The sequence below is a fragment of the Stegodyphus dumicola genome, chromosome 10 (assembly GCF_044657685.1).
Source record: "Stegodyphus dumicola isolate Sdum_Otavi_A_Nest chromosome 10, ASM4465768v1".
Lineage (NCBI taxonomy): Eukaryota > Metazoa > Arthropoda > Arachnida > Araneae > Eresidae > Stegodyphus > Stegodyphus dumicola.
Genome location: NC_140777.1, coordinates 103,387,011 through 103,675,368, shown reverse-complemented (window position 1 = coordinate 103,675,368; position 288,358 = coordinate 103,387,011). Strand labels below are relative to the sequence as shown.

Sequence of the window (288,358 nt, the reverse complement as noted above, 5' to 3'; positions counted from 1 at the left end):
TCAGCATTATTTTGTTTGTTTGAAATAAACATAAGAAGCTTGCTTGACTCATTAATAAAGAAATTATGTACCTTTGCAGCATTAAGCAAGGAAGGATTTTTCAAAATTGTGATAATTTCTGAAGTAAAAGGATCCGAACTTTGATCAGCAAGAAACGTTGACTCATAAATTTCATGAGCAAGATCTCCAGAAGAAACCAGGGCATTCACTTGGGGTCGTTCAAGATTTGTTTCAACAAACGGAAGAATAACTGAGTTATCTTCAGAGTTTTCAGCCAACACTGGCTGATTATGATCAGGATCTTGCATACGTGACATGTAATCAGCTAGAGAATTTAATTTTCCAAGAATGTGCTTAAATTCAAAAGTATATTCACTTAACTCCATAAGCCACCTAGTCGTGTTGTCAGCAAGTAACGTAGATTTTTGATAATGCGACAGAGGTTTACTATCAGTCAAAATTGTAAACTTTCGATTATATAAATATGATTTGAAAGCAGTAACAGACCGATAAATGGCATAAAGTTCCAATTTTATAGCTGGGTATTTTCTTTCAGATGGTGACAATGTTCGACTATAATATGACACAGGATGCAATTCATTGTTGTGTTCCTGCAGAAGAACTCCCGAAATAGCATGACCACTGGCATCAGTATTCAGTATAAATTCCTTGTCCCATTGTGGTAAGATAACAAAAGGTTCAGAAAAGAATATATGTCGAAATTTCTCAAATGCAACGCTCTGCGCACAGTCCGTTTAAATTTATTCTTCTTACTGGTCAATTGTGTCAAAATATCAGTAAGTTCGACATAATTTGGTATGAGATGCCTATAGAAACCACAAAGGCCTAGAAATTTTCTGACCTGGCGGACAGTCTTAGGTGGTTGAAAGTTAGTGATCTTAGCAATATTAGTTGAAATGGGTTTAATTAAGTTATGAGAGATGTGAAATCCTAAATAATCTATAGCTGTTTTGAAAAAGACACATTTTGTAGGAGACAGTGTTATGTTATACTTAGATAAAAGTTTCAAAACTGCAGTCAACTTAGTCATCATATCATCAAAGTCAGAAGCACCTATTACAATATCATCCTGATATGCATGCACACCTACGATGCCGTCCATTTTTAGTTCATCAATAAGCGTATCCACTAAAGCTTGAAAAGTACTGGCGGCAGTCTTTAAGCCAAAAACTAGCCTTCTATTAGCAAAGGATCCAAAAGGTGTAGTAAATGTTAACACATCCTGCAAGTGATCGGGAAGTTTAATTTGCCAATAAGCATTTTTTAAATTAAGTACTGAATAGTACTTGTAAGTGGAGATGTTGTTTATAAGCGTTGAAATCTTTGGAAAAGGATATGTTGAATGTTCAATAATAGAATTAAGCAATTTTAAATCAAGAGCCATGCGGTATTTGGGTGGATTATTAGGGTATTTGGGATCTGGCTTCTTTTTTACTAACAGCATGGGACAAGCCCATTCAGCAACATTTCGATGAATTAAACCAGCTTCCTGCAGTTCCTGAAGATCTTCTTTAACTTGGGATTGCAATGAATAAGGAATTTCAAAAGGGAGGGTCCTAATGGGATTCGAAGACCTAAAACAAATTTGTGTGGTTACCCTATCAGTGCAGCCAAGTGATTTTAAAGATTTGGAAAAAGCTGCATAATTAGAGATTAACACATCCAATAAACACTGCCTTTGTTCAGGAGAAAGATGGTTAAGATCAAAGTCAGATGGTAACAATTCTTGTTTCCTTATTTCTAAAACCTCTTTTGATGGAGTTATAAGATTGCAATACTCATTTTGAGGAGTATCCGAATTTACAGAATCAGGTATGGTCTCAGCAAATTCAATATCAGATGTGACTTGACCTAGCTTCTAATTTTTGTTTATATGAACACTGTTCGAACCAGTATTTTTGATGACAGTAATGAAGGAATTGTCGTTTAGAGTGTGGATCGCAGGATGCAATTCAATATCGTGTTTACTTACAGTTGGTTGAAAAAGGACAGGTTGATTGTTAGCATGAGGACTATTGACTCTTAAGTGCGCAATTGTCGATTCTCCAGGATCTAACATAATTTTGTGTTTCAAAATTGCATAACATTCTGAAGGTACAGGATTACAATTATAATTTTTTTACTTTAGCCATATTAATTAGAGGTACATCAAAATTATTAAATTTTGCAACTGCACTTTTAGCACATATTAAGACATCATGTTTGAATAAAAAGTCATAACCTAAAATTCCATGAAAATTTTGTTGAAAAGCATCAGATACATAAAAAGAGTGTTTAAAATGCTGCTTGTTTATCTTAAATGATATTTCTGCACAGGCTGAAAAATGTAAATTGGAATTGATAGTTTTAATTTGAACATGTCTGGATAAAAATCTAACTTTAGTATCCAATCTTATTGTATCAAACACAGCTTTTGATAACAATGACACAGAACTTCCTGAATCAAGTAATAAAGTGCACAAATTTTTACCAAATGTTACATGAATCAAAGGAAGAGTACAATCAGAAAAGACATTATTTATATGCGCAATAGGTAAACAATTACTTTTACTTTTGACATGAAATTGTTGCAAAAACTCTTTGATAGAACTCGAGGGTTTACCACTGATTATCATTTGCTTATTTAAATATGTTTCAATACTCTCCGATCCTTTGCTCGTATAATAGTTGGTTTTTGATGACTTGGTTGAAACATTAGAGGTCACATCGCCACCTACTTGTGAACTCCCCTTGCGTTTAAAGGGGTACAGTATCTTGGCTGATTATAATAATTTGGTCTCCGACCATAAGGTGGAAATCTGTTAACATTTGAGTTATCACCTTGTCGCGTACTATTGCTATAGAACTGTGGTCTAGTGAGATTAGAACGACTGCTAACATAGTTACTCGAACTTCTAACCAGGTTCTGACGAGGGCTACACATCGCCAAATACGCACGACATACTGATATTGAATGTCCAAATTTATGACAGTATAAGCATGGAAGTGGATATGGAGGATATATGGGAGTTTCTTGCATCCAATTTACACAGTGATCATTTGTATCTTGAGCATGTGTGGGATTACTTGTCCGTAAAGACAAAACAGCATTACATTGATTTAAGGGATGCTTATCTAAATTACAAAACTGACATTTTTCATTCTGTAATGCAATTTGAAGACTGAGGTTTTCAACTTGACTTTTTAAACTCTCAATAGCATCATCTTTGCTATTCAAAGCAATGGAATGTGTTTGCATTAGTTTCAAATTTTGCGAATTAGAATGATGTTGCTGAGCTAAATTCACAAGCTGATCAAAATTATCTGTAGATTCACTAATTAATTTTTCTTTGAGTTCTATTGGTAAAGCAGCTAGAAACTGCAAAGATTTTATTTGGTTCAATGCTTTGCTATTTTGAACATGGTTGTATGTAGCATGAGCCAAAGTTTCAATGCGATGAGCAAGACTTTTTATTGACTCACCAGGTAACAGCTGAATGGTCTGGAAAGCAATTAAATTAGATGAAGAGTTAGAATCCTTCGAAAAGAAATTTATCAGTTTTTCACAAGCCTCGTCTAGGGAAGTCACATTTTGACAAGCAGCCGATTCTGCAAAGAACTGCTGTGCAGCACCAACAAGTTTACTTTTCAGATATAATAGTGCAACTTTATCATTCCAATTATTAAGAGTTTTATATTCTTTAATCTGGCTGGTGAACCAGCGAACGGTATCAGGATCACCAGAAAATGATGCAATATTAAATGTGAATGTTTTAGTTTCCATTTGTTCAGGAGATTGTTGTCGTGTCTTAGGCATACTCAATTAAACAAAATAACATTCTATGAAATGACACATATGATAAATATGCAAATTTTTGCCCAATAAAGGTATATACTATAAATCATATATATAATACAAATTAAAAAAAATAATATCAAACAAGTTTACCACTGCAGCATAAGACTTAAGTTAGACTTTGAATCATTCATGTCATTAATACAATCTATATTCATCTTAAATACATTCAGTTAGACTTTGAATCATTCATGTGAATAATCTATATTCACTTTAAATACATTCATAAATACAACTGCTTTAAATACAGTCTTAGAATAGATACAGTTCAATGCAACGTTAATGTAATTGACACAGCACACGAAACGGTTGGGCGCGGCACCAAGTGTGGTAATGATTATTTCGTTGGTTGTGGTGGCAAACGTATATGTCACATGTTATGATAAACAGGAATATAGTGGCAACTTACCCCAGGACAAGATCCAGGTCTATAGCCCGCCGTGACGAGAGAGTGACAAACACGTGAAAACAGATTTAATTCTTGCTTTATTGGATACTAACAATACTGAAGATATATTCCTTTTTTTTTTGTAATCCGGCATGTCACATGACGATATGAGGCCTCCTCACTCAGAACAAAAAAAGATAGATCAATTCTTCCACACAGCCCTTCGAATACTTGGTGTATTTCAGCTCAAACACATGCAGGTACTCTTCATCGGGATGCCGAACGAAAATGCCAAGCCCGGGAAAAAAGGAGATTAGCTTAAATTTTGCAGCTACAACATCAAAGAGAAAGAAACTCGCTTCCTTCATACATAGTGGGAGACCAAAGAAAGCTTGCACGATAAACTGCCAAAAGTTTGCATTTTACCCCACTCTTACTGTCTTTCTCTATGCAGCATTTCCATCTCCCACCTTCACAATCTCCTCCTTCTCCCTTCGTAGACCAAAAAAATACCCTTTTTATAAAGTTCCATAGTTAAGTTTTGCCGCCCAATGAAAAAAAGGTCCAGCGTCAGAAGGCAACCAATCGCAAAATACCTTCAGCTACCCAGGCAAACAGAAGTGAAGACGCTAGTTGTCTGACGCAATACTTTCCTCCGCTTACAACAGTTGTCTGATGCAATACTTTCCTTCGCTTACAACAGTTGTCTGATGAAATCTGTTCCTCACCTTACAACACAAGTTGGCGAAAAAATGAAACTGTCACCAAAGGAATCTGATGCAAATATCTAAATATTGCCATAACGTAGTAAATAATTAATTCAATGTGACCTCGTCACACGAACAAACTCGGAATTGTTCACTATACTATTATTTGTAGTACAGACTATAAAATTGTCGTCTAGTTAGTCTTCAGAAATTCATGGAACGTGCAAAGAAAAGTTATTAAAATGATTATTATTAAAATATATTAGCCAATTTTTGTTTCCAAGCTCTTGAACTAGCAAGAAAAGAGATAGTTTTTTACTAAAACCGGCAACTTCTTACATATAAGCAGCTTAAGTGTTTGTCGCCGATAGTTTATTGTAGCCACTCGGAAAAATGAGGGCGGAAATTAACGTTTTCGCAGTTTTTAATTAATATCTCGGCCAATTAAAGTCGTACGAAGATGAGAACTGTATCGATGGATTCGGAGAATTTTTTGGAATCCGAGGATACGGATCTCGAATTTCAACTCGGCGCCGTTCCGTAGATATTCGAGAAAAAATAATTTGTCACGGAGCCAAATCACTCTAATAGGAAAAACCCAAGAAAGAAAGTGGAACATGTAGAGAAAACGTAGGGGAAAATTAGTTTTTAATTAATATCTCGGCTAATTAAAGTCCCATGAAGACGCGAATGATCAAAATGGCGTGCCACGACCTGCGGAATTCAACGGTGTGCTTCGCTAAGCCCGAGAGCCAGCCGTTTGTTTTGGAGGAGATGATGTTACTTCACCCCATATATATGTGCGACTTAAGTGTCTGTTTGTCGCCGATAGTTTATTGGTTGCTTGCGTAACTCTACTAGCCAATGCGGTGAAGTTGCTAGGGCACAAGGTTGCCGTTTCAATGGAGACATAGACAATTTCCTGTAAAACTTGCCTTTGCTATGACCATCAATAAGTCTCAGGGCCAAACGCTTAAGGGCGTTGGCATTTTTTTACTTGAGTCTGCATTTGGACACGGCCAACTTTATGTTCCCGGTTCAATAGTTCGTGAAAGAACAGACATGAAATTAAAAATAGTTGATGGTCCTCTGCAAGACGAGCTTAAAAATGATGGAAAGATCTACACAAGAAATGTTGTGCACAAAGAGAGATCTTTGACATGTGAATTAACATTTTATTATTTAAATCACCTTTATTTACTGAGCTAGCGGTGGGCTCTTAAGAAATGTACCGCCAGTGGTTTCCTTCACTGCTCTCTACTTTAAGCAATTAAGCAAGTAGAAGGGAGAAACTCCGTGGGGCAGTAAGCAAAGGAGCGTCCTCGCCGCCTGCCCTGGGTAATTAGCAGACACATTTGTACAAATAATTTTAATTACAATTTATAATATATATAACATTAATTACAATTTATAATATATATTTCGTATGACAGCCGGGCTTTCTAGTTTTATTATAATCGGCTAATATTTGCATTTTCTGCTACTTTACGTGAGAGAATAATTACACTCATATATTGAATATCTACAAATAATTACTTTATAGATACAGTGTCTTAACAACATAAGTATAGCATTATCGCTCATTAGAAACCCGTTAGTCGACGCAGATGTATGCATTAATACTGCCGATTGTTAAAAAAAAGTGCTAAATTTTCAATATTTTCAGAATCAGAGTGCAAAATAAGGAATTGATGCAATCATGCAGAAAGACGTGTTTATGTAACCAGCATTTTTATTATAGATCTGTATTATTTTGCTAGTAATTTATATCATACATTACTATTAAAATCTTACAAAGTATTATCATTATCCTCCCTCCAATGAGTGAATGGTTAAAATCGAAACACCGGTATCCCAATCCAGGTTCGAATCCTAGAAAACGGGCTGATTGTATAGATGTTTCCGTAACTTTTCCCAATATTTTTATCATGTTATGTAAAAAAAAAGACAGTTTCCATCAGTTGCAGATATACAGTGCCCACTGCTTGCCTACTGTAGACGTTTGCCTCGCTAACGGGCACTCTCCCTCTTGATAGTGGAGGATGCTGGCCAAAACTGACTATCCTATGGCCAACAGATGGTGCCCCATCCACCGTCAACAGTCAGCAATCAACAACAGTCTCCATCTTACAACGATCCCCCGGGTCGACGTAGAGAACTCTGCGAAGATACTAGCTAGGATCTGTACATAGGCAGTCTCGGCCACTGGGTATAGCGGAGGTTGAACCTCTGCGCCTGGTTCTGAGGAGTGGGGGAAATGTAGTGCGGACGGACCACTTAGGGTCACGTGGAGCAGGGCATGTTGTTGTTACCAAACAAACTATTTTTAAGTTAACAGTTATTGCAAATGAAATTTTAAGTAATGTATGCCTTATTTTAAATAGTAAGTGTGACATCATTAAAAAAATTCGCCATTCCTATCCGTTTTAGAATTTCCACAATTTTTAAAAGTTTCAATTTCTTTGTGTAATATCAGTCACAAGTTTCAAATGAAAGAACTTGCCAAATTTTCTCTATCCTAGGAACAGAATTTCTTCTTATGTTCCCAGCGTATAAGACAATAACTTAAGTACATGAAAGAACGTAACATAATTAAATTCACATATTACATCGCACCTTATCCTTAGACTTCGTGTAATATAATGCACGATTAAAATGAAATAAGTTCACCGATTAAAAATATTAAATATGTTAAGTAACGAAACTGATAAAAGGTATCATTAACACTAATAAAATCTGGGTTTCTGTCGCAAATGAAAGGACTCTTTAATTAATTTGTAGCTCTATTGATTAGAAAACGATATGTGCGCAAATAACCACTGTTAAAGCTTTATATTTTTAAGTATTATTTCTATGTCTAATCGCCAGCAATGATGTTAAGAGAATCATTAAATATTAATTATCTCACCTCTTTTCTCATATGTTTGTTATTTCAAATGCTAATTAAGAATCTTGTGGTTTGTCTTACGGCTATGTAAGTGCAAACTTGTTTTCTTCAAAAAGTTGCAGAGTAATTAGGTTCTTCTGAAGCAGGAAACGTGAAAAATATGCAGTGCCCTCACCGGACTCAAACCTGGACCTCTTCCTTTGATTGTGCTACCGTTAGACCCGAAGGCATTCTAGAAGGCGAGAAACAATACCTTATATACTCTCCCTTTTAAAGGGAGACTGGTGATTAATGGACCCAATAGCCAAATCTTGGCGGTGACGAATTATTGCCAACACCTTTTTCTTAGTTCGGGACACACTGTAGTGTCATTAGGTTTTTTATGCGAAAGATAGGAAAAAGCATTGCCTTCGCCGGTACTCGAACCACGACCTCTCAAATACACGTCGAGTGCGCTACCTTTACACCACGAAGGCATGAGGGGCAGGACAGGACTAACTGTGGGAAGCTCCAACACATCGCCATTGGCAGAACTGGTATCGCTCCTTCACACTAACCGTCTTGAGAAGAATACCTCCACAGGGCGCACTTACGCCACTCATTGGTGTTAATTGAAAAGTTATTATTAGGGCATAGAGAGCTTGTGATACAGAGCATGGCCGGGAGATACAGTTGCTGATGACAAAGGCATTATAATACAATACCATACATTACAGTTAATGGTGAAATTATAAATATAAATATATGTACACAAATAAACAAATAGAATTGAATGGAAAAACATTAAACATTATTATCTTGGTTAAGTTATAGTGATATTAATGTTATGTTTTATGTTTTCGGGACAGTGTAGCAGTTCATGGATGGTTCACAGTTCATGGATTAAATCTGAGTTCACTAGTTCCAGTTATGCCATTTTTGATGTGCATAACTGTGGTCGTATTGTCTAGGTGCTAAATCAGTACTGACCTTGATACACTAAGATAATCTATTGCAATGACTATAAAGGCACCCCCATTGGAAAACTGGCGTTTGTACCAGACAAGCAGAATCACTTATAATAGTTATGGTGCACACAGTTCCAAGCCGTGACGATGGAGTGTGTCAGTTATGTTTTTGATACTAATGTGAACCTTCTGGTGCTTTATCAGGAAGCGTTTGAAGTCTGTTCCTGGTGCTGTCTGATGGCGAATATAATGGTCTGCTGTTATTGGGCATTGGAATAAATAATGGTCTGGATCGCTCGGATTGCCACAAACGCATATTTCAGCCTCTGAAAGGTTTCGTTCATAGAAGTACTTTGGGTACGGTCCATGACCAGAGATATACTGAGAGAGATAATAATTATAAATGGTGCGCTCAGTATCGACACATGGGAGAAGTGAATGCGTCTTTATGCCTTGCGGTTCTTAGTCCCATTGTCTCTGCCACTATTCTTTGGCCATCACTTTTAGCGTAAACATCAGTGCAGAGCGTGGCCATGTGGATGGTAGTGCCTGAATGTTCGAGAGCTGCCTGTTTTGCCAGGAAGTCCGTTCTTTCGTTCCAGGCGCAATTGCTATGACCTTTCGTCCATGTAAGAACGAAGTTCTTTTGGCTGGAATAGATAATTGTTTGTATTTGTCGGGCTATTGGTGAATTTGTGCAGGGATTTTCAATAGCACAAATTGATGATTGGCTGTCACTGACAATATGGACTGTGTCCGTTGGTAGACGGTGGAGCTCTTGCATACTGTAGAGGATTGCTGTCAGTTCAGCTTGGTGCACGTTGTTTAGATCTCTAAGGTGCCTTTGCAATTCTGTGTGTGAGCTAAAGTTTAATTGGATGGTTGCAGCGCTACCAACCTTTTTTTCGATCTTTGAGCCGTCAGTGAAAGCCGTGTATTCCGTTGGGGGGGTTGTCAAAAATGCAGTGCAGATTTTGGAGATTCAAAGGTGGGTGATGAAAGTACTTTTTAGGCTGATCTTCGTAGTCTGTTGGGTGGAATATTGTATCATTAAAGTTAGTTGTTTGAGTTGGAGGACTATTGAGGAGAATGCGTCCATTTGCGCTTGGATTGGGATCAGGAGCCCACCTGCCAATGTCTGTGGGGCGTTGTTGGAGGTAGTTGAGAATGCTCTGGTGATATTTATACGGAAAGGTCTTTGTATGGCGTTTAGAGCTCGCACCTTTCTGGTGGTCATAGGTATTGCCCATATAGCGGCTCTATATGTGACGATCTTGTTCACCACGTTTGTAAGTAGTATTTTCATAATTCGGTGGTTCAAGCCCCATGAGTAACCACGCATTGTCTTCAGAGCTTGCGCTATTTTCATAGTGGTGAATCTTTTTATTATTTATTCTTACCAAATCCAGTAGAACTTGTTGTCAAGGGGGAGGATCGTTTTCACGCATTGGATCCTGTAGCTATCTATTTTAAATTTGGGATTTCGAGCTATAGTTCGTCCCGGTTTGTGGACAATCAGTGCCTGCTATTTTTGGTGTGAAATCTGTAGTTTAATTATTTTGCACAGAACGTTCAAAGTTTGACGTGTGTGTTTGCAGTTTTCCTGGAGTTGTTCTCTGGTGAGGCCGTTGATGATGAAAGCTACATCGTTTGCAAATGCTACGATTTTTGTGTGGTCTGGCCAGATGAAAAAAGATGAAATTCCAGAGGTCCGCGCTCATACACGATCCCTGTGGACATCCTCTTGCTTGTTGCTGTGTGATGACCGAGTTGTTGTGGAGTACTTTGCTTTTTCTATTATGCAGGTAGTCAGTTGTTGTAAGATAGGGGTTTCTTGGACATTGAAGGTTTCTGAGGGCTAAAGGGAGTCAAAAGCGTTCTTCAGGTCAGACTGTAGCTGTTGGCCTTTGTTAACTTGGATTTGCGTTAGTGCTGTATCGATGGCATGAATGGTGAAGCTATTCGGTTTAAATCCGAATTGGCAAGAGCTGATTTTATTGTTCTTGAATACATGTTATTTCAATCGGTTTATAAAGAGTCTTTCGAGTAATTTTCCAATAGCTGGTAGAAGACTGATCGGGCGATACCAGCTTGGATCCTCTGGATTCTTGTTCTTCTTTAAGAAGAGCACTATTTGTCCAATTTTAAAACAATCGGGAAAACAGTGGTGAGCGAGACATTTGTTGTAAAACTTGAGCAGAATTTCTGGAGATGCTTTGTTGATGAGCTTAAGGACTTGGTTATTAATGCCGTCGGGGCCTGCTGCTTTGGCGTTGTTAAGGGATTTTACGCTTTGAAGCATTTCCTTTCTTGTGAATGGAATGTAATCTGGTGTGTTTGGTGTTTGTGTGGAAGCTCTTAGTTCTTTTTGCTCCGGCGTATCTTCTGCATTGTCGTCTTTCAAGAAGACTTGGTCCAGTATACCGTTGGGGGTGGTGTTCGTGAGGTCCGTGCCATTACTTTGTGATGTATTGGTTGTTGCGTGGATTTGAGTAGCTTGATAAATTTGGAAGTGGTCATTTTGTAAAGGGCTCCATAGGTAGTTTGATTTTTAGCACAATAGGTAGTCTAGGACTTTAGTTTTTCTTCAATTAGTTTCTTTTTGTAGATTGCACGTTGCTCGTTAAAGTCAATCCATGCTGCTTTGCGTTCCTTGTCGGTCGTCCTCCTTTTCATTTTTCGTCTTAGAGGTTTGGTTTTTTGGCGCTCTGCTCGTAGTTCCTTGGTCCACCAGTTGGGCTTTGTGTTGTGGTTGACTGTTTTGGTTTTAAGGGACATATGGCTGATTTCTTGGATATGCTTGGTAAGAGTTGGGGCATATGCATTAGCTTCATCTTGATTGAGAGTTGATGCTTTGAATTTCATGTAGAATGATATGTGCTTTGGAGTTCAGAGCTTTAGTAAATTTCTTTTCTGCATTTCGGTTGATGAGATAACGTAGCGTTTGAGTGTGCGGCACCTCGAATGCGATTTCAAAAGTAATTATTTGATGGTCTGAGATGGACTCATCTTCGCAAATGCGACGATTGTTAATCCTGTTGATTAAGTGATGGGAAGAGAGTGTTAGGTATTCATGGTGGAGTTACTCATGATATTGTGTGCGATTACGAATTCTATTTACCTCTTCTCTGTAAAAGGAACAGGAATTGGTATATTCAGGATGGTCGCATTCGTAGTGGGAACCGTGGTGTTTGTTATTTATTTCGCAGTTGATGCATGTTGGAGAATCTGTGCGACATTCACTTTCTTGATGTTTTCCACCACAGTATGCACAATGAGGGTGGTATGTGCAATCTTTAGACCGATGGCTGAAGGCCTGATAATTAAAACATCTATGAGCACCTATAAACTCTGAAATGCTGCTAGTGTGCCAGCCGAAGTGTACGGAGCGGAAGCACATGCATTTTTGGAATCCAGTAGGAGAGCACTCCATGATCCATTTTATTGTATTCTTTGTGTCTTTGAGTTTAAATAATGGCTTGAAGTTTATAGTATCCGTATTCGTGGCTTATTAGAGTGTTTGATAGACGGCGTCAGCTGTTATATTCAAAGGTAGTTGATGTATAGCACATTTCGGAGTTCTCATCTTGGGAACTTTGGTGTGAATTATCTCTGTGGCCTTTCTGAGTGCTTAAGTAGGTTATCTAATTGTATTACGTCGTCTTCGGAGGTACAATGCACTGCTATTCCACCTTGTTTAATTGGGATTATCTTCTTGATCTGTTGTTTCACCTGGTTAATAGGGAGAATACCTTCCAGTTTTTCTTGCAGTTTTGTGACGTTCCGGGCGTCGTTGGCATAAATGAGGAGGACTGGTTCCTTAGCTTTCTTGCTCGCCATTTGGGCGTATGATGGTTGCGGTGGGGTAGTGTTAGGATGCTCGCACGAACGGGTGACAGTCTCAGTGTGCTGTTGTTGACAATCATCTGATTGGTGGGAGTAATCAGTTGGTGTTGATTGGTGCATATGCTTTCCTTTGGAGCTGTTATTTGCTGCTGGATCTGCTGCTGCAGATTCTGCTATACCGTTGCTTGCTAGTTGATAAAGCGCTGTTAGAAGAGCATGTAATTCTTTGGCGGAGTGCAGTTGGAAAATCATACTTTAAGCGGTACCTGTAGTTTGCAATATCGACACAGCGAAAATAGACACAGTGCACTGAGTTGGGTAATTCTGTGTCGTTGTTTTCTTGTTGTACTGCCAGCAGATTATCACGGATCCTTTGACAACTGGGGGTACCTTCGGTGTTGTCATTGCTGTCGTTAGGAAGAAATGTGTCGTGTTGCGACATGATTGTGGCACAGTGTCTTATGCAGGAAGGAGAGAGAAAATACCTTATAAAGACTTGTGTGTCCAGTTATGACCATAAGATCAACTTGTTCGGTTAGGTGTATCGGGCTGCGCCCACTTCTGGTACCTTGTCGTCTTTTCAAACGCCTTACACATGGCATATTTACCAAATTACTTGAAAGAACTGCTAGAATCTGAATTAATTGCGCAGTTGTTCGAATTTGGCAGCTAGCCAAAGCGCGCAAATCTCTAGATGTTCGTTTATATAAGCATCAGGTAAATAATGTACAGGTTTGCTTCTCCTTCCGTCATATATATTGGACAGCCGTGAATTCGTCTTTACTTCAAAAATAAGAAATAATGTCATATTTCAGTAGTGAAATAATTGCTAATATGTTATTTGCATTCATTTCTGAAATATGATTTTTTAAACTATATAAAGTGCATAACTTAAGAGCTTACTTTATAGATTAGTTTCATTTTAAAATATTTTGCTGTAATATTTATAAAAAATATTTTAAGTATTAATTATTTAAAAAAAATTTTAAACAATTATTTAGCACCTATTTTTAGTATTAATTAAATTTAATAAATCAAAAGTATTTACATTAAATTTACATTTCATTGCATGAATCTACCTCAGATTAATATATTTAGATGGAATAAAGTAATGAAAGTAAATCCCGAAGTAGCGCACGACGTTGCGAACTGGTCCGAGAGGTTGCAAAGTGGTCGTGGTAACTTTTACGACGTTTAAGACGCAAAATATTTTCCGTTGCATCTTTCCAATTTGCCAACGTTGCTGAAACATCAAGATATAACCGCTTTTAGACGTGGTCGTTTTAGCACTTTTTTTAGTTCATCAGCATTAGTTTTAAAATGAAAAAAGACTAAATCTGCCCTTTCAAGAATCTCAAGTCCGCATAAGATTTACTTTGCAAAGTTTCATTACTTTATTTCATCTAAATATATAAATCTAAATTAGATTCATCTAATGAAATGTAAATTTAATATAAATACTTTTGATTTATTAACTTTAATTAGCACTAAAAATAGTGATAAATAATTGTTCAAAATTTTGTTAAAATACTTAATACTTAAAATATTTTTTATAAATATTACAGCAAAACATTTAAAAATGAAACTAATCTATAAAGTAAGTTATTAAGTTATGCACTTTATATAGTTTAAAAAATCATATTTCAGAAATGAATGCAAATCACGTTTGCAATTATTTCACTACTGAAATATGACTTTATTTCTTATTTCTGAAGTAAAGACGAATTCACGGCTGTCCAATATATATGACGGAAGAAGAAGCAGACCTGTACAATATTTACTGGATGCTTATAGTATAAACGAACAACTTTAAAAAATCATATTTCCGAAATGAATACAAATTACATTTTAGCAATTATTTCACTACTGAAATATGACTTTATTTCTTATTTTTGAAGTAAAGACGAATTTACGGCTGTCCAATATATATGGCGGAAGGAGAAGCAGACCTGTACATTATTTACCTAATGCTTATGTAAACGAACATCTAGAGATTTGCGCGCTTTGGCTAGCTGCCAAATTCGAACAACTGCGCAATTAATTCAGATTCTAGCAGTTCTTTCAAGTAATTTGGTAAAGATCTGTAAGGCTTTTGAAAAAACTTACTTCATGTTTGAAATTGAATCAAGCAATGACTGATATAAATAATATTGCTTATATTAAAAGTAAATTAAATGCATTGTCAATCAAAGACCGCATTGTGAATCTTTCATTGTTCTGTATCTACTTGCTTCAACTGCCTTCAACGAGTGAAATTATCGTGAGAACTCTGAATTTGTCTTTATTTTGTGGGTGAATATCTACTCTACAACAAATGCCACAATGCTAATCCTGAATCTAGTGTTCGTGAAATAGTGTCTCTGTGGTCCATAGTGGTCTGTGGAATATAGTGTTCGTGAAATAGCATTTCTGTGGAAATAGTGTCTGTCTCCAATCACTGTGGTTCCAGCGGTGCAATATTTGGATAAACTCACTAACTTTGTGCCTCGTTTATAACGTCCTGCTGACTCACAATTAATTCATGTAAAAGGAAAAATAACATACAACGGTAAGGCATTTTCTCGTTTTGCTGAAAATGCAGTCAATACAGATGCAACAACAATTCAAGCTGTTATGATATGTTCATTATTTTCAAAATACAAAGAAATTATTCGACTGGTACCAGTACTTAATATGACTGCTAAAGATGAATTAGATATATGCATAATATAAGCAATTAATTAATTATTAAAATTAATAATAATGCACAATCTATAGTATATTGTCTTTTGTACAGTATGCAGAAAAGGTTAATGATTTTAAACAGTGCACGTAATGTATGATCGAAAAACTAGTGTAAAGGAAACATTAGCATTTCTGTGAAATATTGTATTTAATTGTGTAATATTAAAAAATTCTAAATATTTTTTAATTTATTGCAAATTGCAATTTTATTACTTTTCGTTTAGTATCTATTCTTGCAAACACTGTGTAATTCGCGTTTTTTTCAATATTGCCGTTATTTATGTTTATTAGATTATCTCAATAAATGAATGTTAGAAATCAGGTTTTATTTTTTATTAAATTTAAGTATATAATATTTTCTTCGCTTACTTTTTATGTACTTATGATAACAAAGAAATTCATAATAAGTAGAAATAAAAAGTTTCACCTTGTGCTATTTAACGAAACAGCTTACTTTAACGTACTTAGCTTACTATGGTATACTATATTATTTAAATTATTTCTGTAGAGTAATAAAAGGAATGTTATTGATTATAGAAAATGCATGATATAATCATTGAAATCTACCACTATTCTAAATTGTAGAAACTAAAAATAAGTAAATACATTAACATATTATCTAAAGATATGGTTTTAAGAAACAGCATTACTAGTAAATATTGCATTCCATAGTTATTGCACTTTTAATTGCTTACTATTTAAAAAACACAAATATTTTTTTATTAATTGGAAATTTTAGTCCCGTTACCTTCCTTTTGCTATTTATATTTTCAAACAATAGTAGCCCTTGTTTTTTCTTAAATAGTGCTGTTATGTATGTTGTTTGTTAGGTTATTATTTCATTTTAGATATGAATATAAGAAGTTATTGGATTTAGGTATATTTTTAATCACATTTATTAACTACTTTTTACTGCCTTTCATTTGCATATCTTGGAGATATAGAAGTTAATGGTTATATTTTTTAATGTGAAACGCAAATAAATTTATACTTGAGTTCATGTAAAATACTGATTATGTTACCTTAAGAACCGCTTCCTAATTTATCATGACAGGGGCAATTTTCAATATCTCTGAGATTTAAATGAAATAAGTGGGATAATGCTGTTATCAGAAACGCTCTTTTTTTACCCACATATGTATCTTTACTTTTATTTATTTCTAATTCAGTTTTATTTACTTAAAATCTACTGTTAATATTATATATTTATAATAACCACTTTCATAATTACTCTCACTTAAGGGGAAAATGATGAAATTTTAAATAATCGTAGCTTAGAATTTAATTTATTTAAAAAATATAGTTTAAAGTACTGAAAATAATTAAAGCTATTATTAATTATGAATATTTAGTCTAAAAAAATTTAAAAACTATAGTTTAAAGTACTGAAAATTATTAAGGCTATTATTAATTATGCATATTTAGTCTAAAGAGAAAAAAATGCATTATCTTCAGGTTTTCAGGAAATGATAAAATACTTAAACTTTAGATAATTACAAGGAATACAAAATTTTAAAAAAGAAGAAAAATATATTAATTATTAAGCTGATTTTTTGCATAAATCATTATTTAACACAAGGACATAGTAACGACATTTTCACAACTGTTGCAAAAAGGTGGAGTTTTGCGAACATTTAGGCGCCTTTTAAACTTCATGATACGAAGCTTTCACAACTAAAATATCAGCTGTGAAAGACGCAATAACGACGCCTATGCGACAAAAACCTGATCTGCAAAGACTTAATAAATACAGTGGATGTTCGCGGACATCTGGGTGTTTTAAAGACGACATATTGCAACGTTTTTGCAACGACATCTGCGACTAGTTTGCAACGTCGTTACGACGTTGCTGTGCTACTTGTGTCTGATGCGGACTTCTTGAGACGGCAAAATTAGTCTTTTCATTCTAAAAATAATGCTGATGAACTAAAAAAAGTGCTGAAACGACCATGTCTAAAAGCGGTCTTATCATGACGTTTCAGAGACGTCGACAAATTGTCAAAATGCAACGGCAAATATTTTGCGTCTTCGCAACGTTGTAAAGACGATGTAAAAGTTACCACGACCCCTTTGAAACCTGTTGGACCAGTTTGCAACGTCATGTCTTACTTGGTTTCTAATCATGCTTTTGATGTTATTATTTCAGCTAATTTTACATGTTTAAATTTCTTAAACTTAGAGATAGAGATAGTTTTCAATTAAGCAGTTTAACAACATTTAACTGTTATTCATATCCAATTCGTTGAATAGCCCTTGCTTAGTCTATATTTTGAAGCAGTATTTTAACTTGCCAATTCGATAATTTATCATTCTGTAGTAGTCTTACCATGACTGAAAACCCACCAGCGGCCGAGCGGTAAAAGTCGCTGAACACTGGTAGTTCGGCCCGAGGTTCGAATCCCGCGAACGGGCTGGCTGCATGGGTGTTTTCGTGGTTTTCCCCATGTGTACCGTGTATACGAGCCAGTTTCCCTTAGAAAGTCCTTCACGAAAGGCATCCCTCCTCTTAGGCAGATAGCCCTAGTGTGCTTTGCCATAATTAAATACACCACACCACTTACCATGACTGATTCTACTATTTTACTTCATTATTAACCTCATTCAAATTTTCAAACTTTAAAATTTCTTGCATTTTATGGTATTTCCTTGAAGTTTTTACATCACTTATAGCTGAATGCATGCATTTAAACGCCTCATTGTTACCAATGTTCAGTTTTGAATCTCGATTCTCATTAAGCTAGTTTGATAGATTCTGAATTTTTAGAATGAAATCTCAACTTTCATCTTTAATTTTAAAACCATATTCATTGTTTCATGTACTCATACAAAAATCTTTCTTATTATGTTGAACGCTTAATACCTTTTAATTCAGTATCTTTTGCTAATAGACTACATTCCATACCATGAATTTTAAGCTTTTAAGTGAAATGTCCTGACTAGCAAATTTTCATCTTATTACCTTTAGAGGTAATAACCTTTTTAGAGGTATTTACCTTTTTAGAGGTATTTATTACCTTTTTAGAGGTATTTTTTTTTAAAAAATAGACTACATTCCATACCATGAATTTTAAGATTTTAAGTGAAATGTCCCGACTAGCAAATTTTCATCTTATTACCTTTTTCCTACACTAAGTACGAGCATTTCTGACTTTATGCGCAACTTTAAATTGAAATTAACGATTATTTACGTTACATGTAGCAAAGAAATTCTTAAGATAAACATTTCCAGTATCGAATCAGAGATGAGCGACTATCGATTTTGCTCAATGGTTACCATTTGAAATTTTATTTTATTGATATATGCTTATTTTTAATGCATAATGTTAACACGTTTTTCGAACTTAGTTCAGTTCCAACTTAATTCACTAGACAATTTCATATATCTACTATTTTTTTAAATTTCTTAGACTAAAATATTCTTTCGTAAATGTCAGTTTTCATTAATTTATTTTCTTATGAACGAAATTTTGTGAAACACTGCCATACCTTTACACAACATATATCATTACCAATATACCTATATTTACAGAAGGAACCAAAGAAAGGAAGAGTGCCCAAATCTCCACTATATTTTCGAATATTTTAACCTTCTGCATCCCAAATACAGAAATTTCTTCATAAAATACTCATTATATCAGTTAAATATTCCTTACTAATACCCATTTAACGAGGAATAACCCATTTTAAATACAAAATTACACCCAAATAATTGTTGCATTTTTCTTATAATTGTACGCATATGTTTGCATTATAGGAACTTTCTACGTATTTTTGAGAAATGTAATCTAATTAATGTTGCTAAATATTACCTTTTCGCAAAGAGAAAAACTCCAAACACTATCTTAATCATTCAACCTGTTCTGCATTATCTCTTCGGTACAGAATACATATCTTAGAAATATTGTCTTAATTTAAGAACTAAATACGAATTAAGCATTTTCTACTGTAGAATATTTACTGTTTTATCCAAAATGAGGGTAGAACCTTTACAAAATTTAAGTTATCTACCCATAATTCCTAACAAGTTTTAGAAAATGTGCTATAGAAAGCAAATTATTTACCTAAAAATGAGTCTTAACAGATTCTTACAGGCTTCAGATTTGCTTTATCACTCGGAAAAATCTGAAGTTCACTTTATCTAGCCTTGCCACTATACACATAAAAACTACGAATCATTGTGAAGTGCAATTAGTACTATAGATACATTTAATACTGATTAAACTAATTTTAATTATTTTTTAATTAAAAATTTTAAAAGATAAGCATATTTATTCTACATATTATTAGATTAGTCACAAACATTACATACAATTGAATATCCAAGACCCACATGCCCACTAAAACATCCACCAAGAACAATAGGAATAGTGAAACTTTATGCATATTTCCATGAAATGTGAAATTTTGTAATGGATTAGTATAAAACCTGAGTAACAAATTATTTCCTGTAAGTAGTATACGGTTAAAAAGAGTATTTTTATTATAACTTATTAACCCTTAATAAGTAAGAGTAAGGCAATGAAAAAAAGTTTTTAGGAATTTTCCTTCATTTTCTAAATCTACCCTTTCATATGAAAGAGAAAATTCAATAAAACTCCCATTTTCCCCCTATGAAGTCATACCCATTTTTCCTAACAGACGAAAACCGGAATACTTCCCTTTTCTATAGATTTTGCTTTAGACTTGCTTTCAACGCAAAAAGAAAATGATTTTACTTAAAAAATAGGGTATCTTCTACTAGAAGACCTTGAAACGATCACTATCAGATCTATATTTATCACTCAGTGGTTCAGTTTCAAACCAAATTTTCACATTTTTTAATCATACGTGCAACGAGTTTCATCTCCAAATTAAATTTTATATGTCCGCAACATATTATTTCAGTGGCTTTCATACTCACATTGTGTAAAAGACTTCTAGTTTTGACTATTTTAATTTGTATTATTGAGAAATATATTGATTATTTTCATAAAACGTCATTTCAGAATCATATTTTACCACTCTGAAACTTTTGAATAAAACACTTTCAACCGTAATGACAATCAGATACTATATTAGTTTTATAAAAACATGAAAATTGTTTTCAGTTCCTCTTCCAGAGACACAAATAAATTCTGCTCTAGAAAGAAGATTCAACTTCTATTATAACTCTAGACACTATTTGCAAAAAGAAAGGACACTCTAGATGATAACATAGCATCATATCACCCATATATTTTTAAAAATTTAGATCAATTTCAGTAAGACAAATTATATACAGAGTTTTCAAATAGGGATATATTTCTAAAACAAACTGCCTAACATGCCGCTCTTTTACTTCTAAATCATTTAAATAAAACCAACCATTTAATAAAATATTTGAATTTTCAATAAAATTTAGTACATCTGTACAGTTATTTAATTCATAAAATGCCAAATATTGAAAATAATAAGAGTGAGAACATCACTATTTCAGATCTTAGGAAGAGATTTTCAATAATGAGAGTGAAAATATCCTGAATTTCATGAAAGATTTTTATCGTTTCATACCAAACGTTTCACCTATTTCGTAGATTCTTAGAACATATCCCAATCTTTTTCAAAGAATATATATCATTTCACATTAATTACGGAATGCCATACGAGATTGATTGCAGGTGTTTACTGAAGGACACTAAAACTTTCAAGAACAAAATCAAATATTTTTCATCTTTCATGAAAATTTATGAATAATAGGGATATCTCATAAGAGCTTGAAGACTTCGTGCGATGAAACAGTATCAAAAATATAAAAATATTTCGAAATCTCAATTCCCATGGAAAATTTTAGATATTCTTATATAAAGTTATATTCGAAGATATATCACTTCAGTTGATCACATGATTTGATACATTTCTGGTATTTTTTCCGAAAATAGAAGTTTATATCTTTCATATGCAAATTATTACATCGAATCAATTAAATTTTATACCAATATTACTTAACATTTTTTACTGTACAGAACTATTTTAAATGCCAGATTCAAAGCTCAACATTGATAAATTTGACGTAATACTACAATTACACAGTGCAAGCTAAAAGAGAAAGCAGGATAATTTACACTATATACACAAGATAGACTAGAATGCTCAAGTACCAACTTAAACAATACATTAAACTGTTCGAAAATTAATCACATTTTATATAATTGTATACATTTTCATATATTAAAGATATTTCACGTTTTTAGAAATGGAGCATCACGTTTTCCAAGACGATGTCAATCGTATCAGAATGAATCACCTAAGGCATGATGGGGGTAGTTATGGATCGAAAATTAAGAGTAACGTATCCTTCCTGGAGTGAATCTGGAGCGAAGTTAATGCAGTAGTATCACCGAAGCAAATGATAAGGGAAATTTATTTCCTAAAATATGCAGTTTTAGTTTATATCTAAGTACGATAATTGCTGGGTATTTTGAGTTTTTACCTCAAGCTAGGAGATTTTAGATTTGTATACAGGAAGAAGGTTTTAATTTAATTGTGCATGTATCAAAGTGATTTTAACTTTTAGTACAAAAATTTATATTGATGCAGTTCAAGTTGTAGCATCGAGAACAGAAGAATATATCCGAGAGTCGCTTTCTGAAAGAAATCCAACCACATCATGTTACAAAATTTCGGAAGAATTCGGTAAATTTTCTAGAAATTCTGAGATGAGGGATTCTGAGATAACCAAGTACTAAAGTTAAATAGAGTTACAACATATCAGTCAATAATTTACAGTACCATGTGAAAAGTTCATCAATGAACTTTCTCGAAAAGTCATTATGAGCTGTTCATAATCGAATTTTTTATTTTCCTAAATAAAATGCTGGGAAAACCCTCCCCCTTTTACAATGGCTTATTTCATCGAAATTTTCCAATTAATTATATGCTAATAATATAACTTAAACCTGTTTTAGCATACCCCAGTAGTAGAATGCGCCCTATTCACTCATCTCTTTCTTTGGCATCGGTTTCTCTAGAGGATGTCTGAATCATCGAAATTTGAATGCCACCATTCCGAAAAGACACTGTAATAACAATTCCAATTTTGCCTGATCCAAGTTTGGACCCGAGCTTGGAAGCATGCCAGCTTTTGGTAATAACCATATAGACCAAGGTGCAAAAGAAGGTTAAAAGTGACAGGTTTTTAACAATTTTAATATCAGTGACATATATCTTGAGATTTGCGAAACAATGGTATAATGAAAGATGGTTTTCGCAGTCAGCTCAATTTATGGAAAATTATTCTCATAATGTAGAAGCCTAACAATAGCTGAATGACTGAGATATGAATTTAGTATAACGTATAAGTTACTATAAAGATTTTGCATGGTTTTCCGTCGTGTATAAGAGGAATACAAACATATTTTCTTTACAAAATTATCCATGAAAGCATCGTTTTCTTCAGTAAAGAGTTATAATCGATTAATTAATGTAATTAAAAAACAACATCCATAAAATTCGCTGAATATTTATCAACTGTATGATTCAAGAGACTGCTGTCAGAAATGCAAGATTTAACAGTCTAAGGGCTGACTGCCAGGTCTGATGTTGGGAGAACGAAATTTGTTCCATTATAAAGTATGGCTATTATAAAGTATGGCTATGTCATCTTTCTTTGCTGGTGTAATATTGGTCGATCCCTCATAGTGCAAAAGGGGCAATTTTTCACAGATGAGGCAGTGAAGTAGAGTTGAATATAGTTCGTTGTCCGACTACTAATGCTCGTTGGAATGGATAGATCCAAATGATTTCATATTAAGAGATTCTATATAAAGTCATAATGTTTTAATTATTTTAATGTAGGATTTATTTTCATGACTAAGCAATAACTCTCAGAGTAAGTGTGGAACAGTAAGCCTATAGCTGTTTTTCGATTAATGTTTTCATTGGCTACATATCTGCCGAACACTGTACGCGAATCGATGTATCGTACAAGTTCTTCAAATTAAATGAAACAGGTCTTAAAATTATCTTAACTTCTTTAAATTGTTATACATTATTACCTTTTCATATAATTTAAAGGAGGAAGAAATAAAAAGATGCAAAAAAATTGAAAATGAACTTAATTTCTTTTGATACAGGAAAAAGAACTATTCATCTAGATAACTGCAGTTCCAGATTCTGAAATCGAGGTAAATGGAATCCTACTGTGTGCAAATTCCATGTCTAGTGTACAAAAATACCGTTCTTAATGTGAGTGGGATAGAAGTTCGAATTACTTTGTATGAATCGATTTGGATTGCGTAAGAACAATCATGCAGCATTAGCAATATAAAGTGCTCCTTTTAAAGAAGTGGTTTGAGATAGAGGAAATAACCTTTAACCCCGAATAATTTTAAAATCCGAAGTCAGAAAGCTTGTCAGTTTTGGGAGGAGGGGCATAAAGTAAGTGCATTTATCTGAAATGGGAAATAAAGTACTCACGAAAATTTTGCATTATGCTATAAAAAGCAATTTTGCAATTGTTTATCTTTCATAACCAAATAACAAGCAGTAACAGTCATCGTTTATATGAACTGCGCGTTATTAGGTCGTATTTATTGAACATTGTGACTATGCGTGCAGATTTATCACGTGTAGTAAATATGCGTGCTTGAAAACAATCGATATTTTATCATTATGGACTAATGATCTGTCATATTAAGCACTCTAAAAAGCAGTTTTAAATCGTGTTATGAGCTTAGCAAGGGCATAACAAAAGTAGAGCTGAGTAGAGTAAAAAGCATTCGTTTCAATTTCCTTATGTTGATAATACATGGAAAGCCTTTGATAAAAATACTCTTTTAATGAAAATAAATATTATACAAATTTCATAGCAAATAATTGTCATAGGAAAAATCATAATGTAACTCATAAATATTGCTTTAGTAGCTATTCGGTCCAGAATTAGTATGTTGGCTTAGACTTTGTATAAAAAGACACAAATCATTGAAAATTTCATTAGAAAATCATATGGAAGATTTTCTGAAAATTTTCTTTCCAAATCAGAGTTATTAAACTCAGTAAGATTTATTTTTCTGTTTTACGTTCTATTTTCTTTTTGATTAACCTGTATTAGCGTAAATGTTTTGAATTCTTTCGATTTCATGTCATTTCTTTCATTAGAGTAGCATTTTCGACTTTCCTGTAGTAATATAATTACTTACATATTTTCTGATTTAAAAACAGAATTGATTTAAATTATTTACCCGATTTAAGATTTAAAAATTGTTCATATTGAGGTACTAATCATTATGTATTTATCTAAGAAAATGAAAACTTCATACGCCTAACACGGTACCAGTTTAAAACAATGTTCTAAATTTAATAACTCTGAAGGTGAGATTTTACTTTATGTTTTATCTAAAGGTATACGATAGGCTGAAAAATACAATGGCTTAGTAGCATAGTTTGAGGTAGAAAATAAAAAACACTAGAACTTTTCGAAAGGAAGCTAAGATGACAGGTTAAAAAATAAAATGAATTATTTAAAATAATAACAAAACAAACTAATAAGTTTTAAAATAAAGTTTTGTATTAAAATCGGTGAAGGAAAAATGAAATTAGCACGAAATATAAAACAGAGAGAGGAAGAACAAGTAGGTTTTGAATAGCATTTTATTTATTTAAAAATATTCGTATGTTATAGTTTTATACCAAAATTTTTAAATAAAATTATTTTTATTTTTGTAATAGCTAGAATTATCAGTGGCTTTGAATAAACCTTCGTACCACATACAATAGCATGATTTTGATTACAAATAAAGTTTCCTTTCAGTTCCTTAAGCATCTTAAACACAACATTTTTATGTTTATATTTTTCTTTTGTATACTTACTGAATATGGAGACATAATATTATGCAAACCGTAATACTTTTTAATAAAAATATGCATATGTATTACATAAAAACGTTTCTCAGAGTCATTATTTGTTTCACTTAGTATTAGATCTTTGGTCTTCACACTCTGATGACTCTCAGAACACTTAATACTAATTTGTGTGCGTGAGAGAGAGACCTTTACATTCTCTGGTAAGTATATACTATTAATAAAGCATTGAAAATATATCAATGTTCCTTTCACTCTACGGAGAAAATGGGAAGAAAATACTTCTTTCTCGTAGACTAATTTGAACACAAGTCTCACGAATGCAGTTGTTATTGTCTGAATCAATAAATTTTTAATTTATTTATTCAACGGAAATAAAAAAGTATTATTTAATTCAATACTTTATGTAACTTTGAAGTCTACATGGTACTCAGAAATGTTTCCGAATTTTGATTTTGACCTGCGCAATTTCTACAAAAACTGCATGGAACCGCAAGGCCCCCCAAAACCACTGTATTATTCGATTCAAATCTGAAAGATCTAAGCGTAATAATTCAATGAGACTTAATTATGTTGTGTATCTTATACATGTAGAATCTGAGATTAAAAGAAAAACTGTAGAATTTTTTTTTGGGGGGGGGAGGAACCTAAAAGGTAAATTGCTAGAACACTGAAATAGTATCGTAATATTTCAGAAATTGAATTTTCCTTAATTTCAAATAATAAGTCGTCATGCTGTCTATGTATCAGCATTAGAAAATAGCTCCGAATTCCTCTCCATGTATTATCAACATAAGGAAATTGAAACGAATGCTTTTTACTCTACTCAGCTCTACTTTTGTTATGCCCTTGCTAAGCTCATAACACGATTTAAAACTGCTTTTTAGAGTGCTTAATATGACAGATCATTAGTCCATAATGATAAAATATCGATTGTTTTCAAGCACGCATATTTACTACACGTGATAAATCTGCACGCATAGTCACAATGTTCAATAAATACGACCTAATAACGCGCAGTTCATATAAACGATGACTGTTACTGCTTGTTATTTGGTTATGAAAGATAAACAATTGCAAAATTGCTTTTTATAGCATAATGCAAAATTTTCGTGAGTACTTTATTTCCCATTTCAGATAAATGCACTTACTTTATGCCCCTCCTCCCAAAACTGACAAGCTTTCTGACTTCGGATTTTAAAATTATTCGGGGTTAAAGGTTATTTCCTCTATCTCAAACCACTTCTTTAAAAGGAGCACTTTATATTGCTAATGCTGCATGATTGTTCTTACGCAATCCAAATCGATTCATACAAAGTAATTCGAACTTCTATCCCACTCACATTAAGAACGGTATTTTTGTACACTAGACATGGAATTTGCACACAGTAGGATTCCATTTACCTCGATTTCAGAATCTGGAACTGCAGTTATCTAGATGAATAGTTCTTTTTCCTGTATCAAAAGAAATTAAGTTCATTTTCAATTTTTTTGCATCTTTTTATTTCTTCCTCCTTTAAATTATATGAAAAGGTAATAATGTATAACAATTTAAAGAAGTTAAGATAATTTTAAGACCTGTTTCATTTAATTTGAAGAACTTGTACGATACATCGATTCGCGTACAGTGTTCGGCAGATATGTAGCCAATGAAAACATTAATCGAAAAACAGCTATAGGCTTACTGTTCCACACTTACTCTGAGAGTTATTGCTTAGTCATGAAAATAAATCCTACATTAAAATAATTAAAACATTATGACTTTATATAGAATCTCTTAATATGAAATCATTTGGATCTATCCATTCCAACGAGCATTAGTAGTCGGACAACGAACTATATTCAACTCTACTTCACTGCCTCATCTGTGAAAAATTGCCCCTTTTGCACTATGAGGGATCGACCAATATTACACCAGCAAAGAAAGATGACATAGCCATACTTTATAATGGAACAAATTTCGTTCTCCCAACATCAGACCTGGCAGTCAGCCCTTAGACTGTTAAATCTTGCATTTCTGACAGCAGTCTCTTGAATCATACAGTTGATAAATATTCAGCGAATTTTATGGATGTTGTTTTTTAATTACATTAATTAATCGATTATAACTCTTTACTGAAGAAAACGATGCTTTCATGGATAATTTTGTAAAGAAAATATGTTTGTATTCCTCTTATACACGACGGAAAACCATGCAAAATCTTTATAGTAACTTATACGTTATACTAAATTCATATCTCAGTCATTCAGCTATTGTTAGGCTTCTACATTATGAGAATAATTTTCCATAAATTGAGCTGACTGCGAAAACCATCTTTCATTATACCATTGTTTCGCAAATCTCAAGATATATGTCACTGATATTAAAATTGTTAAAAACCTGTCACTTTTAACCTTCTTTTGCACCTTGGTCTATATGGTTATTACCAAAAGCTGGCATGCTTCCAAGCTCGGGTCCAAACTTGGATCAGGCAAAATTGGAATTGTTATTACAGTGTCTTTTCGGAATGGTGGCATTCAAATTTCGATGATTCAGACATCCTCTAGAGAAACCGATGCCAAAGAAAGAGATGAGTGAATAGGGCGCATTCTACTACTGGGGTATGCTAAAACAGGTTTAAGTTATATTATTAGCATATAATTAATTGGAAAATTTCGATGAAATAAGCCATTGTAAAAGGGGGAGGGTTTTCCCAGCATTTTATTTAGGAAAATAAAAAATTCGATTATGAACAGCTCATAATGACTTTTCGAGAAAGTTCATTGATGAACTTTTCACATGGTACTGTAAATTATTGACTGATATGTTGTAACTCTATTTAACTTTAGTACTTGGTTATCTCAGAATCCCTCATCTCAGAATTTCTAGAAAATTTACCGAATTCTTCCGAAATTTTGTAACATGATGTGGTTGGATTTCTTTCAGAAAGCGACTCTCGGATATATTCTTCTGTTCTCGATGCTACAACTTGAACTGCATCAATATAAATTTTTGTACTAAAAGTTAAAATCACTTTGATACATGCACAATTAAATTAAAACCTTCTTCCTGTATACAAATCTAAAATCTCCTAGCTTGAGGTAAAAACTCAAAATACCCAGCAATTATCGTACTTAGATATAAACTAAAACTGCATATTTTAGGAAATAAATTTCCCTTATCATTTGCTTCGGTGATACTACTGCATTAACTTCGCTCCAGATTCACTCCAGGAAGGATACGTTACTCTTAATTTTCGATCCATAACTACCCCCATCATGCCTTAGGTGATTCATTCTGATACGATTGACATCGTCTTGGAAAACGTGATGCTCCATTTCTAAAAACGTGAAATATCTTTAATATATGAAAATGTATACAATTATATAAAATGTGATTAATTTTCGAACAGTTTAATGTATTGTTTAAGTTGGTACTTGAGCATTCTAGTCTATCTTGTGTATATAGTGTAAATTATCCTGCTTTCTCTTTTAGCTTGCACTGTGTAATTGTAGTATTACGTCAAATTTATCAATGTTGAGCTTTGAATCTGGCATTTAAAATAGTTCTGTACAGTAAAAAATGTTAAGTAATATTGGTATAAAATTTAATTGATTCGATGTAATAATTTGCATATGAAAGATATAAACTTCTATTTTCGGAAAAAATACCAGAAATGTATCAAATCATGTGATCAACTGAAGTGATATATCTTCGAATATAACTTTATATAAGAATATCTAAAATTTTCCATGGGAATTGAGATTTCGAAATATTTTTATATTTTTGATACTGTTTCATCGCACGAAGTCTTCAAGCTCTTATGAGATATCCCTATTATTCATAAATTTTCATGAAAGATGAAAAATATTTGATTTTGTTCTTGAAAGTTTTAGTGTCCTTCAGTAAACACCTGCAATCAATCTCGTATGGCATTCCGTAATTAATGTGAAATGATATATATTCTTTGAAAAAGATTGGGATATGTTCTAAGAATCTACGAAATAGGTGAAACGTTTGGTATGAAACGATAAAAATCTTTCATGAAATTCAGGATATTTTCACTCTCATTATTGAAAATCTCTTCCTAAGATCTGAAATAGTGATGTTCTCACTCTTATTATTTTCAATATTTGGCATTTTATGAATTAAATAACTGTACAGATGTACTAAATTTTATTGAAAATTCAAATATTTTATTAAATGGTTGGTTTTATTTAAATGATTTAGAAGTAAAAGAGCGGCATGTTAGGCAGTTTGTTTTAGAAATATATCCCTATTTGAAAACTCTGTATATAATTTGTCTTACTGAAATTGATCTAAATTTTTAAAAATATATGGGTGATATGATGCTATGTTATCATCTAGAGTGTCCTTTCTTTTTGCAAATAGTGTCTAGAGTTATAATAGAAGTTGAATCTTCTTTCTAGAGCAGAATTTATTTGTGTCTCTGGAAGAGGAACTGAAAACAATTTTCATGTTTTTATAAAACTAATATAGTATCTGATTGTCATTACGGTTGAAAGTGTTTTATTCAAAAGTTTCAGAGTGGTAAAATATGATTCTGAAATGACGTTTTATGAAAATAATCAATATATTTCTCAATAATACAAATTAAAATAGTCAAAACTAGAAGTCTTTTACACAATGTGAGTATGAAAGCCACTGAAATAATATGTTGCGGACATATAAAATTTAATTTGGAGATGAAACTCGTTGCACGTATGATTAAAAAATGTGAAAATTTGGTTTGAAACTGAACCACTGAGTGATAAATATAGATCTGATAGTGATCGTTTCAAGGTCTTCTAGTAGAAGATACCCTATTTTTTAAGTAAAATCATTTTCTTTTTGCGTTGAAAGCAAGTCTAAAGCAAAATCTATAGAAAAGGGAAGTATTCCGGTTTTCGTCTGTTAGGAAAAATGGGTATGACTTCATAGGGGGAAAATGGGAGTTTTATTGAATTTTCTCTTTCATATGAAAGGGTAGATTTAGAAAATGAAGGAAAATTCCTAAAAACTTTTTTTCATTGCCTTACTCTTACTTATTAAGGGTTAATAAGTTATAATAAAAATACTCTTTTTAACCGTATACTACTTACAGGAAATAATTTGTTACTCAGGTTTTATACTAATCCATTACAAAATTTCACATTTCATGGAAATATGCATAAAGTTTCACTATTCCTATTGTTCTTGGTGGATGTTTTAGTGGGCATGTGGGTCTTGGATATTCAATTGTATGTAATGTTTGTGACTAATCTAATAATATGTAGAATAAATATGCTTATCTTTTAAAATTTTTAATTAAAAAATAATTAAAATTAGTTTAATCAGTATTAAATGTATCTATAGTACTAATTGCACTTCACAATGATTCGTAGTTTTTATGTGTATAGTGGCAAGGCTAGATAAAGTGAACTTCAGATTTTTCCGAGTGATAAAGCAAATCTGAAGCCTGTAAGAATCTGTTAAGACTCATTTTTAGGTAAATAATTTGCTTTCTATAGCACATTTTCTAAAACTTGTTAGGAATTATGGGTAGATAACTTAAATTTTGTAAAGGTTCTACCCTCATTTTGGATAAAACAGTAAATATTCTACAGTAGAAAATGCTTAATTCGTATTTAGTTCTTAAATTAAGACAATATTTCTAAGATATGTATTCTGTACCGAAGAGATAATGCAGAACAGGTTGAATGATTAAGATAGTGTTTGGAGTTTTTCTCTTTGCGAAAAGGTAATATTTAGCAACATTAATTAGATTACATTTCTCAAAAATACGTAGAAAGTTCCTATAATGCAAACATATGCGTACAATTATAAGAAAAATGCAACAATTATTTGGGTGTAATTTTGTATTTAAAATGGGTTATTCCTCGTTAAATGGGTATTAGTAAGGAATATTTAACTGATATAATGAGTATTTTATGAAGAAATTTCTGTATTTGGGATGCAGAAGGTTAAAATATTCGAAAATATAGTGGAGATTTGGGCACTCTTCCTTTCTTTGGTTCCTTCTGTAAATATAGGTATATTGGTAATGATATATGTTGTGTAAAGGTATGGCAGTGTTTCACAAAATTTCGTTCATAAGAAAATAAATTAATGAAAACTGACATTTACGAAAGAATATTTTAGTCTAAGAAATTTAAAAAAATAGTAGATATATGAAATTGTCTAGTGAATTAAGTTGGAACTGAACTAAGTTCGAAAAACGTGTTAACATTATGCATTAAAAATAAGCATATATCAATAAAATAAAATTTCAAATGGTAACCATTGAGCAAAATCGATAGTCGCTCATCTCTGATTCGATACTGGAAATGTTTATCTTAAGAATTTCTTTGCTACATGTAACGTAAATAATCGTTAATTTCAATTTAAAGTTGCGCATAAAGTCAGAAATGCTCGTACTTAGTGTAGGAAAAAGGTAATAAGATGAAAATTTGCTAGTCGGGACATTTCACTTAAAATCTTAAAATTCATGGTATGGAATGTAGTCTATTTTTTAAAAAAAAATACCTCTAAAAAGGTAATAAATACCTCTAAAAAGGTAAATACCTCTAAAAAGGTTATTACCTCTAAAGGTAATAAGATGAAAATTTGCTAGTCAGGACATTTCACTTAAAAGCTTAAAATTCATGGTATGGAATGTAGTCTATTAGCAAAAGATACTGAATTAAAAGGTATTAAGCGTTCAACATAATAAGAAAGATTTTTGTATGAGTACATGAAACAATGAATATGGTTTTAAAATTAAAGATGAAAGTTGAGATTTCATTCTAAAAATTCAGAATCTATCAAACTAGCTTAATGAGAATCGAGATTCAAAACTGAACATTGGTAACAATGAGGCGTTTAAATGCATGCATTCAGCTATAAGTGATGTAAAAACTTCAAGGAAATACCATAAAATGCAAGAAATTTTAAAGTTTGAAAATTTGAATGAGGTTAATAATGAAGTAAAATAGTAGAATCAGTCATGGTAAGTGGTGTGGTGTATTTAATTATGGCAAAGCACACTAGGGCTATCTGCCTAAGAGGAGGGATGCCTTTCGTGAAGGACTTTCTAAGGGAAACTGGCTCGTATACACGGTACACATGGGGAAAACCACGAAAACACCCATGCAGCCAGCCCGTTCGCGGGATTCGAACCTCGGGCCGAACTACCAGTGTTCAGCGACTTTTACCGCTCGGCCGCTGGTGGGTTTTCAGTCATGGTAAGACTACTACAGAATGATAAATTATCGAATTGGCAAGTTAAAATACTGCTTCAAAATATAGACTAAGCAAGGGCTATTCAACGAATTGGATATGAATAACAGTTAAATGTTGTTAAACTGCTTAATTGAAAACTATCTCTATCTCTAAGTTTAAGAAATTTAAACATGTAAAATTAGCTGAAATAATAACATCAAAAGCATGATTAGAAACCAAGTAAGACATGACGTTGCAAACTGGTCCAACAGGTTTCAAAGGGGTCGTGGTAACTTTTACATCGTCTTTACAACGTTGCGAAGACGCAAAATATTTGCCGTTGCATTTTGACAATTTGTCGACGTCTCTGAAACGTCATGATAAGACCGCTTTTAGACATGGTCGTTTCAGCACTTTTTTTAGTTCATCAGCATTATTTTTAGAATGAAAAGACTAATTTTGCCGTCTCAAGAAGTCCGCATCAGACACAAGTAGCACAGCAACGTCGTAACGACGTTGCAAACTAGTCGCAGATGTCGTTGCAAAAACGTTGCAATATGTCGTCTTTAAAACACCCAGATGTCCGCGAACATCCACTGTATTTATTAAGTCTTTGCAGATCAGGTTTTTGTCGCATAGGCGTCGTTATTGCGTCTTTCACAGCTGATATTTTAGTTGTGAAAGCTTCGTATCATGAAGTTTAAAAGGCGCCTAAATGTTCGCAAAACTCCACCTTTTTGCAACAGTTGTGAAAATGTCGTTACTATGTCCTTGTGTTAAATAATGATTTATGCAAAAAATCAGCTTAATAATTAATATATTTTTCTTCTTTTTTAAAATTTTGTATTCCTTGTAATTATCTAAAGTTTAAGTATTTTATCATTTCCTGAAAACCTGAAGATAATGCATTTTTTTCTCTTTAGACTAAATATGCATAATTAATAATAGCCTTAATAATTTTCAGTACTTTAAACTATAGTTTTTAAATTTTTTTAGACTAAATATTCATAATTAATAATAGCTTTAATTATTTTCAGTACTTTAAACTATATTTTTTAAATAAATTAAATTCTAAGCTACGATTATTTAAAATTTCATCATTTTCCCCTTAAGTGAGAGTAATTATGAAAGTGGTTATTATAAATATATAATATTAACAGTAGATTTTAAGTAAATAAAACTGAATTAGAAATAAATAAAAGTAAAGATACATATGTGGGTAAAAAAAGAGCGTTTCTGATAACAGCATTATCCCACTTATTTCATTTAAATCTCAGAGATATTGAAAATTGCCCCTGTCATGATAAATTAGGAAGCGGTTCTTAAGGTAACATAATCAGTATTTTACATGAACTCAAGTATAAATTTATTTGCGTTTCACATTAAAAAATATAACCATTAACTTCTATATCTCCAAGATATGCAAATGAAAGGCAGTAAAAAGTAGTTAATAAATGTGATTAAAAATATACCTAAATCCAATAACTTCTTATATTCATATCTAAAATGAAATAATAACCTAACAAACAACATACATAACAGCACTATTTAAGAAAAAACAAGGGCTACTATTGTTTGAAAATATAAATAGCAAAAGGAAGGTAACGGGACTAAAATTTCCAATTAATAAAAAAATATTTGTGTTTTTTAAATAGTAAGCAATTAAAAGTGCAATAACTATGGAATGCAATATTTACTAGTAATGCTGTTTCTTAAAACCATATCTTTAGATAATATGTTAATGTATTTACTTATTTTTAGTTTCTACAATTTAGAATAGTGGTAGATTTCAATGATTATATCATGCATTTTCTATAATCAATAACATTCCTTTTATTACTCTACAGAAATAATTTAAATAATATAGTATACCATAGTAAGCTAAGTACGTTAAAGTAAGCTGTTTCGTTAAATAGCACAAGGTGAAACTTTTTATTTCTACTTATTATGAATTTCTTTGTTATCATAAGTACATAAAAAGTAAGCGAAGAAAATATTATATACTTAAATTTAATAAAAAATAAAACCTGATTTCTAACATTCATTTATTGAGATAATCTAATAAACATAAATAACGGCAATATTGAAAAAAACGCGAATTACACAGTGTTTGCAAGAATAGATACTAAACGAAAAGTAATAAAATTGCAATTTGCAATAAATTAAAAAATATTTAGAATTTTTTAATATTACACAATTAAATACAATATTTCACAGAAATGCTAATGTTTCCTTTACACTAGTTTTTCGATCATACATTACGTGCACTGTTTAAAATCATTAACCTTTTCTGCATACTGTACAAAAGACAATATACTATAGATTGTGCATTATTATTAATTTTAATAATTAATTAATTGCTTATATTATGCATATATCTAATTCATCTTTAGCAGTCATATTAAGTACTGGTACCAGTCGAATAATTTCTTTGTATTTTGAAAATAATGAACATATCATAACAGCTTGAATTGTTGTTGCATCTGTATTGACTGCATTTTCAGCAAAACGAGAAAATGCCTTACCGTTGTATGTTATTTTTCCTTTTACATGAATTAATTGTGAGTCAGCAGGACGTTATAAACGAGGCACAAAGTTAGTGAGTTTATCCAAATATTGCACCGCTGGAACCACAGTGATTGGAGACAGACACTATTTCCACAGAAATGCTATTTCACGAACACTATATTCCACAGACCACTATGGACCACAGAGACACTATTTCACGAACACTAGATTCAGGATTAGCATTGTGGCATTTGTTGTAGAGTAGATATTCACCCACAAAATAAAGACAAATTCAGAGTTCTCACGATAATTTCACTCGTTGAAGGCAGTTGAAGCAAGTAGATACAGAACAATGAAAGATTCACAATGCGGTCTTTGATTGACAATGCATTTAATTTACTTTTAATATAAGCAATATTATTTATATCAGTCATTGCTTGATTCAATTTCAAACATGAAGTAAGTTTTTTCAAAAGCCTTACAGATCTTTACCAAATTACTTGAAAGAACTGCTAGAATCTGAATTAATTGCGCAGTTGTTCGAATTTGGCAGCTAGCCAAAGCGCGCAAATCTCTAGATGTTCGTTTACATAAGCATTAGGTAAATAATGTACAGGTCTGCTTCTCCTTCCGCCATATATATTGGACAGCCGTAAATTCGTCTTTACTTCAAAAATAAGAAATAAAGTCATATTTCAGTAGTGAAATAATTGCTAAAATGTAATTTGTATTCATTTCGGAAATATGATTTTTTAAAGTTGTTCGTTTATACTATAAGCATCCAGTAAATATTGTACAGGTCTGCTTCTTCTTCCGTCATATATATTGGACAGCCGTGAATTCGTCTTTACTTCAGAAATAAGAAATAAAGTCATATTTCAGTAGTGAAATAATTGCAAACGTGATTTGCATTCATTTCTGAAATATGATTTTTTAAACTATATAAAGTGCATAACTTAATAACTTACTTTATAGATTAGTTTCATTTTTAAATGTTTTGCTGTAATATTTATAAAAAATATTTTAAGTATTAAGTATTTTAACAAAATTTTGAACAATTATTTATCACTATTTTTAGTGCTAATTAAAGTTAATAAATCAAAAGTATTTATATTAAATTTACATTTCATTAGATGAATCTAATTTAGATTTATATATTTAGATGAAATAAAGTAATGAAACTTTGCAAAGTAAATCTTATGCGGACTTGAGATTCTTGAAAGGGCAGATTTAGTCTTTTTTCATTTTAAAACTAATGCTGATGAACTAAAAAAAGTGCTAAAACGACCACGTCTAAAAGCGGTTATATCTTGATGTTTCAGCAACGTTGGCAAATTGGAAAGATGCAACGGAAAATATTTTGCGTCTTAAACGTCGTAAAAGTTACCACGACCACTTTGCAACCTCTCGGACCAGTTCGCAACGTCGTGCGCTACTTCGGGATTTACTTTCATTACTTTATTCCATCTAAATATATTAATCTGAGGTAGATTCATGCAATGAAATGTAAATTTAATGTAAATACTTTTGATTTATTAAATTTAATTAATACTAAAAATAGGTGCTAAATAATTGTTTAAAATTTTTTTTAAATAATTAATACTTAAAATATTTTTTATAAATATTACAGCAAAATATTTTAAAATGAAACTAATCTATAAAGTAAGCTCTTAAGTTATGCACTTTATATAGTTTAAAAAATCATATTTCAGAAATGAATGCAAATAACATATTAGCAATTATTTCACTACTGAAATATGACATTATTTCTTATTTTTGAAGTAAAGACGAATTCACGGCTGTCCAATATATATGACGGAAGGAGAAGCAAACCTGTACATTATTTACCTGATGCTTATATAAACGAACATCTAGAGATTTGCGCGCTTTGGCTAGCTGCCAAATTCGAACAACTGCGCAATTAATTCAGATTCTAGCAGTTCTTTCAAGTAATTTGGTAAATATGCCATGTGTAAGGCGTTTGAAAAGACTTCATGTTTGAAATTGAATCAAGCAATGACTGATATAAATAATATTGCTTATATTAAAAGTAAATTAAATGCATTGTCAATCAAAGAACGCATTGTGAATCTTTCATTGTTCTGTATCTACTTGCTTCAACTGCCTTCAACGAGTGAAATTATCGTGAGAATGCTGAATTTGTCTTTATTTTGTGGGTGAATATCTACTCTGCAAAAAATGCCACAATGCTAATCGTGAATCTAGTGTTCGTGAAATAGTGTCTCTGTGGTCTATAATGGTCTGTGGAATATAGTGTTCGTGAAATAGCATTTCTGTGGAAATAGTGTCTGTCTCCAATCACTGTGGTTCCAGCGGTGCAATATTTGGATAAACTCACTAACTTTGTGCCTCGTTTATAACGTCCTGCTGACTTTCACAATTAATTCATGTAAAAGGAAAAATAACATACAACGGTAAGGCATTTTCTCGTTTTGCTGAAAATGCAGTCAATACAGATGCAACAACAATTCAAGCTGTTATGATATGTTCATTATTTTCAAAATACAAAGAAATTATTCGACTGGTACCAGTACTTAATATGACTGCTGAAGATGAATTAGATATATGCATAACATAAGCAATTAATTAATTATTAAAATTAATAATAATGCACAATCTATAGTATATTGTCTTTTGCACAGTATGCAGAAAAGGTTAATGATTTTAAACAGTGCACTTAATGTATGATCGAAAAACTTGTGTAAAGGAAACATTAGCATTTCTATGAAATATTGTATTTAATTGTGTAATATTAAAAAATTCTAAATATTTTTTATTGATTGCAAATTGCAATTTTATTACTTTTCGTTTAATATCTATTCTTCCGAATACTGTGTAATTAGCGGTTTTTTTTTTTTTTTTCAGAATTGCCGTTATGTATGTTTATTAGATTATCTCAATAAATGAATGTTGGAAATCGGGTTTTATTTTTTATTAAATTTAAGTATATTATATTCTCTTCGCTTACTTTTTATGTACTTGTGATAACAAAGAAATTCATAATAAGTAGAAATAAAAAGTTTCACCTTGTGCTATTTAACGAAACAGCTTACTTTCACGTACTTAGCTTACTATCGTATACTATATTATTTAAATTATTTCTGTAGAGTAACAAAAGGAATGTTATTGATTATAAAAAATGCATGATATAATCATTGAAATCTACCACTATTCTAAAATGTAGAAACTAAAAATAAGTAAATACATTAACATATTATCGAAAGAAATGGTTTTAAGAAACATCATTACTAGTAAATACTGCATTCCATAGTATTGCACTTTTAATTGCTTACTTTTAAAAAAACACAAATATTTTTTTATTAATTGGAAATTTTAGTCCCGTTACCTTCCTTCTGCAATTTATGTTTTCAAACATTACTAATTTATGTTTTTTCTTAACTAGTGCTGTCATGTGTGTTGTTTATTAGGTTATTATTTCATTTTAGATATGAATATGGGAAGTTATTAGATTTAGGTATATTTTTTATCACATTTATTAACTACTTTTTACTGTCTTTTATTTGCATGTTTTGGAGATATAGAAGTTAATGGTTATATTTTCTACTGTGAAACGCGAATAAATTTATACTTTAGTTCGGGTAAAATACTGATTATGTTACCTTAAGAACTGCTTTCTAATTTATCATGCAGGGACAATTTTCAGTGTCTCTGAGATTAAACAGAAATAAATTCGATAATGCTGCTATCAGAAACTCTCTTTTTTTTACCAACATATATATCTTTACTTTTATTTATGTCTAATTGAGTTTTATTTACTTAAAACCTCTTATTAGAGTTGTATATTTATAATAACAACCTTCATAATTACTCTCACTTAAGGGAAAAAAATGATAAAATCCTAAATAATGCAACTTAGAATTTAAGTTATTTAAAAAATATAGTTTAAAGTACTGAAAATAGTTAAGGCTATTATTAATTATGCATATTTAGTCTAATGAGAAAAAATTGTATTATCTTCTGGTTTTCAAGAAATGATAATTTATTTAAACTTTAGATAAATACAAGGAATACAAAATTTTAAAAAAGAAGAAAACTATATTAATTATTAAGCTTATTTTTCTGCATAAATTAATATGTAACACAAGGACATAATAACCACATTTTCACAACTGTTGCAAAAAGGGGGAATTTTTCGAACATTTAGTCGTCTTTTAAGACGTCGTAATACGATGCTTTCATAACCAAAATATCACCTGCGAAAGACGCAATATCGACGTCTATGCGACAAAAACTTCATCCGCAAAGACTTAGCAACGGTTGCAAAACAGTAGATGTTCGCGGACATTTGGGCGTCTTAAAGACAATGTATTAATGTTTTTGCAACGACATTCGCGACGAGTTTGCAACGTCGTTACGACTTTGCTGTGCTACTTGGGAAACGAAAATTATAAAAAAAATGTTAAAACTTTAGATTATGCTGGAAACTAGTAAGAAAACAAGTGTCAGAAATGTATAAAAATCACATCCTAATTTAATTAAAATTGATGTATGTTGAAAGAAAATGTAATAAACAAGTTCAAAATTCAAGTACTTTTAAAAATTACGAAGGTTTGAAATGTACGAAACATGTTAAAAATAGCATCTAAACTTCAGTACAGCTCATACAAGGTCAGAAAATAGAGGAATTAAAATGAAATTAAGAGCCTGTATGAAATTACAAAGGTTAAAACGTATGAAAGTAGCTACAAATTAACTGAAAGTCATGTACATAGTGTGAAAATATAGTAAATGAGCTAAAATTCAGATTATATTGTAAACAAAGAACGTTAAAAAGTAGAAAAGAAGCTAAAATTTACATCTGAAATTAAATAAAAGTTAGGTATATGGTAGGAAAATGTAATGAACAAGTTTAAAATTAGAGTACTTTAAAAATTATGAAGGTTTAAAATGTACGAAACACCTTAAAAATACCATCTAAAATTAAATACTCTCAAAACGGCGTACTAAAGTATTGTAAAGATCTAGAAACAGTGTTAGCTCATGGGAATCCATCACATATAAATGTGCTGGACCTGGCAGACGAGATAATAGCGGTTTTGGCTTTTCTAAATGAAAAAGAAAGTCCAATCGAGATTTTAAAATTCATATCGAACCCGAATTGTTGCTCCAAAATCTAGGTATACTTTTAAGGATATTGCTTACTCTCCCAATAAGTGTGACAAGTGGAGAAAGGAGTTTCTCCAAATTAAAATTAATTGAAAATTCTTTACGCTCCACAACTACCAAGGATCCGCTAAACAGCTTCACAATAATAACCATTGAACATGAACTGGCTGAAGAAATTAATGCTGAAGAAATTAATGCTGAAGAAATTATAAAAAAATTCTCAGAATAAAAAGTGAGAAAAAAACACTTTTAAGTTTAACTCTCGGTTTAAATGTATTTTTAATATGTAATTAAGTTTTAATATTTAGTGGTTCTATAATTTGTTTTAGTATTTTTTAATATCTGTATTTTATAAATATACACTAGAAATGACACTTTTCTTTTATTCTGTGCAACCCTAATTTTAATTTAGTGCCAAAAACATAAATTAATGAATTAGTATTTTTTGCTAATCAAAACTTCAACATTATTGATAGCAATTTTTTGCTCACGTTTTATTTTATAATTAAGCGTGGGAAGGCTTTAGGTTATCTCTTTAAATTTTGGTTATAAACAGGCGGCATTTTACCTCTTTACCCGAGGCGGCGAAACTGCTAGCGCCGGCCCTGAGGGTAGACACTCTTATGTCGTTACATTTCACCTTCCTACTTTGCAAACTTGAAGTATTGTGTGGCCCCAACTTGTCAGCAACTGTGGTAGTGACTGCTACGAAATGTAAATTTACATAAACACGTAAGAAGGGTTTAAAGCCCTTTTTATTCTACTTTAAAAAAAATAGCAGCTGCGTCCACTTGACGCTCACAAACTACGCCGACCCGGCGGTTTAACAGAAACAGAATGTAAAATTGAAAAATAATGACTGGATGAATAAATAGCTAGATCACTATCCACGAGGCTCTGAAAATCTTAACTAACCTAACCGCGTTCTAAAATACAGCTGAGATTCAGCGATCTTACTAATTAAACAGTTGAGGGATTCATCAAAAATTGCCGAGATAGACACACAGGCCGAAACGCGCGGTTCTTAAATTTCTACCTAGCAACCAACCTTCACGTTCACGATTCAAGAGGCACACATACAATCTCGTTTTCCTTCTATTTAAACTCAACTTAATTCTGCTAAATTTGAATAAACTGCGCGTTCTACTACAATTTACATACTGTAGCATTGGCAATTCTAGGGGAAAGTAACGGCTTGACAGGAAAGATAGCTTAAAATAAATGTTAGTTAAAATAAATATAAACCTTACATTTGCCGCTGCCAGAATTTGGTAAACTTGGAAGCAGGTCCTAGAAACGACCTGTTGAAAAGTTTCCATATTCTAACCAAAGACTCAAGAGCTCCGTTTACATAAAACAAACTTTTGCCTAAAAAAAATTACAATAGTTTTTGTAGAGGATTCGAATACAATATCTTCTTACAGGATCGTCTCTGCTGTTTGGTCTTCATCAATCAATCTTTTTCTCTTCCTTCCAGCATCTGGAAGGAATAAGTATCAGTATATTCCAAATACATTATGATTTACACTTTCTTAACCCTCGATAATGTTTTCGTTTTCGATCCTTTTCTTATCCTTATTTAGCTGCTTACATTCACATTCATTCAAATATTCAAACATGAATTTAACTTTACCCTGGTTCTCCACCATGTGTGGTGTCAAACGGGAATCTTCGTGTTTTTGTATTTCAACACTTCTCCTAACCACAATGATTTGTTAGATTTCAAACGACCAAATATTACACACCCTAATCCAACATACTGAAACTCGATGAGCTATGTTTAACATTCTTAAATTCAAGTGTGGGTGGAGAACCCTAAAAAACACATTCATTCTAAATTTCCCCCTCATTCATCTCTTGACATGCAGGCTTTCGCTCTAAAGCATGATTTTATCTACTGTTTAACACTTAGGTTTTAACTCGTTTCTTTTGAGCATTTACTTTTAGCATCTAAAATTTTATGCTTCTAGACTAAATTCTACTTTTACATAACTTTCAAGTATTTACCTATATTTACAAAATTCTAATACATATGATTTTTACAAATTTACGATAAGATGAATAAGAGAAAATAAAATTTTACTTCACGCTTTCTTCGCCAAGCTGGCGGCACTGAAACTAAATTTTTAGCTAAATAAAGTAAAACAAAACTAAGTCTCAACCTAGACAAATTAACTTCCGTCAACACATAGAACTTCGTATTTACACATAACATTTCAGAAGAAAAGAAAAATTTATAGAAGATTTTAACTTATCTTTGACTTTTCGATGCTTGGAACTCCGACATCCTCTTCTGGCAGAATTGATCCCAAGTTACAGAATTCATGGAAGTTAACCTCCTCTTTTGGTTTCTTCGAGTTTCCTCCAAGGTGACTTTCCTTTTTCGCCCTCTGTGCGCCGGCCTCTTGGGGTGGTAGTCTTCGGGTTCCTGTCTTTTCCGTTTGGCCCCTGGACGGCTGGTCTTGGCGGCCTCCGGTCTGGATTCTTGCTTGATTTTTTTCTGCTGGTGCCAATCTTTTAGTTCCTCTTGCTGTCTTTTTCTTCTCATGAACGGCGGCCTTGTTTGCTCCTGACTATCTGGCCCTGGAAGTGGCTTCCTCGAAGCAGATTTTCTACTGTGGGAAGTTGTACCTGGTCTTTTCCTGTTTACCAAAGATTCTTTACGAGGCGGCGTTGATTTCCTGCACTTCTTGAATGCTAGAGTCTAACCATTTTCCTTCCTTCTTTTCGGGACCCTAGAATGATTTGTAGAAGGGCTAGGTTCCTCTTCTGTTCTCTGCTTTTTGGGTGGTGGAGCGGGCGGCGTTTATTCTGGAATTTCCACTTCTTTTGCGCTTGAGTCCTGCAAGAAACTTTTAAGGATTTAGAAATCATTTTGATTATAATATTTTTTTATCTGGTCGGGACTTGCTTTACAGGTTTCCCCTCTCTCGTTCTGAAGGTACAATACGACTCCCTTGATATCCTGTATTACATAGGGGCCTTCAAACTTCGGAGCCAATTTTACAGTGAAATTCCTGGGGCACTTGATAAAGAAAATTTCCGCTTTAACACTTTATCACCTACTCTAAAGTCTGCTACACGAAGTTTTCGATCGTAATAAAGTTTTTGTCTATTTCTTGCGGTATCCGAGTTTTTTATCGCCTGATGGATAAGTTTCTGTATATCTTTTTGTTTAAATTCTTCTTCCCTTTGTTGCACAAAGAATAATTTATCTACTGGCGTAATTAACTTACGTCCTAAAAATAATTCTGCTGGAGTTTTTCCAGTAGTATCATGATTTTCTGTTCTTAAAGCATAAGCTAACTCATTTATGTAGCCATCCCAGCGCTTTTGATGTGTGCTAACATAGCTTCGAATTATTTTTACAATATTTTTATTAACTCTTTCTGCGATGTTTTCCTGTGGTCTATACGGGAACATTTTGATATGGCGTATGCCAAGTCCAGAGCAAATGTTTTCAAAAATTTGGCTAACGAATTGTTTACCGTTATTCCTAATGACTTTTATCGGCGCACCGTATTTTAAAATGTACCTGTGTAAGAATGCATCTGCAACTGTTTTGGCTGACGCGTGTTTAAGTGCAACAATTTCTACTTTGAAAAATGATCTACAATTACTAAAAGAAAACGATTTTTATTTAACTCACTCTGGGGAAAAGGACAAAGAAGATCTATGCCTAAAATTTCATTCGGAAATGTAGCGCGAATGCTATTTAAGTACCGGCCGGGCTGTAATTGATATCATTTATTAATTCACATTGATTGCAAGACCTGACATACGCAGTTACTATTTTGTATAATTGCGGGAAATATACCGCCTCGCGTACCCAGTCTTTCTGACCCCTAAATGACCCGATGTTGGCGCGTCGTGTAATTCCTTCAAAATGCTCAATCGAAGCGAGGCTGGGATGACTGGTCTATACCCAAAGTTTTCATTTGTTGATTTCGTATAAAACAATAAATTATCTATTATTTCATAGTTTTCTGCTCTACTTCTTATTGCGGCGACATCTGTATGTTCAAAGATTTCGGGGTCTTTTAAATAAGCATAAATACTCCCAAATTCAGGATCAGCTATCAATTCCGCAATAATTGTTTCTCTAGAATCTAAAATTTTTGAAGTTAACACAGCGCATTTGAGTTCATTCCCTTCATCGTCCAGTTTTATTCGGGATAGTGCGTCAGCGACATTATTTTCTTTCCCTGGTTTATATTTAAATATTAGATTATATTCTTGAAGTTTTAAAGCCCATCTTATTAACCTGGGCGTTAGGTTTTTTCCCCGAGTAAAGTCAACCAACAGCCGCATGATCCGAAAAGACTGTTACTGGCGCTTTGCCGAAATAAACTCGAAATTTCTGTACAGCCATTAATACGGCTAATGTTTCTCTCTCCGTAACTGTATAATTCCTTTGAGTAGAATTTAAAGTTTTACTAAAAATTGCCAAAGGGTGCCCATTCTGCATGAGAACCGCACCTACGGCATAGTCCGACGCGTCTGCTGCAATTTCCAGGTTTTCGTTCCCTTCCGGGAATTTCAAAACAGGGGCTTTGATGAGTGCTTCTTTTAACTTTTCAAATGCTGTATTTTCTTCTGCTGTCCACGTAAACTTACTTCATTTTTCTTTTAATTACTAACAAAGGTTCAACAATATTCGCGAAATCTTTTATGAGCGACCGATAATAAGAACATAACCCAAGGAAAGAAGAAAATTTCTTGGCGGTATTGGGAGGTGGGAAATTCTTGATGGCTTTTATTTTTGAATCCTGAGTTTCTATACCCTTTTGCGAAATTTTATAACCCAGATATTTAAGTTCTTTTGTCGCCAACTTTCATTTCGATGCGTTAATTGTAAGACCGGCCTCTTTTAATAATTTAAAAACCTCTTCCAAGTCTTTAATATGTTGCTCCAACGTACTACTCGTTATAATTATATCATCTAGATATATGAAAGTCGATTTTCCTAGGACAGGCTTTAGAATAATGTCCATAGCTCTCTGGAATGTTGACGGGGCCCCACACAACCCAAAGGGCATGCGTAAAAATGCATAAGTGCCCGATTTTGTGATAAACGCGGTTTTATGTATATCTTCTGGTCTCATAGCTATTTGATAGTAGCCAGACGTTAAGTCCAACGTAGTCATGTATCTCGTAGACTTAATCTTTCTAATAATTTCCTCTATCACCGGCATAGGGTAAACCGGGAACTTAGTAATACGATTGAGTTTTCTGTAATCGATAGCAAACCTCCAAGCCCTTTTATCCGAAGGAGGGAAATCGTTCTTTTTCCTACATAGTACGGCTGGACTCGCGTACTCACTATTTATGGGCGTTATTATCTGGTTCTGCAGCATTTCTTTAATGTGTTCCTCAATAATGTGTTCTTTCTGTTGATCACACCTGTAGGGTTTAGCCCTACAGGGTTTATCGGCAGTTAGTTGTATATCATGTGTTACAATTTGACAGTTACCAGGCCGTTCTGAAAACAAGTTTGAAAAGTACTCACCACTTGCTGGATGGCTTGGCTTTCATGGGCACTTAAATGGCTCAAGTCTACCTGAGGTTCTTTCACTGGCTCCAACACCCTCCGATCCATTTCCAGCATGATCGAATTATCCTGAAAAATTGAGCTTGGCTTTCGCGGCCTTTAAAAACTCCATGCCTAAGATGACTGGATTCTGTAAATTTTTCACCACAAAAATTAATACTTTAAGGCTCTCATCTTTTATCTGTATTCTTAATGATAATTTCCCGATACATTGGCATGTTTTTCCTTGGGCGGCTATAATATCTGTGTTTTTATTTTTAAATAACCGTAATCTATTAAAATTCTTATTGAAAAATTTATCACTCATAAAATTACCTTCTGCCCCTGTATCAATGAGGGCTTCCACTGGTACATCGCCAACCACGACTTGTATAACTGGTAATTGTGAATTCTTTACCACGACCGTGTTTAGGTATATTTTTGAGGGTTTTTGCGAAACTTCCGGGGTCTAGACCCTCGCTTTTACAGGCCCCTCTAATCGTTTAAAGCTTTCTTTTCAACTTCAGTCTTTTGTTTACGCGGACGGTTTTTTTTTTTTTTTTTCAAATTTCCTTTTTGCCCCTTGACCTTCGAGCTTCGATGAGTTGGCCTGATAGCTCTTTCCCCCCATAAGAGCGATTTGTGTTACCGGTCTGTTGATTTGAGAATTGTCTTCGGGAACGTTGAGAATACGATGCCCCTCTAGATTTTTCCGCTATTCGTTGGTTTTGGAACTTGACTGCCAACTCGAAGAGTTCCTGCAAGGTGCTTGGATTCCGGATTTCCAAGTAATCTTGGACAGCAGATTTCGGATAATTATGTTTGTCAGCTTAACTTTTCGCAGAATAAAGTCCGTCAAATCTTCCATATTACGTTGATAAAAATTATAAAGTTCGGCTTCTAGCTTTGCTCGGTCTTTCACTATGGGGAAGGCCTTTAATAATGATATTTTAAAATTTTCAAAGGTATATGTTTGGCCTCCGAATTCTCCTAATAAAAATTTCCCTATACTCTTCCACCATAGTGAGGCCTATCCTCTTAGTGCAGATGTGGCAATGGCAACTTTTTGTCTTTCAGGCACCGGGTATAACTGGAAGTTATTTTCGAGGCCTTCTAGGAATATCGCCACCGAATTTTTTCCGTCGAAATTGACGGTTGGCTTGATAAATGCTCTCATAGTTTGGACCAGATATCCAAACCCTTCTAACTGGTTCGCCATTTCTTTCTATTGGAGTTGTACAGGGGCTTCCATCCAATTTTCGGCCATCTGAGTTCGTAAGATGTTCGGGCGCCGAATGTAGTATTGTGTGGCCCCAACTTGTCAGCAACTGTGGTAGTGACTGCTACGAAATGTAAATTTACACAAACACGTAAGAAGGGTTTAAAGCCCTTTTTATTCCACTTTAAAAAAATAACAGTTGCGTCCACTTGACGCTTACAAACTAAGCCGACCCGGCGGTTTAACAGAAACAGAATGTAAAACTGAAAAATAATGACTGGATGAATAAATAGCTAGATCACTATCCACGAGGCTCTGAAAATCTTAACTAACCTAACCGCGTTCTAAAATACAGCTGAGATTCAGCGATCTTACTAATTAAACAGTTGAGGGATTCATCAAAAATTGCCGAGATAGACACACAGGCCGAAATGCGCGGTTCTTAAATTTCTACCTAGCAACCTTCACGTTCACGATTCAAGAGGCACACATACAATCTCGTTTTCCTTCTATTTAAACTCAACTTAATTCTGCTAAATTTGAATAAACTGCGCGTTCTACTACAATTTACATACTGTAGCATTGGCAATTCTAGGGTAAAGTAACGGCTTGACAGGAAAGATAGCTTAAAATAAATGTTAGTTAAAATAAATGTTAGTTAAAATAAATATAAACCCTACAAACTATTTGGTAAAAATGTGGAAATTTTCGTCCTTCATATTATTCACTAATTTTTCTAGGAAGGTATTCAAAACCTGAAGGCTATCTAATTTGTTGACTTACTTTATCCTCCTGATTGACTTACGAGAAAGAAATATTTTCCTCCATACTCGTTACAATTACGTACACTTCATGATTAATCACATTCCTTCCTTGAATAATATGATGGGCATCATAATTCTTCAAATTGTGAAAAATCACAGGGATGCATTTTTTCAGTCTGTATTGCAAATGGAAAAAAGAGTGCAGAGCCTCTCGGTATTGCCCAGTGATATGGCAATATCTCTCACTCTGTCCTTCCCCGACGCGTTTTCACAAATAGAATATTGAGTAGTGAGAGGAAATTTTGTTCGTCTTTTTCTATCAAAATGATGGGAGCGACTTGAGTCAGCCGCCCTAGCAGCTCTTTTTTCACTTGAATTAGAGAATGCACGAAATGTTCCGCGCCATTTTCACCTCTGTATACAGTCACGGATTTCAAAACAGTACCGTCAGAACCAATCAGTACATATGCATTCCCACACGACTATACTATGACTATACATATTGGTGTTACGCAATTTTATTGGTAAACGAAATGTTTTCACACTGTCCATAGGCACACTAATGCTTTTAAAATCCGCATATATAACAAAAGGCACGCGATACTGAAACTGAACGTTTGTGCAGGAAAGTATACTGTTCCCTTCTGGCATTTTGTACATGCTGAATAGAATATTCAGTGCAGTATTTGAGGAGCTCCTTCAACGTCTGTTCCTTCTGAAATCGGTGGAGGCAACGGCAGCAGATGTATTGAAAACCATCATGTTTACTGACATTCCCTAGGAGACGCGACATATTCCGAATCAGGCACTAATGCTGCTTATCTTCGTTACTGATCAGTAGCAAATTGATACAGTCTTCATTCGTGCCTTTAGAAACGTGCAGGGTAAACACTTCATCATCTTCGTAGCCGAACACGTTAATTTACAAATTGTTTAATTTTTCTAAATACGCAGTTTTATGCAGAGGAACAGGGCAGGTGACATTCCGCAACTGAATGCTCTGTTCATGAGGCTTGTAGTGAGAAAGGCGGCGAAGAGTATTTCGCCAAGAAATATTCATGTTGTGGGGTGATTAGACACCACACAAAGCATTTATCATCATCAGGATTTTGAATATTTAATATAGCCATTTTATCGGCCAATTTCAGAAGGATGTAACTGCTCCCTGAAAGGACCTCATAACGAGCGACATTTAATTCGAATTTTTTAATTTTTTCCAAAACCCTCTCTGATCCATATTTTAGAAATTCTTCAAAATTACTTTTCATTTTTTTTGTCTCTTTTGTAAAAGTTCATAATATAAGTTGACGTTTTCCTCTTCTGCCAGGGAATTGTTGAGAATGCGTGACATTTCGTGATCTAATTCATTGGCATATTTTTCGGAAGGTTTTATCATGTATCCTTCGGGTATTAAAACGTACTTTTTAACGTGTTCCATTTAACATTATGGTAATGGCACTTAAAGCTGCAGGATTCAATGCATTAAGAAAACTCCTTTTTTGTACAATCCACTTGCGTTTTTCACGAATGGGAGATTTTTCATATGCCAACTTTCTTAAGGTCTTTATGTATCCGAAGATGTCTCTTTTGATGCTTTGAGAGAGGTACGTTTTCTTAAGTATTCAGACAGCATTCACATATGGCTTATATATATACACAGCACATATATATACACGAAGAAAGAACGCGTTTCAGGTCGTCTTTCAATAATTTTTTAGGACAAACTTGAAGTAGTTGCAACTGTCTTTGAGGTTGTTCCGTCGCTGTTATCTTTTAAAATGAACTCTGTTTAATGATGCTTAGGTTGATATACCTATCGCGTTTGGTGTGATAAAATATTTGTGCGCAAACGTAATTCTTCTAGTATATCGACGCGCAGATCAATGAACAGATAAGTATAGGGTTTCATAGTTGCATCTTCATAAGTTTCTTGAAAAAATTTTAAGTTTCTAGGAAAGAATTGCTATCCCAAGTGAGATATCTGACTCTGCGATTTTAACAAAGCATTAAATAGTGTGCATTTAAAATCACATCTCTCATTTCTTTAACTTTATGAAAAACAATTTTGTGTTATAAAAATAATACTTAAATTTAAGTGATGACTTTCCTACTAAACAGCTGAGTTACACGATTATCTTTTGTTCCTTCTTGCATTAAATCATCTAATATGAATAAAGTATGTATACCTAAAAATTCGAGAAATTTTTTGTGTAGCCCTTCTACGAACGTAATATCATCCACCATTTCTTTGTAAAGAGGGTTGGTGTATCCCGTAGAACCAGACAATTTTATCGGGCACGATCGAAAACATGTCCTTCTGGTATTTAATCAGATCCCTCACAAAAAATGTTTCCCCACAACCTGTAGGTCCGGCGATGACCACAGTAAAAGGGTTCTGCAGTTTTGAAACTCCATGATAAATGGTGACAAGACACATGCATAATCATTTAAATCTAAAATGCTGAGGGAGGGTGACCATAAGAATCGAAAACCTCTATTTGAAGGGGTGATGAAATGTAGCATTTGAATTGTATTCATATTTAATTCAAGCCGACCAGCAGCTGAGCGGTAAAGCCGCTGAACACTGGTAGTTCGGTCCGAGTTTCGAATCCCGCGAACGGGCTGGCTGCATGGGCGTTTTCGTGGTTTTCCCCATGTGTAACGTGTATACTAACCAGTTCCCTTAGAAAGTCCTTCACGAAGGCATCCCTGCCCTTAGGCAGGTAGCCCTCGTGTGCTTTGCCATAATTAAATACACCAACATATTTAATTCGTGAAATTACATACGTGCCGAGATTTGTTTATCTCAATCACATTTTTAAATTCAGCATAAATAAGTACCGAAATAGTCAGGGCTTTCAAAAACTTTAATTCTACTCGTAAATTGCCTTCTTTTTGTAGGTTCAGATGAGAATCGTCGCACAAATCCGATGTCAAATCAAATGCGTATAAGGCATGACCAGCAGAAAAATAAATTCTTGATAAATGTCTCGATTAAATGTCCTTTGTCTCGATTAAATCCTGAAAACAGACTATGATAAGCTCTTGTGTAATTGTCCGAATCAAAATCGAGTTCCAGTGGTTTACCCGGTATAGGGTGTTCGTCGATATACACGCATAAAAAGTTCACGTTATAATGATGAAACACGAATGGATACTGTACTGATCGTTCATAGCTGCATTAGAAAGACAACACTGACCTACTGAGCAACTTCCGACCTAAGTTAGCCTAAAGGCAACAAACGGAATATATTACTCAGAGGTAAAACTATCTACTATCAACTGGCTACAACCTTAGGTCGGGGCCAAACAGATCAGTCGGGCATTAATTGTCAAATTTCAAAGTTTATATTTGTACAATATACAGAGTTATTTGGATATATTGCATACGTTGAAGAAATACATCTGAAGTTATTATATTAAGATTTTCCAGAACAGTTAAGACAGGAATTGACAGCCGCCTACAGTAACAAACAGGGGCAACAATAAATACAAAACTTTTAAGTAGAAAATCATAGATAAATGTCAGTCATATATAATAGAAAAACACAAGTAAATGAACAATAAGGATCAATCAGAATCTGCACGCTATTGAAATGAAGTATATAGTCATGAAAGAATCAAGTCTGATCTCTAGAGTTTACATTTAAGTGTAAATGAACATACTTTATGTTCCATAATCCAGTACTAAATGTTTTGCCAAAGCAAAGTATTGTGCAGTTCATGCAAGATTCAAGGCATATAAATTAGAGGTACTGGAATTTGTACTAAATCATAGTAATAAAATCCAAAGTTCAATCAAGAAGTTTGTTGATTCCAGTACAATTAACAGTTGTCATATAATTGTAACAATGGGTTAAAGAAGATGGTGATGATGAGGCGTTTCGGCATAACACCCAAGAAACTATCTTGAAGAAGACTTAGGTGCAAGTCACGTTTTGTCAGGCTCCTTGGCGTAAGCCTCATCCTGAATTTAACCGCGTAGGAATCACACATAACTTTTGATAAACATGACGTATTTTAAAAACGGAGATGAGGGTGAGATCTCATTCCAGCATAATAATATCTTGAAGAAATGACCAACTTCCTTGTGAAACGGAATATGTTATGCATAAGACTAGGTCAATGGGATATTTGGCAGTACTTTTTTCTAGTGCTTTCGCATGACCTAGACCCTGAACTCATTTTCACTTTTCTAATAAACATGGACGCGTGTTCGAGAATAACATTATAATCTGCTTTTTCTTCGGGTGAGACTAAACAGAAGGGCGCTTTACTGCGTTGTAAGATGATTTCGACATCCACTAAATTGAGTAAAAAACTGTCTTGCTGGAAAATATCCCAGTGAAGCTGACCAATCATATCTAGAGTCTTACTACCTTTGATAAATTATAATCGTTTTTTCAGACCTTCGTTTGGTTTATCCGCCAATGGATTAACTTCGGTGAGACAGGTATCTTTGTAGAAGCATTCACAGGCGTGTAAACTTTTCTTACCATCTTTTCCATAGTTCAGATATGTTTCAATGTAAGCACGGTAAGGATACGTATTCGTTGAAACCTGATTCTTTCGTTCAAAATCACATCTACTTGTAAGAATAGTACATGTAAAAATAAAATCACAGCGGATACATAATCCTTGATTGTTAAGGCTGATCCATTTGCTTTCGCGATTTTAACTTTTAACATAAATATAAGACGAACTTAAGTCAAGATAGTCTTCTTCAGTACCCAAAATGTTAAATTCGACTGGACCGCCGTTACGTATATTCGATAGAGGGTGATATTCAACATACTGTCCTTTTTCGATAGCCGTTTGCGTAGGAGGTATTAGAAACGAATCCAATTCTGATTTCACACAAGCTGGAAAATCTTTACTAATAAAAGAAGTCATCTCAAGAAAAAAATGTCAGGTGATGTTCTCATCTTCTTTGTTCAACGTGAAATGACGGATTTTCTAGCAAGTCTTATCTTTTATTTCTTCCAGAACAAATCATGTTCTTTACTTTTAGAGCAGCTTTGTCGGTGAGTTCGCGCCCAGCTTCTTTGAAGCGTTTATTGACGGAATCTTTCAAATTATTTCATTGAGATACATCATTTAATACGCTTAGTCCTGTTTGTAGCATTTGTTTACCAACTGCTTTAGTGCCCGACTTGAAAAGAGGAACTGCTGCTCGAAAAAAATGATCTAAATAAGCCACGAAAATCATATCCTTTCTGGTGAGGTACACTTTGGTAAAAATTACGTCCATCACCTGTTTACTGTAAGTAGTAATCTTCAAAAGATTTTTGACAACACTGGTATGGTCATGATAAGTATTTTTGGCGAAATAAAAGTTTCACGTATGGTGTTGGTGTATTTAATTATGGCAAAGCACACGAGGGCTATCTGCCTAAGGGAAGGGATGCCTTCGTGGAGGACTTTCTAAGGGTAACTGGATCGTATACACGTTACACATGGGGAAAACCACGAAAACGCTTATGTAGCCGGCCCGTTCGCGGGATTCGAACCTCGGACCGAACTACCAGTGTTCAGCGACTTTACTGTTCGGCCGCTGGTAGGCCAAGTTTCACGTATGTACGTCCGTACTCAAATGGCGCCAATTCCCCTGTGTGCGTTCTTATAACAATTTCAATCGTCTCTATAATTTTTCGGTTTACAGGTAAGTAGTGAGGTCTATCATACCACACACGACTTCTCCGTCGTTTCCTGCTACTTTGACGATTCGAAGGAGAGGGGCTAAAACATCATCTAGGATCTGTGGTCTTACAACATCTATATAAAGAAATAAGACTTGGTAAGTACAAGGGTCAGCTATGTAAGCACTAACTACTGTTACATGAACATCCGCTGCCGTAGAAGAAATGACCATAGCTGCGAGCGAGAACGCGCGGCGTTGCCGCCTCGTGTTCGCAAGAATATTTTGCATTGGCGACTCTACTTTTATGCAGGGTCAAGTAAAAACAAACCAAACAAAATATCTAGTTATTTGTAGTTTATCACTTTTTTGGAAGCTCAGAGTAAATGTCTTAGTTCAATACCTTATGAAGCTTTTCTAATATTTCACGGCACCCCGGAGCGCCACAGCACACAGTTTGGGAACCACTTTATATATACTGTACAAAGTCCGAAATCCGGACGTCCATTATCCGGAATGATGAAAAATCCGTACTTCAAAGCCACAAATATTTTTTTCATATGCTTTACGCATGCGCATTTGATTTCTCCTTCCATAATAAAACATGTGAAGATTTTCAGTTAAAAATTCCGATTCTTAATTTCACTTAGGCACTAAATAAAATACCTCGTTATGGAAAAACAATCATGTAAGGATAAATTTGTGAGATTAATAATTTGGCTCCGTAGCTGAATATCTGCTTGGCATACATCTCAAACCGAAACATTCACCTATTTTACATCCCTGACACGTACATGGCGAGTCATTATTTATTATATTTTGTTTAAATTCCCGCATGTTTATCAATACATGACAGCTTCAGTAATAACTCATGCAGTGATGACTATAAATTTTTTTTATATTAGTAATTGAATAACATGAGTATGGCAACCTTTTATGCTAACATTACGCTTGCCGATGATTATAGATTTTTAAATGCTCTAAGAAATGTTGACGAAGAAAAACTCAACAAAAATTTCTTTTCATATGCTAAAAATAGATTTTGTTAATGAAACTCATAGGCTAAAAGATTACATTTAGTGATATTTTAATTAAAAATAATCGATATGTTATTCATCATAAACCCAGAAGCGGCGGCAGACTATGTCGGCACGGGACAGCAGAATTTACAGAAGACGAAATTTTTGGAATTTGGGGAAGCACCGAGCGGCAAAATTAAGAAATGAGAAGTTTTTTACGATTTAGGGAAAGCACTGGAATCCAAAGTTTAGGCGTGGTGAAAATTTAGAACTTAGGAAGGCGCTTTGTAGCAGAATTTAGGACCTGTAGAGACTGCACCAGGCGGTATCAAGCTACGGCTCTGGATAAAGCCTTAAGTATGTATGGTAATTTATTTTTTCAAGACACAGATTAGTTTTAAGCATGTGCAAGAAATAAACCTAGGTATAGTAAATAACTAAACTAATACAGGCTTAATTCAGTACGCAATAGGAGCAAGATGAAATTTAGCGAAACAACTTGGCTTTCGTCGTCAATCTTGTGATACACAGCCAATAGTGTATTGTGGCCTTGGCTACTAATGTTTAAAATTAATTTATGATTAGGAACAGCATAAATTATAAACAAATAGCTAAGTTTATTGCATTTTATTTTCCAGCTATCGAAATGCGACCCTACGAGCAACGTTTTGAAACCAAAAATTCAGAATTTCATGATCAGAAGCAATCATGAATCAGAACTAGTTGCCATTCAGCATAAAGAAATTTAAATATAAATATGAACTACTTGCTGCCATTCAGCATTAAAGAAATATAAATATGAATATTAACAAAATATTAAAGTTAATTTTGTAAAATAATTAAACACATGAACAAATATATGAAATAAAAAGTAATTATTTCTCAAGCAATAACTAGGCCACTACACTACTCCCCCACCAGTAACTAAGTTACGTTACAAAGATGGAGAAATAGGTAGTAACTAGCATTGCTTGTGTTCACCACTATCAGAAGAATTTAGAGTCAGTCCTGGAATCTAACAGGTAAACGTATAGTTCTGCCTGTGCAAGAATGTTTTTGATTCACATCTGAATTTGAGTCCGGTCACTGCAAGTTACTGTTGTCAGGGGTTTTGTCAACTGGGAATTTTCCTCAGCTAAAAAATATGCTGGTTTCAAACGATTCAGGGATATATTAACATGTTTTCCTTTTATGTTAATAGTAAAATTTGTCCTTGAGATCAATAACAAGAAATGGTCCTTCATAAGGAGGTTCCAGAGGTGCTTTTATCCAATCTATTCGCTGAAACACATGAGAACAATTTTTTAAGTCTTTATGTACAAATATCCGGTCAGAATAAATTACTTGTGCAATAGAATGATTTGTATCTTCTTGAATAGCAGTACGCAAACCCAAAAGTACTGTTGGTAATGTGTCCGTTCAAGATATGTTGTTGTGGGCTTTTAATGCTGTTTTTAATGTTCGATGAAGGCGCTCAACTTTGCCATTACACGAGGGGTGGTAGGCAGTAGTGTGTCGTAAACTGATGCCACAGATTTTGAACAAAGCTTGTAATGTATCACTTTTAAATTGGGATCCACGATCACTAATGAGTTTACTTGGCGTTCCGAAACGTGCAATCCAGTTGCTATAAAAGGCTCGTGCGACATTCTCAGCTGAAATACTTTCTAAAGGAATTGCTTCCATCCAATTCGAAAACCTATCTATGCAAGTAAGACAATAAATATTCCCTTTAGATGGGGGAAGTGGTCCAATGAGATCAATATGTATGATAGAAAATCTTCCTGGTGTTACTTCAAACTGACCTAATTTTGTTTTGGTATGCTGACTGATTTTAGTTTTTTGGCAAGGAATGCAGGTTCTTGTCCACAACTGTACACCTTTTTTATGTTAGGCCAAATGAATTTTGATGTCATTAATTTCACAGTCGATTTTATTCCTGGATGTGATAAACCATGAATTCGCTGAAAGACGTGTTTTCTGAAAGCTTGAGGAATATACAGCCGAATATGTTTAGTTAATGTATCACATCACAAATATCTTCCCGAAAGTAGAGAACATTGCTTTAAATTCGAGGAAGTAGTGGTTTGCAAACTCTTCAGTTCATCTTGAGTTTGTTCATCAGCTATTTTATCATAATCTATCGATGAAATTTCAATAACTCTAGATAATGTATCCGCCACAATACTATTCTCACCTTTTACATATTTCATATCAGTCGAAAACTGGGAGATGTATTGAAGTTGGCGAGCCTGTCTAGGTGCTGCTTTGTCAAGTTTTTGACAAAAGGCGAATATTAAGGGCTTGTGATCTGTATAAATTGTAAATACTCTTTCTTCTAGATAATGCTTAAAGTGTCTAACTGAAAGATATATGCTTAATAGTTCTCTATCATAGGTGCTATATTTTTGCTGAGTATCATTTAATTTTTTACAAAAAAAAATGCTATTGGCTTCCACGAGGAGTTTTCATATTGTTGCAGAGCCAATCGCCGTATCTGAAGCATCTGTAAATAACGCCAGAGGTAGTTCAAGAATTGGGAAAATACAACAGTGCCGTGTTCACCAGGTCATTCTTGCACTTTTCAAACTGTTTTTCAGCTTCTTCAGTCCATTCGATTTTAAGTTTGTCCCTCTTTTTAGCTCCCTTAAGATACACATATAACAATGCTTGATTCTTCGCTGCATCTTTTATGTAACAACGATAAAAGTTAAGTATTCCAAGAAAAGTTCTAAGTTCATGAACTGTTTCTGAGCTGTTATAACAAAATAATATATTCTGCCATGCAAGTGAGAACCAGTTTAGAAAACATCTAAATTTTTTTATACTAACATGAAAATTTAAAATTAGCTTAAAAAGGAGGGGAATGCATACCTAGATTATCTGATTTGTATCAGTATATCTGGCTAAAGTTTCTAACTGGAATGGAATGACTTGTACCAAAATATTCATACAAAAAATATATTACTTTAATACATTTTTATTGAAAAAAAAAAAAAAAAAAAAAAAAAAAAAAAATTCATCACTAAAAATATGAATAAAAATGAAAAGAATGAAAAAAATCTTCATTTATGGATATAAAATATTTTAATGTGTGAAAGTGGTTTTTTTTTTTTTTTTTTTTTTTTTTACAAATCAAACTAACAAATACATAAATAAATGCAAAACATAAGTACAACAGAATGTGAACAGAATATATTTATTTTACACGTGCCAGCACATAACTACTGTGTAACAAAGTATAAATATTTACTTTTCATAAAGTACCTCCTAACAAACTGCAAACATTAACAAAATCATTGTAAAATAATTACTTAAAATGAAGCATACCCGTTCTTCATTTTTTTTATCAGTCACTAACATTAAAAGATGAAGTTAAAACAATTCAGTAAATCAGCACATAATAATACTCATTTAAATAAGATTGATTCTAAATGCACTGCTAATAGCAGAATATTTTACATAATTATAAACAGAGATATAATAAAAATACTAAGAATCTCTTTCAAATTCACCAGCAAACCCAAAATACAGAACATTTTTATACACAAACTATATATAAATACATCCTAAAACCAAGCTTATTATTCAAAATATATCCTTTAAAAATGACACAAGTTGGAAAAATCAAATAAGTATAATTGTCCAATACATAGCTCTGGAAAACTGGATTTAGATATTGTGAAAAATTAAAATACCTTCAATTACAGTAATGCATACTTTCTCAACATCACAAAGCTATACTATGGCAAGTATGAAAGCATAACAACAACAAAAAAGAGGGGGGAGGAGAAATAAAGAAATTACTTCATATTTTTATATAATGATTATACACATACTAACAATATATCATTTCAAATAATTTATGCTTAGGCATGTCTGAGAATACTGAAGCAGTTGTAACTTCGTATTACAGTTCTTAGTTGAATATATAAAAATAATGAATATTTAATATACAGTTATCTCACATACACAAAAAATGCCCCAAAGATCACACACTTCAATAAAACAGCCAAGAAACACTCAAAGATCAAATATTTAATTCAAACGAGAAGAAACAGGTATAAATCGATTATCACATATTTCAGCAAGATCTACATTTTCTCATGTTTTGGGCAAAAGAAAAATAATCTACATAATGCAAATAAAAAATATAATCTAACATACACCATATTTTATTCAATGTTATACCACTTTTCCAAGAGGCCAGCACCATTACATTGGCATGCACAATCTGAAATGGAAGTAACACTATACACATCAGAACAGCACCATATACTTATTTCAAGGAAAACACATTGCACAGAAAGACTAACAAACACCTCTCTGAAAATTTGGGATTGAAATGACAGAAGCGAGAGGTAGATGAAATAGGAATGTGTGTATGTTATGTATATATATATAGATATATAGATATATGCATCATATATATATATATAAAAGAATCAATATCCTATAAAAATATTTTCTTGAATCAAGTAGTATTCTCAAAAATTACACTCCAGATTAAATCAAGCTCACTCTCATTCAGGAAAATAAATTGTATGTTACTACAGAATTTGAAACATGTACAAGCACACAGTACACATATATACAAAAAAAAATTGGAATTTTCTATTTAAAAATACACCTTGAAAATTTAACTGTAAAATGTTTCTACTGCTAAGAAAGTCCTTGCTGAATGATGATGGCCACACAAATAGCAAAAAAAGTAAACCCACATAAAATGATCATGGCCCACTGTTGATCTGTTAAAGGCTGTCGATTTTTTAGGCTTCTCACAACAGATAAAAATTTGGGAGGATGAGTTTCAGTTAAGTTCACAAAATTTGTGCAAAATACAGAGCATGGACTAAATGGCCCAGGGAGTTCTCCATCACTACAATGCCTCACAGCAGCCACTCGAACGGAATATTCAGTCCCAGGTGAAAGATTGTGCACAGAAAAGGTATTCTGAATACCAGTATATACCTGAAAAATATTAAACATGGCATAAAATGTTGAGAAGAAAGATTTTGCTACTCACAAAGAGGAGCAGGCATATTATTTCATTTAAAACACATTTAATCACTTTGTTTTGATAAATTACTACAGTACAAAGTCTTTAGTCTGGACGTCCATAATCCGGAATGATCTATAATCTGGACCTCAAAGCTACAAACTTTCTGCGCATGCGTAAACGCATTGCGCATAATACCTTTACACATGCGCATTTAATGTATAGCGGACGGTATACGCTAGGCTAAAATTATCTAATTATCTATTTCAGTTAATGTTGTAGATTGTGTTGTTAATTAATCTTCTAACTGGATTCAGCTTATTATTTTTTGCAGACAGAGCAATTTTATAAAAAAGTAAGCTTGAACTTTCGATTATGTCAAAAAGAGTTTCCGCTTCTAGAGCTGCCAAAGGATCTACAAAGCGAAAGTATGTTCCGATGTCCATCAAACAAAAAGTGGAATTGCTGCAAAAAAATGGATAAAGGCATATCCTTTGTTTTTCTAACCATTCCCAAATCTGTTTATCAATTTCACGCTGCTCTGCGAGGGGGGGCGTCACGGCGCGCAATGAACTGGAAGTTGATCTATTCTTATCTTCAGGGTAGATGTTTTTATTTTATTCAGCTTATAATTCCTTACTAAATGTAGTATTTCATCTCGATGTACTCCATCTTTGATATTATTTAAATCAAACAATTTTCTGGTTGCAATTTTCTAATTTCGACTATGCGCAATGTATGCTTTACACATGCGCGCGATGAAAGAAATTTTTAATATAGTAAACAAACATTAAGTTTTTTGTGTGTGTGAATTTTGATACTCTTTAGATCATAATTGCTCTTTATTTCATAAATTACGGTTTCATATTTTTAATTTTACAATTTCTGCATGCCATCTTACCAGATTTAAATTGATGATCTATAATCCGGAAAAAACCCTAATCTGGAATCGCCGAAGTCCCGACGAGTCAGGATTAAAGACTTTGTACTGTACTAAATATTGAACATTACAACACATTTTACCAAAGTTTAGATTTGCCTCACATATGAAAGCCAAAATGGGACAAATATCAAGAAAATAAAATTTAATTGATAACTTTTAAATTTTGAATTAAAAAATGATTTAAAACTTTTACTAAACTAAGTAATTTGATTCATAGGAATGTTAAGATTTAATATCTAAAAGATATCAAAAGTACAGTCAAAAATACATTTCAAAACTACATAGCTATATCAGATCACAGTATATAGCACAGATATAGCATGATTATTGTATCACATAATAAATGCATGTATTTATTAGAAAACTTTTACATAGTTAACTTGGGCTTATGTTATGAACTGAATGTGAATTTCATCACATACTCAAGGCTAAACTAAATTTAACTTAACTTTTTTAATAGTATGCAAATAAAATTGAGACATACATATACAAAGACAGTGGATTGGATTGGGTTATTTAATTATGGCAAAGCACACGAGGTCTATCTGCCTAAAGGGAGGGATGCCTTCGTGGAGGACTTTCTAAGGGAAACTGGCTCGTATACACGTTACACATGGTGAAAACCACGAAAACGCCCATGCAGCCAGCCCGTTTGCAGGATTCGAACCTCAGACCGAACTACCAGTGTCCAGCGTCTTTACCACTCGGCTGCTGGTGGACCACACAAAGACAGTGAGCAAAGAAGTTTGGCAAATAACCACATTTCTTCATATTATATTATCCATGAAGTAATAAAAGCTTTCCTTGGTCAGGAACACGAGGCCCAGAACAGGAAAAAGCTAACAGAGGTTCCATGCCAACTGCAACTATCAGTGCCTTTTTGAAGTAATGAAAATTAAGACTAATTCAACATTTCTTAAAAGTTTATTTAATAATAATTGAGAAGAGGTCCAAATCACAGATGGGCTGAGATGAAGAGTGACTAATATGTTTTATAACACTGAATTTTCTTTACAGTACCTACGGGAAACAGTGTTGAGTTTAGACAATGAAAAATTCGCATAAGGAACACAATCACAGAATGGATTAATTTTTCCTGCCAGGCACTAGAATATTTTCCATATTTAGGACAGCATTCATAAAACATTATATCATCATTTAGTAAATTACGACAATTTTTTCAAATATCATCTTTTTCTAGTTAGATTTAAAAAATACAATGGGATCAAATTAAGATTTCAGAATCTTAGCATGTAAAAGGAAAAAGTGACAAAATATTCTGCTTCTCTTAAATAAAAATACAACGTAATATTTCCAGCCCATAAAATTAATTAACATTAAACATAAAAGGCACCAGTAACATTACAACTCAAAAAATCCCTCATTTGCTTCTGTGTTCACTTTCCAAATGCAAAGAGGAAGAAGTTGAAACCAACAGCAACAAACATTTCTTATTTTTATCTGAAAGTGGAAAAACAATTTCAAGAAACTTATGTAGCTAGAAATGAAAAAAGAAAATTTAAGTTACCAAACTGAACTGATGAAATTTTAAGACAACCAACAGGATTATTTGTTCTTCTGCAGAAGATTCACAGATAGATCTATATTTGATTAAGTTTTAATATCTAAGGAAATCTATGGAGCTATAATTGAAAGTTAATGTCTAATTCAGAGTTTTCACATCAATCACCCAAATGTCATTAAATAGTTACAAAAACAATTTCAAAGACATGATCTGCTTGTCCAGATTTACGTTCATGATATATTAAACATGGCTATGAAGATCCCCATGACTGAACAAACCAAGGCCAATTTGGCAGCTTTATATGATGAATTAAAAGCTAAACTGAGAGCTGTGGAAAGCTTAGGAAGAGTGCAAGAAAAATTTGGGGATTTTCTATTCCGTTATAGTAGAAAACAGCCTTCTGGAAGCTGCTTACATGAGAAAGAAACATAAATTATTCATATTTTCTTGGAATCACTTTCTTTAAGTGTCCATTTTTAGAATAATTGATGGATTTTCTTCATCAAAATGTTCAAGGCAAAGAAATGGTGCTATCAGCAAGGCTTGGGTTTGATTCTCAGATTAATTTGAAAAAGGAGAACTCTGTTTCTGAAAAAACTAAGGAAGATGTACTTGCGATGGCCTTTGCCTTGCAAGCCTTGATAACAGTACAGGTAAGCTACTTAATTGTATTTTTTTTGTGATAAGTTCCACCCAAATAAAAGATATTTTATAGCAAGAAAGATGACTTTAAGTGATAAACAACAGTCATTATTAAAGAAAGAGGCATTTTTATGATGTTTTAAAAAAGCAGGTCATTTAAGCAGGTTTTAAAAATCAGCTGCTCAATGTAATAATCTCATTTAGACATTATGTACCCTAAACAAGGAAAAAAGAATGTATGTAAAACTGAGAATTTCCTTTCTATTTGGCGTAAAAGCGAAACTGCTTGAAAAAATTGAAAACCCTTTACAAAGTCATGTGGCCTTAAGGTCAAGAGAGAAAAATTTGTACTCTGTGTGATTTGGATAGCCAAAATAGTTATGCTTATAATAAAATAAAATAATAATAATAAAAAAAAAAGATATTATTGAATGTCCCTATGTCCTTTCACTTAGATGAAATGAAACTGCATTGCATGTATTGTTTGGCAGGATGAAACAAAACCAAAAGGAATAAAGTATTTACTATCAAAGTCAGCGCTTGAAGTTCTTTTGGAGAAAAAGATAAGCAGATTTATTCCAAAACTTAATGACTTTATAATTTTAAAAGGCTGAAATAAAATAGATATAGCATATTGGGACTTTCTAATGGGCTGATGTTTTGAGAAAACTGCTGACTGAGAACTCAGTCAAGCTAGATTGATGTCCAACAGCCATAAAAACTAAACTTCTGGTGGTAACTGGAAAACAGAATCCGTGTGCAAGTACTAGCATTTAATGACTTTGTCAATGCATGTAAGGGATATTCCTTTGATAATTCCTTACATTATGAGAGCATGAAATTTAAGCAGTACAGATACATCCAAAAACCTTTAAGGAGAAATATAATTTACTGATTTTGAAGACAAATGTAAATTCTTCAAGATAGGATATACAAACTAGAATTACCTCTACACATTTAGCTGATAATAATGAACTAACTGGAAGAAGCATGGAAATGTGATTCATAAGTTAAAAATGGGGTAAATTTTCATATGATTAATCTAAAAGTGTTCCAGGAATGGTAAAAAAGTGAGTATCATTAAACACATAATGAAAACAGAATAACGAATGTCACTATTTGCCTCACAAGTCAGTGATTAAATTACATGGTAAAACTTCAAAAGTTCATTCAGTTTTTGGAACTTCTAACTTTCAAAGAGAGAAACCCTATTTAAAAGATTGTTTATTTAAAGAAGTTAATCTAAAGAAAAAAAATACAGTTAATCTCATAGAATATCCTTGACTGTTTTAAAATGTATACGATTGAATAAAGCTGACATTAGAAAAGCTTTTCTGATGTTAACTGTTACATCCCAAAGGAGAGATTTTTCTTCCCCACATAATGAAGGGCAAGAAATTTATAGAAATTGTCGAGTGGTATTTGTTCTAGCTCTTATTTGTTGAATGCATCTTTTTAAAAAAATTGCCCTCCACCATATGATGATACTGCTAAAATATTGAAAAACTCATTTTATGTGGACATTTGCATATCAGGAGTTTTTAATAATTAAGAACAAGCTCACTTGACAGAACAAGGTCAATCATGTCTAGAAGCTGTTTTTAATTTGGTGATTTTGAAAGCAATGATGCTTGTAAAAATGTTGACAAGCAGTCTGGAGAAACTTCCATTTTAAGATTACTGTAGGGCTTAGATAATGACACTTAAAAGATGATGTACTAATTTACAGCCATCGGCATGTGAAATGAAAATATCCAAATGATTAATTTTGTAAACAGTACAAAAGCTTTTCGATCCTCTTAGCTTCTTAACTCCCTACAACGTTGCTCCCAAAGCTACTATTAAAAGATCCGCGGAAAACAAAAAGTAACTCAGGATTGTAAATTACCATCAGATACTGTGAACAAATTCTCAAAATGGTATAAAGATGAACAGTGCAACCAAAAAAGGGGGGCAGTGCTTTATCTCCTATTCTACTGGGCCGATTGAAGAAATTCAAACTCCGCTTTCTATATCTTGAAAGCGTGACTTAGGATATATATTAGATTTATACATAACTTGTTCTAACATAGGTATTTTGACACAAAATCGGACTTTTCTGAAATACCACAACAATTTTTTTCCATATTTTGATTCTATGACTCAAATTATGCCTAGATATTAAATTTTGTCATTTTTGATGAAAAATTTATCTTTGTGAATTTTTTTCAGTTTGCGTCAACAATATTGTCCATGAGCGCAGAGAAGAAGATAGATTCACATATATCTCAGGAAATTTTGATAAAAAAACTCTTAATTTTTTGCAGATACGCTTAACTATTTTAAGATGATGGCAAAACTTTTATAGGTTATAATTCAAAATTCTTTTTGAAAAATTTATAGAAATTACTTAAAAATACAAATTTTAAAAATAAATCATAAAAAATAGGCAAATTTTATTTGGAGTGAACCTAAATTTCGAAATGTGAAAGGAAGAATCAAATACTAAACTTATCTCTCTCTCTCTCTATATATATATAAACCACAGATATAAATAAATATATATCATATTCAATTAACAATAAGGAGCTAAAATATTAAGAGCTAAATTTTTAAAAACTACTCGTGCGATTTTTACAAAACTTGTCAGTTTCGCATAATTTGAGTTGTAGAATCGAGATATGGAAAAAAATTGGCATGTCATTTCAGAGAAAGTCCTATTTTGTGTCAAAATAATACCTCTATTAGAACAATGCTATCTATAAATTTAATACATATCCTAAGTACCACTTTCTAGACATGAAAAATGCAACTTGAATTTCGTTAATCGGCCAAGTAGAATGGGAGATAAAGAATTGTCCCTTTTTTTTTTTCGCAGTGCGCATGCACTCAGGGTTGTGGAGTCGGTGGAGAAAGTGACCGACTCCGACTCTTGGAATTTTAAACTCTGACTCCCTCATATATATGTAAACATATACACATATGCAACAGCTTATTTTTTTAATATAAAAGTAATGTATGCTACAAAAAAATTGATGGCATAGCAAATTATTTATATTAATTAGCGTTTATTATGAAATGGAAGAACTGGCATTAGTAATTTCTAAGAAACAGTTTAGCTTGGGCAAAATCTTCTTTGTTAGAGGACCATAGATCCGATTTGATAAACTTCAGAGCTCTGAGAAGAGTCTTTCCACAGTAACTTGAACTGGAAGAGCTGTTACTGTTAGAGCTACTTTTAACTTTTCAGGATAGGTTTTTATAAAATCTAAAAGAGTGTAAAAGCACTCCTATTTATCTATTTCTTCAAACGTTGCATAGAAATCTTAACTGTACTTTTTCATTTTTATATCTAAAGGCTTTTGGTTCTTTAATTTCATTCGCGTTGCTTTAGCCTTTTCAATATTATCCAAATATTTCTCAAAATCTAATTCATCACTGGAAGAGGATGATAGAGACTCAGTTGCAATGTCTGTAGTTTGACCGTCCTGATATGAATACTCCAAATGTTCTGAAAATAATTTCATTCTTAATTAAAGTTCATAGATGCCTTCCTTTGCCTTTTCAAAATTCGGTGTTTTGAATCTATATATGTATTGAACCCAACCAGATTTCATCGTCTAGCAAACTAGTTTCTCTCTTCTTCAATGAGGAAACGATTCCTTCCATAGTAAGGTGTCCCATTTTAGAAAGAACAAACATCACATTTTTCCATTCTTGTGGAATCAAGCCTCCTGTTAATTCTTTGGATTCTAGCTTTTTTATGGCTATATATGGTGCAGAAAGAAGAGTTTCCAATTCTGCAAAATCATTCCACAGTTTTTCTGTTATTGAAACATTAGTGTTATCTACATCTTCTAAAAAGTTCTTAATTCTAACAACTTCTTTATCATCAAATATGTACTTTTCCATTGTGTTGCTTGATCAATACTTGCTCCTTTTCCTGCTCGCTTCCTAAGAATGGCATCAATTTGGAGAGTTCTTGCTGCTAACCTAAATTTACCAATGGTTTCGTTTGGTTTATTTAATTATGGCAACGCAACCTAGGGCTATCTGCCTAAGGGGAGGGATGCCTTTGTGAAGGACTTTTTAAGGGAAACTGGCTTGTATACACCCTGAGAAAACCACGAAAATGCCCATGCAGCCTGCCCGTTCGCAGGATTCAAACCTCGGACCGAACTACCAGTGTTTAGCGACTTTACCACTCGGCCACTGGTGGGCCTTAATTTACCAATGAGATTTGTAACTAATACTAAACTGAGTGTTTTCCCCTCTTTAAGAAATCACATCCCATTTGCAACAAAGATCTTTGTGTGTAGTTTAATGGATTCTCATAGGAGTACATTTATGCCAAAGGAAAGGAAATGTAGGGATTAGTCACCAGACTTCAACATGCTTTCCATCATTTGAGGGAAAATTTCATATTGCAGTTGTTGCGAAATGAGACTACTGGGTGTTACGTGGAAGAAAATGCATAAACTTCCGATGCAGAAAATGTCATTTTTTATATTATAATACATTATTTTCTTTTTTACAAATATTTTGTTTGACTTTTAAATTACACTACAAAATTATGTCTCTTTAAGAAGTGATTACAATAATTATTTCTACCATATCTTTATATTAATGTTATGTCACACAATTATTTCTGCTACTTGATTACTTCATGGATAATTTTAAATTTAACTAATCTTTAAGTCTTTTTTTTTATCCCCTTCCTTTCCACTGTTAAACTTCCTTATAGTTTTTAATTTGTTTTGGTATATATTATCAAATTTAGCTACATCTTTGAACTTTTTTCCATAGAAGGTATAGTTAAGAAATAAACGTTTAATGCTATAGAAATGATTAAAGAATTAAAGTTCAGTGGAACTGTTAAAATTATGGTTTATACGTGTAATAAAATTTTAGTTTTACATAATTGTTAAAAATCTGCTTTATAATGTACTATTTAAGGAGAAAACTTTCAGCAAATTAGAATATATCTGGTTTAATTTTTAAAAATTTTATTTTATTGTAGATTCTTAGTACTGCAATGTCCAATTACGTAAGTGTTCCTAATTAGTATTAAGTTCTTTTTCAAAATATCTGCAGAATAAAACAGAAGCTGAAAAACTGTTTTCTAGAATAATACATTTTAGTTCTAAAAATTAGAAAAAAAGTGATTATTTAATCATGTACCATTTTATACTGTTTACTGAAAATTAGTAAGTAATGTATTTCAGGTATTAATATTAATAACAGTCATTAAAAATGTCAACTTATTTTAGTACGAAAACCCATAATTCAAAACACCACATTTATACGTAAATTCCATTTATGTTTTTATACTAAATTCTCAGTCTCAATAAGGGAATGTATTCCCTTGGGTATCAAAATTAAGGTAATTTCTTAGTGCAAAGAGTTTTTGAGTTTTAAGGGAAAATAGCTTGTTATGTATAGTTTCTGAAAAAGGGAAAAAAAGTTACACGATAGTTAGTTGTCTTCAGTACCGTATTAGATTATTCATATTTTATTAAGCCAGATAATTTAGCACATTGACAGAAATTTCTAGATAATTTCAGGCGCACAGTAAGAAAAACTCTCTCCTGTTTGAAATTGTTGTTGCATGTGAATTTTTCTATTTCCTCTATTGCCTAAACTAGTTCGTTTCAACTCCAGACTGTCTTAGTAGCAACTTTGACATCAACCATGCAACATTTAATAATGGACACTTTTAAATTCTACGATAAACATTATATGATGTATTCAATATACATTACATGAGTAGCTTTACGAGCAATTACTCAAAAAAAACTTCATTGTTAGGTCAAGTGAATCCTATACTGACACAGTTGAATTGACCGTTTTTGCCTCTTCTATCAAAAATTTGGCAGCCATTTACAGTACAAAGTCTCTAATCCAGACGTCCATTATCCGGAACAATCTATAATCCGGACCTCAAAGCCCCAAACTTACACATGCATGTAAAGTAAAGTGTTTACCCATGTGAGCTTCCGATAGTGAAGAAAATAACAGAGAACATTATTGAAAATGAAAAAAATTCGATTCACAAGCTAGTCAGTATTCTCGACACAGCAATTACAGGACTTGAACAGTGGAACTTTGTAACTGAACAAGAAATTATGTCTGTTTGTAGAACTAAAGAGAAAGAATTAGCATAAAAAACGAAGCAACTTAAACAAGTTACATTGATAGAAATGTTTACTAAAGTAAACAAATAAATAATGAGTTTTTTTTTTTTTTTTTTTTTTTTTTTTTTTTTTTTTTTTTTGTAAATTTTGATACCCTTTAGATCATAAGTGCTCTTTATTTTATAAATTACGGTTTCATATTTTTAATCATATCATTTCTGCATGTGATCTTACCAGATTTTAATTCATTATCTATAATCCGGAAAAACCTGAATCGCCGAAGTCCCGACGAGTCCGGATTACGGACTTTGTACTGTATTGGTTTCATTAACATCTCGGTCATTATGCTCTATAATAAGGTGGCCAGATGTCTCCGATTTTTAACACTTTGTCCTGCGGCATTTAAAAAAAGTCCCGATTTTCGGAGAGAATGCACGATCAGCTAGGGAACAGCGGGATAATACGGTTTTCAGCGGCCATGTGGCTACTTCACCAGGATATGAGTCTTATATTATTTTTGTTAATTTTATAATGCTAAATTTTAATACTAACAAATAATTGTTGACAACTGATTATCGAGAACTGCTTATCAAAGTTTGCCCTGTTGATCAGTTGTTAGAATTCGACCACCATTGTTTGGACTTATTGGCATTTTTTGGCATTGGCAACGACAAAAACATTTTATAACTGTCTCTCAGACAATACACATCATATTGCGTGCTAGTTAAACAAGTGATGTCAACAAATCAGCTATTCAGATAATTTAGGTACGTAATTTCATAAACACATAAATTTTCTTAAATTTAACAGACTGTATTCTTATTATTTATATTTTATAGTGGCGGCAAAAGGTGTAGCATCGGCCTTGAAAGTGACATTTACAACCTACGTGTCGGCAAATTCAGAGAAAAAATAATACAATTTAGTATTGTATTATTTAGAAAAAAATATAGGATTAAATATAGGATAAAATATACGATTAACAATTTTTAAATTACAGTTACTTCATAATATACAAATTAATTTAATTTTTAAACTAACAATAAAATATGTTCATGTAATTATGTACCTACTTACTGTTTTTAAGCAATATATAGAGATAAAAATTTATAATATAATTTATAATAAATTATTTCTTTAGATTTTTAACATAATGAGTAAGAACAGAGGATGCAAATTCAAAGATGATCTAAGAAGTGAATTTCCTTTTCTTAAAAAACCAAAAGCGATTACATGGTAAAATGTGAGAAATGTAATGGTGAATTTTCTATTTCGCCCAGCTGGAAGAATGATATTTCAAAGCACTCGGGGACACAGAAACATAAAAGATATTTAAATACTACTGCATCATCCTTCAAAATGCAGGAATTCTTTCGGAAAACAATTTATGGACACAAAAAATTAGCATTAACAGAAGGACTTATGTCTTTTTATGCTAATAATCAGAATTGTTCCTTCAAATCTTGTATAGGTTGTCCAAAAGTAATTCAACAAAAAACGACAGCAATCTACTAAAAGAACTTACTCAAATGCGAAATATGCCAAAGAATAAAATAATACTATATGTAATTTTTAACGTATTAAATTTTGTAAATTGTACTTATGTTGAAATTAAAAAATATATATTACAATACTATTTTTGAGTTCTATGAAATTTGTGTTGCTCCATATAAACCAAATTTTTAATGAAGAATGCCCCCCGGTAACTTTACCAATGTTAAAATCTGGTCACCTTACTCTATAACCAAAACTATTTTATATAACTGAGTGTACCAAGATATGCCCTCAAGAATTTGTCCTCAAGTGTAGTTGCTGAGATATGTGTCCAATGAATGGAAAAGGAATTCAATCAGTTAAAAGGTCAAGGTTCAGAAATTTAGATGGGGAACATGTGTTGTCTTAGAACAATGATTTGTATTTTGTATAAGAGATTTTACATCCTGTTTGTATTCTCAGAGCTCAATGGACAGTGATATTTCACAAACGCTACTCTTATCCATTTTGAACATCTTACTTCAAAATTATTTGAGCGTGAAATCAGGACACTGATAAGGATGTAGCTTTTAAAATGTGCCATCCAGAATTTAATGGTTAGAGATGAGCCCCAGGGAGAAATACAATGATGTCATTCAAACTGATTGACTAGTTTTAGTGTATTTATGATTTCAAGTTTCAGACTGAAATTATTAAGCTATTTTGTTTCTGTTCTTGTGATTTGTTTGAACAACAGTACCATCACACTAGACTTCCGTGTGTGGAGGTCACTTCAGCATGAACAGATATACAGTCAAAAGTCTTTAATCCGGACTCGTCGGGACTTCGGCAATTCCAGATTATCGGTTTTTCCGGATTATAGATCATCAGTTTAAATCTGGCAAGATGGCATGCAGAAATTATAAAATTAAAAATATGAAACCATAATTTATGAAATAAAGAGCAATTATGATCTAAAGGGCATCAAAATTTATAAAAAAAAAAGCTTAATATTTATTTGTTTACTTTAAACATTTCTTTCAACGCGCGCATGCATAAAGCATACATTACGCATAGTCGAAATTAGAAAATTGCAACCAGAAAACTATTTGATGTGTATTCGTGATATTTATAATGACGAGGAATTTGATTTAAATCGTATCAAAGACGGAGTACATCGAGATGAAATACTACATTTAGTAAGGAATTATAAGCCGAATAAAATATAAACATCTGCCCTGAAGATAAGGATAGTGCTGACAGATCAACTTCCAGTTCATAGCGCGCCATGACATCCCCCCCCCCCGCAAAGCAGCGCGAAATTGATAAACAGATTTCGGAATGGTTAGATAAACAAAGGATATGCCTTTTTTCCATTTTTTGCAGCAATTCTACTTTTTGTTTGATGGACATCGAAACATGTTTCGCTTTGTAGATCCTTTGGCAGCTCCAGAATCAATTCTTTTTGACATAATCGAAAGTTCAAGCTTACTTTTATAAAATTGCTCTAACAGTCTGCAAAAAATAATAAGCCGGATCCAATTAATTAGAAAATTAAGGAACAACGCAATCTGCAACATTAACTGAAATAGATAATTAGATAATTTTGGCTCAGCTTATACCATCTGTTATACATTACACGCCAATGCGTAAACGCATATGCACATGAGTAAAGGTATTATGCGCATTTCTGTGCATGCGCAACCGCATTATGCGTTTACGCATGCGCAGAAAGTTAGCAGCTTTGAGGTCTGGATTATAGATCATTCCGGATTATGGACGTCCGGATTAAAGACTTTTGACTGTATATGGAAATAAAGACAGATAAAACTGTTAAGAATGAACTGATAAGAATCTAAGAAAAGACTGCTTGTACCTGTATATAAGTATGTGGGAATTTGTTTATGGAAACATATACCTACATATCTATGTAGTAAGTATGTCTGCATTTATATAATATGGTATAAGTGCGAATATATACATAAAGCGAAAAGCATGCATATCCTTAAATGGTAATAAAGTATATACATGCACATACATGTGCACACATATGCATTTATACATGTGTTTGCATGTGGATTTATGCATACATAATTATATTTGTGTATATCTATATTAAATTATATATGCACATTATACTTGTATTTGTGTGTGTGTATACACGTTCCACCATGACTATTTGAAAATATATGTAGTTTCTTCTCTCGATAATTTTGGATCCTGTGGAGAACACATTGATTATTTTTTAAAGATATGAAAATAAGAAAAAGATATTGAGCAATTTATTACAGAATGAAAAAATTAGTTTTAGAATGATATAATTCTCATTTGCTTTCATTGCTCTTATCTGCTCATTTGCAAGTAACACAGAGCCCTACATCGCATTTTGTTGCAAGAATAAGTTGCGTTCACTTTCTTATTCCACTTAAGCACTCTGACAAGCAGCACATCTTTGTGGAGCTTTGTTTTGAATGGACCAGTGGCCTATCAATGAAATAGTATCAGAGACTCGAGCAGAGCTGACTGAAGCTTCTGAATCATTGAGGAGTTGCTTTATAAGATTTTTTTGAAGTCTTAAAAAAGCTATTGAATAAGTTTTGCATTTCTTCTTCAGTCAGTCCTCTTTTAGTTTTCAGCATATTGCTACAAAAAATCAAAATAATTCCTACAAAACTTGAGAAAATATGCAATATTCTAAAGCAATGCAAAGCTCTATTTACGATTTACAAATGCAGTTATCCTGAATTCTATAGCTACAAGAATGAAAAGGAAAAAATTAGGGAAACTGGATCCTTAACACAAAGACCTTTGAAAGAGCTAAGTGGTTAAAACCCCAGGGATGTCAAATTTGACATTTCATCCCACACTTTCAGCCTGGAAAATGGGGGGGGGAGAGACATGGCCACTAAAGTGGAGAACCCTGTCTTTTCAAACAGGTGATTCTACGGCCACTATAATGGTCATCTTGCCCTCATAGGGTTAATCAATAATGGCAAATATCACAGCCATCCTCGTCCATTATATTTATTAATATGTCAATAAAACAGAAAATAACTATTTATTAATGTATATATATTTCATAAATAAAACTAATAACTCACTTTGTTGTTATTTTTTCTTTTTCTTTTTAAACTCACTTCAATTTCATTTCAAATTCAAACTATCCAAGAAAAACTGGAGTAGGAGTCGACGGGTTTTTAGTGACTCCAGCTCAAACTCCTTTTACCCGAAAACGGTTTGACTACACAGCCCTGCATGCACTAAAAAATGTTACATTGCCTCATCATATGGCAATTAATTCACTTTTAGAATTGCATGTTTTTGTTGATGCTAGAGAAGAAACACCTGCTGCATGCTTCTTTGTTCAGTCAACAGTTAATTCTGATAAGAAGGTAGTTCTTGTTAGAGCAAAATCTAGAGCAGTTTCTCTCAAACCCCCGAGATGCCCTGGTTGGAGTTGATGGTTTGCAGTACAGGCACAAGGCTTGAAAATTCCAGTATAAAACTGCCAATATCTTAAAATACTTAAATTTCAGTAATTTAAATTTAAGTATCTTAATACATTTAACCCATTCAGAACCAGTGTCCCGTATTTACAACGCAACGATTCTGCTCCTAAAAGCCTAGCGTTGTGTATATGCAACATTGAAATGGAACGATTTATTTGAATTTTTTGAAAGCCAGTAAATGGAGTTAAGTGGTAATTGTTTTCACATAGGTTGATTCATATGGCATTTGACCTTCATGTACTGGCATTAGTTTCTGTTCTGTTTTGTGCTTCTGGTTTTGAGAGATTTATTGATATAAACAAACTGGAAATCACAACTCTTTATAAGTGTCTCTGTGAATTAAAGGGGCACAGGCGTTTTTGTTTATTTCATTAGAATTTCCTTTTTTTTTTTTTTTTTTTTTTTAAGTTTGAAACTCAACATAAGCTTTCCTGGTTAATTACAAAGTAACATTACAACATTATTACAAAACGAGAAAGACTATCAGCTTTCTTGACACGTAATGCGTCTTGCTCACATTTCTCAGGAAAGAGCCAGCGCTTTTGTTTTTCTTCCTCGATTTAATAGGTCATTATATATAATGACACAGGCATTATATTTTGGTATATAATGTGTTTACTTTACATATAATGTAATATGTAATGTATAGATTGACGTGATCAGTAATGGATATCTCGCCAGTGGGTGTCTTTCCTTGATCACTTTCCGGTCATTATGGACGCTGTTTTCGATTTATAAAAACAGGAAGTTTTCTAATATAAAACTGGCTTCACACATGGTTTGAGGATGAAATATTTCTGAGTGTCTTTTGAAGAAGTGTTGCGGCATGTGTTGGGGTTGTATTCAGTTTCATTCCGTTAGCCATGGCTAAGAGACCTTACTTAAAAATTTGTCCAAAATCACCGGACAACTTTCCATCTAACTGGAAGACAGTTTCCGAAAATTTACGTTGACAGAAAAGGTAATAAAAGTAGGAGAAGATGCGTTGTGTGCACTAAAACCAAGGAAAAGCGAAAACAAACAACGTATTTTGAGTGCGAAATATGCAATGTAGGACTGTGTGTCGATCCTTGTTTTGAATTATTTCACACACTAGAATTTTTAAATTGGAATTTAATTACCTACAAGTAATTCTTGTTTAGTTCCCCCCCCTTATATGAAATTTTTTTTTTTTTTTCATGTTTATAGTATTTATTTCTGTGTGTATAGTAATGATTTTAGTATTTTGCCTGTTTAATTTATTTCTATTAATGTGATATTCTTTATATTAATACACATTAAAATCAAGTACATTAAATACGCAACTTCATAATATCATAATATCAAAATGCTGATTTTATGGGTGTTTTTAATATACCAAACTTTAAAATAAAACTTTGGTCTGACTCTATTACGGACATTTGGTGGATAAAATGTCTGTAATAGAACTCGGAAACTGGTCAATTTTCATAGCAGAGTTAAAATAATTCGTCAGTTGACAAACAGTCAGGTATGAAAATATGTTCCAGGAAGTATGAATACTGCTGCTTTACTGTCATGTGGCAGTTCAACTTGGGGCAGGGATGGTCTTCATGGCTAAAGGAAAATTCTGAATGCCGACTAGGTAGCAAATTGATGTCAGCCTACAGAAGTGCACACAGAAAGAAAAGTGACGAAAATGGTGACTAGTGATTAGCCAAAGACACAATTCTTTGGCATCGTAACAACACAACAAATTATCATAAATTAGGTGTTTGCTTGGGTTTTAAGATTTCTAAATAACTGTCAGTAAACTTTTATCAAGCGTAAAGACCCTGAACATTCTTCTTCTGAAACTAAAAATTCTGAAAAGTGTAATTTGTTTAATTCAAAGCTACTGTTACAGACTTTATAAACATATGGATAATTTTAGTGAAATAACATGTGAAACTGCTAAATTGTTTTGAATATAACATAACATGAAAATCCAGAAGGAGGATCCTCTGTTGAAAAAATAATATTATAATGTCAAGTCTTTTAACATTGAGTAAATGGCTATCTCGCCGAGCTGGCAATGGTTTTGGTGACAAATCATCAAATTTTGTTAAATTTGTCAACATTTTGTTCCCTGTATCATAATAATAGGTATTGTAACTGGATAACCATAACTGATGTTCAGTGTAGATGTAACCATAATGACTGAGAGAAGAGATGAAAGTGAACTAAGAAGAGACGAAAGTGGATCAAGAAAAGATTGAAGCATGTCAACAGGAAATCAAAAGAGATATTACTGCCAAAATAGAAAGCAAATCTGAAGCTATGGACGACAGAAGATACACAGTTGTAAACAGAGCTGAAGAAAATGAAGAAAGAGTTTCTGCTGCAGTCACCAAAGAAGTTGACACCTTAAAGAAATAAATAGCAACTGCCAGAAGCAATTCTGATGGTTTTAAATTTTTACCCATGCTTTCTCATCCCTTTCTGAAGCTATCCACATATGATGGTAAGACCTCTTAGTGAGTGTATAAGATAAAATTTTCTATAGCAGCGGATGTGAATGGATTATCAGCTAAGGACTGTCATTTTGCTGCTTCTATGAGAGCAAATGCAGCAGATATTCTTCAAACTCTTCCCAAAAACAACAGGCTAGACTTCATGCTCTATATAGCACATTGTAGCTGTGCTTTGATGAGAAGTATTTAAACTATTATGGCAGACTCCAATTACACTATGGAAGGCTGATGGAAACACTCCAGAAACTTGCTATGGAGGCTGAAAGGCTGTCTCAACTCACTTTTTTGAGGTGCTCGATGGAGAAAAGAGAAATCCTCTCCCTGCAGTAATTCATCAATGGCATCCAGGATCCCGAGATACAGAAAGCTCTGCAAATGCTGTATATCAAGGATTTTAAAAGTTGAGATTTAAAAGGTTTTATTTCGATTCCTTCTAAGCATTCAAATGATAAACTTGCACGTTTACTCCCAACAACTTATGGTGGAAGCAATCAAAGAGAAAAGGTCAGAATTGGCAAATTGCAAAGGAATTGTGTTCCATCAAGACAATGAGAGGCCTAACACATCTTTACCAACACAAAAGAAATTATTGGAGTTCAGCTGGGAAGTGATATCACATCTCCCCATAGCCCCAAGCTTGCACCATCGGATTATCATTTATATTGTAGTTTACAAAACTTCTTAAATAGTAAATGACCTCAAAACTAGAAAGATAACAAAACGGTATCGAATGGAAAGTAAGATATTTCACTAATTAAAGTCATTTTTTTGTATAGAAAAAAACTGAATTTCACACTATAAAACAAAAACTACTTTCTTTCCAAACTGGTATAAACAGTAAAAGCTCTATATTTTTTCAAGTAAATATAATTTTTATAAATAAGAAAAATAAAATATAAAAATTCCCTTATTACTTTTCTTGAAATCAGACCACTGCTTTTGTCAATAAAAATGTATCAAGTCTTACTTCCTATCCTCATGTGTTACAAATATAAATAAACACAGAAGCAAAGATATATATTTTCAACAAATTGTCATACATTTTTTTTTTCAATCTGATGAATAAAATAACATTAATTAAAAAAAAAAAAAAAAAAAAACCACTACTTAAATACAACATAAAGTACTGAATAAAGGTACTTATGTATTAGCAAAACCAGCTTGGTGCAGTTTGGTGATTTTTTTACAGAAGAAAAAGGTGATTTGTTGAGATTTGGGATTTCCAATTTACAAGGAATGTGGTTACCTAAATAAAGCCAAGGGATAAGGTTACCTAACTGTTACATGCATGGTTACCAGAGTTTGCTGACTTCTGAAAATTTGGCGAGTTCTACTAAGATGGCCGCGGTAATATATAAGTATCTGAATAAATACACAGCTTTGCCAAATTTTACATAAAATATCAGTTAATTCTCACAAAATGCTAGGAAAGCAAAAACTTACTACATGAAAATCTGATTCCTTTGTACCAATCTGCAGTTTATAAGATAGCATATCCTCTCCTATTGGCTTTGCAGTCAACCATTCCACAATGCAGGATGTTTCAGTAATATTAGTAACTTTGGGAGCTGCAAGGAAACATCTTCCATCAGTTTTAAAGTTCATTTATTAACAAGAAAAAATAACATAAGATGAATATTTTATCTCTACATATAATAAAAGAAAGAGTCTATCTGTGTGTTTATTTTTCGTTTGTACTGCATGTATGCTAATAGACCCAGGGCTCCGAAATTTGGTACATAGGTGCCAGGGCACCTTGAAGCGATTTTTTTAAAATTCGAATCATATTTTTTTAATTTTATCTTTTTTGATGAAATTGCATCATCTTGAAAAGTTTCAATCTTTTAGAAATGTGTTTTTAACAACAGTTTTTCATTCAATGTTTTGTATACTGGACTGCTGAGCCCTGAAAATCTGAGATAAAATATTATTAATCATACTTTCCTTTGTAGAGTTTTTTTTTTTTTTTTTTTTTTTTTTTTGTGTGTGTGTGTGTGTGTGTGTTTTCATGTTATTTATTGCTTATTTCACTGTTTTTAAGATATTGAAAAGTTTTGAAGGTTTTTTTTTTTTTTTTTTAGGAAACAAAGCTGTTAACTTCCTTTATACATTTGAATTCTTATAAGGTTTTGCAACGAGAAGTTGGTTAATTTATTTATTAGAATAATTAATATTTGTATTAAGGGATATTGCTTATTTCATTGTAATTTGTTTATATTATGTTTTAATTATATAAAAGTTTTGCATGATTATTTTTAGGAAACAAATTTCTTAAGTTCCCTCATACCGTTTGAATTCCTAAGATTTTGCAATGGGAAGTTGGTTAATTTATTTAAAAGTTTAATTAATATTTGTATTAAGGGATAATGCTTATTTCATTGTAATTTTTTTATATATAATACCTTTTTATTGATTTTTTATAAAGTTGTTAACTGAGCAGTTTTAAATTTAATGTTTGGTGTTCTCTTTAGGCATTTTCCTGGTATATTTAAAAGCCAGACGAAGGCTGGCTGTGTAGGGGCTAGTACATAATATGAAAATGAAATTTCACAGCACAACTTAACTTCAGTTGACAGTCTTTGCTACAAAGATTTTTTTTAAATAGCTTTCTTAAAAGTATGCATTATTGCAGCAAGAAGACTGTAAAAAAATATAAAGACAGATTGAATTTTTTGCATTTTTACAAAATTTATCAAGACTTGATTTTCGTTTGTTAACTTCTGTAAATAAATTTCTCTAAATTAATGAAATGAAAACATTTTCTTACATTAATGCAGTCATGGAGACATAATTTCATTTTTAATAAAGTATACCTAATTCCATTGCCTCTAAATTATAAAGTTAAGTCTCCAGCAAAGAGAAAATTACACACAAAACAATATTTTAAATAGTTGTTTGTAAATGAAAAATATTATCACATTAACTCCAGATTTATAGAAAATTGATATACAGCAGAATATTCTACAAAGTTTCATCCAAATTTTTAAAAAAATCACATTATTTAAAACAAATTTCACATTATTATTTCAGCAATATCTATGTCTGCTCATTTCAGCATTTAAAAATAACAATATAAACAAAGTTTATTTTGATTAGTAATTCCTGGTGAAAACAAAAATTATCATTATAAATAAAACTCATAAAACTATGAAATTGAAAAAATGATAAACTGAGACATTCATGTTTAAAGACTGAGTTTGGAATTTTCTTCCCAACTTCGGTAATAGTAACTTTTGGTGCACTTAACATTTTCTTGTTATATTATTTTTAATTATGAAATCTTGAATAATGGAAGTAAAATGTGTTAGCCACATAGATATATCACAGTTTTGAAGATTGTTTGAATGTTGTTGTTTGCCTTCAGTTTTGTTTTCTTTCCTGCATGTCACATGCTGATCTAGATTTTCTTTAACTTCTTCAATGACAGATACTGTTGATGCTTCTGCTATTTATTTTATCAAATACTTCAACAATTTGTTTTGTCATTTCTTTTTGTTTTCTTTTTTAACTTCCTCTTCTAATAAACACTGATCCAGATGTACAACTATTTTATATCTATATTTATTGATGCTGATATGTCTACTTCCTCCTCCTTTTTTCTTTTTTATTAAATACTTAAACAATGGTGAATTCCATCAGCATGCGGAAGTATTCTGTAGACCACACTTTCTGCAGAGTGTAGAAACAGTCTGCAGAGGTATACTGAACGCCATACTTTACTGCATTCCGAAGTGCAGAATTTCTGTACAGCATGCAGTAGGGCATTCCAACAAGCATTCTGATAATTTTGAGATCTGATTACATAATATAATGCCAACTGAATTCCAAAATCAGTATTTCTCTAAATATCATTCGAGTCTCTAAAACATATGAGTTTGAGCACTGTCTGGTTAGAAATTATCAGAATGAATGCAAAGTATTAATGTCTGACACACAACAAAAAGGATGCACAAATAGTGTTCATCTGTCAAAGATGTTTGTTAATGTAACAAAGGTCTAACTGATTAGCTAGCTAAACAAATTCCACAGCATCACACTGCTATCATTGATTCAAAGTTTTGTCAGAATTCTTGTAGTCGTTATACAGTTTTCAAAAGCTCATACAAGAAAATTTAAACCTTACTTCTACCTATTAGATACAATGACCCATCTCATAAGCCCAAAAACTAAATCACTTCAAAAGTTATTTAGATAATAACTATTTGAAAAACTCAGGGCAAGAAACACCCTAGAGGCTTCTACAACTATATCTCTTAATACATGAAGTACATGCAGCACTGACAGTTACAATTAATGATGTGCATAAGTGGCATTATTATGTATTCTCATCATATTCATCTGCCCCAGTTTTTCTGGCATTTCAGTATTAATAAAACTTTCTTCATTGATGCCTATAAAATATTTATTCAAATCAAATTGTTTCTAAACCCATTAAAACTCTAAATACAACTGTAAACACTTATGTTCTTTTACTCAGTTTATCTGTATAAAGTAAATGAAAGTGACTAAAATCAAGCAACTTTTTTTATAAAGACACATGATGGCCATATTGCACAGACTTCCCTACACTATTAGATTACAAATGTTCACAATAATGAAATGAGCTGAATTAATAATAAAAAAAAAAAAAAAAAAAAAAAAAAAAAAACACCCTATCTCCACTTCCATAAAAAGCAATAGCACAAAATTTCTTACTCAAGGGCAAAAAGTTCATATTTTTATATTCTAAAGGGGTAAAAGGGTGAGTGAGTGAGTGATTATGGCGCAAAAACCAGAGATGGTTATGACGCGCCAAACACAAGATGGGATGATTACAATTGATGACATTAAAATTCAATCAATAAAAACAAGTAGATAAATGTACCAAATCCAGAGGATGAAGTCATATAAACAAAAGTTAAAAAGCACATATTAAAATTCAAGACACAGTCTTCAAAACAAATTACATTTGGTAATAAAAGCCAATTTCTTTTAAATAATAAAATAAATTACAATTCACCTCTCTTCCGATTAAACGGTCGAGAGGTAAGTCACAGCTATTAAAATATTTCTGGCGAAGACTATTAAAACATGGACACTCAATTAAAATATGACGAACAGATAAACAAACATTACAATTAAAACAAACAGGCTCATTTTCAGCTTTGAGAAGATAGTTATGTGTGACTCGAGTGTGACCAATTCTGAGGCGAGTCAAAAGAACGTCCTCCTTACGATTTCCAACAATATCCCAATGCTCAATTCTAGGCTTGACGTTTCTCAACTTGTTGTGATGCTGAACATCCCAAAATTGCTGCCATTTTTTTCGGACCTTTCCCTTGATGACATTGCAAATATCTCTAAAAGGGATAAGGCGACTGGACAGTTCAACAGCAGATTTGGCTGCGATATCTGCAAGCTCATTTCCTTTTATTCCAGCATGTCCAGGAACCCAGCAGTACAGGACTTCATAACCTCGAATCGTTAAATTTATATGAATTTTGAGAACATCCACTACCACAGGATTCTGAGTGTTGGGAAAAGCTTCCAAGGATTTAAGAGCACTATACGAGTCTGTGTAAACTATGAACTTTTTGTGGCAGAGCTTTGAGATATACAAAAGACCATAATATATAGCAGTCAGTTCAGATGTTAGGACTGAGAAAGCATGGTGCAGGCATCTGCCCTCTATGTAATTTTCAAATACAAAAGCCATCCCAACATGATCATTTGTCTTTGATCCATCTGTGTATATCGGATAATAACTGCTATATTTGTGCCTGTGCTCAGCAAAGAGTTGTCTATAAACGATCTCGTTAGTGCTTGCCTTCACGTGATGTTTGAAAACATCAAGAAGCTGAATCCGTGAATTTTCCCAAGGTGGGATTTAAAAGTTCTGTACTGCTTGGGGGCGCATATCAGAGAGGGAAAGTTCCTCAATGATAGGGCGAAGTCTTAAAAGAAAGGTAGGAACGCAGGATGGACGTGTTTCAAATAAAGTGTTACACTCATTATCAAGTAAGCACAGCTTATTGGGATGTTCAGGTTGGGATAAGATATTAAAATATTGTAAAAGGGACAATTGCTCACGCCTCAGATAAAGTGATGGTTCGTTACAGTCAACATATAGGCTCTGCACAGGAGAAGTCCTGAATGCTCCTGAACAAATCCACAGACCTTGATGGTGAACAGGATCCAGTTTTAACAAAACAGATGACCGAGCGGATCCATACACAACTGAGCCATAGTCCAGTTTAGAGCGGACGAGCGCTCTGTAAATGCGAAGCATGGAGCAACGCTCTGCACCCCAGGAGGTGTTCGCCAACACTTTTAAAATATTTAGTGTTTTTAGACACTTCTTTCTCAGGTTTAAAACATGAGAAAGGAAAGTCAATTTTCGGTCGAACGTCACTCCTAAAAATTTTACTTCAGGCGCAACTGAAATAATTGTACCATTCAAATATAACTCAGGTTCAGGATGGAGACCTCGCTTCCTACAAAAGTGCACGCACACAGTTTTCTGTTTCGAAAATGTAAATCCCTGTTTGTCTGACCATTCTTGGATCTTATTCAGAGCCATCTGCAGTTGCCTCTCTACATATCTCATGTCTGCTCCTCGACAGCTAATCTGCAGATCATCAACATATAGAGATCCCAAGATGGTGGGAGGAAGTTCTTTTAGTACAGAATTTATTTTTAAACTAAACAGGGTTACACTGAGCACACAGCCTTGAGGCACACCCTCTTCCTGTTTAAAAACATCCGAAAAAACAGAGCCAATTCTTACTTGAAAAGTTCTAGTGTTCAAGAAATTTTGAATGAAAATTGGTAGGTTGCCGCGCAAGCCACTCTCGTGAAGATCCCGGAGTATACCGTATCTCCATGCCTTATCATAAGCTTTTTCAATGTCGAAGAATATCGAGACAAGGTGGCTTCTTCTTACAAATGCTTTTCAAATAGATGTCTCTAAGAGGAGCATGTTATCTACAGTTGTTCTTCCCTTTCGAAAACCACTCTGATAAGGCGATATAATATCATTCTTTTCCAAGAAGTAGACTAGGCGGCTGTTTACCATCTTTTCAAACAGTTTGCAGAGGCAACTCGTAAGGGCAATTGGCCGATAGTTGGAGGGATTCCTTGGATCTTTCCCTGGCTTAGGAATAGGAATGACAATAGCTCTCCTCCATGCACTGGGAAAGGCATGCTCCTTCCACACCCTATTGTAAAGAGTGAGAAGGGCATTCAGTGACTTACAGGACAGATGCTTTAGCATTTCATAATTCACTCCATCAAGACCCGGAGAAGACCTATATGTCTGCAATAAAGCACTCCTTAATTCAAGCATAGTAAAGTCTATTGTAAGGCTCAGATTTGGAAGAGTTGAATGCGATGGGATTTATTTCAGAGTGCTGCTTCATAGAAAGAAATGCAGGTGTATAGTTTCTGCTGGAAGAAACGGAAGCAAATGTCTCACCGATAGTATTCGCAATTTCTTCTATGGAGCTAATCACTCGGCCATCTTTTTCCAAAAAGGAAAGTGAGTGGTCTTTATATATGCCGCATGCTTTTCGAACTCTTTCCCAAACCCGCTTGCTAGGCGTGGAGGATGTTATTGACGACACATATGAAATCCAGGAATCCCTCTGGCTCTGCCTTCTTACTTTTCGTGCATTTGATTTGGCTCTTTTAAAGGCTATGAGGTTTCGCAGAGTAGGATATCTACGAAAAATACCCCATGCTTTTTTCTGTTTTTTCAGTGCTTCGTGACAGTCGCGATTCCACCATGGTTTTGAATATTTTAGTAGTTTTCCTGATGTTCTAGGAATGGAGAGCATAGCTGCCTGAATAATAGTATTAGTAACAGCTTCAACAGCGTCATCGATATGCGCATCTTCTACCATTTCATCTGTGAGCTCTGCAATGGAAGAGAAGAGTTCCCAGTCTGCCCTGTCCAGTATGAATCGAGGGGATCTCGACATGGGGTTTGCTCCCCTTCGTGCAAGAGACACAAGAATGGGATAATGATCACTGTTGTAAAGATCTTTACCCACATTAAAAGTGCAAAAAGGCAACAGAGATGGTGAACAGATGGCAAGGTCGAGAGCATGGAATGTTTTTGAAGGCTCATGGAAGTAAGTATCTTGCCCATTATTGAGGAGACAAAGGCTATGATCTTCGATCATCTGCTCAATTTGTCTTCCTCGGCAATTAGTATCCTTACTACCCCAGAGCGGACTATGGCCGTTAAAATCTCCTATTATGATGAAAGGCTCAGGCAGCTGCTCTAAAAGACCATTTAAATCTTGCTGATCAATATGCTCATTTGGAGGCAAATACAGAGAAACGACTGTAGCAACAAAATCAAAATTTGTTTGAGTAGCGACAACTTGGAGGGATGTCGTCAAAGAAAGCACATTTGAGGGATAATCCAGTGAGGTGAGAAGACCTACACCTCCACTGGCACGCTCACCTGCAATGTTGTCTTTCCTGACGAAAGAAAACCTCCAAAGTTTTGCTTGTTGTTCCGGTTTTAGATTTGTTTCCTGTATTGCGAAGCATAAAGGTTGATGAACATTGATTATAGCTTTGATGTCGAGCAGATTTCGGTGGAAACCACGACAGTTCCATGATACGAGGGTGGCCATTATGAATAGTTTTTGTTCTTTCTGTGCTCTTGTTTGGTTTTTCGTGGAAGTAGATGCTTGGGAACTTCCAGACCCTCTTCTACTTCCATACCGTCTGAATCCGCAGATTCAGAAACCATTCCATCAAGAGAGCTATTGCTGGAACTTCTATTTTTATTTGTTTCTTTTCGTGTGGTAGTTTTGGGTTTGCTTTGAATTACTATTTCTTTATTTTGTACTGTATGGGTTGGGTTTTCTTTCTTCTTGTTGTTTGTAGTCTGTTGAGTTTTGTTTGGTGGCGTCTGCATACTAACTGATGTTTGGGTAGCAACTGAGCGAGATTTTTTAAGAGCATTGGCGTAAGATGTATTTGGTCGTAGCTGTGTGCTTTGGACTAATCTTCTGGCTTCGGCATATGAGATGTTCCTCGTAACCTTTGCAGTCTGCACTTCTTTTTCCAATTTCCATTTTGGACAGAGGCGTGGAAATGCTGGGTGCTCACCCTTGCAATTTATACAAAGAGGCGCAGCGGTACAATTTTCAGAATCGTGGCCAATCTGTGAGCATCGGGCGCATGTGAGGCTGCCACGACAAGACGTCTTAGAATGGCCGAAACGCTGGCATTGGAAGCATCGCATAGGGTTGGGAATATAAGGTCTTATGGGACAATTTAAATATCCGGCCTTAATATTCTTAGGCAGATCAGGCGTGTTGAAGGTAAGGATCACGTGTTTCGTATCGATCAACTTACCTTCCTTACGCATCTTGATCCGCCTAGCACCGCAGACATTTTGGTCGGATAGCTCGGAAGCGATCTCTTCTTCATACATACAGGAACATACAGAAGGTCGAATTCCGATATAACGCCACGACAATAATTCAGTGTCTTATGTGCTGTTACATTGACATTCGCTTGCCCAAGTTTAGTTATTTGAAGTAAAGAAGCAGACTGGGTGGCTGAGATTGTATCAATAAGGAAGTCTCCGGAGCGGAGACGCTTTATATTTCTCGGCTCACCAATACAAGACTGGATGTATTTGTTAATCACGAAAGGAGACATCTTATGCATTTCGCCAGAAGGACTAGAGATGACTAGGAAACGGGGACTATTGTTATGATTTTTTTTTATTTGCATCTGTCCGTAATTTTTTTGCAGAATTTTCAGAACTAGATTGAGTGACTGGTTTAGTAGTAGACTTTTCAGAACTAGGTTGAATGATTGGTTTATTAGTAGGTGGTTCAGAGCTAGGTTGAGTGACTGGTTTAGTAGTGGACGTTTCAGAACTAGGTTGAGAGACTGGAGTGACTTCGAAGTCTTTGATCAGAAAAATTTGAGAATTAGCCATATTGAAATAAGAAAAGATTCGGGTCCAACGGCCCCGCCCACCACGGAGCCCAACAAGGGAACACAGATTCCTGTGTTAGGGCTAGCCGGACCTATACGCAAACTGAAGCCCCACAGTCGGCTTTCCCGAAAGCAGGTACTCCCGAGAGCTTGACCCCAAGCCACTGACACAAGGACTAGTGACCAGCCGATTGACACCCGTGAGGACGACTAAGGTGCCTCCCGTTTAGCTGAAGCAGAGGCCAAAGCAGTGTGTTGGGGACAGTACCTCGCCCCTCAACTACCAGGACCCTCCTTTCCAGCGACACGGGTCTCCACGCACGGCAAACACGTGGGCAGTTTTCTCGCCACTCGAGAACTAGAGACAAGGTCTGTTCCAGCCTCTCGTGACAAGCCCCAAACTCCATAGAGAGAAACCACAAGGGAGAAGGGAAGTGAAAAAGTTCCAGCAAAGAGGAGAGGAGACGGAAAAGAGGACAGATCACTGGGGCTCCAGGATCGTGACACCCGTCTCATCAAGAAGATGATCCCCTGAAGGGCTAGGGTACCTCGGGATTGCCACACCCGTACTCACAAAAGTGAGCCCCCTGAGGGATCTAAAGGGGTAAAAGTTAATGACTACATTTTCTGCTAATTTATAATAAATAAATTAGTAAAAACTTATTCATTATAAACTGATCCACATGGATAATTAACCAGTGTAATTAGTTAATTATACATCTGATAATTAACTAATTATAATCCAAAAACACATTAAAGTAGACATTTTTTACAAACTAAAATTATTACAGTTTGCAATGAACATGTTGATAATATGTAATAAGAAATAAACCTTTCAGGGCAGGTGGCAGTGCACGTTGAGTGTTAAAAGTAAAAACATCTGAACAATGACCATCTCCTTCTTCATTAGAGGCATATATTCTAAAACTATATGATGTGATTTCTTGAAGTTTTGTCACTTTGAAAGTATGACCTGGACCTTGATATACAGGCATAAACCTATTAAAAAATAAACTATAATATAAAATTGCTTGTATACATGATGCAATACAATTCAAGATACTGAAAGATTTCTACACACATATTTTGCAAATACAATGGTCTTTCATTAAAGCAGATCATCAAAACCTGCTGATTTTCATTTGTATCAATGGAAATCGTTCTAACAGAAGGGCATATAGTTTATTAATATATTACATAAACAAGAATTCACTTCATAACGTTTCTTGCTAATACAGTTGCTTCTAGTTGATTAAATCAATTCCAACACTTGAATCTACTAAGTCTCATGCAGCAAAATAATATATAAAGATTTTATGCCACCATATTTGAACTAATGCTGCATCTGAACCTTGCTGAAGTCTATGTGCTCAATCTTCCTGATACTTGTTCTTTTTACTGTAAATTTTTTTTTTTTAATGTAAACCAATTTTTTATTAAATTAAAAATGCAAAATATACTAACATTTTTAATTTTAAAAGCAGAGTCGTAGCTAGGGTTTTCAGCGCCCAGGGACAACTGAAGATTTCGCGCCCCCTACTGCTTGCCAAGGATGGAAAACATTTAATTTTAAAATATCATAACATCAGTTTGGCGCCCTTTGGATTCTGCACCCGGGGACAGATGCCCCCACTTGCCCCCCTCTAGCTACGCCCCTGTTTGAAAGGAAGGAGTATTTACAAGGAATCAGCATCCTAGGCACTTAACATCTCATTTCTACTTTCTAGTAGATCTCAGTTGCATTATTAGTGCTAATTTATAATCACTAGATGTCCCTACATTCAATCAAAGAGGCCATTCTCTCTTACAAAATCCCATACATTCAAAGGATGAGGGAAAAAAATGTCAGAAACTGAACCATCCCAGTCATATGAGAAGATATATGGAGAAATCCTGACCATTCTTGCATTTTGAGTAAGACAATGACCTCAGATGTAATTTTAAAAAGCAATTTTTTCCTTTTGCTTTTTTATATTATTATTGTATTATAATACATTCAATATTTCACATTTTTTTCACAAAATAGCAGAAAGAGGAAAGCATAACGGTTTTCAATATTTAAAAAAGCTTAGCTAGAAATTTTGACACCTCAAAAAGATGAAGTGTACAAAGAAAGGAAGCCATCTGATTACCTTTAAATAAAAATTATGAAAAAAATGCTTAAAATGTTCTTAACAGACTATCTCTCCCCCAGTAATTTTTTTTATTATTATTATTATTAATTCAGTTGATATTTTTCCTTTTACACAACAACCTTTAAAATAAAAACTGTAAATCTATATACAAAGCTCACCTTTTTGTTTGTGGGTTTTCAAGCTCGAGTGTATAAGTTTTCAAATCAGAATTCTTCCCATCACCCCACTTCAGACGTAAACTGTTATGTGAATAACCACAACACTCTAAGATTGGTGGCAAAGGTGGAAGTCCTCTAGTTACTATTTTTAATGATGAACTGAATGGACCCGGACCAACATTGTTTATTGCTTGGATACGTATTCTGCATTAAAAAAAAAAGAAGTAGATAATAATAAGTAAAGCAAACAAGACTAAAAACACAAAATTCTAACTTAAATGACTTACAGAAAGATAATTTATTTCTTTTCTGCAAACATAAAATACATGCAGATAGTAAGATATCATTTAAATCTCTTGCTTCTTGTCAAGAGAATACACATTTATTTCATCAAACATATTTATTTATTTTACAAATATTATTTATTACCTATCATACATATTTATTTTACAAAAATTCTCTTCTTCGCTGACTTTTCGAAGATCAAGAGACACAACTTGGACAACACTTTAACAATAAATGTAACAAAAATAATGTTTATTTAATAAAAATCTGAGCATAGGAAGATTTTAAAGTATTAGTCTTCCTTTGGCAGTCACAATTATAACTTAAGAACAGGCTTTTAAATTATAAACTGCTGTAGTAATTTTAATTCTATGTTACATTTTATTAATTGCATGCTCTATAATGAAATAATAATTTTAGATATTTTTTGCCATAAAAACAAAGCAACTACTTTTATAGAATTTTTAAGAGATCAAAAGTATTAACCTTTCAATAAAGTAACACAAAGCAAATAAAAATAAAACCATACTTGTATGTCGTTTCTGGCACTAAACCTTCTATACAGATTTCTGGATTGTCTCCATCAGTTGTATGTAATACATCTCCAACTTCAATATTATAGCTAAGAATGGGTGAACCATGATTGTTTGGCTCTTTCCAGGATAATGCAATAGTAGAAGCACCAACTATACTTTTGATATTTGCAGTGGATACAGATCCTGGTGAAGAGGGAGGTGTCTGATAAGACACACACTCACAGAAAGGACCTGCTCCAGCAGAATTTACAGCCTTAACAATAAATAAACAAAAAATTAATTCATACAACAAAAGTTGAAATCCCATTTTAACAAAATTTTGATAAAGAAATTAAGATCGAGGTCAGTACAATTTTTAATACTATCATAATTAAAATGCTTATTATTATCATTTAAAAAATAGAGATGACCAAGGCAAATTCACAGAAAAGTTCAAATTAATGAGTTGCAAAATGAAGCATTTAAAAGAATACAGCATCAACAAACTGCAGCACAACATTTTGAGGAAGAAAAGGAGCATAATCTTATTAAAATATTTCACACAAAAAAGGGGGGGTTAAAAGTAAAAAAAGACAACTTCTTGCTAATCTCAAGCCTTTCAAAGTTTTAAAGGAGATTTTTGTTGTTACATACTAACATTACTTATATGTAGAATCAAATATTATGACAAGAATTTATCAACATCTAACACTCCCACAAAACAGCAATAGGAATCCTTGTTAGAAAAAAAAAAAAAATAGAATCAAGTTCCTATTACCTTTTTCTCTTTCTTTATACTTCAGAAAAAAATCCTCTTCCCCCCCTCCCTATATATATATATATATATATATATTTACTTTCATAACACAATCCACAATCTTTTTTTATTCCCTTTCATACTAAAATATGATTTTTTAGAAAGTTAATTCATTATTAATTTTAAATTTTAAAATTATTGATTCTATGATGTTAAAACCACACAAATATTTCCTTATTCTCCAATTTAGAAACGTTGAATGAAACACATAAGCTTCTGGCCAACCACAAATGATTAATAGAAGAGGGCAAGTCCACTTAATATGTGAACTATTTTCAAAGCCCCTTCTATTTTTAAATGTATTATGCAATGTAATTTTTAACACCTCCAAAATAAAATCTTTTCAAAATCTCAAATACCAACTAAGAAATTTGAGAAATCTTATGTATACTATAATCAAGTCAGATTAAGGTCGCAAAAAAACTGCAATACAGACTTATTTTCTGAAAACAAACGTGAGCCTGTTTTACTTAGCCCTTTGATGGGCCCCACTTTATTCATCAGTTTTTATCTCCCAGATGAAAGCAGAAAAATTCCATTTAAAATACAAACAATTACACCTTTTAATTTCTAACTGTATACCAGATGGCAGCACTGGTATTCATTTACAGAAAAAATGTAAAATGAAAATTCTTTGTAGGTCTAACTTTGAAGCAGTTCCCCCACCCTTAATTTTTCATGCAATTTAAATTGTCTGTACAACAACTTTTGGTATTAGAATGAATATTTTTATCTGAAAGTTTCTTTTTCTAATAAAAATTATGATTTGAATTCATCTGTCTTAATTAAAAATGGATGAAATTAAAAGGTGGGACAAATACATCCCACTGTGTACGTAGGAATTGCTGCTACTCGATGGCAGCACCATTGAATTTTTTTTTTATTCGTATTATGCTTATTTCATATATTGAAAATGTAAATTAATTTTTACTGCAATTACATAATACTGCAATTTATTGGAAAAAAAATTAATTTTTTTTCAATAAATTGCAGTATTGTTAAAACTTGAAAAAGATTTAGTATTTTTCCCAAAAGAAATGGAAATATAACCCTGTAACATGAAATATCATTGAATACTGAATGTATATGTGATTCACCATAGAAAAACATCCTAAGCAGAGGAAAGAGAGGTGAAATCAAAATAAACATGATGACCTTCTAAATATCTTCCTTTTCAAACCTCTAGCAAATAATGTACTGCAGCAAAAATCTTCTCCGTTTCAAATCTATTATGAAATCATTAAAAAATATGTGAAATGCCATACAGGAAGCAAATGTTTTTTAAATTTTGTAATTTTTGAAAAAATATAAAATATTTATATGATCAGGATTTTCTAGATAATTATTCAAAAACTTTTTTAAAACTTGCACTTTCATTTGATTGCTAAAACTAGCACTTTATATAAACATGTTAGGAGAATTTATACTCAGGCAAAGATTCCATTTTATTGCTCTAGATGCACGGTGGGTTAAGAGGTATCCCACCATGTCATGAATTACCTTTTCTTTTTTTTTTCCCCATGAAATAACATTATATTAGGGCCTAATTATCTATGTGTAAAGTTATTTTTTCCAGAAAAAAACAAATTTATGCACCGAACCTCAACATGTTAAACGATAGTTAAGTTAATGTAATTTGCAATTAGAAAGAGAAAAGAAAGAAAGAAGGCTAGATAAAGAAAAGTTAAACAAAAATTCTATAATTTTTTAATACAGTCAAAAGTCTTTAATCCGGACTCATCGGGACTTCGGCGATTCCGGATTATTGATTTTTCCGGATTATAGATCATCAGTTTAAATCTGGTAAGATGGCATGCAGAAATTATAAAATTTAGAATATGAAACCGTAATTTATAAAATAATGAGCAATTATGATCTATAGGGTATCAAAATTTACAAAAAAAAAAGCTTAATATTTATTTGTTTACTTTATTAAACATTTCTTTCAACGCGCGCATGCGTAAGCCGAAATTAGAAATTATATTAGAAATTAGAAATTAGAAATAGCCGAAATTAGAAAATTGCAACCAGAAAACTATTTGATTTGTATTCGTGATATTTATAATGACGAGGAATTTGATTTAAATCATATCAAAGACGAAGTACATCGAGATGAAATACTACATTCAATAAGGAATTATAAGCCAAATAAAATAAAAACATCTGCCCTGAAGATAACAATAGTGTTGACAGATCAACTTCCAGTTCATTGCGCGCCGCCACGTCCCCCCCCCCCCGCAGAGCAGCATGAAATTGATAAACAGATTTCGGAACGGTTAGATAACAAAGGATATGCCTTTATCCATTTTTTGGAGCAATTCCACTTTTTGTTTGATGGACATCGAAACATACTTTGGTTTTCGTAGATCCTTTGGGAGCTCCAGCATCGGAAATTCTATTTGACATAATCGAAAGTTCAAGCTTACTTTTATAAAATTGCTCTTACAGTCTGCAAAAAATAATAAGCCGGATCCAATTCGAAGATTAAGGAACAACGCAATCATCAACATTAACTGAAATAGACAATTAGATAATTTTAGCTTATACCGTCCGTTATACATTAAATGCGCAGCGAAAACGTATTCTGCGCTTGTGCACACGCAAATGCGCAGTCGTAAAGGTCTTACGCGCACGCTTAAACGCCTATGCGCATGCGTCAAAGCGGCGCATGCGCAGAAAGTTTTTAGCTTTGAGGTCCGGATTATAGATCATTCCAGATTATGGGTGTTCGAATTAACGACTTTTGACTGTAATATAAAAACCTGAAAAATGAAAATTTCATATTACATAAAATAAGAAAGAGAAACATACTTGCACATGAAAATAATACATGGTGGCAGGAATTAAGGATTTCACTTCAGCACAACATAAGGAACCTGAATACACCTACAAAACATTTAGTACAAGTCCTTAAGGTTTCAGAACACAAATAAGCAAACAGTCATTCATAATGATGAGAAAATTGTATACAAACAATTTAATTTAACAATGCATTTTTAATCACTAATAGATAATTAAATCAAAATCATAACATACAATGAAATTAATAAAATAACTACCATACATATAGGTCAAGACACTTTTTAAAAATATCATTTCAGTATTAGTTCATCAGCCATAAAATCTGTAATCAAGTTAGAATGTGTTACTTCCATGTATTTACTTACTTACTTAGAAAGTGTTACTTCTCCACTTTTAACAGTGTTTCAACTTTATCACTAGTAATCCCCAAGTCCATTTACAGTTGGAAAAATTTACAATAAATAAGTACCAACTAAATCATAAATTACAGAAAGAATCCTTTGAGCATTATGCATCCATAAATGACCATTCTAATGAAAATACAAGGTGTGGCTATTAATTTTCAGGACTGCTCTAATAACACCAGAACAGATGATGAGAAAAACTTAACCTTTTAATATGTTTCGAAGTAATCCCCATCGGCCGTAATACACTTTTGTGCTCGGCTGTATAAGTTGTGGAAACAACTTGTAAAGTCCTCTTTCTTCATTGACGACATCATGTTCTTCTTGATGTCTTCAACAGCCACAAAGAGTGTTCCTTTGATCACAGTTTTGAGTTTGGGAAACAAAAAGAAGTCTGCGGGGACCAAGTCAAGAGAGTATGACCGAACATTCCCAAACTCAAAACTGCGATCAAAGGAACAAGCTTTGTGGATGTTGAAGACATAAAGAGGAACGTGACCCTGACATTGAAGTGCCTTCCGAAAGAGGACTTTACAAGTTGTTTCCTTAACTTATACAGCCGAGCACAGAAGTGTATTACGTCAGATGAGGATTACATTTTTGACATCATCTGTTCTGGTGTTATTAGAGCAGACCTGGAAATTAATAGACACACTTTGTATTATATACTGTACGGTTTTTGTATTGATTTAGCTATTTTTAAACAGAATTAATTAAAATTGTTTCATATTACCGTGCAATGCAGCACGAAACTTATTTGAAGAGAAAGCTACACTGAAAAATTAAATACAGGAGCATGCGCATCTAACATTTTAATAATAAACATCTTGTAATCTTTTGATATCCAAAAGAGACAAGAAAATACGAGAAGTTTCGCATGTGTTTAAAAAGCTTATAAAAGCTGGGGGATACCACTCAATTCAGTTTGTCTTAGAAAACTGTTGTTGTTTATTGTACCGAGTTTGTGGTGAAATCGGATTAGCTTTCTATGTTTTGAATTAAAGATATGTTGAACGTTTGAGTAATTTAAAAGATAATTTCTGTGAGATATTGCAATATTGTATGCATATCTGTGGAAATTTAAGCATTTTGTTTTATTTGTTGGGAGAATAATAACTCACTTTTCGTAGGACTTGCGCATTCAATTCATTACAAACCCGTACGCACGCAACACATTTTGGTGTCAGAAGTGGGATTTGAATGCCAATTACCAGAGCAACGGAAGAACAATTGAGGCAGCTCATCACTGCTTTTACTGCATTCCAAGAAAAGACGGAAGCTGGCCAAGCATCATTTAAAGAAGACATAAAACATTCTGTTAAAACAGAGATGATATCCATTAAAAAAGAGATGAAATCTCGTAAGGAAAAGATTGAAGCAGATCAAAAGGAAATGAAAAAAGAAATAACTTGCATAAAAATAAATAAATTCAAGGCTATGGAAGACAGAACAGGAGCTGTCGAAAATAAAGTCGGACAAATTGAAGAAAAGGTGTCTTCCGTCAAAGATCAAATAGAAGAGAGAATGTCGGCTGTGGAACAACAAATCGAAAGAAGAGTTTCGGCCATCCAACAACAATTTGAACAACAAATTGAAGAAAGAATTTCTACCGTCCAAGGACATACTGAACAACAAACTGAAGACAGAGTTTCTGCTGTCATCGCCAAAGAAGTTGACACTATAAAGAAATTCCTAGCCATGGCAGGGAGCAGTTCTGATGGTTTTAAATTTTTACTCATGCCTGCTCGTTCCTCCCTGAAGTTATCCACATATGATGGCAAGAGAGTGTATGCAATTTTCAATAGTGGCGGAAGCGAACAGATGGGATTCCCAAGCTAGGGCCTGTATCTTGCCGCTTCTTTGAAAGCAGACGCTGCGGATATCCTTCAGACTCTTCTGGAATACCAAAGGCTAGATTTCGAAGCTTTATCCGGTGCTTTAGAGTTGAGCTTTGGTGAGAAATGTGTGAAAGATTACAGCAGTCTTCAATTAAAATCCCGTCAACAGAAGCCCACAGAAACACTCGAGGAGCTCGCCACTGATGTTGAAAGAATGTCCCATCTTGCCTTTTCGGAGTGCTCAACAGAAACAAGAGAAACAGACTCCCTGCAGTACTTCATCGATGGAATCTGGGATCCTAAAATGCAGAAAGCTCTGCAGATGTGAAGGACGTAAAAAGTGCTCTGTTGTACGCCATGAAATATGACGCAGCCCAGAAAGCAACTCGTAGAGATCACCACCCAGCCAGAGCTGTGTGAGTCCAAGAGCCAATAGATCAACTGATGGCTGATTTAGATGATTTATTCAGACAAGTCAATGCTTTGATACAGAGTGAGAGTGGACTGGCTCTAAGGTGTTGGAGATGTGGTGTTGAAGGCCACATACAACGGCATTGCAGAACACCCCAAGGTATGGAAATAAAACAGATAATGTGACAAGACCAGTCAGTGCCTTAAGAAGGAATAGTAGTGAAAAGAAACCAGTCCTAAAGTGCTGGAACTGTGGTGTTGAAAGCCACATATCAAGGAACTGCAGAAATCCCCAGAGCACGGAAAATGAGACAGACGAGTTAAACAGACAATTAAATGCCATCGGACAAAAAAGGACTGACAAGAAACGAAAGTGCTGGAACTGTGAAGTTGAAGGCCACATACAAAGGAATTGCAGAACACCTCAGTGTACGGAAAATAAGACCATTTCCCAGCAACTATGGAGGAAACAAATTAATGACCATATCGAAGAACGGAGGTTGCCATATAATGAAAAACACCGCTTTAAAGTGCTCAAGATTTTTGCAGTGAGAGCCAACAGTAATGGACTGTAAATCAAAGGGTATATCGATGGACTTCCTTGCAATATGATCATTGACTCAGGAGCAATCATTCGGAAAGATTTAGCTCAAACGTTTAAAGAAAAACTCCTTTGAATTCTGTCCTGTGTTACCCTCCAGACTGTGCCTGGTGATAGGATCGAACAAAACTGGGAAGTTAAACGTGAACATCATATTTGCAAGTGCTGCCTACCATCAAACTGCATATGTGGCAGATATTACAGATCCCTGCATACTCGGATTGGACTTTTTAAGGAAATACTATTTTTCCCTGGACCTCAAAAACAAAAAACTGCCTTCAGCATCAGAGGGCATAACTATCCATCATCAAAAAGAATCCTCACTTTGAAACTCTGACGTCTTGTCTGAAAGACCCTGCTCAGAAAGCAGCCGAAATCATACTAGGGTAAAAGAGAAACACCAGACTTCCAGCTATTCTCCATATCAAATGTTCTTCAGTCATGAGCTTTCAGACTTAGTCTGCCTTGTGACCTCTTGTTTGGTTGCCCTCCGGATACGCCTTTATCACCTGAGGAATACATCCAAAATCTCCAGGCCCGGTTTGAAGTGATGCACAATTTTACATGAGAGCGAGTCAACTTGGCAATGGAGAAGATGGAAGACCCGATACGACGCAAGAGCTACTGGACATAATTTCACGAAGGAGTAAGCAATCCGACTCGATGGAAAGGACTCTGTCCAAAATTACAGTCACCTTGAGATGGTCCGTACACAGTCCTAAACAGGCTGAATGATGTCATGGTTCGAATCCATAAGTCATCGAACTCTAAACCTAAAGTCGTTCATTACAACAGGTTAGCTCATTACTATGGCCATAGTACGTAGTGTAAATAATTGTAAATAGTGTAAGACCATAGTCCTTTTTGTTTTTAAACGTGTATTTGATTTGACTTAGTATTTAATTTTTTTTTAGTATTTGATAGTATTGGAATTGTTTTAAGTTACTATTGCAATTATTGTAATGTTTATTATTGCATAGATGTTTTAGTTAGGTTTGGCTTCATAGCCAGGGATTGTGCTGCCCGGGACGTGCAGTCCATGGGCAGGGGGCATTGTTATGGTTTTTGTATTGATTTAGCTATTTTAAAAAAGAATTAATTAAAAGTGTTTTATATTACCATGCAATGTGGCACGAGACTTATTTGAGGAGAAAGCTATGCCGAAAAATTAAACACAGGAGCATGCGCATCTAACACTTTAATAATAAATATCTTGTAACCTTTTGATAGCCAGAAAAAACGAGAAAATACGAAAAGTTTCGCGTGCATTTAAAAAGCTTATAAAAGCTGGAGGAGAAACCTCTCAATTCAGTTTGTTTTAGAAAACCGTTATTGTTTACTGTAGCGAATTTGAGGTGAAATCGGATTAGTTTTCTATATTTTGAATTAAGTTCTGTTGAACATTTGAGTAGTTTAAAAGGTAACTATTGTGAGATATTGCAAAATTGTATGCATATCTATGGAAATCTAAGCATTTTATTTTATTTGTTGTGATAATAATAAATTTCATTGACTTTTCATTGGACTTGCACATTCAATTCATTATGAACCTGTACGCATGCAACAATATGTTACAGACAACTAAATAGTATACTTCCATAAATTTAAATTTTATGATGGATCAACTTCTGCAGAGAACTTAAAGAAAACGATGCCAAAATTCTGATAATAGTGCTAAGATGGCAAATCAATGAATGCATTCCTCATTTATGATAACTAGTTCATATGATGTATTTTTACAACAGCCAAAACACTTTGAATACCACCTTCAAACTTTTCATTTAGCCATCTTCTAATGAAGTTCTGGTCTCTGCTGTTACTAGTACTATTCAAAAACTTGAAACTGTTCAAAACCAAACTCTCCATATTATTACGGGTGCTGTAAGAACCACTCCTATTCTAGCAATGCAGTGTTTAACTCAAAACCCTTCAATATGAAACATAAATGAAAGAATGCAGTTCTTCATGAAAAGCTGATTCGCCTGCCCAACAATACTTATTGGAGGGATTATGACACCAAGGCAGAGAGAAATCTTAAAACTCAAAAAGGGTTTATACAATATGCTTATTCTGCAGCCACTGACATGAGTGTCCACCTCAATCCTCAACTTCTCTGTAAGCCTGAAAACGCCTAGTTAATCCTACTATTTTACCACATATCCTACTGCTATCTATGTATGCTTAATCCTACTATCTACTATTTATTATCTATGTATGGTTGATCTAATTAATCCTACTGCTATCTATGCATGGTGATACCTGTCATCACCAGAGTACCATTAAGCAAATACCTTCCATTCAGAAGTCAAACAACAAAAATCAGTGTTATATTTACAAAATTCTCACAAATATAACGCTGATTTTTGTTATTTGACTTCTGAATTAGTCTTTATTTGGTGTCTTAAATACCTTCCAGTTGCCTTGCAGAAGTAGGGTTGCAAAATTATTCTATATTTTGCCACTTAACTTCATTGTCTTTGTTTGACTGGTACTATGGATATACAATATGAAAGAATAGAATGTCATCTCATCCAGCCATCACTGGTGACATATTCTACTTTTGTTTCAAATACGAGAATGGACAAATACACATATAGCACCTTTGTGACAGGAAAATATAGTCAAACATGTCAAATAATGCACAACTAGAAGACAGGATGTGAAGGTCTGAGGTTATGCTGCCAACGTCCTTCAGTACATACTAATCACAGCTTAACAATTGCTTGATACAGTCATGAGACTTTCTAGCAGTTTCCTATAGCATTTCTGGTATGGTCGTGCATGAAATGGCTACAGACAAATACATATCGAACTTCTTGCAAACAAGCCATGAGAACGTCAATGTAGTATCACCATACTATCACAGTTTGCAGATCTACAGATTACTCACTAATTGAAAATGTTCTACAATATTAGCAAATGTAATTTCCAAGACCAGCCAAATAATTGCCTCAAAAAGAAAATCTTTTTCAACACGTTAAGGAATATGGCGAGTAATTTCCAGACACAATAGTTCATTATCTTTTAGATAATAAATCTTTTGTTCTGAAAATTTTATGTCCTATAACTTAAGTGTTCATGTTTATAAATTTAAAGAAAATTTTACTACTTTTTACAGGCACTCTATATGTAGTCATCTAGTTAAAAATGTATGCCCACCTAATATTAGGTAAATTAGCATTTTCTCCAAATTCTAGGCAATTTTATATGAAAATAATATTATTTCAATTTTGCCAACTCTAGAAGGCCAACTATGAGATGCTTGTGGCCCCTTTATGCAAGTTTTCAACCACCTCACCTATGCCATATAGCTGACTTATAGTAAATATTGGCCACTGCCATTTTTTGCCACTCTTATTCTGTTAATTCGTTACTAAATTGTCATATAAATCGACTCCACCCATTTTGGCATAGTATTGTTCAATAAGATGAGGCTGAGATACAAAAACCTTTTTCCTTTGCATTTTTGAATAACGGGAAACATTTTTTATGGGCTGAATGTTTCCAAATGTTGAACCAACAGTTACAACCAAATTGTCGTTGCATCGGACAAAAATCATTTTGTTTTTCTCTTCACAATGGAAATCATAACAACTAACTTTCTTATGGACACATTTCACAGTTTCTATAGGGCACATTTGTATGTGGTTTTCCTGAATTGTTCCTGTAGCACTGAAGACTTTTTTTTTTTTTTTTAGATGACAGAGAAGCTGAAATGATGAAAATAGTTATCAAAATAAATAGTCTGATTGGTGGGAGTTTCAACAACACTGAGCAAATTTATCACCACACTTCCTCCAAGCCCAAATTCTTCATATTCTGGTAATTTTGGAGCTCTCGACTTACCTGAATAAATATCGAAATGAAACACATATCCATCAGATGACGCCAGAGTCCATGCTGTATATCCAAATCTTATACGTTTCCCTTTTAAAAACCTCTTTGCTGAATGTTTGCCTCGATAAGGAATCATTTGCTCATCAATACTCAGATCTTGGGAAAATATACTAAATTGTTGAAATTTCTTATTTAATAAGTTTAGATACGGTCTCACCTTATATAATTTATCAATTGTCAATTTGACTATTGTCAGCTAAATGCAAATTCTGCTTCATATTCCTGTACTGCAAACGTGGCATCGATTCTCATACAATAGGAACAGAAATGTCATTATCAAGAGACCAATACATTTCTTCTTGAGGTAAAGAATGTTATCCCGTAAGCAATAATATTGCAATAAATCTTCTCATATAGGCTTCAGATGCAATAAATTCTGGGCGATTTTTTTGCTGAGCGTATATATTTGTCTGTTCAATGAAAAGAGAGTAAATGTCTGAACCAAAAAGAAAATAGAAAATCTCTCCACTAGTTTTACCTTCTCTTATAGTTTCTCTTCTATCTCTTTCTTCATTTTCTTTCTAAGATAAAACTGATGGTTCCTTTTTTATACATTTCAGGTTTTCAGTTTTCTGCTTTTTAAACTTTTTTGTATGGCTACCACTGCTTTTAGAAGGCTGAAAAAGTACTTCTTATGTAAATTTCAACTTCCTCAGCACTAGCATTTGGTAAAATATCATTATTTAAAACATTGTCATTCCCTTCTTCATCACTAGCTTCTGCAATTTCTGGGAGAACAACAACAATATCAGTTTCATTCTGGTCATTATTAACATTATCATCATCTGTTTCTTCATCAAAAAATCTTTGAAGGGATTTTTCAATTTAAGATATCTTGTTCTAGGCATTTTTAAAGCAGCCAGAACATGAACCAGAACATCAAAAGGAATGAGTAAAAAAAAAGAGATTGCATGTTTCCTGCTGAGGTTGTGTCAGCACAACATCTGTTTTCCCTTCCTTCCCAATACAAGTATAAACACCTGATTGATGTAATGTTCTTATAAATGGTGATCACTCATAAAGATGGTGATTCTTTCATTAAATATTTTCAGCAAAAATACCCAGTCGAAAATTTTGCTTAAAGTATGAGATTAATTATTATAAACAAAATGATTGTTGAAGGCAAATACGTTTTTACAGAAATAATCTTTATAATATTCGCTACACAAAATCATCTGCTGGTATAAAATATCTTAGGTAGTTATATTTACATACACATTTATTTTGACCGTGGCATCAATGCAACATCAGCGGCTAATGGCTAACAATTATTATGCACTTTTCTCCATGTTCATTTCATAATACCATAAAAACACTTTTTATTTCGATGTATTTTAAAAATTCTACTTCATGCTGTGATATCTTCCTATCACTATGTTTAAAAACAAAATTCACTTTCACTATGTTTAAAAACAAAATTATGTCAAAATACTAACCAATTCAAAATTCTTTTCATCATGTTTACTTTCTAGACGATATTCAGTAATAGTAGCACCATTATTTGCTGGTTCAGACCAAGATACAAATATGCAGTGAGGAGATCGAGACACAGCCTGAACATCCTTTGGCATATCTGGTGTCCCAGCACCGCTCATAACTTCAAAAGGATCAGACCACTGACTAGCCTAAAAATAAAAATATATCATTTTGATGCAACATTTAAATAGAATGTCAGATTAATTGCTAAAAATTAATATTTAACAAAAAAATTTTATTACAAATACCAAAAGGAAAAATAACATTTTTGTATACACAAAAGTTGAAGTAATTTAAAATAAACTTCTGAAAGTATCATACCCCAACTTTATTGTATGCACGAATACGGAATGAATACCGACGGCCAGGCAGCAAACCTGCTACAACACAGTCTGTGCCAGGTCCTTTATAAGCTGATCGAGAAGTTTCATCTGGATACATAACTTCTACTTCACATTCTAAGATTTCACTTCCTCCATCATACTCAGGATAAGCTAAAAATGCACAATTTAAGTAAACAGCAGACACAATTAATGAAACTTTTAATAATACACATTATAACTGTTACTACACTACATAACTAGCAAAATGAAATGAAAAGTCATGAAGGAAAGGAAAAGTCACAAGATTAAAAAAAAAAAAAAAAAAAAAAAAAAAAATTCAGAAAAAAGCCTAAATTGAATTTTACAGAGAAAACAGACACATATCTGAATATTTTAAAACAATTGGGAAGGAAATGCTTACAAATGGGAATGCTTACTTAAAATGGGAATTACATTGGGAAGGAGGGGACTAATCATAAGAAATGGAAAATTAGGCAAATGATATTCATATTATGATATTTTATCATTTCAAAGAGTTGGACACTTGCAATTTAAAGCATTCATTGACAACTACCAACAGATATTCATCATTTAGTAGTCTCATCATTGAGAACAGATCCCAAAGTGCACCACAGAGGGGGAACCAATTTTAAACCTAGAAGAATGGAGAAGTTTCATCCAGTTTTGATGAAAAACATTCCAGGGGATGGATTCAAGAACATCCTATCTCTTGTCACCAAACTTCTTGACAGGACTTTTGACTTGCCAATAGTTTGAGCTCAAAACCTATATACTTACAAGTAACAGCAGACCCAAAGATAAGTTCTGGTAACCAAAGTAACACGCAGTTCTGAAAGTCGCTGATAAGAAAAAATGTAGTGCAGTAATAATCTATACTGTTGAGAATTAGGCAAATGAATGACACAGAAATTTCAGCTTTAATGAAGCAAATGAACTGCTCCAAAGAGTTACAGAGATGATATTTCAGTGCACCATAGTACGTTATTCAATGAAAGCATTTCTTGGTATGGGCATCGACATCTTTCAATGTGATCACTAGACCACACATTCCATCTTGTACTCAACTTTCTTGACATCCGTGCATAACATGTGACTAGAAATGCTCAGCACAACTTGTGATATACAGTCAAAAGTCGTTAATTCGGACACCCATAATTCGGAATGATCTATAATCTGGACCTCAAAACTAAAAACTTTCTGCGCATGCGCCGCGTTGACACATGCGCATAGGCGTTTACGCGTGCGCGTAAGACCTTTTACGACTGCACATATGAGTGTGCGCAAGTGCAGAATACGTTTTCGCGTGCGCGTTTTATGTATAATGGACGTATAAGCTAAAATTATCTAATTATCTATTTCAGTTAATGTTGATGATTGCGTTGTTCCTTAATTTTCGAATTAGATCCGGCTTATTATTTTTTGCAGACTGTAAGAGCAATTTTATAAAAGTAAGCTTAAACTTTCGATTATATCAAATAGAATTTCCGATATATATTTGTTAATATGTAAAGGATCTAAAGCGAAAGTATGTTTTGAAATCCGAAATCTGTTTATCAATTTCACGCTGCTCGGCGGGGGGAACGCCGTGCGGCGGGTGCGTAATGAATTGGAAGTTATCTGTCGGCACTATCCTTATCTTCAGAGCAGATGTTTTTATTTTATTTGGCTTATAATTGAAGATCAGATGTTTTTATTTTATTTGGCTTATAATTCCTTACCAAATGTAGTATTTCATCTCAATATGCTCCGTCTTTGATATGATTTAAAACAAGTTCCTCGTCATTATAATTCGCTTCCGATAGCGAAGAAAAGTGACAGAGGTTATTGAAAACGAAAAAAATTCGATTGACAAATTAGTCGGTGTTCTCGACACAGCAATTATAGGACTTGAACAGCGGAACTTTGTAACTGAACAAGAAATTATGTCTGTTTAATAGAATTAAAGAGAAAGTATTATCACATGAAACGAAGCAAAATTTAAACAACTTACAGTGAAAGAAATGTTTATTTAAGTAAACAAATAAATATTAAGCTTTTTCTTTTTGCAAATTTTGATACCCTTTAGATCATAATTGCTCTTTATTTCATAAATTACGGTTTCATATTTTTAATTTTAGAATTTCTGCATGCCATCTTACGAGATTTAAACTGATGATCTATAATCCGGAAAAATCGATAATCCAGAATCGCCGAAGTCCCGACGAGTCCGGATTAACGACTTTTGACTGTACTATCTTTTACTGTTCTCAAGGTCAGGATCACACCACACTTCAGACTTCAAATAACTCTACAGGAAAAGTCACATGGGCTTAGATCGAATGAGTGATGTGGCCATATATGTGGAAAAGACGAGCCTTTTTTCTGTGAAGTGATGATGCAACAGCCACTGTACCAATCGATTAATGTGCCGTGGTGCTCCATCCTGCATAGAAGTTACGTGATCTAGCAACTGCCTCTGCTGAAGTTAGGGAATGACAAAACTAGTCAATATATTATGGTACTTTTGCATGGTAACAATACAGCTCTATGGTCTTGTTAAAGTAATATTCTCAAAAAGAATGATACGATGACAAAATCTGCTATGAAGCCATACCAAATAGTGACTTTTGGTGAATACAATGGGTTTTTCTGAACTGCATGGATGTTCAGATGCCCAAATCTGAGAGTTGCAAATATTAACACATTCCCATTTAATTAAAAATGGAACTCATCTTCCCACAGAATTTTCCACAGCTAAGCATTACTGACTTCCATTCTGGCAAGAAATGCTAGAGCAAATGCCACCCATAGTCATAATCATTGTGTTTCAATTCTTGCACGCAATATATTTTGTATGTGTAGAGGTGGAGAACTTTCTGCACGATTTTCCATACCGTTAAAAGATTTAAATCCAACTGTTCACCTAACTGGTGCCAAAATAAACGACAGCCATTATTTTTATGGCTGTGCATATTGACATTAACCTTAAATATAATATATGCAGCTAGAGCAGATATTATGTCCAAAATGTTGGACACAAGTGGCCATCTGTTCATTGTCTCTGAGATGTATATTTTTGAAGCATATGCTACCCCCTGGGAACTGCTTCCACTGGCAACAGTCTCAAGGATGCCATCAAGAATTGCAGTTGCAACATCAGTAACTGTATGTTATGACATCCTCTATCACACTGAACTGCTAAGCATCCTATTTCCCCAAATTCTGAATCATGCATTTCAATGCATTAAATAATAGAAGGCCTCTACGTGGGTTTACTACAATGTTGAATTCCCAAAACGTACTGGCTGCATTCAACTGATGAAGACAAAACAACTTCAGAAGTAGCATGTGCGGAGAATTCTGGGCCCAGCTAACATTAGGAATATTCTTCAGTGTTTTCCCTCTTACCTTTATATTACAGCTGAATAATAAGCTCCTTAATACACAGATGAATTACTGATTCTGCAGTTGTTTGTGTATTTTATACTAGTTTATGTCTATACATTTGTATTTTCAAATTTTACCTGTGTTTGGTGCAAATTTTCAGTCTGGCAGACTATAATAGCATCACATTTTCTCCTGCTGGTGAGTTTCAGAACTATTTTTTTTCCGTGGAATCTTTTTTTTCTCATAATCAAGCTACAGATGGCTCTCAATAATGTCAGTTTTAAAAACAAAAAAGAGAAAAAACTGTATTTCTAACGGATCTTTCAAATATAATGCCATACTTAACATCTGAATATTTAGTATGTTTCTGAATAGTGATGAAGCAACTTGTAATCAATCTTGTTTGCAAAATGACGATTTCAGATGATCATGAAACTCAGGCATTTCCAGACCAGAAGAAAGGGGTTCAAATGCATAAAATTGGATGTTAAAACTTCATGAAGGGCCCAGTATTTACAATTTTGAACAAGAAACACAAGATCTTTAAAAAAAAAAAAAAATATTACATACTTCCCATGTCATTCTTCCTGGCCTGATAAAGTTAACTTTGTTGCATACTTTATTGCAGCGAGTTCTTTACAGCTAAACATATTCCAGTTATAAACAGTATAGTAATAAATGAGTTCACTTTCTGCACAACCAAATTCAGACAAGGCTTTAGATGAAATGGATCTGAATTTGATTCTTCCATTAATGCAGAGAATCTTTCGCATTACTTTACTTGGCTCTCCAAATATGTAAAGTTCACTTTCATCTTGCAATCTTTAAAAGTTGTACAGAGTTCGTACACATTTCTGCACATGGAAATTAAGCACTTTTAAGGACTTTTAAGGACCATTAATGAAAAAAAAATTAAGGACCTATGAGCAAATGGGAACTGGATAAATTCAATTAAAAATATTACCTATGCCTGAATTTCATGTTTGTAATACCATCCTAAAAATAAAATAGATCCCTAAGAAGTACACATTATTACTAAACATGAATTAATTAACATGATTGTTAATAAGTTTGAGAATAAAATAAACTTTATGCAATTTATAAAGTAGCATTAAATATTTTATACTTATAATAGTTGGTCATATTTGAAGATAAGTGACATTTACGTTTTACTAACAGTTAGCTTTACGTTGATTTTTTTTTTTTTTTTTTTTTTTTTTTTTTAATGTATGTATGTATCATTTTGTCACATACTTGCTCAGTCTAGAGGTTTAGTAAACAACCAGGTAGATTTTAGTCAAATGGCACACATTAAAATGAGAAGTCAGATCATAATCAGCATGATTCATAACAAAAGACAATGTTGTCACCGCTGCTGCTTGTCCAGAGAGAGATTAGAACAAACCTGAAAGGCCTGATGTAGGCACGGTTGGAAGTGTTGAAAGTTAGTCAGGTTCTGTTTGATGCAGTTAGTGTCGTAGCTTCGTGTAGAGTTTGAGGGGTTGTAACCCAGTTAATATATTTTAAAATTCAAATAAGGCATTAAAGCACCAGAGGTGACAAGTTGTTTTGTATTATTTTAAGTCTCAGTATATGCATCCAATAAGTTTTACTTGAATTTTTACATTTTTATATTTTATCTTATGACTACAGTGAATATTAATGAAAGGCAATAACTCACTTTAATATGTAGAGATAATTTTTAGGGGTAAGCAGTTAGTTATAAATAATAAAATTACGTAATATGATAACCTTAATCATTACAGATTTACATGACCACTAAAAAAAAAAAAAAAAAAACAACTTAATTCAGTGGTGCAAAGAGCCCTAATGGGACAAAATCTGCTTTCTTGAACGTGGGCCCCGGGATGCGTAAGCATATGCCCTGAAAAAGTGGTCAGCTTGTCGCAGGACCCCCCCCCCAGTGTTTAGTCTCCAAGCGAGCTTGGTACTCATTTTATCAACCCAAGGGAGGGAAATCAAGGGATGAGAGGCTGAGTCAACCTTGCCCAGCCCGGGGTTCAAACCTAGAACCTGTGGTGCTGCTGCACGATGTGCTAGCCACTGCGCCACCGGCCCTGTTACATGACCACTATTAAATTGTATTTTTTAACACTATTTGTTAAAAAAGCCCTATTAAAACCAAAATCTAATAAAATTTCACAGTTTAAAATACGTGTAATTTATGGAAAAAAATTGGCCTGTCATTTCAGAAAAAGTCCGATTTTATGTCAAAATACCTATATTAGAATAATGCTATATATAAATCTAATACATATCTTAAGTCGTGCTTTCGAGACATAAAAATGTAATTTGAATTTCATCAGTTGGCCCAGTAGAACGGAGGATATAGAACTGACCCCCCCTTTTTTTTTTGTGCAGTGTTTTTTGTTCAAATTTTTAATTGCCATCGTAAGAAAGATCGACAGAATTCAAATCGTATCAAAATTACTTAAATCAACATAACATTGTGGTTGTGATATTAACAGACAGGTTAGAATCAATGTGATATATTGGTAATGGCATTTGCACAATCATACGAGTTTATCTTTCACTTTTGCTTACTGGCATACAGCAGTCAAGCAATCCAAACTAAATATTTTACACAACTTTTAGCACACCTGCAATTCTACAACAGAGAACTGAAATCGATAATTATGAAAAATGTGCAATAATTAGCATTTCTATAAATACAATGACAAAACAATGATATTTTATTTTACAGTATCATATACTTAAAATAATGTTATAAGGATGACTGATAATCCAGTTCAACTGCATAGAGTACAAGGTAATTCTCCAATTCCTTCACTTTTCATATGTAATGGAATTAGAGACAACAATCTTGTTTTAAAACCATCACAATGGAAGAAATTAAGAAGTATAATGTCAGACATATTATTTTCAGACAAAGCATTAGTGAATAACCATTAATGCAAATAAGGCCTAAAAATGTTGCAAGGCAGTCATGGGTCTAAATCATTCTTGGCCATAATCCTTAAATGCAACAGACACAATAGTTGATTTCATTCATATAGAATTAAATCAATTTTGAATCAAAAACAAAATTTAGCATACTTGGCCATATGATAATGAAAGTACCATATCCCATCTGATCACCAAAGTCAAGCAGCATCAGACACAGTCAGTACTTGGAAAGGCAATACCTGGGATTTACACTTGCTGTTGACATTTTCTTTTCTTTTCTTCCCTCTCGACAATTTTTTGTTTGTTTCTTTAGATAATAATAAATATCACTTAAATCTTTCTTTTAGCACCATATTAATTACTAGTCTCAAATCTTGTGTTTTTGTTTGTATCACATTTCAAATGTTGTTACCAAATGATACCATTTATTATTTCTACAGAAATAATATTATTCTAAAGAAATTAGGAAATATATAAAAAATAATGCATGGCAAAAAAAAAAGCATGTTGCCATCAAACATTATCTCTACGCATACTTGCCAACCTATGACACTCAAAAATCAGTACAGTCAAAAGTCGTTAATTCAGACACCCATAATCTGGAATGATTTATAATCCTGACCTCAAAGCTACAAACTTATGCCTCAGTGCGACACATGCGCAGAAAGACCTTTACGGCTGCGAATATGCATGTTTAATGCATAACGGACGGTATAAGCTAAGCTAAAATTATCTAATTCAGTTAATGTTGCAGATTGTGTTGTTCCTTAATCTTCGAATTGGATCCAGCTTATTATTTTTTGAAGCCTGTTAGAGCAATTTTATAAAAGTAAGCTTGAACTTTCGATTATATCAAATAGAATTTCCGATATATATTTATTAATATGTAAAGGATCTACAAAGCGAAAGTATGTTTTGAAGTCCATTAAACAAAAAGTGGAATTGCTGCAAAAAATGGATAAAAGCATATCCTTCGTTTCTCCAAACATTCCGAAATCTGTTTATCAATTTCATGCTGCTCTGCAGCGGAGGGGGGGGGGACGCTGCAGCACGCAATGAATTGGAAGTTGATCTGTCAGCTCTACCCTTATCTTCAAAACAGATGTTTTTATTTTATTTGGCTCATAATTCCTTACTAAATGTAGTATTTCATCTCGATGTACTCCGTCTTTGATATGATTTAAATCAAATTCCTTATCATTATAATTCGCTTCTGATAGTGAAGAAAGTGACACAGAGGTTATTGAAAACGAAAAAATTTCGATTGACAAATTAGTCGGTATTATAGGACCTTGAACAGCGGAACTTTGCACCTGAAGAAGAAATTATGTCTGTTTATAAAATTAAAGAAAAAGTATTATCACATAAAACGAAGCAACTTAAACAACTTACATTAAAAGAAATGTTTAATAAAGTAAACAAATAAATATTAAGCTTTTTTTTGTAAATTTTGATACCCTTTAGATCATAATTGTTCTTTATTTCATAAATTACAGTTTCATATTTTTAATTTTATAATTTCTGCATGCCATCTTACCAGATTTAAACTGATGATTTATAATCCGGAAAAATCGATAATCCGGAATTGCCAAAGTCCCGACAAGTCTGGATTAACGACTTTTGACTGTATATATATAATTTTAAAGAAATCAAGAAAATTTTCTCAACCACAAAAAGATTTTTTAAATAATAAAATAGAGAGAAAGAAAATATATTTTTTATAGTGAATTGACTAACTAATTAATATCTGAAAGTTCTGTTACTGATTCTTAAGTGCAAATAATAAAAAAATATTTACAAGTGAAAAAACAGTTATTGCCTGTACCTTTTAATAGCAGAAAAATATTGTAGTCGGTTTTACTAATCAACACTTTAACCAGATAACTAATCAATGATTCAAAAACAGGAATTAATGAAATTCTGCACTGTCAAATGATGACAAAATGGGGCATACAAAAAAGAAATTAAGGTTGGGTTACAATGGAGTGTACATAAAAGCAATTAAGGTTAGGTTAAAATGGAGAGTGCAAAAAGCAGTTAAGGTCTGAAGACAAAAAGATCAATATTCTTTCTTCACAAGATAAACTTTCAATAATCAGAAAATGTGTCCGTTTTCAAGGAATTATTTTAGTTTGGGAGAACTTTGTTTAGGGAGAGCTTTACATTTTGTACATTTTGAGAATTGCTCATTAAATTGCTCCCAAGTTCAGAAATTACTTAATTTTTCTTTTGCCTATCTTTAACAGTGTCAGCAATGACTACATCTCCATTTGCTTTAACATTCAATATAGCGTTTTATCTTAACCCTAGAAGCATTTACTTCTTCCTTCAAAAATGTAAGAATTGTGTTTCGGTCAAGGATTCTAGATAAAAATTTCTCTAAAGCTAACCAGCATGTACATCCATGGTTCAGATTTTTCCTTATTTTATTATTATGCAGCTGATGGAATTGTTCCAATTCTTCCTTCCTTTTAAAAATTTTCACGATAATAATAAATATCAACAATGTGTTCATCCACACTTATTGGTAAAGAAGCAGCCCCTTTTCCAGCTGCTAAATTTAAGAGGTTACAGGTGCACCTCACACTTTGCAAATCCTGTTTTTTTTTTTTTTTTTTTTAATGCCTGCAACATCAGTCTTTATGCCTACCATTCCTGGTGCGTTGATGGTACCAAGTGCATGGCAATCATCCTGAAGAATTGCCATGGGGTTCACTCTTCCAATATCATATCAGAAACGACAAGAACTTTTGGGGTTACCCTGTAGTTTTGCAACATTATTATTGCTTCCATCTGTAAAGACATAGAATGGAGCTGTTTTAGTGCAATCAATAACAGAAGACTTATTTTGCATACCAATTTCTTGAACCTATTTCTTCTACAATTGCAGCCGGTGAAAAAAAGTGATTTTTGGCAGCTACTTTTTTGAGTGCAAATAATGAATTATTAAGCCGAGTTACATAAAAATCATGAGAAATTTTACCAGAAATTCTAAAGATATCAGATCTAAAATATTTTCAACTTCCACATGTCAGTTTCTTGCCATTTGTCAAAGAGTAAGTTATTTAATTTTTCTTCTAAATTTAATTTGTCTGTTATCAATTAATAGACTAAACGTTTTAAAACGTTAAAAGCAGTTCTTTATCTTTTTTATTATTTACCAGATGAATCCTTGAAATTGCATTAGCTGGATTTATTGAAAACATTCTATACATGCATGAAAAATATAAAATTTTTAAAAGATAAATTATAATTTAAATTTTCAATAGCCCTTTGATGTTTCATTTTAATTTGTATATTGCCTTTTCTAAAAACAGCAGTCTCTAACTAACTCATTCTGGAATAAGTTTTCATGCTGAACACAACTGCACTTCCTTTCTACACTTTGGCCTAGCTGGACTGCTTATCTCTTCTTCATGCAAAACTGTTAAAATTGTAAACATTTTGAAATAGGCACAAGTAGTATAGCAAGCTGTTTGTCACTGCAATATGCCTTTTAAAATACAGATGAATATTTAATCTTCCTTGTTTGACTCTTTTCCTTTTCAATATGGATCGGATGATAATGATGATGGATTCAATGGATGCCATCAAAATTCTTGCTGTTCATTATGGATCAACATGCTGATGCTGTGTCATCAATATCGGTAAGCTTGTTTTTCTTTACTGTTAAATATTAGTTCTAAATTTCTTACTCTATTTTTTTTTCCTTTTATACAACTACTTTAGGCAGCTGATGCACTAGCAGCTAGTTATTTCAAAAGTAAAATGGGCAACAAAAGTGATTTGATGGGAAAAAAAGAGGTTTGAAAATAATAGTCCTTAAGAGCTGGAAAATGAATGGCAACAATTATCACTGTATCAAGAATTCTAAAGGTAAAAAATTTTGTGATTTTGTTGTTGAATTTTATGTGGCATAAGTGTGAAGAAAGGGATGTTTAATAATATCGGTTAAAAAGACAAAGTTATATCAGTGAGTCCAAGAGCAGACTGATAAACTGCCAGCTCAATGAGAGTATGAAAAACAGTAACAAACTTTCTAGTTCAATGTTAAAAATCCGAATCCCTTCATAGTTTTTTATTAGTCTAAAGGGATTTGAGCCCCGAAGGATTATTACTTTTGTTTTAACATTTTGCGTCGGACTCCTATAAAGGTCGGTTCACTTTTCAAACTGTTGCTACAAAATGTTAAGAGTCCTGCATTATATTTGAAGAAATTAAATAATGAAAAATCTGCATAAATGTATGTATATTTCTCAAATTGTGATAAAACAACGGTACTTAGAGCCATCAAAATTTTGAAAGATGTAATCCTATTGCGAATATGGGCATCTGAAATCCCAAATTTGAAATTTGTTTTGTTATCAATTTTATATTTTGTAAAACTTTAATGAATTTTTGAGTAACAAACTCAATGATTTAAAACAAAGCATTGGCAACACCCTACGGGGAGTGGAACCTTTTTATCTCCAGCGCATCAAACTGTGTATCGGAAATTTTAAAGGTATGCTCATTTTAAAATGACTTTGCGACATTGTTATTGAACTGAATTTTATGGTTTAAGTGCAAAAAACATGATATTTAATAAATAAAGATAACACACAAAACGTGTAAAAAAAAAAAAAAAAAAAAAAAAAAAAAAAAAAAAAACCACCCACTGCCCCTTTGGACATAATTTAAAATCTGAAACATTTCAGATTTTTATTTTTTTATTTTTTGGTGTTTGTGTGTAAAGGGGGCATATGTTTGTGGAAAACCAGACAATCTACACTACATAGAAACAAATGATTAAAAACATTGTTTTCGCACTTCATACCATCAAGTTCCATACATGATTTGTTATTTTCTATTTACATAAATTCACAACTGAAGCTAACTGGAAATCATGGGGAAATTGTCTAGCACTGCTTTTATAAGTGAAAAGATTAGAAGTAGAGTAAATATCAGAGGAAAAGAAATAATGGCTTTCAACATTAAGCAACAATATCAGACTAATTACATAAGTGCTATACAACATTATGCCATCAAAAATACTAGATGACTAAAATTTATTTCAGGATCATGCAATAAAGCTACTGAGAGGTAACTATAATCAATTAATTTAGAGACAGACATTATTCAGTATATTTGTGTTTATCAGGTGATTAGACAAAATATAGAATGACAACATTTCTGTCATATTATGTTGCATGAATTTCAGAAAATAAATGGATATGGAAACCACAATAAAAATATTTCAAGATAAACACTTGAAATTTACTATGATTCTCAACACATTAAAAAAGTAATCTGGAAAATTTCAAAAGGTGACTTTAACTTGGACAACAATCCTTGCTCTGGACTCCTTTCCAGTGGCAATAATGTTGAGCATACCTTAATGGAAAATAAATAAAGGATCACTGCTTAACAGATTTCAGAAGGGTTGAAGATACAAAATCTGACTTCCACTTCTTATCAAAACCTGAATTCAATTCCAAGCTGCAATGTTAAAGAGAAAAAGTACATTTGGTTGTGTCTCTGCAGCCACTTCTTTGCTCAAATCCCATGAGAAACAGCTGTTGTAGATTAAGTCATAATAGGAGATCAACAATAAATGTTGGGTAAGAATACAGAAGAAAACTTAAAACAAGCAGACAGAATTTCAGATGCAGTGAACAAAGATACCTTTTATCTATGAAAATATGTGCAGGGTGTCATTTTATTCAAGCTACTTGCAAAATAAAATAACTCAGCACAGAATCATTAAAATGTCCAGATTCAATGATTTAAAAAGTGTATCATCATCAATCATGGTAACATCAGACTGCATGTTGTCCAAGAAATGGTACAAAAATTGAGGAGTTAAAAGTAAAGAATTCTCCAGCAACCGTTATATGAAGTTTGCTAGAGCTGTCAAAGATACCTATTAACTTTCTTTAAATAAAAATTCTCACTTTTTCTAAGAAAGAGGAATCTGAAAACTTGCAAAATAATAGAAAATAATAACAGTTTCCCATAGAACTTTGGATGCTTTGTTTTCAAATCAAGTATAAAATTAAGTAATCATCCTATATGTAACAGTATAAAATAGAATGCATATATATAAATTGTGTGCATATATTGCACACATTGTCTTTTTTAAAAACAGAAATTTTACAAAACACATTTTGAAACTTTCTGAGCAAAAAAAGGCCTTATTTCAAGCAAATATACCTAAACTTCAAAATCTAAATTCCAATATTTTTTTAATTATTTACAGCCAGAGAGAAACAATCAATTTTCTATTCCCCTTCAACATTAGCATTCATAGTATTCTTAAACAGAAATATATATATGTAAGATAAAAAATATATAAATAAAAATTATAATTTAAACTAACATGTAAAACATAAATTCTCCCTCTCTGTTTTAAAAATCATAACAACTTCTCTGGATTGCACCATTTCTAGATCATTCTATGGCCTGCACAGCTCTTTTAACTCAAACCAAAACGTTTCTCTTCATGTGCTTCCATCTCGCGTAACTACACACTTCAACTTTGCTCTCTACCCTGCTAGGACGTAACTTCACTGTCACACTTGCTGTTGCAATAATATCAAAAATGTAAATGTTCTGTAAAAGGGCATGACTAGACTGCCAAGTGATTGTGGCCACAAACATCAACTAGAAAATAAAAATGGAATTAAAACTGCCTCAACTGCCAATTTTTTTAGATATTACGAAGTCGATATATTAGCATACTATGAAATCAGAATTCTTCCTCTTCAATATGGATCTACGTATGCATCAACAGTGTTCCAGCTTTTCCTTTCCTTGCTTTTATTATATCATATATATATAAAAACGTAAAACATACGTCTAAATTTTAAATATTTAGTTGCAGAAACAAAATAATAATAATATAAGGCTTAAAAAAAGAATTTTCTGAACATGCAAACTTAACTTTAAATCATAAACATTTTTAATATCCAATAAAAGAATGTTTAAAGTGTGTGAAATATGAATTCTTTTAATCAGACTAACATTAAATCTTTTATAGTTTTACTGCATGTAATTAATCACACAAAGAATAAGCATGATAGCATTTAACTATACATAAGGCAATTTTAATTTTTGCATAAAATTGTGATTCAATAACTGCATAATTGAATTCATTTGCTACATTTGACTTCTTCACATTAATATTATGTACAAAAGGCTTTTATTTAATTTGACAATACAAACATTTAAAATACATAAAAATGTTCATATACACATGACATAATAGATTAAGTGATATATAAAGTCATGTGTATAAAAAGTTTTTTTTTTTTTTTTTTTTTTTTTTTTTTTTTTAAATTAAGAAAGAAAAACAGTATGAGGTAAATAACATTATATTCTTACCCCACTTTATATGTATAGATAAGGCCTTTGGTTTTCCATACAACTTTGGGGGTTGACATTTTCCTGGAACAACAGGTGATGTAACAGCAACCCCGATATCAGAAAACTAAGACACATAAAATAATTAATTCTGCAGATTTAACATTATCATTAAAAAAATAATTTATGTCAATCAGTACACATTAGAAGTTAAAGCAAAACAAACTACTGAGGAAAAGTTCCCTATTTATTTTATTTATTAACATTCGAAAGACAAGAATCCCCCCCTTACTAAAGCCTAGATTTTTGATGGGTTTGAATCATCAAGAATGCATTATATTAAAAAAAATTTAATATAAACAATAGTTCAAAGTTCCAAATTTAGCTTATTTTTCAACAACAAACATTAAACCATAATACAGCTGTATACAACATGTTTTATGAGCTTATATAAGATTAAAAAAATTAATCAATAAATAACGTTGGCATTGTTGCTCATAACTAAAACTAAGTATATGAGCATATATTCTTGAAATTACACATAGGATTGCCTCCAAGAGAAAAAATAAGTTCAACTTTCTATTTTATAATTGATCAAGATCTAACAGGCAATATTTTGTATTGTATGATTTATATTGACTACAGTCCCTACAAATTACATGTTTTATTAATTTTCCATAATTTTTGGAAACTGATCTCTTGCATTTCTAGCATGTATCAGTTTTATTTTTACTGCATTTTTTAATCTAACATTGTAATACATGAAAATTTAATTTTGATCACTCACCAGAAATTTGTGAAATACAATTTCACATGACAGTAATTTTCACTGAACTTTTTCTTGGAAAGTTGCAGTAAAGCATTTTCACTCAGGAACTTATTTTCTTTAGCTTCAGTACAAAGCAAGCACTGATTGCAGCCAAATGTAAAATATAATGGAACATATGCATTGGATACCTGTAACTTCATACCTTACTGAATATTTTCCAGGCATTTTATGAAGAATGTCAATACCATAACTTTGCAGAGTTATGAAATGGCTCATTTTGGGGCAGTTACTCTGCATTATCTGTAATGTCAACAGTTTGATGAACAGTGCTTCTCGAGTACATGAAACACCTAAAAGCATTGAGTTCATGTAGAGATATTAACCAGCTGTCATTTTAAAACTGACAACAGTTTATTTTGTTATTTTCTTACTGGTTCATCTTCAAATAACTATAATGAACATCTGACACTTTTCTATTTTTCACATTTCTTTTTGCATATGACATTATTCCACAGACTTCAATAACATACTTTTTATGCAGAAAACATTTCAAATAGCACTAGTATGTATATTGAAAAGACAAATTATTATCCGCACTGATTAATATTGCATCATTCTACCTTTTGTATGGACAACAGCAGCAATATCTGTGAGAAAGGGGTGCTTGATGAGGCGGCCAGCAATCCTGCGCTTTCTTCAAAAAGCCACCACAAAGCATGATGGTGAGTCCAAAGAGTAAACAGACTGTTGCAGCTCATCCCACAAATGTTTGACAGAATTTTTTGGAGTTAGGCAAGTATTTCAGTTTCACTGCTGTACTCATTTAACTACTCTGTGCAACATAAGACTGATGGGATTGTGCTATACACAGTTAAGCACATCTTTCTTAAGAATATGCTCATGCAGAGTATAAATAATCAGCCAACAGTTCAATATATACTGAGCTAATAAAAGCTCCATCCAATCTGATAAGAGAATCCAATGAAGACCATGTAAAAATGCTCCTTACAATAACAGCACCATCGCTAGCCTATATAGTGCTTGTCTGACATAAGGGATGTAGTGCTCCCTGTGGTTTACACCTCATTCAAACTCTACCATCCACATACGGCAGCTGTAATCTCAATTCGGTGGACCAGATGACATGGCCCACCACCATCTGTCACAATATTTCACCATTCAGTAGTGGCAGAATTTGGCAAACTGCAGCCACAGAAACTGATGTCTTCTTGTTAGCAACAGAATCCAAAATCAGCATATACAACTAAATCACACCAGTTGCCAATGAACAATCATTGTGCAGATGCTAGACATAATCTATCATTATCTGACAAAAAGCTATATTAAAATTTGTCACAAAGTGATGTAAGTTTGAGCTTTTTGACATTCAATATCACATGACAAATTCTCTGAACATCTTGCACATAAATCAATGGCTTACAACCAAATATAGCAGACAGAATTTCAGTTCTTAAACCAGATGACATGTTTACTATCTTCCACCATTCAGTAGAAACACAATTTGGGAAACTGCAGTCACAGAAATTGAAGCCTTCTGTTAGCAATGGAATTCAAGATGGTTATGTTAGTTGTTATAATTGAATCATGTCAGTTGCCTAGACGAAAAGTCACTCATTGGTGTTGCATAAAATCTGACATACAGTTGTATTAAAATCCATCATAACATATGTAAAGTTGTTCCTCTTGCCACAAATATAAAATAATTATGATATGACGAACTCTATGAGCAGCTCACATATACGACACTGCTTTACAGCCATACTATGCACACTAAGGTGTTACATGATATGTCAAGCAGCACCCGAAATTGTTACCTATCTAACTCTGTGAATAAATAATAAAAATATAACGAAAATTTCTTCTAGCAAAGACATTAGGGTACTAAAAGCAACTTATGGAAAGCATCAAATACTCCACATTCTCATATAGTAAGAGTGATTGAAAATGACAGATGTACTTCAAATCACTCGAATTTAGGAATGCAAAGCAACAAATGAGGGAAACCATACATGTTTCACCCACAAATGTTTTGTAATGCTTCTAATAACAATGAAAAGATAATCACATTCTTGCTCTATTTGCTCCAAAGTATCCTTTGTTTTTGTCTCCATAGCAGCAGCATAAATTTTGTTAAGACAATTCTAGTAACACAGTATCTTAAATATTTTCCAAAAAGAAAGAGTTTTTAAGATCCGGATATCCACAAGTCTAACTATGAAAACTTTTAAATCATTAGATTAACTGTGATTCATTCTCTCCATTAAAAGAAACTTTAAAAAAAAATATCAGCGTTTTGATATTTTAAAACTGAGATCTCCTTTTTCATCTGACATATATCAAATTAATACATAAATAACATGTAAGAGATCACTTAATCTAAATTCAGGTTCATCATTTTGAAGCATTCTGTACATTAAATGAAATTTATACATTACAACTGATAATGTAATACATGTTTTGGGCACTTAAAAATGCCCACATGAAACATACTTTATAACTCATCACATTTTAATAAAAAGTGTGTAAGAAATATTACACAGTCTGAATTCCAAAACAATTAAATTACTAGTTTAAATCATAGAATTAATTTGCAGTTATGTTTTAAAAGTAAATGGTACACATTAGAATTCAAGAACTAGGATAACATATAAATCTATTAATTCAAACAGCTTACAGCACTTGTTCCTCCTGGACTAATGCACTGAACTCTAAAAGAGTAAGACTTCCCTGGCAGCAGATTCTCACATAAAAATTCTAATTCTTGACCAGAATAAATTAAATTAAAACCTGTAGAAGGAAATATCAGTAATTAAGAAATCAGACAAAATAATATATACTCATGCAAGAAGGAAAATAATTACATATTAGCTAAACTTCTAAGCATATATAAAGTTATAATGCAACAGAATATGAGAAGCATCATGCACATCATTAAAGACAGCAAGTTTTATACAAGTTTGCAGGCTAGCAAAGAAAAATTATATGTTTTAATTTTCAAAACATATATTAAAATAACCCACTTTCCAGCAATTTAATCTGCCCACTTCTTTTTTCTTGTAAAATACATTAAAATTAAATGAAATAATGTTCCTCTCAAGCACATAACTAATACATTACAGCTGCAAGTATTTCTCAGACAAAATGTTTCTTTATAATCATATCTATTGCATTAAAATTAACATGAAATATCTAACAAGACTGACAATTATAAAATAAGTACGATTTAAAACAGATGAAAATAATTCAAAATAACAAATTTTCCTGGTGAGGAGGAAAGAAATATTTCCCTTCCAATTTCAGAACTAAATATTTACCATCTCCACAATCCATTTCCAACTGATATTCTGTTATGGGGCAACCACCATCATCCTTAGGTGGATCTGCAAAATATACAAACAATAAAAAAGTCTAATATAATATTCATTTATGAAAATCCATATAATTTCATTTATAAAGTCTAATTATTCAAAATAATGTTCCTACAAAAGTCATATCACATAAACGCATGAATGTGGAATCATTAATGCCTCAATACACTTTTTGACTTTGGATTCAAGGACTTTTTTTTCTTTTGTTATGAATTTTTTATATTTTTAAGAAATTTTAGTGACAGTGTATGTAAATTGTAGTATCTCTTGTATAATGTAATATGAAATGCCTTGAAATGCAAAGCAACGCTGTAAAAATAAGATTACAGGGGCAGGTTCATTTAATATTGAAGTAAATAGCTTTCTTATGAAAATGACAAGATAGCACCAAGCTGGTGATACCTTTGGCAACCATATTTTGTCACCAAATTTGGCAATAAATCACTAAAAGTTGCCAATCTTGGCAAGTACTGGGTGGCTATAATTAAACTGACAGTGCTCACAGTGTTCTGTAGCTTGATCTATTTGCAAGAATGACACGACATTTTGTAGGAAGATTAAACAAGACGGGGGACCAAGGATTCCACGAAAAAACAAATTAGTTCCAAAAGTCACCGCTAGGGGAATATTTGGTGCTGTGTAATAGAAAATAGAGTGTTAACAAATGCAAATCAATACGGAAATTACCTTTTATTTTGCATTCAAATGAGGTTCAATGTGGCTGCCGTTGTTGTTGACTACATATTGCATTCTGTGCACAGTATGTGCAACAGCAGAAAGTAACATGTCTGCAGGAATCTCCCGTACAGTCTCTGATATGTTATCCTTCAATGCAGCCAGGTCCTGGACCACTCCTTGATAGACCTTGGACTTAAGGTAACCCCATAGCCAGAAGTCACATCGGGTAAGATCAGGCGACTGAGGTGGCCATGCAGTTGGAAAGTAGCGGCTAATGACTCTTTCTGTTATGAATTTCTGTTGTAGCATCTGTTGCACCCGTACAGCAACGTGTGGAGGGGCTTCATCTTGCATGAAAATGATTTCCCCCGTCTTTGCTGAAGTGCCAAAATGACAAAGGTGTTCGATATTTCTCTCCGGTAACAGAACAGGTTACCGGTCCTGTCAGAGTAATGTTCTTATAGAAGAATGGACTTACGATAAATTCCGCTGTGAACCCACACCAAACAGTTACCTTTGGTGAATGTAAGGGAATTGCTGTGACTGCATGTGGTGGGTTGTCATCCCAAATTCGGCAGTTCTGGGTATTCACAGTTCCATTCAGGTAAAAGTGGGCCTCGTCTCCCCATAAGATTTTCCACGGCCAAGCATCATCCACCTCCATTCTGGCAAGAAAGGTGAGAGCAAAAGTCAATCACTTATCATGGTCGGGGAACAGTAACTCCTGTACACGGCTGATCTTGTAAGGATAGAAGTTGATAATCTTTCGTAAGATTTTCCATACCGTACTGTAAGGCATATCCATATTCCAAGCTACTTACTCCACGAGCGCTAGAGGTAGCAGCAATATTGTCTGCTGCTCTGTCGACAATCATCGTGGCAACTGTATCCTGTGGTACAGGTTTTCGTTCTCTGCCTGACTGAACCTTCAGAGAACCTGTTTTCTCAAACGTCGCAACCATTGCTTATAGCCCATTAACTGACACATGACCATTACCTTTACGCATTCTTTTTTATGCGTTCTAAAAGCATGAAGAGCGGCTGACACGTTGCACTGGTTGAGGTAAAAGAATTTGACCAGTAATGCACGCTCGACTAAAGAAGGAGACATTGCACATAAACTTTCAATCCTATTGATTCGAAATGTAACATATTGCCTTTTAAAACCTGAGCAGCTGGCACTGTGCGAATAAATGTAACGTAAAATTTGAATAAAGAACTTCTTCTGCTCAGCGTACGTGATATTGCAGATTCCGAGACTTTCGGTGTTTATGTAGATTTCACGCTTTTTTAAAAGTGTTGCCATATTGCACTTGAACTAAATCAGAAAATATGCATAATAAAGGTAATTTTATTCCGTATTAATTTGCATTTGTTAACACTCTATTTTCTATTACACAGTGCCAAATATTCCTCTAGCGGTGACTTTTAGAACTAATTTGTTTTTTCGTGGAATCCTTCGTCCCCCGTCTTGTTTAATCTTCTTACAAAATGTGACGTCATTCTCGCAAATAGATCACGCTACAGAACACTGTGAGCACTGTCAGTTTAATTATGGCCACCCGGTATGTGCGATCTGATCCTTGTGTAACTGTAATTGTTCTGACTGCCATATGTAGCTGTAACCATATCAGGCTATCATATGCTTTCTAGCAATTTCAAGAAATCAAAGATACTAGAAATTTTTTGACAGCTCAGGCAAACCTATATAAGACCAGGGAGAGCAAGTCTCAATTTTCAGTTTAGAGTACTATGAGATCTCCATGCAAGCTCTGTTCTTTCGATGCACTTTGCAATGCGCTGTGTTTAATGTTCTTAGTAGTTGAATTGATGACTACTGATTGTGCTCTGTAATACTTAAACCCACGTAACAATTTTTGGCATCAGAATAGTGATTAAATGCCAGCAACAAGAGCGATGGAGAAGCAGCTATTGACATTCTTGGCTGCATTTAAAAAAAAAAGGATGAAAGCATTATAAAAATCCATTAAAGAAGAGATGAAAACAGACCAAGAATCTCTCAAAGAGGTGAAAGCCATTCAAAAAAAGAAAAAAAGCTGGAAGCTGGCCAAGAAAAGATTGAAGCAAGTCAAGAGAAAATGAAAAAAAAAGAAATTACTGCCATAACAGAAAACAAGTTTAAAACTATAAGGAAGGCAGGATAGGATAAACATGGTTGAAAATAAAGTTGAAGAAATTGAAGAAAGGGTTTCTGCTGCTGAACAACAAACCGAAGATAAGAGTTTCTGCTTTTTGAACAGCAAACTGGCAAAGGAAGCTGACTGTCTAAAGAAATCCATACTGGGAGCTTGACAGCCTTAAACTTGTAACTGTCTTCTTGACGCCCTCTAAAGCTATACGTGAATGATGGAAAGACCTCTTGGCAAGTGAACAAGACTCAGTTCTCCATAGTGGCAAATGCAAATGGGTGGGATTCCGAAGCTAAGGCCTGCCATCGCACTGCTTCTCAGAAAACAGACACGGTAAGGGCTGACTATAGAGCCAGTGTGGTGACACACTGAGCAACAAAATCTAGAAATGGCAACATTTTTAGAATTAAGGACAGGCACTGGAAAGCAGAATTTAGGAAGGCACTAGGCAGCAGAATTTAGGATTCACAGAGATTGCATCAGGTGGGAAAATGCCTAGCGCCAACCCTTATATGATGCACTGAGACATATAAAATGAATACTTTAAACGGTCATGTTTTCAAGTTATTAATAGAAAAATTCCTTTCTATAAATGCCTGTCCATGTGATAAGATTAGAAGCATTTTTCATATTTTCCATGTTTTTGTCTAGTGGAAAGTAGGGAAAAAAAAAGGGAAGATAAGCATGTTAAGAAAAACTTCTAGCATCAGAAGTACAACATTCAAATATTATGTTTTCGTTGTTCTTCCAAAAATTCTCCTAAAAGTATGAAATTCAACACAAACTTTTTATAAAATGCATCCATTATGTGTTAATATCATGAAGATATTTTTCATTTTGTCATGCTTTTCTGGAATCTTTTAGAATCATAGGTCTATAAATCTTGCCTTCAAATCCTTCTAAACTTTCCAAGCTTGCAATGCTAAAATCCTAAAGAAAATTTACCTACCCTACCAATTCTGTAACAGCAAAAAGCCAGATATATTTTGAAAATAAATCCGGCGGGAAAAGCGTAAAATTAATTTTACAGATAAAACTGATGCATATTCTGAGAATCCTTAATATTCATTGGGAAAACTCTTACCATGAAAAAATTAAAAAGATGATATTTTAATTAATTACACAGCTATTTTGCTTTTGCTAAGAACTGTTTTGTAAATTGTGCTTCATAGTATTTATTAACTTATTTTTTTCAGATTATTCAAAATACTGTATAATAATTCGGCAAAATGAAAAGTAATGTCACTTAATAATATGACAACGAAAAATAACAATGTTTTATTTTAATGTTATTTCTTATTGATTATTTCAATATGTTACCATTATTTTAATGAAATTTATCAATGTTATAATGTTTTTTAAAAAAATCATAGAAAAATTCCCAGATCTCTGAATTGAAAACTTTCTATTAAAACTGATTTTAAAATTTTCAAAATGTTGATAAGTCACCAAATTTAGAACCATTTAATATACAATTCACATCCTCAAAAACGAAAAGTTATTTAAGACTTGATTAGAAAAAATAAAATAATTTCAAAATGCTTCTTCACTTCTTGCCCAGAAATTTTTTAAGGATTTTTTAGGACCAAAAACAGGTTCTTAAAAAGAAAAAAAAAAAAAAAAAAACTAAGGACTTTAAGGACTGTAAGAACCCTGTTCAACAAAGTCCTTCAGCCACTTTCATCATCCTGGTCAGAAAGAAAGATGGATAAAGTAGATTTCGCACTGACTATCGCCACTTGAACGACATCAAGAAGAAAGACAGCTATGCTCTTCTTAGAAATGAAAACATTCTCAACATTCATTCAGAAACAAGTGGCTTTTCACAGTTGATTTAAAGAGTAGATATTACTAGGTAGAGATACACCTGATGACTGAGAAAAGACAGCATTTACTACCGAACAAAGACTTAAGCATTTCAAGGTCGTGCCATTTAGATAATGTAAAATACTGGCCACATTCAAATGCCTCATGGACACCATGCTCAGAGGTCTTTCCTATGAAGCTTGTCTGATATACTTGGATGACATCGTCATCAGCTAAAACGTTTGCTGGGGCTTTGCACCTACTACAGAAAATTTCTCAAGGAATTTTCTTCCATCTTAAGATACCTTCACAAACTGAGAGAGAGCACGCAAAAGCTCTTGTAGATAAAAGAATGTGAGGATGCATTTAACAAGCAACAAGCTGAAGGAGGCTAATTTAACATCAGTGGCAATCCTGATGTATTCTCAGCTCGAGAAAACATTTATACTTGGCATAGATATGAGCGATGAAAGTACTGGTGCTATTATATCCCAAGAAATTAATGGTAAGAACATGTCAAGATTTATCTTAACTGCAGAGGAACTACTGTGTCACCAGAAAAGACTTGCTCACCATAGTTAAATCTGTATAATATTTCTGTATAGTATTACATAATCTACGGCAGCATGCACTGTACCTGGATCTTTGAATTTCAAGAATCCCAAAAGTGAAAAAGTCAGATGGATAGTGAGACTCCAGGAATATGACATCACTATTCATCATTAGATAAGATCATCACGTTGAAATGGCGATGCCTTCTATAGAGGCTGTCACAGTAGCAGAGGTAATGATGAATAATACAGCACTGGATTTCCAGGTTTGGAGTGCTTCTTCAGGTAAATTCCAATCACAGGAAGAATTTCATCTCAGCTGTGAAAGAACTCTGTAAACTATTCCACATAGACAAGAACTCAAATAACATCTTTAGATTCACAGTCAGATGGCATAGCAGAGATGTTTAAATGACCCTTAATAATTTCTTGCTGATGGTTTCTAGAAAGCAACAGGACTGGAACCAGAAGTTACCTTTGTTCTTACTAGCCTATTCTACCAGTATGTCATCAAAAACTAAGTTCATCAAATTCTGCCACAAATCATCAAATTCTAAGCCTAAAGTCCCTCATTATGACAGCCTCGACCCATATTATAAACATGGTGCACAATCCTCAAAGTGTATTATATAATATAAAGAGATACTAACGCTATGGTCTTATATATAAACTTGTCAATTCCTGCACTGATTTAGTATTTGGTTTGTTATTGAAATTATTTTATAGTAGTGCGCTGATTTTCCTCAGTTAAAGTATAGCTTCCTGTCAAGGAACGGTACTGCCTTTATGCATATATAAACTTGGAAATTCATGCACTGATTTAGTATTTGGTTATTGAAATGATTTTATAGTATTGCACTGATTTAGTATTTGATTGGTTATTGAAATGATTTTATAGTATTGCACTGATTTAGTATTTGATTGGTTATTGAAATGATTTTATAGTATTGCACTGATTTTCCTCAGTTAAAGTACAGCTTCCTGTCAAGAAACGGTACTGCCTGGGGACATGTAATCCTTGAGGAGGGAGCAATTTTACTAATTTTGTACATATCTAAGTAATTTTAAAGACATTACATGTTAATCATAGCATCTCTCATATAATGCCACATGAAAAATGCTTCCAAATGTTAAGCTCCACTGGAAAAATAAGATTACAGTAGCAGGTCCATTTAACATTGACCAAAAATAGCTATCTTGTAAAACTGGCAAGATACTGCCAAGCTGGTGATAGTTTTGGCAACTAATTTTTGTCACCAAATTTAGCAAGAAATCACCAAAATTTGCCAAACTTGCAAAATTTCGATCCAATTACTCTATAACTGCAATTGGTCTGATCACTATATGTAACTGTAATCATATCTAGCCCTATGTAACTATATATGCCTTCTAGTAATTTTGAGAAATCAAAAGTAATTGAAATTTCTCACTAGCCTGGGGAAAACTAAGACTGGAGAGAGCATCAATTCTCATTTTTCAGTTCAGAACTGAGTTTGGAATATTGAAAGGTTTCTGCTCAAGCTTCGCTTTTCAGATGTACTTTGCATTACATCGTGTTCAACATTCTAAATAATTTGAAGTGCTGACTGTGTTCTGTCATACTGAGAAGAACTGTGCAAGTACTTCCGTCAAAAGTTCCAGAATTGTGAAGCATTTCTTTTGGACAAATAAATTTTACCAACCCATCATTAGTTTTGTGTGCATTCAATCCATTATGAACCCGTACACAAGTAATATTTTTTCATGATGTATTTTCATAAAAAATTCTTAAACTTGCTTTTCTTTAGTTATATATATGATTGGTATTGCTCAATGAATATGTTTTTTTTTCACTCAAAATCCCATTGTAGCCAGTTTTTAAAATAAAAAATAAATGAGTATAAAATATAAGACTGAAGAAAGTTGCAGAAAAATGTCTACTTATAATTAAATGCATAATTAAGTAAGGTTATGAAAGCATAACTAAAAATACAGCAAAATTAAAATTACTGCAAAACTTTCATTTAAGCTAGGGGTGACCACAAACCTTATTAATTTTTTCTACACAACAGCTCTAAAAAGTAGTAACACTAATATTTCCTTACCCTAAACAGTATAATAACTAACACTATTAGTATTAGTAATTGTATTGCTGTCTTTTCACACTGTAATGTCTCCTTTAGCATTGTTACATTAGTAAGTCCCATGAATACACCTCTTCCTATTGGCAAATAGTTGTAGTGTGATTTGTCACATTCAAACAATCCAGTATAGTCTTTGCGCAAAACTTCAGGAATTTATTTTTAAGTGTTGACAAGCTCTCTCTCCCTCTCCTACCTTTTCTTTTGTTAGAAATTTAAAGTTCAGAGAACTGATAATAAAATTTATGTAGATTTCTATGTTTTATAATTTCACAAGATCTACTACTCTAAGGCATTCTGATAAACTATGAGTACACTAAGAGAAAGAAAATGATATTGCACAATTTTAATGTTTCCACTAGTCTGTCATATTTCATTTATTTTCTTCTATGCATTCTGTAAAATCTCCCAATCCCCTTCATATAATTATGGGAAATTCTTGTGTCCTTAGATTTCAGACATGAATAACTAATCATTTTATTTAGTTAATGATTTCAACAGATTTAATAATTTAATCATAATGTAAATAAGAAAACTGAGCAACAGAGAAGGCAAAATATGATCATACTTTTTTAAATAACATTTCATTGATTTTGTACTTTTCTTACAAACTGAAGGTTTCTGATGCCTGTGCATTGAGCAAATTTATTGGTAACATAACATTTGTATATTCATTAGATTATTTGGAGTAGGATATGTGAAAAATGTGCAATGCCCTCGTCCGGACTCGAACCTGGACCTTTCGAATATATACCAAGTTTGTTACAGTTACACCATGAAGACATACTGAAAGAGGGAGAAAATACCTCATATGTTAATAATGCCTTCTACTTCATTTGATTTTCTACATAACATTTTCATAATTCTTGTAATGTTTCAAATTTTTTCAATAGTATTATATGGAAATTAGGCAAGTTTAAAACTAAATTATAGGGTTACTTTCTGGAATTAATTTAAGTTCTTAAACTCTATTAAGATATTTGAGCAAGTTTATGGTATGGAAAAATTGGTATTACTACTTTTTAGAGATGTATACAAAAAAATTAACATTGTTTATGATCAGCCTTGACTAAACAAATTTTGCAGTAATTTTCCATGTAGTGTATTTTTAGTTATGCTTTCATAAACTTGTGTAATTATGCATTTAACTACAAGTGCACATTTCCTTGCAACTTTCTCCCTTTTTAAAAGGAATTTCCTCTATTTACAAAAAATTTAAAAACACAACTACAATACAAAGCTGTTCCAAAATGGTATTTAATAAAATATAAGCTGCAAACCATTGTTGAATAATAATGAAAAATGTAATGATCAAAATTTCTTCCACTCAATCTATTTCCTAACTTAATAGTTCAAAATTCAAGTAATATTACAACTTTTTTTGACATTATATTATGAAATTATTACCTAATTCTAATAAAAGCTGCATAATCTGTTTATATATTATTCTTTTATCTCACTCACACTTACCCCATGCCACTTTGAAAAAGGTTGAATGTGCCCGGCCTTTCAAACAAGGTTTCCCAGGTTTATCAGGTTTATCGGGAAGTGTTGAAAACGTAACAACAGGGCTCCAAGGACTTGATCCCTCATCATTACTGGCACTCAGCTACATTGAAGGGAAAATATACAAAGATAAATCACACTAGGATAAACTGTCGGAAGACAATATTTAAGTAACAAAATCATTACTTGCCAAAAATAAAATTAGACAAAATGATAATCACTGTATATAAATATAGCATTTGACTAAATGCAGTAAGATTTTAAAAGTTCAAAATTTTTGTTTAAATGGATTTGTTAAATGTTTAATCAGTTCCGGATTTAGCACTTTTCCAAGGTGGCGCCCCCCCCAAAAAAACTGCCACCCTCATCACATCTTCCTTTAAGACTCTCTAACGAAATTTAATTTTTTTTAATAAATATAAAAATAGGTAGGGTTTGTAATCTTTCCATTAATGTAAATGTTTTACTATTCTAAAATTTCTTTAAATGGTCAGTGAATATCATCTGTATAATATTGCTGTTGTAAGTCAGTTATTACCAAATACAAAGGAAACGTTTACTTACATCTTCAGCTTTCAGTAAAAGATATATAAGCTTAAGCTAACATACAATTCAGAACATCAGAATTCTGAATATATGTGTAACAATTCTATTATTATGAATACAGATAATAATTCTGATGCATTAATTTAATATACACAATAAGGCTGATATACTAGCTTATTACAGCTTCTGAATGTATACAGTAATTCTGCTATATTAGCTTAATATATCTTCTGAATATGTATATAAAAAAGTTCTGATAGATTAGCTTAATACAAATTCGGAAAATACAGTACAAAGTCCGTAATCTGGACTCGTCGGGACTTCAGCAATTCCAGATTAGGGGTTTTTCCGGATTATAGATCATCAATTTAAATCTGGTAAGATGGCATGCAGAAATTATACAATTAAAAATGTGAAACCATAATTTATGAAATGAGCAATTATAATCTAAAGTGTATCAAAATTTACCAAAAAAAAGGCTTAATATTTGTTTACCTTATTAAACATTTTTTCAATGCAAGTTGTTTAACCCCTTCGTGCCGACTGTCACGTATACGTGCCAGCAACGAACGCACTTACCTACCAGCCGACATGCAGGCGTGCCAGAGGATTGTTCCATTCTCTATCGACTGTCACGTATTTGTGCCAGTACTTTGGAACGTTTTTCAAACTATAATTTCTGCCACAAGATGGCACTGTATGTCCATATGGTTTCAGATACATGTAAATTAGACCTTCTACTCGAAATGAGAGAAGCATGACTCACATACACGTGTTTTTGATTATATAAACAAACGGGGAACTAAATGTTTCCGAATGGCGTGATTTATGACGTCTCTTTAAATCGCACTTTATTCGCACGTGGTAGTTGTTTACTGTAAGTAGAGATGTTTTATTTGCTCTAAAGCATTGGGTATTTCGGTTTGCAGTTCAGTTTTTAGAAAATAATTAGATCTTGTTAGACGTGAATTCTTTGTTTTTACCGTTGCAATGTCGAAGCGTCGAAAATGTTTAACAGAGCATGAAATAGCAGAAATGATGCAAAATATTTCGGATATTGATTCTGAAATTCTGATATTCTGATATTGATTCTGAAAGATTAACTGAAAGACATTTTCCAAAACTTTGTTCAGAAGAGACTGATAAGAAAATGAGACGACGATGCTTCGTTTGTTCACATTCCCGGAAAAATCCTCCAAAACGGCAAATGAGTTATTACGAGTGCAAGGAATGTAATGTAGGACTGTGTGTAGATCCCTGTTAATTTTTCATACAAAAAGAGAATTTTAAGTAATATATTTAGTTTTCAGATGTATAATGTTAAAATTCATAAAATGGTGAGTAATTAAAATAAAATATGTAAAATATGCATTTAAACAAGAAATAAGGTAATTAAAGTGTATATATAAAAATATTCATAGAGCATAAGCCATTTAAATACTCTATAAAGCATTATTAAACAATGCGTTGATACTTCGGAAATTTCATGGATTTAGGCTTAGTAGCAAAAAAGCCCCCGGCCCTGGAGAGACACTCACGTAAGACACTGCCGGCCTCAGCGATAAGCGCGCGTTTTCGCTACCCGGCTCGAAGGGGTTAAGTTGCTTCGTTTTTTGTGCTAATAATTTCTCTCTAGTTCTATAAACAGACATAATTTCTTGTTCAGTTACAAAGTTCCACTATTCAAGTCCTGTAATTGCTGTGTCGAGAATACCAACCAACTTGTCAATCGAAATTATTTTGTTTTCAATAACCTCTCTGTCACTTTCTATCGAAAGCACGCATGGGTAAACATTTTACGCGCATGCGTAGCGGACGCGTGCATTAAACACGCATGTGTAAGTTTGTGGCTTTGAGGTCCAGATTATAGATCATTCCGGATTACGGACTTTGTACTGTATATAATAACTTTGATATATCAGCTTGGATTTTAGCTTCTGATCTCAAACTGTATAATGCATAAAGAAGCTCATGAAGTTAAAGGCTTTCAGTATAAAATAATAAATTCAATAAAGATGTCAAGCAGATAGGAGAAATAATCCATATTTTAATGATATCCTTATAATATATCCTTACAGTTTTGGAAAAACTTACAGAGTTTGCAATAAGGTATCAATCATAGAAAAACGAGTTAATTTCTTTACTTATACTGTTATTAAAAGGATATGCAAAGAGATACACCAAGATGAAACTTACCAATGAATAAAACTTTTATTAAACTATTATATTTTTAAAGAATAAATTTAAAAAAATATTTTTACTTCATAAACGGAAGATTTTTAGATACATTTTTCCATAGTTAATATCTACAGAGAAAGAAAGAGCTCTTGGTCGGCATTGTATGGCAAGGCACCCGAAGGATATCTGGCTTGGGGTGAGATAATTTCGTGGAGGGAAACCATGAAAATCAACTATGCAGCCAACTTGTTCACCTAGGATTGAACCTAGCATATAGCAATCTACAATTCGGTCACTGGTAGGAGCATATTTTTAAGATAAACTGGCTCTTATTTACGTTACATATGAGGAAAAACCATAAAAACTGTAATGCAGCCAAATTTTTCTCTGGGATTTGAAACTCAGTTTAAATTACCAATGTTTAGAGACTTTACTGCTTGATCGCTGATGAACGCAGAGCTCTTGAAATTAGGTTTATTAGATGCTGTGTGTTGAACAATATATTAGTAAATGCAAAAGTGTGCTGAATACAGATTTACATATTTGGCAAATGAGTTATATTTATCTCTATGCCATCCATGGAGGTAGGAAGTTAGATGGAGTATCCCTAAACCGGTTTTCCCATACCCTGCTTTGAAGCACTGGCGATCCCTTCTTTGGTGACCAAAACACTGAGTAATTTACCATCGAGTTCAATGGGTTTTGACACGATCGGATGTAAATATTTTGTAATTACGTTGTAAATATGCATATATATGCATATATTTTCTTTTTCTACAATACTTCAGAGGCCTAAGAATGAATGAGAAGAATACATTTTTAAACATAACATTAAACATTAAAACATTTTTAAACAATACATTTTAAAATTTTTTTATGAAAAGAATACATTTTTAAACAACATTTCATTCTGAATGAAATTAAATGCTATACTTTTCACAGAACAGTTTGCTCAAAATGGTTTCATTCGAAATATTTTCACAAGTTTCCGTTAATTTCATTAGGAAAAAAATGTAAGGTAATTCGATTTGATTCGATTTGATTCGATTAAGGATTACAAAAATTAAGATCAAAGTTTATTGTATTATTAAAACTATGCATTATTTCTTTTCTATTTATAGAGCTTCTTCCTAAAATACTTTCTCATATATGATATGATTTTTAGCTTCTGAGGCATCTTTTAAATCGAAAACTATAAGTCAATTTATAACTAATGCTCTATTCGGTCCATTTCAAATTACAGCACCTTTTAACTTAATAGCGAAATACTTTAAATAGTACTTAACTTTCTCTGGATATTTCTGAAAGGGAATAAAATAAGGATTATTTTTTAAATATTATTTAAAACTTGTAACTGACTTATACAAGGGGAATATATGACTGATAAGGGGAATAATTCTTTTAATTATACTTATTAGATTTTTTTACCCTTAATTTCAACAATACATAGGTGACGTATTTTTCATTCTTTAAGCATAAATTTTTTGCTAAAATCTGTATTTTTGTAGTTCAACAGCTTAGAATTTTATAAAACAAATTCATAATCAAAATCGCTGTTGTTAGTTATCGAAAAATAACCGAGATGTGATTTTTGCGTAAATGTCGCTAAACTATACAAATTGCTATTATCCATCATACTAGGAATGATTCTTTTATGCCCATTTTTCGATTTGTATAGAAGTGTCATGTGTCAAAATACTATCAAAGCGCTGTCAAGCGAGCTTCTGAATGTAAATAAAAAACACCCCATCTGGTGACTGAAGCTTCGAAGCAGTGCTTCACTTCTAGTACCGGTTTGGCCACTCCTTCCTTTCTTACCTCCATGATGTCATCACATCACAAAAATATCAAGGAAGAAGAAAATATAATCTAAATATTAGGAACATTAATTCCAGTATAGCTGAAATTTTTTATAAAATTATAAATGAGCTATAATCATGTTGACTTGCTGTATTATAAATAATGGCAGTTAGAGCTATTATTAGCATAACTCAGTATCATCTGTCTTTAAAAAAATTTCATTTATAAGATGCATACTAACGATTAATCAACACGGAGACGTTAGAAATATCTTCTATTAGCTAGAGTTATGATGCAGAAGACGTTAGAAATATCTTCTATTAGCTAGAGTTATGATGCAGAAGACGTTAGAAATATCTTCTATTAGTTAGAGTTATAATGCAGAAGTTTCTAAAAATTATCATTTAAATATAAATTGCATGAATACAATACAACAATATACAAGTTTTAATATACAGCAAAAAGAAAAATGTGCATACAGATGCAAGTTTAACCCTTTGGCTGCTCATCCCACAACTTCCACGGGCAACTCAAATGTAGCAAAATTTGCTCATTCCGCGATTTTCACTGGCATGTGTTTTTCTTCCTTTATTGAGCAGCGCATCCTGCCTTTTCACATTTTAGTCAGTGAAATAAATTACATACAGTATTCCATGTTTAATTTAAGTTTTAACCAACAGATGTCATTAGTTGTCCACTAAATTGCAGCATTTGAAGGTACTTGATATTATTTATGGCTCTAACTTCATTACATTTGCCTCCTTCTTCTAATCAGAAATGAGTGCTAGAAAACATTCAGAGATTGATGAAAGAAAGATGCATGAGAAGATGCAAATGGAAAAAAATCGCGAAGGAACACGAATCTGGTGCAAAGATTGTGAGGTTGGACTTCGCCTTGAACCGTGTTTCAAATACTTATCGTCGCAATAAACTACATTGGAACTACAAAACTACTGGGAAATTTTTTTAATTCGAGTGGTACATAAACATGTTCTGGCTCATTATTCTTTCAATTCATTATAAAAGCATTATATGAGTATAAAAGAAAGTAATTTTTACTTTTGCTCTTACTAGATTTTCATTTAATATTTGCTCTGTATGCACATTTTTCACAATATCTGAAAAAAAGAAAAAGAAAATAGTTTTGTAGTCTCAATCAAATGTATCCCATTTATAAGGATAAATGTCTTCATATATATATATATACAGGGTGATTATAATTAAAGTTTAAGTTTCAAAACGCTACAGAAAAAGAACCACTCATGAAAATGACGCCAAATTTGAAAGGAATGTTATTGAAGAAAGCGGAAAGCGTATGGCAGAAGAAAAAATTTAGTTTCAAAAGTTAGCAACAGATGGCACTGCAAGCGGAAGAAGACAAATTAAAATGTTAGTTAAATTTCAGTGTTATAAAGCCGTCAGATACCAGGCTGTTCCTCATTTCGCGTCTCAGACGTTCGCCATGGGTGTTTCACTGCAGGACCGCGCTCTGCTGGTAAAGCTGTATTACAAGAATGATGATTGTGCAAGAGTAGCTCTGCAAAAATTCAGGACACTGAAGGGTATAAAAGAAAGCGTTGGTCCAATGAGTGTCGTAGGTCTAAAGAAAATGATGCAAAAATTCGAAACGACAGGTTCGTTTGATGTGCAATCTGGTAGAGGGAGAAAACGAGTGCATTCGACGGTAGTTGAAGAAGTGGCCACAGCATTACAGGAGGGGTCGGCCGGTGGTGTGCAACCGTGCAGTGCACGAGGAATTGCCCAAACATTGGACAGGCCTACGAGCACGGTGCTGAAAATTGTACGAAACATCCTGCAATGCTATCCGTACAAAATTGGCCATGTGCAGGAGTTGCTTCCGCCTGACCTGACAGCTAGGGAGACGTTTGCGTTAGAATTCCTGGCTCGCATGAAAGTGGATAATGAATGGCCGTGGAAAATTTTGTGGAGAGATGAAGCCCATTTCCATCTGACAGGATACGTGAATACCCAGAATTGTCGAATATGGGCAACAGAAAATCCACTGGCAACGCACCCCGTACCACTTCATCCTGAAAAGGTCACGGTATGGTGTGGCTTTACGGCATCATTCATCCTAAAACCACATTTTTTCGAGCAGAGTGCTTCCGGTCCAGTTACTGCAACCGTCACTGGTCAGAGGTATGCGTCTCTTTTGCGCAACCACGTGATTCCAGCTCTGCAACAGCGTGGATGTGTGGATGAAATCATTTTTATGCAAGATAGCGCTCCTCCGCACATTGCACATCCCGTGAAGCAGCTGCTGAGGCGCCATTTCGGAAATGCTCGAATTATCGGCCGTCATTTCCCTACAGCCTGGCCGTCCCGATCGCCTGATCTTACTCCGTGTGATTTCTGGCTGCGGGGATATCTGAAGGATGCTGTGTTCCGTGCTCCAATTGCAAATTTAGCGGAATTAAAGGCACGCATTTTGCAACACATTCTGAACATCACCCCGGAGACACTGCGATCCGTCGTGGAACATGCTGTTTGTCGCTTTCAACTTGTTGCACACAACACCATATTGAACATGTTTTGTGCCAGTCTCGCGACAGTTCCGAACTTCTTTGATGAATGGTTCTTATGCGGTATGTCGCCGCAAAACTCTTGAAAACGATTTGTCCCTTTCAATGTGATATGTACAGTCATGCAAATAAAATTATTCAACAATTCTAATTTGTCAAAGCATTTTAATGTGTAACTTCCACCTTAGCCATTGTTTTACGAATCACTTCTCGTTTCTCATCGTGATTTTGCCGCTTACAGCGCCATCTGTTGCTAACTTTTGAAACTAAATTTTTTCTTCTGCCATACGCTTTCCGCCTTCTTCAATAACATTCCTTTCAAATTTCACATCATTTTCATCAGTGGTTCTTTTTTTATAGCGTTTTGAAACTTAAACTTTAATTATAATCACCCTGTATATATATATTTTGGTGGAGTCCGTCATCCTTTGTACACTGAAGTGGAGGATGGAAATGTTAGCCATTGTTAGTTATTGGGAAGAACTGAGGGAGGGGCTTCAATTAATTCCACGGAGTTGGTATACGATTGGGCAAGGCATCCTGAAGTGAGCCTGCATAAAAGAGGCAATTGTTCCCTGTGGCAAGGCAAGCAAACAGTAGTGGGAAATCAAGTGACGTTGGTCAACACTCCCTAGACCTACTATATTTAGGGGGCGTTGGGTTGGCAGAGACACGAGCCTCGAGTACAGGGTCATCTGACATTGACAGTAATGCCCAGAATCCCTCTATTGTCCTCTCTTTGATCTTAGCTTTAGAGTAGCATTCAGCTATACTTAGCTTTCTTTTAACTGTTTGCTCCATTAAAAGGTTTCTTAGCAATTAATTATAAAGATTCTTAAAAGAGGTTTTTAAACCTAGCTTTAAAACTACTAATCTTGTATCAAAATTAACAACATTCCAAATACGATCCAGCACAACATTTGAATTTGCCGCCGCAGAAGTTGCTGCCCGGGGCACAGACCCTGGCTTGCTCCCCGCTAGATCCAGGACTGGGTCAAATAGATCAAGTTTTTATAACTCCCTTATCCCCTCTTCATGAATAATAAAATTTGTATACACAATACAGCCCTTGATAGAACACTTCCTGTTTATATGATACAACTTCTTTAAGAGAATTTATTTTAGGTGAGCATGATTAATTAAATGATTTTGAATTGTAAATAAACTTACTCTAAATTTGTAGCTTGTGTTGCGTCTCAAACGCAGACATGTATAACATGTATCTTTCCCATTATATACTGGTAGAAATCCATGGAACTATAAAATAAGTGGAGCATGAGAAACATTAAAGGGAAAGTAATGATCAAATTTTGGGGGGAAAAATACAAGCATATGATCTCAATAAGGTAAAAATTGAACATATCAGAAATTATGCAATGAAATATATTTAAAGAAATGCCCTTCATATATACCACTTGCAACTACACAATTTGGTAAATAAAAATAGAAACAATTTTCAGATTTTTAAGAAAAGTAAAATCTAATTCTGCTTTTTGTAATTACTTTAAAACCAATAAACAATAATGTAATTTTAATGTATTAAAAAATATGCCATAATACAGTAGATGCCATACATGTTTGCCTTCAGCATTTTTACATATTTAAAAACTTTTTATTTATGGTAGTGAAACAAAATATATTAGCAACATGCAATGGATAAGTAAAAAGAACAGTTCTGAAAGCTATAATTCTAACTGACTTTTAATGTATTACAGTAATATTAAAACATCTAATTCATACTGATTTTAATTTACTACCCTAACTGATATTGATTTTAATTTTCTAAATGCTACCCATACTGATATTAATTTTAATTTGCTACTCTTTTTTAAAAAAATGGTATATATTGCATAATTTTCCCTTCTTGATACTCAGTAGATAAAATTAGTAGGTTAGGTTTCTTGAGTATGACATTCTTAAGTAGGGCTATCTACCTAAGGAAAGGGATGCCTTGCTAGAGGATTTCTAAGGCAAACGTGGCTTTGTATTCATATTACATATCGGGAAAGATACAACACTTACGTGTGAATCAGAAATGACACACATTTCTCAGAAATTACATTATGTACACCATTTCTCAGAAATAGTATCATAAGTTCATTTTCTCTTCTTGATACTCAACTGATAAAATTAGTAGGTTAGGCTATTTGTATGTGGCAAAGCACACCAAGGGCTATTTGGCTAAGTAAATGATGCCTTGGTGGAGAATTTGCATGGAAACATGGCTTATATTCACATTATCCATGAAAAAAATCACAAGAATCAACTGTTCACCAACAGCAGCCAACCCACTCACTTAGACATGAATACAGGACCTACAGTATTCAGTAGTCCTTTAAATATTTACCAATTAACAGAGTAGTAAAATTAATGAAAACATAGGACAAAATCATGACAGCAAATACAGTAATTTAAATAATTATTACCACTCTGCATATTATGCAATCAGCATTTTTGAATAAAAAAGTCTGGTCAAGTTTTAAGCTACATTTTAGTTAGATTTAAATTAAATGCTAACAGTCAGATATTTCAATGCTTCCAAGAAATATAATTTTTTTAATACTTTTAAAGAAAAATATAAAAATTAAAATTTATTACAAGCAAGAAACAGATTACCACAATGAATTTTTAAAAATAAGCCACAAAATTGGCATTAATTTAAAACATGCATTTTAGAAGAAAACATGAAATAAATCTCTCTTCTTCAAAATATTTTCCTTGGAAATCAAAACCACTTCAGATTATTGCAGAAAAATGTAAATTTAATTAAAGTTAACATTAATCCAGAACTGAATTTTAACACTGCACTACATCTATTATAACATACTTCAAAATTATGCAAATGCAGGATTCTTTTTTAAAATCTAGTTGCTACGAAGAACAAAATTCAATTAATTTATTAGAATTGCCCACACTTACTTTCAGACAATAGTCTAAATCATGGAAAATCTAGCTGCTACAAAGAACAAAAGTAAATTAATTTATTAAGCTTGCACTTACTTTCAGCCTAACTAATAGTTACAAACCCACAGAAGAGAAGGAAAAACAAAATGCAGATAGATTATATGATAAAAGGGGTAATAAATTAAAGCTAACAGAAGTTCACATTAAACCCCAAAACAACAGACAAATTAATAACATGAGTTAGGGAATACAGTAAAAAAGGAAAAACATCAACAAAGAAAAAAGTAACTTTATCGTATTCTGTTTGAAACAAGATGCATGTTAAGGAAATCTTCACGGTAAGCACAAATGCTTACCGTGAAGATAAAACAAGATTTTACAAAACAGAAATGTTTGCTGAAGCAAATTAATGACAGAATCACCAATGTGAGATAGCAAAATGATGAATATACATACTTACAGAATTTTAAGAGGAGAAAAGAATAAAATTTTATCAAAACCTTTTAGTGTAAACTAAAAAACTAATCATATTACTATAGATAGCATAATGTTCTTACGTAAACAGATATATATTTAGGTATACAACTTAAAATGAATGCAACATGAATACATATATGAAGCTCATTTAAAAAATAATGTATAGCATTTTTTTTTTTTATATATATTTGATTTCAGACAGTTTTTCAAATCATTTCTTAGTGATACACTCTCTGTCTTCTCATTCTTTGTATCACAAACTATTTTTATTTGGCCTTCAGATAATTGCTTAAAAAAACTTCCAAAAAGAAAAAGGATAATCTTCACAAAGGTTATCTAAATGCAGAGAAGAATGAAATTTTGGCGAGCTTATGTCTGGACTGTATGATGGTGAAATAATAATTCTCACTAATGGTTGGTCAGCAAATCGGTCACAACATTTCCTAGGCACAGGCATGCATTTTAATACACATTTTATTGGCCCATCCCTAAGCAAACAAAATCAGTTCTCTGTCCATTCTTCTGCCTTGTTTTTGCATTAATTTACTGCAACACACTGTTGGCATTTCCATTTCTTATCAGCAATCAAGCAATGATGAATCAATATGATACAAATCCTTTTCCCCCCTACAAATATTCTTTCAAAATGTGGCATATTGATATTGAAGAAATCCCAGTAGTTTGTGATATTTTCCTGCACAAGCTTGATCATCTTTTTCAAGAAGTCAACCTCAAGTTTTACTCTTAATTCATCTGTTAATGCTTTTGGTGTACTTGTTCTTGGTAATATTGTATGTTAAGATGCTGTTCTTAAAAACCAGAAATCCAACTGAAGACTGTGTTACAATCTAGTATCCGACCATCACGAGTTTTCAGCAAAGCATTCAGAACTTTCGTTGGGAATACTGCCTCACACACTTCTATTTTAATGTATAGTCGTCCCTCTTCTACAGACATAGTACCCAAATGACTGTATATGCATTTATCACTTCATAATAATGCAAACTAGAAAACTCATGAGCATATGTGCTGTTACCTCATAGTTTAAACTGTAAATAGTGAAACTTTTATTTAAATTACATCCTATACTCCAAAGAACTACCACTCTGTATAATATTTTTAAAATGGTTGCATACTTCTTTAGTGGGTACATTATAGAAATCACATTTTTATTTTTAAAAGAAAAATGCTCTTAATCAGAAATTTAAAAACAAAACAAAAAAATCACTATTTATTTTGGAAAAGAAATGAATTTGTAGAACATTTCTCCCATAAAATTCACACTGCCCTGAGAAAAGTATAATTTTGTAAAAAATGACAAAACAAAATTTATAAAATTCTTAATTTTTATACTGTGGTTATAATTTTGAATCATATTTTGCTACCAGTTTACCTTTCGACACATTAGCTGCAATCAGTGGCATGACTAAAGAGGCAAAGGGAAACAAACATCTATCCAAAGTTGCAGCATCCAGGAAGCACCGAAGTCACATTTCACACTGCATTTGGGAAACAGAATGGGCATGAAATCTTTAAATGCTGCAAGTGCTGAAATGATGTGAGTGCTGAATACTCTGAGAGCAGAATACTGTGGGTGCTGAAATCTACTTCGAATGTTGAAAATCCTAGCTACGCCTCTGACATAGCTAGGATTGTGAAAATATGCATTACAATATTTCCTCATTATGCTTAGTTAGCTTAACCTTTTGATACTAGCACATTATTTCAACATCACACAAACATTCAGCACAGTTATTCTGATTCTTGTCACAAAAAACACTATTCCCACATCCAGAATATATTTATTTTATGGGTCATTCTAAAATGAGATGCTTAAGTTATCTATGCATAGTTAGCAATTCAGTTCAATCAGTTATTCTGATTTTTGTCACGAAAGACACTGTCATATATTCATCATAAAGTGGGTTCTAGATTTTACATGAATGTGATGCGATACCAGCATTTTCATATAGCATACATGTCAATAGGATGAACACTTTATTATAACATAAAAAATAAACATTTTACATAAAGTTAGTAGCATAACATTCTGCTGGAATACAGCATGTAACATCCATTATCATAACATTTTCTTCGGTCATCTCGACTCTGTGTCACGCGAGAGAGAAGCAAAAACATGTGTTGTTCAGCTGTGTGTATGCATGTGTGTTGCTCATGAAATCATCGTCTTCCCTCTAAAAGATTTGATTGCTTCTTTCAATGACCTGTCAAATCCACATATAAACATTTCTTGAAACAAACAAAACAAAAAAATTTTAAAAAAAAATTTTTAAAAACTAATATTCATGAAATTTTCAAATTTAAATTAGGCAGTTCTTACTATTTTGAATTAAAGTTATTTCAACATAAATTACACAATCTTAATCATTAAAAGATGTAACATTCAAATAATTTTTCCTTCAACCTAAGCCTTTAACATTATCATCATTATATAAGCAGTTATTATATTAAAAAATTCAAAGGTCTATGATTTTAGCTCTTAAAAAAATGTTCAAACGAAATACTCAAAATGTTCATAACATTTGAAAAGTTATCAACTTTCGTTAACAAGTTAACAACTTGTTACTTTAGTTATGGCTGAATGAATAACTTTTGCTTTTCTTAAATTTTGAGTTTTTTGCCTCATCCACTTTTTTTTATTATTATTATTATTCCAATTTCCAATCAAACAAACTGAAGAAACTATTTCTTAAATTTTTTGCGAACTCTTCAAAAGGATATTTATAATCCACTGTAAATATATTCCTCTGTTCTGACACCACTGTCCTATATCCGTCATGAGGTGGGTTCTTGACATATTTTACATGAACGTAACATGAGCATTTTCATACAGCATATGTACCAACAGGACGAACACTTTATTACAACATGAACAAAAACAAATATAGTTTACATAAAGTCAGTAACACTATTCTGCTGGCATACAGCATGTAACCTCCATTATCGTAACATTCTCTTCTATCATCTTGACTCTGCATAACGAGAGAGGTGAAAATGTGTACTGTTTGGCTACAGTGCACATGTGTGGTATTCATAAAATCATCACAGACACTATTCTAAATTCTATGGTAGTATATTTAGTTCATGGATCATTCTAAAATATCATGAGATGCTTATAAAATCTAAGCATTCTTAGCAAGTGAACTAAAAGAATAAACTTTAAAATCTAGGAAACAGAAGCAAAGAAATGTGAATTTTTTTAACACGTATTGGATACATTTACTTTATTAACTTTTATAAAATCTGTATAATTAATGAAAGATCTTTCTGCTCATGCATTACCTACTTTTATCATAGAAATAACCTGGTTCAATGATCTCCTATTTCTAAATGGTTATTGTCATGCATTGATGTGCTTTGATAATTACCTGTAAGATAACTCCTTAACTCAATAAAAAAAATTTACAATATCATTGGCTATGGTGTGGTTTCCTAGCAGGCAAGTGTCTGAAGGTAACATAACAATAATCTCAGTTAGATAGAGAAGAATCATTCTTACGGCACTTCAGCCTCCCCTCCCCCTTTTTTTTTAAATATTATATTATTCATTTATCGAAAATTGTAAAAAACATATCAAAGAATTCTGATTTTAGCACTGCACCACAGGGTTTGTGAAAATTTTTTATGCTTTCGTCAGCTTGCAGTTTATAATCCGCTCTTGAACTAACTCGTTATACAATATATATTTTACTGAAAATAAAAAGAAAAGCTGGTATTTCAAGACAGACAGCATTTCTACTGTGAGATATTAATAAAACTCACAGTTCCATCATCTTCCATTTGCAAAGTATAATTATCATCATTGGGCCTTGACTGCCACTCGAGAGTTAACTTATCAATAAATGCCTCTTTTAAAACTGGTGGTGAAGGCTGACTAGGCGTACTGCCACTTGTAGAAAAGCAGCTCACTTCACTGTAACCACTAAAAAAGAAAAAAAATCATCATCAATTTAAATAAAATAATTAAAATAATCCACATATTTTGACATATATAAAGGCATAATAAATATAATTTCTTATCACATTCTAATTAATTCTGGTCCTTTAGCTTCCAATTCTTGGCAATTTCTAATGTAATCAGATAAATTCTCAGTTTCTAAAGACCTGACCGATGTGAAAATTGAAATTATAATAGGACGTTAAAGTGAACACATAACAAAGTTTTGACATCCTTTATAAAACAATATCAATATAAAAGTACATATTACTAATCAAGTATTTTAAGTTTTATTTATGAAAATAAATAAATAAATAAAAATTAAAAAAATAAATAAAAAGTAATAAATTATAATTAATAAAAAGTAAGGTACCGTTACTTTTTTTTAAATATAGATAAATGTGAAATTTAAAATTTCACATTTATGTATACTTAAAACAATTTTAAGATTATAACTAAATTTAAAATATTCTCATGATTAAATTTTAAATATCAATATGATCTAGTGATTTAGCAGCTCATGCAACTAACATGAAAAATACCACGACCTTGAAGCTCAGATTAATTTCAAAACTGTACAGCTGATTCTGTACATTTAAAAAGAATACCAATTTAAAATGAATACTGAACTAATAATAAAGTTAATATAAATGCTAATCCAATAAAAATTATTACCGTTTCTTTTTTTACAAGTTCATATCACTGAAAATGACAAAATTTAGCAGCATTCTGAAATTTCATAGTGTAACCAAAACAGATTTGCATCATTAAATATAGCTACATGTACATGTTTTCAAACATCAATTGACACTAATTCTACAGTTATTATTTTTTAATATTACGCATTTCTAAAATGAGTTTTTTTTAATATTGCTTAAGTATTGATTCAATTTATAATTTTTTAACTGAACCAAATAATTTTACTGCTTTATCGATACATCAGTAATCGAATAGACAGAACATCCAAATACAGACAGTTTGACCTGAGTTCAAATTCCAGAAAATGGGCTAGCTACATTAATATTTTTGTGGTTTTTCTAAAATGTAAAATGAATATCAGTTTTAGAAAGTCCACCATAAAGACATCCCTCCCTTTAAAAAGACAACCTTTGAATATTTTGCTTTATTCATTAATAAATTTATTTCCTGCTTTACTGAAATAATTACTTAATCAATGTCTCACCGAATTTGCAGTCTATATTTTGAAAGAAAATCATCAAATTGTTCACAATTTATTAGTGACTATTTATTATATACATGTATATGTGTGTGTGCTTATATAAAAGTAAACAGCAGCTACATTTTATTTCTGTTTGGTCGTAAACTACATTTGCTTATTGTTCTCAATCTGATTCTTTGAGTCCATTTGGTATATATACCTGCTGTAAAATACATTAATTTTCGATTATTACTTCATTATATCTAATAATTCACATATTTAATTCATAATAAGTTCATTGACCATCACATGAAATGCACATAATTTGCATAATGCTGTGATTACTTTATTTTAACTAACAATCTGGTTTTTTTTTAAATTTGCATCTTTACCAAGTCACACGGCTCGTTCTCTCAAGATGGTTACGTAGATATTTCAGATAAGCATAGGAGTATAAATAGGTTAAGCAGAACCATGGAAGTTGTCTTAAGTTGTCTGTGTGAAGAGCAATAGTCTGAGTCTGAGCCTAAGGGTGTCTCAAGGAGCTTCGAGGAATTAGCTGTTGGTAGTGTAGTCTTGTGCGCACAAGCCTTGAAATTTCACTTACACAATCACATCACAATAGCTCATATAGGGAATTTATTGGTACCTAATACTAAGAACACACAGAACAAGCTATAAAATTATAAACTAAGCACTCTCTGAAATCTAACAATATGTGTCACAATGTAAATCTGCAATGTTGAGACTAAAGAATACATTTTTTAAAATTATCATCATTATGCATCAAATAGTTTTTTTTTTTTTTAAATACACTACTAATTGTTGAGCAAATAATTATCCAGTACTGAAGTATATAATAATAGCTGGCCTAAAAACATCTTTTATTATTTACAAAAAAGACATTAAATTTTGAAAAATTATCAGTTAGATATAATTCATATGAATCAGATGTAGTATAATCTATTTCAAGTATTCATGTAAAATTATTAATAAACACACACACTACTTTTAAATTATTCAGTTAACAAAGCAACATGTTTTAATTTGACAGATAACTAAAAATCTTAAAGAACAAATATTAATGCCATTAAAGAGTAATAAATCTACCAAATCATAATGACAACAGATGCCTTATTAGGTTGTGATAAGGTTACATAAAAGAAGAAGATACTGAAGATTTATATGGACAAGGATGTCTCGTGAGCATAAGCTGAATTTTTTTTTTTTTTTTAACTTACAAAATACGTTTTCAATAGTTATTAAAATAGTCTTTATTAAAATAATTAAATCGTTGGCAATGTTAAAAACGCAAGCTCGAGGGCCACGAATTGCTCTTGCAGGTAAAATGTATAGAATTTGATTTTTTTGAGTTAGATAGGTTTTTCTCTGCAGAATTTTATGTAGCCATTTTTTTTTTGCGTTCAATAAAATTTTTATGCTGTGTTTTGTTTTGAACCTGATGTCACAACCCAGGATTTGCATAGCGTTTCGGCCACTACACCACAAGGTTTATTAAAGTGACAAAATATTAGGTACAGTGCAAAAAATCCTTCTGTACCACGATACTTTAAAACACCTTTTTTAAAATTACATACTACCAATGTTTAAACAATCATCAATTATATATAATTTAATTCATAAAATTATAGATTATTAAATTTAAAATGCGGACTATTTGAGGATCGAGGTTGATGCCTTTTTCTTTAAATGCCATACAATCACATTCTTTATTTATAAGTGTGTAACATTCTTTAATTTATAATTTTGTTACAAGTGAAATGCTGAAAGAATTTTCACACAAATAATTAAAAAATTTTCAAACACTAAGTATGTTATTACTATTTTCATGCAGTTTTCTTTCCTTAAAACCATGATTTGATATTAGTACAAAAAAAAATTTTGTTAAACAAGAAATATTTTCAAATTTTAATTAATAGTTGGCTACCTACCAGCACCTGCTAGTGTTTTCTGGAATGAATTCCGTAAGGTTCTGCAAATAAGATTTTTCCCCCCTTAGAACAAATATATCAATCAATACTTTTCACAATATTCCACACAGAAATACTCTTAATCTATCAGCAGCAGAAAAAACTTTCTAAACATATTTCATTTTTTTTATATACAAATTTAAACATTTCACTCTTCAGTTTGTGTATAGATCCTGAATATGATCTCCAGTTTTAAAATTATATAGCTCAATCAACTCTCTTATATGAGAATAATATTTATTTTTTATAATTAGTATAATATTTTCCTAAATATAAGCATGAAGCCCAAAGAAACTTAAATAAAGTTAGATTTCATATTTGTTACAAGAGTGGTCTTTTTACCAATTTAAAAATGCTAAAACATAAATAATTGCATCATTTAAAACATTTCTGTAACTAGAAGTACAGTAAAAAGTCCAAAATCCAGATGTCCAATATTCAGAATAATCTAATATCAAGACATCCAGACCACCAGCAATTTTTAGCATTACAGATACTATTAGACCCGATCCTCACTTAAGTATCCATATCATTTTTCAAATAAAAGGAAGTTGTCACTACATGCCATCACCATTTATTATTTTTAAGGAAATAAAACAGCAAATATTCAAAAAAATTAATTGCAATACAAATGAAAGGACATTCCCACCTAATATTACCACTGTGCATTTTTAAAGAAATACTATGGCGACTATAAAAAATTCATGTATACTCTGTTCATAATTCTTAGAATTCCTAATAATATACATATATATATATATATATTCCTATAGATATATGTGCAATATATATATAGAGAGAGATGTAACATTTTGGGAATGATAGCATAGATGTAACTCGGACAATTTTATTGTATAGGTGAAGTAATGGACTTGCAGATAGACATGGCCGAATTCAATATAATTTTACGAGGCGTATTCGGAAACTAAGTACCATTTTGAAAAAAAAAAAAAATAGTAAAACAATTTTTTCGAATCCAATTTTATTTTTACATGAAAATACATGTCTTAAACAATTTTTCAACATAGTTTCCGCCAATGATCAAACACTTGTCATAGCAGGTGACCAGTTTTTGCATACCATCATCAAAGAAACTTCCCGCCAGTTTCGATAACCACGACTCCACAGCATTTTTCGTGTCATCGTCAGATCCAAAGCGTTTGCCACCAAGCTCGCGCTTCATGTGCAGGAACAAGTGATAGTCGGACGGCACCAAGTCCGGGCTGTTTGGTTTAAAAAGTTTTCTATTCATCACTGTACCGCGTGAGAAATGTCAGGGCACTACCAAGTCGCTTTGTTTTGTGAACATCAATGAGCATTTTTGGAACCCACAGGGAACACAGTTTGCGATAATTCAAGCGGTCAGACACAATTTCGAAATTTGTGGAACGTGAAATTTGTGGAAATGCCTCTGAAAGAGTTGTCATTGTGAAGCGTCTGTTCTCATGAATTGCTTCATCAACTTTCCTTACCAAATTATTGGTAACAACAAAAGGCCAACCATTCTGAGCCTCGGCGTGGACATTTGTTCGACCTGCATTAAACATTCTTACCCACTTTCTCACCATTCCATCACTTATCGCGTATTCACCGTAAACTTCTGTCACTTGAAGATAAATTTCGGCCAGTTTAACATTCCTCGCGTTCAAAAATTTAATCACAGCACGAATCTCACAGTCAGCAGGAGAATTAATTGTCTTAAACATTTTGAATGTGCACAGCAAACTAAAAACACAACATAGAGCAACCAAAATGGCGACAATTTAAAGTCAGTGAACAAGAAAGACTAGTGCATATGCGCGGGATGCCGGCGCTAGAATGAAATGGTACTTAGTTTCCGAATACGCTACGTACTATCAGATAAAGTAATTCTGGAGACACAATGCACCTTCACATATAATTATGGATCCAATACGCAAACCACAATTTTGCATATGCAGTTACATTTTAGAACAATGGAAGAATGTGGTTAAGCTAAGAGACATCATTTAGCAAGCAAGTTTAGGTGGCAAAAGAAGCTCCGCAGGGCACAGCTGACCTATTTATATCTCAAAAATTCTTTGTTTGAGTTCCAGATATAGAATGGGTAAGAGTTTTTGCACTGCAGATAAGTGATGCAAAGCGAAAGTGGTATGTATGTAAAAATAAGAATTTAAAGGTGTATATGTGAACAAATATTTCCTATTTTATATTTTACACATATATACAAGGTAACCAAAAATGTTCTTGCCGTTTCTGATATGACATTGGAAGAGTGAACACCAACATAAAAATAGTCACTAAACCTGGCAATGAAGTAGTTAGGATGAGAGTCCGGACATTGACCACGAGAATATAAGCCTGTTGCATCGGTACTTTAAACATAACTCACACAGCGACTGACTGAAATGGACGCATCAAAGGCTTTTGTCATTCGGAGTTGTTTGCTGTATGATTTTAAAGTGAGCCTGTCAGCAGCAGAATCAAGTCGCCGAATTTGCCAGGCCTTTGGAGATGATGCAGTTAATGAATGAACTGCTAGGCAATAGTTCCAGAAGATCAGGTCAGGGGATATGTCTCTTTGTGATGCACCACGCAGCAGTTCACCACAAGCACTGGACGATGAGGCCCTGAGGGCAGCCATAGAGAGTGACAGAAGCCAAACATGTGGTGAGTTAGCTCAACACTTCCAGGTATCTGATGAAATTATCAGACTCCAACTGCATCGCATAGGAAAGGCATACAAGCTGAACAAATGGGTACCCCACTCACTGTCTGATGTAAACAAGCAACAGCGTGTTGCTGACTGTTTGTCATTGCTTACTCGGAACCGCAATGCATACATATTTGATAGAGTACTTGCCAGCCATGAAACGCGAGTCCAATATGACACATCCAGGCGCTCCAGACATTGGTTGTCACCACGGGACACTGTGCCTCACACTGCGAGACCTTCTCTCCACCAACACAAGATCATGCTCTATATCTGGTGGACTAGTCACCAAGTGGTGCACTAATGACTCCTGCCAGTGGGCTAAACCATCACGGCAGGCCTGTACTTGCAGCAGTTGGAATGTGTGCATCAGGCACTGACACGTAAAGAGCCAGCATTGGTCAAGCATAAGGGTGTACTTCTCCTCCATGACAATGCGAGGCCACATGTGGCTCGGGAGGCCAGGGACACCATCCAGTGTCTGGACAAGGTGACTCTACCCTATCCACCATACTCACCAGACCTAGCGCCAACAGACTACCCACCTTTCCCATTCCCTGGACAACCATCTTCATGGGAAATCCTTCAACAACCAGCTAAACCTCGAAAAGGCCCTCACGGACTTTTTTGCATCCAAGACTCCTAAGTTTTACTGCCATGACATTACACATATAGCCACTTGTTGGCAAAAGGCACTGTAAGCCAATGGGATTACTTTTAGAATTAGCAGTAATTATTTCTTTTATGACTTTTTCTTTCTGACTGTCTAAAATGGCAAGAATTTTTTTGGTTACCTCATACAACTGATTCATTTCATTGCAGATAACTTGATATTCTTTACTAGAGAAGGTGCCTATTCACTTTTTAATAACAGCCGAGATAACCTTGCAGGTGACAGAAGCAATGGACTGATAATGATTTATTGCATAAATGTAACTTTGCCATGTTTACTGGTGCAGATGGAATTGCAAACAGACATGGCCAAATTCAACATAATTTTATTGTTGCATGAAGCAATTCTGGAGACACCGTATTTACTTGACACATGCAATAAGAACCCTACAGTTTTTTATATACAGTTACATTTTAAACAATGGAAAATTCAAATAAGTGAAGAGATGTGGGTTATTCAATGTACAGCAAGTGATGAAAAGAGAATGTGTAGTTAGTTGCAGTGCTATAAACTTGGCTGCAATGTTTTAATCCTTGAATGATAATTGGGCAAGAGCTTTCTTAATGCGGAACACTGCAGGCATCAATGCGGATGTGAAGGGAGTTGTCTTTAGAATGAAATTAGGAATTTAAAGGTCTATATGCAAATAATAACTTTCATATTTTATATTTCACATATTCTCCCTCTTCAAGGAGAAAAAGGTTTCACAATAGAAAATCCTTTAGAGGAAAAAGCATTAGAAAAGGAAGTGAAATTTTGTACAATATTTACAGTCTCAATGAAAAAGTTAAAGTATTTTAGTCTAGTAAAAAATCTCTTGGAAAAAGTAAGTATACTTATAAATATGTTTCTATTACATATTTGTTTCTGTCTTGGGGCATGATCCAAAGTAATTTTTTTAATTTGCTATTTTACAGTCTTTTTGAATACATTTTTGATACTATAATTCTGCAATTTTTTCCACTGCTTACTTCACACAGATTACTTTGATAAGATTTTCTAAGATTATTTTTAAATTTTACACTTTTTTGTATCTCTGTCAGTTCAGAAAAAGCAACCCCTCCCCCTTTTTAAACGACCTTTGATGGACGAACAACCTGATGATAATACAGCAAAAGATAAAAAATGCATACTTCATTTTTGGTTTTGGCATATTTTGCCCTCTGTATTTCTTGTAGTTTGCCACTTGTGCTTCTGTTTTTTTGGTTTTTGCACATGATTTATTCCTACCTGAATATGTGATGAATTTTAAATGCATTTTTATTTTATTCTGTATTATATATTTATGTTGAATACATTGCTTTTAAATATTTTGGATTTTGCTGTTAAATTTTATATGGCATACGTGTTATTTAATGAAAACACTTGAAATTTACGTTTAATAAATAAAGTTTAAAAGCGAAATTTAACAATACAGAAATCAAAGAGTAAGTCATTTTATTACAGAAATTAAACACTAACATAATATACTCATATATGAACATAATATGAACTGAGAAAAAACTGAAAAAATAGAAACAATTAATATTATATCAGAAATTCTAAACATATGCTGCTTTTAAAAATTTTGTGATTTTTCTGTTGAATTTTTAAGTGGGAAGAAAATTATGTTTAATAATGACACAAAAATGCTGTGTAAATCATCTTGTTAAGAAGACATGTATGATGTGTAAATCATTGATATGATGAACTGAGAAAAAACTGAAAAAATAAAAAAAATGTATGGCAATACTTAGTCAGGAATATCAAACATATGCAGCTTTTAAAAGTTTTGTGATTTTGCTGTTGAATTTCATGTAGTACAAATCTGAAGAAAGGAATGTTTAACAACAAAGTTAAAAAGTTAAGTTAGCAGGAGTTAGTTCAAGAACAGATCATAAACTGCAAGCTCAACGAAAGCATAAAAAATCTTCACAAATGCTGTGGTGCAATGCTAAAATCAGAACCCTTTGATATGTTTTTTTATAATTTTCGATAAATGAAGAATATAATATTAAAAAAAAAAAGCTGGATTGCCATAAGAATGATTCTTCTCCCACCTAACTGAGATTATTAGGTTACCTTCAGACACTTGCTGGCTAGGAAACAACACCATAGCCAATGATAAGACATTGAGTGTGACTTTCGATTCTCGAATGGTTGAGAGGGTTAATATTTTTCTACCTTGCCTAAACATAAGTGAAACCCTAAGACATACTCATTTATAGTGCAATGTTGCTCATACTGGTTTGGGATACTTTTGTTGGTACAGCAGCAGGGAAGAGAAAAAGAATTAGATTTCAAAGAACATATTAATACAGCAAATTGTGCTCTTCCTTAAGTTTTTAATTTGATCAAGCTTATTATTTTTTACAAGGAAATTCTAATTTCGATTTTGATAAGATAGCTGTTATTGCAGTTATCTTATGAAAATCAAAGTTAGAATTTTCAATTTTGTGGAAAAAATTTCAAGATCTACAAAATGAAAACATATTTCGTTCTTGCCATAGCCAGTGGCCTTGCTGAAAGAAAATTCAGGCCTAAGAAACTGCAACTTCAAAATTCAAAACAGTAACCTTAGTTTATCATAGATTTTGAACACTACAGAAGATGAAATTTCCAATTAATGGAATCTGTGAAGAAATGCTGAGAAGTGATAATAAGTGAAGCTGATATAACCAATTTTCTATAGCAATGACTATGCCCTAATCAGCAATCAACTAACAAATAAAATAGCGAAATCTGAGTACAGTTTTAAATCCAAGAAATATTACGGCCGACAGTGAAGAAAAAGAAATTTCTTTTGAGAATGAGAAGATTTTGAATGCTAATTTAATAGGAATGCCTGACACAGCAGTCACATGCTTTAAAACTGAACAAGAAATTAAGCCTATCTATAAAATTAAACAGAAAGCACCAAAAAAATTAATTAAACAGCTTAAACAACTTACATTAAAAGAAATGCTTAAAAGAACAATTTTTTTTGGGAGGGGAAGGCATTAAATTTTGATCATTTTTTTAATCATAAATGTTTTTATTTCATAAACAACTAATTTACATTTTAAATTTATAATTTCTACATGTAATCTTGCTAATTTAGACTGAAAATCTAAAACCCAGAATTTCGTTAATTCTGGACTTCAGACAAAATTTTTATATGTCTACATATAAAAATTGCAAAAATAAAGGGCCAAATAAGTATTTTTGTGGTCACAGTGCCCGTACATGTCTGTGTGTATCACGTCCATTAAATGTATCATAAATTACATTATTTAGATTAATCAATTATATTCCTTTTTAACTGCTGTTTTACAGCTTTTAGGTACTGTAATACAATGATTTTTTTCCCACTCATGTGCAATGTAAAAAGGTAGGAATAAGGTGCCTTTTTTTCTACTCCGGCATGATGGTGGGGAAAGGAAAATAGATTGTCATATATTAAGAAGTTTGCCAAGTGAATTATTCTTGGTGCAAACTAAAAAATTGTGCCCTGATAAATTTTTGAATTTTTCCATAAATTTCACACCAAATTTTACAAAATTTAATATCTAGGCATAATTTGAGTCGTACGATCGAAATATGGAAAAAAATTGGTATATTATTTCAGAAAAGGCCTGATTTTGTGTCAAAATGCCTATGTTAGAATAATGCTATACATAAATCTAATATATATCCTATGTCGTGCTTTCGAGACATGAAAAACGCAATTTCAATTTTTTGAATCAGCCCAGCAAAACGAGAGATATTAAACTGTCCCCACCCCGGGGTTCCCCCCCAGAGTACATACTTAATTTATTTTACATTAGGAAAATTAAGATTATTTTAAAAAATTATTATAAGTTTAACCACTTTCATGAACTATTAGTCTTTTCTTTTTGATTGGTATGATGTCACTTTCATCATTTGAGCTTTCTTGATAAGATTCTGCTTCAATGGTTGACGAATTGGGGAAGATCTTAGATCAACAAGACTTTGTAGTGAAATCCGTAATTAACAATTGCCTAGGTTTCTTTCCTAAGCCTTTGTAAACATCCTCATATTGATTTAATCACTTACTAAGCTCCCGTTGGAATCGGAGAGCTCGTTCAACATTCGTGTCATATTGTAAAAAAAAATTATTACTTAATTTTCTTCCGAATTCCAGTCCTACGCTCATGACACTTGCTGTGAACGCAACTGGTCCAGATTGCTCTTCATCAGAATCATTGCTATCATGTTTATTTGTTTAATGAATCATGTTAACTAATTCATCCTTATTTAGTTATCCATCAGCCATTATTTCTTCAATATCTGCCTGAGCTAAATCCTCAAAACCTTCTTCTCCTATAGTTTAGGCCAATTTAGTGATTTGAGAATATTATGCTTCTAAAGGTAATCTATCATTCTCATCTTTAGCAGCATTCAGGCATGCTGCTTTGTAAATTTCTTCCAAGCATCTATAAGAGTAAGAGATTCATCATTCTTCATTTGTTCTAAAATAAAATATATCTGAAGGTTTGTTTGATAACTAAGGCATTGATATACAAGTGATGATATACAAGGATTGATATACAAGTATTGATACATATTAAAAGTTGAAATTATTCCATGATCGTGTGAGATATTAGGTTAACTGGAAAAGGCAGAGAGATGAAAAACGAGCAAACGCCTTCGCCGGAAATTTAACCACGGACCTCTGGAATATGCACCCAGTGTGCAAACCACGACACCACAAAGGCATGCAAAAAAAGGCAGGAGAAATGCCTTATAATTTAATGGCTGTAATAAGGAAGTTGTACTCTTTGGTAAAAAAACAGCTTCTACATTTTCATGTTGTAAATCTTGAGGATGACCAGGTGCATTATAAATTAACAGAAGAGCCTTAAAAGGCAATCCATTTTTACTTAAATAATTTTTGACATCTGGGACAAACATGTTATGAAACCATTCATTGAAAGCTATGGTAATGATCCATGTTTCCTTATTTGCCATCCAATACACCGGAAGGTTATTGATGTTTATTCCTTTAAATAAGTGTGGTGTTTTTGATTTGTTAATAACCAATGGTTTCATTATATTATTGCCTGAAGTGTTGCAACAGAAAAGAATTTTTATACGACTTTTCGTTACCTTATGACCACCAGCTGATTTGCAAGCTTTAGCTAAACAGATTCTTTCAGGCATCTTTTTCCAGAACAACCCGGACTCATAAGTGTTGAAAAACCTGATCATAAGTGTAGAGTTGGCAGCAATGATTTCAGAAAATTTTGCTGGATATTGCTGTGCTGCATTTGAATCAGCAGATGTACTTTCTCCTTTCAATCTTAGATTATGTAAAGAATGTCTTTGTTTAAATCTCTCAAACCAACCATGACTCGCGGAGAAAGATACCTGTTTTCCATCTGATGAAATCGACGATGACTGTTTCTTTAAGTGCTTTATAAATCAAAGCCTTATTTGTAATAGAATTAGTATCAATTGGAATCCGTTTTTGATTTTGGTCTTCTATCCACATCACAAAGGCATTTTCCACTGTATCATCTCTTACATAAGAAATTGTGCTCTTATTGCTGCAAGTTCCAGCTGCTACATTTTTTCTAATAGAATCTTCGTTTTTTCTAATTGTCATTATTGTGGCATTCATGAAGTAAAATTTAGCAACACCTGTTACTCTTTCTCTATTACGTAGACGATCCAATATTTTAATTTTTCTTTCTAAAGATATAACTTTTCATTTTATTGTTTTCCAAATTTTTTGGCATTATAAAAATCTTAAAAATGTATGTAAGTTATAAAAATGCCACAAAAAACATAAATGAAAATTTACCAATAAACATTCAAATGTGTAGATAAAAATGATATAAGCCTTGCTGCTAAAATACTGATACTGTACTAGTTCACATGAACCAAATAGCTGTATAACACATATACATACTATTGGGATTCCCCTTTTACAACACAGGGAATCCCCATCCTTGTTGTTGCCACCAGTGTTACCAAAGGAATGAGATTCAAAAATGACTTCAAATATATATTCAACTCAGATAATAATTCTTTGTCAAATATATGTATTTGCATATATGGAGCCGAATATACATTTTTACCAAGTTTTATAAATCTGTTAATTTTTAAACCACGTAAAAACCCAAATCGAGGGATAGGTGTATAAGAAGAAATCAGATTACCTTTTACCATATTCATTAACTGCAGCCAGTCGAAATCTGTAACATGTAGAAGCTTTTAATTTTACAGTCTTGAACTGTTTTTGAAGGCCATTAAACAGTTCCACAAAGTTTTCTGATCCATTACCCTAGGAATAATGTTATTAAAAATTCAGTTACAAATTAATAATAGTCAATTTTGCTAGAAAAAAATTTCTACAGAGAATATTTTATCATCACAAAATATAGTAGCTTTAGGAATAGGTTTACGAAGCCCTCTAATTTACATTCTGAAAGGTGCCCTGTACTGCTAATATCAAAACTGCAATGACCAGTCAGAATTTTATATTCTGCCTGCTCTGAAATGACAAAATACTTAGCTAAGGATCATAAAAATTATATATCTTTTTACTTTCTTTACTTGTGACTTCAATTAAAAAGCATCACTTTAATTTACAGTCAAGTAACAATATCACTTAATATTTTGTGGGCAACGTAAATACTATTTTCATCAAGCTACTTGACAAAAATGAAATGAAGAAATATGGTTTGTATGCTGAAGAAATCATACTTTGATGTCTAAGTAGTTTGCCAGTCTATATAGACAGTTATTAATATTTTAAATATGTTCCTTAATGATGATTATTTCCACATGTAAATCCTCTAATTAACATAATGAATCAACTCGAGAGATATTTAAGTGTTTTTAAAATGTTCATAATGCCTATTTAATAATGCCTAACTATTTAATATGAAACAACTTATTTCAGAATGCCCAAGATACCTGTATGCTTGGATTAATGCCCACAGCTTTAAAGTAAACTATTTAGAAGCAAACAAATTTAAAAAATAAATACCATTCACTCCTGACACAGGCCCTTTACACATTATACATATTTTTTTACATCTAACCCTCTGCGGCACGGTGTGCCCCTATTTGGGTACACCTAAAAATTTCCTTCTGTATGCATGAAAAAATTGAATGAAAAAGGATTTACAAGTTACTATAGGTTACTCTGAACCTTCTTTATTTATAGTAGATGGCAGTCCAACACAAACCAATGCATATATTTTACCCATGTTTAGTTTTTAAAGACCCTCATTTTTCAAAGAAATCATCTAGAAGACAAGAACAACTGTATCTTTGTTTCTCTGCATCAACTCGGTCAGCTCATTCACAATAGAAAGGTGGGTCCACATCTGTGTTTCATTTCCTGCTTTTCGTTTTCTTCTTTTTTCTTATTTTTTCGGGGCAGAGGGATGTTTGGTTATCAACTAGGAAATTGTTGGGGTGTTTTTCTGAAGGTGAGAGGTAATTTTATCAGTTAGCTGTTTGGTTTTTTACTACAGCAGTTCTATTTTTCTCTTTTGCTTTTGTTCAAAAAAGTTTTGTTAGCGCTCCATTTAATATTTTGGGGTTGAGACATTTACTTAATTTTATAGTTTATAATTTCAAAATGTAAATACAATATTAGTTTATTTTTCTCAGATTTTTAATTATTTTCCAAATGGATTGGAGAGGGCTGACCATTTCTGAAGCACTGAAAGTGCTACATAAATTGCTTTCAGATAATGAATCTGATACGGATCCCGGTACACATGCAAAACATGCAATATTGGATTGTGCTTTTTCAAAGGTGGTGTCACTTTCTTTGAAAAGTATCACCATGAAAAAAATAGACGAAAGTGTTAATATGAAATGTAAATAATATAAACATCATATACCCAAGTTACTTTTTTTTTCCATTCATATGTATGAAATCATCATATAACCAAGAAGAGCTTTTTAGGGGGGTGTAGAGTAGCAGGCCTTCCCATAGCACACCCTGGGTAATGCTAAATCTACTACGGTATTCAAAATCTGTTTTTTAATCATAGGTAAAATCTCTTTTACTCTTTTATGCACTTCCCAGCAATGCTTGTTTTAGCACTCTTTTCGAAGCTCTATTCATTCAGTGTGCTGCTTCCTGCACACCCACAGAATTAAAATAAGTGCTATCTTCACAAAATTTTACCTGTGTACTCCTCTAGACCTGCTTAACCCTTAGCAGTCCACTGGCTCTGCTGCAGAGCCGTCCATCATTTGTTCCGTAACTCCATAGGCTCCGTTGTGGAGCCCAATGTTTTTAACATGATTAGGCTTGAGATGTTAGGGAATCGTCGGCGTTGGCAATTGTTATCTGTAGTTAAAACGTGCTCAATCTCACTAATGTTACGATTGAAACATTATTTGACCCATTTTATGGTTAGCAACATGGAAAAAAATAATTATTGTGATGAGAATATACAGTTGAGTGATATTGTGGAAGACAATGCTGATTATAATTCTGACACTTCAAGTAGTGGTTTCGAAATTATACTACCAAAGAGACGACAAATGGTAGTTACTAAAAGTGAAAGCGAAGAATCACCGGAAGACATAGATGAATAGCGTGATGTCATGGAAGAATTAGATATTCCGGATAGAATACATTTTAGTGTATCGCCAAAGGTCACTGGACCACAAATTCCTACAAATATTGTACAGCCGACACAATATTTCAAATTATTTTTCACAAACGAACTGGTAAATGAAATTATAAAAGAAACCAACAATTACGCAGAAAATGTTCTAAAGAATAAAGAATTATCTAGTAATTCTATTTGCAAAACGTGGCGTGCGGTGGAAGAGGATGAGTTTTGGGCTTTTATTAGAGTTATTATCAATATGGGCATGATACCCCTGGCGAATATGCAGGATTATTGGTCAGTTAAGGAGAATAGTCACATCCCTTTCTTTGGTAAAATATTTACAAGAAAGAGATTTATGCAGATATTCTGGATGCTGCATTTAAAAACACCAGATCCTGCGAAAATGTGCCGGAGTTGCTGGTAGGCAGTGGTACAAAAATGTGCGGAGTGCTAAGGGTTAAACTGCCTATCCTTTTTTTGGGGGGGAGGGTCGAAATTCCAACTTAAAAGGTAGCATGCCGGAAATGCTTAAAGTATAAATCTAGAAATTTCTAATAATAAAGAATTTAAAAAAATAAAAGTAACCTTTCTTCGTACTAATTACAGCTTGATTTTAGAGAGATAAACTAGACCATAGTAAATTAATAAATATATAAGGATGAGTCACAAAAAGTGAGCCAGCCTTATCTGATAGAACTGGTATGAGATTACAGACAGTAATCATTCAGATTTATAACTGATGCTTGCTTGAGGGTTTAGTAACCCAGGAATCTAAAATGACTGGTTTAAACAAATGGTGTGCTTGAAATTAGAACAGATAAAAAAGCAAGGTATAGTAACAGCTTTTAACAGCTTTTGGTAATTTACAACATATTTATTTCAATATAACTACAGTTAATAGTGAGCAATGGACCTCATTGGTCATAGTGAAATGAGAAATCAGATGCTTCAAGAAAAGAAAAGATAGTGACTTAAAAGCAAACTAAAACCATTATAATACACACAACTGCATAATGGGACAAAATAATCAGACATGAATGATGGCTAAATATCTATGAGTTAACCACAGATCTGATATCAAACATAGTTCATTACCATACCACTGTTCATAAACATATGAATTAGTGGCTCCGTTATGCTTTTTGGATTCTAAAGGCTCTCAGAAAAGACCATAAAAACAAATCATATTCTGCACTGATGCATCTGCTACAATATCACTGTGAAGGTACTATAAAGAATTGTCATTAAAAATGGTGCAATTACTACAAGCTTTTAAATACGATAACAAAGCCTACAATAAAACCAACTTCTATCACCAATCCAAAGAAAGATCACTTTTAATAGAAAAGAACAATTATTTTGTTTGTTACGGGAGGTCATAACTTATTGAATATGCTGAAGATGGTTAAGTTATAGTAACAAACACTACTGAGAAATTCTTGGACACAATCAAGAATAAGCACACATTCACTGATTTATTAAGAAGGCAATCTTCTAGCATGAATACTTTTTGCTGTGAATTATATCTAACTGCATAACAATGAGTAATCTCATGCAGCTTTAATGACTAAAACAATATAAAAGTTAGACAGAAAAGAGAAAGTACTGAATAATTTCCCTAGAACACAAACATTCTGCTATGAGATTTTCAAATTTTTTCATAAACCAATGTAATATCTAAAAAGGTAAGGATATGCTCTGGATGATGATATACAAGTGACAAACACACTACTTAAAAATTAAAAATTAAGATTTCTATGAGCATGGAATTACAAGGCACATCGCTCTGTAAACAAATTCTTCAAAGCTAATGATAATCCCCCTCCCATATAATGATATATCTAACACAATTTCCTTGTTCCAGTTTCACTTTACTTACCTTCATGTAAAACATACAAAAATAGTGAAAAGTTGTAAAAGGGAGAAATTTAAAAAACTGTGATACTCAAGCAATTGAGAACTAATTATTGAATACACTGAAATAATTTTCTTACAATGTATTTTAAAATACCAGATATAAGGTTTTGATAAAAAAGCAATATATAAAATTGCAATTTAATGACAGGTATTAATTAGTCAAACAAAAATAAGCTAGAACAATTTTCAATAAAATTCAAACAATCTACAAGTTCAAGCAATCAATGACTTGGAACCAATCACTAGATTTTTTTAATTGTGATGAAAAATTATTTTGATAACATATTCATAAAAATTTTTTTAAATCAATATAACATGCAATATTCATATGACAAAAATTATTAAATAAAAATATGTTTCGGATAGTCATGACAATGTGATGAAAATAGATACATAACAAATACAAAAATTTCAAATTACCTCATCATATTCCAAAATATAAGATAAAATCTTGGCACCATTATCAACAGCTGCCTATAAATGCAGAATTTATATTTGACAATTTTACCATGATTATAACATTTACATTTAATGTTATAAAATATTTAAAAATTTACATTTATAAACCCAACAAAAACTAAACACTCAAAATTAAAATACTATCAAATATAATAAAGAATTTTTGGAAAATCATAAGCATCAGAAGCCACCTTGCAACTATAAATACATGCTTCTTTATATTTGTTTATATATATGAATATAGCAACAAATAAGCAATATATAACAAATATGCACAACCCCCAAAAAAACACAAAATTACAGTTCCACATATTTGTGTAAAAAATATACATAAAAAAATAATAATTCAGCTTTTTTCCATTAATTCTCAGATTATAACAATAAGTGTATATTATATTTTCCAAGACTATTAATAAAATAAAAATTAGTGACAAAAACACTCTTACTTGTAAATCTTTCAAGAAATAGCGAAAAAAATCAAATTATTTTAGGGGAAAAAAATTTTTAAAGAAAAAACTACAAGATGCATTTAAAGCACATTTTATATAACTTTAAATATTATTTATTTCTTTATTTAAAAAAATTAACTTTATTCATAGCCACAGAATTTTAAGAAGTCATGAAGGAACCTACATTCCATTTCAGTGATATAGAAGTTTTAGCTCGAGATAATAATTTTGGAGGTTGAGGAACATCTGGCTTGCAACATAAAGTTTTAAAAGATATGCCTGGAAAAAAAAAAAAAAAAAAAAAGAATTGTAAAATCAAATACTGGATAAGCATTTTCTTATTCAAGAAGCATAATTTACTATCAAGAGTTTCCAGTCTTACCAAAAAGACACAAATAATATATTCACCACGATGAAAAAAATTAAATTACATATTTTTGCACCACAAAAATTCAAAAGAATTCTGCAAGCATTTTGGAAATAAATCTATAAACAGGGTTGCCACTCAAACAGGAGAATGAAATTCCCAGAATTTTCCAGACGCATTTTAAGAAAATTCCACTCTATCAAGGTAATGCATGTTGGCTCTGCATACATGTTGGCACTTTTTTTTATAATATAAACGTTAGTTTTTCTTGCTTTGCATGGGACGCTGTAATTTTGTCTGTTACTTATTAAAAAATTTCCCATTGTTCTATCTTAAAATTAGAAATTAAAATTAATGACCTAAAACTGCAACAGTATATTACAGTACAAGTGAAAAAAATGACAGTTTCACTCACGGGTGGGTGTGTTGGATTTGCGCAATACTTACGGGGTCCCACAAAATTTTTGTGGGTTCCTGGTGGTCTCAAAAAAATCTTAATGATAAAAAGGGGTCGCGACTGAAAAAAGTTTAAGAAACCCTGGCCTAGATAACTGGTTACAATTTTTTTATTTTACTGCAAAATGACAAATAAGGCATTTTTTAAAAAGAAAAAAAAAAGGTTTAAAAAGATTTTGCAGTAAAATCCTAATATATGCTAAGGCCTTGGGCATGAATTTGAAAATTGTCGCCAACACCAAAATGACCAATTTAATGTTCATGATAATGTCGTCAAATCCTGTGTATACTGTGCATGGAGGTTAGCAGGCCCCCGCCAAGCCTAGTCGGAGCCATCGTGCAAATGTCTAGTGAGCGACTTTATGCAGTGACAATATTAAAGGAACATTGCTTATAGTTAACATTTAAAATGAAGCATTATTAACATAATAATATGAAAAAAAACTTTATCTTTTAATTTGTCTAAATATGCAAACATTTTGTGCTTAGTTAAAACCCCCACACAAACATATTTATTGAGGAATTATACATATATTTATGTTATAAAAATCTGCCCAACTGGTGTAGTGGTTAGCATTGCTGACTGCTGTGCCAAAAGGCCTGGGTTCAAATCTCGGAGAAGGCATGCATGTGTTTAAATGTATAGTGTCCATGCAGCATAGGGGCACTTTAAATATGCAAGGCAAAAGTCCTCTTAAAAGGTTGGTGGTAGAGGAAGAAAGGTGGGAGACGCTCGGACCCATCCCCCCACAGAATGCTCTCCATCAAAATTGGGGGTGAAACTCAGCTAAATCGCACTGTCACCAGTAAGGTGCTCAAGGTTGTTGCCAACGGCAGGCGAATCGTACGCTTCTTGCCACAAGGAATTTCGTGGGCTTGGGCTGACTATAGTTAGACAAGTGAGCATTAGTCAACAAGAACATGTTATAGAAATGTAACACTACAAGCGAAGCGAAATAATATACTAAATGCATTGGATATATTGCTGAAAACTATTTATTATCTTAAAAACAAATTAATTTAGATATCTAACAAGTTTGCACTGAATAAATTGTTTTTCGCAAAGTAGTTTATGACAAGGTTCAAACTGTGATTACAAAAGGGTACAAAAACTGCTCAAGGGCTGATAGCTAGGGATATATCTAAATTCCTTTTTGCACGGCGTTATGTTTAACTACGATACAGCTGAGAGTTTCAACAGGCGATGCTACATTTCCTCCAAATGTTTGCGAAAACTGCAGTTCTTGCATAAGATCTATTTTATTTATATTGTTTTGATTTTTATGTTTATGCTTTTTGCAATTTTTGCTGATCTTGTAAATATACGCGAACGAAAATACATGATGCCAATGCGTACGTAAGGGTACAGGCTGACACCATAGATACGACCGACAAATTGCTTAGTCCTCATTTTGTGTCTACTGTTGCAATCATAATAATTTGTACAACATGTATCATTTTTGTGATTTTTGTTGGGGTCATTGCTTGTTGCTATTGTTATTCTACATAAAAAATGTAAGCGGAGTTACATATTATGCTAAACTTAGATTAGCTTTATAGTCAGAAAAGTGATGATTTGAGCATAATTACTCGAAAAATGCTTTTTTTACATGAACCATTTGTTTATTAAACTAAAAATTATTATCTTTCGAGAAGAAAGGACTGACATACTTACGGAGTACCACTGAACTTAAAATGTACCTATTTGAGATTTGAAGAAGTAAAAATGTGTTTTTTACTTCTTCAAATAAGGTATTCAGAAATCAAAAATTGGCCTTTTTCAAATTTTTAGCTATATGGAAAACCAAAAGAAAATGTTTCATTATTTCACTATGTCTTAAATACATACTTTAAATTTGATTTTATTTACTTTAATAAACAAAAGAGTACTACCATTTCCTTGAATTATTTGGTGTTGATCTAATAGTTCACATATTTTGCAAGCAACAGTTTAAGATATACTCAGTTTTTCAGAAGCAAGATAAAATATTTCAAACAGTGACTTTCCGAGTGTTTTTAAGAAGTGTTTTATGCAATAGTTCTTATAATAGTTATTTTCTACTTTTTTCAATTTTCCCCAGATGTTGGAAGAAAAACAGAAAAAACTGTCTGAGTATCAGAATGCAATTAAGAAAGAGAAAATGAGAGGAAGACTTAATAAACCAGAACTTTAAAATTACTCAGTTTTTCCAAAATCAAGAGAATACCCAAACTGAAACAACTAGCACTAGTTGTCCATCAACGTCTCAGCTACCACTGAAATTACCAAAAGAACCTAATAAACAGAAAGAGTTAGAAAGTGTTTTCACCCGGAAATTACCTTTAACTTCAATGCAGCCGGGCGAAAAGACAGAAGAAATACTAGTGATATCTACACTTTCTGCAGCAGATATGCCTTTGCCTGTGCTTGATGATTCCGGATTATGAACAAGTCCATTATTGCCATCCCAATTTCTAGCATGAATAGAAAATAGTCCTGGATAACCTGGTTTCAAGTTTCATTTTCGCAAAAAACAAAAATGGATGTAATTTTTTTTTTTTTTAGATTTACTTTTGTTGAATCTTGCCAAACAACGAAAGAGTTAAAAGGGATTAGTAGCTAAATTCTGCTGAAAAAAATTCTGTTTATTGTTTTTGTTTCAAAATTTTTAACAGTTTCAGCAATGTAAAATTGAGTAGTTCTGAATGTAATGACCGGAACCACTTAAATGAGCACTTCATGAAAAAATAAAATGCATTTCCAGAATCTACGTTTTTGGTCTGATTTCTTAGAAGGATTACAAAAGAATAAACCTGTTGATTCGAAATTTCAAAATTTATATATATATATATAAGACTAAGCATTGGTGCGATGTTATTGAAAGAATTATCTATGCTATTCAGTTTTTAGCCAAACAAAACTTAGCCTTCCGTGGTTCCAGACACAAATTATTCAAAAATGATCATTTTTTAAAGTGTATAGAAATTATCACAAAATTGGACCCTATCATGTCTGTACACATTGATAAAATTCAAACTAAAAAAAAACATGCTTCATTACCTTGAAGATAAAAATCAAAATGGAAGAATTAGCTTATTAGAGGTTAATATAAGTAAGGTCAAACAGGCAAAGTATTTTTCTATTTTACTTGATTGTACCCCATCAAGAGCAGATATTAATTTGTATGAGGTATCTTAATTTAGAAAATACAGACATGAGTATTGAAGAAAGGTTTTTAGTACGCTGTGTTACAACAGATACGACCAGTGAAGGACTTTAGAGGAAAATGGTTTAGATATTAGTAATTTATATGGCTAAGAATACGACAATGGTTCAAACATGAGAGGTAAACAGTTTTTTAGTAATTATGCTTAAATCGTTGCTTTCCGAATTAAAAAGTTAACCTAAGTTTAACATAATATGTAACTGCACTTACCTTTTTTTATGTAGAAAAACAATAAAAACAAGCAATCACAAAAAGATAAATGTTGCACAAATTACTACTATTGCAGCAATAGACATAAAATAACGATTAAGCAATTTGTCGAATGCATCTACCCTTATATACGCATCGGCATCATGTATTTTCACTTTCAAATAAGGCAGACGAGAGCATGGCAGGACACCCAGACGGCTTTCTACGACTACTCGGGTGTTGTCAGAACCCTACAATTATCTTTTACTATTATACTGCAATAGACATTTCACATTGCTTAGAGTAGCTATACTAATTAAGTACAGTGAATAGTTCAGGAGTTAATATCTGCACTGTTACAATTGGAAATAGTACATTGCTTTAAAGTGAGAAAGAGCTTTCATGTATACAGGCCATCACTAGTATGGTATCACTTTGTGGGTATCACTAGTACACAAGAAATGTCAGCAGATTCCAAGGCAAACATGAACATTATGGATAACAAAGGCCCTCCAGTTTCGGCAGCGCCTCCAATTTTGTCATAATACTATGCAGTATTTTAAGCAATGAGGGCTGCTCAATCAGGAAGCATTTGAAAGCGGCTACCTCCGTTGTAGGCAACTTAATGTGCCAATCCTTAGTCAGGGAACACTTGATGAGGTAGTGGTCCAGAAGTCCTGTATCACCACCACATATGCAGATATCTGTTCTGCTTATACCTCTTTCCACAAAGTAAGAAGGGAAAGGGCCATGCTCCATAATGAATCTTGTAAGAAAAAGGGCTGAAATAAGCTGATCTGTGCTTACTTTATAAATAAATTCGTAGGTACTTCGGCTTTTCTGTGTCGTTACCCAGTCCTCTAGCCACATCTTTAGTACTGTTGCTGTTGTCGTGTGGTTCCCCCCCCCCCAAGATGGGATTTAAGGAAACGGGATTGCAATATGGGTTGTATTGATACTTTGTGCCACCTCCTTAGCCAAGGCATCTGCTTGCTCATTGCTCTGCATACCAGCATGAGCTTTTACCCAGGAAATATGTATTCTTGTTGCATTTGCACTCCTTAGCAAATTCTGCACATCCATAATTAGTGGTGCTGCTGGATGTGTTGGATTTTTTATGGCCTGAATTGCCGATAAGATATCGGAGAAAATGGTAACCTGTCTGCTCCTTTTGTGAATTGACCATGTGATTGCTTGTTGTATTGCCATAGCTTCAGCCTGGAAAACAGAGTTTTCAGGGATAAGATGGCCTTTCCATGTATCTATGACTGCACCTTTTCATAGGCTACAAAGGCACTCCCAACTTAGTCTTCCATCTTCAATCCATCTGTAAAGATTGTGGGAAAATTACCTTTAACACTTGGAGTGAGAAACGGATTATAGAAAACTTCTACTCCCAATTCATACTGGGATGGGTGAATGGCTAGCCTTGCACTTTTTCATAGTTTAGACACTCATAGACTACATCTCCATGTGTGATGCTGATCCTGAGCTGTGACACTGTTGAGACAACTGCTTCCTGAACTGCCCTTAGTGGAAATGGAGTGAGTCCTGACAGCACCAACGCAGACATAGTCGAAGTTGTGTGATAGGCTCTTGTTATTGCTAGTGCAAAAGGCCTCTGCGAGCTGTAGAAGATCCGCTCCTTCCTGGTGGTCACTGGAATGGCCCAGACTGCCGCCCCATATGTTAATATTTTTTCCACAACTGTTTGGTATAATCTCTTTAAAATGTAAGGGCGTAAGCCCCAGTTTGCACCCTGCATTTTTCGCAGGCCGTTAGCTGTGTGATGGGCTTTCTGTCGCTGCTGTTTAAGGTGTGGGACGCAGTAAAAGTCTTCATTCAAAACCATTCTGAGAAGTTTCAACTCCTTCACTCTCTTGATCATTCTGCTTGCCATTGCAATACATGGGTTTCTAATGTTTGCTTCGGTTTATGGTACACAATGTATTTCGACTCTGCTTCTGAGATCTTTAGTTTTTTCTCTGTACAGAGGTTGGCGAAAAGGGAGATTGTCTCGTTGCAGTTGTTTTGAAGAACGTTCCTAGACTTACCACAAAATACGAAGGTGGCATCGTCGGCGAAGGCTATGACCTCAGTGTGTGGAGGCTAGGCAACTTGTAAAATTGAATTAAAAGTGATGTTCCAGAGATCTGGACCTGCACATGATCCCTGCAGACAGCCTCGTACTTGCTTTTTTTAGAGGATTCCTCTGTTGTGTACTGCTATCAAAACGCAGTCGCTTAAGTAGCTCTTGAAAATTTGTAGAATATTATTAGAGATTTCTACATTATGGAGTGCCTTTAGAATTGTCAGCCACCACAGGGAATCAAACGCACTCTGTTGGTCCAGGCTCAAAACCGCTGCATGGAGCTTATTGTTTCGGGCTTCTGTGATCGCTTTGCGAACTCGGTCAAGCACATGAATAGTGGAGCAATGCTCTCTAAAACCAAACTCTTTATCTGAAAGGGTACTGGTACTTGCCAAGTGATATTTATGTATCTGAATAGTTAATTTTCCACAGAGTTTTCCAATGCCGGTAATACATATATTGTGCTAAAGGACACTGGATCATTGGGATGTTTCCCTTCCTTTGCAAAAAGAATAACCTGCCCCGTTTTAAAAGCCCAAAGAAAGTACTCGAAGCTCATCAGCTTGTTGTAGTAGATGGGCAGGAAACTCGGTCTTGGTGTGTGCAGTGCTTTGCCCATTCCGTATTCTATAGAATCAGAGCCTGGGGCTTTATTGGTCGGGAGGGTTCTTTGTAAAACTTATATTTCCTGTGCTGTAAAGGTGTTTCTGGTAAGATTATAAGCTGGATGTGGATCCAGAGTATCTTCTACATCATTGCCAGGAAAGACTACCTCCAGAATTCGCTTAAGAGTATCTTCCATAATTCCTGTTGAGATTATGATAGCACTTTTGATACTTGTAGTACTGGGGGGAGGGCTTGAACACCTTGTCTAACATGATCTTATGAAGGACACCATAGACCTCCATGGTTCTTGAGCAGAAGTTCCTCCAGCTTTTAAGCTTCGCTCCAAGGATCGTTTTTTTATATTGCGTGTGCGCTCTATTGTTTGCGATACCGAGATCTTGTCTAATGGTGACATCGCGCTCCTTCTTCATCCTCCTCCGCATAGCTCAAGTTTTACTTCTTAGCGCCCTTAATTCCTTGGTCGGCCAATTTGCTGCATGGAGAACTTTCGGAGCTTTGAGTCTAAATACACAGTCGCAAGTGGATTGCATTTCCTTTATCAAATTGTAAGTAATGTTATCTGCTCGGAATACCTCTGCAGCCAGCTATATCCTCTTCTACCTGTGCCAGTGTTGAACCAATTTTATAAATAAACTATCGGAGCTTCCTCTTTGACATTTTATATCTTTTGATGACATATCTGGAATATGGCTGACAGATATTGTAGGTGACATACCTATGATCCAAATTGGAGGGGGTATCTTGCATAGTCCAATTCTGGATTTTTGGTGCCAGGGCTGCCATAGTAATTGTGAGGTCAGGCCAGGCCTTCCCTACAATAGTTTCAAACGTTGGTAGACAGTTTGGAACATTGTGTAACACTAGATCGTTGAAATTCGCAACTCCTCTGCCCCCTTTCATCCATGCTGGGGTAACACCATGCTTCAGAGTGGGAGTTGTAGTCTCCAGCCAGGATGTGATATGCTTGTGTGAAGTGCCGAGCTTGTGCACTTTCAAATAAGACAGAAGAGAACATCAGAAACAAACTCCTGCCCTGATTATAACTTTTGTTCAAATAAGACAGTGTACTAGGAGAAAGAGGCCCTTAGACCCAGCAAGCTGGAGGCTGCCTTAACACAGTTAAATGCCCCAACACCTAGAGGCAATCCAAGAGGTTGCTAACCTATAGGTCGACTCGACGAGCTAAGATTAATTTGAATCAACAGGCATACTCAGCAACTCATATTCCATGTCCCCATTCTGAAGGGATAGTTAAAACATCTGCCATCAACAGGGGCTCCCAACCCCGGACAGCAGAACGAAGTCACTGATACTGTCATACAGACCGGGCAACCAATCCGGTCTGCTAACACTATGTCATGGTATACAGATGTCGGCTTTAGGTGCCCCCAAGGAGAAACAAAAGATGGATATGCAGTTTTGAGGCTCCGGGCACCCACTGGAAACATCAAGCAGTTTAAAGGCTCACTGAATTTGCCAACTCCACCAACAGGGCTGTTTAGCCCCAGACAACCATGAATATCTGACTATATAGTGACAACCACAACCAATGGAATGGATTAGAATGCCATATGGTCTCCGCTAAGCCTGTCTCCACAGGACTGAAGCCACCACTAGCAATGCCTCCAGTCCTGTGGAGACTGATTTTACACACCCATGGCCAAGACTGCCTAGATACAGATCCTAATCAGTAGTTTCCCCGGTTTTACCTCAGTCTACACCCCCCGGGGGGTCATTCAAATAAGACAAGAATTTACTTGTTCAGACAGGCAGCAAGACAAACTACTGATATTAATGGTTGCCCAGCGCCTTTTTGACTCAGTGACCTTGAACCTATTGTTGGCGAGGGCCTAAAGGTTAGAACAGAATACATGGAGGCTATTTTAACCGCCATGGCAACATATACTAGGATTAAAAAACCCATTTTGTTTCATATGAGAATACACATTTTTTCTTCAGTTAAATATGCACTGCACATGCACATACGAATCTCTCAATTCTCGAGATTATTGGAAAACAAAGTTGCTGGAAACTTGCTTTGCTTTTCTAAAAGACAATCTAATTGGAGCTGCGAAAATTAGTTCTATGCCAGCTGCCGGATTGACGCTCACATGATACATAATTCGCCAAGAAAGTCACTGCTTCCAAAGCTCCCTTTTTGGGTGGAATCACCGTATGAAATTTCCTGACTTTTCCCTGAATTTTTTGGTCAATTTTCAAATTCCCTGACTTTTCCGGTTTTCCAGGTAGCGTGGCAACCCTGTATATAAATAAAAAATACATATGCATGCAATATTGCTAGCTATATGATACATAACATGCTGCAAGAGCTCCATCTGATTACATGCTGACTGATAACAAAAAGTTACAATGTATTGAAACATTAAACCAATAATTAATGTGTTACTGAAATCTAAATTTCCCAGTGTGACTGGATCAGAAATTAAGACTTTGAGCACAAAATAATACAAATAATTTTCAATATGCAATACGAAATATACAGAATAAATGTCTTTATCAGATTCACATTTAGACCCAAAATAAATATCTGCATTATATGACTGAGGAGTGTATTAAACAGTTTCCTCACAAAATTTATTTTAGAATAATGATTTGTACAGTTGCAATTTTTACATTATTCTATAAAAAGTAAATATACTAAACAAATGCATTTATAAAAACCTTGAAGTAATCTCGATTAAATTTTTATATAAATAAAAAAAAAAAATTATAATGCCTTGTTTATATAAAACTGTATAAAAAGAACTTTTATAACAAATGATTTCTCTATTTAATAAAACGATTTTGACAGGTCAATCCATTTGAGAAACATAAAATATTTATTGAAAATAAGAGGGTACATAAAAAAGCTCAGAAAATGCATCATATGAACGTATCTATTCTTTCAAAAATATGATAAATTATTCTGCATTAGACATCAGCCACATCATGAAGATAGCAAAGGAAATTTTAAAATACTTCATAGCTTACTTTCTGAAGGTCTTCCGGTCACATTATTCAGCTCAGCTTGAATACTATAAAGCAAATTATGAAATACATATATTAATTCTTGTCTTAGGAATATTGTTTAAATATGTTTTCTAACACAGCTTTTAAATATAATAAATTCAAAAGTATTATTTTTAATGCCTATAGCACTAGAGACAAGACCAACACACTCATTAAACCTTTAAAAAAATTATAAACCAAAAATATAATAGGTTCTTCTATTGTGTAAAGGGTATATACCTGAAAAAAACACATCTGATATTGTTTGCATATATTTAGAAACCCCTTTCCACGAAATGGAGAAAATTTTCATTGCAATAAAATAATACATCTTATTGAGCAAAATTATTGGAAGATATGTTGAATTACTTGTATAATCTTTAATTACAATATAAATTTATAAGAAAATCATGAAGAATTTTTATCAAGAGAAATAAGCATTTTACAGTTTATTTAAAATTTTAAATGACATCGGTTTACTACATAAGGAATACAAGGAAAAAATAGAGAAGAAATTGATTATTGTATATATGTTTATAAGGGACTGAATGCATGCAAAACTGATGATATCTTGATAAAATTTATTTTCCCAAAAGGAACACTTTAATGTTCTGGAACTTTCTACAGAAGTACTTGTACAACTCTTCTTAGTATAACAAAGCACAATCAAACATTACCACTTCAAACTATTAATAATGTTAAACACAACACAATGCAAATGACGAAGCTTGCACAATCTCCCTGTACTACAAAGTCAGCTCTGAAATATAAACTGAGAATTGAAGCTCTCTTTGGGTTTATATAGTTTTCCCCTGGCCACCAAGAAATCTTTAGTACCTTCCTTCCATTTCTTAAAATTACTGGAAGGCATATAAAGTTACATACAAGGAAGGGCTGCATAAGGTTATACTTACATATAGGGATGAATTGCAGTTATCTAATTACAGCTATACTGGGAACAGACCAAAACGTCACAAGTTTAGCGACTTTTGACAAAAATTAGTCACCAAAATCATCACCAGCTTGCGAATTTTGCAACATAGCCATTCACCTCAATGTTAAATAGACTTGCACCTGTAATCTGATTTTTGCAGCAGAGCATCACTCTCTTCAGACTGTTCATGTTACATTATACAAAAGATATTATAAATTCACATATAATTTCACTAAAATTGCTTACATACATACAAAATTCATAACAATATAAAGCAACGCAATTAATTATTGCTTTTTCCAAATTCTAAAAATGCCATATAGTTTAGATCAGGGTTTCTTAAACTTTTTGGTGAGGGAACCCCATAATATTTATGAAAATTTTGTGGGACCCCATAAGCATTGCGGAACTCACGACACACACGTGAGTGAAACTGTCCGTTTCTTCACTTGTACTGCAATATACTACAGCAGTTTAATTTTAAGACATAGAACAATGTAAAAATTTTAAGTATGTAAAAAATTAAAAAATATAATACAACAATAAAAATAAATTCAGTTACTTGTGTAAATTCAAACATTAACTACAGTCTGTCCGTTAAGTGTAGCCACTTAGAAAACCCAATTTACTTCTAACAGTGCATATGTGAGGATTAAGAATCAATGGGAAGGAAATGCCCCTTTATTTTTAATTATATTATCAAATCTTGGTACAATAGTTGACACCACAGGACGAAACACTTCTTCAATATTCTTTACATTTGATCGACACTTTGATTTTATGAAGGTTAGAGATGAAAATGTTGTAGGAAAAGATAAAAGAAAGTTTATGACAGTTTGAGAAATTGCTGGAAATTCTTCTGAAACTCCTAGCCAAAAATCTTCTAAGGACTTCATATTAAAATCAATTTTCAACCCTGAATCATTTGATAACTTAACAAGTTCTCCTTGTGGTTTTAATGGTAAATGTGTAATATTGGTAAATAAGTAAATGATAATGGTAAATAAGTAAAATTCCTCATGAACACAACCTTCAACAATATATCTAACATACACTAATAATTAAGCCAAGTTGGTAATATCAGTTGATTCATGTAACTGAATTGCACACTTAGGACACATTTTGAGCCTAGTTATTAGCTGCTGATGTTGATCTTCATTAATTTCCAAAATTTGCTTTGGAACAGTATCATTGGATAATGTAATTTTACGGATTTCATTCATGTACTTTTTGCCAAGAACTATTTCAGACATCTTAATAGTAGCCAGCAATATTAGATTTTCTCAAACTAAAGAGCCCCACCTTTTTTTTTTTTTTTTTTTTAATTAAATAGGATGCTTTATAAGACGCAAGTAAATACTTTTCATTCACAGTAACAAAGCTCTCAAAGTCAAATTTTTGCTGATTTGATGATTTCAAAAGTCATTCAAAGTATTCTTAGGATTTCTTACAGTAGGTAATACGCTTTGTACTGAGATGACACTTTAATTTGGTGGTTTTCATGCCACAACCAAAACTTCTTTACAAATTAAGCATAATGGCTTTTCAATTCCAGCATAGTTACAATAAGTAAAACCAAATTCCAAATATGATTTATCATATTTTCATTTTCTTGTATTTTTAACTCTGCTCGTGCTAGGTACTAGAGATAACTTTTCATTGTTTTCAGTTTTCTTATCTTGATTAACTAAATTCAACCATTTATCCATGATTTGTAAAAATATTTGATCGCAATTATTGTTGAGAAAACAAGAGGACTGTTTAAGATAGACATTTATCCAATCTTTCAGAAGACAAGAAACATCAACTCTTTGTTGCATTCTGTAATTCAGAAGCACTCAATATATAATAACTATAACTTATAAGTTATGTACTTGCTAATGAAACAATCGTTAATAAAAATGGTAAAAGCGACATAATGCTTGTTTTATAGCACATATTCAGAGTGAAGACAATAGCACATCTTCATACTGAAGGGGCACTCAAACGTGTGAATAATCTGCATAGAATGGCTGAACTTCGGACACTGACGAGACGGCTGAACTCAATGGCTCAAGTCAAAGACGGCCTAGCCCACATACACTACCCAAACACTCGGATCTTGCACAAGCAAGGCCTTAGACGAACCAAAAGCATCACATGCAAAGCCAGTAAAATGAACATTTCTATTATAAAAAAAAAAAAGGATCCAAACATTTAATTTTTTTCTTTGTCTGAATAGTGTTATCTTTATTATTTTTCAAACATATTGTATAAAAATATAAGGTAATTGTAAAATTTTTACAATAAGTAAAAGAAATATCCAAACTGATATAATTTTTGTTGACCCCAAATGACATAGTGACCCACAATTTTAGAAACTCTGGTTTAGTGACAAATCTTTTGTATCCAGTGTCTTATGCATCCTTTAATATGTCAAGTTCAAAAACAAAAATTTACAGTATATCAAAATGACACATCATTCAATTCAGCTAAGCTTGTCGATGTATATGCTGGTGGTTTAAAGCAGCTTTTTTAATTTTAAAACGTATCCTTCTTTACACAAATGAAAATTTCAGTATTTACATATTAATAAACCACCTTGATACAATTGAGCAACAGATTACAGATGAAAAGAATGATGGCATAAATCATGGTTGAATCAGGTGCAAAAATTAATTTTATTACACATATATTTTTCATTCTAATTAGGTAGTTATCCTGTAAATCAATCAGTAAAGTTACTTGTAAGCTAGTTTTTATTTCTTTTGCATTCTTGGAAATTTCATGGTGATTGCTTTAACAACAGATTGGCAACAATGGCTCCTTTAGGCAATTTTGTGGCAAAATACTATATTCCTACAGAGCTTTTACTGCAGTTTATTCTGTTACTGACAAATTCCGCAACATATATTCTAAAACTGAGAAGGATATAAATATTACATTTTGTCTATAAAAGCCATTAGAACTTGGAATACAACAAAAATAACATATAAAAAAATAACAATGTTGCTTAACTGAAGAATTGCTATGAATGTGTTTTTCAGAATTTTTTCAAAAATTCCTGAAAATTTGGTAAATTCTATTAAGGCGATTGTACTATCTATGTACCAAAATTTTAAATTATCTCCAAAAACCTGGTTTCTGAATTAATTTTCCTATCAAAATTCATGAAGAAATTCTTTGCATTTTTCTATTAGATTTCAGAAAACACAAGCTTGTTTTAAGCTGCACTTCTTAAATAATTTCTTTCTATCTTGTTCATTAAATAGTCAATTTAAGAATTGTTCAGATGAAAATTCAAATCAAATAAACAAAGTTAAAAAAGTATCAGGACTCATTAAAATATATCTTATAATATTTTGAGTTTTCACTGACATTAAATGAAAACAAGGACTATGACAACAATGGATGAAAAATAATAGGTTATCCACACTTGCCTTCAAGTATAAGATATGATCCTCACTAGGTCCAATATTAATAATATTGAAGGAAACTGAATTTTGTATTTCAGTTTTAGCATATCACAATTCAAATGAATACCACCTTTAAAATTTTTTAAAGTCACTATACACCATTTGAAAATTTAACTTTATTGATGCCATTCACAATGCATTAAATACGAGGGCTATCCAGAAAGTAGATTACGTTTTGGAATAAAAAAATAAACAAAGTATAGAAAACAAATTTTATTATATACAGATGAAAGCCACACTCAAATACTACTTTTCTACATAGTCACCATACAAATTAAGGCATTTATCGTAGCGATGTACGAGCTTGGAAATTCCTTCGTCGAAAAATTCGGCCGCCTGCGCCTTCAACCACTTCGTTACCTCTTCTTGCAGCTGTGCGTCGTCATCAAAACGCTGCATAGCCAGCCACTTCTTCATTGCTGGGAATAGGTGGAAGTCGCTCGGTGCCAGGTCGGGACTGTACGGCGGATGAGGAAACAACTCCCACTTAAAAGATTCAAGAACTTTACGAGTGACATTTGCCGTGTGGGGCCGGACGTTGTCGTGAATCAACAAGATCTTAGAGCTCAACATTCCTCTGCGCTTGTTTTGAATTGCTCTTCTGAGTTTTTGGAGAGTTTGGCAATACCTTTGAGAGTTTATTGTAGTGCCTCTTTCCAGGAAGTCCACCAAAATTACACCTTTTCTGTCCCAAAAAACAGTCGCCATCATCTTCCTTGCCGACATTGTTTGCATGCATTTCTTGGGTTTTTGGGTAGAACTTGTGTGCCCCCACTGCATTGATTGCAATTTCGTTTCACAGTTCACATGTTTCACCCATGTTTCGTCACCAGTAACGATGCGATCGAGTAAAGAGTCACCATCCTTATGGTAAGCGTCCAAAAAGTTCAACGCTGCAGCCATTCGCTGATTTTTGTGGTCCTCTGTCAAGATTTTTGGAATCCATCTTGCACAAAACTTGTGGTAACCAAGCTTTTCGCTGATGATTTCGTGCAACAAACTTCGCGAAATTTGTGGAAAACTCAAAGAAAGTTCCGTTATCGTGAAATTTCGATTTTCACGGACTTTAGCATCGACTTTTTCGAGAAGTTCGGGGGTCACTATGCTGGGTCTCCCACTTCGATCTTCGTCGTGAACATTGGTTCGGCCATTTTGAAATCTTATGACCCACTGACGCACTCCACCTTCAGTGATAATGTTGTCCCCATACACTTCACGAAGCTGCCGATAGATTTCTATCGGTTTACAGTTTTTTGCAGTCAGAAACCTTATTACTGAGCGCACCTCGCAGCTCGCGGGATTTTCAATTAACGCAGACATTTCAAACCGTCACAGTATCTGAACGGAGCACAGCACGAACCTCTCACTAGCACGGCTAGATGCAGACTGAGCTGCGCAACGCTCTGACCCCAAGATGGCCGCGCTAGCCCCGCCCCTAGCGGACACAGACGGAAACGTAATCTACTTCCTGGATGGCCCTCGTATAAATGTTTAGTGGAAAGGAATGTGTGCGATTCCTGAAATTCCACATCAACTATGCATTAAGTTCTAATTTCTTTTTAAGCTGTCTCTCATATTCAACAAGATCAGCTTAAATTTTCCCTGCATTTTGGATTTATCAATGGAAAATTATAAAATATTGCATATCTTCTTGCAAGACTGATTCACAGCAAATAATATAATTGAAATTGCTAAAATATATCTAGCAAATAATTTTAATCAACTCTGATTTATTAACATATCTACTTTAAATCACACACAATATAAATACCTTATTTACTTATTTCTGCTATTTTTATGGACTCCAATTAGATTTCCAAAATTATGCAAATTCACAAATATAAAAAGATCTGGTAGCAAGTTCATGAAATTACATATATTATTACCAGAAATTTTATTATAGGCATGGCAAATATGTCTAATTAAATAACATACATAATAAACCTAATTAAATTAATTAATAACATAACAGTACCAGATTTGAATAAAATATAAATTTAATAATAAAATGAAATAAGAAAAAAGTATATTATAAATTATAATTGTGTATTTTTATATTTGATTTAGTCTTTTTCCATATTGAATGTTAGTGGGATTTTTTTGTCAGTTATATTTGCAAAGAACATGGAGCTGTATAAGTTACATAAAATTGACATCTATATATTAAGCTGATATGCAAACAGTGTAGTGTGATATTTGAACATTTATTTATAGCTAGTGGCATTAGTTTTAAAACTGCTAAATTTAGCTGTTATTATGTTATGCTCCAGCTATTACAGCTGCGAGTGGTAGAAAAACTGCTGAGTGTTCCTTGTATATTATAATTGATGTTCTTTCCCAATGTTTTTTGTACCTTGATTTTTATTTACTGTAAGTTATAATCTAAAGACATACATAGAATCTACTTAGCTACCAACAATTTTTAACAAAGGAATATAATATTAAATTTCAGATTACAAAATATCACGCTGCTCCCAAATTTTAATAATCGCTCTTTCCTGAGCTCATCAAGATACAAAAAGTATTGGGAAAGAAACATCAGTTATAATATACAAGGAAAACTCAGCAGTTTTTATGCTACTCAGAACTGGAACATAATATAATAACAGCTAAATTTAGCAGTTTTAAAACCAATACCACTAGCTATAAATAACTGTTCAAATAGCACACTACACTGTTTGCATATCAATTTAATATATAAATGTCAATTTTATTTAACTTGCACAGCTCCATGTTCTTTGCAACATATGAAGAGACAGAAATATGCAGAGCGCAACATATGAACCAAACACAATGATGTTTACTCACACTGCGATTTTACTCACACACATTTCTACTCAAACTGATTTGGGTGTGATATACTCATCACCCAATTCCAAAGCCAACTAATGAGAGACGAGATGTTTGTGTGGCGTTTGTAGGGGTGGACGGTGAAAGTAGCTAAGATAAGCAAAACTGGCTTCTGTCACAGGCTATTCCAAGGGTATTTCAAAACAAGTTAGCCTCCTTTCTACGAAAGACGTGAAACTAACTCTCTTTCATTTCACACCTCACTTAAATCTCACCTGCGAGGCCGGTGTTTTCCTGTTAAGCAATTTTCATTTCGTGTTAGGAGAAACAAAATGCATGAAAATATATAGTAGTTTGTCAGGACCATTGTATTTTTTCATGTTAACCGATATTTCGTCTTAAACATTTTCACATTAAATGTATTTCACTGTATTTTGTTTTCTAATAGATTTTCAGCTTTTAGCTGATTAAGGCTTGGTTTAGAATTTTATGTACAATTATTTTTGTAAATCTCTTTAGTAAAGTTTTTCTTTTGCTTAGTATTAAAAGTTTATTTTTGCATAATCAGGTAACATCCATTCTTTGAGTTTTGTTTAAATGAGATTTTGATTTAAAAGTGAATTCGTTTTACTCATTAATTTGTAATTACTTTTGAAAGTAAGATTTGCATTTTAATGTATTTTTGGCAAATTTTGTTTTTTAGATTTAATTTTGTTTACATATACATTTAGTCATTTTGCATATGTAGTATTTTATTTATCTCCTATTTTTCCAAGTGATTGAATAGATGTAGGAAAAATTCTGAATTTATCTGAGATTCAGTTTTAATTGAATTTTAATGTTTTTATCGAAAGTTTATTTGAATCTTATATCAGTTTTTTATCTTAAATGATTCAGAAGAATGAAACATATATTCAAGACCCATTAATCGACTTTATGAAACTTTAATTCATTTTCCCCTGATGAGTTCTGAATCAAGGTTTCAGACAAAGAAGATTAATTGTTCATTTTTATTCTATTACCAATTTGCATTTTTATTTTTCAGGTTTATTCTACTGATGAATTCTTATATTAGTTTTGATTTTATTTGCTACCATGTTTGACCTTTTATCCACAGTTGTATTTTTAATATTAGGGTTTTGATTCCAAATTTAATTTTATTTTTGGATGCTATATGTTCATATATATACATACAGAGGCTATCTGCAACAATATTTTTGAAAGTGTAAATTATTGTCTGCTATTTGACAATTCTATTTTTGTGCAAAATGATGCTTTTAGGCTATGTCTGTGCTCTTTCTGAAGAAAATGATTCGTATTTAGTTATTAAAAAATGCTGCAAAAGCATTGATTTTTTGGTATCTAAAGCAGCAATAGATAATACTGTTGATAAGAAATTAAGAGAATGTCAAAGTTTTGTTTCAATGAAAAAAAAAATTGTTCAAAATATATATCCAAAGAAAAAACTGAATGTTTTGAATGATTCAGTTAAGAACTTTAATGTAAAAAAAAATCAAAATTAAAAGCAGTTGCATAATTATTAAAATGCTCAGTTCTAACTCTAAATGATTTGAATCTTAAAAAGGCCAAAAAAAGTAATCAGGGTTCATAGCCACATTTTAGTTAAAAAAAATAAGCACCTATAAGCACTTTTCAAGCACATTTTAAGAAAAAAAATAAGCACCTATCTAATGACATTATACACAACTGCATAACCTTAAAAATTAGACTTGTAATTTAAAATATGAGAAATGCAGTATTTATTAAGAGAGAATAAGCATTACCTCAACCATGGAAAATAATTACTTTTTTTTTTTTTTTTTTTTTCCCTTTAAATTTTAAATAACAGTTCAATTTACAGAACTAGTTTACAATGAGAGAAAAAAAACTATGCAAAACTAAACTGTATTACAAGATTTAATGATGAAATTTCAGTTTAAAATAGAGAAAATAAATAATAATAAGGAATATTTATTGTGTTCGCTTGGAACCTAATAATAAATACAATTTATTTTTCCACTCATATTAATATTTAAATCTTAATTCTGAACATTTTCTAAATTTTCATTGTATATCAGTTTTTCCTTAGCAGATATTGCAAGCAAAGTAATTTAAGTAAAAAAGAGGAACATTTCTGAAATCAGAAGACAGAAATTTGCTTCATGTAGTCATCCTTTAACAGTAAAAGCTTAACTAACCTGCATACTTGGAAACTGGCGAATATTCGGACAGTCGAGCGTAACTTGAAAAAGAGGAGCGGAAGGGGGTAGACTGTAGCCGCTTTTTAGATTTTTCGGCTAAATAAATAAATGCTTTTGACATTTTGATATGTGCATATAAAAATAAACCAATGCAACTGAAAAATATTCTGCTTAGCAAGCACAGTAAAACTCTTTTAAGTGTTCATAAACAAATCTCGGACAGAACATCAAAATTAATTATCTCTTCAAAATATCGCAAACGTTGTTGTGCAATACGTGTGCCGTAATTCTTCCCTACGTGATATTAAGCAATCGGAATCAACAGCTGCCGGTATTGGGAGAATAAAGAACTAAATACGAGTAACTGGGGTGTTTTTCATTCTAATTTTCAACAGACGGCGTTAAATTTCCGGAATAGAATCATTCTTCGCTTGGGTTGGTAGACCGCAGAACTTTTAGTCTTATTCAATCCAGATTGGAAAGTGACCAAAAAAAGTCCATTGCTTGTTTTGCAGTGAACTTGTAACAGTTTCAATATTCGAGATTTTGCGGAGAAAGGGGAGAACTTCCCAGTCTTCGTACTGTATAATGTATTGGCCAAAAAAATGAAATTATTTTGACTATTCGATTACTTTCCCTTTATTTAAGCCATTCTGAATATTATTCCTAAAATGCTAATCTGTGTTAAAACACAACCATTTTTGGAAGTTTACTATACTTCAGCAGTTACTGCAACTGTTATTATAAACATTCATACATATACTCATAATATAAGCATAATGATCATAATAAACACAAATATGAACTAACCAAGCGGAACGAGAATGCAAATTATTAAGATCTGGATAGAAATTCAAATGTGTGTAGTATTTGGGAAGGAGGAAAAGAATGCCGAATGTACCGAAATTTTATACTGATTTCGCAATTCTTTGACCAATAGAACAACGGGCACCCGTATGTACTCTTCGTGCACACCAAAGGTTATGTTAATGCAGAGAAAGGGGGAAAAGCTATTCACCATCTGACATTCCATATTACGAAGAAAAGTTGTTTATTTAGTTTCGGCTTTGGTACGGGGAAAAATAGCGCGTTCATTAAAAAAAAAAAAAAAAAAAAAAGCACTAAAAGAAAAAAGGGCTTTAAAGAAAAAGTAAGCACCTATAAGGGCCTTTATATTTTGTTTTCAAATATAAGGACTTATAAGCACTTATAAGGACCGCTACGAACCCTGGTAATGGCTTTGTCTTTTCTCCATGATATATCGCTGAAAGCAGAATGTGCTGCAGAATTCTCTATGAGAAACAATCATTCGGACAAAAATGGAAAAAATGTTATCACAACAGATGAAGGATACACTTAAATGACCACAATAAAAATAGATCCATTTATAACCATCAAAAAGAAGAAAAAAAATCTTAGAACATGATTCAAAGAATCTAAAGAAAGTTGTTGTTGGTTTTTGATATAGTGACAAATAAAAATTAAAGGAGAGCAGAAAACTGTTAAGGTCAACTCAACATATTATCAGAAACATATTTTAAATCCAATTTTTAAATATGAAATATCTTCTCTTTACCCACAGTGCCATCAATCAGTACAGCCACATCAAGACAAAGCAAGCAGCCACATGTCAAAATCCACTGTTAATTTCATGGAAAAAAATGGAGCAAGAATTGAGTGTCAAGGCCATACCTTTCACTCATAATCCCTACTAAATCTCCCGATATATCATACACGGATTTTTGCGCTTTTGACTTTTAAAAAGCGGATTGTTCAGACTTCGACCTACAACCCTCTTTGGACTTTGGAAAACTGTTCAAGAGGAATAGGATAAAATACCTCTTAGGCTACTAAAAAAAGCTTTATTGTTTCGGAAATTATGGTGTAAAAAGATAGTGAAGAAAGAGGCTTATGAAATGGAACATTCAAAACAGAAAAATTTTAGGTAAAATATTTCTGTAAATACAATATAAAAAATCTAAAAAATATAGCCTTAGTATATATATATACACACACACATTTTTCGTACTGCCAATTGCAGCAAGAAAGGGAGGTGTAAAAATTAGATACTATAGCAGTCCAATATACAAAATTTCAATGTTCTATGGCTAATTATTTTTTAGTTATGCAAGATACGTACGTACAGACTTCATGCAAGATACATACATACATATAGACGTCCAGAAAAAACAATCCATTTTGGAATGAAGAGTCCTTTATTCTTTCTATATGCATAGACGTCACACAAACAAATGGTCAAAATGGATTTAAAAACTGTCAAAATGGATAAAAACTGTCAAAATGGATATTTGCATTGAAATCTGAAATTTCTCATGATTACAATACTTCCTTTACTTTATACAAGGAAGTAAAAATCGAGCTTAAGTACATCCTAAAAATTATTGCTAATATTAGTTTGTGATATAAAGCAAATTAAGAATTTCTTTTGAAAGAAAAATTCCAAAAGTAAAATAGGCTGGCTGCATGAAACCTTACTACTGGATCTTACTACAAGAAATAAGATATACTTACCATGCTAAATAAGTAGTAGCTGGCTTCAAATCATTTAAATCACACTCAGTTTCTTTTCCACTGTTTAAAACATATTATATATATATATTTATACACACACACACACATATATACAATTTTAAAACAGATTTTTTTCTATTTTATAATTCAAACAGAGTTAATGCACTGAAATATTTTACTGGTATTAATCTATATCTCATAATTACTTTTATAATATAATATTTTAGTAATATATATTTATTATTCTTAAATTAAAATATAATTATTTTTAATTTCTGAAAAATTTAATATTAACACTCAAAAACATAAAAAAGTTCCAAGTTGCCTTCATATGCTTGGCGGGGTAATATGCAGGGACAAACATTATAATATCAATTTGGAATTTTTTTTAATTTTAATCTGACATGTTAACCCCCTTTGTGGAGGGTATGTGACATATACATCAGTTGTCAACTGTTTCACAGAGATGGGTGTGTCATGTATGAATTGCCATTTAAATGCACTATTAGAACTGGTGGCACACACTGAATTTTCAGATACAACATTTAATTAGAGTCTTTCCTCATTAAATATGAGATGGCTCATATAAAATAATATATGGCACTTTCTAATTATCTGCAATCCTACCGAAATATTATGAATTTGCTGGTGACTTTGAAAAGTATTCACAGACTCGCTGGTAACTTAATTTTTCACTAAGCTAATGCATGAAAAACAATAGCCATTTTCAAAATGGTGGTGCACTAAGAATTCAATACAAAAGCAATCAATCAATAAAATTTTAAAATCAAGATTAATTGAAAATACAATACTTACCTTTTTTAATATTACTTTGTTCGCTGTTGCTGTTCTCATGGACACGGTGGTGTTTTTTCACTTAAAAAAATTCCATAAATTACACAAATTCTGCGTCCATATAATTTTGGTATCGTGCACTAGCTAAAACAGATATATGCTACATGCATACCAGCTTACTACATAAATAGGTTCCATATTGCTATACTTGAAGATTACTTTTTCACGATTTTTCAGTGAGGATGCAGATAATCAGAAAATACTAAAATTACTTCTTTCCCACATTAAATTTAACAACAGAGTGCATAAGAAAAAGAAATTATTTTCTTTGTAATACATACACAGTTTGTATCTACAAAATTTTAGAATTAATTATTAACAAATTCCAAAAGCCTGCTAAACAATAATTTTTTACAGTACTTGTATTTAAGACACATCACTTTTCCAACAATTTTGTCTGTTTATGGATAGAACCTGTAGTTTATTATTTATCTTGATCTGCAGCAGATCTGTTATAAATTTTTAAAGCTGAGTGAAGGAAGCGATAAATTTTGCTGTAAAAGAAAGAAAAACTACAACTATCATTTAAAACGTTGTGTAAAGCATCCAAGGAAAAAAACATAACTATGGTTCATCATATTTAATTGTTATGGAGAATTTCAACACAAATGCAAATACATGAATGATGAAGCTTGGCAACTTCACCCTCTCGAACAGATAACATCACAAAAATTCGGTAAAAGTATATTTTAGGGTACCCCTTGGCAATTTTTGGCGGTACATGGATACCGAGTTAGTGCAATTCTTTGACTTGTTATTTTGGCTTGCACAGCGGCAATTTTTGTGCCAAAAATTACGGCTACACAAAGGCAAAGAATTGCACAAACTTGGTATCCATGTACACAGCAACCTATTTTCACTTGAAAAAAAATTCCCAGAATTGCACAAAAATGGCATTGCACACTCCCTTCCTTGACTTTATCCATGTACACATCAACCTATTTTCACTTAAAAATCAGAGAATTTCACAAACTATGCCTTACGCACTCCCTGACTTTGTCCACGTACACATCGATACATTTTCCCTAAAACGTCAAAGAAGCACCAAATTCTACAATAAAGGCAAACAAATACATAATCTCAATAAACTACATATTAAACCGAACAATAAAATAACATAAAAAAGGAAAAACCTGTTATGCATTTAAGCACTACACAAAGCAAATATCGACTTACCTTATTTAGTGTTGTGGTGATAGTATTTGAAATCAAGTTAATTATTTTTCTTATTTAGGAAAATATTAATTTTTAATTCTTTGAATTACTATTGTAGTTTATTAATTCAGTATTCGGTTTTGAAAATACTTTAATTTTGGGGAAAAAACAGATGCTTCTAGGAATATTATTTATTTTCTCTTATTTAAATTTATCCAAGATTTCTGCTCATTGTGAAAAGGATTCCGAATAGAAACGAATTTTTGTTAAGTCATTCTTTCGCAAGGTTGTTTTGTTCCAAGAAAAGTTGGAGAACAAATTTCTTTTGTGTAACTGACCTTTAGGACAGGATCTACATGACAGAAAGGTCAGTAGTTGCCACCTCACCTTCTCTGGGGGGTCATTTTTAGTTTGGCGATCGGAGTGCCCGGTTTGGCTAAGTGAGAAAAGGGGGCGCATGTGTAATGAACATATTTGGTTCCTTCAGGGCGAGAAACAGAAATTTAGTCCCAAAAGAGGGGGGGTGATAAATGAAGACATTATGGCAGACGTGTTTGCTGAAAGAAGTGAAGGAGGTTTTCGAGAAAAGGCACTTTTTGGGTTTCATCGTCAGGTGAGAAGTTGGTTCTTAATTTGCGCGACCTTTTGCTCGGTTGCTGCTTTTCAGGGAGCTGCTGTGATGTTCCCATTTTGCCTTCAACAAAAAACCCGAAATTCAAACTAGGACGTTTGCATCCGGAATGAAGAAGTCTTAAAAATAAGGAAGTTTGCTTCAGTCTGTGTTACTTCATAGCTTTATATGGCCAGGTTTTTCACATTAAGGGTGGTCGAGAATTACATTTCCTGACATGGCATGTGTGCGTGTTAAACAAGGCGAGATTTTATCTAGTTTCTTTCCATGCAAAGTGCGTTAACTATACCCAGAGTTGGTATTATTCAGTTCAACTCGGTATCATCGGTTTTCTATGATTGGAAATATCCACGTCAACTTCGTCCAAGTGAACTGAACTTCATAACTGAATGCAGGAAAATGTCATTGTTGCCGGGTCGAACGAGCCACACCAGCTTCTTAGCCACTATGAATCTTCGTGTTGAACGGGACCCAGACTGTTTCCTTAATAGTCAAGCCCTGTGGCAATATTTTGAGGATTTTTCTTCTTGTGGTTCTTCCATGTGTCTCAACGGCAGTCCAGTTTTCAGGTACCCACCTTTGGAATTAGTGCTTCACCATGGATCAACATATAAGTCCTTCTGTTACACATTTTTATTTACTCATTCTGTGTAAAACTTTAAATTAAGTTATAACGAAATATTTGTCTATTTTCCGCTTTCCTTACATAGACTAATGATTTGTCTGAAACTCCTCTTAATTGATAATGAAAAATCTTATTAAGTTAATTATAATATTATAATAAGTTAAATTTTTGTGAAATTGTTTTGCCCAGATTAAAGAATTTTTGGTGCAATCCAGAAAGAGGGTGTCTTTTGACCCTTCTAAATTTTAGCGTAGTAGCTCTTGTTAAAAGTCAATTATTTAAGTCATCATAGTAATATAGTACCTAATAATCAAGTTAAATGTGAAAATTCAATAAGTGATCAAGTCAAATGAGAAAATGAAATAAATAATTGGAAAGCAACGTTAACAATAATGTGAAATTAAACACAAATATGAGGAGTCTGAATAAACTTACATTTAATGTGGAAATCTTATTATGTTTTCTTTTGTATATTGCTTTTACATCATTATCCGATTCTTCCTTTGAACGAGTTCCCGGAAAAAAGTCTTACTCACAACGCAAAGACTACATTTGAATAGGATCACAAACTATGTCTAAATTGCTAACCCTTATATATTTTATGATTTTCTTGGTTTACTAGTTAGTTAAATTAGAAGTAATAATAGTAGAGTTCTCGGATTCACCAAATAATATTGTGAACCTAAAAATTCACAATATTAGTTTTGGACGAATGAATTTCTAATGTAAAATATTGTGAACCTAAAAATTCACAATATTAGTTTTGGACGAACGAATTTCTAATGTAATATTGTGAACCTAAAAATTCACAATATTACATTAGAAAATTGTTCGCCTTCAGTCTGTGGCACACAAAATTCCTTAGCAGCATCCAAAAACTTCCTAAAATTATCTGAACTAGAATCTGTATATCGGCGTCACCACAAAAATAAGAGTAAAAAATTTACTACGTAGTTTCGGACTGTCCGGAAAAAGGCTGTAAGTAAACCCTCATTTACACACCAGTCAATTAATGCACTTTTCCCCTTTCATTCCAAATCATACAGGAACTTCAAATTAACCTTACTACATTCAGCCATTGTACCGTCTAAACAATGAAACAAGCAATGTGCTTCCTAGGCAACACACACCACAAAAGTCCTTGCAAAATATCCCACGATTCAAAATTTCCCGGAATAATGCAAACGATTATGTCATAATAGGGTTTCCATAACATTCAACTACTCAGGTTACCATAAATGATACAACAACTTGGCGATAAACAAAACAACAACTTGGCGATAAATGAAACAAAAACTTCACGATAATACAAGGGATACCCTAAAGTCAACTCTAACCCAAAAATTCAACAACTATCGCTGATAAACACAAGTTATGTCTCCAAATGAAAACTGATAAGCTTAATGTAAGTAACAGCATTGCTCAAAAAATTCTCACGAAAGATACTGAAAAACTAAAAATCTGTTCTCATTTTCTTCTGCTCATCATGCCATCACTCAATTCCATTCTCATCAGGTAGTTTCTTCCATATTCATCTGCATATATATGCAAAGCTTTGGACATAGACTGTACAATAAAAATAAAGGATAAGAAATACGAAAGTTGTTTCCTTCTTTAACTTAATATGAACTTAGTCCTTAAACTTTGAAGACACACCGTGTATACTAAATTTATCAATGCAGTGTCTTCGAAAACTAATAACACAGGTCTTACCTATATATTACTTTTGATTTATTATCTTTACTTTTATCACACAACAGCAAAATGTATTTTGGCTCAAAAGTAGGATCCTGGAGATCACCATCATTTTCAGTATTTAAGTCAAGTTTTGTCCATTTTAACAAGGCACTTGTAGCAGTTATATTGGAGACCTAAATGCAAATTCATTAAATATAAACATCATCAAATGACAGTTAAGATAAAAAATTTATATTAAAAGATGATACATTTGTAATGTATATTACGAAGGAGGACATTTTAAGTAACACAACATTCCTAACAACTACCAAGAAATAGAAAAAAATAACTTAATAGTAAGCTTTTATTTAAAATTCATGGAATAATCAACAAACTAAAAGAAGAAAAATAATTTATTACATATCTACTTTAATGGAACAAGAGATTAAATATTTTTTTTATAAAACTCATCTACAATTTTATATCACAAATAGTAAAAGTATAAGATTCCCTTGATGCATTTATAAACATAATGACTTTTGACAATGGTATTAGATTTCATTATTTAGACACCCATATTTTTATTATTTGCAATATAAAACTGCAGATGAATTTTGTAAAAAAAAAAATTGTTTAATCTTTTCTCATTAAACAGTATGATAAATAAATTTTTCTCTTTTCAGTTCACTAATTATTCTGGAAGTTTTAAATAAAAGCTTACATTACAAAAATTTTATTTACTTACTTTTAATTTTCCATTTTTTGTCTTAATTACAAGTTATTTCTACAATTAAAATAATTAAGGATCACTAAGTATGCATGAATTTATGTTCCTCGCATTGTGGTAAAATGGCAGCACCCAGAGCCACCAAATTTTTAAACATGCATCATTTTTCCATCCAAACATGTACCTTGAAGTCCAAATTTTGGATTTCAGACTTATATTTTATTTATTTTATATTTTGGATAGAAAAACGTAACATATCTATGTTATAAGGTATTTCTCCCATCTTCTTAGCATGCCTTCATGGTGTAGTAGTCAGCATACTCAGTGCATATTCAAGAGGTCCTAGGTTTGAGTCGCGGCGAGGGCATTGCTCATTTTCATGTCTTCTGCTTTCATGTCTGCTGCTTACAGACCGCCACAATATACAAATAGTGATTTAGTGACTGGCACCAGTATCTAATACCTTTGAATAATCTTGAATAATAATGAATGTGTGTACAACACTGATAGCCCTATTGCATGTACATACAAGTATTATTTAACGAAACTGTATTATGCCAATTATCTGTATTATGTTAACTAACTGAACTGTACAATGTAATTAGCATTATCTGTATCGGCATATATGTATCTGTATCTACATATCTTCTGTACCTTATATCATTTATCTCGTATCATCCTGTATCATGCAAACTATTCAACACTCTGTATCATGTATTCTGACAACCGCATATATTATCTCGTATCATCCTGTATCATATAACTTATTCAACTTATCATGCGCCTTGTATAAAGTATCCTGGCATTAGCAAAAATTTGTATTTCCAGCATCTAGTATCATATATTTTGCAAAATCTTAGTTATGTAACTTATTCTGGATCCAGTATCATGTATTCTGGTATCTGCATATATAATCTCGTATCATCCTGTAGCATGTAACACATTCTGCACCATGTATCATGGTATCTGCCTATATCAGTATCTTCTGCACCTTGTAATCATATATCTTGTAACATCCTGCAATATGCAACCTATGTTGTACAATGTTCCCTGTACATTTTACAACATAGGTTGTATGTGTATGTATAACTGTATATTTAACAAATCTCTAGTATCATCCTGTAACCCTGTATGTCTTAACAAATATCTCGTATCGTATAATATATATCATATTTCTCGTATCATCCTTTAATATGTAACCTATTTTGAACCTTTGTTTCTTAAGTATGTGTATGTCACCTTATGCATGTCCTTATATCTGTCACCTTATGTATCTACTGCACCTTATGCTCTACGTATCATGCATCCTGGCATCTGCCAATATTTGTATCTTCTGCATATTGTAACATATATCTCACATAACCCTGTATCATGCATCTTATTTTGCACCTTCTACCATGTATCCTGGCACTTATATCACTTTGCACCTCGTATTATATATCTTGGCATCTGCATATATCTGTATCCACAGTATCTTGTATCGTATATCTCGCAACATCATGTAACTGATTCTGCTCCTATATATCTTATATTCATAAGTATGTGTACGTCACCCTATGTGTGTCACCTTAGATATGTTCTTATGAATGTCCCCCTTACACATCTCATGCATCCATATTCCTACGTAAGATGTATTTAGGCATCTGAATATATATGTATCTTCTGCACAGTCTATCTGTAGCCACTGTATGTTCTTATGTATCATGCATCTAGGCAATAAAGGTGGATAAAGGTGGATGTGGCCCTATACCGATTAACCGTATTGGTAGAGATGGTGCCCACGTCCTCCGTTGCATATCTTCTGCTTCCAAAATATCTTAATGTCTCTACAGTGGCACCCGAAATAAAAAAAGGTGGTGGATGATGATTCTTCACCACCAAGATTTAGCGATTGAGTTCCCTAATCCCCAGTCGCCCTTTAAAAGGGGGAGTATATAAGGTAATTCTCCCATCTCCTTAGCATGCCTTTGTTGTCAGTACACTCAGCGTAAATTCGAGAGGTCCGAGGTTCTAGTCTCAGCGAGGGCATTGCTCATTTTTCATCTCTCCTGCTTTGAAATAACCTAATGTCTCTACAATATTTTAGATTTAATCTAAAAACTAGTTACCATTCAGCAAAGCATAAGATATTTATCCTTCAAATTTAAGCAGAAAACTTTGTTATTTAAAAGAAATATGTCACTATTCGAAAAGCATACGATATTTGTATTTCAAATTTAAACAGCAAATTTAGCAATTTGAAAGAAATATGCTGCCACTGTCCAAAAGAAATATATATATATATATATATTCCAGCTACCAATGTGTTAACATAAGCCAAAGTATAAGATACTAAATTTTTCTTTTAAATTTAATCGGTTTATTACTGATTAACAAACTGTGTGATATAAAAGCAATAAATGCAGTTCTTCATCTTTAGTATCATTAATTACTAAATGGCTTGATTAAAACCGATAATTTTTCTTTTTTTAAAATCAATTGTTTTAAGCGGCTAGCCAGACAAGTGACTAGCCAATAAAATTGCTCAACTGAAACATTTTTTCCAATAATCTCCTGAATTTTAAATTCTTCAGGTGACTTTACTGAGATCAATGCATGATTGTCCTGAGAATATTTTTTTCTCAAATAAATTACAATACTTAGCATGCATTCAGTCTGGCAGGTTATGCATGAAAGTCCAAAGACTGGACCCACAAGCTGCTAGTTTAAAAAATAGTGTAGAAAGTGACCTCATTAATATTTTTTTCATTGTGTGAAATGAGCATGAAAATTAAGTTTTCTATGCTGTAAAAATTCCATGTCTTTATAACAGAAACATTTTTTGAAGTTAGAATGTTAAAATTCGATAAAAAGAATATAATATTATAGTGGCTCTCAAAAGTGTTCGTACACTTATGAATTTCATTGAAATAGGGCTGTATCCATTAATTAAAAGTAAACTTTCTGAATGAGATTTTAATAATAAGATCTATAATCTATTCGTAACAAAATTACATTCCCCCCCCTCCTGTATCAACATTCACTCATTCTTTCATCATGGTTGTTTTGAGTTTGCTTTTCGTTTTGATGTTGTGTTTTCGTACTTTAACCTCCAGCTCTTTCCACATGTGTTCTATGGGGTTTAAATCTGGCGACTGAGGTGGTGTTTTCAAAACCTGTGGGCAATTATAGAGACACTACAGGCGAGCGCTGAGAGCTGTATACTTACGATCGTTATCATGATTAAAAAGTTGTTTCCAATACCAAATTTTGGGCTCATAATTTAAAATTCACTCTTAAAATATTTAAATAAAGAGAATGATTCATTATGCCATCAATAAATACCAAATTACCTAGTCCTGAAGCTGTCATGCCCCCCCTCCACATAAGAACACCTTCACCGCCATGCTTAACTGTTCCAACTAAGTTCTTAGAATGAAGTTCCTCATTTTTCCTTCTCCATACAGTTATTCGACCATCAGAACCAAAAATGTTAAATATGCTTTCGTCAGCAAATAGGACATTATTCCAGTACGTTTTGGGTGTATTTATCATTGATTCTGCGAATGAAAGCCTAAGCTTTCTGTTTTTCTCACTAACAAAATTCTTTTTACAGGCAGAACGCTCATGTAATCCAGCTTCTCTGAGAACTTGTCGAACAGTTTAAGGTGAAATTGAAGTAGAAAACTTTGCATTAAATTCTGCAGAAACTTTTACAGCACTCAAACGTGGGTTTTTCACAAATTTTCTAATAATAAATCTCTCATCATGTTTAGTTAACGTTCTTGGTTGATCTTTTCTTACCTTGTTTTCAATCCGATTTTCTTTAAAGCATTTTATTCCATACTGCACTGTAGAATGGGATAAATTAACTAATTTAGTGATATTTCGAATTGATTTACCACTACTATGGTGAAAAATGATCAGTTTTTGAATGCTGTTTGTAATTTCTTTACGACTGCGACCCATTTTCCAATAATAAATAGAATATTATGAAGTAAACAATAAAAAGTTAAAGCAAACAATTTTGTGAATGCCAACACAATGCAAAAATTTAAAAAAGCGGCAAAAGATAATTCTAATTTTGATTTTATCAAAAAATATTTCGGTGTACGAAGACTTTTGTGAGATAAAATGTTTATGATTTTTTTATTATTAATTTCTTATAAATAAAGGTTCACTATATTTAAAAAATATTTCATGTAATTTTGTTATGAATAGATAATAGATCTTATTATTAAAATCTCATTCAGAAAGTTTACTTTTAATTAATGGATAGAGCCCTATTTCAATGAAAATCATAAGTGTACACACACTTTTGGGAGCCACTGTATATTTCATAATAAACTTAAGATCACCTTTTAAAATGAAATCAGTAAAAAAAATTATATAAATGATAAATCTGAAATATAAATGACATGACAAATTTCACTGCAAATAATGTTAAACTCACATTTTACAAAAAAAAAAAAAAAAAAAAAAAAAATATTAAGGGAAAAAAAATTTTTTTTTTCTTTTAAAGATAAAACGAAATTAATAGTAAATAAAAAACAGTCTATGATGAAAGGGGAGGAAAGTAATAGTATTCAAAACATGGCAAAAGGTTTCTACGGTAATCTTAATATCTTTGCAAGTAATTACTTCTAGAAAAGTGAAGAGAATTATTAAACAAAGAAATCACTACTGGAGAACTCTAAATAGAAAAAGATAAACAAAGTGACATATAATGACATTATACAGGGTTCGTACACATTTCTGCACAAGGAAATTAAGTACTTTTAAGGACCATTGATGAAAAAAAATTAAGGACCTATGAGCAAATGGGAACTGAATAAATTCAATTAAAAATATTATATCTATGCCTGAACATGAGTGGGATACATTATTATTAAACATGACTTAACCACTTAACAGATTCTTTTTTCCGTCATATTATGACAAAAAATAAGCATATTTTTGATAAACATTTTTATGAAGAAAGTCATTATATAAACCCAAATCAGCAGTCAGAACTATTACAAGTATTGAATTTATTGATTTATGGTAATTTTTATTTTCATCGTAAAAAGCACATATTTCCTTAAAGTTGGCTTTTTTCGAACAAGTAAGCGAACTGGAAAACACACTTTACAAAAATAGATGTCAGAATTTAAAATGTTTTATTGTTATTACATATCTGTTCGATTCCAAAGAAGAATTATTAATATCAAGAAAGAAGGATTATTAATATCAAGTTCATAAAAGTTCCAAATTTGCGTTAGATTATCTATACTTTCCGTTTCTTCATCAATAGAGAAGTCAGACAACAAACTGTCATTACTTCCAGAATCATTTAGTGAAATTTCAGATTCACTATCTGAGTCAATATCAGAGTTATATCTTCAGTTATAAGCTTCTCATTATCATTCATTTCTTCTTTTATTTTAGCTCCAAATTTAAAACAAATAGTATTCGCAGTAGCCGGAACACCGGAGCTAGTGAAAAGAAATTTCGCGCCTTTATTTGCGTAAAAGAATTCAGTAAAACCTAACCTTGAAACCAGTTGTTTTGCAATTCTAACTTTACTGGACTACTAGCGCCATCTGTTAGAAACATTACACACTAAACAAGCAAAAAATTCGGGCAAATCAGTGTATTAGACTAGAAAAAAGTTTTGCCCGAGCGCCGCTCGGGAAAATCAAAAAAGTGCCATTTACAAGTACCCGAACGTGGGCAAAACTGGGAAGTGGTTAATTAACATAATTATTAATATTTTGAAAATAAAATTAATTTTATGAAATTTATCAAGTAGCATTAAATATTTTACACTCATAATAACTGGACATATCTGAAAGAAGATAAGTGACATTTTAGTTACATTTTACTAACAGTTAGCTTTTTTTTTTTAATGTCTCATTTTGTCACATACATGCTCAGTCTAGAGATTTAGTAAATAGTAAGTAGATTTTATGTCAGGCAGCATAGGTTAAAATGAACGTTAAAATCATAATCAGCATGATTCATAACAAAAGACTGGCTGTTGTCACCGCTCCTGCTCGCCTATAGAGACCTGCTGATCAGAACAAACCTGAAAGGCCTGATGTAGGCACAGTTAGCAAGTTTTGAAAATTTGGTGACCTCCGTCTGACGCTGTTAGTGTCATAGCTTCGTGTAGAGTTCCAGAGGTTATAACTCAGTTAATATACAAAATAGTGGCTTAAGCCACTAAAGTATTAGCGGTGATAAGTTGTTTTGCATTAAGTCTCACTAGATGCAAAGAATAAGTTTCACATGAATTTTTATATTTTTGTGTTTTACCTTGTGACCACGGCAAAGGTTTAACACGTTGAGCCCGGCGCCGAATTTGCTGTCCATTCTGTTCAGCCAGAGGCAAAATTGCGATCAAGCGGTGCAATATTGCTGACTTAAATTATTCATAAATTATACAAAAAGGAAGGAGAGGCACATAAAGTCCGAAAGTATGGTTCGAAAAGTTATGATGACAATTCAAAACTATTTGGATACAAGATAGACAAAAATGTTACCAAATAGTTGTTTCGTATTGTAATATGTGTAAAGCTAAGCCGTAGTTTTGTTTATAATGTTTCAATGAATTTCATTAAAATTGCATTTGATCACATTTGATTGAGACTATACTTATTTTTTAACATTAATACTGTCGGTCCCACGGACCGATGCCAGCCAAACGAAAATTCCAGTGCCGGTTCCCAGGGACCGACGCCGGGCTCAGCGTGTTAACGAAAGGCAATAACTTGCTTTAATATAGAGAGATAATTTTTAAGAGAAGGCATGTTGGTATTAGATAACCTTAGTCATTACGGATTTACATGGCCACTATTAAATTTATTTTTAAATAATATTTGTTAAAAAACCCTATTAATATCAATCTTATAAAATTTCACAGTTTAAAATACATGCAATTTATGACATTGATTTTTAAACAAAAATAGGGTAATTACACATTAAAAGCTATAAAACATAAAACTCAACAAAATAATTATGCGTCTTTCTAATTTGAAGGCCTGCCCAGATATTTTGGCTAATTTATATCAATTTCTTTCTTTTTCAGCATCTTTTCTAACAATTAGAAATTTGGGTACTATTCGGTTTCGAAGGCCGTAGAAAATCTCCAAACTATTGTTGAAGCCAGTGCTGCCAAAAGTAATTGCAGCAACCCTAACGCAAGAAAGGAAGTATAATAGTAAATAACTATCTAAATATTGATGTTTTAATTTAGATGAAAGGCTAATTTCACATGTTTCGCTACCGAGTTATCGCTAAAGCATAATGTCACCTCATTGGTTGTTCAAACATAATTTTCTATAATGAATGATGCCTTTTCTTTGAAAACATTTTCAGTAAAGTGCAGAATCGCCCGCTTATTTTTGTGCCGCTTTTTACAAGGGTAAAAACAATTGGAATTTTGTCAATTTTCGTTTACTTTTTAAGTGACAATAGGTCGATGTGTACATAGATAAAGTCAAGGATGTGCGCAGTGCCATTTTCGTGCAATTCTGGAATTTTTTTTTTTAAGTGAAAATAAGTTGATGTGTACATGGATACCGGAGTTTATCTATTCTTAAAAACGCGTCAAGCAGTGGGTGATTCTGCACTTTACCCAAAATTCTATCGCAGACTTTTCATCAGAGGCAATTCCCAAATTGTTAAATCCATAGGATATTAAAAAAGGAATTAAAAATTAAAGTAGTATTTCAATGGCATCTTAAGAAATATAGAACTATATAAACTTACACAATCTGAAAGCATCACATACGCTAGATTTGACGCGCTGTTAAATGGGCGCGTTTGCTAGATTTGGCGCGTTTGCGCATACATATCCACTGCAATTTTCTTACGGCCCTCAAAACAGAATAGTACCGAAATTTGTCTCAATATGCAAAACAGTGTTTGTTCTCATTAGTTTCTGCATGTTTTATCGTCTAACTGTTAACCTCTCCACCTATGAGGGTTTACTTAATCTGGTAAAAGTTAAATAATCCGAACCACCTCCCCCCCCCCCCGGACAGACGTGAAACAAATTATCACTATGTCTGAAAGTAACTATAAATTATATAATAAATTTAAATAAAGGTTTAAATAAGCTTCTTATTCAAAAAGAACTTGGAACATATAGGCCTGTTCTTATGCTAACAAAATCAATTACAGTTTGTGTTGATATAATTAAACAAGAAGAGTCAAATTCAAACTAAAAATATGGACTAGCGGTCAAAGACTATACAATTTAATTTCAAATTAATCTGGTCAGTAACTCTATTGTCATAATAAACTCAAATGTCAGCAGCAGTAATGGAAAGACTAATAATTGCAAATTATCAGAACTGACAGAACTAATGCAGGGAGCAAGTGGAGGTCAGAAACACACTTGTCTTACACTCCAAAAACCTCAGTTTAAAAACTGTCTAAGTGATTTGCATTCTGGTGAGGAAATAGAAATGGGAAATTACAGTAAAGGCTGAAACTGTAAACAACTGGGTAATTTACGTAATAATAACTGTACATATCTTTGAAGAATAATTTTCTTTCTCTTTACATATTTAGTTTCTTTTTTCAACACGTTTCCTTTTCACTTTAAATTTTTGGCATTTAATTAAAGACTTCTGTTATCCTAAAAGACTAAATGCATTTAGAATGTATGGAAAAAGCTGCTAATTTTATTTCTTTAGTAATACGAACATTCAGAAAAAATATGAAATACATATGGTAAAGTCTGGTCACAGAGCTGGTGTGGCATTAGAATTTAGGGATGCACTGTGCAACAAAATCTAGAAATGGCAAAACTTTTAGAATTTAGAGTAGGCATTGGAATCAGAATTTAGAAAGGCACCAAGAAGCAGAATTTAGGATCCACAGAGACTGCATCAGGTGGCAAAATGCCTAGTGCCAGCTCTGTGTATGATGCATCAAGACATTTAGATGAATCTTTTGAATTGTCAGTTAAATTCCTTTCTATAATGCCTGTCCATATGATAAGATTAGAAATACTTTTAATATTTTCCATGCTTGTATCTAGTGAAAAGTAGAGAAAATAAAGGGAAGATAAAAATATTAAGAAAGTGATTCTAGAATCAGAAGTAAAACATTCAAGTATTACGTTTTCATTGTTCTTCCAGATGTTCTCCAAAATGTAAGAAACTGCGTGTTACTACCATGGAGACATTTTTCATTTTATCACATTTTTCTGGAATTTTTTAGAATTATGGGTCTATAAATTTGCCTTAAAATCTTTCTAAACTTTCCAAGCTTTAATGTCTAAAATCCTAAAGAAAAATTACCCCTACCAATTCTGTAACAGAAAAAAGCCAGAAATGTTTTTTAAAAAAAAAAAAATTGGAGGAAAAAAGTGTGAAATTAATTTTATAGAGAAAACTGATGCATTTTCTGAGAATTCTGAGAAATGGGAAAAATTCTTAACATGAAAAAATTAAAAAGACATTTTTAATTAATTACATAGCTATTTTGTTTTTTCTAAAAACTGTTTTGTAAACTGTGCTTTATAGCATTATTACTTGCTTATTTTTCAGATTAAAAAAATTGTATAATATGTGGCCAAAATGGAACAAAATGTCATATTATAGACAGTGAAAAATAAAAATGCTTTATTTTAATGTTATTTCTTAAATATAATTCCAATTCTTAAATATAATTCCAATTTTAATAAAATTTATCAATGTTAGAATGTTCTAAAAAAATCGTCAAAAAATTCCCAGATCTCAGAATTAAAAATTTTCTATAGAAACAGATCTTAAAATCGCCAAAATATTGATAGACATTTTTCATTTTGGCACATTTTTCTGGAATCTTCTATAATCGTTAGTCTACAAATCTTGCTTTCAAATCTTTCTAAACTTTCCAAGTTGCAATGACTAAAATCCTAAAGAAAAATTACCCCTACCAATTCTTTAAAAACAAACAGCCAGAAATACTTTGAGAAAAAAATCAGAAGAGAAAAGTGTGAAATTAATTTTATAAAGAAAACTGACACATATTCTGAGACTATAACGTGGGAAAAACTCTTTACCATGAAAAAAATTATAAAGAAGATATTTTAAACTAATTACATAGCTATTTTACTTTTGCTAAGAATTGTTCCATAAACTGTGCTTATAGCATTTATTAGCTTGTTTATTTTTCAGATTCAAAATACTGTATAAGTCGCCAAAATGGAAAATAATGTCACTTTATAATATGACAGGGAAAAAATTAATATTTTTACTTTTAATGTTTTTTTTCAAGTATATTTCAATATATTATCATTATTTTAATGAAATTTATCAATGCTAGAATGTGTTTTAAAAAAAAACATTGAAAAATTCCCAGGCCTCTGAATTAAAAATTTTCTACAGAAACTGGTCTTAAACTAGCCAAAATGTTGATAAGTCGGCTAATTTAGAACCGTTTAATAAAATTCACATATACAAAAGCGAAAAGTTGTTTAAGAGCTCTTCATTAGAAAAAATGAAATAATTTCAAAATGCTTATGTTTCACTTCTTGCAGACAGTAAAATGAGTTGTAAAAATAGACAGAAATTTCAAATAATTAAAATTAAAGACTTTCTGCCGATTTTGGACGAAATTAAGGATTATTAATGACCAAAAATTGATTCCAAAGACTCTTAAGGACCATACAAACCCTGAATTAAATACAGATATTAACTGATTACATATTTTAAAATCATCTTCATGGAAAATTTTATGAATGTCTAAAGATTAAAATAATTCATATCAAATAAAATGAAAAAAGAAAAATTATGCCGAAAATTACCCCCAGGCAGGTGGAAATTATAAAAGCTAGGTTCAGCAAATTTAATTGATTGCTCGGAAACACTTTTCTTAGTAAAGGCTAAAAATTAAAAACTGGGAAATTTTGTTATTTACCAAGAAACTGAGAAAATTTAATAAAACATATATGTTAGGTAACCCATTTTTATGATTTAGATCTATACTATAACATCTTTTCATTAGGATGGAAATGAATTAAGATTATTTAAGGTGAGGAGAGCTTTCGTCAGTGCCATCCACAATTTTGTTTTCAGTTCTTTTTACATTATTATCCCAGTATTCACCATTTTTGCTAGGTTAAGTTAAATCATGCCATTACATGCTTAGTTAAGCCAAACTTTGTAGTCTCTGGCTCCTTAACCATTTAAAATGGTAAACTGAATTTTTTGTTATTTAAATACCTAAAGTGGCAGAATTTCATTGTATGCACAAGTTGTGCCTTCCGTTAACTTCAAGCTTTAAAAAAAGGGGGGTTATCCTTAATAAGACTTTGTCATATTTTCACAGATGAAGTGATAACTCACTTGGCACAGTAGGGTCCGAAATACTTTTAAGTTAATATAAGTTTAGACACCATAATGTGATAAAAAGGCAGGGGAGGTAGCTGTTTTGTATACATATAACTTTCCAACAGTGCCAGCAGTTAATATTTATTATTCTTAAGTTTATTTGATGCAATCACTTCATTAATATTTTGCTTATATTAAACACTTCAAAAAAGCATGTAATTTTATTTTGGGAAAACTGATAGTGAATAAATAACATAACTGTCATTTATAACCTTAGTACATAAATACACAAACGCACAGCTAAAGTCAAACATCAAGAAGCATAAAAACTTGATTAAATTCTTCCCTCTAAGAAAAGCAGTAACAGAAACAGATACTGCAAGTAAATAGATACAATCTGGAAATCATGCATAAATACTATACAATAGGATGGAGACAGTTCTCAGAAGGCTTATAAAGTGGTAAAGACGCTTTCTGAACTTTTTGCAGCTTGCTAATAAATATATTTTGAACAAAAGACATTTAAAATGAACATTCTGCCTACAGGCTTTTGTGACTTCAGCATAAAGTTTCACAGCTGTCCTCCTACTACTGTTCCAGATGAGAGACTTTTTGCAACTTGCTAATAAATATATTTTGAACAAAAGACATTTAAAATGAACATTCTGCCTACAGGCTTTTGTGACTTCAGCATAAAGTTTCACAGCTGTCCTCCTACTACTGTTCCAGATGAGAGAATTTTCTCAACCTATGTTTAATATGAAATATAAAAATAGTTGTATGTCGAGAAAATAGAAAAACTGGTTAAGGTGTAGACTTCTCAAGTCAGAGTCAAAATTAATATCTAGATCGACTTGTGAAAATATATGGAAAATAATAACTACAATACACATGATATGTGCATATCTACAATATATGATATATGTGAAAATGTAATACCACTTTCTTAATTAAACAACATTTATTATTTTATAATTTTTATACATATTTTATAATTAGCCATCAAGTATAAACAAATACCTTTTGAATAAAATATTTAGCATGTTCAAAATTAGAACAATAAGATGAAGCTTTTAAGAACGGGCAAGGTTTCAACATAAAAGAAAAGTGACAAAACCTTTGAGAGAAGGTTAAAAAAAAAAAAATTCAACCAAGGGCAGGTGGGGAACATACAATTCAATTCTCATCAGACTGAAATCTGGTAGCACTAAGTATAAATAAAAAAAAATAAAAAGTTTAAAAAAAAATGAATCATTTCATTAAACACTTACATTTGGGGGTTTAACAGCAGATAATGTCTCCAATAACTTTAACTCTGAAAAATAAATATGCATATATTTAAATATTCCACAACGATCTGCAATTGAAATACAATAATGTTTAGTGGAATAAATATGCATCAAGCAACACCATAAGACATGCACAGAAAAAAATAAATCTAGCGTACTCAATTAAATAATCAGGAAATTTGAACAGATTGCAAATTTAATTCAAATATTAAATGGTGCAAAAATAAATGAGCAGAGAAAGAAAAAATGAAAATTACACAGATTTACTGCATAAAATAAACTCTCTCTCCAACCCCATCATACCTCCCAAATACAGAATAATTTATAATCTGAATTTTTTTAATAAGCTGATTACTTAGATTCTTAATTAGAATTAAATGTTTTACATAACAAATTCAAATTTCTTATATACCACAGTTGGCAAGTTTCTCCTATAGTGGAAAAAGTCCCATAAAAATAATCACAAGAAGAAACTATTTAGCTTACTTCATATTTGTATAATTCTAGCTATATTTTATTGGTATGTAACATTGTTGTGTTAAATATTTTCATTTTCTATACCATTTTGATAGTCTACTTGCACGCTTACAAAATCTTTTTCAGGGCAGGGAGGAAGAATACATATGCAGGGTGGTTATAATTAAATTGATCCTACTCAGACTTACGTAGAGCCTATTCTGACTGACATACTTCAGTAAAGCTTAGTATATACATTATATGGATCACAAAGAAAAGAAAACTTCAACAAAAAATAACAGTTTAAATTTCAACTACTGGGTGAAAAGGTGGTACATAACAAACAAGAAACAAAAACTAGAAACAAAACATTTTATTCAATCACAGCATTTGTTCCAAATGCATTTATTTGTGTCAAAACATTTTATTCAATCACAGCATTTGCTCCAAATGCATTTATTTGTGTCAATCACAGGTTCAAAGCATGTTTAAATAGCACAGAGTTTGAGATACTGCAGCAACATGACATGCTATGCTTGCTGTCAATTCAGAGAAAATCATATACTTCCTCCTTAGACAAGATGGTTTGGGAATCCTCACAATCAGAAGTCAAAGGGATTCAAGTCCAGAGAAAGAGTAGGCCAGGGATCAGGGAAACTTCTTGAAATTACTCAATCATCTCCAAAATAAGCACAAAGCAGTCCTTCATTTGTCAACCAATAAGGGTTGTTACACCATCCTGCATGAAGACAGTAATCTCTAAATAATACCATTCTTGTAAGGCAGAAAATTAGCAGTGGCAGGTACTGCATGGTGGTACACCTTTTTCCCTCAGATAAAAGAAACCAAGAATTAAGTCATCAGCCAAACCTACACCATTCAGTCACACTGGGACAGTTCATGCACAAAAATGAAAACTATAGTACCCCATATTCAACAATACCGAGTACTCACTGCTCTACCTGGAGTTAAATGTATCTTGTCTGCCCACAAAATGTTCTAAGGCTAAAGATTCTAAGGTTAATTGGTACCGCACTTGGGATGCTAAACATTCATCACAATTTCTATATAAGCAGTTTATATGCAGTTACCAGAAAGTATTTGTTTCAACGCTGAGCAGCAACTTGGCTAAAAATTTTGCAGTGCAGAGAAATTGCAAGAAAAGACTGATGTAACATGCTGCATAGTAATGTAAACTGGAGCAAAGAATATCCTTGAAGCTGAAGTGTTTTTCACTGAAATACATAAATTTAAAAGTCTATTACCAATTGGTTCCAATTAAGGTCAATAATTCTGTTTCATATTTTATGTGTGTGTATATATATATATATATATATATATTAATGTATTCAATCTTTACCTTTTTAACTAAAGAATATAACTTAGGAAATCTATTAAACAAAATGATAAAATTTACTTCAATAATATTTTTAGGTACATAAATAATATCGTGGTAATAGAATAATAATAATTTCAGGAAAATAGAACACAATATTTACCCAAATAGTATAATTCTTAATAAAACTAATACTACTCAAAAAGAAATTAAATATTTAGATTTACATAGCTTTGACTTCAAAAATATTTAACTTTATGATCAAGAGGAGACTTCAGTTTTAAAACTATCAAATTAATTCACTGTGAATCTAGTATTTTGAAAAAGTTATTAATAACACTATTGTATTCTCAATTAAATACATACAATTAAAAAACTTGCACTGAAGTTGGATAAATATCTTCAAGAAGAGATCAATCTTTTATTTTTAATTCTGCATTACATAATAAAGTTCCAACATATTACATTACTAAAAAATCTGATGTGTACACCACATGACTTCCTAGTATGGAATATTAAATTATATGCATTTTTTCCTGCATTTCATTTAAACATATTGAATTGAATTAAATCTACTTCGTCGGTAGAGCATAAACCACAATAGAATAAATGCGCTTTTTAAAATTCACTAAATTTATTTACCATAGTAATACTCTGGCACTTGGTTCACTTAACAGCGTTTTATCTCATTCATTTTATAACTCAGAAAAAAAAAAAATTATATCAGCTGAAAAATTATCTAATCATTGCCACATGTTCTATTCAAATCCTATAATAAGTCTAAAACGATGTATAAAAGAAATTAAACAAATAAAAAATAAACAGTTTTTCACAGGCAATTCAGCACTGCTTACCTAATGTGTAGTACTACTTATTCGGTAAGAAGACAGAATTTTCGATGCCCAAAACTGAAAGTTTACTTTTGGTTTCACTCGGCAAAAAGACACTGAAGGCGTAGAAACTGACTTAATTTGTTGTGGATGCTATGCTGAGTCAATATATGCGATAATTTAAAAACTTAAATGATAATTCCAGAATGGATTAAGTATACTCTAATTTGCAATAATAAAAGAAGACGTTACTTTGTTGTTGCAAAGTTTAGTTTCTCTAGATTGGCAACAAATCCACTATTCTGCCAAATTTCAAATGTAAACAAGTATGGCTGTTATGGCAAAAAAATTAGGCTTAGCCACACTTGAACAACTTTCAAATTGTTCATAATTCGACAACTATAACATGCACGTTAACTAAAGGCATAAAAACCTTAAGCCGTAGATAAGAACAACATAACTCAATAAATTTTAAAGCAAAAAATGCACAATTTACAAACATATAAGAATAAAGAAACTGAGCTCACTGAGTCGAGTAACAGGGTGGATATACAGTGGATGGACAAAAATATGGAAACACCTTGTGAAATGCATGTTTGAAAAGAAAGATTGATTTTAATGAAATATGTAGGTGGCGCTGGCGTTTTTGACTACTGACGCCACCTATACAACTTCGTAAATGTGCTAAACAGTTCAGTTGTTGTCGGAGTACTGTTATGTGAGGTTGTTATTGCATTATGTCAGAGTTAACAGACTTCGAACGTGGGCAAATTGTTGGAGCACGTATGGTAGGTGTTTCCATAAACAAGGTAGCCGAGGTGTTTAGTGTTTCAAGAGGTACTCTATCAAAGATTTATTCCGCATATTTGAAAAGCGGAAAAACATCATCTGCTAAATCACAGCGCGGACGAAAGTGTGTCCTGAGTGATTGTAACAGACAATCATTAAGGGCAATTGTGACGAAAAATAAGAAGACCACAGCTGCAAAAGTTACTGCTGAAATGAATGTTGTGTTACGAACCCTGTGAGTATCAAAACAATTAGAAGGGAGCTTTATAAACAGGGAATTGCTGGCCGTGCTGCAATTGAGAAGCCACTCATCAGTGATGCTAATGCCCGTAACAGGAAAAGGTGTTGTTTAAGTCATAAAGCCTGGACTATAGAGCAGTGGAAGCGAGTAATATGGTCTGACGAGTCTTCTTTCACATTGTTTCCCACTTCTGGCAGAGTTTACGTCTGGAGAATGCCATCTCAAGCCTATAATACAGACTGCTTGTTGCCAAGAGTGAAACATGGCGGGGTTCTGTTATGGTTTGGGCAGCCATATCGCGGTTCTGTGCTAGCCCCATGGTAACTGTATCAGGGCACATGACTGCCAAGACTTATGTGAACATTTTGGCCGATCAAGTTCATCCCATGGTACAAACTTTGTTCCCCGATGGTGATGGTGTCTTCCAAGACGACAAAGTGTTCACACAGCTCACATTGTCCAGGACTGGTTTTCTGAGCACGAGGATGAGTTGTCCCATCTACCCTGGCCACCACAGTCACCAGACCTGAATATTATCGAACCTTTGTGGTCTACATTGGAATGGAAAGTGCGTTCTCGTTATCCACCGCCAACATCGTTATCTGAACTTGCCACTGTTTTGCAGGAAGAATGGTATAATATTCCCTTGGCAAACATACAGGAACTGTATTTATCCATTCCAAGAAGACTGCAAGCTGTTTTGGGTGCCAACGGGTTTCCTACACCTTATTAAGCAAAGAAACATGTTTTTTAAAGGTGTTTCCATATTTTTGTCCAACCTCTGCATATAGATATATTTATATACTTTTGGTGTGACCGACTGCAACCAAAATAGGACGTGCTCATCTACATGTTATAGCAGTCCTATATACAAAATTTCAAATTTCTGAGACTACTCGTGTTTGAGTTATGCGAGATACATACACACATACGTGCAGACGACACGAAAAAATGTCTTCAGAATCAATTTTTAATCAGTTTTATAATTTTTTTGGGAAGAAAGAGTCCTTTATTTTGTCCTTACCTACAGATATCATGCAAAGACATCATTAAACTGCATTCAATAATAGTCAAAATAGATATTTTAGTTGATATATGATACCCGAAGTTTTTCGAGATTACAATACTTCCTTTTTACTTCGCACAAGGAAGTAAAAAAGCAGGCATTAACTACCACATTTAAATTCAGATTTTATGTTACAAAATAAATTTTAAATCACATGGAGAATAATTCAAGATGGTAAATTAAATCAAAATAGTTTTAATATTGTTAACATGGAAATATTGTTAGTAACTGCAAATCGTACAAATGTTGTTAACATGTAAATAATATTGTTAATAATAGTAAATATTCTAAATATTGTAAAGGTTGTAAATATTTTACAATATTGCAACAATTTCCATTACTGAAAATAATGTAAATTGTTACTATTGTAAATAATTTGTTAATATGTAAATAATTCTGTTTTGTACAGATTTTGCAATTTAATTCTGGCTCTTTCCTGTTAATAACACAAAGCCAACTATTTTCATGTTCCAACAAAAGCTGTATTTAGGTGAAGATTTCCTACTTTAAACTTGCTATCCTCTTTTTCCATAAATTTGCCAGTATTTATTTATTAATTAAATACTTCACCTGAAAAAATGTTTCAAATTTACAACCTTTAGTTGCTTTCCATTTACTCCCAATTTAGCAAACCTAAAATTCCCTTCTAGCAACAAAAATTGAGATTCTTCCTATTTTTAAAATCACGTATTATCATGCCAATGTTCTCCTTTGTGATGCCAAATATCTAGCATATGCTTTTTTAAAACACTTTGGTGAGTTTTTTTTATGCAAATTGCACTATCAGGTTTGACCATTACGTTGTTTGGAAGACTTTCACAGGAAATGTTAGCCTTGCAACTTGGATACCACACATTTGCAGGTAATGAGGAATAGAGCCATTTTTTATTTCAGTTCACATTTGTGGCCACAATTCACTTAGCACTCTAATCATGCCTATTCACAAACATTTATATCTTTGATACTGTTGACAGGAAGACAGCAGTGAGGCAACATCTTAGTGAGAACAGAGGTAGAAGCAAAGTGTGCAATTATCCAATATGGAGGCTCACCCAGAGAGTTCTCAAAATTTTGAATTCAAGTTCCAATTCAGCTACATCATCAGCATTATGCAAGTCATAATATGGACTGATCTAGAACTAATGCAGTCCAAAAATAGTTATTACTATTTTTTTTAATACTGAAGGAAACACTCAATTTAAAAATGAGGAATTAAAGGGCTATTGCTATTATAATTCTGATTTACATATTTATGTGCATGTGTGTGCGTATATATATATATTTACTAAAGAAATATTGATTATGTTATCTTCTAATATAAATTTAGTAGAATTCAATGAATTTTAGATCATATATACACATACACAAAGAGATGTCAACTTTTGAGTATTGCTATCCATAATAATTAACTGAATTATGATCACAACAATCGTTCCCAAAATTGAAAGATTCAACAAAATAAACTAGATGTTAATCACTGAGTAAATAATTTCACTTTCTGCACAAGAAGTGCATTCAGTCTGTTGGTGAATAAACTGGTTCTAAACTCTTAAGAATCAAAATGTTTCTTCTGCACAATGTTGAAAATCATTTCAATCGGTAATTGCTGCGACATTCAATCGATGCATTCTTGTGAATAACCATTTGCTGAGCTCTCCAGATCTGTGCAGTCCACTTTAACCCGCTTAGTATGGACGTGTCATATATGCATCAGCAGCAAACATTATCTCACGGCAAGGTGTGTCATATTTGAATTGCCATTTAGTTAACTCTATGGCCGGGCGTATCACATTTGACTTTTTAGATATTTGACTTTTTAGATAGAACATTTAATTAGTATTCTTTATTGCCACTAGATGTAGCTGTATGTCTGTTATGGTGAAATATAACTATATATAAATATAGTTAAGTATGTTTACCTTCATTCCTAGGCAATGCTTTTTATTTTTGGTATTTTGTTTCGGAATGGAGAGTGAAATTCGTGGGGAGAAGGGGTGTTGAGCGATGTAATGTCTCTTTAACTGGTCATTCATTTGATATAAACAAATGCAGGTATTCTCCCTGCATTGAGGTACTTTTTATTTTTGCGATATAGTGGGATAGGCATTCTATAATTAGAGATTTTTTTTATTACTCTTAGATTTTTCCTATTTTTTTATTACTCTTAGATTTTTCGGGCTTTGAGATGAATATTTTTTATCCTCAGAGAAATGCATTTTGTTTTAATGGCAAATGAAAGCAGTATCTAAATGTAGAATATACACAAATGCTAATTTGTTAGTGTTGAGTAATGTAATGGCTCTTACTGCATCATTTTATATAAACAAATGAACATGTTCTCCATGCTCTGGAATACTTTTAATTTAATTTATTAATTTTTTTTATTTTATTTTACTTTTTATCCTTTATAGTGGAGTAGATGTTCTTTCATTAACGACTTTTTTATTACTCTTTGAGCTTTCCGGCATTGAGAGGAATATTTTGTATCATCGCTTAGAGAAAGGCCTTTTTTTTTTTTTTAAGCACAACAAAAATGTTTCAAAGAATATCGTACACTGTCTCATTTTGAAATATTGCTTACTTTTCATTGTTTGCTCGTTGAATTTTTATGAAAGACAGTTTTAATATTTTTTAATTTGAATTGTGTGTTGTGTTAAATAAAATCTGCGATTGTTTGGATATTTTTCCATATATATTTATTTGTGGGATAAGGGGAAAATTATATTATTCTAGAATGGGTATTTTATAACATTTTTAAGGAAAATATAATAATAAAGTTTTAAAATTAATCCTGACAACTACCTGAATATTCTTCTCATAATGTATCAAAAATTGGAACAATTGGATGAAAAATTTAATTTATACGAATTTTTTTGCAAAGTTAGGCTTAGCAGCGCAAATTGCCCGTCCCCACAAGACAATGCATCCGGTTAATGAGCCGTCCCAAGACAACGCTTCGGTAACAGAGAAGCCTGTCGTGAATGGGTTAAGCTAGCAACCATGAAATGCTGTGTTATGCTCCATCAATATGAAAAGCAACAGTTACTTCCTTATCAAAATCAGTGAAATAGTTAAGTTGCAAATTCAGTTTCCAATTAGTTAACATCAACAGATGGGTTTCTGAATTAAGAACCATGAACCAAACAGAAGAAAATAAAACGTTCCTAATCAGAGAAACACCCACTACTTCTGCATGCTTCAAAAATTTACTGCTGATGGCCATTTTCTTGAGAATGTACTCCCAAATTGTATTAAAAATTTCTTTGCATGGGAAAAAGCTAACTTATATATGGAGCTATCAAGTTTTCTTTCCAGAACGTAAGCTCTAATCTTAGACCAATTGACAGGTCAGGATTGCCTTTCTAGTTTTTCTTTCGATGAAAGTCAACATTAAATATTAATTAATCATCTGTATTGGCCTTAAAAAATGGCTGTAAATTTATCAAATCTTAGAGTTATATATAAGCACAACAATGTTTCCCCAAAGAACATGTACTTGTGGAGCTTCTTGTAGAAAAACAGATCAGTGGAAACAAAAATGGAAGGGGATTACTAAAGAACAAAGGATAAAGTTTACATGCAGAATTTTCTATCTGTGATTTAATGAAAGAAACTGTGAACTGGCAAAATCAGCATTTTCATTGGGAAAAAAAATGGTCTAAAACTTCAAACTTTTCAATTATAGTATTAAGAGAATCTGAAAGAGATAGCCAGTAAAAGCTTGTATGTTTCAAAATTCTGTGAAATTTAGTTCCAGAGCCTGGCACAATTTGAAAGAATTTTTATGATTAGAGATATTCTGAAGAATATAGATAGATCCACAGCTGGTTCAGCATTTAAGCCCATGAATTATCGTCAGGCATTCTCAGCAGCTATGAGACGAAAATAGTAAGGAAGTAGTTTCAGAAATCTTAAAGGCTAAACTTTTCTAATGACAGCTATAACTTCCTTTACACTGTGCATAATGATATTCGCAGAATCACAGTCATAGTCTCTTCCCAAGTTAATCTGTGGATTCCAATAATGACAATAACAATATGCATATTTGGCCTTAATAATAATATCAGTATGCATAACAACAAAATACATATTTGGCCTAGTATCATAATCAGAAATAACAACGTACAGATGAAACTCCTATTACCATCCAAATTATCATCAATAGCTAATGCAAAAGTACCATTTTGGAACACTTACACAATTTCCTTTCACACAGAGTACATTATGCATCTAACTGGAACAGCTGTTTTAGTCCTTCTGAGTGCATCCCCCCCCCTTTTTTTAAAAAAGCTATGGCAGAATTGGGATAAAACCAAAAATTCATATCAGTACAATAGAAATATTGTGTTTCATCAGAAATTATGAGAATGAAAGCTTTCAAATTATACTAAAACTGTTTTCGTTTCTAAAAGAAAAATAATAATACTGAATGTCCAGATTTTGTATTTCAGTTGATTTCAAATTTAATTATAAACGACAATACAATATTACTTTATTTCATTATTCAGAAGTTATAAAAATTCAAGAAGTCATAACACTTTTAAAGATTTCACATTAAAAAAATTTTTAAACTTACCTTTTTTGGCAGTTTGGCTTTGGGATATTTCATTTGGTTGATGAGATTCATCATGAATTTTAACAGTAGTATCTACAAAAAAAAAAAAAAAAAAAGGTGAATGAATGACTATCAATGCTTGCTTTTATTTTTTAATTCTAGATTTCAATATGAAATAAAAAATATTTTTACAAAAGCTCTTTTTATTACTTTCTTGTTTACATTTCATACATCCCTAAAACCACTACTTCTCAAAATGATCAGCACTGTGACTATGAACCTTTGGCGCTAACAAATATGAATATGAACATGAAAATTTCCTAACCCAACCAAGAATACAGACACTTTTTCATTAAAGCTACACCATTAGGCACTTCTTTTGTTTTTGCTATATTTCTTTGGTGCCAGGTGTGCTCAGTTTGTCACTGGACTTCTTTGGATGCTGATAACTGCATAGAACCACTGAAAATGAGACTTCTTATTTTTAAGTAATCATAATTTTTCTTTCTTTATTCCCCCCTTCTCTCCCTTTCCTTTACTGCAATGGATTTTAAAGATCAAAAGATTCCTTCAAGAAAAAGCACATTCCATAATATTTTTGTTTGTTTGTTTGAACTTGTTTGTCAGAAAATTAAAATGTGATCTGAAACCGAAATGGCCATGCAACCTTCACTCATGCCAGAAGAAAAAGGTATCCTAACACAAACCTGGTTTGCTGGATCCTGAATTACTTTCTTTGCCATAGATGATTCATTTAATAGTAAAGAATTAATGTGTACTGAAATTTGCAAACTACAGCTTCAAATAAATCACAGCAGAACAAAATAATAATTAACTAATAATGTTTAAGTCAGTGGCTACAATAAAATAATGAAAATTGATAAAAGCTGTTTCAGAAAAAGGAAAAATAACATTCTTCCTCCATGACGGGCTTTGACAGGTTAATGTCATGAAATTGGAAAACGTTTTCTAGTAACTGCTCAGTGACTATTTAGAATAAAATAAACTCTCAGGGCCGCAACAATTTGATCGAAAGCCATACGGAAAATACCACGAAAAAATACATCAATAATCGTGCTGAAGATGCATGATATGGTTTTCGTAATTTTAGTACCAAACTATGAAATATATTAACACAGTCAGTGAGCTATATTGCATTGCAATTAATAATTCAACATTCACTAGAATATAAGTAACATTTCTCATATATCAATAATACATGTCATGATCCATTAAAAGGATTATGAGTTTATAGTAGACATGTACACCAGTTACTTCTCTTAATACGAACACCTGAAACAAGTAGAATGAAGTATGGATAGTGTCCACTAATTTGATCATTAACTCTGACATTTCTGATGAGTTCTAAATCCATGCAACAATGAGTGATGTAGCAGTGAAATGGAAACAAGAGAGTTAAAATTCCAATTCTTGTTGAGTAGCTGAAAACTTTGATACATAACGATTGCCAATGTTTTGACAAGTTGTGATGTCTAATTGACAGGGTTCATTAGAAAATATAATCTTCTTACAGGCTTCAGAAAATAAAGCTGCATCCATCAAGAAATGTTTGCTTATATCCACAGCACATTAAAGATGGATTACTATGTGGAACACAGTCCATAAGCTACAGTATTTAATCCCTTCAGGATAGGTATGTCATATATGCATTGACCTCCAACTGTATCATAGAGATGGATGTGTCATATATGAATCACCATTTAAATAAACTGTCAGGATGGGTGTACCACAAATGAATTTTTAGACAGAACATTTAATCAGTATATTTTTTGCCAGTAGATGTAACCCTATTTCTTATGATGGAATTTATCAAGAATGGAAAAAGCGGCTATTAATTGTGTCAGGTGATACAAACACATGGAGATGTTCTTGATGCTTCTGAAAATATCTGCTTTTATTTTTGGCGATATTGAGATATACGTCCTACTGTTTTAGAGGTTTTATTCATTCTTTTGAAGAGATTGGCTAACACTGAGGCAAATATTTTATGCATCATTCAACAAAACACTTTTTTATGCTTCAGATGGCAAGGAAAATATAGTGTTTTCAAATTAATTCTAACAACTGCTTGAATGTTTTTCTCATAATATGCCAAAAATTGAAACAATTGAATCACAAATCTAATTTATGCAAATTTTTCACAAAGTTAGACTAAGCAGTGCAAGCTGGATGTCCCTACAAGATGATGCATCCTGTCAGTGCATCATTTAAAGAGAGCAGTTTAGTGACTGAGGCAACCATTGTGAAAGGGTTAAGGCATATCCAGTAATGATCACACACACACATATATATATATTGTTGTTTTACATGTAATATCTGGAATTAGATAATCCAAATGTTCTTTACGCCTTTAGTTATCTTTTACCTATCCTTTTCTTATCATTTTATACATATATTACCTGTATGTGTGTGATGATTTGAGAATAATGCAGACAGATGATGAAGTACATACGAAATATTTGCAATGAAGTAAAAACTTGGAAGTCGTATAGATACATAAAAAGAAACAACTGTAGTAGATTTAAATCACATTTCTTTTTTGTAAATAAACAATTTTCAACCTCAAACAAATTGGAACATTAGTTGTGCTTGTTTCAGAACATAAGATTTACATTTTTGATATTATTGCAATAAGATGAGAGTAGCAAGTAATGACCTAAAGTGTGTTGTGTTCAGGATGAAATCTTAATTCGGAGTGAATTAGTTTGGATAATTCGGAGTGAATTAGTTTGGATTTTTAATACATTTGACTGGATAATTAATAATGCTCCAAAATTATTATCGGCTGTTTGAGTTTTAGCTCCTTTTACATCACCAGCAAATATATAAAAGTCGCATAATAATGATTAATCTAAAAATTATGTAATCCAGAAGAGTTATTAAAAACAACTGTATTGTGTAGAACAGAGAGGGGAAATAATAAATTTAAATGAAGAATTAAGGGAGTACTGCTAATTTAATTTAAATTTCTGATTTACATACTTTTTTTTAATCTTGCATATATCTGTAAAAGCAATGACTTGTAGAAAGCTGCAATGGATTGCGGACAATTCTCTGTGTTATAACTCAGAGAAGCTTTACCATGTTGTTAGAAAGATGATACTCGAAGATGGACATAGCTGTAAATTCTACACATAATTTTATTCTTGGATAACAAATACTGAGGACACATATTCCTTTTATTTCATATTATCTTGTGAGTGCACTATACATCACATAATTTTGTACAGAATATATTTTTTAGAACAATGGGCAATAGGTGGCAGAGGCTCAGAAAGCATACTAGCATCTTAATGGAAAGCAAGCTGAAGCCAAATTGCACAGTTATCCAGTATAAAGGCTCATCAAAATCTTTAAGTTGTTTCTTAAGAGAAAAGTTTCACTTCTCAAAATCTTGAGTATAAGTTCAAAATTAGCTACGTCGTCCACACCACACAAACCATGTGAAATAGATTGATCTAGAAAAGACACAGTATAGAAAAATTATTACTATTTTTGGAAAAGAGAGGGAGAATTAAGGCCTTTTACTAGTTTAAATTATAATTTTGAGATTTACATATTTTTTATCTCTTACATATCTTACACATGTGTTACATCATACACTTACATGTGTGTATGAATTTCCAGGCATATCCACTGTCATACATTATATCTATATGACAACAAGCAGAATATTGCGTTAAATAATTAAAGTTATAATTCCAATTACAACAGTTTTTTTCCCCCTGTTAAGCATTCTGAATCATACATTTTATCATTTCTCAACATGACAATAAACTAATTCTAAAATTATAATACAACAACCTTTAAATAATTCATCCCATTCCTAAATTATTCCTACTAATTTCTTTCATTTCTTATCTGCCCAGATGACAACTTATAATAAAACTACCTGGCATGATGCCAGGAGAATTCATTTTTAATTCTGAAGTTATTATAATTGGTAACATTATGTTCATTTCATAGCTGGCAGTTCAATGCAGTTATGCATGTATTTTTCAATTCAATTTTTATAACTTTGGAACTGGATATTGGATTTTAATAATTTTAGATTGAGTTGTCTGCAAACAAAAATAAATAAATAAATAAAGACGTACCATTACTAGCTGCCTGTGGAAGAATAACAACATCCTTTTGCCGAGCTTCTAACCTTTTTTTTAGCTTGAAAAACTGCCTCTGTGTCCGTTCATCTTTAAATGCATTTAAATGTGCAGATGAATCAGATAACCCTACATGCATATAAGAAGCTTTTAAAAAAAGCAACAATATAATTTCTAGAAATAAGAAATGTACATCCTTTCCTATATTATTTTTAAAGTATAAAAAGGAATAACTTGTTATAAAGAAATTATTCTAATGAAAAAGATTTAAATATTAAATAAATAAAATATTCTACATATATTTAAGTACCAAAATATTACAGTTTACATTGTCACGAATTTTCTACATATCTAGATAATTTGAAATTATATGTGAAATTGTTGTATTATTTTCTGTACAGTGTAATATGAAAATCTTAAGAAAAGATGCTTTTCTGGAAAAATAATATGAAGGCAAATATATTTAACATGGAATAAATGGCTACCTCCCTAAATTGGCAAGATCGCAAAGGTGGCAATTGTTTTGACGTCTAATTTTTATTGCCAAAAGCTGCCAAACTTGGCCACCATTTGGGGATATTTTGGTCTGGTCTGTGTATAACTGTAATGGGTACTGTTACTGAATAACTCTATTTGATTTTCTATGTAGCTGTAACTATATATGGCCATCATACGTCTTCCAGTAATTTTGAGAAGTGATAGAAATTTCTCTATGGCTGGGTGAAAGCTAGGCAAGACCTGAAAGCGTACTAGTTTCTAAGTTGTTAGTTCAGCGCGAGTTCACAGTACTGAGATATCTCTGGGTTAGCTTCACTCTTTAGATGAACTTTTCATTGTGTTGTATTTAATGTTCTTAGTAGTTTGAAGTGTAAATACTGATTGCATTCTGTGATACTGTGAACACATGTACAAGTATTTCTGTGGAAAGTCCCAGAACTCAGAAGAATTTTGATAGAAAATTTTATCACCCGTAAGCAGCAACAATATTTGGTATCAGGAGTGGGGTCAAACACTGGTGACAAGAGCAATGGAGGAGCAAATAAGACAATTCTTGACTGCCTTTCCTGCATTCCAAGAAAAGATAGAACAGGCCATCAACTACATTAAAGCAGAGATGAAAGCTAGGCAAGATTCCACTACAGAAGAAATGAAAGCTGTTCAAGAAAAAATGAAAGCTAGTCAAGAATCCATTTAAGGAATGGAAGCTGTTCAGGAAAACATAGAATCTGATCAAGAATCCAGTAAAGGAGAGATGGAAGCTGTTTAAGAAAGAGTGAAGCAGGTTAAGAGGAAATGAAAGGGGAAATTACCAGCATAATAAAAAACAATTTCAAGGCTATGGAAGGGAGGATAGATACAGTTGAAAATAAAGATGGAGAAATTGAAGAAAGAGTTTCTTCTGTCAAAGAATAAATCGAACACAGGGTATCTGCTGTTGAAGACAAATCGATTACAGAATTTCTGCTGTTGCCAAAGGAAACGCACCTTTAAAGCAACTCATAGTGATAGCAGAAAACAATTCTGATGGTTTTGAATTGTTACCCATGACTTCTCTCTCTTAAGCTACACATATATGATGGTAAAATCTATCGGCAAGTGTACATGACACAATTTTCTACAGTGGCAGATGCAAATGGGTGGGATTCTCAAGCTAGGCCTGTCATCCTCTGCTTTGAGAGCAGAAGCAGGGGATATACTTCAAACTCTGCCCAAAAACCAGAGGTTAGATTTTGAAGCTTTATCTAGCATATTGGAGCTGTGCTTTGGTGAGAAGTGTTTAAAAGACTATAGCACACTTCAGTTAAAATGTAACCAACAGAAGCTAACAGAAACATTTCAGGAGCTTGCTGCAGATGTTAAATAGCTGTCTCATCTCGCCTTTCCAACTGAGATCGGAAACAAGGGGAATTCTGTCCCTGCAGTACTTCATCAATGGCATCTGGGATCCTGGTATACAGAGAGCCCTGCGAATGGCAGATGTAAAGGATTTAAAAAGCACTCTGGTGTATGCCATTAAATTTGAAGCAGCTCCCAAGCAATCTGTACAGACCACCACCTAATCAGATCTGCTCAAGTCCAAGAACCAGAGGATCAGGTGATTGCTCATCTAGAAAACCAGATAAGTCAATGCATTGAGACAGGACAGGAATGACAAGAAAATGACCCTAAAGTACTGGAACTGTGGTGGTGAAGGCCATATAAGAAAGAACTGCAAAACACCCTACGCAATGGAAAATAAAAGCAATCCCCAGCAAGTACACAGAGAAAATATTAGTGGCTATCTCAGGGAATGAATGTTGCCAGATCTAAAGTGTCCATTTCAAAGCACTTCAGATTCCTGCAGTGGGTGGCAGTAATGGACTTTCTATCGTAGGAATTATTAGTGGAGTTCCTTGCAATATGACCATCAATACAGGAACCAACGCTACCATCATACGAAAAGATTTGGTTCAACAATTGAAAGGTATACATATAGATGCCACCCTACATCACCCTTCATACTATGTCTACATGGATGGAATATCAACATGGATGGAAAATTAAACATTAATCTAATGTCTGAAAGTGCTGCATACCATTACACGACACATGTAGGGAATATTACAGACCCTTGAATACACAGATTAGACTTGGAAATACAATTTTTTCTTGCACTTTAAAACTGTATGTGCTGCTTTTGAGGACATAACCCTATTTAGAATTAATTATGAAGGAGTCAAATTTTCTCACCAAATCATAGCTCAGGACTACACCAGCAAGAACAGATTTTTTACTTCCTGTATCCACAGACAGAAACAGAAATTTTCGGTACGGTATAAAGGAATATCATAAGAAATGCAACACCCCGCAAGCAGCACTAGCAGCCTCGGCACTCATCGACATAAAACAATCATGTAGTCATTTGTTCTGTGCCCTGATGTTTTAACAGTAACACTTTTTGTACCTTTGGAATCAACAGTTGTGTTTGAGAGCACATAAAAATTCAAAGGAACCTCGTCCATGTTTCCTACTTGCGCAAGTTCAAAATTTTCTCGTTTTCCTACATTAGTGATGAATCGATGAAATTCAATAATTTTTTTTCTATATTCGTCTAGCATCTTTTGAAATATTTTTTAGTCTGCATACATAGCTGGTTTCTCAAATGAGAGTTGCAAATGTCTGTGATGAAGCAAAAATCAAGAAAAGCGAAGTGGTTGCAGAATGTACTTCAGTGACTCTTATTAAATGACTCAATAGTCTGTAAAGCACCGTGTTTTCAGAGATCCTAATATGGAAGATATTGCAGAGTGCACAACTAAGCAATGAAGACAGCAGTGCCACTAAATGTGTCATTTAAGAATTTCAAGATGTTTTCTCCTACTCATCTTCTGACATAGGCCGATCCCATTGACACAGCATACAACTGATATAGAGGATCATTCACCAATCAAGTAACATTAAAGACTTCTACCTATTGCTAAAAAGGAAGAAGTAGGGAAACTTATAAAGGGCATGTAAGAAAGCGACATCATAAAGGCTTCAGCAAGTACTTGGACCTCTCCCACTGGTCAGAAAGAAAGATGGTTCGACAAGATTTTGCATTGACTATCCCCCAGTTGAAGGAGGTTACAAAGAAAGACAACCACTGTATTCCTAGAATCAACAACATTCTGGACACTCTTTCTGGAAGCAAGTGGTTTTCAATACTTTATTTAGAGTGGATACTGGCAGATAAAGATACACCCTGATGACCGACAAAAGATAACATTTAATAACGAACAAAAACTTTGGCAGTTCCATGTGATGCCTTTTGGATTGTAATGCACCAGCAATATTGAATGCCTCATGAAGATTGCATTGGAAGGTCTTTCTTACAAAGACTGCCTGGTATACTTGAAAGACATCATCGTCAAAAAGAGTTTTAACAAACATTTAGGAAATCTTAGAAAAGTTATTCAAAAACTGAAAGACGCCAATCTAAATTTAAGTACAACTAAATGTAAACTATTCTTGGACATGTAATCTCTGCCAAAGATGTGTGTACAGACACAGAAAAATTGTCAGCAGTCAAAGACTGGAGATGCCCCGAAAATGCCCATCAGCTGAAGAACTTTTCTTCCTTCGCAAAACCATTCACAGCCTGACAGTGAACAAATAAAAGTTCTTAAGGACAAAAGAATGTGAAGATGTGTTAAACAAACTGAAGGCGACTTCAAAATCTGTGACACTCCAGATGCATCCTCAGTTCAACAAACCATTTATTTTAATCCCAGACATCCTTAAAGCATTATACAGCAATCCAACAAGAGGTAACTCCAGAATAAGAAAGACATTGCATTCATACAGACAAAAGACAGAGTTCAAGAGCACTTCTATTGAAGTAATGCAACGACTGACCTGCAAAAGTAGTGCCAATCATGCGATGCCAACACAGTTCGGTAAGGACTTAACAAACGCAGCCAAGGGAAGCTCCAAAGTTACAATGAAGCACCCCCATCTGAATACGCTTTTCACATCCTGGTACCTCAGCAATATACTGCTGACTGCAACAAATACATCCTTGTTGCCATTGGCTATTTCACCAAGCGACCTGAAGTGTACCCTATTCCTGATCATGAGACGGTCACAGTAGCAGTAAAGAATTCTGCAATTTACTCGGCATTGAGAGAAACCAAACTACACCTTTACATCCCTAGTCAGATGGCATGGTAAGAGGTTTAATTGAACCAACCTTAACAACCTCTAGCTAATGTTTTCCAGAAACCAAGAGGACTGGGACCACAAGTTTTCAGTCTTCTTACTGGCCTATCACAGTGCTATCAGTGAGGCTACCGGTAATTTTCTGTCCCACATGCTCTTTGGGCGTGACCTTTGTCTGTCATGTGATCCCTTGCTTAGTCGTCGTCCTGATAAACTTTCATCACCTGAGGAGTACATTCAAGATCTCCAAGCACGATTCAAAGTGATGCAAAATTTTGCGCTACAGTGAGTCAACTTGGCGACAGAGAAGATAAAGACCCAATAAGCAAGATAAAGACATGTGAGGTACAGAACATTGGTTCAACAAATGCAACAATATATGCTTAGAGAATCCTTTCTCCTAAACTACAGTCACCTTGGGACGGTCCTTACACAGTGCTAAACAGGCTGAACAATGTTGTAGTTTGGATCCATAAATCATCACATTATTCTTATTATTCTTAAGTTATTCATTACAACAGGGTAGCCCCTTACTATGGCCATAGTACATAGTGCCCACAGTGTATATAATATAAATAGAATTCTAAAACCATGGTCATATTTGTATATAAATTTGTAACTTTATGCATTTGTTTATTGGTTTAGCATTTAATTTTTTTTCATATCATTTATTGCAATTACTGTATTGTAAGTACTGTATTGATTTGCCTTAGTTTTAAGTATGGCTTCCTATCCAGGGATTGTATTGCTCGGGATGTGCAATCCTTGGTAAGGGAGCACTGATACAAATTTTGCAGCTATATAGATCATTTGAGTGACATTACATATGAAATTCTTGTATTTAATTTCTGTATAATACAATATGAAAATCTAAAGAAAAGATGCTCTGCTGGAAAAATAAGAATTCAGAAGCAAATCCATTTAACATTGAATAATAGCTATCTCACTAAATTGGCGAGATATCGCCACACTGGGAATGCATTTAGAGTCTAATTTTTGGTGCGACATTTTGGTGTGGTCTCTGAATAATTGTAATGGGTACTGTAATCAGTGTTGTAGCTAGAGTTTTCAGTGCCAGGGAACAACTAAAAATTTCGCACCCCCTCCTATTTGCCAAGAATGGAAAATATTTAATTCTGAAATTTTGAAACATCAATTTGGCGCCCTCCAGATGCTGTGCCCAGGCATGGATGGTTCCCTTGCCCCCTTCTAGCTATGCCCCTGACTGTCATTTAGTAACTTTTGTTGATCTTTTATGTAGCTGTAACCGTATCCAGACCTCATATGCCTTTCAGTAATTTTGAGAAATACTAGAAATTTCAACAGCCAGAAGAATACTATGTAAGACCAGACAGACGATCGGTTATCCCAGGCATCTCCAGGTGAGCTTCACTCTTTAAATGTGCTTTGCATTGCACTGTGTTGAACTGTCTTAGTAACTTGAAAAGTAACTACTGATTGCACTGTTTATCAACCTATCATCGGACATGTGCGTATTAAATCTATTATGAACCCATACGCATGCAAAAATATCTTTTGCATTTAACTTTTATAAATGCCATAATGCAAATGAAATTTATCAAAAATATTTTTTAGAATGCAATGATGAGTTCCAAGATGTTGTTGTCTTTTCCATGAAAAAGATGCTAAATGGAGCCAAAAGTCTGCATGACAAGCCTTGCCAGGTATGGAGCCAGAGGACTATAAAGGATATCCTGTGGTGGTGAGCAAAGTTGGTAAAGAGCAGCAATGATAGCCTGGCAGTTGAAGATATGCTTTGGCGTTAATTGGGTTCGTGGGCAATTATGCATATGGGGTAGATCTTAAGTTATCTCCTTACAGGCCCTCGCAGGAGTCTGTAACCCTAGAGGGTCGTCCCCATGTGGTGGATAGGAGAATGCCTCCACTGGTTTTCAGTAAGTGGTAGAAGAAAAATACAATACCTTCCTTGGACCAACAGGTAGAAGTGCAATGACCCCCTTTTTCTATGGACTGTGAATTTAATGCAGCAAGCGAGTTCTACGATTAAAACACAAAGTCTCTTCATACCAATCCATCAAATGTATTTTGTGATATGTACAGCAGCAATATAAAACCTTATACCCACATTTATTTCAGACCTCAAATATTTAACAGCTTAGCTTGCCTGGAAATTTGGTCCATGGGATACTAGAGAATGGGTTATCAGATGGCAGCATTTTGCAGAATCATAAAGATCCAGATCATCATATATTCAAACGCTCATCCATCCAAGAATTGAACTGGGTTTCCTAGCTTCTCTTGATCATCCATCAGAGGAAGATTTCTTTCCAGAGGGAAAGTACTTCATCTATAAATTTTAAAGTTTTCGAACTTTAGATACAATTCCTTCAAATGATTTGTGTTATTTTAAGGCAGCACATGTTTACAGAGAAGCTAAAATCCTTTGCAGTCCAAACAGGCTGCACGATATAAAAAAAAAACAACTGGATATGCAAACCAAGAACACTTCTCCTCACCATTTGGAAAACAATGAAGGCAGTGATAAACACTAAAAAAATACCCTGATTTATGCCTGTCAAAAATATCAAGTCCTCCTCAATAAATATGTGATCTTCTTAACTAATTCTTAAATTACTTTGCACAGTCACTGGTCAAGTTTTTAAATCTCTTGAATACATATTCAGAAGAATTAAATTTTTCCAGTTTTTCTTCTACTTCTTGCAGAAGATTTGGTCATAAGAGGCAAAATAACTAACCAAACAGTTATTTTATCTCTTATGACCAAATATGAAATCGCTTCAGTTGTTTCATCCATTTTCCCCATGTTTATGTTTTCTCCTAATAAACTGTTCTGTATTTACAAACTCTGTTACAATATCTTATGCACCCTCTTTGTCCCTTGAAAATGAAAAATTTTTACCAGTCAGTGTGTCGCAGTTTTATCACTTTATTTGATAACTTATTTTATTACATTGTTTAGTTAGTCTCATTGCCATTTTGCATTTTCTTTAAAAAATTTCTCAATTTATTTTCTTGTGATGATGTTTTCTTCAATAAATCCACCTTATTCTTTCTAGAATATTTTCACTTTGATTGATGTGTGAACAGAAACTTGCATTGAACGGAGACACTATGCAGACAGAAACTATATGAAACAGAAATTCAGGATGGATAAATATATCCCTATGTTCACATAAATAATTATATGGAACTGGTCCCATTTAGAATTTCTTCAGTTACTGAAAAAAAAATCTAGATTAAAAAAAGCCTGCCTATGTACAGCTATAATACACGTCAAATCTCTATATGAAAAAGATTTCTGAGCTCTATATTTGTAGTCAGTTGAACTTGAGAACATTAGTTATAGAAGAAAATTATAATGTCTATCAAAGAATATTATTCTTTTGTTTCTAGTAAGGTATTTTAGAAATTATGTAATGAAATATGAATTGTGCAAAACAGAACAAGGTAGCTCAAAGACAGAATATGACTTCTCTATCTCTATTTTTGGTGATCACCAAATGAGATTCCGTGTTCCGCATATATGAACAACCTAAAAACTGCAGAAGCCCCAAATATTCTCCTGCTGTTCTCACAAAAAGCAATTACATAAGTAACACATTCCATATATAAAGAAAGAGCAGCAGTTTCCACTAGGCATCTGCACAACAAAGAATTGCCAACAGCCAAGTTGGCATGGCCCTGTTCTCTGAGATTTTAGATTTCCAGAAATTACAGTAAAAATCTGCTGTTTTAGTGAGAAATTCAACCTACTTTCATCATATTTATATATGCTTGCTATACAGAGGTCCTCATATCTCTCACAAAGTTGCACAGAAATGCAATGCAATTAATGATAAGTACTGTCCAGATTTGCAGTAAATGTACAAAAATTATATGGAGTCCTTAAAATGGGTCTGACCATAAACACAGATCTCTAAATCCCAGTTTGATGCCCATACGAATAAGCCAAAGCAACCTTAATTATTCAAACATAATTTTAAAGTATGTTAATTATTCTCAAGTATATTTTTGCAAGTTACAGGTTTATTAGATAGCTCTTTAACTAATTACTCCATATAAACAGGTAGAAATTTACAATTTTTGGTAACCAAAAACAATACGCAACAAAATTTACAGCTAAAAATAATTCAAAGAGAATGCAGATATTAAACAAATCTATGATATTAAACTAATCTTAAAACATGAGAAATATTGCATACTCCCAATATCACTCACAGAGTAAATTTTGAAATATAACTCAGCTAATGCTTCTTGAAATATAACTCAGCTAACAACAACTGATGGCTGTAGAAGTTGTATTTATATGATGCAGTGCAAGCTTTCAGAAGCTTTGGTATTCTAGCTGAGCTAATTTCATAATGTAAATAAATGTTGTTGGATTCAAAATCGGAGAATCTATAATTCCATAATGCTATTATGAATTTTGCATTTAGTTAGATGTTTTTAACAGAATTATAATTTAAAATTGTTTTATTTCCCTGTGCAATGCAGCACGCAACATATTTTAAGAGAAAGCTATGCTGAAAAAGTAAAAATACACTGTAATTGATATTTGATTTGGATAAATATAATTGACTAGTATGTTAGCTATAACTGTAATTCTGCTCTTTTTGCTTTCCAGAAATTGCTAAACTCTTTCGTGCAGTTGATTTAAAAAGCTATAAAAGCCGGGGGCAAACATCTCCGCTAAATAATTGTTAGATAACTGTTGTTTGTTGACTGTAGCGAATTTCGGGTGAGCTCAGTTTAGCTTTCTCTACACTTTGGTTTGTGTTCTATTTAATATTTTAGTGGTTTAAAATATAGCTACTGTTTATATTGTGTGGTATTGTACGAATATCTTTGAGGAATACTCCAGCGTTTTGTTATATTTCTTGTGATTAGAATAAATTTTATTAACTTTTTATCAGACTTGTGCATTCAATCTATTATGAAACCGTATGCACACAACAATACTAACAGTAAGCTAACAGTAATACGAAACGTGCGGACACAAATTCAATTACACATAAAAATATATCATAAATTATAACTATAAATGCAACAAATTAAAGAAATAAAACAATACACAAAAGCAATAATGTAATTTTAAGTAAAGCATATAAGGAATATACAGTCAAAAGTCGTTAATTCGGACACCCATAATCCGGAATGATCTATAATCCGGACCTCAAACCTACAAACTTCCTGCGCATGCGTCACATTGATGAATGCGCATAAGACCTTTATGGCTGCACATATGCGTGTGCGCATAATACGTTTATGCATGCGCGTTTAATGTATAATGGACGGTATAAGCTAAAATTACCTAACTATCTATTTCAGTTAATGTTGCAGATTGCGTTGTTCCTTAATCTTCGAATTGGATCCAGCTTATTATTTTTTGCAGACTGTTAGAGCAATTTTATAAAAGTAAGCTTGAACTTTCGATTATGTCAAATAGAATTTCCGATGCTGGAGCTCCCAAAGGATCTACAAAGTGAAAGTATGTTTCGATGTCCATCAAACAAAAAGTGAAATTGCTGCAAAAAAACAGTTAAAGGCATATCCTTTGTTTCTCTAACCATTGCAAAATCTGTTTATCAATTTCATGCCGCTCTGCGGCAGGGGGCAAAGGAACGCCATGGCACGCAATGAATTGAAAGTTACATTTCCACTGTCAGCACTATCCTTATCTTCAGGGCAGATGTTTTTATTTTATTTGGCTTATAATTCCTTACTAAATGTAGTATTTCATTTCGATGTACTCCGTCTTTGATATGATTTAAATCAAATTCCTCGTCATTATAATTTGCTTCCGATAGTGAAGAAAGTGACACAGAGGTTATTGAAAACGAAAAAATTTCGATTGACAAATTAGTCGGTATTCTCGACACAGCAATTATAGGACTTGAACAGTGGAACTTTGTAACTGAAAAAGAAATTATGTCTGTTTATAGAATTAAAGAGAAAGTGTTATCACATAAAATGAAGCAACTTAAACAACTTACATTGAAAGAAATGTTTAATAAAGTAAACAAATAAATATTAAGCTTTTTTTTTTTTTTTTTTTTTTTTTTTTTTTTTTTTTTTTTGTAAATTTTGATACCCTTTAGTTCATAATTGTTCTTTATTTCATAAATTACGGTTTCATATTTTTAATTTTATAATTTCTGCATGCCATCTTACCAGATTTAAACTGATGATCTATAATCCGGAAAAATCGATAAACCGGAATCACCAAAGTCCCAACGAGTCCAGATTAACGACTTTTGACTGTATAAAGAAACATATAAACATAACATAAAAAGAAACTTATAATAATATGTATAAAAAGCTTTCAGAACAAAAATAAAAACCTGCTGCATTGGTAGAATGGCCATTTGTTTGATGTAATTGCACAGGTTCTACAGAGCTATGCAACCCTTGTGCAGCTAATCCAGGCTGCATATGTGGTGGAAACTGAGCAGGAACAGAATATGGAGGATGAGGATATAAATAGAAAGGGGCAGATCCACTCAGTGGAGAAGTTACATTTCCATTACCAGATCCATTCTACAAAAGATAAAGTAGGTATGATTAAGTTTTAATCATAAAATTACAGATATAATTTCAATTATAAACAGCTCGTATTTTTTTTAAAAATCAAAATTCCTTTAACGTTCTAGATTCACTTATAATAATAGATTCACTTATAACACAGCATTTATTAAAAATCAACTTATCTCTATTATTTTTGTCTATACAATAACTATATCTCTATTATTTGTATCTACACAATAACTATATCTCTACTATTTTACACAGCATTTATTACCCATCAATTTATCTCTGTCATTTTTATCTATATTCCTATTTGTTTTTACGCTTCTAGATCTTATGGTTTCTAGACCCTTTAAAATATATATATATATATACAGGGTGTTTATAAAGTCCCGGACCCACTTTGATGTTTAATAACTCATAAAATAATAAAGATAGATTAAAATTAATAACATAAATGGTTAGATAGACTCAAAAAGTTTCATGACCCTTGTGAAAGAACTTCCACATGTGCCCCCTTCGTCGCACGGAGAATATCAAGTCGATATTCAATTTCACGGCAGGTACCGGCAAGCATGTTGGCATCCACAGAGGCTATAGTGGTTGTAATTCTGGCTTTTAGGTCATCAATGTTCGACACTCTCCTCCTGTAAACTTTGTCCTTTACAAATCCCTAAAGGACAAAGTCCAGCGGCGTTATCAGGTGATCTGGGTGGCCAAGGAATTCGATCTCCTCGCCCAATCCAACTTCCTGTAAAATGCTCATTCAAAAGAACTACAAACAATAGTACCCCAATGTGGTGGAGCACCATCTTGTTGCAAAAAGACATGCGGCTGAAGCTCTTCTAGTTGTGGAAATACGAAGTTTTCCAACATGTCTAAGTATATGACTGATGAGACCGTCTTTTCTGTAAAAAAGAAAGGCCCAAAGACTCGGTCGTGCATTAGTCAACACCACACATTAACCTTTGGAGAATCCCTTTGAGCCTCACGATATTCATGGGGGTTTTCAGATCCCCATGTGCACACATTATGGCGATTAACAATGCCAGAAAGATGCCAAAAACAAAAGAGAGAAAAATGTAATTAATAAGCAGACGATATTTAGAAAAGTACACATATTTAGACTGGAAAATGAAATTATCTGAAATTAAACACACGCGCAGACGATATTTACAAAAGTAAAGATCTTCAAACCTGAAAAAGAAAATATATAAGTTATTCCATCAATAAATGCCATAACTTTGTTTATATCTTTATTATTTTATGAGTTATTAAACATCAAAATGGGTTCGGGACTTTATAAACACCCTGTATATCCAATAAACCTTTTATGAAAAGATAATTTTGTAGAAATCTGAAAAGGATCTTAAAATTTTACTTTGGTTTAAAAGTCTGACCGTAATTCTAAATGAATACCATTTGAAAATTCACAAATAATTTATGTCAACTGAAAATGAAATCATAAATGTATTAACATACAGTAGATTTTTCCAGAATTTTTTAAGTCTATTTATAAATTCTTGCATAAAAATAGAAAGCAAAAATGTCCTTAATTGTTTCCTATTGTTGTGGATAAAACATTAGTTTTATTTTTCCTGGAAGATAAAATTATTACTCACACTAACTCACCTTTCAATTTAGATTTCATTGAAACTTTGCAAATCTTTTTACACAATAAAATGCATTACACAATAATCTGCATTAGATTACAAATTGATGGGTAATAAATGCTGTGTAAAATAGTAGAGATATAGTTATTGTGTAGATACAAATAATAATTAGGGACTTTTTGCAGCAATTTATAAAGCAGCAATGGAATAGCTGCTTTATAAATTCTTCTATAAAAATAGAAAGCAAAAAGGTCCCTAATTGTTTCCTACTGTTGTGGATAAAACAATTTTATTTTTCCTGGAAGATAAAATTATTACTCACACTAATTCACCTTTCAATTTAGATTTCATTGAAGCTTTGCAAATCTTTTTACACGATAATCTGATCAATGGAATACCTACTATTCCACTGCTATTGGAGATAACGAAAAACCTATTCAGAGTTTCTCTTCCTTCTTCAACCTCATATTCCAATTTGTATATATGAAACTATAGCTTATGAAGTGTTTATCATAACAACAATGCTTTGACAATGTTGGACTAGTTCTGATAAAACTGCACTCGGCAATACTTTCATCTTTATTTATGCCAATTTTTATGTTCAACTACCTTTGGTTTGTTTGACAATAAACTAATTATCTCATAATAAACTAAACATTAAATTAAGTATGAATAATTTAATACATTTACCAAGAAATACAATGAAACTATTAACAATATTATAAATATACATTTATCTTTATTATTTTTAAGCTAATGAGAGAAATATTCATTTAAATTACTCAAGTGAGTATTTTTTGAAAAAAAATATCAAACTCTAAAAATTTGTCATTCTGCAAAAGAAACTTGTTGCAATACACATTCATAAATATTTCTCCTTTAGTATTTTAGAATACAACTCAGCAGCTAAGAAAGAAATTGGATTTAAAGAAGCGTTTACTTAATACAGTTTTGATTACAACATACATAATGTGATGATTTCCCTACTACATTATTTATATTTGAAATGTAGTAAATGACTTCTTTAATGCATTATCCTGCAAAGGCATAAAAATACACTATAAAATGTAGAAATACATACAAATATTTAATTTTGACTACCAGTTAACTCAAACTCTATCTAGATAAAAAGATTTGCAATTTTTTATTGGTATTATTTCATGTTTATTTTCAGTGGTTCATTGAATACAAGTTATAAATAAAAAAAAAAAAATTATTAAATTTTAAACAATAGGATGAAAAGTTTAAACTGAAGTATCAAAATGGAAATTCTTCATAAATTACCCTATAAGTTCTAAACAAGGCATAAAGGGACCACAAAGAAATGTTTACAACTATCAAGGCCCCATTGAATGACTACAACATGCATTTAAAAGAGGGGGGGAATTTTTTTTTTTTTTAAGCATTACACTTCCACAGATAAATATATAAAATAAATAATATAAAGAAAATAGTTCTTCAAAAAACATAAATAAATAAAAGCTGACTGAAATCTTATTTGCGATATCAGTTTTCAAGCATGGGAAATGAGATCGGTGAAAGCTACAAACTAAATATTTTTACTCTTAAAATACAAGTTTTATGCAAAAATATCAAAATTTAATAGGCAAATTTTAAAAACGACGATGCTTATGGCATAATTCGCACGAAGGAAGCTTTTTAGGAAATTCAAAAGGCAAAAATAAAACGAAAACTACCATTAAAATCATATTTATTACAATTCTCAGAATGTTATATTTTCCATATACTTCATATAAATCTATACCTTTAGTACAATTTCCTTAAGGATTCGTTAAAATTGAGAGATGGTCGATAATTACACATCTGCTAGATAACATATAATAAACGTCAACATGTCAGAAAAACTACGTGTATTTATTTATCAACTCAGCTGTCGTTTAGACAGTTACATTGAGTTGAGTTGTTTGCATCTTTCTCTACTGCATTGCGCATTCCCAGACGAATTTAACTGAATTATCAATATTTATATTAACAGGAAAAAAAGATAGGGGCTTTCTTCTGGAGGACAGCTCCAGGACTCGCATTATATACCTTTGAATTTCAAAATAATGTAAATGTAGACATCAGTAACTTATTTATATGGATAAAACTTTCAAAATTTATGTCATAAATTTTGCCATTCGTTTATCGTCATTATAAAAAAATAACTTTAAAAAAGTAAAATGTTAAATAAGCTTCAGGCAGTGTGCCAATAACAGTAGACACAACATGCTTTTCCTCTAAAGTTACGAAATTTTTTAAGCAATTAATATGCAGTACGAGTCTATTTTCGGTAAACGTAATTCAGTTTCAAAAATAACAGTGTTACTGCATTCAGTTTGACACACAACGTGTCTGAAAAGTGATTGTACGTTTTTATTTTCCGAAAATAAGGTCAAAAATTTTAAATGCATTTAACTGAAAGTATAAAGCGTGTTTTCTTTTTAAATGCGCAGTTAACCTAATTTTCTTTTCTGTTTCACGGGGAAATACACCTGGGTACCCAGGCCGAATCTATTGCCCCTATGGAACAAAATTAAAAAATTACCAATGAGATACATTCTGATGACCTCATTGATCACGTGACTTATATATACCTTTTGTAAACAAACGATGCAGATGACCTCAGAGATCACGTGACTTATGTACAGCTAATGCAAACAAGCAAGGTCATTCTTCCTCTTCTCTTGCCGAAAAATATCGTATTCTGTGAGCATTAACACAAAAAAAAATTTCTAAATTTAAAAAAAGAAGAAGAAATTGAGCTATATGAAGAGATTTAAGTAACAAGTTACATAACAAATTTTGTATAATTTTCTTTTCATACTAAATATTTTTTTTCACGAACAGATAGCTCGAACATTCACATTAGAACTACCAGCAAGCTGGAAAATCCTGCAACATGAATAATCTGACATTCACTGTTCTAATAAGATCAGATATTTACTGTTCGGAAAATTAAAAAAAAAAAAATTACATTTCATAAAATGGTTATTATTTTGTTAGAATGTTATCAGCTTTAAAATACGGCTTACTTGTCCATTCAAATCAGAATTTTCATTACATCTACATAATTTTTCTTAACTCATCTAACTTAAGTTCCTGTTTTAAAGTAATATTCTATTTCTCGAATTTTTTATTTTCTCATCTATTTTAAGTTTCTGTTTAAAGCAATATTTTGTTTTTCGTATTTTATATCCTGTTTATTATTTATTTCAATTCTAGCTCACAGCTAATTCAGTTCACCTCCACACACGGGCTCAAGAGCACCCCATCCTGACAAACATGGTGGCTGCATGATTGTTTTACTGCATTTTTTCCAATTGTTACGTGAAAATCTTCCATGAAAATATGTTTTCGCTTACGCAGGCTAAGAGCCCTCACGTACTTTGCCATAATTGATTAAATATAGATACATACATACAATGCTTTCAAAAATGTAAGATCTCCGAACTGTAGTAAGCCGATCTCGCCACGAAAAAGTCTTGTTAAAAGGCACTTCCCCATTCACAGTTCTTTCACACAAAACCTTGTAGAATACTTCACATAAGAATTTTTCTTAGTTGAAAACAATACCTTAATACTTCACTGTAATAAATATCATAAATATATCTTAATACTGTGTAGTTTAGAACGAAATATTGTGTAATAAGCTTCATCGTATCCTACATACAACAATTTTAGGCTATCCGCTTGGAAATATAACAGGAAAAATATGTCTAAAAGAAAAGAACTTGTTGCGTCTATATAAACTTAAAAATCGTTAGAAGTTTACATCTTCACGGCTCAGACATCATAGTACAAGGCACAGGAAATCTGAAATTTTTAGAAATTTTCCCAATAAAAGAGAATGCCATTTAACTGATAACTTTCAACAGTAATTAAGCCACTGTCATGAGACACACTTACATCACACTTACATGAGAATTTCAGGTTTCTATAATAAGATGTTATACCAGTAAATCTGGCACCATTGACAAAAAAAAAAACGACATGAAGCAATGTATTGTTCACTAATTGCGATCTGTTTACTGTCCCTCTCTTAGGACTCCAAAAGATCTATAAAATGTCAAAACGACATTAAATAAAAGCTCTGGATTTATTTTTAAAATAAAACTTTAATTCCAGGTTCTAAAATACTACTTCGCTTATTTTTCTGTTAGCAAAATCGTCGACGACATTCTAGAAAGCTTGTTTCATAAGTCCAGTTTCTCTTCCATAGACGGAACAGTTAGATTTCTGAAATGCAAAGTATTCATTTTTAGGTCTCTGTAAATTTATATTTAGAAAAATTCCTCTCATAACAAATAGTACTTATAGCAACTGTGAAGAAAATTCACTGTGGTACTGCAAGAATTACTATTTGAAGTTGCGTTCTAGGGACTGTACTTCAGATTGCAAAAATTCAAAGAGACCCTCCTGTCCCCCTCTTTGTTCATCTTCCCATGCAGCAACAAAATAAAATACAAAAATATTTCTCTCTCAACTCTTCCTTATTTATGTCATATTTCATTATAATCCTAATTTAATTGGCATACATATTTTCATTTAAAAAGTCTATGGAGTAAAGCAGGAATAGCAAGAACATGAAACTATTGAACTTCATTGTAATTTTCTTGAATATTCTGTCCAGTGTAACAGGAATTTTCTCTTAATTCTAAATCATCTATCCACTGCAACAGCGACTGACTCTTTAATTCAGTTTCGTATGATATCTCATGATTCTTCACCTTACCAATGACAAAGATGCCTGAATACTAATATTTCGACCCTACGGTCAAATCCTCCACCCCAAAATAGCTGGCTGCATGCTCGTTTTCCTCGTTTGCAGAGAGTTTGCACATTTATGAATGAATGTTGAAGCCAAAAGCTCCATCTAAAGAAAGCGAAAATTTGGAATAATTTACAATTAGATTTTGGTAAGCTTAAATCCATAAGAACATTATCAATGTTATTCAAATATCACACTGATAAGATGAATTTGCTAAATTTAAAATGCTAAATTTAAATTTTCAAAGTTTAAAATTAATTTCAGTTAAGTTGCACTTAAAATGTTGGAAAAATGTTCAGAATAACATTTCTAAATATGGCTATCTAAATGACAAATGCTGTAACATTTCAAAAAAGAAAAAGAAAAAAAGCAATATTTAGCATCATGATTTTATTACATTTTCTGGGAAAATATTTTACACAACTCTTTTTAATATACCCGTGTTACATTCCTATATGACTAAACCAGAAGTATAAAAAAATTGTTATCTTAAGCTAAACGACTGACAAGTCACTCTGAGTCACCTACTTTAAATCTAAGACTTTGTGCTGTGTTCATTATAAGAATTATTATTTTATGTGTTCAACACAAAAATGTAGTTTAAATTTCTTTCAGAAAACTATTAATTCAGATATTATTATTTTGCTAGTCCTTGAATCCTTGCTGAACCAAACATATCATATAACAATTAACATCTAAATGATTTAAATTTTCTTAGCATCTTCTTTTTTCCTCATATTGTTTATCAATATATATAGTATTATTAATCTCATTTCCTTTCATTACTGTGAAGATTATTTACCATAATTTTTCCATAAGCTTTATTGATTTGAATAGTCAAACTGCTGCTGTGTCTAGTTACAGATATAAACTTACAGAAAAGTTTAAAGATTGATTACTTTATTTATAATTTTACAAGAGCTCTCCGTCTCCTTCCTTTTTCAAAATACAGTCCTTCACATTGTCTTGCATTTTTTACAATGTTTTATAAAAAGATTTAGACCTATAAAACAGACTTTCATCACTGCAGCCATGGTGCCTTTCAGGTCCCTCATTTGAAGAAAACTTTTCATCTTTTAAGTGTTGAAATAACCAGACATTGCATGGTGCCCTGCATTGAAGCTAATTTAGTGTTTCCACTTCAGTTTTAAATAGTGCTCTAATGCCAAAGCAGCAACATGCAGGAGGGCATTGTTCTAATACAAAAATTAGATTTCTTGAGTAAATCTTTTTTTTTTTTTTTTTTCCCCATGGTTTTCTTGAAAATGGATTTAATGATTATTTGCATAACGGTCATATTCAACATTTGCCTATAATTTTGCAACACTAACATTCACATGCACAGCCAATGGTCTCCTAGAATTTGCTTTGTCGATATCACTTGTATTACTATCACTGAACTGCTTCCACAATAAGGAGCTAAGTTTTCATCACCATTCTTTTCTAGTTTACTTTAAAATTCAATCACACCTTATCTTGTATTTTCTAAGATATTTTTTTTCTAATCTGTCATGACAAAGTGCACTAGGTTCTTTCACTTACTGCAGTCAAATGCTGAAGAGTACCGTTGTCTTGTCACAAGTTCAGATACATCAATGTGTAACCTTCAAAAGACTTAGTACAGGGTTTCTACGTCTCACTTCAGCAAAAAGGGACTCTTAAAAGTTTTCAATTATCTTTCAAATGTTCAAATATTCTTTGTTTTGCCCTTGTGCTATATAATATACACCATTATAGTGTACTAACTCATAACACATGCTCATTAAACTGCAAGAGAAGTAATTTGCTTAACTAATTAAAGCACATCATCTTCACATGACTTTTATATTTAACAAAAACAAGTTACAAGAATGCATGCATCTGCACGTGAACATGAGCAGAGTCAAGGTTTCTAAGAAAGAATTTTACTGATCTTCGAGCAGAGCTACACTGCTGACTGATATACAGATACAGTTACAATTACATTCAGTTATGTTTAAACCACTACAGTGTCCTCCCTTAGTAATGTAGATACTGACACATCATATATATAGTGAACATTAAATCTCACTACTTTATCAGAACAAGCAGTTTTCTTTGAAGGCAAAGATGGTACTTCAGCTGATGTTTTCGCTAAGTTAGTAGTCAGGCTTGTTGCACTATGGTTAGCGATAATTGATGTTGTTGGTGAACTATCAAAAGGAATAATTAGTCATTCATAAACTGTTACTAAGAATAACTGGAGCTGTTGGTGATGCATTGTACTGACTGGTGAAAGCTAGCTTCAAACTGTCTATTCCAATAACAGATTCTTTATCACTTATCAGAATGAAGAAGTGTTTGAAAAATAATAATTTGGGATAAACAATGGAGGTCTCTAAAGATTGAGTACCATAACTTCTCTGGAACATATGGTCCAACTTTCCCAATACTAGCATTTCAGCATGGATCTCATTTATTTGGAACCATTACATGGCTGTGTCAGTAATGCTTTTATGTTTTTTTATTATTCACAAAAATATGTGAACAAATTTCTAAGGAGGTGCACAAAACAAGTTTAATATGTGCAAAAATAGAAGCTGGAGATAATTACTGCATGGTGTTGCACAGATACTAGAAGATCTGTTTGCAAGAGGCAGTTAGAGGGCTGTATGAATTCTCCTGGTAAGGGTAAAGATTTTCTGTAGTTCATATCAGGACAAATACCACCAAGATCCCTTTTGAAAGCTGAGGCCATAAAGGACAATCAGTAAATTTTCTGTCCAACATAAGTTATGATGACAATTTAAGGCTTACTTAAGGTTCAAGTGAAATCTTTCAACTAATCCATTGCTAGAAGGGTGATATAGGAAAGCTTGAATGTGGTGAATTCCTAAAATCATGTGGAGTGAAGAAGTTAAATGACACTGAAACTACCATCCTTTATCCATAGTTATAATGTTTGGAACTCTAAATCTTGTGATACAATGTGTAATGAATGTGCGGGCAACTGTCAGCTGTAATATCCTGCACAGGTATCACTTCAGGCCAACGAGATAAATTATCTATAAAAGCAATGTGTATCCCTCAGGTCAAGGCAAGGGTCCTATGTCAGTGTGAACATGCTCAAATCTTTGAGAAATAACAGGAAACTATTGTAAAGAGCTATGAGTTTGTCGACAAATTTGCGACTTCCAATGGTATATGCATGACTATGCCCAATTCAATGTCTTCTAATATCCCTGGCCACAGAAATCCTTCAAGAATAAGTTTACAGCAGGCTCTAATACCTGGATGGGATAAACAATGGAGGTCTCTAAAGATTGAGTACCATAACTTCTCTGGAACATATGGGCCAACTTTCCCAATACTAGCATTTCAGCATGGATCTCATTTATTTGGAATAAAGTGGCAGCCACAGTATTATCAGATCCAGTAACATGTCCGATATCCATACTGAATTTTAATATGTAGTAAAGGTGCCAATGTGCTGAGAGGAACCTGAATCAGAACTTTTTGAAAAAGCAAATATTACAGGTTTATGGTCCACGTAGGTAGCCTAATTTGGACTGTAGCCTTATTTGGACCGCTATGATATACAAAGACTGATGATATCTGCAAGATTTGAGATAGGCATTTTGTTATACGTAGATGTAGAAGAGGTTAATGCAATTGTGTTTGTAAAGAAATGCCTTGTGGTTACATTGAGAGAAGTGTTATTCGTTTGGCTAAGAAGAAAATCTGTTATTTCGACATAAGTATGAAAGCAGTTAATTCATCTAAGTGTAAGTAATTACATGTCTTATTATACCATCACAAAACTTGTTTATTTATCTACAACTTGCAATTATAATTTTGCGAGGTTATGTCAGTTTGACGTTTCTGTACAATATCAAGCATTAAATATTCAAGTTTCCCCAGTTGGACCAAAAACAGTTGCCGAAGCTGAGCCGGTCCAATTTCGGCAACAACATTTTTTTCATGGATAAATTATAATTAACCCTAGAATGCTACCCTTTGAAAAACTTCTGGAAATGGCAACCATTCGTCTCCGAGACAAAGTATGCGTAAGCGTGCTTAATCCTTATTTTAAAAGCTAATTGCAGGACCCCTGTTTCACCTTCTAGTAGTGATTATGATGAAGATAGAAGTGATAGCAAAAAAAAAAAAAAAAAAGATTTAGGACAGTTCATGAAAAAATATCACCGCGAGCAAAGAAAAATCCAAATCCAACTGGCCCTTCGTCTTCTCGCAGTGCACCAATAGCACAAAGAACAGTCGAAATAACAAGCAGCCCTTACAAATCGCTGTTATACCAAAACTTTAAAAAAAAAATCAGTTCACCAAAGTTTAACAAAATGCAGAAACATAAATAAGAAACTGGTGATTCATGGTTTTGTATATTATGTGAAGAAACCAAGGAAGAAAAAATTATACAATGCATGAAATGTCACACTTGAATACATAGTCGGTGTGCTGGAGTTCGTGCTGCAATTAAAAGGTTCTTTTGTAGTAATTACTGTTAAGAAAGCTTATGATCCAATTTAGGAAACTAGCGGTCCAAATAAGGAAACCGGTTTCCTAAATTGAACCGATGACACGTTTTTTTTTAATTCATTTTTCACCTTTATAAATAATTTTCAAAATTTAATAAAAGGTTCTATTTTGAAGGTACACTTAGTGAGTTTATTTTCTACTACCTAATTTTTATTGGCACTTCTTCCGTCCTTCTATATAGTGAAAAATACAAAATTGAGCCAAATTAGGCTACTCTCCCCTGTATTGTAAAATGGCTGCCCTGCAAATTATGTTTAAAGTGTTTTACAACTGAATAGATGGCTAAGAGGTCTCTGTCATTGGTGCTGAACTTTTGTTCACTAATGTTCAATTTACGTGAAAAGTATACCAGAGGTTGCAAGTCTTTACCATTTAATGCATTTAATACAACACTGGCAGCTATGTTAGAAGCATTGGCCATTAGGCATAATAGCTTTTGATGAGGAGGATAGTAAGCTAGAGTTGTTGAATTCATAAAATCATGTTTACTTTGCAGTATTCGGGATGAAATGACTGTAGAAATTAAGCATTATCAAAAGATGTCATAATTCTATAAAGTTTCAGATTCTGGAAATTTGGCTATTGGTTGAGTTTTTTGAGGCATTTTTTGGGGGGGCAGTGTTTTTTTTGGGGGGGAGCAGTGTTTCTGGGATGCGCAGAAGTTATCCCAGAAAGGCCACAAAGGAATTTTCTAGAATACATTTAGCTTGATTTAGTTTCAATCCATGTTGTCTGAGGAAATATAAAACTTGCCTATCTTGTTCTTCTCCTCATTTGATGTTCTGATTTGAATATCATTCAAACAGAGTATACAGCAATCTAGTCCCCCTAACACCCGACACACATACCTCTGACAAATCTGCCCTGCATCACAGAGGCAAAATGACATAAACATTAATTCAAATAAACCAAATGGTATTGTTACAACAGTTTTTTTAATGTCAGTTGGATTAACAGGGCTGATATGGGTGAGCTTAATTTAATGTATTATACGCATTTTTCCTATAAAATACTTGGGTATATTCTTGGATATGGGGGAGGGGATAATGATCCGGAACAGTCATGGCATTCAAGCAACAATCATTATTTCAAGGATGCCGTGAACCATTTATTTTTTTAACCATATAAAGGGGGTTTGCACAAGCAGTCTTTGACAGATGCAAGAGAAACTAAAATTCCTTGGGAGCAGCTATGAGGACCTCAGGCGATAATCAATGCAGTCTGGAAAATAACCGAGTCCCCTTGGTCTCAGTGCAATGAAAGATGGCATAATTCAGTTGCTCTTTAGGTTTTTATGAAGGATTAGTAATTTCTAAATATTTAGTCAAAATTTTTATTAAACTTGGAAGGACCTAAAAAGAATGCTTAAGGTACTGCTTCCTGGCAGAATACGAGCAACTTTTTAACTGTGAAGAAGGCATGTTCTTGGCATCAATTATACTATTATCTTTAGCATCAACTAAAAATTAAACTTCTTTAGAAAATCAATGCCTCTAGGTTGGCCAACTTTGACAATTACAAAAGACTGAGTGAACTTTTGCCATAAATTCAAGTCAAGAGTTAGAAGTTAATTACTAAATGTTGGGATTTTTGTTTCATTTGTGGCACAAAGAAGCAATACTTCAATCCCAACAGACCATCTGGTGTGAGTAAGCAGAGTGAAATGTCTGCTCTCATGTCAAACAAAAATTTCAATTTAGATGAAGGGTTGGCTGAAAGAATGCAACTTACATGGCCACAGTGCAATCACCAAACTAGTTTCTCTGGTGTCAGAAAAAGCACGAGGGAGTACACTTTTTAGCATTACAGTCAAAATTCATACGATAAAAGCACTGATGTTTACCAGATCTTTATAGCATCTCCTAGAATTACTGCAATTGTAGCAGTTCTTGCTGCTTACCTAAATTCACCAATGAGATTAGTAACTAAATCAGTTTAATCAATAATGGCAAATATCACATCCCTCCTGCTCCCTTATATTTATTTACTAATATGTCAATAAAATAGAAAATAACTATTTATAAATGTTAATTAGTCTATAAAGAAAAATATTATTTCAGTTTGTCTTCCCCCCCCCCAGTTTACTTTAATTTTATTTCAAATTCAAACTGTTCAACAAAAACTGCAGTCTGAGTCGACATGTTTTTTAGCAACTCCGAGCCCTTTTACCCCAAAATCTACCAGACTCCGATTCCATGACTCCGACACCTGGATTACGTGGCAAAGTATAAGAAAGCGCAGCTAGTGCTATCACGCAGCGAGACTAACAACTCGCAGCCAGACTTTGACAAGATATCTTGGTTGATTGCTGATTTAGTCTCAGGGGGCCATTTCCCTGAGACTCAAAGAATTACCATTTCCAGACACGTGCATTTAAAACACCAATTCACATACATGGCACCACACACACATGGTGAGCAACCATCAAAATCGTAAAAATAATTGAAAATATCTGTGGTATCTAACTTTTCTGTATCATTGTTTTTGATTTTATACTTGTAATTAATAAACTGATGACAGATCCTCTGGATGCACATGGATGCTTATACTGGACGATGCATGTTCGATATTTCACTTATGAGTCACAACTATGCTATACTGTGTACACCATTATAGTGTACTAGGTCATAACATATATTATGTTCATTATACTGGAATAGAAGTAATTCACTTAACTAATTAAATCACTCATCATCTTCAGAAGATAACTGTTATATTTAACAAAAACAAATTACAAGAATGCATGCATCTGCATGAAATGTAAACATGAGCAGAACTTCTAAGAAAAAATTTTACTGATCTTTGAGCAGAACTGCACTACTAACTGATATGCAGTTATAGTTACATACATACAGTTTCTTTACAGTTAAAGTTAGAGAATAGCTCAGAAGTCTAGTTATGGTTAAACCGACACACACACTTGTATATCCAAGCCTAAAGCATAAATCATTTTGAAATTATATGTACTGCATCTCAGCAACTAAGAAAAAGTCATGATATTTCAGCTTTGGTAATATACTTTGGAAGTTATAACCACTTTAGGAAGTTACACATTTTTAAGAAAAAATTTTTTACATCTTACAGCCCTTTAGCACTGGAATTGTGGCACAAAGCATATTAATTTTGAAGCTGAAATTTCATTTCAAATTCATTATTAATATGCTTTGAACCACAGTTCTTGTGCTAAAGCATTCTAAAATTCCCCTCTTTTATAGATAAAAGAATTTGAAAAGAGATGCAGTTTTCTTTTATTTCCCCCTCTACAGTCAACATTACTAATGAATTTGATAACAAGGAATTTTATTACTGAACTAAAAACACATTTCTCCCTTCTCAAATGATGACAATTTTCGTTAATTTCTTTTTAATGATGTTTTTTAACGTACCACCCTTGACAACATGAAGCAACTTCAAATTAAAAACTTAAAATGGAGGAGAAAATGCAATTTAACATATAATATCACAGTCTTAACGCAACATTTCACAAAATGGTTATGTTCTGACTTATATATTATATAGAAGGTTATTTGATTTATTGGATTCCTATGCATGACAAATATATTTTTCATTCCAAATTACAAGGTAGGTTGTGAAAGCTATTTTATTTCAAGCAGCTATAGTGGTTCGTGACACTAACTGCTCTACCGATGGGCTCGGGTTTGAATCCCAGAAAAGGCATGAATATTTGTAGGTGTATAGAACCTGTGCAACAAGGAGATACTTAAAATACATGGTAAGCCAAAAGTGCTCTTGAGAAACTAGTGGTAGGGGAAGAGGAATGGGAGACCTTGGATCACCACCTCAGATGTTCTTCCTCATAACTGGGGAGGTATTGCACAGTTAGTGTAGCCAGACTATCACATGTATGACCAGTGGTGAGTTTCTGATGTCCTGTCCACTTCTAATAGTAACAGCACTTTATTTTGCAAAATGCATGTAGTTAAAACAATAAGGAATAAAATACTAAATACTGATAAGCATACATTTTATTGGAAATTTACGAAAACCAGTAAGAAACAGCAAAATAATTTATGGTATAATAAACCTAACAATATTTAAGATTAAAGATGTCACTTACATATGGATTTCCAACAGAAACGGCAACAGGAGGCTGAGGAGAAAGAATTATGTGGCGTAATGTTCCATGTTCATCTACAATTTGCTGTACCATGTGCCCTGGGGGCACTTGAACGGGCATTGGCACTGGAGGAGTATTATTACTGGACACCATGCGAACAGTAGCAGGACCTATAATATATAATTATCTATCATTCAAAAGAAGTTATAATATAGTATGTCCCATAAAATTCATCACTTTTCAAAAAATCATAGTATATCAACAAGTTAGATTAATAGTGTACAGTTTGGACTTACAGATTTATTACAGAGGCAGAATGTTTTGGGCATGAGAATAAATTTTATTTCAAATTGTCACTGACAGATAACACATTTAATATCATACTATTAACAAAATTTTAAAAATTTAGATTATACAGAATTTATTTATTTGCATTTGCAAATAGATCACAATGCAACTAAAAATGTAGCAATGTAACTTCAGCTTCAGTTACACGTTTTAAAATATTTGAATTTTGAATTTTTTAATATAAATGTACACCACCATCAGTGAAAATTTGAAATGAAATGCACTTACCAAAAAGAAATTACATTGTGCCCAAAGGGGCGTTTTTTTTAACGTTTTGTGGGTTACCTTTATTTATTAAATATCATGCTCTTCGCACTAAAGTCATAAAATTTAGTTCAACAGCAATCTCACAAATAATTTTAAAAGGAACAATTTTTAGAATTTCCGATACGACTTGTGCCCTTAAGATATGTCCCCCCCCCATACAGAGTTTCCAATGCTTGCTTTGAAATTGTTGAGTTTGTTAATCAAAAATTCGTTAAAGTATTAAAAAATAATAAAACAAATTCAAATTTTGGCTTCCAGATGCCCATATTGGAAACGTACGTTATTCAAAATTTGATGGCTCTATGTAATGCTGTTTTATCAGAATGCGAGAAACATACATACATTGATGCAGATTTTTCATCATTTAATTTCTTAAAATATAATACAGGAATGTAATATGTGGTGGCAACAGTTCGAAAAGTGAACCGACATTTAAATTTTTCAACAAAAAATGCCAAAACGAAATTAACAGCCCTTCTGGGCTAATGCCCTTTGAGCTAAGAAAAACTACTTTTATGATATATTTCTGGGTGCAAACCATCTGTTCCATGCAAATTTGCTAATTTTACACTTTTTTTTAAGTGTTCAAAATTATAGGACATTTGTACTTACATATACTTCATTTTTTAAATACAGAGCACACTTTTTTTTTACATAGTAAATCTTTTGTGATAAAAAAATAAAATACTTTTTAATGTTTTGCTTTATTATGTAACCATTCTCATAAATACTGATATTATTAGAATCATGCCTCTGTACATTATCTTTACATATTTTACTCAATATACATAAATTGCTTACATACATACACAATTCTACTTAACATATCATCGCTGTCAAACCAATATCTGCTATGTGCACTTTTTTTTAGATTTCGACAGCTTAACTATTATTACATTTGATTACCTAAAAATAAAATAATGTATAACACATGTAACTTTAATTTAAATTAGCTTTCAAAAATCTGCTTCGTATAAAATTTTACAGGAGAACGTTTTTATTCAAGTTATACTTTTTGCACATAGTATTGGTTTGACACCAACGATATATAAAGTGCAAAATATAGAATACACACTACACCAGAGGTTATACAGAATAACAAAAATGCCTCAAAAAAGGAAATAAACTAGAAAGAGAAGGAAAAATAAGTGAAATTAATTACTTTTAAATTTAAAAGCAATATAAGAAACTCACAATAAATTTGTTAATAAAAATAAGCACCAGAATTTATCTTTTCTTGCAAACAAACAGAAATTTTATTATCCCTACAATAGAGAAATTTGGAGTTCTGGTGTTAATACAGTCTTGAAGACATTTTTTATAACAGCTAGATGAAAAAAAATTGCACCATTCAAGATACTTTTGTAGCATTAGGAAAAAAAAGAAATGGATGAGGAGATATTGAGTATGATAAGAAAGTTTCAAAACCTACATAATTTAATTTCTGTAGTGTCTGTCAACTGTTAAATACACAACAAGTCGTTGCAAAGGACCTTTTACAGCTTAAGTTATTTAACTTCCAAGAACCTCAATGGTAAAATACATGATAAATTGTTACAATGCATTAGAACTGAACTTCTTAGTCTGAAAATTACTGGCCTAAGAACTGAAGATCTTGGTACATTTCTCAGTTATTCGATAGTATTTCTTTGCTTTAATGGTTTTTACCTTGATCAAAGAATTGCAGTAGAACACAAAACAATTGTTGTAATCTTGTTTAAGTATATTTCTCCTTTTAAGAACTTTGTCATAGCTTTATTTCTGTCTAACAGTCTACAAAATACTTTCTGTTGTCATAGATGACCCACCCTTTTTTTTCCCTATATTTTATAATATGATAAAAAATAGACAATTTGCATTGTTCAAAATACAAGCCCAAGGTATACTTCATAATGGATAAGAATTATTCACCATTTGCCCATTAGTGGCTAAACGGTTGTAATTGCTAAATATTAAAAGTTTGAGCTGTACTCAATCCCAGGCAAATAGGCTGGCTGCATGTTAGGCTTTTGTGGTTTAACTCATTTGTAATGTGAATAGAAGCCAGTTTTCCTTAGAACAGTCCTCCATGAAGGCATCCTTTTCAATAGGCAGGTACAGCTAGAAGCTAGGCAAGCACCTCTGTAGTACCACACATGATTGAGGTATTGCTGAACCTAGTAGCTAACTATTAAGCCGAAATTTTGAGGAAGAACACTGAGGGAAAAGGTCCTCCCACCCTTCTCCCACCAACTTCTCTAGAGCACTTACAGCTCACTATGTATTTTGAGCGCATCCTTGCTGTATAGACAGTACTAGTGGCGTAGCGAGAGGGGGCAAGGGGGTGTATTATGCCCTGGGCGCCGCTTGCAGAGGGGCACCAAATGGTCTACAAACAAGATTTTCATCATATCACAGTGTTTTTTTTTCGGGGAAGGGGGGCACCAAAAAGGTATTTTGCCCCGGGCGCCAGTAATGCTCGCTACTCCACTGGACAGTACGTGCTTACAAGTATCTGCTTTCTCCAGGATTCGAACCCAAGCCCACTGGTATGGTAGTCAGCATCACCAAACACTATACAGGCTGGGCAGCATTTTCCCTTTGACAGATGGCCTTTGTATACTTTGCCATATTCAAATAATCTAACTTAAACCTATGTCAATGTTCAAACTTTGTAGCACTCATTTATCAAGTTCCTATCTTCCTAAGTATTTAAAGTGAATCAAAACTGTGAAATAAATCAAATAATTCTTGTCAAAACTTTCAAATCTTCTCGCAAGTATCTGTTTCAAATTATCGTCTTCAACTACTGATGGACTCCTGGGAAATTTTGCCATCATGAAGGCTTAAATTTACAATACGGAATATTTGAAACCACCGTCCCATCACACAGTCCTTAACAGCACCTGGACCAAATACATTACTCAGTTTAAAAGTTGTTTTTACTGTAATATTATCTATTTTAAACTCACATAGAAATATTACTCTAAGCAGCTTCTTTCCCTCCCCCATCATTAATTCAATAGCCTTTCTTAACCAAATTCATGTTTAGAATTTAATCATTATAAAATCTACACTTAAAAACATATACAGCATTAAATTTTATTGGAATGAAAACCAAATACAAAAACCTCACTTATTTGCCTGACAACTTATGAAGCATTTAATATACAGTGTAGAAAACCATGTCTGTTGTTTAAAACAGGTTTAATTTGGCTGTTTATATAGATTTCCTGGATGATGAATGAATACACCGAGATCTAGATGATCAAGCAAAATCTGCTACTCCCTCACACATGCAGTAAGATAAAAACAGAATTTTAATCTGTTTTTCAAGCATACTATAATGCATCAATGCTATATAAATCTGGTGATTATGGCGGGTAGGTTCCACGTACAACCAGGCCTCAAACTACGACTGGACATTCCAAGCTCCATACACACGAAAGCTGCAGCCATTTGTAATAAACAATGTCTATGTTACTAAACATGCATGATCACCCAAAAGTTTTTAGTTGGACATTCATCGATTGTCTCCTTTTCATTTTGAAAATGGAACTTTAGAAAATCTTGATATGATTCCCCAAAATGTGATGGAACCTTCACCATACTGCAAGAAGAAAACTCTTTGAGTTCTAAACTTAAAAAAGATTAGAAACCAAACAGCACATTTGTATATGGGAAATAATGTGAGTATTGATTAACTAGCTTCAAAAGTTTTTAGTTGGGCATTCATCAATTGTCTCCTTCTTTTCATTTTGAAAATGGAACTTTAGAAAATCTTGATATGATTCCCCAAAATGTGATGGAACCTTCACCATGCTGCGAGAAGAAAACTCTTTGAGTTCTAAACTTAAAAAAAGATTAGAATCCAAATTTGTATGTGAGAAATAATGTGAGAATTGATTAACTAGCTTATTTTAGTTTGCTCCCATGCTTTTGACATATTAAAAACCTAAGGAAAGGGATGCTTCCACAAAAGACATTAGATGAAAGTGATCATAAAAAACCTAAGTGAAACTAGATGGACATGCATTACACATGAGAAACCACAAAAATAACTACACAGGCCTTTTACTAGGTTAGGTTGATTCATTGGACCACAATACATTTATCTCTTCATTAACATTCCATGTCTTAAGTTCTTGGTGCCAATTGTAGTTTCAATTTTGCATTGATTTGTGAAACAAATGGTCTCGAAATAGCAGCTCTGCCATTAATAAACAATCTTGGATAACTGAACTCTCACAACATTGAATCAAAACTAGGTTTAGTAATTTTCTAGTTTGAGAAACTAATTCTTTTTAATGTCACTCTCAGGATGTTTCTTTCCACAGTCAGGGCTTGCAAACAATGTTTCATAACGAACACTATATGCTGATATGATTTCACACAACTCCCAATATTTCTAACATCAATGACTTGGCAGCTTCAACTTAGCCTAAGAACTCTTTCAAATTACTCAAGTACAATATGAATAAGAAATTCCACTAAACTTTCAACAGCTAGCTTGCAGAACAAGCTATACTTATGAATATGAAATATAATAAGATTAGATATAATAAAAGGAGCATGGCCCTACAAAATGAAATTAGTTGCAGTGTCATGACAAACTTTTATTCAATCTTATTACACATTAATTAAATTTCTTGGTATCAACATTTGACTTGGCATTTTCTTATCATTCTCTTTAAAGCCTACTTGCAGCAAGACAGCATGAATGCCATCATCCTTCATTTCATCATTGACATCACTGTCATCTGCCTCAAAGATAATATCTTCAATTCTGTTCATAGCCCTGTTTAGCAAAAGTAATTTTTTTAAAAACTATTAAAATATGCGGCTGGGATCTCTCACTATATAACAGAAATTAAAAGCCATATGCATGTGTGTATGTATTGTATGTGCATATATGTGTATATGTATACATGCACATACCTTCATGCTTACATGCATACATTCATGCATGAACACATACATCCATATATACATTTCGGGATCCGATCCCCTGATAACAGAACAGTACCGAGTAGCATTATCAAAAATGAAAACCAAAAAAAAATCTTGCCATGATATTACAAAGTGCTAAATAAAGTGTATGCCTAAAAGTTAGGGAAATACAGAAAAAACACCAACAGGGTGAGTTTCAAAGACAAGGTCGTTGATTTTCTAAGAGTACTAGTTAGGCTGTTCACAGAAGCTTTTATCCAATCAGTATTCAGAACTCAAACAAAGGAATTAAGCTTATAAAAATAACGCAGCTACGCTCTTCTAATACTATTCTATCAATCAGCTAGCATCAGTTCGCCGCTCCGCAGTATCTACCACTTTCCAATATGTAATTGTGCATATAAAGTTGTATGGGCGAATTTAGCACCCCTAGTAATGCACCAATCAAGAAAAAATTAGTCTCTAAAGAATCGTTCTAGTTCAGAGATCAAAATGCATATTTAATCTTTGTGATGGTTAGAGCTGATTGCAGCTGCGTTGTTATATGTTGCACTGTACCTACCCTGACTACAATTTAATTGGTTCTCTCATCTTTACTACAAGGTAACCAAAAACGTTCTTGCCATTTTAGACAGTCAGAAAACAATGTCATAAAACAAATAAATAATCACCGCTAATCCTCAAAGTAATCGCCACCCAGTGCCTTTTGCCAACAAGTGTCTAGCTGTGCGATGCCATCGTGGTAAAACTCAGGAGTCTTGGACACAAAGAAGTCCATGAGTGCCTTTCCGAGATCCACTTTTTATCACTGGCGAGTACTGGATGAAACATGGATGCATTGCGGTGCCGGGAAAGCAACGACAAACAGGCAGTGACATGCTGTTGCTTGTTTACATCAGATAATGAATGGGGGTCCCACTTGCTCAGCTTATACACCTTTCCTGTACAATGCAAATGGAGTCTGGTCATTTCATCAGATACCTGGAAGTGTGCAGCAAGCTCACCACTTGTTTGGGTACTGTCACTCTTTATGGCTGCTCTCAGGGCCTCAGCATCCAGAGCTTGCGGCCGACCACTGCATGATGCATCACTAAGAGACATATCCCCTGATCTGAACTTCTGGAATCATTGCGAACCGGTTCATTCTTTAACGGCATCATCCCCAAAGGCCTGGTAAATTTGACGACATGATTCTGCTGCTGACAGGCCCTTTTTAAAATCATACAGCAAACAACTCCAAATGAGCGCCTTGGACGCATCTATTTCAATCAGTCACCAGGTGAGTTACGTATTGCAACAATTACATACTGCAATAGTACCAATACAACGCACTTTTATACTCTTGGTCCATATCCAGACTCCCATCCTAACCAATTCATTGCTAGGTTTGGTGACTATTTATATGTCGGTGTTCACTCTTCCAACGTCATATCAGAAATGGCAATAACTTTTTTGGTTACCTTGCACAGAATGATCTATAATCCGGACCTCAAAGCTACAAACTTTCTGCGCATGCGTAAACGCATAATACCTTTATGCGCGCGCGTTTAATGTATAACGGATGGTATAAGCTAGGCTAAAATTATCTAATTATCTATTTCAGTTAATGTTGCAGATTGCGTTGTTCTTTAATCTTCTAATTGAATCCGGTTTATTATTTTTTGCAGACTGTTAGAGCAATTTTATAAAAAGTAAGCTTGAACTTTTGATTATGTCAAAAAGAGTTTCCGATTCTGGAGATGCCAAAGAATCTGCAAAATGAAAACATGTTTCAATATACCGCTTCCGATAGTGAAGAAAGCGACAGACAGGTTATTGAAAACGAAAAAATTTTGATTGACAAGTTAGTCAGTATTCTCGACACAGCAATTACAGGACTTGAACAGTGGAACTGAACAAGAAATTATGTCTGTTTATAGAATTAAAGAGTTATAGAATTAAAGTATTAGCACAAAAAACGAAGCAACTTAAACAACTTACACTGAAAGAAATGTTTAATAAAATAAACAAATAAATTTTAAGCTTTTTTTTTGTAAATTTTTATACCCTTTAGATCATAATTGCTCTTTATTTCATAAATTACGGTTTCATATTTTTAATTTTATAATTTCTGCATGCCATCTTACCAGATTTAAATTGATGATCTATAATCCGGAAAAAACCCTAATCCGGAATCGCCCAAGTCCCAACGAGTCCAGATTAAAGACTTTGTACTGTAATTGTAACTGTATACAAGATGTTTAACACAATATATAAACAAATCAAAATTAAAATAAGAATTCATCGTAGAACAAACTAAAAAAATTAAAATACAAAAGGGAAAATATAGAAATTATAAAAGTATTAAATTATAAAAAATTAATCTCCCTTTACTGAAACTCCAATTCAGAACTCATCAGGGGAAAATGAATTAAAGCTTCAGAAAAGTTGATTAATATGTTTCAAAATCTTTTGAATAATTTTTATAATTTGTATATTTTTATAATTTTGTATATTTTTCCTCTCACATTTTTATTTTTAGAGTTTGCTCTACAATGAATTCTTATTTTAGTTTGAATTTGTTTAGATATTGGTTTAAACATATTACATACGGTTAAAATTTTTAATACTGTTGAGGAATTGCCTTGCTTTGATTCCAATTTAATAATAACTTTAGATGCTTTAAGTTTATTTTACTTCACTCCTGCAGCTACAGCACAGGAGGGGTTTAAAAAATTTGTTTTTAATTTTTAGCATATTATTATATTTCTTTTTTGTACATATATATGTGTAATACATAACATACATGAATATTTTTAAAAGAAACAGAAATTTACTAACAATATGCTTCAAAAGTCACAATCTAAACCTCCAAATATAAAACTACTTATCTCACTTTTCAACACAATTTTGCCAATCAGGACTGCAAAAAAATTGAGAAATTATTGTTGATGTAAATGATGCCAAAAATTATTATGGTAACCCAAGTTCAATAAAGGGAGCATAACAATAAATATCTAAAAATATTGTTTTAATTAAAATGAAATTATCGGGTTTTAATGAAAGTTTCCCGCCACCGTGAATATTGTCTGTATAAACAGTTTGCGTTTGTGTGTTTAATCATATTTTGTCAAACAAATTTTGCCATTTGAAAGAAAGAGACTTGCTTTACAACACTGTATTGTGAAATTTCTAAAAAAATACCGTTATTACTAAGTACAGGGTCTCTAAAATGAAACTATTGTGATACAGATTAGAACCATCATTTATTTCCAGTTATGTTGCAAAATACCAGCTACAGAATGTGATGAAATCATGTGTACAGCTTTAGGTACTAATGTTGTATCATACGGCACTGCGAAATTTTATTACCGAAAGTTCAAAAACAAGGACTATGACATTCAAGAAGCAGAGCACTCTGGCCGATCTACTGATGTTGATGACACCCGCCTGTGAATTAGGGCCATGTCCATTAGTTACATTTTGCTTTGCATAACCTTGATGCACAAGTTCAATTGCTGGGTGCCCCATGAGTTAACTAAAGCAGACAAAAATAGATGCCTGCACTAATCTGCGCAAATATGAACGGAATGACAAAATTCTCATTCGTGATGAAAAGTGAATTTACTTCAACAATACAGGCCGAAAAGGGAGGGCTGGTCTGCACCCGATGTACTTGTTGGCAGTGTCACAAAGTGCAAATTGACTAACAAAACGATCATGCTTTCTATCTGTTTGGATTGCCGTGGTATTATCCACAAAGAGTATCTGATGTACAGCGAGATGCTAGTTCATCTTAATCCCTTAACTGCTGTGGGCGTATATATACGTCCTTCCAAACTGCTATCATTTGCTTTGCGCTGCTACACCTAAAATTATTCGCAAAGTTAACGCATCGGCTGCGCATCTGGGCGCATCTGGGGCAGTTAACGCATCGGCTGAGCAAGGCGTATATATACGCCCGCGACAGTTAAAGGGTTAATACAGCTATCAAGGAAAAACATTGAACTGAGTTCTGGCACAAAAGGTAATGTTTCATCAAGGTAATGCAAAACACATGTGTCTGCATTCATCGGCTGGACTCTTAATAAGATCTTCTGCCATACCCACCATATAGCCCTGACATTGCTTTAGACTTATACCTTTTTTCCCACCTGCAGTTACATCTTGTAGGTGCTATCGTCCAATTCTGCACAGGACGTCTAAAATGAGGTTGATCTGTTTTTCGACACGCAGCCACCAAGTTTCTGAGCTGAAAAACTACCAAAATTTTGGCAGAAAATCATAGATTTGGGTGGCAATTTTTACCCGCACTAAAGGTATTGCTTTCATGATTTTTCACCTAACTTTATTAAGAACGTTTTTTGGTGGACAACTTCCATTACAACCAGATATATTATATACTAGTTATACTATATAACTGGAAAGTTTTACTAAATAGCTTCGATTAAATGAGTAAGCTTGCTACATTAGCGCTTTTCTGCATATATTTTTGCTTCAGTTTTGTATGGCCCTGATAACAGAATTGTACCCTTTTTTTTTTTTTTTTTTTTTTTTTTTTTTTTTTTTTATGTAGCGAAGGCAGTTACAGTCCAGCAACCAATATCAGACCTCCAGTTCGAAATTTAAACCAAATATTTCGATTCCCACTTTAGAGAAGAAAAGACTATTTTAAAGATTTTCCTCTCCAATGTAAAAACTGACATTCAGTTTTTTATTATTTAGCAGAAATTTCATGATATGGCCGTGTGCATGTTTTTCAGTTGCCTGTGTGCCATGTAGTGTTTTAAAAGATGAAATAAACCAATGCAGTTTAGTGAAAGTGAAAACCCTTTCTTACAAACACTAGATTAAGTTTTTCTGCCTATGAGTAGAATCGTGGTGAAAATCAGCTTAACATGGGTAGATACTGTGACTTGTCTTTATTACACTTTCATTTACAGAAAATGAAGGAAAATATACATTTTAAATATACAAAAGTCATTTCAGTAACATATTTCGAAAAAAATATATGAATCCTCCTAGTAGCATGGCTTGAATCATGACAAGTAATACTTACATTGCATTTAATTACTTAATCTATAGTCTCATTACTTTCTATTGACTGAGATGAAATTTAGATCATTAAAAGAAAAAATCATATTTTTATTAATGTAATATATATCAGGTGATAATAAACCTTATATTGAATAAAAAAGCAATCATGCTACTCAGAGACTATATTTACACAACTTAAATATTAGCTCAACCATGATAACTGTAAAAAAGGTTAGCTTTGAATATGTTCTTGGCCCATAGATGGCGCCACTGTTTTTATATTCTTCTATAACTGTATACTCTAATAAAACTTCACAAGCGCCTAGATATTGGGTTCTCATCTATCCCAGAGTTCCACACTCTCTTCGCTCTCAGTATGTCATTTCCGGTTGTGGGGAGGGATCTCAAATGATAGAATAGCTAGTGAACGGAAATCCTCGTATTGCAATTTTCGTAGTCGAGTGTTTGCAAGCTAATTTGATCAAACATCTCTGATCATTTTAAAACAAAACGGTCCTTTTCAGGACCAAATGATCACTTTAATAAAGGGCCCTTTTCAGAGCCAAATGTTCAATCTGATGAAAAAAATCAAACTAATTCGGATATTTCAACGGATATGATTACATCAAACAAGTTTCCATGCGGACGTGGGAAATTCTTTTTTTCCAAATTTAGTTTGAAAAGGCATGTAATGAAATGCCATCCAACAGATGAACACATATTGCAGTCTCTAAATTTAAAAGTATGTGAAACATCCAAACTCAAAATATGTGACTCTAGTTGTAATGGTGATCACATTTCAACTAAGAGACAGTATAAATGTCCTTTGTGTAAAGGGGATTTTGAAAATGAGTTGATAAATGAACACTTTTTACAAGTTCATGATGTAAAACTTGAAACATAATAATTAAAATTTGAATCCTATGAAAGTTTTTTTGAATGGAAAGATGATTTAGAAAATAAAGTCAAAATTTATAACACATGTATCTGAAAACCAAATGCCACTGGTACAGTTACGTATTTTACATGTCACCGTTCAGGGCATTTTCATTCACAGAGTTCTGGAAAGCGACACATAAAGCTACAGGGCAGTAAAAAAATTAATGCTTATTGTCCTGCGAAAATAAAATTGGTCAAATCAAAACGAGAGGAATACTATGCATATTTCCAGAAAACACATGTAGGCCATGAAAATGATATGGGTCATCTTTTCCTTTCATGTAAGGATAGAACCTTTATTGCATCAAGAATAGCTGCTAAAGTACCATTTGATGCAATTTTGGATGACATTCACAATTCCATATCTGATTCTGGCCTCGAACGATAGCATATAATAACAAAAAAAGATCTGCAAAACATTGAACAAAGTTTTGAGTTAGCTTCCAGTGCAGTAAAGCATAGTAATGGTATTGGTGTATTTAATTATGGCAAAGCACACGAGGGCTATCTGCCTAAGTGAAGGGATGCCTTTGTGGAGAACTTTCTAAGGGAAACTGGCTCGTATACACGTTACACATGGGGAAAACCACAAAAACGCCCATGCAGCCAGCTCATTCGCGTGATTCGAACCTCGGACCGAACTACCAGTGTTCAGCGACTTTACTGCTCGACCGCTGGTCGGCTAAAGCATAGTAATGACTATGTGAGGGTTGACATGTGGGTGAATGAAATGCTTAGTTCACAGATTTCATGCGTGTTATATTATAAGGCACAAGGTGTAATATCCCCAACACATACATTCCTTAATGATGAAGATTTTATTCTCATCATAATGACAAATATGATGACAATAATCACGAAGTGAAATGCTAAAAAAATTTAGTTCAGACTGCATACAGTTAGCTACAAAAGTCTGTGTACAGACTAAATTTTAAATTAAAAAAAACACTTAAAGCATAGAAAAATGTTTTTTAATCATTACATATTTTTCTTCTATTAGCTAAAATTGTAAGCTTAAATAAAAAGTAAATAATATCAGTGTAATACTTTTTTAATTTTTTCAAAAAACTCAGAAATTCCATCCAATAAAGTCTGCGTACACTTTCAAAAAAAAAAAAGTAAAATATAAGTTTTTTACATTACTTCAATACTTTATAGGATATCCTTTATTCTTCAAAACAGCCTGCAGACGTCTGGGCATTGACTGAACTAGTTTTTAAGTGTCATCCGACATAAATTTCGCCCATTCTTTCTGCAATTTACTAATTACATTATTTCGTGATGTAATATTGTGTTTTCGAATTCGTTTCTCCAATTTTGCCCACAAATGTTCGATTGGATTGAGGTCTGGTGACTGTGGAGGAGTACGCAATTGTCTTGGAGTGTGATAGGAGATATTCCTTCACAATTTTAGCTCTATGTTTCGGGTCGTTGTCTTGTTGGAAAATAAAGGTATTAGAAAGGTTTAAATTTTGGGCATTGTCTCATAGATTTTTCTTCAGAATATCCAGATAAACATACTTATCCATGACTTTATCAATAATGTGAAAATTTCCATCTCCTTTCGACGACATACACCCCCATACCATTACACCGCCAGCTCCATGTTTGACAGTTGGATTTAAATTTCTCAGATTCAGTTCTGTTCCTGGTTTTCTCCATATAATAGGGTGGCCATTAACTTTAAATATTGTAAATTTACTTTCATCTGACCAAATTACATTGTTCCAGAAGTCCTGCGAAGAGTTTAAATATGTTTTGGCAAAAGCAATTCTTTTCTTTCTATTTGTCTCGGAAATGTATGGCTTAGACCTAGGTTTGCATCCATGATAATCGGCCTTTAACAGCACTTTTCGTACAGTTTCAGGAGAAATTTCCTTGTTGCTAGTTAAAAAAACGTCTTTTGCAATGCTTGCAGCAGAAAGTTTAGGATTTTGTTTAATTCGTAAAAGAATTGTTCTTTTTTCCCTCTGCGTTAGCTTCTTCGGTCTCCCACATCTTGGTTTTACAGCAAGACTATCAGTGTCAAGATAGTTTTGAATAACTCTTTGCCCACTAGAAAATGGTTTTACCAATATAACGAAGAGTTTTATCTTCATCTCTCAATTTGATAATTAGTTGTCTCGTAACTACGGGAATTTCTTTATTGGTTGTCATTTTCGTCAAAGAAAATAGAAATAACAACTTCCAATCAACGTGAAATTTGCTTCGGAAGTCAATGACCTTGAAAGTGTAACCTTCTTTGTATTCTCAAGTTTGAAGTTTAAAAGTTTAGGAAATACCCCACCTCCTTCGCGTTGTATGCAAACTTTATTGCCTTTGATTTCTGACCACTTATCTTTTAAAATTTAGTGTGCATAAATTATTAGATATGAAAATATTACAGTTAAATAATTTCAAAGTCCCTTATTGAAACTAAACATTTAAAAAAAAAACTTTAAGAAACTACCCTATTCGCACCATAAATTTGGATTTGATATTACTTTTCTTGATGTACGCAGACTTTATTGACTAACTGTATGTATAGATGGCACTCATGGCATGAATGCATATTGCTTTGAGCTTATAGTTTTATTAACTGTCAACAATTTAAGAGAAGGATTTCCTTGTGCATTTTTAATTTTGAATCGAAGTGACCAACCAGTTTTATCTATATTCTTCTCAATAATCAAGCAAAGCATTGGCACATTACAACCAAAAGTTTTCATGTCAGATATGGCTGATTCTTTTTTTAATGTATAGGTTTCAGAGATGGGCACACGTGAAAAACGTTTCTTTTGTGCATGGCATGTTGACCGTGCATGGCGAAAGAATTTTAAAAAAATCGGTGGTAGAGAAAAACAAGCCCAAGAGTATCAAGTTCTCCGCACTTCTTTACAAGAATGTGTATACAGAGTTTTAATACTGCAGCAGAAGTTGTGTTAAATTTCTTGAAAACTGATCCCGATACACTTGATTTTGATAATTATTTTTCGACACATTATTTAAAAGATGCAACTACTTGGGCTTATTGTCACAGAGTTCATTGTGGATTAAATATAAATACACATATTGAAAGAATGCATCGAACATTAAAGTACATATATTTATTTACATGGGGAAAATGTTAAAAGATTTGATAAGGCTGTGCATGCAATTATGAAATTTATTAGGGATAAAATGTTTGATAGAATCATTACATCAAATAAAGGAAAATTGACAAGTAAAATTAGAGACTTGAGAAACAGATATAAAACCAGCTTAACACTGTCATCACAAATTATACAAAATGAAAGTGGCTGGATTATTTCATCAGAAAGCAATTTAGATTTGTATACCATACAAAAAGTGATCAGTGAGGGTAACTGTGAATTGAAGTGTACTGAATGTAATGTATGCATACACACATATATGTGCACATGTATAGATTCTTCAATTAAGTGGAATATGTGTAAGCATATTCATTATTTATGCCAGATGCAGAAAAACAGTCCAGCAGATATAGTTCATGATTCCTGTAATGATCCTTCATTGATAATAGAGGACACAAATGATATAGTAATAGTAAATGAATAAATGCAAAGTACATCACAAACTTTGACTGTACTGAATGTAATGTATGCATACACACATATATGTGCACATGTATAGATTCTTCAATTAAGTGGAATATGTGTAAGCATATTCATTATTTATGCCAGATGCAGAAAAACAGTCCAGCAGATATAGTTCATGATTCCTGTAATGATCCTTCATTGATAATAGAGGACACAAATGATATAGTAATAGTAAATGAATAAATGCAAAGTACATCACAAACTTTGACATTAGCAGAAAGAAAAATAGCACTGCTGAATAAATTTACAAGCTTACTAAACTCAATAACAACACCTAATTAAGTAACTAAAATGGAGAAAATTTATAAATCTGCAATAAATACGAGTATACCACACTTTGAACCTCCAACTGTAAACATACCAGCTAATAAAAAAATTGTACAGAAAGGAACCTTTAAACAAACAAAAAGAAGAAAAATAATGAAAAATTTAATTCGGACATCAGTACAAAATTTTCCTCTCACAGTTATGATAAACAACAAGACAAATATTCAGGGGCAACATTCTTCTTAAAATTTTCATTGTTTAAAAATTACATTATATTGAAAATTCATTTGATGACCTATGTCTTAGTAAAATTAACTTATATTAATTTTACTATTACTTTACATGTACAGGACTCTGGTATTTTTTTCTCTTTATAGAACTCATATTCAGTAAATTTCCAGCTATATACATTTTAAACAATTTTAGATATTTTAAATGTTCTCACTCTGCGGGTAACTGTTTACACAATATGAATGAATTAACTACACAAACATCAAGGAAATAAAAAAAAATTCTGTGCCACCATTTGACACTTTTTCTCTCAGTCTGATATAGACATTTTTAAGTGGTCAAATAAATCAGCATATCTCATATGATTATTATAGTTTGTGATACCTTAGAAATAACCATAAACCTACCAAAAAAATTTCAGAAAATTAAACCAAAAGTACAAAATCACAATGGAACAAATGTTCAGAAAACATTTTCAATAGTCCTGTCCCCTAGCAGCAGTATTTCCTACATGCGTGATGGGACAAATTTGTCCCACCTTTTCATTTCAACCATTTTTAATTAATATATATATATATGAATTCAAATAATACTTTTTATCTGCAAGAAAAAAATATTCATTCTAATACCAAAAGTTGTCCAAATGATTTAAATTGCATAAGAAATTAAAACAAAAAATGCTTCAAAATTAGACCTGCAAAGAATTTTTTCCTACATGATTTCTATGAATTACTAGTGCCACCATCTGTTATATATTTAGGAAACTGAAAGGTATTATTGTATGTATTTTAAACAGAATTTTGCAGCTGTCATCTTGGAGATAAAAACTGATAAAAAAAAGCCCTCCCGCCGCCCATCAAAGGGTTAAAGGCTTTATGGACCTCTTTTTTTTACCTTCTTATTTTAAAATTTTGATTTCAATGCTGTGTCCAAGAAATCAAACAGTAGCACAAAAAAAAAAAAAAAAAAAAAAAAAAAGGAGTATGTGTGTATTGTAGAAAAAAAGAAATAGGTGGCACTGGATGCATTATTAAAATAGACACAAAAGTACTCAAATAAACATCTCTATCCAAAGTTGGCAACAAATTTATAATTTTTGGTGGTGGTGGGGTGTGATAATTAGAAATTACCTAAAAAAATAAATGGATGAAATGCTCCTTTTCAGGAAGGTTATTGTTGACGAACTTAGCAGCATAAATGCCAGAGTGATGACTAGGTTCTGTCAAAATTTCTTCTCTCACTTTCATTTGTTTCTTTGCTTTGCGTTATGTGCTATACTGCCAAGCTTAAGAATAAGCTTTCAATGATAGGGAAAATGAACAATTTTTCAAAAGAATTTGGAATGGACACTTTTATTGATACATAAGCACCAGAAAAACCACTTAGTGCTAAAAAATTTTATTTTGTAGCATAGCACAAACATACAATTAAGAGGAAGTGTAATGTCAGTGAAACAACAAAACATTTACTAGTGTTTACAGCTGCATGTCATGTCATAAGTAGTTCATGAATGATTTGAATTGAATGACATTTTGGAAAGTTAAAAGTCCATCTGCAAAAAGATATTTTGAAAGTGATAAATTCCCTATAAATCTATTTTAAGAAGAACATATTGACATACTGCTTACATTGGTGCAGTTTAGGATATCCAAAGTGTGATTTTGGACAGCAATTCATTTTCATGAATGAATGCTGTGGTAAAATTCATACGTAACATTGCAACTAAAACCTTACACCCTAAAATATCAGATATATTCCTCCTGATAGCAGATGTAGAAAGAAACCAACAGTTTCAGTATATCTCAAGTTTCATCAATAGAATTTATTTCGTCTTAATAGAAGTAAACATGACTATGCCATTCTTTTCCTGAATGATGAGATGTATAAAAAATGTGAGGCATTTACAGGGTCGTTTCTCAAAATAATGTATCTAAAATGCACACCCTGTACACCTTGCCAAAAAGTTTCATGAATTGTTCATAGACAATTGCAAACTTATTTCTAATGTAAAAAGGATGTTTTTAGAATTACCTGCTAGAGCAAAAGTCTTTAGAGAGATTGCAGTTGATATATTGTTGCCTTTAAATCCAGTTTTGAAAAAGTGAGGAATATGGTAGCATGAGCTTGCTATTTTGGCGAGTAGTAGCGTTTTTAAGAGGTGGAGGTAGGGTGATTGCACAGAATGCCAAATACTGAAGTTTTTTTATAGATTTCTTTGTGAAATGTTCTATCTTTATTCAGTTATTTCTGGTTTCAGTGAAGGGTGATTAACACATTTTTACTTTCTGTATGCTTTTGTTGGCAGAAAATACAGTAAGGTTGGCCCTAATGACTAGTATTTTGTCAAAACCACAGATGCTGTCAATATTTTTTATGTTCTTCGATTAAAATGCTTAGGCATTATTTAAAAAGACATCTCTAAATAAGAGTCTCACATTTATAGCTTCATATTTCTCTCAAATACAAGCTTCCCTGGAGAAACAGAATCTAAGTTTAGTAGCCTCTTTGTATGCATTTGATGTGATGAAAAATGTGTCTCAATATTTACGTTGAAAAAGGTGTAGGTTCAAGCATTGTGAAAACATGTTTGATATCGTTACGAATGCTGTGAATCTCTATGTTTTAAATATGCACCTGTCCCATCAGCAGATGATTGTTTTCCTGCCTCAAGGGCATTTTAACAGATACAACTTGTCAAAGGAGAATCTGAAGAAAATGCCTGTGATATTGACACAAGTGAACAATGTGTTGCATGGTGATATTCTTTTCTTATGTATCAAGGTAGGGAATCTTTTTTTTTTTTTTTTTTGCTGTTTGTTTAGGTAATTCTTGACCGTGGTATTTATTATTCATTAGCATATTTTCTCTGGAATTCATGAAAAATACTAATATTTTAATGATATGTAGGAATATGTTTTTATGTACTTTGTTTATCGATATTAAGAAAACTTTATCTTTATCAGTGCTAGTTATAGTACATGAAGTGCGTTAATGAATTCACAACTTAACACAGTTAACATATTCATTTTTCCCAAACTATATTTTAAAGACATTTTTCTTTATCTATTTACCTACCGTTTTCAGCATTTTAGTTTGACACAACTGCCTGTCCTTATTCATAACATACTTAACAATACCACAGATTTTAAATAGCATTTAAATTCCTTAGAACATCATTATAAATAAAATAGAAAAATTATACATTTTGTTATTTTTATGCAGTTTGAAGTCATTTGAATTTAGATTACACCACACCAGTTTGTTAATTTTGGTGACTTTGGGAGTGCATAAAACTTCTCAGTCATCTCACAGAGCCAATAAAATGATAATAATCTTTATTTTACTGAAATCACTTATTGGATGTAACACCTAACATTTTCCGAATGGTAAATATTAAAAAAAAAATATATCATTCGAAATATATTATTTCATTATAATGTTACACATAAAAACTTATCTGCTTAATATTATAGGTAACATTATAACAACAGAAGTAAAAAACACTACTTCATTAACCATTTAAAAATGTATATTTTGAGGGCACACGATATTTAAGAGCTGCATGGAATAATACGGCTCTGAGAAAGACGACAACCACGTTAGCTTTGGTTCAACCCCCCCCCAACTTATTTACATCTTCTGAAACGGAAGTGACGTCTGGCGAGCAACCGAGAGTGGGGAGCTCTGGGATAGATGAGAACCCAATGTCTAGGCGCTTGTTAAAACTTCACTTGTGTTCCAAACTCCCAACAGGTATGTTGTGTATTATTTATTCTCATGCATGCAAGTAACCACTCTCTGCTATATTGAGTTTCTAATAGGTTATGGGCCCAGACCAGATTAAGAAATGAGGATAAGTAATCTAATGACTAGTTTAGTTTGTTTATTTAATTCTATTTGTAAATTTTTAGAATTACTTTAACCAAAATTGGCCACATGGTTATGTTAGGTTTAGCCAAAGCACATAGTTTCAAAAGCTTAACTAGTACAAATATTTTTGACTGTTAATTATTTGGGCAAATGTTTCTTTGAGAATAAAATTAATTCAATAGAAAATTTATTTGAATTTATCTCAAATTATAATTTTTGTCTCTTGTTGATTAAAGTTAAAAAAGAAAAAATGCCAGGGGGAGAAGGTTCATTTAGTCACAAACAATTGAGTGGAAGAGAAAATTACATGGATTGGAAATTTTCCATGAAAATGCATCTTATTAAATTGGATTTATGGGCTTATGTAGAGGGTACAAAGAAGATCCAGTAAAGGATACCAAAGCTCTGTCATATATAGTTGAAGGGGTAAGTGAAATTATTTTCAATGATATAAGGGATTTAACAAGTGGAAAGGAAGCTTGGAAAGTATTAGCTGAAACATATGAGGATAAGGGAATCACAAGAAAGGTTTCAATAATTAAAACATTAGTGAATACCCGTTATACTGATTGTAAGGATATGTCTGACTATTTACATAGGGCCATTTCAGCTTATCAGCAGTTAAAATCTACTGGTGTTAAACCTGATGAAGAATTAATTGCAGGAATAATTTTAGCTAATTTACCTGATAGGTTTGAAGTCACCTCTTAAAAAGGATAGATATAATAAAAACAAGTTTAACAAAAAGTCTAATGTTGGATTAAAACATAAAAAAGAGGAAGAAGCTTATGTAGTGGAAATTAGTGTAGCTAATTCTAATCCACATCCCAATATTTGGTACATGGATTCTTGTGCTTCTTACCACATGACTCCACATAAAGAATTATTAGATGATTATCAGGATGCTAGTATTCATCAAATAAAAACAGGAAGTTCAGTAATAGAAGTAGAGGGTAATGGTAAAATAACTTTCCTCTTATCTAAAAATAAAAAAAGGAAGTCTGTAACTTTTAGTTATGTTTTACACATTCCGAAGTTAACAGCCAATTTGCTGTCAATTAAGTATTTAAATAAAGTATTTGGAATGGTTAGTACTTTTACAAGTGAAAGATGTTTTGTGTATGATGGTAAACATTTAGTTGCTGCTGGAGATAATTTGTATTCTCTTGATTTATGTAATGAGTGAGCTTTAATTACTGATAAAAATATTTCAAATGAATTATGACACAAAAGAGTGGGCCATTTAAGTGAAGGAGGAATGACCAGATTAAAAGATATGGTCGAAGGTTTTACATTTAACGGAAAATTGTTAAATTGTGTATCATGCATTAAAGGCAAAATGCATAGACAACCATTTCCCAAGGGAAAAGCTAAGCGTGCAAAAGAGTTATTAGGCATAGTACACAGTGACCTGTGTGGGCCTATGAATGTTACATCAATTGGTGGTTCTCGCTACTTTATTAGTTTTATTGATGATTTGTCGCGAATGACTTTTGTTTACTTTTTTGAAAAATAAATCTGAAGTTTTTTTAAAAATTCAAAATATTTCAAGCATTTGTTGAAAGGCAAACTGTCAAATCAATCAAAATCTTACACTCAGATAATGGTACTGAGTATGTAAACAATAAGATGGATAACTATTTAGCATCAAATGGAATTCAGCATCAAAAATCTATTCCATTTACACCAGAGCAAATGGGTGTAGCTGAACGTAGTAACAGAACTCTTGTAGAGCGAGCACGATCAATGTTGGTGGATGCTCACCTTGATCAAAATTATTGGGCTGAAGCAGTACAGACTGCAAATCACTGTAAAAATATATCTCCAACTATTGCAGTTGCAGGTATGACCCCTTATGAAAAATGGTATGGGGATAAGCCAAATTTAGAACACTTGAGAGTATTTGGATGTCGTGCATTTGCTCACGTTCCAAAATAAAAACATAAAAAGTGGGATATAAAAGCAAAGGAATTAATGCTTGTTGGGTACTGTCAGGATAGAAAAGGCTATCGATTAATAGATCCCAAAACTTATGAAATAATAAATGCACGAAATTTTGGAAAATGAAATGTATTACAAAAGACGAGTAATATGCCAAAATTCTATGATGAATCCTCATTCAGTGGGAGTGTGATTACGACATTTTCAGATACTGAGAATGCAATAGCTGATGATCAGAACAGTGAATTGGAAGGGATGGTTAATGATAATACTCAGTCTGACCATGAATTAGTTAATACTAGTATTAAATCTAATCACGATGAACATAATACTGCTCAAAATGATAGCCATGATAACAGTAGTGTAGTTGATGAGCTACCTATGTTGACTAGAAACAGAAAACTTAGATTCCCAAATAGTTATCAAAACTTTGACACACATGGAATGCCAGAAATGCCAATGCCAAATTTAGATCAAATGTGCTTTTAAAGCCTTGGCAGCAGCAACAAATGGTGTGTATTCTGAACCGAAAACCATTGATGAAGCATTAAGGGGCAATGATGCAAACCATTGGAAGGATTCTATATGCGAGACTATATTAGGCCGTATTAAAAACAAAACATGGGAAATAACAGATAACCTTATGATAAGAACATTGTAGATTGTAAATGGGTTTTCAAAATTAAATGTAATTCAGTAGGCAAGATTGAAAGATATAAAACAAGTTTAGTTGCTAAGGGCTATTCTCAGATTGAGGGAATAGATTATACTGAAACATTTGCACCAGTTGTCCGATATGTAACATTAAGAGTTTTATTAGCTTATGCAGCTATATATGATTGGGAAATTGACCAAATGGATGCTGTAATGGCTTTTGTACAGGGAACTCTAAATGAAGACATTTTAATGAAAATTCCAGACGGTTTCAGTGAATTTTACAAGCAAAACTTAAAGGGAAAGGTCCTAAAATTAAACAAAGCATTAGATGGTTTAAAGCAAAGTAGTAGACTGTGGTACCAACTGTTAGAAAAGGGTTTAATAGAAATGGGAGTGAGGCAAAGTTCTTTTGATAGTTGTGTCTATATTAAAATAAATGGAAATAAAGATCTTGTTATTGTTACTATTTATGTTGATGACTTACTCATTTTTAGTAATAACATATAATTTAAAAATTGGGTAAAACAACAACTTAATGAAAAATTTGAAATGAAAGACTTGGGACCAGCAAATTATTGCTTAGGAATCAAAATTGAACGAGATAGAACTAAAGGGTCCATTAGCCTTAGTCAAACTCGGTATGTAGAGAGTATGCTTTGCAAATATAATATGCATGAATCTCACGGTGTAAAAACACCATTAGACCAAAATCAAGGTTTATCTAAACTGCAAATACCAACTAGTGAGGAACAAAAGCTACCTGTTCCTTATCAGGCTGCCATTGGGAGTCTTCTTTATGCAGCTTAAGCAACACGGCCAGATATAACTTATGCTGTGAATTTCCTTAGCCAGTTCTCCAATAATCCGGCAAGGGTTCACTGGAATGCTGTCAAGCGTATCATGCAGTATCTTCGAGCCACTACAGATGCTACATTGTCTTTTTCAAAGGACTATAGTGCTGATGTCCTTGGTTACAGCAACTCAAACCTTGGAGGTGATGCTGGGGATCGACGATCAACCACTGGATATGTTTTCCTCATCGGAAGTGGTGCAGTGTCATGGTGTAGTAAGCGTCAACCAACCATTGCAACTAGTACAACAGAAGCCGAATATATGGCTCTTTCTGCAGCTACTAAAGAAGCCATATGGCTCAACAAAATTCTTTTAAAGAACTTGGGATTATTACTGCAAAGCCAGTATTATTATACTGTGATAACAACAGTGCTATTAATCTCAGCAAAAATAGTGTGTATCATGGTATATCAAAGCATATTGCTATACAACATCATTTTGTGCGAGAAGCTGTGAAACTTCAGCACATTGGCATACAATACAAGACTACTAATGATATGATTGCAGACTTTTTGACAAAAAAATGTAAACAGTGCAAAACATGAAATGCGTGCAAAAATGATGAGTTTAAAATGAAGACCAATGTAATTTAATGTTTTATTATATGTATGTGTGCTGATGTAATTTTTCATTGTATTTAATTAGGATGATATTTAAACCTAAAGTGGGAGTGTAAAAAAGATTAGCTTTAAATATGTTCTTGGCCCATAGATGGCACCACTGTTTTTATATTCTATAACTGTACACTCTAATAAAACTTCACTTGTGTTCCAAACTCCCAACAGGTATGTTGTGCATTATTTATTCTCATGCATGCAAGTAACCACTCTCTGCTATATTGAGTTTCTAATAATAACAGAGGAGAGCAAATTTTTAAAAATATGCCAAAAATAACCCACACATAACAATTCTCCAATTTTAGACAAAAGGCTTGTTGAAATGTCATCATTTCATTTTTTCCCCAACTTACAATTGTTTTTACACACAAATCAAGATATTTTTTGTCTTGCATTTGTGATAACTGCAATAATGTTCCTGCAGGAACATGTTATTTTTCCTCAAAATCTAGAACAATTGCTCTGAATCTGTTCTTAAAACAATCCGCTTGAAAAAATTTAGGAGTATGTTTACTGATAGATATTGAAGATAATTAATTAACTAAATGTAAAGTACAGTAAAATGCCGACTATCCATCATTCAATTTAGCAGAATATTTTCAAATTTAACTTTTTTCGTGTCAAATTAAATAAATAAGAGATTTGTAACTGTGTTATAAAGCCTGAATGGAACTATGATTCAACTCAAATAAAAGTTGTTATCATACAGTATGATTTAGCGAGAATAATGGATAAGCATGACATAATACTGTGACTTTATGTAAACACATTATTGACATATTAATAAATAAATATAAGGGAGTAGGATGGACGTGATATTTGACATTATTGATTAAACTGATTCATTTAATTACAAATCTCCTTGGTAAATTTAGGTAAGCAGCAAGAACTCCCAAAATTGACACCATTCTTAAGAAGCGAGTAGGAAAAGGAGCTATTATTGATCGAGCAACGTGATGGAGAAGTATATATTTGATGATATCAAGGTTGTTAGAATTAACAACTTTTTCAGAAGATTTAGATAACCCTAATGTTTCACTTACAGAAAGACTGTGGAATAATCCTGCAGAATTGGAAACTCTTCTTCCAACACTGTATATAGCTACAAAAAAGCTACAATGTGAAGAATTAACAAGAGGCAATATTAAAAGATGTAGATAACCCTAATGTTTCACTAACAGAAAGACTGTGGAATAATCCTGCAGAATTGGAAACTCTTCTTCCAACACTATATATAGCCACAAAAGAGCTACAATGTGAGAATTAACAGAAGACAATATTAGAAGATGTAGATAACCCTAATGTTTCACTAAAACAAAGATTGTGGAATGATCTTGCAGAATTGGAAACTATTCTTTCTACAGCATATATAGCCATAAAAAAGCTACAATCTGAAGAACTAACTGGAGGGGAGAAAGGAAGAATGTGCTGTTTGTTCTTTGTGAAATGGAGGATTTATTGCAGAAGGAATCACTTCTTCAATGAAGAAAAGAAAAACTAGTTTGCTAGACAATACAATCTTGCTACATGTAGATCCAAAGCGCTGAATTTTGTTGAATGACGAACAAATTAAAAAAAGCAAAGATAGCTATCTATGAACTTTCATTATAAATGAATTTATTCTCAGAACAACTGGAGTATTCAAATCAGGACAGTTAAACTGCAGACATTGCAACTGAATCTCTATCATCTTCTTCCACTGATGAATTAAGATTTTAAGAAATACTTGGATAATATTGAAAAGGCTAAGGCAAAGCGAATGAAAATAAATAACCAAGAGTCTTTAGATATAAAAATGAAAAAATATAAACAAGATTTACACACGGCCTCTGAAGAAATAGAGAAATATGATTGCTCTTGCAAGACACCTCTTTTAGAACTTATAAAAATGTATCCTGAAAAGTTAAAGGAAGTAGTTGTAAGGGTAACTACTTCTTCTTCCTACTCAAGTCAGTGTGGAAATACTTTTCTCAGTTCTGAAGTTTATCAAATCGGATCTATGGTCCTCTAACAAAGAAGATTTTGCCAAATTTTTACTGTTTCTTAAAAATTACTAATAGGAGTTTTTCCATTTTATAATAAATGCTAATTAATTTAAAAAATTTGTTATGTATCAATTTTTTCTGTAGCATCTATTATTTCTTTTATATTAAAAAAAAATAAGCTGTAACCCATGTTTATATGTTTACATATATATGAGGGAGTCTTTAAAATTCCAGGAGTCTGAGTCAGTCATTTTCTCTACCGATTCCACAGCCCTGATACGAGGGTATCATAACATAACTATTTTGGTGACATACTGCTTTGCCTAATATTTTTTGTGACTTTTTGGTGGGGTGCAGATAATAAAGTACCGATTTTTTTAAATAAAAACTTATACATTGATAAATCAAATTATACAGCTCATACATTTTATAAATTTTGTTAGTTAAATATAAAAAGTTAATACCTTGAATTAGTTGCACATGATCACCCATATCAAATGAGATAGTTTCTCCGGGATTCACATGCAAATGCACAATATACTGGGAGTTCCTATTGTAATTCATTGAATTTGTACTACTATCTCGATGTATTTGAGGACATGGGATTGTAGTTTGAGATGAAAATATTTGATTAGAAGTTACTGCAGCTTGGTTACTATTTACTTTTGACGAACTTGGCTGAAAGCTCCTTACATTTCCACCATATGCTCTAAAAGTATTATTATATTGGCAGCATTCCAACCAAATCTGGCTGTCACTAGTAACTGTCCAATCAGGATTTAATGGCAAAGAACTATCCAGAGCAGTAAATTTAGACTCACTATGCAGTTGTTTAACACCATTCAACTGCTTATCTTCACTAGTGCTAAATGTGGAACCTTTAGATCTTGAACTGGAACTCTCAGCATGAGATTTATTGGAACTAGAAGAAACTGCTTCATCAGTCACATCACTTTCACATGATTTTTTAACATCATTTATATCAACTTTTCTTGAATCTTGTTTTTCATTTTCAACTTTTCCACAAGCTCTGCCTGCTATAGTATGCTTCAGGGTTTCCAGAGGAACAGATATGTTAGCAGAGTTTGCCATTACTGAAACAAAAATGTGAAAAAAATATATATCCACTTAGAATTGACCTGAAAATAAAAAATAAAAATTAATATATTAATAAAAGTTAGGTAAAATAAAAAAAGGTTTACTAACATATTTTAGATTTATTACATACTTTATTTATTATGATGCTTAAGAGAATTATCTGTCTATCTCAATTATTATTAATTATTATGTATTATTATCATATTACTTGTAAGAATTTTAAGATATTTGGGCAGATAAAAGGAAAGTACCACTGGTTCTTTCTTGGCCATAATTATCCCTATAAGCATCATTCACATGACCAAGTTTTCTATCTAATCCTCACTTCCTTTTTTTCCCCTGCAACTGATATCACAATGTGAAATTTCTTCAAAAGAGGCAGCTAGACTGTTTCAGGAGAAAGATGTTCTTTGCGAAAGGTAATTGCATTTGAATAACCACTGCATGAAATTCAAATGTCATTTAAAGACAAAATGCCCATGCTGGGAAGAAAAAGATTTCCGAACACAAACATGGTTGTTTGGGTCACGCATTCCTTTCTTTACTTCAAATGAATCACAACACAACAGTTGACTGGAATAACTAAATAAATGAGATATGTGCTAATTCCTTGTCATCTCATTATAAAATCCAAAATTGATAGACACAATAAAACTGTGGAAATAAATGAAAATTTATTCACAAAAAGAAAAATATAATATAAGCCATGTTCTCCCTCCATAATGAGTATTTGAAAGATTTTTCCATAAAATTTAAGAATGTTCCTTGTTGTTATTCAAAGTGACTCCTTTTTATCTAGTGCCAAGAAAAAGATAGAAAGAAAGAAGACAAAATGCACCAATAATGCAAGATATGGCTTTACCCTTTGAAGGGCACTGGTATATATTATATACCGATGCCCTTCAAAGCACATATAATATATACCGGTTGTTTGTCAATTTTTTAACCTCCGAAAAAATGTTAATTTCTCTACACCAAAGCTATAATCGTAAGTTTCTAGTGTTTCCTTTTGATTCTAAATGGCAGCACCACCCAATGAATGCTCAATATTTTGTAATTATGAAATTAATATACAGTGTCTCACAAAAGTGATGGGACACTTGTGCTTTACAAAAGGAAATTGTAGTAAAATAAATTAAGAAAACATGTAAAATTTTTTGTGGGTGTGTTTCATACTTAAATTTAGTAACAATTATTACATAACATACATTTTCTCAAAATATTAAAATATTAATTTAATAAAAATATAATTGTTTAGAACGGAGCAAAAAATGGCTCACATATGTGATGGAACACTTACTTTTCCATCAAATATTTATCCAAAAATTTTACTTTTTAAAAGTTTTAATATTTTGTTGGATTTCCTTTTACTTTTAAAAGGTGATTTAATCTTCTTGGAATCGTTTCAACTAATTTTTTTGTGATTTCTGGAGTGATTTTACCCCATTCTTCTTCAAGCACCGATTTTAATTGCTGTTTTGAAGAAATGGTGTGTTTGCGAATTCTTGATTCCAATTCTTGCCAAATATTCCCTATGGGATTTAAGTCTGGAGATTGTTGTGGTGTTTTTATTATTTCAGGATAGTTATACAGCAGCCAGAGTCTAAAGTTCAAAGCAATGTACTTGAGGTCATTGTCCTGGTAGAATTTAAAATCACTATGAAGGTTCAACTTTCGTGCTGAAGATTTCAAATTTTGATTTAAAATGTCAATATACTTGTACCGATCCATTATACTGTCAATAAAAACAAGATTACCAACTCCAGCGGACGAGATACACCCCCATACCATAACTCCTCCTCCACCACGTTTTACTGTTGGCACCAAGTTCTGTTTACGAAATTCTTCCCTGGGTTTTCTCCACACCAAGATTCTACCGTCAGAACCAAATACAGTCAAAAGTCGTTAATTCGGACACCCATAATTCGGAATGATCTATAATCCGGACATCAAAACTAAAAACTTTCTGCGCATGCGCCGCGTTGACACATGCGCAGAGGCGTTCACGCGTGCGCGTAAGACCTTTTACGACTGCGCATATGAGTGTGCGCAAGTGCAGAATACATATTCGCGTGCACATTTTATGTATAATGGACGTATAAGCTAAATAATTATCTATTTCAGTTAATGTTGATGATTGCGTTGTTCCTTAATTTTCGAATTGCATCCGGCTTATTATTTTTTGCAGACTGTAAGAGCAATTTTATAAAAGTAAGCTTAAACTTTCGATTATATCAAATAGAATTTCCGATATATATTTGTTAATATGTAAAGGATCTAAAGCGAAAGTATGTTTTGAAATCCGAAATCTGTTTATCAATTTCACGCTGCTCGGCGGCGGGCGCGTAATGAATTGGAAGTTGATTTGTCAGCACTATCCTTATCTTCAGCGCAGATGTTTTTATCTTATTTGGCTTATAATTCCTTACCAAATGTAGTATTTCATCTCGATATGCTTCGTCTTTGATATGATTTAAAACAAGTTCCTCGTCATTATAATTCGCTTCCCATAGCGAAGAAAAGTGACAGAGGTTATTGAAAACAAAAAAATTTCGATTGACAAATTAGTCGGTGTTATTGACACAGCAATTATAGGACTTGAACGGCGGAACTTTGTAACTGAACAAGAAATTATGTCTGTTTAATAGAATTAAAGAGAAAGTATTATCACATGAAACGAAGCAAAACTTAAACAACTTACATTGAAAGAAATGTTTAATAAAGTAAACAAATAAATATTAAGCTTTTTCTTTTTGCAAATTTTGATACCCTTTAGATCATAATTGTTCTTTATTTCATAAATTACGGTTTCATATTTTTAATTTTAGAATTTCTGCATGCCATCTTACGAGATTTAAACTGATGATCTATAATCCGGAAAAATCGATAATCCGGAATCGCCGAAGTCCCGACGAGTCCGGATTAACGACTTTTGACTGTATATTAAATTTACTCTCATCAGCAAATATAACTTCATTCCAGTAATCAGAATTCTTATTTATGTTGGATTTTGCGAAAGCCAGTCTGAGTTTTCTATTCTTTTCACTTACGAAGAATTTTTTCCCGGCTGCTCTACTGTGATATCAGCAGATCGAATTACTTTTCTAATAGTCTCAGGATTAACAATTACTCCATATAATGCTTCTAAATCAGCAGCAACTTTAGGAGCACTCATTCTTGGATTTTTTTTTTAATATTTCGAACGATAATTTCGACAATATTTTCCATTGGATAGCTTTGATGGTTGGCCAGGTCTTCTTTTATCCTGAATCATATGAGTCTTTTTATATCGTTTAATGATCTTGAAAACTGTTGAATGACTCAAGTTAACTGTTTCAGCAGTTTTCCTTATAGATTTTCCATGTTTAATATGCAAATTAATAACTAATTTTTGAACTTCAGGCAAAGTTTCTTTTCGTTTAGCATTCATGGCTGCACAGAGCTAAAAAACACAAAAATTCCAAAACAAACTGGAGAGAAATACTGCAGACGATTTTATAAATTATTGCCAATTGCTTTTGAGTAAAAATAAAAACCAAAAAAAATATTTTTATTGTAGTACCTAGTAGTATCTAATGGTGTCCCATCACTTATGTGAGCCATTTTTTGCTCCGTTCTAAACAATTGTATTTTTATTAAATTAATATTTTAATATTTTGAGAAAATGTATGTTATGTAATAATTGTTACTAAATTTAAGTACGAAACACACCCACAAAAAATGTTTACATGTTTTTTTAATTTATTTTATTACAGTTTCCTTTTGTAAAGCACAAGTGTCCCATCACTTTTGTGAGACACTGTACATTGTTCCAAGGTATCATGTTTGAAAATTGATAAATTCTATTGAAGGGAAAGAAAAAAATTTAAATCTGTAAATGTATGATGTACACATGCTGAACCTTTTAAATTTACTGCATTTCAATCAAAACTAATAATTAAAAGAAGATCATGTTTACGTTTTTAATACCAGTTACCGGCTTCCCTACTGAGGGTACCTCGCCAATAGATGGCAGCACCAGGCTTCTCCTTCTCTACTCTGTGAAATGACAACATTTCTTTACATTATAATAGCTTATGATGTAATATTTTTTTTATGATTAACTTACAAGTTATTTAAGATTCAGTGAATGGGGAGTTCATTGATCCTGCACTAGGACTGAATACAAGTATATTTGTTTCTTTTTATTCTATTTTTACTTCGCTCGAGTTTCATTTGTCTCTATTTAATTACAATTTTAACTTCAGGACTTCATCCTTTCCCAAGAGAAAGACTCATCAATTTCAAAATTGCCGTCTGGGGTCAAAATTTTACACACTTGTTGTGGTTAAATGTGGCATGCTAGCCCTCAAAAGAGACCCGTTGCTTCGTATTTTCCAAAAATTCCAAATCCAAATCAAAGGAGGTGATTGGCAACTGATTTGTCATTTCGGAGTGACACCTTCTTCTCTTTGTGTGATGTGATAAGATCACACAAAGAGAAAAAAGCTCACTTAAAAATACGGGAAATGGAAGTGCACTTAAGGACCATCTCTTAGTGTAATCACAAAAATTGCTGATTTGAAAGCATGCTTTTATTCTTATTGTCTTTGTAAATTTCAGATGAAAGACTAGGGAATGCAAGAGAAGTTTAGGTTTAGGCTACAAATAGGTTGTTTTTTAAATAAATTTCACAGTTGATGAAATAAGGGAAAATATTTCTAAGGACCGTTTGAGATGCAAACTAGAATTTATCCAAAAGTTGAAAAGGAGCCTCTACGAAGCCAAAGGAGTTGAAAATCGAAATAAGAGCTTTGAGGTGTATATAATAATAAAGTTGTTTAACGGCGTTTCTTCCTGAACAAAAAGATATATTACAACTTATATTTACAAAAGATAAAAAAGGGGCCCTTATGGTCCTCGATAATCTAAAGTGTGTGTGCGTGGGGGGCGATTCTTCGTATCATAGCATGAACAATAGTTTTTTTTACATATTACCTAAAGCATAAAATATGACTTCAAAAATGGAACATACTTTCTCATCTGAATTGTACTGTTTCATTTTTCAATTTTTTTATGTTATATCTCCTTGCAATCTTACACTAGTTTGATACGATTACATGATACGATTTACGCATGCAGTGTTATATTTGCTACTTTTTTTATAAAATAATAATATTGAATTTAAATCAAGTTCAAAAGCTTTTTACCCATATTTTACATAAGTATGTTCAGCTGGGTTGCATCATCACAGTTCATAAAAACATAAATTTTATTTTTAAAATAAATTTAAATTTCTACCGAAATTTTAAAAGTTTTTGTCTTCAGACTTACATAACCGTATTCAAACACCCATCTCTACAGGTGCACATCAAAAGTACACAAAATTAATTTTAAAAACAAAAATTAACAATTGGCAGCTACCTGGAAAAAATGTTTTAGAGATGCGCCGGTATAAAATATATACCAGCTCTGAAAATTTAGGATTTCACTCTAGATTTTTTTTTTAATCTCAATTTTGTGTCCTTAGGGGTCCATAAGTTATAGTTCATGCAAAATTTTACCACAATTTAAATTATTTTATATACCACCCCTCAAAGCGCTAACAGAAAAATCACCAGCAAAGTAATTTACTTTTGGTTAATTCTATTTCATCAGTGCATGCTAAATGGTCACAGTATGATAGTCGATGTTAGAGGGAAGTGAAAATCCAATTCTTGTGGTTTTTATAGGTAAAAAAGTACATGTTTTAAATACTCCAAAAATATTACTCTACTCCTTTTAAAAAATAAAACTAGAAGGGTACAACTATTTTCAGGATCTGTAAACTAAGCAATACAGGACAAATGATCAGTATTTCAGCTTCATTCATTTGTAAAATCCCAAAGTATGCAAATTTGAGTTCAAAACATATCCATAACATATTAAGCCTTGATTTTTCATGTTGTGGTTGGACAGGAATGTTTTTCCTCTATCAGCAGCAAATAAGAATGCCTCTCCGTTGTATAATCCTATAATAACAATGATATTGACAACGATCGCATCATTGTAGTAAAACTCAATGATTCTTTTCATGATTTTGTCAGGCAAGTGGGCAATGATTTTGTGTTTGAAGAAAAGTATCAGATGCACAGAGAAGGTTCTAGATATTATATGCAAAATAAAAATCATTATATTATTCATGTGACTACTCAGTATCAACAGTATTGATGCTGCAATACTGTATTACCAATCAGAATGCCATCTGCATCCTCACACCATCACCAATGCCATCTGCCACAGTACACTCGGAATAAGGCACGTCAGGTACTTCTCAGGTTCTCTTTAATTCCTCAGCAACATAAAGCCAAACTATAATAATATGCAGATGTTGATCATCAAGCATACAGATCAAGTGACATAACAACAAAAATCAGCGTTATATTTACAAATTTTCACAGGACTAGTTTCGATGGTTTTTGCCAAACCATTGCAAATGGTCTGTCATCCTGGTCCTTGTTGGTCCATCATATAATGCTGATTTTTTTTGTTGGACTTCTAAATTAATAATGATATTGCTTCCTTTAAAGAAGCGCAGTTTTGTTTAGGTGAAAAGATGATTGTATACGTGTCCACTGACAACAGGTTGATAGACACTAAGAATATTGTAAGATTTCAGGCCAACATTCCACATCAAGAAGTATTCTTACATATAAGGGTAGATCCAAAACAAACACACAAACAAAAAGAAGGTTACAAGTATAATAGAATTATATATCGATAATAGACAGATTATAAGGGAATTAAGAAGCATATTTGGCTAGAATTTTTCCACATAATCACCAAATCTATTTAGGCATTTATCTGAAGGTAGGACCAACTTGCTTAACCTGCCTTTGTAGAAATCATGTCCCTGCTTACCAAGCCTCTACGTAGCTGTTTCAGAGCATCTCGGTGTCTGAAGAGTTCATTCCAGATAATGTTCCTTCAGTTTTTGAAAAAAGGAAATAGTCACTGGGTGCTGAATCTGGGCTATAATACTGGGAGTAACTCCAGATTTCACACTTAAAATTTGGCAGCATTTCTTGAGTTTGGCGAGTCGTATGGGGCCAAGGATAGTCATACAGGAAGATGACAGAATCACTCAACATGCTAGCGCACTTATGGCTTCACAAAACCTTGTCAAAGAGGCACAATAACAATATGGCCACGCTCCAGATACTCAATCAGGGTAACAAATCACAGCTTGCATTTCCAAGCAAGACCACTTTTCTAAACGTCTTGTCATTTTCAATCACTCTGATGCATCTGCAAATTTACCTTTCCACAAAACCCCTACTAGAAAACAAGTGCCATTTGTCTACACTCTTGGGGAAAAGTATTCCCTCCATAATAATTACTCTTCAAATGTTAATGCTTGTAACCTGTTTTTTGGATCCACCACCAGTATACTATTAGTGAAAACTTGCCCTAGAGTTCCCAGTAAAATAATGCCACTAGTGATATAAATTTACGCCTCCCACCATACTGCAAAAACACTACATACAGGTATCTCACAAATTCTGCAAGTTTTAAAAATGTAATAAATTGATCACAGTGACACAAAATAATCCAAATTTTTGATTTATTTCCTATAGGATACACTCCAATTTAATACTGAAAAATAGTATCTCACAAACAACCATCTCCACTTTTTTGCAGTTAGTACATAAGAAAAGTTTATGATTACCCTTTCACAACCTCTTTGTGATGATCCATTGAGTTTTTCCTCTTTAGCTTGGGAATAGTTTGTGGTTTGCTTATGTAAACATTAAATTTGATACAACCACATAAAACGAAGGCCCAGAAAACTTTCATAAAACAATGCTTTCTTGACTTGCGAGATGTGTGGAAAATAAGTCCTTCTGACACCACTATTTGCAGTATTCATTTCATCAAATGCAGGCACAAAATTTGCATGAAATTTATGAACTGTACATCGTATTTTTTTAATGAATTTTCATGGCTACAATGCACTGCTCCTTAATGAACTGCTCCATGACAACTAAAGCAACAGATGCTCAGTTAATTTTTTTGGTTTATTTGATTATGGCAAAGCATGCGATGGTTATCTGCCTAATGGAGGAAATGCCTTTGTGGTGGACGTTTTAAGGGAAATTGGCTTGCATGCACATTATATGTGAGGAAAACTTTGAAAAATGGCCATACATTCTGCCCATTCACCAGGATTCGCACCCAGGATGAGTTCCCAGTGTTCAGCAATTTTACTGTTTGGCCACTAGTCACCCACATTTAATTAATCAGAGTAACAAAATTGGTTAGCCTATATTTTAAGGTGGCCCTTGGATTATCGCCAAGATGTTGCTTCATTTATGGTAACCTGAATAGTTGGATGTTATGGAAACCCTATTATGATGTGATTGGTTACATTATAAGGTATTTCTCCCGCCCTCTTAGGCATGTCTTCATAGTGTAGTCGTCAGCACGCTCAATGCGTATTCAAGAGCTTTGTGGTTCAAGTCCCGGTGAGGGCATTGCTCATTTTTCATCTCTCCTACTTCAAAATAATCTAATATCTCTACAGAGTGACTGCGGTGAATTTGTCTGATTGGAAAATATTTGCAAGGGCTTCTCTCTGCATTGGATGTCAGTTAGGAAGTACGTTACGTATTGTGTGCTTTGCATCATAAAACAGCTGCTGGTAAACTGGATGTCTGGTGGTATAGAATGAGAGAGCAAAAGTACTTTTATGTGTGTGGTTCATGATAGAAAAAAAGAAACTTTGTTGGATGTAATTCAACAAATTATAAGTGTTGTGTTTGTACGAAGGAAATGCATATGATCGAACATAAAGATAATTCAGATGGCTTTGAATGGGTTTGTCACATGAAAGGTTCAAATGCTCACCAAAGCTTCCATTCAAATGCTTCCTTTAGAAAGGGAACATGGTATGAGAAAAGATTTTGGGTGCTATTAAGGAATTTTGTGTGGCACAGACTGAAGACACAGAAATTTCCAAAGAGGGTAAGTGGATATTTCCTTTGTATAGTGCATAGATGCATTTCTTTTTCTATGTTATTTCATTGTTTGATTTAAAATGCAGTTTATTCAGGTTATATATTTTTTGTTCAGCTGTAGTGTAGAATTTGGGTACTCCTTCAATTTTTAAGTGAAAATAATCCATATGTATATGAACAAAGTCAAGTCAATGCGCAATGTCAAGTTTGTGCAATTCTCTCTTGTTTTTTTTAAGTGAAAATAAATTGATGTGTACATGGAAAATATCAAGTCAGTGCGCAAATCCGAGTTTCTGCAATTTTCTGATGTTTTTTAAGTGGAAATAGATTGATGTGTACATGGACAATGAGTTTGTACAATTCTTTGACTTGTTATTTTGGGATTGTGTAGCTATGATTTTTAGTACGACTGTGCCTTCCTGGCTAGTCACCAAAAATTGGCAATTTTCACCAAGGGGCACCCTTAAATATATTTTTACCACAAAATCAATTAAAACAGTGTGAAAATCTTCAAGCTAAAAAAAAATACTGCAGAATTCAAAATGTGTTTTTTGTGGGACACCCTATATTTGCAAACATTTACACTTTCAGAACTCAAACTCAAAGCCAATGATATGGCTAATGACAAGCTCCTGACAATGAAGGCCCCACATGCATAATTTGAGTACCTGAACACCAGAAGTATCTACAAAATATATAACAATACATGCAGCTGAAGAATTATTCATACAGAAATCTGACTTAAGAGTACTAATACAGTTCCTGCTAGGCCTAAACAGACCACCATATTAACAACGTTTCTAGCCAACTATGAAGGCAGCTAATTTTCTTGTTGCCAAGTCCTACATTGTATACACATCACAAGAGATTGTAACCTTTCTTTTCTCAATGAATGCATAGACCTGAAGAAAACCTTCCAACCAAGCTTAACCATGCTTGGTTTCCATTTCCAGAGATTTGTTGATTCAAACAAAAAGACATGGATGGGAGGCTTTGCTCACTCCATTGTAGAGAAAATATATTATAGTCAAAAGTCTTTAATCCAGACTCATCGGGACTTCGGCAATTCCGGATTATAGATATCATCAATTTAAATCTGATAAGATGGCATGCAGAAATTATACAATTAAAAATATGAAACAGTAATTTATGAAATAAAGAGCAATTACAATCTAAAGGTTATCAAAATTTACAAAAAAAAAAGCTTACTATTTATTTGTTTACTTTATTAAACATTTCTTTCAACGTGTGCATGCATAAAGCATACATTACACAGAGTCGAAATTAGAAAATTGCAACCAGAAAACTATTTGATGTGTATTCGTGATATTTATAATGACGAGGAATTTGATTTTAATCATATCAAAAACGGAGTACACTGAGATGAAATAACATAAATAAATAAATAAGCCGAATAAAATAAAAACATCTGCCCTGAAGATAAGGATAGTGCTGACAGATCAACTTCCAGATCATTGCGCCGCGACGTCCCCAGCCCCCCGCAGAGCAACATGAAATCGATAAATAGATTTCGGAATGGTTACAGAAACAAAGGATTATCCATTTTTTGCAGCAATTCCACTTTTTGTTTCATGGACATTGAAACATGCTTTCGCTTTGTAGATCCTTTGGCAGCTCCAGAATCAGAAATTCTTTTTGACATAATCGAAAGTTCAAGCTTACTTTTATAAAATTGCTGTAACAGTCTGCAAAAATAATAAGCGGGATCCAATTAGAAGATTAAGGAACAACGGAATCTGCAACATTGACTGAAATAGGTAATTAGATAATTTTAGCATAGCTTATACCGTCCGTTATATATTAAACACGCATGCACAAACGTATTACGTGCATGCTTCAACACATTGTGCATTGAAGTTTTTAGCTTTGAGGTCCGGATTAAAGACTTTTGACTGTACTATATACAGTAATTACATATAAGAAATTTTAAAATATGTTGTTATAGCCATATGTAACAATATATATATTTTAAAATTTCTTAGATGTAATTACTGTACATAGTGTTACACATCATTAATTTTATTTAGCCCAGAAATGCAAATGCAGTTTTTTTTTTTTTTTTTTTTTTTTTTTTTTTTTTTTGTAAGACCCAATGATATGGCAGCCAACTCTGCTTCTGAAAATGATGTCTAGTTCAAAGTCAAATCCATATGTATGAACCAACTAACACATTTTCATGGTAGTTCTATACAACTAGGTTACAACTAGGGTTAAAATAATCTGCAAATCCATTTCATTTATTTATTTTTACTCAAATTAGAAATGCACAAGTTATGAAATTCGTGTAGTAAATGAACCATAAAATTACGAAAATACACTTCTAGCTTTCATATTTTCTAGTTAATCAACAACATCTAAGTATTAAACTTTTATTTTTTTTTTCTATAGTTAATAATTCAATAAAAAAATTTCCTTGAATCAATGACACTCTTTAAAATGTTTCTAAAAGGTAATGTAGTGAAAATCATCACTCACCTGATGTCATATCACATACCTAGTACTAAATGTCAAATTAAAATACAACCATCAAGTGGACAATTACATGCAAAATATTTTACTTCTAATAAGTCATACTTTAAAATACTTTGCAAATAAAATGATGAAACATATTTTAAAGAAAGCCTAAATATGTCACAAGCATAGCTTTTTCTACCTTCATTATATTTAAATAAATAATAAACGCAAAGTAATCTCAGAAATGGGCAAGAAAACACTTACTGTAATTAAAATGCAGATAACACATGTATGAAAAAAATTACAGAGAAAATAATTCATAAAGATATTTCATTAATTTTCCATGTCACATTATCAATCTCTATGTTTTCCATGTCACATGATCAATGTCTGCACATCAACTAATCTACACAAAAAGTTTTCGGTACTATTCGGTTTCGAGGGCCATAAAAAAATCGCCAAACTATTGTTGCTGCCAATGCTGCGAAAAAAATAATTGCGGCAACCATAATAATTGCGGCAAGAAAGGAAGTATAATAGTAAATAACTATTTATGATTGATGTTTTGATTTAGATGAAAGGTTAATTTCATATAATACATTTTTATTATTAAAATTTATATGAAAAAGGCTAAACATGACTGAATGGAAGCATAAGAGTAAATAACTATTTTAGATCATTATTATAATTTATATAAAAATTGCTAAACATAACTGAATGGATGCCTGCATCGCTATTTCGCTACCGACTTATCACTAAAGCATAATTTCATCTTGTTGGTTGTTCAAATGTAATTTTCTATATTGAATGATGCCTTTTCTTTGAAAATATTCTCGGTAAAGTGTGGAATGGCTCACTTATTTGTTTGCCGCTTTTCACAAGGGTAAAAACAATTGGATTTTGTCAATTTTCTTTTACTTTTTAAGTGAAAATAGGTCGATGTGTACATAGATAAAGTTAAGGGTATGTGCAGTGCCATTTTTGTGCAATTCTAGGATTTTTTTTTTTTTAAGTGAAAATAGGTCGATAATTGTTAAATGGGCGCGTTTGCTAGATTTGGCGCTTTTGCGTGTACATTTTCGCTGCAATTTTTTTACAGCCCTCGAAACCGAATAGTACTAAGTTTTCTTATACATTTTCTTTATAATAACTTTACTTGCTTCTGTTCTAAATATTAAATGTAGATGTTTTATTACTTAAGTAGCCTCTAGCTTTCCACTTAGAATGAATCATAGAAGTTAATAAAGAATGACTCATAGAAGTTAATAAATTAAGAATATTTTTAATATAAAAAATCAATAAATCTAACAAACTCGTAAAAATAATGATCAGTTTAATAAATAAATTATTAATCTTCTTAATTTAACTACCCCTGTAATAATATACAATTCATTTTTAAATACATCTCTCAAAGTAAAAAAAAACATTTTTAATTTAAATAACTAAATTTATATTCATTGTCGAAATTTATTTTAAAGAAATTTTCAACAAAAAGTGAAAGTATTCTGCAGATGTCTAACAAATTTAAGGAGTAGCCAAACTTCATATCAGTAAGAGCTGCATGTTAAAATTCAGGTAAATTCAAGAGCCGCAATAAGATTTCCAAAAAACTACAGGTCCATATTTATATCATTTTAAAAGTAGTGAAATAGATTTCAAAACAGAAAGAAACATCTAATAACTTCGTAAAAAGAAATTAAATAAATTAATTACTTTCTTTTGGATATTGTGCAGTTTTAGTTTACCATGTTTCATATAGATATTTTATTTGCATAAGAGCCACACCACTCACCTACGACAGCCATATAACGGCTCTCGAACCACATCATAGCCACCTCGATATATGCCACAGATATTAAATAACAAAAAGCAACAATTATAATTTTTTTTGAAAATTACATTTAACGAACTGATATTAGGAATTCAGAGTAATTAAAAAATTTAACATTCCTAATACAGGTTAAAAGTTTTACAGGAAACATATCTTTCAATTAATTAATATCTTAAAATAAATATTATATACTATGAACAAATGAATATTACGAAAATTCTAAAATAGTCTAATGCTCAGCTCATTTTTTAAGAAAACAAAAATTTTAAATACCTGTGTGAAATACCTAATACCAGAATATAAAGAGCAAAATTATACTTTTCCTTTAAGAATTAATGTAAGACTGTTTATTTATTATTTAGATAAATCGCATTACAATATGTTGAAATGTTAACAACGGAAGAACTATTTTTATTCTACCTTCAAAAAGCAGTATGATTAAAAACTATAAATTCAGTTACATAACACTTTGTACGAGCACAGAAAAAAAAAACTATCAGTAGCATATTATCTCCATATTATTTTAGCATATATTTTCAGAAAACCCTCACACATAACTCTTATTTATTATGGCACATTTAAATTTTAAAGTATACGATAACTGCGCGTTAATAAACGTCTGATAAATACTAACAAAATATTACTTAATTTTACCAGTAAATTAATTAAAGAATAAGGAACACCGAAACTACTAGTAAAAATTCAATTAAAATTCCCTTAATGTAACTTTTGATATGCTTCACGAAAATTGTCATTAATGAAAAAAATACTTATGTCAGTTGACACTCTTATACTTAACTATATCAGTATTAAATTTTATACAATTAAGAGCGATAAAAGTATTCAGAAACTGAATTAATTCAATAACCTGCAAATTCATTCAGATACGTTAATCACCTTGTCTTATACAAAAGCTGTTTGACATAACATTCAACATCTGGACATCGCACAACACTTTTAGCCGTAGATTTTTATATACTTGACGAGCAGCAAGAATAAAAAATTAAATTACCTTTTACAGACAGTACTCATGTTCGAAACCAATAAAATAAAAATTTGGAAAAAAGCATAACAGACAGATGTTAAGAAATTCTAGTACGTGTCACTTTGTTAAACAGACCTGTTTGATCACTTACCTGAATATAAATATTCACTTTCATTTTCATGTAACACAGATCACACATTACAAAACACGAAATTCATTGCACTATAGTTATTACACATTCTTTTTTTTTTTTTTTTTTTTTTTTTTTTTCTTTAGAAATTTTCCAACTTTTTGCTCACGTTGACGTCGTTCCCTTCGAAACCGAAAGTACCATCCCACACGAACTGTCAACTTTAGCTATGTTGACGTACTAAGAAGAGGCAATCACATTTCCTCTGGTCACAGACGAAATTGTACCCTGAAACTTATCATCGATTAAAATTTTATAACTGTTTCTTTTCACCAATATGACAATCAGATGGAAGAAACTATGTATGATAATATTGTCGAAAATTAATAACATTCCACAATTTTAGTAAGTATTTGTACTTCCAAGTTAATGTTTCTGTTTTTTAGACTAACAAAGAAATTATTTCATAAATATAATTATTTTTATCGTAAGTTACATATTCTGAAAATTAAGTATAAATTCATGTTCCAGAATATCAGAATACAGAATATAAAATGAATAGTCCTGATAATATTGGTTAAATATTTCTTTATCACTGTAACTGTATAGACTGCTTAGAGTCCTGTAATTTGGCGCGATCACCGAGGCAAGCGGCAGCACGATCGCTGCGCTCCGTAAAAAAGTGCAAAAATTTCCTTTCCTCTTGGTGATTATAAATTAAATTTCTTTGAAAAATTTTTTTTTTTTCTACAACACCTATATCATTGCAATGAATTTCGACTCCGATGTTGACGAGAATAAAACAGCGGACAATGTAAGGATATACTCCAAAAGCCTGGAATTTTAAGATAAGTACTTTTCTTTCATCTAAACTAAATCAAATTTCTATAAATAAGTGCCTTTAAATCAATAAATCTTAATTTTTCATCAGTTTAAAGCATTAAAAAATACTTGAAATTGCCATTGCTTGTGGCTTCCTTTGTGTATCAACTCTAACAGACGCCAACGTTATCAGTTCACGTCTGTCAACACTTACAAAGCCCTTAAGGAATCTCGAGAGAGGGAAAATTTGGGGATGAGAGGGAAAATTTGGGCATCGCGCTATTTCCCTCTCGGATCTTCTGGATTCTCCTTTCTTTTTAGATCGCTTAAATATAGTTTCGCCTTTAAATAATATTATACCTCACCGATTTTTTCTCATACTGTTCTTTGCTATCTGTTAAATGTCCATATGTAAGGGATGGTTTATTCTTTACCGCCTTAAATGAATTCTTAGAACTATGAGCTTATATAAATAACAGTGTGCCTCATTGTGTTATACTAACATTAATTAACTAGTAATAAATTATTATAGTAAAATAATTAATCTTGTAATAAATAATGATAGTTAAATTAATAAATACTGTTTAATTTGTGTTTTTAATACATATACTAAGTAATTTACACACATAAATATATATATATATTATTTTTATTTTTATTTATTATTTTTTTTTTAATTTATTTCTTTATTTCTTTATTTTTTTTTTGGTGTGTGCGGTTGTGGTCTTGCATTGCATATGGTTCTATGTTGTTAGTCTGCTGCTGTTTTTTGAAAAATGTATGAAAAAGTTGAGAATGAAAGTAGCATAAGTTACTTTGGTCAAATTAATATATACTTTTGTTTGATGACCTTTGTTGATATCTCAGGATGCAAGCATACATATTACTTTATATTCCATGCTAAATACCTTAATACGAAGCATTTTAACACCATCAATATTTGTTTTTTCCCCAGTAACACATCTATTCACCGTTACCAAACACACTCACTACACACACACACCTGTGAGACACTATTTATTGTAAATGAAGACAGTTTCTTCTCCTTTTAACTACACTCATGGACACAATCGTATTTTAGGATATTTTCTACTTCTTTTCCTTTTTTTTCTACAGGCCCTTTTTTTTTCCCCTCTATTACTTTTGGGCCATTTATTTTAAATTTTATTTTGTCCATCTTTTCTTATTTTAAATTTTATTGTCCCATCTTTTCTTTCTGGCCTTTTGAACTCGTACAAGATGTACGAAGTTCCTTTTTACTCTCCTCAAATACGAAAGTGCCCCTCTTTCTATATACCTTTCCTTCGCACCTATGCTTGATTTTTCGCCCATCGGTGCAGAAAGACTTAGCGGGTGCAAAACAAGACATCTGTCTACTTTGTCTGTCTGTCTGTCTGTCAGACTATCTCCCGATAGGCGCTGCGATCACGAAAGCTAGAGGCAGTGTCTAAACATAGCTCCGAAATTTTTTAAATAACTGTTTCAGTAAATATTTTCAACTCTCTAAAAAAGTTTAATGCACCTTTCCTATGCAATGTCTCATTCATCAAATTGAAAAAGGAAACTTCGCTTCTTCGAAACTTCAGGTGTTTTGTTAGCTGTTTACTATCAACACGAGAAATCCAAAAGAGGCCCTGACACGGAATATTCAGATAAGTAACATTCTGTTCTCTATACAATATATGTTTCTCTATCACTAGAGTGCAATTAAATTTTTTTTATTTATTATTTTTCATAAGATTCTAGCATTATATAATAGTTAGTAATAGTAGCAAGTCATGTGGTTCTTTTCTTCGTAACTATTCCGTAGAGACGCCACATTCCTTATCAGTAGTCCGTTCTTATCAGCAATTCACACCCTTCGGAGGCCCCCCTCTTCCTGCTTAGGAATTTCTTGAGAGGGAAAAAATGGGGATCTCTTGACCATCGATGAGTATAGATTGTGACTTTTGTAACTAAGATCCCCGACCTTTTTTTTTTTTTTTTTTTTTTTTTTTTTTTTTTTTTTTTCAGGTATCAAACTTGGAATTATGATCAAATATAAATACAGAGTGACGGAATTTATTAAACTTGTACTATAATAAATTACAACGGTTAAATTAATAAATTACTTTTATATTTAACTAATAATTAAGAAAAATAAACTGTATAATTTATTTTTGTTGATATGCTCTCACACTGTGTATGGATTTATGATTTTGTCAATTACTGTTTTCTGAAATATACATGAATTTTTTGGAAACGGCAATAGTTAATGTTACTTTAGTTAAAATATTATGTACATCTCTGTGATGATATATGTCTTTTCTAGTTAGGTCTCAAGATAAGGGCATACACATTACCATGTAGGAATTCATTCATTTATTTATTTATTTTTTTATTAAACTTAGCTAAAGTTTGCTTCTTAAAGACACTAATTTTTGCAGATGAACTCCTTAACTACACTCACGGACACAATCGTATTTTAGGATATTTTCTACTTCTTTTCCTTTTCTTTCTTTAGGCCCTTTTTTTTTCCTCTATTATTTTTGGGCCATTTATTTTAAATTTTATTTTGTCCCATCTTTTCTTTCTGGCCTTTTGAACTCGTAAAAAATGTACGAAGTTCCTTTTTACTCTCCTCAAATACGAAATTGCTCCCCTTTCCTTCGCACCTATGCTTGATTTTTCGCCCATCGGTGCAGAAAGACTTAGCGGGTCCAAAACAAGACATCTGTCTACTTTGTCTGTCTGTCTGTCTTTCGCAGACTATCTCCCGGAGGGCGCTGTGATCACGTACGATGGAGGCAGGATCTTGGAAAAGCTCCTGAATTTTCAAAGGTGTTTTCCGGAAAATCTTCATTTATTTAAGAAAATTTTCGCGAATATCCTCTGCATTGTCTCGTTCTCAAGGCCGGGAGTTCTCCTGTACCTGCGGGTCTTGTCTTCCTTGCAATCGTTTGCAGCACTAAGACGGAGCGTTCAGATAAGTAGAACTTCTTTTCTCTAAGCTAAATCAAATATCTGTCACTAAAGTACCCTTAACTTCATTTACTTGTTATGATCATTATTATTATTATGCTCATTTTATTATGTTCTGGCATTAAATACTTAGTAATTGCTTTAAATCAAGTGGTTCTTTTTTGGTTACCATCTCGTAGGGACACTATCCTTATCAGTAGCCCTTATCAGTAGTGCTACCCTACCCATTGCGGCCCCTTACCTGAGGAATTTCTCGAGAGGGAAAAACACGATCTCGGGCCTCAATGAATGTATAGAGTTGTAGTTTTTGCTGCTTTAATCTATATTTCCTATCTATTTAAATTAAAAGCATATATTAATACAGTGTGCCTCAAATTGATAAAATACTACACATATAATAAATTATGACCATTAACTTAATAAATAAATAAAAAGCTTATTTTTTTTAAAAAAATTAATTAATATTAAAAAAAACTCCGTAATTTATTTACTTATTTATTTTTGCTGATATGTTCTCGCCTTGTTTTGGATTTATGATTTTTTCTGATGGTGTTTTCTGAGTATATAAATATGTTGGAAACCGCAATAGATGATGTTACTTAGTTTAATGTATAACTTTGCATGATATTATATGTATCTTGATCTTATGTGTCTTCTGTTACTGTGTCTCAAGGTAGAGGCTAATATTGGTTTCCATGTTAAAAAATAAAAGTTTAAATTTAAAAATTTTTAAATTTTAGTTTCCCTGTTATAGCAAAAGTTAGCTTCTAAACTTGACTTATACTGTTATGTGACTGGACCCCCAATATTTATTATTTTATTATTAATTTTCCCTCATCTTTACATCTATTCAGCTTTACAAAACACACTCATTACACACACCTGGAAGACTCTATTTAATGTAAATGATAACAACTTTGACTACACTCATGAACACAATCGTGGGTATTTTTTTTAACAAAATTCTCTTACTTCATTTCCTTTTCTTTCTATAGGCCCTTTTTTTTTTTCTTTTTTAATTATAAATAAAATTTTTTTTTTCCTCTCCATTACTTTTGGGCCATTTATTTTTTACTTTATTTTGTCCCATCTTTTCTTCCTGGCCTTTCGAACTCGTATAAAATATACGAAGTTCCTTTTTACTCTCCTCTGAAATACGAAATTGCCCCCCTTTCTATATACCTTTCCTTCGCACCTATGCTTGATTTTTCGCCCATCGGTGCAGAAAGACTTAGCGGGTGCAACAAAAGACATCTGTCTACTTTGTCTGTCTGTCTGTCGCAGACTATCTCCTCGCTCCTCCCACTAACTAGTTCGGTCAGTTCTAAATCCCCGAATGTGCAGGGAGGTCACGAGATCGTCGCTTCATGAGTAAGCCGACGTCACAATGAAGCTCCGCCCATCATCAACAATAACTTCGTTCGATGTAAACATGGTCGTTGCCTTCGAGATAACATGGCCTGGTTAGCTGCGAGTGACGTCACGAAAGGCGTCCGATCCTTCCGTGACTTTCTTTGCTTCAGATTTGAATGCGAGCGTTTCGTTCGATGTTTAGAGTGTTTTGTTTTTAATAATGCACAATGATTAAATTTCCAGAGACTTGACGGGAAAACGTATATAAAAGGTCGTATATTCATTTGTAGTTAAGATTAATAACTTAATAAATATTATTTTTTAAGAAATATTCACGAAATTTTCTATGCCATGTTTTAGGTTATCTTGTGCATTTTTTTACACTGTATTGTAATAATTTGTTAGAATACACTCAAAAAAGAAAGTTTTGAAATAAGGAAATAAAAAGGCTGTTATTTATTAACATAAAAATGTCTTTACAGTTGGAGAAGGAGAGGAATGAAAAGATTTAGAAATATAAATAATTCACTAACAAAAGTAAATATAATTTAGCAAATTAAAAGACATAAAAAATTATTTTTCCTTGAAACTATAAATATTTCAGGGCTTCCAAACATTATTCAAATACATTTTTAATTCATTTAAATTACTATCTAATAAAATGAAAAGCAGTTCAAAAGCCACAGAAAAAATTTAAACCTCAAAACTTTGTAAATTAAATAAATTACAATTTTCCTGCAACATTACAGAAAACGAATAATTTTCACATATTTATATGTTATCTATAGCAATAATTATAATAATATTTACGTCATTTAATAATATTTACATTATTACTTATATGTAGATGCATAATAAATAATATATCTACAAATAAAAGCCATCCATAAAATGTTCCACAAAAGCGTAAAATCAATAAATTTGCCAACGAAAATCTCAAAACAACTATACATAGAACAAACCATCATTTCTGTCTAATTAGCAAATACTGTGCAAGTTGTACTAGTATACTGAAGCAATAATTAATCGCAATTGATAATTTATTTTGAAAATTATGAAGTATTAGCAAATAATAAGGAAACAGCAAAAGGATTAATAAATTTAAATGTAAAAGGTACATTATTGAAAATATATTTGAACTGCATCATATTTAGTACACTATTTTTAAAAAATAAAACAATGTCATTTACATACTCATATCTTTTCCATCACGTATTGACTTTTTTAAGTTTCCTTTCATCGATTTTTGTATGCATATTATTTTGAAGAACTTTAGTATACCGTATATACCCGCGTATAAGTCGAGATATTTTGGACAAAAAAAAAAGACTTCAAAGTGGGGGGGTTCGACTTATACGCGGGGCCATAAAAAATTAAAAGAATCGGAAGTTCAAAAATTTCTTTACATAATGCAGTTGTTTTCTTCCCGCACTCAAATTGGACGACTTATCAAATAAGTCACTTACTTGAAGTAATTTTATGACTTAAATTATGTGACGAACTAATTACAGAGTCCCTCTGAAATTATTATAAAATCATTTAAAAAATGTTGTATTAGCAACGAACTAGATGGCACGGAAGATGATGCTGTTTTTGAAAGTGAAAATGACGACGAAGGCCCTAGTACTGATTGTAACAATACAGACTTCGAGACTGAATCTCAGATGATTTTGAATAAATGTAGTACTTAAAAAAATTTTTTCGAAGTTTCTCGATCGATTTCGGAAGTGGGGGATCGACCTATACGCGGGTTTCTTATTTTCTACGAATTTTTTATGTCGAAGTGGGGGGTCGACTTATACGCGGGTATATACGGTAATTGTTTAAACAAATATTTGAAATGGTGCTCATTATTTTTTTAATCTGCTAGAAAATGGAATTCCACAAATTAAACAAGTTTCATGAACATCAAACATGTTAATGTTTTGTACATATATCTCGGTAAGTTTGACTAGTAAAGAATGTTGTTCAACTTCTTTACTGGTTCTTCTTTACTTTCAACTGGAACAACTTCATCTCCTAGATAAACTGCTATCCGCGATTCCAGCGCTCTGATACGCCATCTAGTGGCTAAAAGGTGGAAACATTAAAACTCGGTATTTACGTTTGACAATGCTACCTAGTTT

At 32.7% G+C, this 288,358-nt stretch overlaps 1 protein-coding gene across 3 annotated transcripts; it reads right to left on the bottom strand.

The window, feature by feature from the left end:
• Positions 1–57,360: 57,360 nt before the first annotated feature.
• LOC118191280 (fibronectin type-III domain-containing protein 3A-like) lies at positions 57,361–281,342 on the bottom strand. Of its 3 annotated transcripts, none has more exons than XM_085825345.1 (27): positions 281,118–281,342; positions 266,067–266,741; positions 240,088–240,257; positions 224,927–225,122; positions 213,900–214,031; positions 209,803–209,874; positions 200,491–200,534; positions 187,241–187,398; positions 182,262–182,321; positions 170,332–170,375; positions 160,588–160,682; positions 159,916–159,969; positions 155,152–155,276; positions 142,319–142,478; positions 136,325–136,411; positions 128,052–128,190; positions 119,223–119,288; positions 118,583–118,695; positions 115,140–115,245; positions 101,461–101,633; positions 101,100–101,288; positions 92,522–92,596; positions 88,908–89,167; positions 88,094–88,297; positions 86,633–86,799; positions 77,296–77,420; positions 57,361–59,148 (listed from the first exon to the last, which is right to left on the bottom strand). In XM_085825345.1, exons 2-27 carry the CDS (start codon positions 266,692–266,694, stop codon positions 58,840–58,842), a joined length of 3,951 nt encoding a protein of 1,316 aa, XP_085681471.1. In that variant the 5' UTR covers positions 266,695–266,741; positions 281,118–281,342; the 3' UTR covers positions 57,361–58,839. The 3 variants fall into 3 exon arrangements, with proteins under 3 accessions (XP_085681471.1, XP_085681472.1, XP_085681473.1); XM_085825346.1 differs by having other exon boundaries at positions 266,067–266,696; XM_085825347.1 differs by lacking the exons at positions 240,088–240,257; positions 266,067–266,741; positions 281,118–281,342 and adding an exon at positions 228,489–228,644.
• Between the last annotated feature and the right edge of the window lie 7,016 nt (positions 281,343–288,358).

What these genes read in the sequence shown, in the direction of transcription:
- LOC118191280 (XM_085825345.1), bottom strand. Translation starts at nt 266,694, where the DNA reads ATGGCAAACTCTGCTAACATATCTGTTCCTCTGGAAACCCTGAAGCAT. An exon ending in AAATCAAAAGTAATATATAG is followed by an intron (nt 182,322 to 187,240) that starts GTAAGACCTGTG and finishes TGTTTTAAACAG; the next exon opens with TGGAAAAGAAACTGAGTGTG. An exon ending in AGGAATCAGATTTTCATGTA is followed by an intron (nt 59,149 to 77,295) that starts GTAAGTTTTTGC and finishes AATATTTTTCAG; the next exon opens with GTATATACTGGTATTCAGAA.